We start from the raw sequence: 243,793 nt of genomic DNA on the forward strand, positions 1-243,793 counted from the left end.
GTCCTGTTCCACTTCGGTCTAAACACCTTGCTCGCTGCTCTCCTCGTCGTCTCGTACCAGCCGGATTCCCAAATGAACACCTTTTTTGCAGAATTGGTGTCCGACATTTTTGCAACATGTTCTGCCCAGAGTATCCTTTCAGCTTTGATCACTTTCTGGACACTGGGTACACCGGAGAGTTGCGTGTGCTCGTGGTTCCTCCTTCGCCTCCATACGCCGTCCTCTTGCACACCACCGAAGATGATTGTTAACACACGTCATTCAAAGACTCCGAGTGCTCGCAGGTCGTCTTCGAGTATTGTCCACGTTTCGTGCCCGCAGAGGACACCCAGTCTTATACTTATGACAGACATACAACTGTACTAGCGTTGTACTTTGAAAATTGTCTGTCACCATGTACAGCGCTAGAACCATGCAAGCAACTCGGTACAGTCGCTGTACCTGTACCGACCTGTTTCACCGCTGTACATGGCTACTTGTACTGTGCACAGCGCCATAAACGGTTAGTGATGGGTAGCATGAACAAACCGAATCAAAACACTTGGCATTTTTTTTGACGTAGGACTACGTCTAACCGGAAGATATAGGGGGTGAAATGGAAATCTAGACACTGAACAAGTAGGAAAAAATGCAAGATTTTGAACGCTTATAACTCGAGCATTTCTCAATAGATCGCAAAGGTTTTTGCATCAATTGATAGGAAATATATCTACGCATCTATCATAATGAATAACATTTCATTTTTCATGAGATAAATAATTGAATAATTGTGAAATATCAAGCATTGTCAAAATGCCCTATGTGCCCATTTTTGATTGGTCCATTTTGTGCTCCTCAAATCGTACCGACCAAAACGGGCAACCAGAGCAGCAGCGAAATAGAATGAAGCACGATTGGGAAGGAAAAAGAAAAAAATGAACGAAACATTGGTCGCAGTCTCACACATGCGTAATTCTCGAGCCAGCCAGTCAGCTTAAAAATCCCCGCTCCGCTGCCGTAACGATCTTTCTTTGTGTGGACACCGACTGGACAACATCGTTGCTGGACGGGCTGGACGGCGAGGGATCGAGTGCCTTTCTCAAGGCTAGAGACGAATGAACTGCAAAAGTTTAAAGTCTCTATAATACAATACCTTCCTTCCTTCCGTAACGATCATTCTCATTAAAACCGTACACCACATCGGTTCCCATCACAACACATCAACAAACCAACCCAAGCAGCCATGTCTGGACATGGTAAAGGAGGAAAAGTGAAGGGAAAGGCAAAATCCCGCTCGAACCGTGTTGATCTGGAGTTCTCCGCAAGGGTAGCTAGGCCGAGCGCGTTAGTACCAGTGCACCAGTCCACCTAGCCGGCGTTATATAGTTTCGGCCGCCGAAGTGATTGAGTTAGCTGGCAAAGCTGCTCGCGACGATAAGAAAACCCGCATTCGGAACAGAACACATTCGGTTCTGTGGACATCAAGACAACAGGCAATTGCAGCGAGTGGCGAGTGGCAAACGCAATCGCAAAACGGCATCAGGTAGCAGAAGAAAAAAGTTTGTTCTTTATACAAACTGCTTTGGTGTCAAATCCAAACAAGGCGGCATCGAGGGCGTTCGAAATGGTTTTTTTTCAAAACCACGAGTACTAAGTTTTCTAAATTGGAATCATTCCATAAAACAAGGCGCTTTTCAGGGCCATTAAACCTTCCAAAAAAGAGTTTAGGGAATACAGTTCAATGCTTTCTAAAACAATATCCAAAATAATAATAAAACACAAATTGATTTTTTCATAATTTGTTTACCAGGATATGATGAGTATGTGAATTTGGCAGTTGTTCTGAGCTTATTGATTTTCACCAATTCTTAAATTGCTTCTAGATTGAAAGTACAGTAATTTACACTTATCTCGACATTTAGCTAATTGGACGAACCTGTAATGCGACATATTTAGTTGGACATTTTTGTAAACATAGAGTTCGGGGTCCAAATTATGACCCCACATTGAAAGTTGACACTGTACCACTGTCATCGCAAATGTTCAATTACAGGTTAAAATTACCTCCAATCCGATACTGAGTGGTGGTAATGCGACGTGCCATTGAATGTAATTTACTGTAAAATATGTCACAAGCTGGATGGGAAGAAGTTTTCCAACTGTGAAAGCTGTGGCGAGTGGCAAATGCAATCGCTAAACAGAAAGGTTTAGCCGAACAAGATGGGGATATCGAGTGATAACAAAACAATAAACTCTTTAGATTGAAGATAATTTTGTGATCCTGAAAAGGACCCTTTTTAGCCTGCATGTGAATCCAACGAGCGAACAAATCGTAATGAATGTATTTTTTTGCCATCGCTCCCTTTTAACGCTCATTCGTTCGTCTCTTTGGACTCGCCCCTCTGGCTGAGTCTGCCGATTTGTCTCTATCCTGTGAGTGTGTACCGCTAGAGTATAAAACACGCGGACCCCAAAAAAATATCATATTTTCTTTCAACCCGTGTGGTTGTACGGCATCGGCATCGTGGACGTAACAAAGGAGGACAAGTTAAGGGAAAGGAAAAGTCTCACTCGAACCATGCAGGTCTCCAGATCCCTGTTGGTCGCATTCACTGATTGCTCCGCAAGGGTAACTAGGCCGAACGGATTGGTGCCGGAGCACCAATATACCTAACAGCGATTATAGAGTTTCGGCCGTCGGAGTGCTCGAGTTGGCTTGCAAAGCTGCTCACGACAATCAGAAAACCCGTATCAAGAACAGAGCAGCTTCGGTTCGGCGCTCATCAAGGCAACAATTAGTTTCAGTGAGTGGCAAAGTGTTTCTCCGGCACGTCGCATTAAATGTAATTTACTGAACAACATGTCACAAGCTGGATGGGAGGAAATTTTCCAACTGTGAAAGCTGTGGCGAGTGGCAAACGCAATAGCTAAACAGGAAGGTTTAACCGAACAAGATGGGAATATCGAGTGATAACAAAAACACAACACCAAAGGTTCTTTTCAGAACCATCAACATATTCATAAAGAGTAAATAGTAAACTAATCCATTTTTCAGGTAGATAGGTAGGTATTCACGTAGGAGAAGAAAATAAAACAATATATTTAAAATATATATTTAACAAAAGCTGTCCCCTTTGTATAGTCCTACGTCACTCCGGTTATGTCCCCGACATTACCCACCCGTCTTTTTTTTATTGACTTCCTCTTGAGTTAATGACTCAGATTGGAGCCTTATTTGTTGTGTTTGATAGTTTAAACGCTAAATAAAAACCTTTTTCATTGAAAAATATGTGGTGAAAATTGGTCGAATTTCTGATTGTCAGTTTGACATGCGGTACAATGAACAACCAAAGTATGTCTGTCATGCTACGATTCTCCGGCTCTCACGGCTGGTATCATTGCCAGACGTTACCATTGTGTCAAGGTAGACAAATTGGTTCTCTACCTCTAACTCATCGCCGTCGATCACAACACTATTACCTAATCGGGCCATGTAATGCTCGGATCCGGAAGCCAACATTTTTCTTCTTGGATGGCACTAACGTTCCCAGTGGAACTTTTGCCTTCTCAACATAGGTATTACTTCCGTCATTTTTATTAGTAATACAGTAAACATTCACTAACTGGGCGAAAAGGGAGGACCAGTTATCGACATTCGCGTTTTAACTGGTCCGGCATGTTAAACGTCAAATAAAATTGGAGGGGGAACTTCAATTAATTGTTTGATTCGCGTTGATCATGAAATTGGATAAACAAAAGGATTACAATGGAATTTGGCATTGAGTGCGACAACAGGTATGAAATATGATTTGAGGAAATTATTTTTCTGCAATTTTATCAATGTTTTTGTCATTCGAAAATAATGTCAATTTTCATAACATTTCGAATTACATTCGAATGCCTCTCACAGTATATCTTCCATTTGAATATGGCGGCGATTGTTTACGAAATTCTGCTTTTCAACTGGTCCAAGGATCAGTTAACGTTCGCCCAGTTGAAAAGCAGACCAGTTAAACCAGGACCAGTTAGCGAACGATTACTGGGAATGTAATTTGAAATCTTATGAAAATTGTCATTATTTTCGCATGACAAAAACATTGATCAAATTACAGAAAAATAATTTCCTCAAATTATATTGCATACCTGTTGTCGCACTCAAAGCGAAACTTCCATTTGAATCCTTTTGTTTATTCAGTTTCATGATCAACACGAATCAAACAATTCATTGAAGTTCCACTTGATTTTATTGGACGTTTAACATGCCGGACCAGTTAAAACGCGAATGTCGATAACTGGTCTTCCCTTTTCACCCAGTTAGTGAATGTTTACTGTATTTGGTTTTAGACGCATTAATTCACTCCGTAGCTCCTTTCGTGTTATGGAATTATAAGCAACTTTAAAGTCGATGAATAGATGATATGTTGGCACCTGATAATTTCACTTCAACTGGCACTCAATAATGTGTCTATCGTTTCTCAGAACAGAACCAGAACCATGCAGGCTACAAATATACCTATTCTCTCTTCACGCTCAGTAAGAAAAATATCTCGTTTCTTTCGTACATATTCCTTCCGTTTCACATTGATTTCTTTCATTCTGCAAACAAAAGCGACGTTAGAAATCGTCACTTGGAAATTAATTTGAAGCATCCATGTATTCGGACAGTTTTTATATAAATGAATGTTTCCTTGCTGCATTCCAAACTTATTCACTGAAACTAATGAAAACGGTGCAGTGAGGATTGTGCAGTATGCCTGCAGGAGTAATCATTCACCGGCGCTTGTAGTGAGCGTGAAATTAGTGATGAAACGGATAGTAGTTTGGTCGGATACTGAATACCGAATATCCAGTTTAGCTTCTAGTCCGGATAGCCGAGTAGCCAGCAACCCGATGTTTGTGTTTGTACTTGTTTGTGTGCGCGCATGTATAGGTGTATTTGTGCGTGCACGTGTATTTGTGTATGTTAGCGCGTTTTTTGGGTGTTTGTGCGCACGTGTGCGCGTTTTTTTCCGTGCGCGCATGTTTGCACGTGAGTCTGTGCGTGCGCACGTGTGCGTTTTTTTTGCGTTTGTGCATGTGTGCGTGTTTGTGAATGTGTGTGCAAGTATTTACAGGTGCGTGCGCGTTTGTGCGCCTATGTGCAAGCGTGTTGGCGTGTATGTGCGGGCGCTTGCATTTCTGCGTGAAATTTCCAGACCTAGTCGAAAATCGTGTAATTTCGAGCAAATCGTGTGAAAAAAATCGCGTAATTTCAAGCAAATCGCATAAAAAAATCGCGTTATTTTGAGCGAATAGCAAAAAAAATCATGCAAAAAAATCGCATAAAAAGAATTCAGTGTACTTGCAAATAACATGTTCCTCCGTAACATTGCATACATGTTTGATACAGAAAACATAATAAAACGAAGACAGCTCAAATCGGACTATTCCTTTCTCGAGTTTTGCGCTTACCAAAACGTTTGGCGATTCATTTTTATTCATATAGTTAGAAGACATAGGGTTTTTCCACCTGAAAATCCATTTCCACTTTCGAACACAGATCAATTTCATTAGCGCAAACATCAAATGGACTAAAAACCATTACCACGATGTAATTGTAGAACATTTTGGAGTTCAATTTTTCGAATTTTCTTATTTTCCTTCAGGGTTTTCCGAATATTTTAAATTGTCATGTTTAGCTGTTAATATAATTGGCCTCCTTATCCTTCTAGAGGAGGTAGGGGTGTTAAACCATCATAAAACATTTCTTCTACTATTAAATACTCACATTCCAATTTTAGCTCCATTTGCTTGATTAGTTCTCGAGTAATGCAGAAATTCGTGTTTCATTCGTATAGCAGCTACCTCCTTTGAGAGGTGGCCATCATAGAAATATTTCTTGCACCCTAAAACTCGAGAAAAGAAAATCCGATTTGAACTGTCTGTCTGAATGAAAATAAATGTAACCCGTTCAAGCAGTTTTATACTTGCTTTCAAGCTTCTGCTTTTATATTTGTAAGAGAACGAAAGAGGAAAGAAACGAAACAGAAGAATCAATGTTTCAGTATGCGTAGAGAATTTTTCGTTTCCACTTCACCCCGATACACTGAAATTAATCCACCGAAAATGACTGTAGTGAAAGTGAGGGGTGTATGTATGAAATTCAGTCACATTTATTATCTTCGAAAATAACTAGCCCTGGTTGGGACTATGTACCCGCGGCATTTCTGGAGGAGCTGTTGCAAGGTGAAGATTTGATCAGTAGTAGACCGACCTTCGATGAAACCGGTCCGATAACTTTCCACGAATCTATTTGTAAGTAGCGATAGACGACGGAAAAATATTTAGAAAACACGTTGTAGGCGGCATTCAGGACGTTGATTGCATGAAAGTTTCCACAATCTAGTTTGTCTCCTTTCTTCAATGCGCGAGTTGCTATACCCGGCATATACGCCATCGTGCATATGCTCACACAGAGTAACTGCACCCATCATCTTTATCGCTATCATGCGCATTCCACTCGGTGACCTATCGTATGCACGAGACCGTCATGTGGGCTTACGAGACATTGCTCCGCCCTGTGTTGGAAGAAGTTTCTGCGTGCGGCCACATACTTAGAGGTGGTGAAATCGATGAGTCTTAGGCCGTTTTCATTTGTTAATTGGTGTGCGCTGTACATGCCAATTGCAGGTTTGAATTTCTCCTAAAAACCGATCTGAGCATTGAAATCTCCGATGATTATCTCGATGTCATGTTTCGGGCAGCGTTCGTATTCGCGTTCCATCTGCGCGTAGAATTCATCTGTGCACATTAATGATGCTAATGTTGAAGAATCGGCCCTTAATCCTCAATTTGCACATTTTGGATTTGATTGGCCACCATCCAATCACACTCTTTAGCATATTACCCATCACAATGAAAGCGGTCCACTCCATGCGCGCATACCACACCATAGACAGTTTCCCTTAACATGTAGTGATATCCATAATATTTCGAACTAATTCTTCCAGGTACTGTATGACAAACAGTCCCAAGAGCTTCGACGTAAAACCAGCTATTTGACGGAAGCTAACCATCGAATGGAAAGTATTCAAGAAGATTTGCGCTGGTCGCAAGATCAGATGCTACAGGCCATAGAAGAAAACATTGTGGAAGAAAACATCTATCAAGACACTACCGAGCCAACAGAAAATATCAGGGCAGGTAAGTGAACAGAAGGTTATTATTCGACTAGTTTATGTTCTGAGAAATAATTTCCTTCTATTTATAAGTGATGGATGCGAATACTCCAAGAACGGACACAACATCATCTGACGAACAGTTGGATCTGCTGAAAAAGCAACTAGAGAAATGTCAAACGGAATTGGAGGAACACACAGAAAAAGAGAAGTCGTATCAAGATCGAATACAAGAGCTCGAACATGGATTAGTTGAACATCAAACGAGACTGAAGGAAGAGGAGAAAAAAGTAGAGCAGCAAATGTTCGCGATGGAGTTCTCTCGAACGCGCATTAACGAATTGCAGAATGAGATGGCGGCAAAACAGACAGACGTAGATACCCGTAGTGGTTCGGTTGACATCCAAATCGCTAGCCTACAAAAGCAACTCGAAGATGTACGGAGAGAATTGTCTGGTAAATCGGCCGAACTGAACACAATTCAAGCGGAAAACACTCTGCTACAGTCCAAGGTATCCAACTATCAAGACAACATTGAACGCCTTGAAGAGGCCCGGAAACTGGACCTGGAGGAGTTGGAAGCATCCAAGAATGAGCTAACGAAATCAAGGGAAACAATGGAAAGACAATTAGTCGAACATTCATCAATGCTCGATGGTTTGGAGATGGGTAGTCTCAAAGAACAGAACGACACTCTCCGAGGAGAAATATCTAAGTTAGAAGAAAAGTTGAGCAGTGCCCAAAAATTACTGCAAGATTTACAAAACAAAACAAGCGACCATGATGCTTTGCTAAAAACCATTGAAGATCTTAAGACGGAATTGCAAAGCGTCAACGACTCGTTGGAGGAAAAAGAGATGATTGTCAATAGATTGGGAACTGAAGCAGAAGCAATTAAAGTAGCAGCGCAAATGCAAGACACCTTAGGTCCGAGGGTAGATGATATACCCATAGACAAGCAGAATCTCACAGTAGAAATTGAACGCCTCCGAACAGAGCTAGGTGACTGTCAGAAGGATTTGAAACAGAAGGTGGATGCAATGAATACAGACAAACAAAGTCTAGTCGAAGAAATGGAACACCTCCGAGTTAAGTTGGGCTTTTATCAGGAAGAATTAGAACAAAAAGTGGATTCTATAGACATTGAAAAACAACACTTGATCGCCAGTGCAAAGCAACATTCGATAGACAATGAAAAACAACACTTGAGAGAAAATCAAGAGCAACACTCAATAGACGAAGAAAAGCAACAATTGATAGACGAAGAAAAACAACATTCGATAGGCAATGAAAAACAACAATTGAGAGAAATTGAAAAGCAACACTCAATAGACAAGGAAAAGCAACAATTGATAGACAAAGAAAAGCAACATTCGATAGACAATGAAAAGCAACACTTAATAGACAGTGAAAAACAGTACTTGATAGAGGAAATTGTTAGCCTCCGAACTCAGTTGGCCCAGTGTCAGAATGAAATAGAACGATATCAGAAGGAGAGGGACATTTCCGAAGAAGCAGAAGAACACGAAAAGAGTTCAATTCATGATGTCATCGAGAAAGAGCTGTGCATCGAAGACGAAGATGATATGGGTGCAGGAGAGTATCCCGAAGATTATGAATCCAGTATTGAAGGTGCACCAGACGATCTAGAAGAGGGTGATGGTGATGCAAAAACACAAAATATTTCTCTAGTTGACGAGGCCGAGAGATGGTCTATTCTGCAAGATAATATACTAACCGATGAGGATATATTATTCATCGGATCATCAGATCCGGATAGAACCAGAGCCATCGCACTCAAAATCGTTCGTCATGGAATTAATGTAAGTTTCATCTGGACATGATAAACAGCCAATAAATGTCCATTCATACAGGCCTTAGTAATAGGAGAACTCGACCATCTGCACAAAGAATTATGTCGCGCCGTCCTTGATCGCTATCTCATGTTGAGTCAAAATGTAGCTACCATAGATAACGGCATATGCACCTGTCGCCAAATCATAAAAACAGTGAAAACCATGAGAAACAGTGAAATGATGGGCATGTTTGCATTCAATACTCCAGTGCATGTTGGCAACCCGGTTCTGCTGAAAGATGAAGTGTCTGTGAAATTGCCTCCCGAAGCGAAGCCGAGATCCAAATCAGCCAGTTCAGGAATACCCGATAATGCTCCGCTTTCTTCGATGTTCTCCAAGCCAGCTCGAGCAGCCGTACAGAAAGCCAATTCGAGGGTACTACTGGGGCGGTTTGATCCTTGCAGGTTAACAATTGTCGTAACAGGTTGTGGTTGTGTAATAATCGATCTTATCTCTTCACAGAACACGTGAATGGAGAGCACCAAGAACACCTCAGGAAATGTTCTTTGCGGGTACTTTATCCGATGGTTCTAGACTTGTGACACGCCAGAAACGGAATATTTGAAAGCAAAATTCATATTTTTCTGTTTGAGGCATTTGCGTTTTTTTTTTAAATTCTATGAGTAGTATTTATTTTACTTGTTTTATTATTTGTTAAAACAAGAACAAACCAGAACAAATGTTAAAACTGAACAATTCCAAAAACAAAATAAAAACAACGAACTACGTAAATTTTACGCGATTCGACGTAATCTTTCCATCGAACCGTGAGAGCTGGCCACTTATTTCACAGTATTCACGATTCATCAGTCATCAAACTCAAACGGTTTAGTTTTTTTCTGTATTATAGTGACTTTCAACACGATTGACTGGTTCGTCACTTTTCTTCCACATTTCGGAAGAATGTCGAAGTGAGTACGGAAGTTACCACTTCGGATCGCGTCGGTCCCTAGGGGCCGACGTTGAGCTTTTTGATAGGAAAGTGCTGACTGAATGGGACTGACAGTTACAAAATAATGAAATAAAAATATATACGGTTTGTTTTCAGATGTTTTACAAAATGAGACTACTTTCTAGTCGAATTGCTGACTGTTTTCTATTTATACAATAAGAATATCCCTTGAAATGATCTGCCTTTCGCAAATGGAAAATTCCCTAAATCATAAGATAGGTAGCAGTATAGTAGTAGAATAGAGAGTAGGTAATAGAACAGACAAGCTCCGCCTGTGGAGTTCAATCGGTAGGACTTAGGATTAAGAATGCTTAAAAGAAAGTGGAGAAAATAAAGCACAATCTGAACTCACAGCTCGAAATAAAAAGTTGTTATTATTTATGAAGAAAATGCCTTAGACCGCTCGGGCCGTTGCACCAATCTGCATTTTTTGACGAAAATCTGTACTCTGTACCGTACAGAATCTGTAACAAAAATAACGAAAAAATCTGTATCAGATAAATCTATACGTGTGACAACGCTGGACAACTGGAAATAGTCTAACGGCGTCAAATCACACGACCTAGGCGGCCAATTGACTGGATCATTTCTTGAGATAATACGCTCACCAACCTTGGTTTTCAATAATTTGATTGTTAAATTCGCTGCGTGGCTTGTGGCACCGTTCTGTTGAAACCACATATTGTCTATATCATCCAATTTGGACCAAAAATAGTCGGTTATTATTGAGCGGTAGCGATTCCCATTCACAGTAACAGTAACGTTTTTTTTTCGGGATACAATGGTGACTCATGGAGTACGTATGGATTGCTGCCTGACCAATGACGCATATTTTACCTTTTGACGAAGCCATTCAGCCAGAAATGCCCAATTCACGAACATAGGATGTTTCTGGGCACTTGTCTCACTGACACGGGAGCATTTTGTAATGTGCCTGTGGATTCAAATTTTTCCACAAAACGGTCAATTGTTGATCTGGCAGGACGATTATGACGACCATAAATTGGACGTAGCGCTCTTAAAGTTGAGGCCATTGACTCCGAATTTCGGTAGTAAATTTCAATAATCTCGACTCGTTATTGGATCGTATATCTTTCCATTGTGTGAAATGGCAAACCTTAAGCGGACCTTACACGGTCAAATTTATTGACAATATGATGACAGTTGAGAGCATAATGGCAGCTGAACATGGCCGACAACGCAGAAATCCGGATTTTCTGATTTTCGGGCATCAATATCGTGACATTTCATATGGATGCATGATGATGACGTTTTACCTCACGGACTTCCAGACTGAGTTGCCAGATTTGCAAGCGGGCATTTAATGTTTGTTAGCCTTTTTTGCGATTGCAATTAAAATTTATAAACTTCTGAAATTGTAGGAATCATAAATGAAAGCTTTTGGTTTGGAAAACTAATACAGTAATTTACATTTAATGCGACATGCCGAGGAACCACTCAGTGTCGCATTGGAGACGATTTGACCTGTAATTGGACATTGAAGATGAGAGTGGTACAGCGTCGACGTCTGGCGGCGAATTTCAATGTGGGGCCATAATTTGGGCCCGAACTCGATGTTTACAAAAATGTCTAACTAAACGTGTCGCATACAGGTCTGTCCAATTAGAAAAATGTCGCATTAAATGTAATTACAGTACTTCTCGCGATACACATCAAAATCTCAAAGTAAACTGACAATGTGATGGTGAGAGAGTGAATGAAAATGAACAACGTCTTAGGAATTTTTTAACATTGAACTCGGTCATTCTTTGCGCTAGCGAGCGGGGCAGCTACTTTAGTCTAAGTTGTGTGTATCTTCACACTCCGCTATTAAATTTGAAGAATGAAAAGATCTGGGAAAATCACAGGTGAAAAAACATCACGTGTTAATTCAAGTTACAGTAGAATCCCGATTATCCAAGAATAGTCGGGATGATGTTTAAACATAGAAACTATGTTTTATCAATACAGAAATAGATACAGATACAGATAATCGGGGTTCTACTGTCATAGTCTTATTTATCGAATAAAAACATTTGCTTGCAGATAATATAATTTGCATATATTTTCGCAATCTAAAATAATCTGGCATCCCTGAAACTGAAAGGATCAGTCTGTATTTGTGAAGCGAGTATTATGATGTGTTTTTGAGAAGGAAAAACGAGTTTTAAAGTGTAAATTATGAATGAAAATTAACTTTTCCAAATCAAATTAGTATTCTATGTAAATGCAAATCACTTTTTTTCTGCAAGTGGTGAGAAAATCCCATACAAAAATTGTATCTGAAACTGACGTTATATAATAATAATAAATTTTAGTAGGAATATCTGAAAATTCATACAAAATAGGTTAAGTTAGAGTTAGGACTACGCGCTTCAACTAATTAAATAATACCAAGTAGATATTTTCATTCAAATTTTACCAATTGAAAATTGCCTTTTAGCCTTCTAATCTGATGGAGAATAGTTTGGATCCCAAATTCGAATGTCGCCACTAGCCATCGCGGATATTTTCGTTGTCTCGGGTTGAGGGCGATATTGACCGTGTAAGGTGGCAAAATATTGATTGAGGTTAGATCGGATGTCGAAAGCCTAGCTGTCACGATATTGAAGACACTTATTGTCAATCAGTTTGATCGTGTAAGGTACCCATTACTGAAGAGAAATGTTAAGAGAGAGAGCGGGAAAAATATGGCGTCGTTTGCTGTCCCTACCGGTCTACTTCTGTAACGCCCCATTGAAATATATGTTACATATAAACATTTGGAAAAAGGGTTTTGGTACACGTAAGATGTGGGGGAGTAGTCTAATACACACAGAATGGACACTACATATTAGGAATTCATATACGAAACAATAACATCTAGAATACTATTTTAGACGCTTTCATGTTAGAGTAGAGCCACTCGAAACAGCCACTAATGGGGTTTATAAGATCATTCAAATATTACGGAACGCACTCAAAAAGGAAGGAGGGATGGCTTGTGGAAACTTGTTTAGAAATAGGTCGAACTAAATCTAAGCATTTTTATGCAAATGACCATTTGTTACATATTATGTAGAGAAGAGGGTGTCTAAAATAGTAAAAATGTTTACAAAATAGTCGAATGTCACTGGTTTCAACTTAATCCAGGGTTGAAAAAAACCATGTTATGAGTACAATACAGAAAAAGATTTTTCAGTTTAGTTTTCAAAACAACTACACTTAATTATGCCTATTCGATTACCTGACGTGCAATTCTGGCGATATTTTTGAAAAAATCAGTCTTTTCGGACCGATTGAGTCAGCGCGCAAAAATGTTTGTTTTGATTTCACGGAACAAGGAAAAGTAAACAAAGGCGCGGATTGCGTTGAAGCATTCTAATATACTGGTAATGGCCCATTATCAGTGTTTTAAACGGTCGACATTTCTCTCAACCATCACATACTGCCCTTGCTCAAGAGTTATGGCTCAATATGTATTGCGAATGTAACCAAGAATGCATTGCTCGGTTCTAACAGTCACATCAGAAATAAACGCACAGCCGCAAACACGACTATCAATTGAACGTTTATATGTTTTCTCTTTCTGTCGACCGTACCCAGAAGAGCGATGAAAATATGCTATTTCCATTCTACCATTCGTGCTCATAACCATCCCTCAATTCTGGCTAATATGACTGTGTTTTAATGTCATTTGACATTAAAACTGCAGTGGTGTGCATTCTTTTTCTCCCTTTATTCTGCATTCAAGCGTAGCTGCACATATACATCCACCTGCTCACTCACACATCCATACACGATGGATGGTATTCAGACGGATTGCTGTATCAAAGCAACCGTCGAACTCTCCCCTATCAAGTTGAATGTGTTGAATGAACGTTTTCAGCGGTAGCGTTCCCCGTGAACACTGTTGTTTAATTACGGGGCGATCGATATCTAATGTATAGGACGAAAAAAAGCCGAAATGTCATATGACATTTTTAGTTCGACGGTTGTTTGACTGTTCATTTTATGATGTGCATTAATGACACAGCACATACGTCTCCATGAACAGTCATACGATGGTGACCATTAGCAACACTGGTAATGGGTGTCATAAATCAATCCACCATCATATGTAAAAGTTATGATTTCCGTTTTAACTTACCCCGAATTTCAACTTGCCCCTGTGTGCCCCTTATCGGTTTTCGCCAGTGTTCCAAATCTAGTTATCTATATCTACCAAAACGCGCGATTGGCCCAAGCGTTTGTAGGTTAGACATGTACATATCTTTTTTTTTAATCTAATTTACAACAACTATAATGCAAAAAAAATCACCATCATCAGTACGAACATGATAGCTCATGCAAACATAGAAACATTCAAACAATTTTACAAGTTCGCAGCACAGATTTCGCATGTGAGACACACACTTTTTTGAACTCAGCTATTGTTGCCGTTCGTTTCTGAGCAATTTTTAGGCATCGAATTGAAGAAATTTAATCCTTTATACAATAGTGAACCCTTTTAAATAATAAGTTTGGTGTTCTTGCATCAATTGCGTTTCTTGTATTATACATATGCAAATCACTTCCTCGTTCAAATCACACAATTATCGTGGCAGCATACCATTCAAAATTTTGAAGATAAACACCATTGTCAAGTAATAAGTCCATTGTTTCACAGATATCCACTGTATCGTATTCACCTATGACATCTTCAAATTAATAACACGATTTTATTCTGCAACCGCTGCAATCTCAATAGTTGTGTATTATTTGCAAGAAACAAGATGGATGAACAGAAGTCTATGTGTGGTGCGACAAATGATTTATACAATCTAACTTTACCAGTTGCGTTTAACTCATTTATCAAACGACACATGACGCCATACTTTTTAGTAACCTTTTTGATGACAGTATCAATATCTCGTCTGGTAGTTTCAGTATATTCTTTATTCATTCGTGTACATAATTCTAATCATAGTCATAAAAAATCAACATTTGGTTCAACAATCACGGCCATATCGAACAAACTATTATATGAGGGGCTCAATAGGGGTTTAAGTGACATCATCGGTTTCTCAACATCGACTCTCTCTCTCTTTAGGTCATAACTTAGCTGCCAACGCATTCCCAGCTGTATTTGATAATGTGGAAGATACGTCAGAACCTCATCTATTGGATATTATAGCGGACCCAAATTGGAACAAATTTGCAGTTGAGTCATTAACTAAAGAAAAAGTTGATGAAGAGGAATGGAATGGAGCAACGGATAGAGGAAGAAAAAAAGAAAGAAAGAGAGAAAGAGAGAAAGAGAGAGAGAGAGAAAGAGAGAAAGAGAAAGAAAGAGAGAGAGAGAGAGAGAGAAAACGAGAGTGTGAGAAAGAGAAAAAGAAAGAGAAAGAACGAGAGAGAATGAACGAGAGAGAAAGAGAAAGAGAAAACGAGAGAGAAAGAGAAAGAGAAAGAACGAGAGAGAAAGAGAAAGAACGAGAGAGAAAGAGAAAAAACGAAAGAGAGAGAGAGAAAGAGAACGAGGGACTTCGGACTTCAAACAGAAGCACTAGGTGGCGAAGGGAAAGGAATTTTCTTTTGTTCTTTATTTTTGAGACTTTTAGCTTCCTCGGATGGTTCGTCTCAGCGGAAACAGACCAAACAGTGCCGTGAGGTGTGTTTACAATGAACTTATAAGTAACATTAATTAATTTACCTACAGATACTGATTAACAATTTAAAATTTTTACATCACGAGAATTTGAATACATTTAACCCTTCCGCTACGAGCGTCGTCTGTGGGCGATAGCCTATACATTGAAGAACTTTTCGATATGGTATATAGCAAAATCTATTCTTTTGGAAACATTCTTTGTCACAACCAGAGTTGCAAAATCTCACACTCACTTTACTGACAGCGCAAGATATTGAGACAACCTCAAAATCAACCACCAATTCCCCTGCAGTTCATGACAAATGAACCAAACTTAATTCCATGCAACCGACACTCCGTCATGTGGAACATTCGGTTTTTGCATTATTCCCCACACTCATTCGTTCCACTGTCTCACTGAGAATTTACGCCCGAAATTTTCATACGCATCTTCGATCAGCTGACAGTGGAAGGGAACAAAATTCCATACAAGGAAATATCATCTCACTGACACCGCGTCAGACGTTTAAACGCGTGTTCGTGTGTATTTTCCTAGTATGTTTCTAGCCCCGGTCCCATTTTTGTGCCGCTTATTGCACACACATCGATGGGCAACGGCACATTTGAGTGCTGAGTTTATGGGTGTATGACCAACGAAAATTTCACCAGGACGCAATGAAAGGTGATATTTTCGGCTTGAGCATTCACTGACATCGAGAATGAACTAATATTTCTGTTGATGGAACGAAAACTATATCAAAACAAACGAGATGGTGAGCCAGCGGTCATAGGCACAGCGGCACCGCGATAGAAAGAAGTGAAGAATGTCGGTGGAGATATTTTGCACTGATAAAAATTGCTTTTCGATTTCAACATGTTCTTTCGAAATTTTGCATCCTTGGTAACAACATACCATGCCCCACTGTCGGTTCATGTGAGCTTTGGCAAAACTCAGACGTCTTCCGATGTGAGATGGTGTAAGATGAGGAGCTTTAACCTTTTAAACCCTCTTTATGTGAGGATTTTTTAACCAAAACTTGACGAATTCATAACTATACTAGAGCGTTTTTTTCTTCTTAATAGCTGAGGATTTTTTACCTTACATATCTAGATATCAGAAAGGCTTTTTTTCATTTTTGAGATATGATTTTCCAACGTTAACCGGTGGTCCGAAAATCATTTTTCCTTTTTTGACGTAGGACTACGTCTTTCATTTCTATAACGGGGTGTAAAATCAATGTTTCGAAAACGAAAGCGTTACGCCGGAGACCGAGATTTTGAGCGTTAATAGCTCCTAAACAACTGAACGAAATGGTATGATAAACACTTCATTCGAAAGATAAAATGTCTACGCGTTCTATACTTGTTACTTTTTGATCCAAAAACATGTTTCAATAGTCTTGAAATTGCTTTCAAAACAGGCTATTGAAATCACCAATCGGTATATAAGCGAGCGCCGCTCGGAAATCCACTCAGTTCTAATTGAACAGCGATTGGAGCATGTTGTCGCTGTTGTGGTGAAGCTCTTCGTTTATCATGAAAGCGCGGATGAACGGTGTCACCAAGAGCCTGTTTGTGCACCTTAGGCCAGTAGGGAATCCATCAGGAGGAGAGTGATGCTACAAACGGTTCCCCGGGAAGATCTCGAAGCAGCCGCTACACACACACACATACACGCGCGGAATTCTTTCCGTTTGGTTGCCATTCAGCATCGAGAAAGATCCGGAAAATAATCTGCCAGTTCCTCTAGGAATTTAAAAATACATTCATGTGAAAGAGTTTATTTGAATGTTTTCTATCCATGTAACACTGTGACCAAATATTTTTCAATCAAGTACTATTAACAGGTGGTTATCGAGTTAGTATTAACCACTGGTGGGCTTCCAGTATCGAGGAAAATGTGGAAATATCTAATCGTTACTGAAAATAATCTGCCAGTTCCTCTGGGAATTTAAAAATACATTCATGTGAAAGAGTTTATTTGAATGTTTTCCATCCATGTAACACTGTGACCAAATACATTTGGTTTTGTGATTTTTCAATCAATCGCAATTAACAGGATAGCTTCTGAAGATTATTCTTCCCCATCAGTAGGATATTTCCGTATCCAATATTGTATGCGCCCGCAATCGATTATTGCTCAGTCGCCGAAAGTTCCGAGCTCAGAGAGTTCATTCCCCTCTAGTTTGCCTTCCAAATTGCCATCGTAAACCACACCTTCTCTCGATTCAATCACACACAAAAAGCATACTTAAGCGATATTCTGGTGGTGAGACACATTCATTTTTCGTGAGGACATCGACAAGACAACATCGTTGCCTAACGTGGTGGAGGAGGTAGACGGCGAAGGATCGACACATACACGCGCAGAATATTCCGTTTGGATGCCATTCAGCATCGAGAAAGTTCCGGAAAGATCTAATCATTGCTGGAAAATGATCTGCCAGTTCCTCTGGGAATTTAAAAATACATTCATGTGAAAGAGTTTATTTGAATGTTTTCTATCCATGTAACACTGTGACCAAATATTTTTCAAAGATAAAATGTCTACGCGTTCTATACTTGTTACTTTTTGATCCAAAAACATGTTTCAATAGTCTTGAAATTGCTTTCAAAACAGGCTATTGAAATCACCAATCGGTATATAAGCGAGCGCCGCTCGGAAATCCACTCAGTTCTAATTGAACAGCGATTGGAGCATGTTGTCGCTGTTGTGGTGAAGCTCTTCGTTTATCATGAAAGCGCGGATGAACGGTGTCACCAAGAGCCTGTTTGTGCACCTTAGGCCAGTAGGGAATCCATCAGGAGGAGAGTGATGCTACAAACGGTTCCCCGGGAAGATCTCGAAGCAGCCGCTACACACACACACATACACGCGCGGAATTCTTTCCGTTTGGTTGCCATTCAGCATCGAGAAAGATCCGGAAAATAATCTGCCAGTTCCTCTAGGAATTTAAAAATACATTCATGTGAAAGAGTTTATTTGAATGTTTTCTATCCATGTAACACTGTGACCAAATATTTTTCAATCAAGTACTATTAACAGGTGGTTATCGAGTTAGTATTAACTACTGGTGGGCTTCCAGTATCGAGGAAAATGTGGAAATATCTAATCGTTACAGAAAATAATCTGCCAGTTCCTCTGGGAATTTAAAAACACATTCATGTGAAAGAGTTTATTTTAATGTTTTCTATCCATGTAACACTGTGACCAAATACATTTGGTTTTGTGATTTTTCAATCAATCGCAATTAACAGGATAGCTTCAGAAGATTATTCTTCCCCATCAGTAGGATATTTCCGTATCCAATATTGTATGCGCCCGCAATCGATTATTGCTCAGTCGCCGAAAGTTCCGAACTCAGAGAGTTCATTCCACTCTAGTTTGCCTTCCAAATGGCCATCGTAAACCACACCTTCTCTCGATTCAATCACACACAAAAAGCATACTTAAGCGATATTCTGGTGGTGAGACACATTCACATTCTTTGTGTGGACACCGACTGGACAACATCGTTGCTGGACGAGCTGGACGGCGAGGGATCGAGTGCCTTTCTCAAGGCAAGAGGGTGGAGGTGATAGCGCTGGAGTAGAGTAGAGTAGAGTTTTCAAAGGGCCTTTCTCAAGGCTAGAGACGAATAAACTGCAAAAGTTTAAAGTCTCTATAATACAAGACCTTCCTTTTTTTTGAGACACATTCATTTTTCGTGAGGACATCGACAAGACAACATCGTTGCCTAACGTGCTGGAGGAGGTGGACGGAGAAGGATCGACACATACACGCGCAGAATTCTTTCCGTTTGGATGCCATTCAGCATCGAGAAAGTTCCGGAAAGATCTAATCATTGGTGGAAAATAATCTGCCAGTTCATCTGGGAATTTAAAAATACATTCATGTGAAAGAGTTTATTTGAATGTTTTCTATCCATGTAACACTGTGACCAAATATGTTTCAATCAAGTGCTATTAACAGATGGTTATCGAATTAGCATTAACCACTGGTGGGCTTCTAGTATCGAGGAAAATGTGGAAATATCTAATCGTTACTGAAAATAATCTGCCAGTTCCTCTGGGAATTTAAAAATACATTCATGTGAAAGAGTTTATTTGAATGTTTTCTATCCATGTAACACTGTGACCAAATATGTTTCAATCAAGTGCTATTAACAGGTGGTTATCGAATTAGTATTAACCACTGGTGGGCTTCCAGTATCGAGGAAAATGTGGAAATATCTAATCGTTGCTGGAAAGTAATCTGCCAGTTCCCCTTGGAATTGAAAATTACATTCAAGCGAAAGAGTTTATTTTAATGTTTTCTATCCATAAAATATCCATATAATACAATTGGGTTTGTGATTTGTCAATCAAGTACAGTTAGCAGGTTAGCTTCTGAAGATTATTCTTCAGAACAAGGTTTTTCGTATCCTATATTGGATGCATAAAACCTTGTGCCTCCAACGTAACGCTCTCGTTTTCGAAGTCACCCAAATATTCAATGGATTTAGATTCAACTTCAAACAAATGATCTCTAAATCAACGATAGTCCTACGTCACCCTTGCGGTTATACCATAGATATAACCCACTTCCTGTTTTTTTTTATCCAAAAATGGCTTTTTGCAAAAATTCAACACTTGAACTACTGAACCGATTAAGATGATCAACATATTAAATAGGAGCCAATATGCTAACCTTCTTTGTAAAAAAAATGGGTGGGTTATATCTATGATGCCTAGGACAAAACATGTGAACGGAAGAATTATCAAACGATTATTTTATTTTATGTTTCCTTCTGAAGTTTGCATCTCTCAAGTGTACGTATTTCTCGAACCGCGAATTTGCTTAATTTGATGAACTTCAGGCACTCAGTTTCGAATTTGACATGTACGTCGAACGCATATTATTTAATCAATAGGCATCATCGCAGCAATTGGTTATCAACATCTTGCCTAATCATCAAATGGTATGCGTAGGAATTCAGTGAGCAGAAAATATTAAGGCATATCCTTCAATACAATCTTGAATAAACGAGCCAAAGCGTGGTGTTCGTACCCGCTTTTGTAATCCGTGTTAGGAAAACACTTTTCGGAGTGCAAAAAAACATACGAGTGCCGAAGAACCCCGGAAGACCGTTTTAAGGAAGCATATTCTGGTTTGCACAAAGGCAAGCGAGTACAAAAGTACTCGCAGTTTGCATTTATTTGCTGAGCCGATTTCCCCAGACATCTTGGTTTTGAAATCTGTGTTAGGCAAACACATTTTAGTCGGAACAAAAATGCCCCCGACTTACATGAATTTGCAATGCCGATTACCCCACGCTCCATGGATTTGAAGTCTGTGTTAGGGAAACACATTTCGATAAGAACAAAATGATGGTAGTTAGGGCGTTTAGATAACGCTTAACATTTTACAGTTATTCAATTGTTTATCTAATAAAAAATAACATTCTATTAATTGCGATAGAAGCGTAGAAATATTCCCTATCAATTAATGCAAACATCTTTCCGATCCAGTAAGAAATGTTCGAGTTATAAGCATTCGGAATCTTTCATTTTTCCCTGCATGTTCTGTGTTTAGGTTTTCATTTTACCCCCCATATACTCCGGTTAGACGTAGTCCCACGTCAAAATATCACACTTGCGGGAAGATTGGTGTCTAGTATTGTCACATAGGAATATTGAAGGAAGACTTAAAACATGTAAAATTTGCAAAATAATAACTCAAAAACGAAAAATAACACCTCTCTGATTTTCGTATATATCATGTTAAAAAAAGCTTTCCAGAAAAATATAAAAAATATAGCGCCTTCTAACTTTCACCGAGAAAACTATGAAAAACTAACTTAATCAATAATTACAAAAACGAGATTCCAGATTTTTTTTAAAAAGCTCATAACTAACTAACTCATAAGCTTCAATTTGATATGTCTATAATCTTAATCGGTTTTTGTAGTGGAAAAAAGGGGAAAATTTGTTTTTTCCGAATCATTGGTTAACTTTGAAAATCATACCTCAAAAAATGAAAAAAAGCCTCTCTGATATCAAGATATGTTATGTACAAAATCTTCAGCTTTCTAGAAAAACAAATATTAAAAAATAACGCCCTCTAGTCCAAAGCCAAAAAATACGATAAAAAACGACAAAAACGATAAAAAAACGACTACAATCAATAATTACGGAAATAAAATCCTTTTTTGCGGGTTCAATATTCAATAATATAATTTGATAAAAGACTAGCTCATTGGCTTCAATTTGATATGTCGAGGGTCTGAATCAGTTCAGTAATTCAAATGTTATAAACTTTTATAAAAAAGCCATTTTTGGGAAAAAGTGTAAGAAATTGATTTTTCGGTTCACCCTAAAATGGAAATGGCACCATAATAAAAAAAAACTGATCTAATGTTTCGCGATAAAGAACAAAATTACCACTTTTGCCGAAAGTCTGAGAACCACTATATCGGTTTGGTATGGAATGGCTGTAATAATAATATAATATAAGTATCATTAACTTCCTTGAATAGTGTATGTGATATAAGGAAGGAAGGAAGGTATTGAATTAGAGAGACTTTAAACTCTGAGAGTTCATTCGTCTCTATGTGATATAATTCACTTTATATACTTATATACTAGCTATAACTAGTATAACGTCAACTGAAAAAAGTAATATAAGTTTGTCGTAAAGTAGAAAAAATGAAATATAGAAAATCAATATTTATTGCTGTCTCCTTGTTAGAAAATACGTGCATGTGATTTTCAACATGGCTTAGTTTATAACAGCTTGGTCTCGATCATAAATTGGAAAACAGCATTACGCCAGCTAACTTCAATGAAGCTGATCAATCGGCCTGTTTTGAATCGCGTTATTTCATCTTTGTCATTCAATCGAGGAGTATTCACATAGGTAATCTAAGTTTGAAACACAGCCATATTGCTTCCTTTATTCATGGATGTTTTTATTACTCTTCACCAATTTGTAGAACTCAATATTCATATATGCATATGAGTGATCAGATTTTACAATTCGATCGAAATCGACTTTTACACTCTTAAATTCGTTCGCCTTGTCGCAAAACAATGGTCAAAATAAGTCATCCGTATTCGTGGTTCAATTTACTCTCTATCTGATCGGCATAATTCCGGAAATAATTCTAAATTGTTGAAATTTGAATGAAAATTATTATTCAATTTCGTTTGGATGCTAAATTTGTTTTGAATGTGTTTGAATGCTAAATTTTGCGTGTTTATTCCACCCGAAAAACCATTACTTTTTTTGCTTCATAGAAATGGAACATGGAGACCAATGTTGTTTACGTCGAATTGCGTGGCAAGGTTGTTACATTTGCTCAACTCGATTGGACTTGAGCTTGAACAGAATGTAAAATTGCGCTTTTTCTATCCAACAGAATAAAACCAACAATATGTGGGGACGAATACGATCGAACTTTATTTTGTGTTTGAACACACGCGCAATGTCATGACAATGCATTGCGCTTTGGCCTGGCTATAACTAAAGCTGTGTCGGCGTTGCACATGATAGTGTCTGGCGAGTGAATGTTTTATTCCTCGCACCACTTTTGTTGATTGTGTAGTAAGAATTGCAGTCGTACAATCTCTACCTTCGTGTATATGTCGACCATAAATTGTTGGCACAGCTTACGATATCTCGAATTGGCGTTTCTTGACCATGTCAAATCACCATATGATAAACATAAAAATCCTTCGAGCGCGCCCTCTGTTTCGTCGCATGTCGCATGAGAAGGCAAACCTTGGGAACGTTAGAACCATTGAAGAAGAACATAGCGAGGGTCGTATGAACGGTGTGTGTCAACGATGAATTCCAGATTATTGTTTTTTCTTCGTTTAAATTTCTCGTGTCACCGTGCTATCATGATTCCAGCAGCGCTTGGGCTTTGGATCTACACACGTGCTCTCCAGCTGATGTTTTATCTGGGTTGATGGCAATATCGTGATTGTCATTTTGTAATCCGAGCAAATCTGATTTGAAGAATTTCGATAACTCATTGTGCTCATTCAAAAAGGCTTCCAGCTCTTCGAAGATGCTCCCTGCTTTAGATGAATTGATGTTACTTGTGTATTTGTCGATGGCTGTTCAATGAAGCGGGCGTTACGCCATCAGTCATTGAACAACTTAAATGAATTCGTTCTGTTGAAAAAACGAACAACGGTTAAATTATTAGAATATTTTTGACACAAAAATAATAAAATCGCAATTAAAAATAGGGAATTGGGGTCAAAATTTAAGGTTATATGTATGGCTATTCTGCCTATTCGGTATTAAATGTATGATATCGGTATCCTACCGGTATCATATATAGTTTACAACCTATTCTTATACCTACCAAGTATTTTGAGTATAATTTCATCAAAATCGGTCGAACCGTTTCGGAGGAGTTCGATAACAAACACCGTGACACGAGATTTATATATATATATATATATATATATATATATATATATATATATATATATATATATATATATATATATATATATATATATATATATATATATAGATATTTTTAAATGAAAAAAATTGTCAAACAAACTGCAAAACTAAAACATTTTATATTGTGCTTTTATTTTTTGAGTTTAAATTCAAAGACCATTCAATAAAAATGGCATTAAAACAACAGAGTAAAACTGACATACAATTAGGGGCTGTCCACATACCACGTGGATAATTTTAGGGGAGGTAGGGGGTATATATATATATAGATATTTTTAAATGAAAAAAATTGTCAAACAAACTGCAAAACTAAAACATTTTATATTGTGCTTTTATTTTTTGAGTTTAAATTCAAAGACCATTCAATAAAAATGGCATTAAAACAACAGAGTAAAACTGACATACAATTAGGGGCTGTCCACATACCACGTGGATAATTTTAGGGGAGGTAGGGGGTATGAAAATGTCCACGCTTGTCCACGGAGAGGGGGCAGGGGGTATAGACTATGTCCACGTGGACACGAAAAATGAATATTTTTTCTAAATTCGATACCTTCTAAATTCAACAAAAACTGTTGCGTATTCAAGAATTTTAAAACTTTCCGCCCAACTTGGGTATTCCGTATTTACCAGTAAACGAATTGAGCTTCATAATAGTGCTTTATATATTTTTACTAATATCATTGAACTTCTTCACTGAAATCCATTTCCTAAAAATAACCCCGTAAACTGTGAGCGACCGAGCTATTTTGTATGATCCTATAACTTTTATAGTTGCGGGCTATGCATAGACGTTCATAGCACAAACCTATAAAAAATAAGCGATTCCATAATGGTTAAGTTTCCATGATATTACACATATGATTTTTTTTATCAAATACAATTTTCTATAGAGCTTGTTCTATCTCGAGAACAAGTAGCCTAAGGATAATAATGTCTGTATAGTTTTTCATGCAGAATTTTGTGTAGAATCATGTTTTCGCATTACTTTTCTCGAAAAGTTAGAATTTTTCAAAGTATTGGAATCCTGTCAATTTCTAGGAATTAATATTTACATTTGCGTGAAATGATCCATGCACCACTAGTCATCAAACTAGAATCAATTGACCCAGTATTTCCTTTTTCTCAGAAAATTTTGCATAGATTTCAGTTGTAAAACATTTGAATTGATGGATTAAAGTGCCTTTTAGAAGTGAAAAAATACTTAAATTTTTTCGTTTTTTAAGGGTTTTACATTTTTTCCCCAAAAATACATGATAAACTTTTTTTTTTTTTTTTATCTTCGCTTATTTTTCGTCGGCCTATTTCCGCCACTTTAGTGCCAATCACCGACATCAGGGAGGCGACTCCACCTGTTCCTACCTATCAGACTCAACAACTCATGAGCCGGGCCAACTTCTTTTACTTCCGCTCCGAAGGAAGACGTAACCAGAGATTTTTCGCCTCAGAAAATCCACATGATAAACTTGATTGTGTCTATCAACAAAATTAAAGCTCTTTAACCCTTCTAAAATTCTTTCCTCGACACCACAATGTTATTCCTATTGTAATCTTTCACTATTCCAAATGTTCTACAACAGAATATAATGGAAAATTTTCTCATCTTTCAAATGAATTCAATTAAATTGTTCAATGTAGCGTACTTTTGAATGGGGTTCAATTTAAGGCAAAAACTGGGTCTTAAGAAATGTTCAACTTTCATAGTTGAGATTTGAGCTCGATTTCATAGTTGGGGATCAATGAATCGTGAATTGTCTGATGTCATTATTCCCCGCGAGCACTTTGAAAGTCATCTAGACACTTAATGCGGAATGGTCTATAAGCATTTGAAACATAATAAAATATCTTAATACGCTTTTTTTTTTTTTATCTTCGCTTATTTTTCGTCGGCCTATTTCCGCCACTTTAGTGCCAATCACCGACATCAGGGAGGCGACTCCACCTGTTCCTACCTATCAGACTCAACAACTCATGAGCCGGGCCAACTTCTTTTACTTCCGCTCCGAAGGAAGACGTAACCAGAGATTTTTCGCCTCAGAAAATCCCAACGACGCCAGCTGGGATTGAACCCAGGCCGATCGGATTGTGAGGCTGTTACGCTAACCATACAACCACTGGCGCCGTCATAATACGCTTTTAATACCCTCTGAAAATTCTCCGAGCTATGGCGGAAAAGGTTTTGAATTGCGCTACCGACTAAAGGTGAATCTGAAATCCAGAGTGAAGATGAATCGGCATTAGCAGTGATCGATTATATTCCGGAGTGGGCAAATAATTTCTTCATCTAAAATTTTGAGTAACACTGTAACTCGGCCATAAAACAATGCATCTCTGAGTAAAATGTTCTACTGGAATTCCATATGAATCAAATGGAAGCGAATTAATCAAGTTGATTGGATTATTACTGGAGTCCATTGGATATCAACCCATTTTTTTTGCAAGTGTTTAGAAAATCGTGAACTAAAAATGTATTTGAAAATGTTTTTAAATCCATGTATTTTTATTCGATTGGCGATTGGCAATCACAATTAGTAAAGCTCAAGATCAATCTTTGAAGTTGTGTAGTTTATATTCAGATGCGAATTATTCCTCACCTTGGTCAACTGTACATTGCGTGTTTCCGTGTTAGCAAACCAGATAGCCTTTATATATTCGCTTATAATGGAAAAACAAAAACTATCATATACTCATAAGTATTTCAAAATTAAACTCATATGAAGCATGTGCTTTGTTATGCTACCCATTTCTCTACCATACAAGAACAATAGGCCGCAACTAGTACAGGGTACAGCTAGTGAAATTTGAAATAAAAACAATTTAAGGGGGGACCCCGGTCTGGAAAATCGAAAAAAACGTTTTTTTTTTTTTTTTGCGTTTTTGGGAACCTTATGCCCCTTTTCGATATTTGATTTCGTTGGAAAGTTCTTCTGTAGGAACATTGTACCACTGCGACCATTAGTTTGATCTATTGTAGTGACGTTGGAAAGTTACAACCACAAGTATGACCTCACCCCAAGGGATGTAGTATTAATGTACGAATTTTGAAACGCGTTTTTCTCGACACCGTGTTATTTCGACTGGGGGTATCAATATCTTAGGATCTACTCGACCAATTTGGCTGAAATTTGTTTATCAGCCTGTAAAAATAGATTATCTAAAGCGTTACAAAGCCGTTTTTTGATATCTCATTTTTTCGATTCTTCATGAGCTTCTAAACAGCGATTTTTTATAAAAAATAACTCATTTTTAACAAAAATGGCCGCAATTTCGGCAGTTTTTCGAATTTGTGAAAACCCCTATGTGACGCTAGATATTGTCCTAATGTTTCTAAATATTCATTGGAATTGACGACACCCCGTTGCTTCAGAACGGATACCACCAGCAATGTACCGATTTTTAGACAGCATCTACGCATCCAGCTGTCAATAGCGTAATAATCATTATTCGTGCACTTAAAAAATGAAAAATACATCTTCAAATATACCTTAAACAATAACTAAAATACCCGAGCTCTTCACTTTATTCGTAACATTCGAAAAAAAAATCCAAGAAAATTCATTATTTTCCGACCTTCCAGACAAGGTTCCCCCTTAAATGGGATTAAAAATCAAATAGAATTTAGGCGCAAATCAGTTATTTCCTTATTTATCTTAATTTAAAAAGAAAAAATGTCCACGTGGACAAAGGGGGGTAGGGGTATGAATATGTCCACGCTTGTTCACGGAGGGGGAGGGGGAATCTAAAACCGTGCTTTTCCTGTCCACGTGGTATGTGGACAGCCCCTTATGAAAAATGATTGCTTTTTGATTGGCGTGTGCTCTACTCAAACTAGCGAACCGCCAATTGAAAGTGTAATATTTTTTATATATAATTAAATTTTATCATATAATATTTTTCTATCATTACATATCCTACAATCGAAGACTTTTTTGTCGTATTAAGTTAAGGTTTTTTAAGTTTTATTATGCATGTTTGCGGCTTCATAGAAAGATAAGATTCCATTTGATATGTCGAGCTAAGAATTAAAAAAAACACATAAAACTCATGATTTCTTCCAAAAAATCATAACTTTTCAACCATTGAACCGATTTCAAAAATCGACATATCAGATGAAATCTTATTCTTCCATGAATCAACTTCAATCTATCATTCAACAAACTCAGAAACGTAGAACTACAGAAAAAAATTAATTATAAAGCTGAGAAAATTTGCCACTTCAGTTTCCACAATTCTTTTTGTTAAAACACAAATTTCTATCTTGCTGCAACTTTAAACCTCTCAAATTAAACTGTCAATATGATAGATCAAGGAAAGAAAAGCAGAAAAAAATGACAAATAATGGGGGGTAAATGATAAAGCAAAGGTAATCATGGATTTTTAATAACCATATCAGAAAATTTATTGAAAAAACACATTCCTTTTTTAATTTCTCTTTCAAATTTAGATAAAGTTGCACTGAATAGTTAATATAAAGGCAATATTAATTATTAAATAAACGTATGTAATTATAAACATGTTTATATAAACCTCCATTTTGTCAACAACAGAAATTTTCCATCCACTATCCGAAACAATTGCTCTCCATTTCATTCCATCGTATCACCCCGCAACGTGCGAGAGCGAGATGAATGAAGTAGCAACATTGCAAACGAACAGCACCCGAGCGAGCCGAGTGGAGCCGACAGGACAATCACCCCACCAACTTCCGACAAACATAAAAGCAGTGCACAACGTGATTCATGATCCTACAGGGACGAATGACTTTCGAGTTAAAGTCCCTTAAAAAATAAGAACAGAACAGAACATTCATGATCCCAGTTATTTTCTAACCACCAACGACAAAGTGATTACCAAATGTTGTGTAATGTGTGAAATATAAAGAGAAAATTTGGACTACAACATCTTGTGTTTTTTACTTTTTACGTGTGCTTAGCCAGAACCATTCCAATCGCAGTTAGCCCGGTTTATACGCTAACAATTGTACTTAGGAGAATGGTACCAAGGCTGATGCGCTTGCCAATACTACCGCACCTATCTTATATTGTTTTTACTTTCTAAAAGTAGCCATAAAACTCAATACAGACGGATTTCGTGCCAACTCGACCAGTTGTTGGCATAATCCTTGGGGTTGATAATACCAGCACTGCATTTGTAATCCTTGCAAATCCTGAAGATCACGGCTTGACTAATGTTGTTGAATAATGTCACACTTTTCTTTGTTGAATTCTGATGATTACGCAGAAACAAAATAATGTAATTTCTTTTTCGTCACTTTATATTTGCTGCCGGTCACGACTGGTAATTTTCAAACAACTGCAAAGCCATTTTATTCATCCTTTAGGTATCTATACAATCCATTTCTTATTATCATATCTACAGTGATTTACAGTGACTCCTAATAGATACCTAACTTTACAACAACTATTCGATACCTGACCGAGCGATCAAGAGATTATTGGCAGATGGCTATTGTTTGAGAGCTGCTGTTGCTCTCTGAATTGGAACATATTGTATTTGACTACAAGAACAAGCTGAAAACTGTACTTTAGTATGCAAAGGTCACCATAAATCCATTTCTACCTGTTATTGATTTTTTCTATAACGGTACGGTATACCCAAAGAAAAAAATAGAAAATTTTCGAGGAAAAAACTTGAAAAAGTTTTTGTTGATGATGATGATGATGTTGAATTAAAGAGGCTTTAAACTTTTCAGTTCATTCGCCTCTACATTTTTTTTTTTGTTGAAAAAACTTTTTTGCCTTAAATAAGCACAAGTTGCGATGTATGGAAATGTTGTAAAGCACATATTTATCTATCATTTATCTACCATTTCATCAAAATCTGAGATGACCATTTTGAGAAAATCGACTTTTAGTTTTTAAAATCGGTTTTTTTCAGTGTGGGATTTCAAAAAATATTTTTCCAGTATCTTTTTTTTTTAAATCCAATTATTTTCCTAAAGCTCTTCCATAGATCACTTTTTTGTAGGACTTACCAATTTCGATATTTCGATATTTCCACTTTCCATATGTTAGTCTAGATAAATTTTCGGAAAACTAAGTATGCCAAGTTGCCTAATTAGGTAAGGTCTTCATGTCCAGAAAGTTTCATTAAGTTCTGAGAGGGTCATGCCAATCCCATAGACGAGTTTGCGCGAAATCCGTCTCCGTCACCGGGTAGATGTCGGCGAGTTTCTTGCTGGAAATTAGAGAATTTTTGTGAGCGCTTACCCCGGAACTAATTCTTTGCATTCCTTTGGCGCCGACCGTGTATCGAATGTTGAGTGTTGGTCCCATACCAAAGCTGTCTAGCTTGGAATACCATTGGCACCGTCGACTGGTAAAGTGATATTTTCATCGCCACCGGGACCGTTAGTTATGATATTATATATATGTCAAGGAATGCCTGGAGATACGTATGTTGCCTTTTCTCACCAATCATGACAAACCTGTTCTGTTTTGAACGAATTTGACATCCTGCCCTTATAGGAAGAAGACGATGGAATGGTATGCCGAGAATAACGTGAGCTCTGCCCCATAAAAAGATATCGGTCCGTCGTCAAGGGGATCTTTAAGAAGATGAAGCGTATATAACCTTGCATACAAATCATTTCGTTTTCACCGTGAAGTGACGTTCGTGATCGGGCCCAATGAGACATGCACCGTCATAGCATTGCTATTATACGCAGGAAATTCAAGCGCAGCAATAAATAAAATCTTAATGCTCTAATTCTGGATTCTACAGAATACACGGAAACAGGATGTGATATCGAAAATAGAAATTTAAACTGTTCAGAAGATTACATAGTATATTTCAATTTCAGTGTCTTTCTTAAGGTAAACATATTTCTGTAAACTACATTACTAATTTTGTAATTATCATACTATATACATATAAAAATGTGTTCATAAAGTTTCTTTGATGTTCATTACTGACAACTGATTAATTAAATTTTTATAAAATATCATTTATCTGACTGTGAGTCAGTTCTAGAGTAAAATATACAGATCTAGAATTAGAAGAATCATTCTAAAAATCAGGTAGGGTTCATTTGAGGGTTAGAAAAGGGAGCGAAATAGTAATTGGATCAATTAAAGCACCAAAACTGTAAATCCTAATGTTGAAACATGAATAAAAACAGAAAATAACGGCGATATATCGCTGCAAAAAAATCCTAGAAACAATTACATGAACTCTTTCCGTCGATTAGTTCAAACAGTTATATCACATCTTTTGGATTCCACCAAAATGTACAAATTTAGACTCCGCTTTTTCGATTTTGTAATAGTTGCTTCGATCGAAATCATAATGTTTCAAACATTTGAGGCTTCGGTTTCCACAAAAATGGGCATATGTCGCAATGAAACACAAACAACAACGAAACATAAAAGCATTGCCGGAACTCAACAACCACATCTTTTTAACAACACGAACTTCGGGCGGATTCTGCTACCACTAGATTAAAATCCAAATTATTTGGTCTTAGGAAGCCCTTCTTAATGCCGTCCCAGCCATCTTCGACCTTATACTCACCCGACTGAATTCGATTGTATACCTCCTGGGTGACTAGACTGAACGCCTCCCGGACGTTAACGCCCGTGCGAGCGGAAGTTTCCACGAAAATTAAACCATTCTGTTCCGCGAACGAGCGTGCCTCCTCCACGCTGACCTCGCGCTTCTGGACACCATTGTTCACCAGATCCAGTTTGCATCCCACCAGTGCGAAAACCGGCCGGTGAGGTTCAATGTGTCGCTTGGCTTCCATCATCCACAGAGGAATGTGCTCGAAGCTGGCATGGCTGGTGATATCGTACACGAGCAGTACGCCAACCGAATTTCGGTAGTATGATTTGGTGATCGAACGAAACCGCTCCTGCCCGGCTGTGTCCCACAGCTGCAGCTTGATGCGGGTGCCATCCTTTACCTCGATGAGATGAGCAAAGAAGTCTACCCCTACCGTCGGATCGGATAGCTGCGGAATGAAGAATATTCAGTATTAGCTCGATAGCATGAAGCGATGTATGTATTAAAAAATGTAGTGCTGTGTGAAAAATCCGAATGAAAATATCGACAGTTCGAAAAAGTGCCAAAATAGTTTGTCTAAACAGCATCGAGCATTTAATTTTAATCGGAAAAGTCAATTTCAAAGTGAGAAAGAAATGTAAATCACTACGACTCTGTACCGGATTATTTAACACTTGCGTTTCCGTCGCGGCTCTTCAACAGCCATTCGTATTGCATAAGTGCAACGAACATGAAATCATATACGCTTTCCTTCTGGTGCTGTGAATTGTAAGCAGACAAATCGAGCAAGTGATTGACCGCTTAATCACCATTTCACGCGTGTTAGTTGATCTGCACATTGTGCTGTGAGATTCACGCACATTCTGCGCACTGAGGCTCGAGAAAACTTACGTGCTCGTGCTATTCTTCCTTCTTCTCCTTTTGGTGGATTATAGAGACTTTAAATTTTATCAGTTCATTCATCTCTAAAAAGATATGGCTTGGGCCTCTATGCAATTTAGTTGTTTTAGTTGTTTTGGATATTTTACGAAATCGATTGTGAGCATGAACAATCATAATTCCACGTAGGGGAGGACGGAGTAAGACGTCCACCCTAAGCACAGGGTCCAATCAAAGACAATGTATACAAAATTGAAGCATTGTCAGCATGGATTCAATGGATTCACACTACCCTTCCCTGGGCATCTAACTAGCTAAATATTCAAATAGTTTGCACTCTGACACTTATGTGTCAGGATTTTTTGTTGTAACTGTAGTCCATATAAGGGACTGTCCACATACCACGTGGACAGAAAAAGCACGATTTTGAAAACCTCTCTCCCCTCCGTGGACAAGCGTGGACATTTCAACATTTTCTGAAAAAAACCATCGGAAAATGATTGAATTGCGCTCATTTAAAGTTTGTTTATATTTTCTATTCTATGGTTTGACAACAGTGGCGTCTCGTGAGTGAATTAACTAGTTGTGCACCTACACGGTGACCCAAAATTTTTTCTCAAAATTTCAAAATGGAAGTTAGTTATTGTTCGAATATTGTTTTCTTTATGGAAGTATTTCAATGGGTTGGTTGAATTATATCGTGTTTCATCGTATTTCAAGCATTTCTGAGTCTAATTCTAATTTTGAGCTATTTTTCATAGTCGTGCGTAGTTGATATATGTTGTATATAAATTCAATATAACATTTTTAGATGCGCAATGGAGTACGAAAGGACATTTCTCAAATATAACATTACAGTCTTGTTTTCGGGGACAAATTATTTTTTTAATTAAATTTCTTCTAGCGATAGCAATGATATTCTTCGTTCTGCGCAATGGGCAAATCGATCAATTATGTTTTCCAAAAAATTACTCTAAAGTTGGAGCTCAAGGAGCATTTTATTTTCAATAGTATAAACTTTCCGAGTCGCTCCTCTCCCATCGTTGGTCTTAAGTAGGTCTTCAGTCTACGAATAACAGAAATACTTAGTTCGACCGATGCTGTGGTTGATGGAAGCGTTAATATTAGCTTTGCGAGTAAAATAATTTTCTAAAAAATATCGTCAAGATTGCTACCGGTCACTGTTTATATAATCTCCAATATTTTCTTCTCGGCAAATTCTGATTTCGTATAGAACACTCGCAGTGCATTTCCAAATTTTACTTTGTGAAAATTAAAGAATCGACAAAAAATATCATGCATCAGCTGTTTGGGAAACTCCGTGTTCAAATTTCAAATAAAATGCTTTACTTATTAGAATAAGTGAACCGCATTGAATTTTCGTTCGTCTTTCAACGCTTTTATACTCGCACATGTGTTCCTGATAATCTTATCACATTCAACGTAGTCCAGTTCTCGTTGTTTCAGTGTATGGTACAAAATGGTACAAAATGAGAAATTTGAAACGATTGAAGAAAATTGTATTAATTGTATTGTGATATCGTATCACCATCCCACTTGATGTCACCTAGGTACATTGCTCCCAGACGAGTAGAAAGCTGTAGGCCCGCTTGACTTTGCACATGTTCTGGATCTTCTACTGCATAAATTTCTTCAGCTCGCAATCACGCTTTGGGATTTGGATGAAGAATGATGCCAACGAAGGGAGGGAAGAAAAATATTTCCTTGTTTTTGAATTATTCGTTCAAGAGTGCAGCAAAACATGCGCCTTACAATTAATATAGTCAGTGTTTGAAAACGACTTCTTTGGGATCGCCTGGATTCCTCCTTTATCTCCTGACATCACTCGAGCCCCATCATATGTTTGCGCAACCAGCTTAGTAAGAGATACGCCAAATTGCTGCAGTAAACTAAGGGTGCTCATACACTGTTTGACCGAAGCCAAATATTTAACTCTTTTTCACAGATAAAATTTGACCAACGTATACCGATCAAATATATTCGACACAAAACACGACAAACAAATATTCAGTTATTGGATGTCTAAAATGTTTTTTCAGTCTATTCGTCAAAACTGTCGGTACGGGGTTAGGTTACCTTAAATATTTCACTCAAAGTTTTTCCATGTTCGATGTTTGACATTGTTTGCCACTGTTGAAATTGAGGAGTGGCAAAGAAAATAGTGTTCGTACAAATTTCAAACCAAACTTTATCTGTCAAAAAGTGGAAAATATTTGACCTCCGGACAAACAGTGTACGGCCACCTTAACGGCATGGTTAGCTAAAGCTGTGCCGGACTTCATCTCACAATGACACAAATCTTTCGACGGGAATACTTGTATAAAATTTAAAAAAAGGTTCAATTCATGACGAATGGGAATCAAAGGGTCATGCGTTTTTGAACTTATATTTCATTATTACTACTCCCGCCGTTCGAGCAGCTTCATTGGCATGATCTAACGCATCTTCAATACGAGTTTTCCCAAACGTGCGGCATGTCATTCTGTTGTGGATGTGGTCTTTGGTAGCTGCATGAGCTTTTATAGCGGAAAATAGATGTATTAGCATATCCATTAAAGTTCCGTGTAACTATTTTACCGTTTCTAACACAGGTCGTTTTTATCTTGTTCAAATTTGGTCGTGGAATATCCATTTTCGCAAAAACTTATTTCTCTTCCACAATCCTATTTGCAAACGGTCTTTCCAAAAGCACATCAACAATATACTGTCCAACAATATCCATATTTTATTCTAAATTATGACGATGTATCACGAAAAAACCCTCAATCGGTACACTGAAAAAGGCTGAAAGATATTGAATAACAACACTTATACCAAGCCATTCTTCATATGTTATGAATGAAGCAATGTAAAATAGCAATTTTCTAACCTTTCCAGACTTTTTTTCCTTTCTAATGTTCAAAACCGCGAAATTTGGAGAAAAATTCTGATTTTTCTGAAAAATTCAAACAAATTTTAAACCAAAAAAACAAACATCATATTTTTACTCGCTGCGCCATCTGGTTGTAAATCTAACGTAAATTCATAGATTGCGAAACTGAAGCAAGAATCTCCAACACGTGCAAGCAAAGATACTCACGAAATGAATCCATTGACAATTTACTAGTTCGTGTGCGCACCACTCTATCTAAACTTCAATACCAGCAGGGTGACGTCTTTAGAGAACCCCCATTGAACTGACAGGAGCCAACATATTGGGTATCCCACTGACATTTTCCCTTTGTTTTCATATGAATTGGGTATCCCACTGACAGTTCTGCTTGAGATTTTGCTAACGATCCTAGCATCAATCATAGCACCCGGCTGTTCAATACACAGTCTGCGCATAGGAAAAGTGCACAGACTGATGTCAATGACGTAACAAATCATCTGCGCCAAGCGAGCTTTCAGAGAGCCGCTATATAAAAGCACCTTACATAAAGCGCGCCGATTGCGGATCTGGAGCGTGTTTAGTCGTCTAAGTTCGGGTTGCGAGAGAATCGAGAGAGACTATTGATGAGGAGTTCTGATTGAACACTCAACCGTTATCTTATGTTGTGTACATCTTCCACTGCACGAAATTGTTACCAACACATTGGCAGTTTAGTTAACCAAAGCTTCACGACAATTTTATCAATATGTGTGTAGATATACGTAATTCTCGTGCACGAGCTGGGAGAACGTAGAATAAGTGATATAAACCAATATTTTGCATCCTCGTTTCATGCCGTTCGTTCTTCTTTACGATCAAGAACGCTTGTGTACACGGGGTAACCTAATTCCTCATGATTTCCATACTTTGCATACGTTTATTTAATTGAACAATAGTCTGTTCTTATAAGCATAGTAGGGGCGCTACATGTTTTTCTTTTTGAAATATTAGGTTGTGCAGTGCACGAGGTGCACATATGGACGAGACGCCACTGTTTGACAATGATAGAAATGTTAGCTCTCTAACTAGAAGCGGATTGTTCTCAATTCTTTGATTAGTTCCCCAACATTTCCCGTGAAGTTTTTGTATAGCTGTTCAGATATATAACATTTTTATTTTTTTTATTTTTTGAGACTCTCAGCTATCCCCTCCACTTCTGAGACTCCTTGGCTGGCGACCCAATAAATTCCCGCGAAGTGTATCTACAATGACAGATACGGATAGTGATCCCCGATGATCGTTCGATTAATCGAATACTTCATACAGAAATCGATTATTAATCGAACGAATACTGTGCCACCAATAATCGAAGCGAACGAATAATTTACGTCGATTAATCGATCCAAACCCAGAGAAAAAAAAACGTAAAAAAACTGAAAATCAATCATTATCTTTGACGCTCCCCTAAACTCGCAAACGAAGCTCAATGCCGTCAACGCGAACCCAGCTTCGTTTACGAGTTTAGGACAGTGTAAAATATAATAATTGATTTTCAGGCGAAATGAACACTTTTTTGATTCCAAATGGCTTTCTAGCAAATGAAAAATATTAGTCTAACTAATTATTTCTCTCAGTGTGACGATTAATCGATTAATCGATTATTTAAGGCGATTAATCGAATCGAATAATAAACTGCGGAAAAGTATTCGATTAGCTGATGAACGATTAATTTAAAAAATCGGGGATCACTAGATACGGATAAATAATTTGAAATCAGAGAAGAGAAGTGGAACTTGAGAGAAAAAAGTGGCAACGATATGTGGCAAGAAAACAGTGAAAAAATTCACAGATGGTTTACGCTCTAAAAATTGGATATAATGTTAAGATGTCTCTAAAACGGTGGGAGACAACATATATAAGGTGGGAGGTTCGTATATAATGTTATTAATGTTAGCATCATCATGATAAACACCGCGAATGGGATACAAATTACGAACTGAAAATTGAATAAAATTTAGATATAGACGCTGAAAGTGCTGTGGACAAATATTATAATGCATTTTTATCGGTTTTGTGTATAATGTCGTTAATGTTTGCATTATCAAAACAAACCCATATTTATTGTTATCATACCTTGCTGTGCTCTTCATAACAACATTTATGGTCGTATTTCACCAATGATGACAAATGTGTAATTCACGAATGAAACTTCGCCATAGAAACTGGACATTGAATAAAAAAATTAAAATGTGGTAAGAGCATCAATTGAAATATTTTAAAGCATTCTCATCGGAATAAATAGAATGGTATAATAATTATACGACTAAATAATGTATGTACGCTTAAAAAACAACATAAAAATATGATTTCTGGATAAATTTATTTTTTTTCAGTTTCGAACAACAACACACGAACAAAAAAAGCCATTTTTTTAAAAATACCCTTTGTTGGTATTGTATCTAGAATTTACAAGGTAATGAAACGTTAACATCAATTAGTTTCTAGTAATCAGCTTTTTAGTTACCGGGGAAATTAACACCAAATTATACTTTTTTAGTGTTATAATAATTTAGTGTTATAATATATTCCATGCCAAACCGATATAGTGGTTCTCAGATTTTCGTGTAAATTGGTAGTTTTGTTCCTTATCGCAAAATATTAGATCCCATTCTATTTTAGGGTGGTTCGAAAAATCTAGTTTTTCCTCTTTTTTCCAAAAATAACTTTTTTCAAAAATTCATATCTTTTGAACATATCCAATATCTTTTAGATAACATATCCAAAAATATAAAAAATATAGCGCCCTTGATCCCGAAACCATGTAAACTATAAAAAAACAAATACAAATATTAATCACGAAACAAAATTCATTTTTTTCACAAGTGCAATATTTTTCCGAAAAATTCCAGCTCATTGGCTTTAATTTGATATATCGATCATCTGATTCGGTCTAGCAGTTCAAATGTTATGAATTTTTGAGAATAGGAAAAAGGGGAAAAAATTAATATTTCGAACTATCGGTTAACTCTAAAAATTATAACTCCAAAGAGAAAAAAGGACACATCTGATTTTGAGTAAAAAATGTAAATGTGTAAAAAAATCCTCAGTTTTTAAGAAAAAATACAGAAAAATATAGCGCCGTTGATCCAGAAACCATGTAAACTATAAAAAACGGATACAATCAATAATTACGAAAATAAAACAATCAAATTTATTGCAAGTTTGGTATTTTGCCAAAAAAGACTAGCTAATTAACTTCAATTCGATGTGTCGATCATCTCAATCGGCTTAGTGGTTCAAAAGTTATGAGTTTTTGATAAAAGTCATTTTTGGGAAAAGTGAATAAAATCAAATCACCCAAAAAAATACAGGTTCAATGTTTTACTATAACGAAAACAAGCTACCAATTTTCACGAAAATATGAAAACCACTATATCAGTTCGGCATGAAATGGCTGAAGTAAACTGCAATAGTTCACAAATTTCAAAGTTCACAGTTTTTTTGTTGTTTCTCATGTTTTTTAGTGCGGCCATAATAATAATTCGGATTACTGTATTTGGATTGATGCTAGAAAATATCATTAACTTCCTTGAATAGTGGATGTGATATAATTGATTTTATATATGTACTAAAAACTGTTATACTGTGCCTTAATTTTTTGAGTTTAACATTCAAAGACCCTTCAATAAAGTGTACAAATGTGTACTGTAAAACTGTAAAAATTATATAAAAAATATACAATCGAAGACCCTTTTTGTCGTTTATGAGTTTGGTTTTTTTAAGTTACTACTAGGCATGTTTACGGATTAATAGAAAGATATGATATGTTGATCCTTGAAATAAGTTTGAAAGTTAAGAATTGGAAAACAAATTATAAAATTCATGTGAATGGAGACGACTTTTGTGTACATGCACATGCCACTGGGACCTTTTGCTGATTAAGTAAGATTTTAGTAAGATTTCTCCAAAACGTCATAACTTTTCAACCATTGAATCGATTTCAAAAATCGACATATCAAATGAATTTTATTCTTCTATGAATCAACTCCAATCTGTCATTCAAACAAACTCAGAAATTAAATACTACAGCAAAACTTTAATTATAAAGCTTAGTAAATTTTCCACAATTCGCTCTTTCGCGCCAAATTTCTATCTTGTCGCAATTTTAAACCTCTCAAAAATGAATGATGAAAAATTAACAAATAATGGGGGGTAAATAATAAAACAAAGGTAATCATGGATTTTTAATAACCATCTCAGAACAATATTGAAAAAAACATTCCTTTTTTAATTTCTCTTTCAAATTTTGATAAAATTGCACTGAGTAGTTAAAGAAGGGCAATATTAATATTTGAATAAACTTATGTAATTATAAACATGTTTATATAAACCTTCTCATCTTAACATTCTTCATTAAAGACCTTGGGTCAAGCAGCTAGAAATCCATACACTCTCAAATCAAGTGTGCCTGAAAAAATTATATTCTTGACGTAAACAAGCGATGAAAATGTGGACACTTTTTAGTATGTGAATTGTATGGAGTTCCACTGCTGTGTTGAAATGTTTATATCATGAGACTTTCGACACATTTAAACATTGAGATCTCTTGTCCGACTTTTCTTGTTCCCCTTATTGCGAAGGGAAAGAATCAAGGATCGTATTTCAGACAAACACAAACGATGTGTTCGACCGAATTGCGGACTTCGCACAGATCGCAAAGGAGATGAAAAAATCGTCTGTTAAAGTTGTGTGATATTTTGCATTAGCGGGTTCTTAGTCTGGACAGGATTCGCTGCTCCCTCATCGCTTTTACGTCTTCGAACCTGGTTATGGAGCCTTTGATTTTCCGAAGGAACAGTCTCACTTCAACGGACCATTTGTGGATCAGTTTGCTTCATCCACACTGAACTCACCCCAGCTCGGGAGTTGTTTCTGCGTCCTCCAATTGCCCCAAACCAAAGTAGTTTAGCTATCGGTAGTTGGAGTGAGCCATCTGTTGTAGGAATTTTTTTCTTTAAGACAGTCAGCTGCGTATTCTCATCTCCGCTGGTTTAGGCGAGGAAGCTCGCAGTTCTGGAGACCATCCGCGTTCACGAAGATGTCAAACGGAGGTTCCCCTACTTCAGCACATACCGAGACTGCTGGTGTTGATGGTATCAGGCCAAAGATAATCCGCGGTGCATTTTGATAAATCGGTGATAGAGCTTTTAGGAGTTTATCTCTGGCCGGGCACGTCAGTTAGTGACCAAATTTGGCCATCCGTAAACGGCTCACTCGATTATTACTCCGGTGAGGTTTGGTAATGGTTTTAAATAAGATTGAATCGGTGACACAGTTCTCCATCACCTCGTCGACATGAGTTCTAGAGATACGGTCTGTGCCCCCATGGTAAAATTTGTTGTTCGTATTCCATTTTCGCAAAACATGGGCTAAACGAAGCAATTTTTACTTTAGTGGCGTCTTCGTCTTTCATCTTCATCAGTGTTGTGCTCTCAGTTCATGTGCGCAATTCTCAGAATGCACATTTAGGAAAGAAGTTCAACGATATGAAAAAATATAGATGTTCGACTATCAGACAGCTCAACCCTTTTTTTGATAAATATGGCTTTTTTTGGAAATACAGAATAGAATTTACGTATTATCAAATGCAGATGTCTTTTTTTAAACTCATTTAACGTGTCCACGTGGACATTATCTAAACTCCCTACCCCCCTCATCGTGGACAAGCATGGACATTTATATGTCAAGCAGCATCATGATTCGTAAGCCGAATATCGACTGCATTTTCCCGGCGAGAATGCACGTGTTACAATTATTTCGAAACTGTAACCTCCGAAAACCTGCGTATTACCTTATGGCAACATTAGAAATGGGTAATGCGCGCTTTTCTCACCACAGTCTTCGAATATAACAAATTCAAGTTTACTTATGTTTTCGAGTAAAATAGACTAACCATTGAATCTGATATTCATTTTACATATATCCCAGCAAACATCAAATCGCATAACTTGGCATATTAGAAGTCGCATATAAAGTGATATCGAATCAAATTCATATACAATGTCGATCAAAGGATACATTGTGTACAATCGTATAAAATGCAAAAACCACTATTTTATTTATCACTACCGATTGAGTCTTAATTCGGTGTAACAAACATCAGTTTTATTATGTACACTATCGTAAAATCAATCTATACGACATCATATATGCATATCAGGCTAATGCAGTTTGTGAGTCGCATGAACATATTAATTGTATCAATGCAGTACTGCGAAAAATTGTATTACATGCTGTGGGAAATCGTTCTACAGTAAATCACATTAGATCGTAATAGAGGACATATTACATCGTACAGTAGAACCCCGACTAGCCGCGGAATAGTCTGGCAAAGTCACCGCGGATTAGGAAAATCACGGATAACGCAATAATTGACTAAAAATGAGATTCACATTATGGTCACACTGGTGTACACGACCTTACATATGGATAATTTAAAAATAAAACAAAGTTGTCATGCTGGAACATCTTTTTGTGTTTGAAAGGCATGACCAAAACAAAAGAGTAAAAGTCTACCACTCACTGATAAATTTCGGAAAAGTCTATAGAATTATTAATAGGGGCTATAGGGGTTTTTGGGGGTGCTGCCATACCAATGAAGCATAAATCTGTGCATAACTCAAGAACTAAAGGGTGTGTCACATCAAATTGCATCACGGAAAAAACGCTGTAGAAATTTAATTTTTAGGAATTATATCTTCAGCTTCCGCTTATAATCAGATAAGAGTGTATAGATCACGTTTTCCATGCTTCACTGTAAATTTTTCGTAAATTTGGAAAAATGTCGTCGAACGAAAAAGAGCGTCGTGAATTAATCCTGTGCACTCATCTCGAGAATCCGGAGTTGTCACATCGGGGCATCGGTAAGATGCTGGGAATCGTCCAATCCACGGTCAGCAGAGTACTAAAATGATACTTCGAGAACCTAACCATCGACCGGAAGGTGAAGAACGGCAAAAATGGATGCTCCGTCAGTGAAAGAGATCACAAGCGCGTAGTTAAGCAGTTTAGACGTGATCCGAGAAGTTCGGTCCGGGATGTCGCCAATAAGCTGAATTTGTCAAGTTCATTCGTCCAGCGGACCAAGCAGCGGGAGGGCCTGCGTACATAAAAGGTTCAGAAGGCTCCTAACCGCGACGAAAGGAAAAAATAGTGGTGGGGAAGACGCGAGCCCGGAAGCTGTACACCGAAATGCTGACGAAGCCGCATTGCCTGGTAATGGACGACGAAACCTACGTCAAAGCGGACTTTCGTCAGCTGCCGGGCCTGTTGTTCTTCTCCGCAGAGGACAAATTCAGCGTTCCGGAGGAGATTCGCAAGCAGAAACTATTCAAGTTTGCCAAAAAGTACATGGTGTGGCGAGCGATCTGCTCTTGCGGAAAGCGGAGCGCCCCCTTCGTGATGACCGGCACGGTAAACGGGCAGGTTTACCTTAAGGAGTGCCTCCTACAGAAGCTTTTACTACCACTATTGAAGCAGCACGAGGGCCCGACCATCTTCTGGCCGGATGTCGCTTCGTGCCACTATTCAAAGGACGTGTTGGAGTGGTACGAAGCCAACGGGGTCACCTTCGTGCCAAAGGAAATGAACCCGCCCAACGCACCGGAGCTTCGCCCAATAGAGAAATATTGGGCGATTATGAAGCAGGCCCTCCGGAAGAACCCAAAAGTTATCAAATCGGAGGCGGACTTCAAGAGAAAATGGATTTCTGTTAAAAAAAAACTACAACCTGACGTTGTACAGAACCTTATGGACGGGGTAAAGAGGAAGGTGCGAGCATACGGGCTTGGGCTCGAAGTATGAATAAAAAGAAAATGCCAAAAGTTGTTTAATATTTTTTATTTTACTGTCTAAAATTTTCAAAAGGATCGGTCTACTGGGCGAATTTCTACAGCGTTTTTTCCGTGATGCAATTTGATGTGACACACCCTTTAATCAAGCAAACAGAACCAAATTTTGTATGTGGAGGTTTTAGGAGGCAAGAAAGGTTTTTAAGGGAGTATTCTAGTCTAGAAATTGGAAGAATCCAATTTTTTTTCCTTCATATTTCTTTAGTTTAGGCGTTCATGAATATACTCTAGAAAGGACTTTATGCATTCAAGAATATACTCTAGAAAGAAATTATCGATATCTCAAGCTCTTCTTGTTCTTTTTGAATGGCGTTCACGTTCCCTGTGGAACTTTTGCCGTCTCAACGTATGCATTAACTAGCGTCATTTATTAATACTTAATTGAGACTTCTTAAGCCAAATAACACGCCTTGAATGTATTTCGAGGGGCAAGCTCTAGAATACGCGTGACCACAGTGCAATTGGTAGGAAATTTCTTTGAAGGAAAAATCTCCCGGCCAGAACAGGAATCGAACCCGAACACCCGGCATGATAATGTGAGACGCTAACCACTCGGCCACGGATGCACAATCTCAATCTCTACTGAACCGATTAATGTCGCAATTATATGTATACAATCTGCAGGCATCTCTCTATCGCATGAACCTCTAAAAAATATTTTTTTTTTAATTTTTGCTATCTTAAAAAAAATCGAGAAACGTAAGAAAAAACCTTTTATACCGCATTTTGTTTTTCAAACGGCCGTCATTTTGCCGGAAAACATGTTTTTATCTTTACTGATTCAGAATCTGTTCGATTTTTTTTTGTTTCAGATAACCAGAAGGGCTGGAATCGTGTACGCCATGGCACAACTTTTTTTGAACCCTCTTACTTCATCAGATCTTAACTATTAAAGTTATGAATATTTTTTCTCCGTTCAATTTATGTTTTATTGTTAAAAAAATACATGAACAGTTAATGATATAATGGATAGTAAAAATATTCTTTGTTTTATTTTACGGAGCTCGAAGAAGTGTCGGCAATTCGTGTCTCTAGACTAGAATACCCCCTTAAGGTGGTTTCACACTCCTCCTCTCTACAGGTGGTCAGTTTTGGTAGAAGTACCAGGAATTTTATAGTAAATGGTAATTTTAAAGGGTAGATTAGAAGATCAATCAATGAACAATTCTGCCATTGGACCCATGAACAGCGCTTAGTAAGATAAACAAAATATCGAAAATTAGATAACGAAAAATAAATTTTGGGCGGGACGAAGTTTGCCGGGTCAGCTAGTCCATAATATATATCTGTAGATTGATTAGACTTAGGTTAATATTCATGAAGATCTAAAATATTTGGACTTGTGTTCAAAAATGCATTAATAAATGATAGCTCCTTGTCCTCTTCGACATTATTAAGGCGAAGGTGGAAAGAAGCAATTGTAGTAGTGTGGGTAAAACCACGATTTATGGGATAATAATGATTGTGAGAGAAGGGCAAAGCACACGTAAATAGATCAATTTACTCATCAGACTGTGTGGCGCTTCACTGACACGAGTCTTAGAATACATTTGAAAAAAAAACAATTCAACACTAAAATAAAATGTATGAACGATGCGTTTCGATGATATATATATATATATATATATATATATATATATATATATATATATATATATATATAAATTTATATATATATATATATATATATATATATATATATATATATATATATATATATATATATATATATATATAACTGACCCGGCAAACTTCGTCTCGCCCAAAATTTATTTTTGTTATCAATACCTTCAAAAATTCACTTTTTCTTACTATGAGCAGAACTGTTTATTGATTGATCTTCAAATCGACCCTGTTTAATTTTGTATGGCAGCTCCCCCTTAGAGAGGGGGTAGAGTGTCTAACCACCGAAAAAACATTTATTGCACCCTAAATCCTCCGCATGCCAAATTTAGTTACGTTTGCTTGATTAGTTCTTGAATTATGCGGAAATGTATGCTTCATTTGTATGGCAGACCCCCTAAGAGAGGGGGAGGAGTGTCTAACCACCATAGAATCATTTTATTTTATTTATTTTATTTTATTTTTATTTATAATTAGTAACATGAGACTTCAGTCTCTTTTTAATGTTACATTATGTAAATACATAAGAAGGTGCGCCGTAGTTTCTAAACTATTCGTGAATACAAACATTTCATTGACTCATTCATTCATTACTTCTTCTAAAGAAATCGATAACTTCAACTATTAAAGTGCTCTTTGCATCCTCTCTTAAAAGCTGATGTGGAATTTACTAAGGTCAACTCATTCGGTAGAGAATTCCAATAGGAAATGCCTCTGACGAAAAACGAACTGCCGTATGAGGATGTATTGTGACGAGGAACAGAATACTTTTTCGCACGCGAACTTCTCAATGGCTTCAGATTAGTATGTAGATACCCGGGAGCTTTTGACTTCTCAAGCTTGAACAAAAAGAGGCAACATCTAAACTGAGAAAACTTGTTGAACGGACACCCGATTAAGCGATGTTGAAGGTGGGTAACTCTATCGTATCTACTCAAGTTAAATACGAATCGAACACAAGCATTCAATGCTATTCGCAGTCTTGATTCTGCATACACTGTCGTTACTGACAGAATAAAATCGCAAGCTATGAAATGCGGTAGAACTAAACTTTTAAAAAGTTTAAGCTTCATATCACTGCTTAGGAATGATGATGCCGCATAGAGGTTACGCAAACTTGCATATATTTTGCCACATTGTTTGAAAATGAATTTTTCAAATTTAAAATTTGATTGAATTGTGAACCCCAAGCTCACTCCTTCCTCCGCAAAAGCAATGTTAGCATTGTTCAACTTTAAGAAGGGTTTCAGAACATTATTGACGTGGGAGAGGCTCAAAAATAGAGCACTCGTTTTATTAGCATTTAGTTTGAGTCCATTCCTGACGGACCACACATGAATATTGGCTAGGTCTTCGTTAATTTTCCTCGAAACAATTGTGGAAGTATCATCCAAACAACCGTAGTACAATTGCACGTCGTCCGCGAAAATATGGAACTTACAATACTTCAACACATCTGGAAGATCATTTATAAAAATTGAAAAAAGTATTGGTCCTAAGATTGATCCTTGAGGCACACCTGAGGATATTGGAAGGTAAGTAGAGTAAATTCCTTTATTGAAAACTGTCTGTGTTCGTCCAGTGAGATATGATTTAATAAGATTTGTTGCATGACTGGAGAACCCAAATCTTACGCTGAGTTTTTGACAGAGTATGTTATGGGGAATTGTATCAAATGCCTTTGAGAAGTCTAGGAGCAGTAAAACAACTGGTCTTCCTTTATCTAGGATTAACCCTATGTCATCAAAGACTTTCAGCATTGCAGTTTTTGTGCTGTGATTCGCACGATATCCAGATTGCTGACTTATTAATAAATTTTCGCGGTTAATATACTGACAGATTTGGGTTTTGATTATGCGTTCAAATAACTTTGACAATGCCGGTAATATACTTATTGGACGTAAATTCTGCAGGTTATTCAAATTTGATTTTTTCTTCAATGGCAATATTTTAGATTTCTTCCATTCCTCTGGAAAGATACTAGTAGCAACTATGCAATTGAATAAATGTGTGATGGGTTTGATTATAAGCGGATTAATTAATTTTAGAAATTTAATGGGTAGTTCATCAAGCCCAATGGCATTAGATTTCATGCAATATAGTTCATTGATTACTTGAATTTCACTTATTTGATTGAAATAAAATGAATCTACCCTGTTTCGATGGTTGGACACTACGTCAATATTTAAATCACGAATACTCTCCGAAAAATTATTTGCAAAGCATTCGTTAATCTCATCAGACTCAAACTCTATTGTTGGCGATGTAGTACTCTTACCAACTCCAATGTTTTTCAATTTTTTCCACAATTCCTTCGGTGGCATATTAGCGTTGAGATTTCTTTCATAATATTCTTTTTTGATTTGACGAACTCTAAAAGTCACTTGATTACGAAGAGTTTTGAATAATTGAAAATCATCAGAGCACTTTGAGTACTTCCATCTTTTGTATGCAAGATCTCGATCTACAATTGCTTTACTTATTATGTCATTGAACCATGGATTTTGATTTTTTCGTGGCACAAATGATCGTATTGCCACAAACCTATCATGAAATGCAACGATATTGCAATTGAAAAATCGGAGTAAAAAATTTGGATCGGTTGAATGATAATAACTAGACCAGTCTAGTAAATTGAATGCTGCCACGAGACCATCAACATCCATAGATTGATAATCGCGATAACTAACCTTCTCAGGTAGGTGAACGAGGTCAAAATCGAGTGAAGCAAAAATAAGATCATGATTCGAAAAGTTTGGGACATCAACTTGATTGAATCTGAGAACTCGTGACCTTGAATTCATCAGCATAAGGTCGAGCTGTGATGATCCATATTGATAGAAAAATGTGGGCTCAGAACCTAAGCTAAACATGTTATGTATGCTAAGCATTGTCATCAGTCGTGAACACTTTGCTGAACTATGATTTAATAGGTTGACATTTAAATCACCTACAACAAAAATATTACTATAGTGCGTGCCGTATTTTAACAACAAGCAATCAACAGCGTCCACACAGTCTGCTTCAGGCGGATTATACATGCTAACAAGAAACAGCTTTTCACCATCTAGAATAATTTCCACCGCGACGTACTCAGAATACGGGACACCTGGCTGATGAATGGATTTCTCCAGGAGGTTATAGTGGATTCCGTCTTTCATAAACACCAAAATACCGCCCCCTAATCGCCCTTCCCTATCGTGTCTGATAATATTGTAGCCTTCAAGTGTCAGCGATGAATTGTCGATTCTTTCGTTTAACCAGGTCTCAGTCACGCATATGATATCAACACCACTCAATCGGGCTATTTGTTGTAGCTCGTCTAGTTTGGAAAACCTGCGAGCACAGATGCTCTGGATATTTACACTACATACTGAAAGCTTATTTTTAATTAGGGCACTTTTCATAATAATCCCTGGCAGACACCAATCCGATGAGACATTTCCACTAGAAACACTAGCCATTTCTCCAAAAGTGTTTACGATGATCCGAGCAAATGAAAGAGCATGAATCAAAAAGTACCTACTAGCTATCGACTACAATGTATAATAATATTGTTTACAAATTCAATCTAATTCACATTTCTTTACGACGCAAATGTTGTTTGTATTACAAACCGCGTTCACTATAAAACTAATAATTTTCAACATCCCCCAGCATTCCAAGCAGCAACAGCATCCAGGCAGCAACAGCGACGACAACAACAATATTTTGGCTTTCAGGAGGGAGGCAGGGAATAGATATGGATGGAATGGAAGGAGTAAACAAGAGCTGATAAGGAAAGGTTAAAATAGTTTCTGAAGATCGTCCTCTGACAATACGGGTTTCTCTTGATCATTTTGCATTTTTTTGACGTAAACGATGCCCATTCTCGTGAAGACTCCAGATAACTCTCCTTTCTTCTTCAATTGCAAAGCCTTCGCACGGAGCTCTCTCGCAGCAGGTCCTAAATTCTCGTTTACAAAAACTCGTCGATCTGTTGAGAATCCGATGTCAGCGAGCGAGAGTTTTCTTGAACGCAAATAACGTGCATAGAATTCATTCCGCTGCACAGTTATTGCGAACTGAATCAAAATCAAATAGACTATTCCATTTTTGGGATTGGTTTTGGAAAGTCTTTTGATATCCACTAACGGAATCGCTTCATCCACATACCCAAGAGATCGGCACCAAGTAACGAAATAGTTTGCCAGATTTTCTCCTGTGGTGTACGGTACTCCACTCACAATAAGATCGTTGGAGCGTGTGTTTCTATCGGCGACTGCAAGACACTCAGCTCTATTTTTATCGACAGTATTTATAATGTTGGTAGTGGTATTGTTGGTCTCCTTTCGAATGTTGTCTAAGTCCAATGTTATATCCGATCGCAATTTGTTGATTTGGGCTTCAAGCGAATGCTCCAGACGTCGAATCTCTTCGACTGTGTTTTGTTGGTTTGTTGCAAGCTGTGATTTCATTTGTTTCGCTAGCTCAGAAACACTCATATCATCAACGGCTGGTTTGCTCGCCGACTGACTGCGAAGAGGGCGACGAGAGCTGTGGTCGTCGGCCATGGTTGCTCAAAAATGCTAGTTGTTCTTCAGAATACAGCAGCGAATAAAATAATTTCCTGATTCACAGCTACAACTGGCGAAAACTTCTCAAACTTCACAGTAAAACGTTCAGGTATTCGTCAATGATAGCGATAACCGGTATATAGTGGTTTGTTTTTGGGAAATAATCGTGATTTTCACCATTTGCGTCGGAACAATATTTTTACGTGCGCGCCATTCTACGGTCTCAATGACAATTATTGCATATTTATTGCATCCTAAAACCTCCACGTGCCAAATTTGGTTTCATTTTCTTGATTAATTCTCGAGTTATACAGCAATTTGTGTCTCATTTGTATGACAGCCCCACCTAAGAGAGGGGGGGGGGGGGGGTAGAGAGTCTAACCACCATAGAAACATTAATTGAATCCTTTGGTTTCATTTGATTGATTAATTCTCGAGTAATGCAGAAATTAGTGTTTCATTTGTATGTCAGCCCCCCTTTAGAGAGAGGGGAGGAGCCTCAAACGAAAACCTTGCTCGACCCCAAAAAAAAAAAAAAAATATATATATATATATCAATATATATATATATATATATATATATATATATATATATATATATATATATATATATATATATATATATATATATATATATATATATATATATATATATATATATATATATATTGACCGTTGATCGTATTTTATTCACATATTCACGTTGGAGAGCTTTAACCCTTCTTTTCGTCCGTTCACTATTTTTGAAAGCATAGGCAGCCATGGCAGTGTTCCGAGTTCCTCACCCAATGTTAAAGTTGTTAAAAGTTAAATTATAGACCCATTAAGCCTAAAAATAATAAGTTCATTGATATCAACACAATTTTATTTTATTGATTTTCATGACATGAAACGCTATGACTCAGGAATAACATTTTATTGAGTGGTTTTTATAGGTGAAACTGAAGAATCAAAATTTTACTTGCAGAGCACTAGCTCGAGTTTTCCCTCGTTTTTCACTATACAGTGCGACGGCAGATGAAAATTCGATATCATGTGAGTAATCGATTAGAGTTTGGTTCATATTAATTGATGGGAAGTGTGCGAAAACGATCATTTTCTTCACACTGTTTCGCAAAATTATCGATTTTCGAGCGAGGGATGAGGAAGGTAGTAGAAGAAATGAGCGCCATTGCGGCAGACATTTGTGGCTTCCTTCCAACTTTACCTTAAATAAATAGAAGAAATGGTTTTATGGTTTTAATGTATTTTGTACAAATTTTTGAAAACCTATATGTAAAAAAATCAAATAGTGTCGAATTCCTCGTGTCCATGTTAGAATGACGTTCCAGATTCTACCCCATCCTGCCAGTTCAAAGGATATAAGTTGATATAAGAAACTGGTTTTCCAGGAGATTAATGTACGAAAATAGTAAACATTACAGATTTCAGAAAAATGACAAAACTCAATTGGAATGCAATTATTACAAACAATCACAGTCCTACGTCAAGCTCTCGTCCGTGCTCCTAGGCCCAGACCCATCCACTTTTGATTCTCGAAATTAGTATAGATACTTAGAAAAGAAAAATAGCAAAATATTTCATGAGTGTTCGAGTCAGGATAAAAAAAAATAGTTCTGCTTTGTAACTAAAGACCTTGATACACTTCAAGCTCACTGCCCCTTGCTCACGCAAACAAAACAAAAACGAAAAAGGTAAACATTTTCCTGGTAATTAAATGCGCGATTCATATTTCTCACATATCGTAAATATTCGTAACCGTAAACTGTAATAATCATCTTTACGTCTTGATTTCTCCATTGATTATTCAATGTGCAAGGAAAACAAATTCAAAAGTCATTATCCTCCACTATGCGAAAGAGTCGCGTAAAGGCAAATGAAAATGCAAATTATCGGAAATGTGAAACGCATTTCGTCTTCTTCGTGCACTCATGTGTGTGCTATGGGCGAACCGAACTGTATAACACACACTAAGACCACAATTCGTTATCAGTTAACTATTTTCCAAGTGGTAGAAAGTATCACATTTCCGACGAAAAATCTTCAAAGCTGCTCTTCTGCATTAAAAACACATTTCAATTCAATTCACGAGGCCAACCCAAACGAATCGCCTATCCTAGTATCAAATTGATTCTTAGCACTCACCTCAGCAAATTTACCATCCGTGAAATATTTGAGCAAAGACGACTTCCCGACTGTGCTGTCGCCAATTAGAATGTGCCGAAATTGATAGTCAAACATAGGTTCCACCATTTCTCCGCTTATGTTGCACACTGGGCCCAATTCGTATCTGTCTGCTTCCTTCAATTCTTTCCGGAATGCGTATCGGGGTAATGCGACTCAGCTGCTGTTGTTGATAGGGGCGACCGACCCTCTTTTCCTCTGCTCGTTCAACGATTGAAACCCTTCCAGCAGATTTTTCTCTCCTTTTTTGGAAAATCACTACACGAATTTAAATTATTGCCATTTTCATTTCGGAGAATAAGACGATTAGTCCTAGCAAATTGTTCCTAAACACAATTATATAAACACGATTACTTCTGCCTATGACGCAGCTAATGTATTTTATATTGTGATGATCTATCAGGACGACAGTTTGGGTTTTCACAGTGGCAGTGGACTCGAAAACATCAATTTGCACAGGCAAAGAAATTTTGTGTTTGGTATCGGCAGACTCGCTATAATTACAAACAACCATAAAAGTAAAGTTGTTGTCACGCGGAGATGGATTCTGCTTAATTCTGAAAAAATATAAATCAAGAAAATCCAGGAATAATCGATGGTCATTTGCCGTTCGCGTTGACGGTATTCAGATTCGTATTAGGGGTTGTTCACATACCACGTGAACAAAAAAAAGCACTATTTTATTAAAAGTAATTTGTTCTCATTTCTTGATTGATTGATTGATTAATTGATTTCATTTGATTGAACTTTGTCCGAGAAGCTCACTAGTTTTTCTTCCAAATTCCATTCACGTTGTCTTGAAATTCATATCTAAATGTCTCATGTGAACTTAATCTCGGGCATTCTTATTAAAAATAGGCGTAAGCTGGCTGAGCTGTTTGAGTTATAAAAAAAAATAAGACAATAAAATGAAGCAGTTCTGTAGAAAACGGTTATTGGAATTTACGAAAAAAAGCGAATTTCGAAACAAGGCAAAAATGGTATTAATAAAAAAATTCGGTATTAAAACAATATGGTCATATTTATGCTTTCAAATTATAAAAATGTTGCATTGTGTTTTTGTGATGTTGATGTAGAAAGGAACTTGATTGATAAACCTGAACCAGAAAAATCCTATCTTGTATCTCGACAAAGCTCGCGAACAGTTCATCATGCAGATTGGAGTCTCAATCAGCGCATCGTCAATTTGTAAAATATTACACGCATATGGAATGACTTGGAAAGTCTTGGAAAGGAGAGCTATCCAGATACGCCAAGTAGGAAGCCACGAATTTCGTGTCTCTGCTTTTTAGGGCAAGCTGGCATAGTAGAAAGTTTTGAAACAGAGGGTACATTCACGCGTCAAAAATTTTTCGATTGCTGTCGAAAAATGACCCTTTTTTCAATGGTAATGTACGATCATATACAGATAAATTTTCAGTGTGGTTGATGGACGGTGCTCGCATTCATTGTGATGTGAATATCATACAATATTTGCGCTCTTTGGGAATAATTCCTCTCTTTTCACCAGCTTACAGTCCATTTTACAATCCAATTGAAGTTGTTTTTGGATTAATTAAGAGATATTTGAAGAGAAACTTTAAAGAATGTATATGCCACTATCGAGTGCTGTTCAAGCCGCGCTTACCAAATTTACCTTATATAATTGCACAGAACTGTTTTCAAAATGCGGTTATGCTTCTGGTGGTGAATTCAATTCATCGGTTATGTGTCAATAAAGTACAAAAATGATAGATGTGTTCTTTATTTTTTTCATCAGTTGAATCCACCCAGCAAACATTAAATCGCATAACAAGCGTATATATAACATCATATGCCCTAAAATGTGGTTGGCATATAACCCAGCAAACATTAAATCGTATAATTTTGCACGTGCCAAGTCTTACAAGAAATCCGAATAAATCATAATCGCATATAATATCAATCAAAGTATCGTGTATATTTGAAATCGCATAAAATCGATTTTATATACCACCCAGCAAACATTAAGTCGTATGAATAGCTATAATTGGAGGCGATATACATACAACCAAGACACATTTGTATGATATATGATGCAGATAACTAGCATATACACACAAAAGTGGAGGCGATATACGTATATGCCATATTTTGTACGCATATAAAGCCGTATATAACGATATGCGATGCTTTTTGGACTGATATGCGATTTGATACGACAACGTTACCACTCAATCCATCGATGACATGGAAAATCGTGTTTTTGCATTTTATGCGATTTTAGATATATATGATCGATATTTTGATTGATATTTTATGCGATTGTGATTTGATACGAAATTATATGTGACTTATCATGTGCAAAGTTATACGATTTAATGTTTGCTGGGCATTATCAAATTAAGTCGCATATCGGTATAATAAACATCAATTTTATGATGTACATTGTCGTAAAATATATTTAATCCGCATCATATGCGTATATTACGCTGATGCAGTTTGTGTGTCGTATAAGCGTATAATTTAAATCGATTCAGTACTGTAGTAAATCGTGTTGCATGCTGAAGAAAATCATGGAACAGTAAATCATATTAGATCCTAATAAAGAACATATTACATCATATTGAAATATCAATGAAATGCTGATGCACTGGAAAGTATTTACCGCTGTTGAATTAAATTTCAGATAGCCGCGCGAGATAGCTGGTGGATGATAATCCAGACGACCGGAGTTCGAACCCACATCGGAGCAGTTTTCACCAAACATCAATCTGTGCCATTTCAAACATTCATATTCCACTCCCAACACAAGTCAATCAAACAATTAATATTTCTACAAACATAAATACTCATATAAAAATGGCGATTTGTGAGACTATAATAAACATTTCACGAAAATATTTTGCGCCATTTGTTTTTTCCCATGTCTGTAATAAATCGTATATGAGTACGTATATGCCATACTCTTATACGATTTATTACAGACATAGAAAAAAAAACAAATGGCGCAAAATATTTTCGTTAAATGTTTATTATAACCTCACGAATCGCCATTTTTATATATGAGTATTTATGTTCGTAGAAATAATAATTGATTGATTGACTTATGTTGGGAGTGGAATATGAATGTTTAAAATGACACAGATTGATGTTTGGTGAAAACTGCTCCGATGTGGATTCGAACTCCGGTCGTCTGGATTATCATCCACCAGCTAACTCGCGCGGCTATCTGAAATTTAATTCAACATCGGTTAAAACTTTCGCGTGCATCAGAATTTCATTGACATTTCAATATGATGTAATATGTTCTTTATTAGGATCTAATATGATTTAATGTTTCATGATTTTCTTCAGCATGCAACACGATTTACTACAGTACTGAATCGATTTAAATTATACGCTTATACGACACACAAACTGCATCAGCGTAATATACGCATATGATGCGGATTAAATATATTTTACGACAATGTACATCATAACATTGATGTTTATTATACCGAATTGCGACTTAATTTTATAATGATATATAAAATCGTGTTTTTATATTTTATGCGATTTCAAATATACACGATACATACTTTGGTTGATATTATATGCGATTATGATTTATTCTGATTTCTTGTAAGACTTAGTACGTGCAAAATTATACGATTTAATGTTTGCTGGGAAGAGAGGGATATCCGTCAACCCTTGTGAATTTCCTCGAGTATTTAAGGAATCACTACCGGTGTCCTATTATAGTTCGAAAAAAGCTTGGATGACTCGTCAGTTGTTCCACACGTTTTGTAAGTTTTCTATTGAGTGAGGCTTAGAACCAAAAACATTTCTTGTCCTCGATAACTGTACTGGGCTTTACGACGGATGTCATGATTTGAAGAGTGATGATGGATTGATTCAAGTATTTTACAAGATACAACTAAATAATAAAACTCGTTTTGAAGAACAAAGACTTGTCATCTATTAAAAAAACAATAAATTACAAGATTAAGTAGAGCATTTTTCTGTGAATGTAAAATCTGTTGTATCATCGATAGATGGCGTAGCTGGAACAAAAACAGCGGATGAGAAAATTCAACTTTGACTTGATGTCATGATATTGCAAACATTGTGACTTGATATGAATTTATATGCGACCTAGCATGTGCAAAAGTTATCAATTGATGCAAAAATCTGCGATCGATCAATAAAAGATTGAGTTATAAGCATTCGAAATGTCGCATTATTTCCTACATGTGCAGTGCCTAGATTTTCATCTTTTATTTTCGTTCAATGAGTTCGGTTGTGAAGATATTTATAGATAAATCGTCTGGCAACCATCACTTGCGTTCACTCGCGGCAAAACACTCCACAAACAGTTTCACCGCATTGAAATCAGTATCGCATCGCGTTTACTATGTCAGGTCCGGGCGGTTTGCATTTGATTCCTGCATTCGTGAACGAAGGAGCTTTCCCGCAAACAAACTCGCGCCCGCAACGCATCGCGTTCACTATGTCCTCGGCCTTATTCTCCCATACAATTCTTATGGACACATTCACATACACCAACAACGGCAAGTTAACCGTCGGCGAAATAAGTCCAAAAGCAATGAGGTACATATAACGTGGAGCAGTAGGCAGAGTATATTTGGATTGGTAATCAAAATATGGCGTCGTCATTGTTTACCAGTCTTCAGAATGCAACTCGGTTCAGATGCGCAACAAGGTTTCTGTACCCAGTTGAGCTCCCTCTCCTTGTGTACACTTGCGCTCTGGCGAATGAGCACGCTTCGAAACACAGATGAAATGTTTGGTTGTCAGCGCCGTTCTTGTGCCCATTTTGCGCTGTCGTGTTTATGAATTTTGTGCACTTCGCAACAGGAGAGAACACGTGTTTGCTTTGAACGCGCGTTGATGAAAATAAAACTCAAGCGCAGCGCTGAGTATGTTTTCTGAAGATTGTTATTTACATTCAATATTAAATGTATATGAAAGAAACGTAACAATATTTAAATAACTCACGATTTGATGATGTCATGAGCCAAAATGCTCATGGAATCTTGTAACTTATTGTTTTTTAATAGATGATAATTGTATTGTGACTTACTTCCATCATTTAAGAAGCAAAAACGTCCAGAGAACAGTCGTATTCTTAATCCTCGGAAATAGCTGAATTTTCAATGAAATGTTGCTTAATTGTAAAATAATTTTTTCAAATCACATACACCGGTACTGAGAGACTTCAAAATATCATCATATCATTGCGAAAATTTGTTTGTTTTTATGAAGGTGGGAGAGTGAAAATGACACACAAATATCACATTTATCCATTTTTTCCGACATCATTTCACAAATATCCACTGCACACTGTCACATTTTATGCATATTCAGCAGGAACTCCATGAAAAGATCTGTTTTTAATTGATAAGAAACTTGTCGAAAAAAGCGTTTTCACGTGGAAGTGGAAGGCAATAGAATGTAAACACAAATATTGACGTCACAGTGTGAAAAGTAGCTATGGCAGCGCAAGCTATCACGCACACTACGCTCTGCCATCTGCTCCACCTAATAATCCTGCATATGGGTCCAAGAGAATTCTTGACGGAACGGAGACGGGACGTTGTATGTGTAGCGCACATTAAGGTCTTGTTCTCACTGCAGCGGGGCGTCAGCGTGGCTTGGGCGGTGCGTGTGACGCTTACGATTAATCGTATGTGTTCTTACCGATGTGTTCACACCAGGCTGACGTGCCGTGAGCGTGTTGCTGGCGTGCAAACGAAAACACTTCACGGTGGCGATATTTGTACTTCTCCGCTTCTCTCTAGCATATGTTTGTTTGTAGTAGTGACATAATTTAATTTTTTTTGTTTTTTTTAATATTTTTTACGTTTTCACCCTCCGAGTTTTTAGCCGGATACGTCCAACGATGTTGGAATGTTGAAAAATAAACCAATTTTCATTCTTTCATTCAAAAACACAAAGTTCATTCTCTATTACATCGATGCGCTGCTGTTAATGCGGCGTGAGACACGATGCAATGTATTTTAAGCACAGCTTCAACACTCTCTGACCCAAGATGCTAAACTATAGGTGTTTCGTTCTTAACACTTTCATGACAATACGTGAGACGAGTAGCGAGACGTAGCTTTCTGAATTATTTACTTTTTGTTTGGTTGTGTGGTTATGGTTTCATATCAACTCGCTGAGGAAAACAACTGAAGGAAGAAATAAACAAATATATATTCGTGAAAAATAGTGTACTATAGCTGCAATAAGGTATTTATATTATATATTATTCAATATTTCTGGGGGACCGTGAGGATTTGATGAGCTTGTGGGTGTGATAAAAGTGCTATAAGTCTAAGAAATCTGTTATCCAACTCCTCCACAGATAATCGTTCATCTCGCGGTTCTCTATCATGCCAAAATTATATTGTGAATATTTTATTTACTTCAGATGCCGTATTATTGTGCAGTAAAAGGATGTGGAAACAAGGTTCTCATAACGGAAAATAACCCGGACATTGTTTACCACACTTTTCCCCGAGATGGAGATAAAAATCAAGGCATATGCTCACGTCATTTCCATAGCAGCAGCTACGATGACCGACATCAAATGCGCCATGAACTTAATGGTACGAGGAAATATAGGATGTTGAATTCCAAAGTTAAACCTTTTTTCTGCCTTATATGTATCAGCCATTCCATGTCGAACCGATATAGTGGTTCTCCGATTTTCGTGGAAAGTGGTAGATTTGTTCTTTATTGTAAAATATTAAACCCGTCTTTTCTTGTTTTTTTTTATTAGGGCTGTGTGGTATACGTTGCAAATCGTGAATATTGTCACCGGATCAAGGGCATTGTATTGATGTAGAACGTTGAATTTTTGACTAGTCTGAAATCGATCCACCGCCGCAACAATAAGAAATTCTTCACCGTGCAATTTTTCGAAATGACTGGTATACTCATCGGCAGTGCGGAAATACTCTCGGCATACAAAGCAGCAGCGCAAAGAGGGGTCCAAATTGTGTTTCAGCATACGTTCCACCGCAGTCACATAACGAATTTCCGATAGAAGTCGATTCGCCACTACCATCTCTTTAATTTCCTTCAAAACTTTGTCGTTTTGTAAAATTGCATCCAGCATACGCAGGAATTTGTTTTGATTTTTGGAAGTCAACTCTGAAAAATCAACAAATATAATCATTCTTTAGCGGAATAAATATATCAAACCGACCCACCAGCGTGATTGTTTTGTTCGTGCTGCTCCAGTAGGTTTCGCAACCGCTCCATGTTGAATTTAAAATGATTTGGTCGATTACCATTGGCATGCTGTTGGATTGGCTCATTACGTGTTATCAAATCGTGGTTCATCAGCACCCAGCCCAACTCGTCCATTTTGACACGAGTGTTGCGGCGCAGTTTTATCTCTTCGAAAAGTTTCTCGTGTAGTTTCCGTTTGATGATGCCTCCGTCCTTGATTAGATTGTGCCGATAAATTCGTACCACGTACGATTCTATTTCATGCTTTTGCCCTGATGATAAAACAACAAAAATAACACTTTTTTTTAAATGCTCAATAAAACCACGTACGATTAAAACGCTGCTTGCTTGGAAAGAAAAGCATTGATTGCGCGGCTAGAAGGTAAAATATACTCAAAACATCCTTCTGCACTGTTTTTAATTCGACCGCTGATTGTAGATATCTGAAAAAGTAGAAGCAATTATGAGAAATTGTTACACGAAAAAATCCAGAAAATTACCTGCCTACAGTAAAGCGCGAGCACCTATTTTGCCAACGAATACATTTGTCACCAAAAGATATGATTTGTTTTGTAAACAAATTTGTTTTTTCACGAGCAATGGCCGAACAGCAGTTTTGACATTGCGGTCCACCTATAGTATACGCCTTGCTCTGACCTAACGCCAACGATTTGAGAAAATGAAAAAAAGTTACTTTTGTTGGAATACCTTCAATTATTTGACTGTTTCGAATATGTGTGTAACAATTTTCGGCGAAGCGTCATTACACACAGCGTTGCCAACCGAACAGAGGTGAAACAGAACCTACATCAACTTCATCGCAAGTTGACTTCTGAAACGCGAGTACTTCCTCTTTCTTTTTTGACATCGAATCGTTCAGAAGGTAGGTTGTGTTTGTCTTCAATCTCTATTGATGGATTTTCGGTGATTTCCTGCGCATTTTGTGAATTATTACTTAGTTGTTATAGTTAAAGCAGTGACAAAAAATTATGTATTTCGGTAGTCGTGTATTTTGTGTATGATTTAAAAATCAACCGCATGTGTCGAACACGTTTTCCGTGGCCATATTGTTGAAAGATATAGTAAAACGATTTCTCTTATCTATTTTAGGATAGTCAGGTAAGTCCCCAAGTGTAAACTGTGGAACCGATGAAATTTGAGTATGCTAGAAAAACGAATCTGGATTGTTGCGTTAATTTTGGATGTTTACATGATGAGCTAAGCATGGCCATGCACCCCTCCGAAGTGCTCTGGAATGACCCGGAAAAATCATGCTTCTGAATCGAACATCTGAGAAATTTCTTTTCAATTTTCCCTTTTAACGAACAAACCCCAAGTATTTCGTTTTAGGTTAGCTAAATTCCGGTACCGTTACAGATCAAGAGTATGGGTCATCTCGGCACTCCGCTACTGCTCACACCTCGGGGTCGCCTCCAAAGCGAGTCCCCGAGAGGCAGTGAGATAGACCGATGATGTGACTTCTGATCAAAACCAAAACTGTTTGATTTCGTTGCTAGGGTCTATCCTCACTCATTCCAAGATGGGAGCCTACCGTTACGTGCAGGAGCTGTACCGAAAGAAGCAGAGCGATGTGATGCGCTATCTGCTGCGTGTTCGCGTTTGGCAGTATCGCCAGCTAACCAAGTTCCATCGTGCCCCAAGGCCCTCTCGCCCCGACAAGGCTCGTCGCCTCGGATACAAGGCAAAGCAAGGCTTCTCGATCTTCCGTGTTCGTGTGCGCCGTGGTGGTCGCAAACGTCCAGTTCACAAGGGTTGCACCTATGGCAAACCAAAGAGCCAGGGTGTGAACCAGCTGAAACCGTACCGCTGTCTGCAGTCCGTGGCTGAGGTAAGTTAGAGAATGAAAGTAATGTAATAGTAATTTTTAAATGATGATATTTATTCTATATATTCACTCTGAGTACAATCATGAAGGCCTTATCTTCCTTGGATGTCTGAAATGCATTTATTAACGATATAAAAGTTAAAGCTTAGAAGAGAGCTTTCTAACACTGTTTTATCTACCAACAGGAACGTGTCGGTCGTCGTGTTGGAGGTCTCCGTGTGTTGAACTCCTACTGGGTTGCTCAGGATGCCGCGTACAAGTACTACGAGGTGATTATGGTCGACACCGCCCACAAGGCTATCCGTCGTGACGCCAAGGCCAACTGGATCTGTAACGCGGTTCACAAGCACCGTGAACTGCGTGGTCTCACGTCGGCCGGCAAGAGCAGCCGTGGATTGGGCAAGGGTTACCGTTACGCTCAGACCATCGGAGGATCGCGCCGTGCCTGCTGGCGCCGACGCAATCGTCAACATATGCGCCGTTATCGTTAAGTGGTTGCAGCTACTGCGATTGCTTAATTGGTTTGCTGATCGTCTTATCCTCTCGCGTCTTGTATGTGGAATTTATTTTTGCATAGGAGTGCAATAAAATGTTTGAAAAGTCGATAGATGTTTTTACAATGATAATTATCCGAAAAAGAATGAAAAGTTGGTTATTGATGACGGTTGTCTTGTTCTCACCATTGAGCAAGTTTAAAATCTGGATCATTTCGTTAACTTCTTAACCAATTACTGCCCAGGTGTACAAGAACTTGATCCAAATGGAATGAAACTTTCTAGTCCATCTAGGTTTGTCCCGAAACGGGGGGGAAACGCAATGTTTCGGTTTGGAGTTCTTTGGAAGTTAAGATATTTGACGTATGAAATTTCATACGCTGAGCCGATACAGTATCAAAAATGGAAATCATTTGAATATCGAACAAAAAGGTTTTATTTCATAAAATTCAACTTCAACAACCATTTTCATGGTTTATTAGCACTTTCGTGTTGCCGTTCTACGCATAATTGTCCCACGGTACATAGGGTTTGCATATAACATAGTACAGTTATGCGTAGAACGGCAGTGTATCGGATTTAGTATCACTGAGTATGGTACCGGGAAAAGCACTAAGATCAGGTGAATGTCCTTCAACAGGGTGTCGACTACCTTGAAAATCAGGGAATTCAAAAAGTATCAGGGAAAATCAAGGAATTTCGCTCCCAACCTGGAAAAAATGCAATTCCGCAGCCATACACTGCGTTTCATAACTATAGAACCACTCATTTTTTTCTGAGTTTCCAGAGATATGTACACTGAGAGAAATAATTAGTAAATATAACGAATTTTTTGGTAAATACTACCAATCTATAGTCATTTTCGACCGTACTAATAAACACATATGTCAAGCAGAACCATAATTCGGAAGCCCAATATCGGCTACATTTTCTCGCCGAAAATGCACGTATCAGAATTATATCCTTATTATACCTCCGTATTGCCTTATGGGAACAATGAAAATGGTTGATACGCGCTTTTCTCACCAATTTTCAGATATGACAATATCCAAGCTTACTAATGTTACCGAGTAAAATATACTAAACTCTGGTAGGGATGCGGGTTTGTTGACAATATGTACAAAAAATTTGTACATTCTACTAATTTTGCATTACCAAATGTATTTAGTAGTTTTCGACCGAGGATTTTTCTAAGGGTAATAAGTCGGATGAATTGAAGTATATAGTGTAGAATACAATAACTATCTTCATTTATAAAACTGGCCATTTCAACTTTATTGTTGTGTTCAGGCGTGAAACTTTCAAAAAACAAAAATTCCAGTGTTTCATAACTATAGAACCAGGTGGGAAAACTTTCACTCCTTTACAAAATTAACGTCAATTTCACATAAATTACAATAAGTTCCGATTTCATAGGTAATCTTCAGTTCTCAATCAGTTTAAATAACCCATTCGAGGTGGTTTTGATCAAGCTGCGTCATGGTGTAGCGTGTATCTCGTTCTACGCAGGATATACTGCTCGTTCAAGCTCTTCAAATCATTCATACTGCTTGTAAGCTGCATCTACTATTCGTGCGATCACTCCTCATAAGTTCATGATTGAGTTTCGATCTGGTAAATAAACTGACCAGTTCAGAATCTGAAGCCCTTATTCAACAAACCATGCCTTGACTTTCCGGATGCTACGAATTGATGCCAAATTACCCTATTATCACATTGTTTTTGATGTAAACAAAACAGTTTTGACTACAGTCAAAACTACCCCGAATGGGTTATTTAAACCGATTGAGAACTAAATATGACCTACGAATTATGCGGGCGCTACACGATTCGTCCAACGTTTCACTCGAATGTTGGACTCAAACATTTGACTCGATGAATCGACAAATGTTGTGACGAATGTGCTGCTACACGATGAAGTGAATGTTCGATTCAATGCAATCGGTCCAAACAATCGGCGAGTATGTGGATCGAATGTTTATTGTTTTTATTTACCATCAAAAACGTTAGGAAACTGGATGACGATGCGAGTATTGAAATTGCTGCCGTAGCAATTATACTGATATCGGGCAGTAAATTAAAAATGCTTGAAATCAACATTATTAAACTGCAATATTTTGAATTTTATAAATCAATTTCATAGTTCCTTAATCTAAAACTTGTAAACAAACCAATCTGTCAAAGATAGATTCGGACGAATCGTGTAGTGGTGTATCGAATGTCATCGAGTGTCGAATCAACGAATGACAAAAATCCTTTGACTCGTGCCACTCGCGTTGGCAGGTAATCCGTTCGTTGTGGATTCGACACTCGACATTAGAGGTTCGTAGCTCGTCAGTCGACTACACGATGCGTCGAATCATCAAGCGTCCAACATTCGAGAGTGTTCGTAGCATCGTGTAGCGCTGGCTTTACGATTATTGTAATTTATGTGAAATTGACGTTAGTTTTGTAAAGGAGTGAGTATTTTCCCATCTGATTCTATAGTTATGAAACACTGGAATTTTTGTTTTTTGAATGGTTCACGCCTGAACACAACAAAAAAGTTCAAACGGCCAGTCTTTTGAATGAAGATAGTTGTTATGTCCTACACTATATGCTTCAATTCATCCGACTTCTTACATATATCTGGAAACTCAGAAAAAAATGAGCGGTTCTATAGTTGTGAAACAGGGGGTCTTCGTAGCCACTTGGTTACGCGTTCGCTTACCAAGCGATCGATCGTGAGTTCAAACTCAGGGCCCTCAATTGACCATCTTTGTGTTGTTATAGAATAACCACGTCCACGCAACCATCATCAGCGATGGAAATCGATCCACGGTGGAACAAAGATCGATTCATCCATACAACTGCTCTGCTCTGCAAGAAACATCGGGCTGCTGTTCTATAAATAACCCAACAATGATCAATATCAACTGTCTCCGCTGTCCGGTCTGCTGAACAATGGAAGAACAGATAGAATACCCTTACGCCTAAATGGCTACTACAGTGTAATTTACCATAATGTAATGGAACAGAAAACTTAACGCCTAAATGGTTACTACTAATTACTGTGTAATTCACAATTTATAGAAACATTAACATATGTACATGTACACGATTAAACCCGGCTCTGTTACAGCTAAATGCTAATGAGCCTAATAAATAAATAAATGGGATAAAAAAAATAGTTGTGAAACGTAGTGTACCAATGAAACACAAATTTCTGCATAACTCGAGAATCAATCAAGAAAATGAAACCAAATTTGGCATGCGGAGGTTTTAGGGTGCAATAAATGTTTTTACGGTTGTTAGACACTTCACCTCTCTCTATAAGGGGGAGCTGCCATAAAAATGAAAGACAAATTTCTGCATAATTCGAAAACTAATCAAGCAAATGGAGCCAAATTTATAATGCGAATGTTTTAGGGGACACGAAACGTTTCCATGGTGAACCGACACTCCTTCCCTCTCTCTGAGAGGGGGCTACCATACAAATCAAACTCAAATTTCTGCATTACTCGAGAATTAATCAAGCAAATGGAACCAAATTTTGCATGTGGAGGTTTTAGGGTGCAGTAAATGATTCTATGGTGGTTAGGTACTCCTCCCCTCTCTTAGGCGGGCCTGCCATACAAAATTCAACGGGGTCGATTAGAAAATCAATCAATGAACAGTTCTGCGATTGGGGACCCATGAACTTGCTCATAGTAAGGAAACGTGAATGTTTGAAGATATTGATAACAAAAAACAAATTTTGGGCGGGACGAAGCTTGCCGGGTCAGCTAGTGACAAATAAAAAGACAGACACAAAAAACACTCTTAAATTGTCATGCGGTAAAATTCTTACCACTTTAGTTTCATCAAAAACAGTTTTTCAAAAACGGGCATTTTTGCTTATTGAATTTCATACGCTTGGGACTAATGGGTTAATAAGAGTGTTTCTAACACAATTGTTGGAAAATAAGTGTTATTCGTTCAACAAGTCTAAACGAAGGGTGGCCCATTTCGCCCCTATTTAACGTCGGCCTTATTCTGCGTGGCGTGTGAGGTGAGATGACAATTGTCACTTATGTCACGCGATTCCACCAGGCGTATGCCGTGAGAAATCTCACTTGAATGAACTCTCACTTTATTCCCGCTCTCAAATATACGTGACGATTGTCACATGAACTGGGATTTCAAGATGACAATCGTCGACATGTCTTGAGGTGTCGACAGTGCATGAAAACAAATGAAAAAAGGAAGAGGAATAATAAGTGTTTTTTGGGTCGTATAGAATCGATAGTAATGGTATTATATGTATCAATAAATTCAATTTATCTTCAATTTTCACAGTACGAAAGACAAATTGCAAGTAGTTTGTTTTTTTTTGTGAAAGCGGTAGTGAGTCTGTTATTCCTCAATTGGACGAATAAGCACACCGAAATTATTTTCATTTCATGAAATCTATTTATTTTCTCTAAAATATATCTATCATATGGGTCTTGTGTTTCATCTATCTATCCGCGAGTCATCGTCACCGAACTGCATATCCATTTCAGAAGCCGTGGTATATGCCCGAGCCGGAGCCAGAGCAACAATTTAACACTGAGAGTGCAGAGAGCAGCAGCAACTACGACCAAAACAAACAAAAATGCTAAACTTTACAGGATGCAATCAACTGTTTCACCAAATCTAAATCAAATACCTGCAAATTCGGCAGAATGTCCTGATACACTAACAACAGGCCAGGTTAAATCAGATCTATAGATACGGTACTGACTGCAGCAAAACAAATATCTGACCTCTCTGAGCGAAACAAATAAAATTCTGGGATGCCAGATGTTTTTTCTCAAATATATGCGATAAAAATCTGAAATATTTGTAAATATGTGCTAATGTCTGACATACTGACCAGCTTCGTTTATCATATGGAATCAATAATGTTTTGTCACTATTTTAAATAGCCTGCAGCAGGAATAAAAGGTTGTGATAAAAGTTAAATGTCTGCAAATTCGTGAACACATGTGCGAATGTGGCATCTCTGATCAGATTTGGCAACCAGCAGAATGAACGCCTTGTCACTTGCTGTTCATCCTCTCACATACATCAAATGAACCTCTCACGGCATCCGAAACGACTGTAGGAATAGAGTGAGGAGAGTTGCGTGATGGTGATGTGACAATTGTCATCTCACCTCACACGCCGCGTAGAATCAGGCCGCGTATCTGGTAAATTTCTTTCAAGTTCCAGTAAACCCCCGAAAAACGAAACACTTCCTTATCCTCTTGTTTGTACCAGTAACTAGTCTCATATTTTTATTACGATGTTCTCTCACATTACTCAGTGTATCATTTAAGTAGATGGTAATTAAAAGCAGCAGATTTTACGAATTCGATCTGGTAGTGTTTTCTGCTTAATATATATCAGCAAGAGCGAAGAGATCCAGCAGGTTAGCAATCACAGCGTGTGTAACGGCCTCTGACGTGATCCTCCCAAATCAACGCAAGAGACCCAAACGATAACATGCTCACCCGGTTCGCCGCCCAAGCCAGATGATATTCTCGTGACTGCTTCTTCGTTTCTCGTTTCATTGTCCTATCCTGTTCGTTATCTCGCGCCAAAAGCACAGTGAAGCTTCAGTTCTACAGATTTATAAACATTGGTTCGCTCAATTGTTTTTTTTGTCCATTTGTTTGATGTTCTTGAATGGACTGATTTTTGTTGTTAAACTTCGGAGGTGTGGCTTACGTTAGGTATATCCATGAAATAATTATGGAATGCAGATTGCTACTGGATGATAAACCGCGCAAAAGGGAACCCGGGGACACATTGCATTGTTGTGATGGCAGCTTTTGGTAGTTTCTTCTCGCGCAAGTGTGTCCTCTCGCTAAGCCTAACAGTATAAACCAAAGCTCTAATTGTTCATCATAATTTTTTCATGGCTAGACGCTAATGTTTTTGTTTTTTTGAAACAATCTTTCTTCTTTTCGTATTAATGTGTGGCAGGCTTTTTGTTGAATTATCGTATTTGCTAAACGCAATAATTATTATTGCGCGTACCTTCCGATCGTGATTCGAAGATTTTTTTTTGTTTATTCTCAACACATTACGAATTATTGTTGTTTTTTGTTTTACGGATTATATTGATGTTACTTTAATAATTAATAAAACTGCTCGTTTAGAAAGCGAAGAGAAGCAAGAAGGCCATCATCAAACAAAACAGACCCATGGCTTCGGACAGGGCGAAACCCAAGATAGCGTAGGAGAACAGCTGCTGCTTCAGGGATGGGTTTCTCGCGTAGCCGATGATCAGAGAACCGAACACCGTTCCGATACCAGCACCTGCACACATTCGGGAATAGGAGAAACAGATTAGATATCAGTTCGATATTCATTTGGCGGGATCAAATAAAAAGCGTGCAATGCTCACCTCTAAATTAAGCGAAAACAAAAATCATGCTTGAGAACAAAAATAAAAACGCAAATGGTCGTGCATAAATTAGGTTGGTTCTGATGGAACTGTATGAGTGATGATGTTATTGGGTAGGAGACGACGGTGGCTTGAAAATCGAACAGCTTTGTATGCTTAGAAAGCAAACAGCATTAGGAAAGCGATCATTAGACAGAACAGTCCCATTGCCTCGGTCAAGGCGAAGCCAAGGATAGCGTACGAGAACATTTGTTGCTTGAGGGAAGGATTCCGTGCATAACCGGTGATCAGGGAGCCGAAAACCTGACCAATTCCGACACCTTGTTAATCGTTATTAGCCAAATCAATGGGAGTGCGGGGGGTTAACATGCAGGAGTATATAAAATGTGATTAGTGAGATACGAAAAAAAAGGGCTAATGGTTAAACAAAATGTTAATTAAACGAGACCGAAACTGATGAGTTGGAAGATTATTTTTTACCGGATCCAGCGACACCGACGGTGGCGGCACCAGCACCAATGAACTTCGCGGCCGAATCAATATCGCGAGTGACCGGCGACGTCTGGAATGACCGGACCTGGGGCAGCAGAGCAACTGGAGAGCTGTTTTGGGCGGCCAGCGTCTGGCTTTGGCTGATGACAGCGCTGCTCAATGGTCGGAGATAAGCTTTCGTTCCATTGAGGACCTACAAAACGATAGAGAAAAATGTACATCTGCATTGCATAATTGCCCATCCAAATTTCTATCAATCAAAATTTCTTGAAATAAGAAAAAAAAACCGTGAAAATTGTTGACTTGCGATCCTAACAGCCGAATTACATAAGATTGACTACCTATTATTGTAAATGATTATCTCCATCTCGAAGAGTAAATTTTACATGAATTATGTAATCAAGATTGCTCCTAGTAACGGGGTGTCGACTGACTCGATTCCGTACTTACCAGGTTGCGGGCGACTGGAGCAATACGAGCAGCTGACGAGACGAACATGTTGAAGCTGTTTGTTGTATTGATATTGATGGTCTGGTACCTCCGAAGGAACTGTAGATGAGATGAAGAAACAACATCGGATTAAAAAACAGGAATCTGGTAACTTTCCTTCGGTGCAGAGACGTAGCGATCAGAAACGTAATCCTTCGATGATAGAGCATATGTAATCGAAATTCTATTTGCGAAGGCAGCAGCTCGACTTTTGGGTGTTACATAACTAATCTATCTCGCGACTGACTACGTAATCCAACAGGAAAATCGATCTCACACAGCAAAATGTTCACATCGGATTGTTTCTTCAAATCATGCTTATCTCAACTGAATTTCTAGTAACGAATCTTTCGAAATAGTTGCATAACAGCAAAATGTCAATCCCGGCCGGAACTTTGCAAATTCTTGCATAAGATGGCTGCCCCTTTTGCTGGAAGTTTTGTCGATAAAGACCAGCTCAATTCACTTGCAAGTTCGTCGTTTTCCACTGCCTTCACCTGTTATTTCTTGTTTTGAAACAAAAACAGTCTCGCACCGAAAAAAAAGTATGCGTTCATAGAAGGAATTCTGTTTTTCACTGGTATCAAAAGATTTTCTTTTTCATGTTTCGACACCCGTACTCACTTTACAATGCGGTCGGACAACTTATCGAAGAACAGTGAACGTCGGTGGAAAATTGTACCACCTTCGAACCTAGGGCGATGAGCTGGGTTCGGTGGTGTTGGTGCTGGCAGCCGCTGCTGTACGGATTTGTGTTTCGGGCGTACTCACAAACACAGCTGAACTCAAGTGCCGGAAGTAGGAGTATTGACTTTTTCGAATAGCGCCAGAGGGCAGCTTTCCGTGCAGGGGCCACGATTAATTACAAAGATAAGAACAGACGAAATTAAAACAGTTTTGCTGTGCATCTCCGCCTTGACAGCATTGAGTCTCGTTTACTAGTTTAGGGGAAGGTAAAAAAATAATTGATTTTCAGGCGGAATGAACACTATTTTAAAATTAAAACTATTAATGAAAATTAACTTTTTCGTACAAAATTAGTGTTATGTTTAAACGAAAAACACTTTCTTTTGGATGTGGTGAAAAAATCTCGTACGAAAATTGTTTTTGAAGAAAACTTTATATTATGATGAAGAGTTTCGGTAACAATGTTAGAAATGTATAGTAAAATGGTTAAAAAAAATCAGAAATACGTGTTTCAAGTAATTAAAAAACATGATGTTGAAATTTTCATTAAAATTTTAGCATATTAAAACTGGTTTCGTGTCATCTAATCTGATAGAGATCAAGGAAAGTAAAATGGAACATAAAACGTAATGTCAAAATTGCCGTTCAGGCGCTACTCACGTATGTTTGAATTTGTTTACAAATATAGAACGCATCTAAGCAACACTAAAACACTTTGAAGCTTTTTCGTCAACGAAACGTATTTTGGAGCTTACTATGTGAGTTCTGAATGAGTTCAAGGCGTGTTATAAGGAAAAATAAATCTCAACTATGTACTATTGAAAAACACACTGCTAGCTTCAATACAGCTTTATGTTATCCCGAATAAAACTTATCATCCAAAACGTACGGTAAATAGGATCTTCGCTTCCCACGAGATTCTTGCTTTTGGTGTGTAATTTTTCAAATGGGTTAAGGCTGCAGTGGTGACTTGTACCGAATGACGAATCATTCTGTGTGTTTAACACTCCTATACTCGCGCATTGGTCTGTCAGACCGAGAAATCAATAATTCGTTCATTTCTCAGAAAATATCAACACTACGACTTTGCGATTCTCTCTAGCTTCGTTATTCGTCGTTCGTCATCATTTAGCGTATCGCATGTGTTGGTACAAAGGGGACATGTGCCACTTTTTTACATATTCGGTCTGACACACCGACGCGAGTATAGGAGTAACTTTTTTGGACAAGTGCCTTTTTTCATATTCTGGAATATTGTTGAATGAAATGTATAGATTAATGTTAGTGGCGTGGAATATTTATTGAATATAATGCATAAGTTTATTACCGGACTATTCTTATTTAATTTCAGTCCTTTTTGTAACTATTTGTCGATATATTCGTCGTTAGATTCATACGTTCAAAAGCAAAATATAAATGTTTTTTTTTCCAAAATATATTTTTTATGAGGGCACATGTGGCGTTAGCCTGACGGGGCCGGGAGTCCAATATTTTGACAATTTTTGTCTTACAACTATGTTAGTAATATGTAACCGATTACTCGCGGTTGGCTCGAGGTTAGTATTACAAGTGTTCTCATAATTGGTATGTTGCAGTCTTCGATGCTCTATACGTGTGCCCGACACGGGCTACTTCTTATTGGGATGCAGCTGACCATTAATCAGCAACGCTCCCTAGTCTGTACCCCATATCTAGCGTGGTGCGTCTTTCTCGACTCGAGGAATCCAGGATAGAATGAGAACATGATGGCATGGTCACTAGCCGGCGCAATCATCAGTTCGTGTAGAGTTGTCATGAGCGGTACAACCTTTGGCTCTTGTTGAATGATCAGTGGACTGCACAACCTTTGGCCCGTGCATCTGTAAAGAGTGTGTGTATGTATTGCCGCGACTAAGTAAAAGTTTATCGATCGGGTAGGAGGGTTATGAAACGGGGACACAACGAAGGAAACATCATTAAACGTTGACATCGGCGTTTCTGAGGAACAGGTATAGATGAAGCAGAAGATCAGGATCACGGCTACCTAAGATATCTCGGACGGGGATATCCGATTGTCTGCCTTGTGCTCTTAGTGCTCTAGAGAGCTGAGAGCGAGCAGCATGGAACCGGATACACGACCAGACAACATGCTCGATGTCGTGGTAGCCATCGCCACAATCACAAAGATTGTTTGCTGCGAGCCCAATGCGATAGAGATGCGCGTTTAGGTTGTAGTGATTGGACATAAGCCGAGATATCACGCGAATGAAATCACGACCTACATTCAATCCCTTGAACCATGCACTCGTCGAGACCTTAGGGATAATCGTGTGTAACCAACGACCGAACTCATCTTCACTCCACATGCGCTGCCAACTAACGAGTGTGTCCTGACGAGGAATGTGGAAAAATTCGTTATAAGCAATTTGCCTTTCAAAAAGTGTGCCTTCTGAAGCGCCCACCTTAGCTAGCGAGTCCGCTTTCTCATTCCCCGGAATCGAGCAATGAGAGGGAACCCATGCTAAGGTAATCTTGAATAATTTTTCGACCAAAACACTCAATAGATGTCTTATTCTTGTTAGGAAATAAGATGAGCGTTTATCAACTTTCATTGAGCGGATTGCCTCTATTGAGCTGAGACTGTCTGAAAAAATAAAATAATGGTCGATGGGCAGTGTTTCAATGATCCCTAGAGCATAGTATATCGCACCCATTTCTGCGACATACACGGAACAAGGATCTTTGAGTTTGAAAGAGGCACTGGAATTTTCATTGAAGATGCCGAAGCCAGTGGACCCGTTTATGTATGAACCGTCAGTAAAGAACATTTTATCAGATCCAACTTTCCCATATTTTTCAGAAAATATCGACGGAATAACATTGGAGCGCAGGTGATCTGGTATTCCATGGATTTTTTTGTCGCATGGACAGATCAAAAATGACAGAGGAATTGCAAAAGTATGGGAAGCAAACTTGGTTGGAGATGCCTGGTGAAGGGTGCACGTCGTGGGTAAGGTACTCATGGTATAAAGACATAAAACTTGACTGAGGAGTCAGCTGGAGTAGATTTTCGAAGTTATCAATCACCAATGGATTCATGATCTTGCAACGGATGAGAAATCTGTAGGATAATTCTGTGAACCGAAGAGTAAGCGGGGGTACTCCTGCCAAAACTTCGAGACTCATCGTATGTGTCGAATGCAAACACCCCATGGATATACGCAAGCAACGATATTGTATCCTCTCCAGCTTGAGAATATGAATCCTGGCAGCTTATCGGAAGCAAAAACTGCCATATTCTAACACTGACAATATCGTTGTTTTGTACAACTGAATGAGGTCTCCTGGATGGGCACCCCACCATGTTCCGGTTATTGTTTGGAGAAAATTGATTCTTTGCTGGCATTTCTGTTTCAAATACGCAATGTGTCTCCCCCAGGTACATTTAGAATCAAAATATACACCCAGGTATTTGAAAAACATAGAGTGTTGGATCGTTTTGCCGGATAGGTAAAGCTGGAATTGGGCGGGTTCGTGCTTCCTAGAAAAAACGACCATTTCAGTTTTCTCCGTAGAGAATTCGATACCCAGCTTGAGGGTCCACGTGAACAGATTGTTCATGGTATCTTGCAACGACTTTTGCAGAGCGACGGGATTAGTACCCGTGATGGAAATAACTCCATCGTCTGCAAGTTGTCTCAGCGTGCAGTCTCTAGTTAGACAATCATCCATATCATTGACGTAAAAACTGTACAAGAGGGGGCTTAGGCAGGAGCCTTGCGGTAGTCCCATAAAACTGTAACGAGAAGATTTTGAGTTGCCATGAGAGAAATTCATGTGCTTTTCTGACAGTAAATTGTACAGGAAATTATTCAGAATTGGTGAAAGTCCACGATTATGAAGCTTCTCTGAGAGAATTTCCATGGAAACTGAATCAAATGCCCCTTTGATATCGAGAAAAACGGAAGCCATTTGTTCTTTGCGAGCAAATGCGATTTGGATTTCAGAAGATAGCAGCGCGAGACAATCATTCGTCCCTTTACCTCGGCGGAAGCCAAACTGCGTATTTGACAGCAAATTGTTCGTTTCGACCCACTTGTCTAAACGAAGTAGAATCATTTTCTCTAACAATTTGCGAATACAGGATAACATTGCAATCGGCCTATACGAGTTGTGATCGCAAGCCGGCTTGTTGGGTTTTCGTATGGCTATCACTCTCACTTGTCTCCAGTCATGCGGGACAATATTCAGCTCCAGAAACTTGTTGAACAAGTTCAGCAAACGCTGTTTTGCCAAGTCGGGAAGATTCTTCAACAAGTTGAATTTAATCTTGTCCGACCCCGGAGCTGAATTGTTACATGAGAGGAGGGCAATTGAGAATTCTACCATCGAAAAATTCTCATAATCGCATTGGAGCGGAATATCGCGTACGACGCTTTGTGCAGGAACAGAATCGGGACAAACCTTCCTTGCAAATTTGAAAATCCAACGGTCAGAGTATTCCTCACTTTCATTGGTATGGTTCCAGCCACGCATTCTCCTAGCCGTATTCCAAAGAGTACTCATAGCGGTCTCCCTTGACAAACCATTGACGAACTTCCGCCAATATCCACGCTTTTTTGCTTTAATCAGACCTTTTAGTTTGGCTTCTAGAGCTTGGTACTTTCGAAACCATTCCACTAATCCAGTTTTCCTGAATTTTTTGAAAGCGGATGATTTTTCAAGGTAGACCTTTGAACATTCCTTGTCCCACCAAAGTGATGGAGGACGACGTCGGAAAGTGGTAGCAGGAACACGTTTCTTTTGAGCCTGAAGTGCGCTATCGTAAATCAAACTTGATATAAAATTATACTCTTCAAGGGGAGGAAGTTCATGCATCGAAATGATTGCTTCAGATATTAATTCTGCAAATTTTCTCCAGTCAATATTCTTCGTGAGGTCATACGCAATATCGACTGACTCACTAGATTTTGATTCATTGGCGATCGATAAAACTATTGGTAGGTGATCACTACCGTGGGTTTGACTTTCGTATAGTTTATTCGCTAAATATAATGGTCATACATTTACACACTTGTGAAAGAATTTCACTTGAGGAAGAATTGTAAACAGTAAACTATGAACTAATCGGTACCTTATTGTAATTTTTAACAGTTACAGTTTCGGGGATTTTTTTTCTTATAATGGACAATAATCCACAAGAAAACAAGAAAAAGAAAAGGAAATTCCTAGAAATTCTTTTATATCATCTTTTTATGCCCCATCTAAAAAAAAGCATTAATTCTTAGTTTACCAAAAAACAGAGACAAATAATATTAGGAATATGCAAACTTTATTTTCCAGAATCTTTATAATCTGGTAATTATCTAGGAGGTCGTTATATATTCTTCTCTTCGATAAAAGACCCGAAAAACACGCATCACCTGCATGAAATGTAAAAAATATGTTTGTTTCGAGCATGCAGTTATGCTATATTCTGATTCTTACTCCAATGAAACCACAATCGATTAATACGTTTTTATGTTAATTTATAGCTCTTCATACTTCCATGAATTATATTCAGTTGCTTACTTTTAATTAATAACAGTGAAAAATTCGAATTTCGTTTTTTTGTTGGAGTATCAAAAACAACTCTATTTTGAGGAGGCTGAATAAGATGACTATTAAAACATAATAAACGAAGAAAACATATTTTTTGGAGTTTTTTCATTCAATCATACCCTCTTCTTCAAATAAATGCCAATAAAATCTGAAAATTACACAATGGCAACATTACAGAGAAGTTCAATTTTCGGTCTGTGACACCGTGCGCGAGTATACGTGTTATGATTTTGCACGCGAGTACAGGAGGGTTAATAGCTAATTGTAATAATATAACAATCATAATCGTCGAATGCCAGTTCCTGTCCGCCGTATGGAACGTAGCAAGTGCCATGTGACGGCTGCACTCCACCGACCGTTTGAGTTCTCTCGTGCGATACACGACCGACGAACAGTGGCTCTCCGTCCTCACATTCTCCTACCGGAATAGCATTCGGAGGGACGTTGCTTCCGCTTGTCGAAACAAAGGTACCAGTTGCATCACATATTCGGCAATTGTATTCTCAGCCTCACCCCATGGAACGTGACACATTCCATGGGAGGCGATCTACTTTCCCGGAATGACTGCGCCTTAATGGCGAGAGCGACCAATTAAAAAAAGCTTGTTAAAATATGTGTTGATGGCTTTTCTTCGTTCTTCAGTATAATCCACGAGCCAGTGGCACCCCAACCGGTGCAAACACCGATTGATTGGAAATGGATCAGGGTTCTCGTAACATAGAAAAGCTGTCACAGCTCCTTCTATACAGACGGTGATGACCTAGAAAGATGAGAGGTAACAAATAAGTCATTTTGCTATTATATTTGTTGTTGAAAGGTAACTCACATCATCAAGCCACTTAATCCATAGTCCACGGAACTCGCCAGCGTTGAGAATGTCGGGAGCTTCCACCTCGCACACTTCCGGCTCGGCACGATTTTTTCGAATAACGAATTTGGTGTTCTTCCATCTACCGTTGAATTATAAGATTGCATGTAATCTTAAACTGATTTCGCCAAACAAAAATCATATACCAAGTTATCTACATGCTACAACTTTGAGATCATTGCTGTCCAGCTTGAGTTGCAATCAGTTGCGTTTTTGTTTTCCTTCTTCGAGGAATTGAAACATAACTATGACAACGTTAGGAACTATTAAATAACAAATCCAAACACTGCCGTTCCACCAACCTCAGACGTCTTCTCTAGATAGTGACAATTACGAATTTTCTCTTGGCGTTATTTACCTACAAGAAGTACGTTCTGACCCTAATTTCAACTTTTTTGTATGAATTTTCAGATATTCCCACCATAAGTTTCCACTATAATATGAAATTATCCTTAAAAACAATTTTTGTACGATATTTTTTCACTACTTGCAAGAAAAAGTGATTTTCATTTACATAGAGTACTAATTTAATTTGGGATAAATAATTTTCATTCATAATTTTTATTTTAAAAGTGTTTTCTTTTTTTCTGCAAACCCATATTGTCATTGTCATGCTTTTATCACACGGATAAAAAGTTAGGAGTTCAAGAGTTTAGAGGCGTATGAACTGAAAAGTTTAAAGCCTTTTTAAAACAAAAAATGTCAATAGGAGTTAAGTAAGTATTCCTGAATCATTCATTTGCTGCCGTTATTGCATCGAAACCACCGTGCTATTCCAACAGAATAAAGCATCATTTAAAAAAAGTCAGAAGTCCTTTACATGGTTTATAGGACTGGGTCATCGATTCTGGACTACCCTGCTTTTTTACCAGTTCCAACCCCAATCGATAACATATGTAGATTGATCACACGAAGGACAGTAGAGTAGAACTGCGGAAGAATAGGCGTGAAGCGGGATTCAAATTTCCACACGCCGTAGATTGGCCGAATGCGTTGTTTGGATAGATTGGAAACTAAGGATGGCCTACGAATTATAAACTTGTCGTAATTCGTGCGAAATTTGTTGTTGATTTTGTAAAGAAGTGACAATTTTTTAAGTTTTTTCAAATTGCTCAAATTTCAATTCCTCGCGACAGTGTACATTTTTGGAAAAAGTAATGCAAGTGAAAAATTAAATCTTCGCGTTCGTATGTCTGTTGTCAGCCAAAAAAAACATTTTTTTATCGTGCAGAACTGTAGTCAAAAATCAGGACCTCATTTTGAGGTACTGTTTCTGTTCGTGACAACACGAAGGAGCGCCAACTGGCTGTGGATTGAGGAACTACAAAAGCGAAAAACCCCTCGTTCGTCAGTCATGCGTTTATTTGACTATGCGTTTGTCTCGCGTTTGGCTGACGTTTCATCGTTTCCGCATACGGTACGAATGACGTCACGACGGGTATAAAAGAAGGACATCTTGTTTGCCTCGCTCTCTTTCCTGTTCAACGACGCCTGCTGTCAACTCTTTTCGGATCGACGACACCTGCTGTCAACCATCTTGTGAAAAGGCGAATATCAGCGAAGAAAAGTTATTTGTGCAACTGACATTTAATTAGAAGAGTAAAATAATATTGAACTAGTGATTAAATTAGATTAAATAAAAGGAAGTTTTTTTGAAGTAAAAGTAAATACTGACCTGGAAATAATTTGAACGTTTGGTTTCCTGATGACCTGGAATAAAAGGGAAAATAAGTGAAATATACCTACCTGCTGTAATCTGCTACCGACTGCAAGTGATTTTTCGGATACGTTTCGCTGTAACGGACAACGGCTCGTCTGCTGCTTTGATGATCTACCGACAGTTTCGAAAGATGGTACACGAACGAGAGTTTTAGAACATATTTTTTTTTATATAAAAACAGCATTTTAAAACTCATTATTCAGTAGATACACATCTAAAGTTCACAACGAATTGAAAAAATCTTGTTTATCTTTCATTGTCCTACAAATTATGCATCACTGCTCTTTCAAGGAAAAATAATTCCAACCAGTATGGCACGCATATCCGAATTGAATACGACCGCAAAGGGTTAACATGCAACTGTGTATCTATACAAAGATTTTCATTATTTTGACATTTTTATACAATTTTGGTACATAGTCATGATTTGCAACTAGAGTATGCATTTTGCATGTTTTATTTTGAAATGAAAAAAATCCTCTGACGGTCCACGACCAAAAGCTCCAGCCATACTGACTTTTGGAAGAAGATTGTTTGGACCGATTGGAGTAAGTTTGAGGTCAGCCTACTCAAGCAACAGCAAGCAAGTGGAGGATCACTGCTTGTGTGGGGCTGTTTATTTGGAATGGGTAGACAATTTCTTCAAGATCGATGTAAAGAAGACTGCTGAGTCCTACGTCAATGTCTTGGAGGAGAACTTAAAGCCGTCACTCAGGAAAATGAATGTTAAAGACTATATTTTCCAACAGAACAATGATCCCAAGCACTCATCGAAGGTTGCGAAACGTTATTTTCAGTCCAAAAAGATTAAAATGCTTGAGTGGACATCCCAGTCCCCAGACCCCAACTCCATTGAACATCTATGCACAATACTGGTTCTTAGTTCTCTGACACCAAATTGCTACATTATTTACTTCCGTAGAAATTTATTGTAAGCATCTTCAAAAAACACGAATACTACCATTGTGTTCACACTGACAATACATACATACATAATCAGTTGAGAGCCGTGGTGGTTCGTGCTGTCTCAACTATTCGTCTCCAATCTACTCGGTCCTGGGTCACTCGCCGCCAATTCCGTAAGCGTCCCGTCACTCGCTAGTCGGCTTCGATCTGGTCGAGTCACCTGGCACGTTGAGTCCCTTAATTTCTGGTGCCGGCGGGGTAATTGAAGAGAACGGATTTCACTGCACTGTCGTCCGGCATCCTCGCGACATGTCCGGCCCACCGTAACCCCCCGACTTTTGCCAGGTGTACAATGGGAATCTCTCCATGTAGTGCTTGTAGCTCGTGGTTCATACGTCTGCGCCACTCTCTGCTCTCCGTTTGTACTCCACCAATAGTAGTCCGCAGCACTTTCCGCTCAAAGACGGCCAGAGCGCGTATGTCCTCCGTGAGCAGCGTCACAATCTCAAGTCCATAAAGGACACACTGACACTGTTCACACTGACAATTATTTGAAAAAAAAATCAGGCAGCTCAACCTTTTTATTATTAAATGTGCAGAACAAGCATTAAGGAAAATTTGGAAGTTCTTGAAAATGAAAAACAGATTTCGTTGATTTTTAAATATAGATGTGATTGTTTTTTCTCAAATATTTATTTCACGTATCCACGTGGACATTGGCTATACACCTACCCCCCACACCGTGCACAATCGTGGACATTTTCGTAACCCCTACCCCCCCCCCCTAAAGTTGTTCACGTGGTATGTGGACATCCCCTAATACACGTTGCGATGACGAGGCTCCCCGAAGAACGTTAATTGAATTTTAAAAGAAAATTTATTTTCTGTGGTAATTCATTGGAGTTAGTTTAACATTCATGTCAGATTTAACGGTTGAAATCACGCATTCTGATTGGTCGATTCGTAATAGCAATCAAAACCATGATGTCTGGGGAAATCGGCATTGTAATCGTAATCGTATTGAATTATGAGGCTTCAAACTCTGACAGTTCAACGCAAATATAAGCAAGGGGCTGTCTAGATGCAACATGGACAACTTTAGGGAAGGTGGGGGTACGGGAATGTTTACGCTTATCCACGGTGACAGGTGAGGGGGTATGAAGTATTTCCACGTGGACACGTTGAATAAATATTGTTACAAAAACATGCATATTCAAAAATAAATGAAATCTGTTTATATTATCAAGAGTTTTTAAACTTTCCGCTCATCCTCAGTACTCCGAGGTTGTCAATAAAATAGTTGAGCTGCCTGTGAATACCAGAGTTGCCATGATGAAATCTGTGTGTTCAACAAAATCTTTTTATTCTTATTATTTTGTGAAGAAATATGTATTGATATCTGTATACAAATTATGAGTTGATGTTTTGAGCATACCCAGCAAACATTATAGCTAGCGTATATACAGCACCATATATCCCATAGTATGGGTGCCCAGCAAACATTAAGTCGTATGAATAGCTATAATTGGAGGCGATATACATACAACCAAGACACATTTGTATGATATATGATGCAGATAACTAGCATATACACACAAAAGTGGAGGCGATATACGTATATGCCATATTTTGTACGCATGAAAAGCCGTATATAACGATATGCGATGCTTTTTGGACTGATATGCGATTTGATACGACAACGTTACCACTCAATCCATCGATGACATGGAAAATCGTGTTTTTGCATTTTATGCGATTTTAGATATATATGATCGATATTTTGATTCATATTTTATGCGATTGTGATTTGATACGAAATTATATGTAACTTATCATGTGCAAAGTTATACGATTTAATGTTTGCTGGGTGGTATCTGATGCGCCTAACTGGCATATACACACAAAAATTGAGATGATATACATACATGACAATTGCTAGCGAATTAGTTTGGATGAATGTACGGCTTATACATGCATTTAGTACGACTATTGTCATACGTATATACGACATACTACAGGCAAGCAAAAAAACGAATGGTGGAGATTGTTCGTGAGGTTATAATTATTTTACAGTTAGAACTCGTACATATAATTCCAAAAAGATTTTATCGGATACGTCATTCCTGGGCCCTGTTGTATAACCAAAATTTACTAATAACATTAGTCTTGTAACTTGTAACTTGTAGATTACCGTTGCATAATGAATCCAGAAGTAAAACTAATATTACAAGTTGTTTACACTAATATCATTAGTGTTATATATTACATGTGAATATTGCATAAAATAATACAACAGCAAATTATTAATTTCGACTTTTACTTTTTTCTACAGCTTCGAGTGGACCAGTAATTTCATTTACAAGTTGTTTTTTTAAATGGTCGATTTTTTGTTTGAATTTTTCGAGTATGGAAAAGTACCGTTTCAACGTTTTAGATGAACCGAGTAACGGAAAAACAGAAAGGGGGTTATATCTGTGGTATAACCGCAAGGTTGACGTAGGACTATCGTTGGTTTAGTGATCATTTGTTTGAAGTTGAATCTGAATCAATTCTCAATTAACGGATGAATGAATATTTCGGGGAATCCCAAAACCAGAGATTTCGTCGGAGGCACAAGGTTTTAAGCCTCAATACCTCTTTGTCGATTAAACGAAGTGGTATGACTATCACCTCATTCGAAAGATAAAATGTCTACGAGTTATATGCCTAGCCAACTATTGATAGAGTCGAATGAACTGAAGAAGTTTCAAGTCTCTATAACTTAAGACAACAACAACAAATTATTGAAATCACACAAATCTATAAAGATGGGTACCTGCTTGATACCTCTGCTCAGTCATGAATTATACGCGGCTAGCAAAGCAAGATTCGTCGTCGTTTTTTTCCCGTTTCTTCTCCTCGACGCCCGCCAATAATCAATGCTGACTCGATCACATCCAAACGAAAAAAGCTGCGCGTGCAATTGTGTGTGTGGCAGCTGTCTTCAATGCCTCAAGCCTTTTTTGATGCTGGTGATTTTCATTTTCATTTTTATTTTAAAAGTGTGTTCGTTCCTTCTGCAAACCCATATTGTCATGCAAACTCCCCCAACTTGTAATACGAAGCTCAATGCCGTCAACGCGGATCCGCATGACCTAGCAGATACAGTAGAACCCTTATTTTCCGCGAAATAGTCGGGCTAGATCACCGTGTATAACGAAAATCGCGGATAATGCAATAAAATGAGATGCAATCTGGAAAAAAAGATATTTTAGCATGAAAACTATGTTTAATCAATACAGAAATTATTGAACTATCCATCTGTAAGGTCGTGTACATTAGTGATCAGATAATGTGAAAGCCATGACCAAAACAAAAGAGCAAGACTCTGCCACTCATTGACAAATTTCGGGAAGGTTTATAGAATTACTAGGGAACTTGCATTCGCGGATAATCGAGGTTCCAATGTACTTCTTTTATCGGCCAACAAGAATCTCCTGCATAATCAATGATATCAACAAGCTTAATATGATATCGATTGTATCGCCATTATACACAGCATGATCTTCTGATAAATGTCCCGAAGTTAGTACTCATAACCTAAATGCATTATCATACTTAAAACTTTCGAAGATTATCTATAGCTTTGGTCAAATCACGTGTTGAAACCATTGTTAATATACAAAAATCTAAATTTCTGTCGTCATTTAATGGTTAAAATGAATTTAAACAGGAATCTATCATAATAACCACGATCGAATCTAGTTTTTAAGCGCGTAGAATTACAAATTTCATCACTTTTGTTGTTCTGAGCTCTAATGTAGATGTCGCCCCAGCAAACATTAAATCGTATAACTTTGCACATGATAAATTACATATAATCTCGTATCAAATCACAATCGCATAAAATATCAATCAAAATATCGATCATATATATCTAAAATCGCATAAAATGCAAAAACACGATTTTCCATGTCATCGATGGATTGAGTGGTAACGTTGTCGTATCAAATCGCATATCAGTCCAAAAAGCATCGCATATCGTTATATACGGCTTTATATGCGTACAAAATATGGCATATACGTATATCGCCTCCACTTTTGTGTGTATATGCTTGTTATCTGCATCATATATCATACAAATGTGTCTTGGTTGTATGTATATCGCCTCCAATTATAGCTATTCATACGACTTAATGTTTGCTGGGGCATGAACTGATGCAGCTTTACGTAGGTTCGTCAATTACCCATTATGCATTCTGACTGATAGACTGGGAACTCCACCGGGACTCATGAAATATGTACATAACGCAAGTTGCAGCTTATTACATTCTTTGTAGATGGCGCATATAACCCTGTCCTTCCACTCTCTTTGAAGATTTATCCTTATTCCAAACACTCGTGATCCTAAACTCTGGTCTTACTCTATTAGTGAGGAGATTTGTTAGGAACTAACAGGTTGACTCAGGGTTCTGTTCCTACCACATAATTTCTTTTATTGATTTCCAAAAAACTTATTATGACCAGACAGCCTCCAATGTAGGAATAAAATGAAAAAAAAAAATCGGACACGGTCGTGGCTGCATTTGTTATCAGGCTTGGAAATGTTCTATAGTAAACTGTACGAAGCTTGTAAGCGATAATTGATGCGAATTTTAGCGAAAGAAAAATCAGGATAATAGAAGACATAATGATAAAACAGGAAGTGGGTTATATCTATGGTATAACCGCAAGGGTGACGTAGGACTATCGTTGATTTAGAGATCATTTGTATGAAGTTGAATCTGAATTCATTCTGAATGAATGAATATTTGGAGAACTTCGAAAACGAGAGCGTTACGTTGGAGGCACAAGGTTTTATGCATCCAATATTGGATACGGAAATATCCTACTGATGGGGAAGAATAATCTTCAGAAGCTATCCTGTTGATTGCGATTGATTGAAAAATCACAAAACCTAATGTATTTGGTCACAGTGTTACATGGATAGAAAACATTAAAATAAACTCTTTCATATGAATGTAATTTTAAATTCCCAGAGGAACTGGCAGATTATTTTCAGTAACGATTAGATATTTCCACATTTTCCTCGATACTGGAAGCCCACCAGTGGTTAATGCTAACTCGATAACCATCTGTTAATAGCACTTGATTGAAACATATTTGGTCACAGTGTTACATGGATAGAAAACATTCAAATAAACTCTTTCACATGAATGTATTTTTAAATTCCTAGAGGAACTGGCAGATTATTTTCCGGATCTTTCTCGATCCAAACGGAAAGAATTCCGTGCGTGTATGTGTGTGTGTGTAGCGGCTGCTTCGAGATCTTCCCGGGGAACCGTTTGTAGCATCACTCTCCTCCTGATGGATTCCCTTCTGGCCTAAGGTGCACAAACAGGCTCTTGGTGACACCGTTCATCCGCGCTTTCATGATAAATGAAGAGCTTCACCACAACAGCGATAACATGTTCAATTAGGACTGAGTGGATTTCCGAGCGGCGCTCGCTTATATACCGATTGGTGATTTCAATAGCCTATTTTGAAAGCAAATTTAAGACTATTGAAACAAGTTTTTGGATCAGAAAGTAACAAGTATAGAACGCGTAGACATTTTATCTTTCGAATGAAGTGTTTATCATACCATTTCGTTCAGTTGTTTAGGAGCTATTAACACTCAAAATCTCGGTCTCCGGCGTAACGCTTTCGTTTTCGAAACTTTGATTTTACACCCCGGTATAGAAATGAAAGACGTAGTCCTACGTCAATAAAACAAACTCAATTAGCGTTGCAGGTCGCGGAAGTAAAGTAATATTCCTACGTCTTATAAAAAAAAGCTCCAATGAGTCGAGAGTTGGCTAGTATTATTTTGCTTTGCGAGCTTCGGAAGTTAGCTAGACACTCAATGCAGATTAGTCGATAATCATTTGGGAGTAAAACACATTCTCAATACACTGATGAAGTCTTAGTCTACTGTAATATTGAGTGGTACGCTTCCTCTGAATGTCCTCCAAGCGGAAAAGGAGGAAGACAGTCAAGCTGAGAAATTGATGTTGGAAGAGACGCAGTTAAGAAAGGTGATTCGAGAATCGAGAGTGAAGTTGAACCGCCTGTCGATCATATTTCGCAGTGGGCAAGGTTATCATAGACAGACGAACTAGATCACTAGACCTCAGTACCTTTTGTCTACTTTGTGTGAATATTGTCTTATTAGCATAACGTTTATTTTATTGAAATAATTCAATGAAATTAATGGTTAATGAAAAACATAAAATATAGATGAAACAAATTTAAAATGGAATATAACGGCAATTTACATATTTACTTGAATTCATAAATAAAAACAGGAAGTGGATTATATTTGTTGTATAACCGCAAGGGCGACGTAGGACTATCGTTGATTTAGTGATCATTTGGTTTTAGTTGCATCTGAATCAATTCTGAATGAATGAATGAATATTTGGTGGATTCCGAAAACGAGAGCGTTACGTTGGAAACACAATCGTCAGCAAAAGAAGCAATCACTCAAAAATTGTATAATACATAATACATTGCTTGTATTGTGATATGATTTGTATTCCATTTCCAATAGACAAAATAACTGTTGCATCAAATCAGTCTACATAATTTTCGCGTTCGCTCATCCTTTCTCACAACGTACATTTCTCGTTTGAGAAATTGTTGAGTAAACATCGTTTGCCAGTGCGCGTAGAGCGGGAATTCCTTCTTTAGGTTCATTGCACCACTAATAAATTACCGAAAGACGTGGTCATACGTTGATCGCCCTTGATTGAAAAATCACAAAAACAAATGTATTTGGTCGCAGTATAATATGGATAGAAAACATTAAAATAAACTCTTTCGCTTGAAAGTATTATTCAGTTCCAAGGGAAACTGGTAAATTTATCTTCAGCAACGATGACATCTTTCCGGAATTTTCTCGATGCTGGATGCCGACCAAACGAAAAGAGTTCCGCGCGTGTATGTATGTGTGTGTGTGACGGCTGCTCCGATGTCTCAAGTGGAACCGTTTTTCAATACTGATACCCTCTTGGTCGCCTTCTCTGATGGATCGGCTTTTCTGCGCTCCCACACAGTTCGAAACTGAATGCGTTTCAGGTCAGGTAATGAATCACTCGATCCCTCGCCGTCCAGCTCGTCCAGCAACGATGTCCTCGCGAAAAAAGAAAGCGTTTCACCACCAGAACATCGCTTAAGTATGTTTTTTGTCCGTGATAGAATCGAGAAAAGATGTGGTTGACGATTGCAATTTGGAAGGCAAACAAGAGGCGAATGAACACTCTGAGCTTGAAACTTTCAGCGACTGAGCATTAATCAATTGAAAATTATATGATTTTCGCGATGGGAAACATTTTCCGTTACTCGCGCATCCAATATTGGATACGAAAATATCCTACTGATGGGGAAGAAAAATCTTCAGAAGCTTTCCTGCTAATTAATTACATTTGATTGAAAAAACACAAAACCAAATGTATTTGGTTGCAGTGTTTTATGGATAGAAAACTTCAAAATAAACTTTTTCGCTTGAATGTATTTTTTAATTCCAAGGGGAACTGGCAGATTATTTTTCAGCAACGATGACAGCTTTCCGGAATGTTCACGATGCTGGATAGCAACCAAATGAAAAGAATTCCGCGCGTGTATGTGGCAGCTGCTCCGATGTCTCAAGCGGAACCGTTTTTCGATGCTGATACTTTCTTGGTCGCCTTTTCAGTAGCATCACTCTCCTCCTGATGGATTCCCTTCTGGCCTAAGGTGCACAAACAGGCTCTTGGTGACACCGTTCATCAGCGCTTTCCTGATAAACGAAGTTAACTTCACCACAACAGCGACAACATGCTCCAATCGCTGTTCAATTATAACTGAGAGGATTTCCGAGCGGCTCTCGCTTGTATACCGATTAGTGATTTCAATAGCCTGTTTTGAAAGCAATTTTAAGGCTATTGAAACAAGTTTTTGGATAAAAAAGGAACAAGTATATAACGCGTAGAAAATATTTTTTTTCGAATGAAGTGTTTATCATACCATTTCGTTCAGTTGTTTAGGAGCTATTAACGCTCAAAATCTTGGTCTCCGGCGTAACGCTTTCGTTTTCGAAACTTTGATTTTACACCCCGGTATAGAAATGAAAGACGTAGTCCTACGTCAAAAAACATGTCGTAGAATATGGACAACAGGGGGAGGGGTATAGCCAATGTCCACGCTATTCCATGGAGGGTGAACAGGGAGTCGAAAATCCTGCTTTTTCTATGCACGTGGTATGTGGACAGCCCCTAACACATGGTCGAATGGAACTGTGGCGTATCTTGTTCAAAGATATTGAAAATCAACATGCAACAGATAGCGTAACGTAATTCTACATAAATTACGCCGTCATGTTTTGGGCACGATCATTCATCTTTTCCGCATCTATTGGCTGATAACTTGCATTTCATACTCAAAACTTTATATTGGGACTATTTGAACAACCCCGATGATATAGAACCGGTGTACAGCTTCCATTGCTGTAAAATTCCGAATTCAAATGGCAAGAAAAAGAGGATTCATCTACGTTCCATTGTTGTCTTTGTAATCATCGAGTCGAGTCGAGTTTCAAACGCATTGTTAATGCTTTACAACATTTCGACGAACCACTGCAAACTAGTCAACTGATAACTCGTGAGCGACAAAGTATGGGCATTACTGGACTCGCAACTTTTCTTTCGCGTCTTCCGGGCGGACGTTGTAAGGTGAACATTTTAGATGAAATTCGTAAATCAGGAAGGTAAGCTAAGGCTGCTGAATAATAGGATAGTTCTAATAATTGAGAAACTCATTTAGCAAAGAACCACTCGTTGTCATCGACCTCATAACAATAGTTTGTTCACTGAGCGGCCCTGTCGGTGAGCATATTTATGGCTGTCGGAATCAATTCGCGTTTGCTACGGCGGCTAAATTTTGCAACAACCTGATCGCGGCTGGTGCAAAGCTTACCTTCTTTTTGAATGGAAAGGTACAGGAGAGCAAATATGACTATTGGGTTCAGAAACAAGAGAAGGCGTATGCGGATTCTTTGAAAAAAATGGACGACATTCCGGTGAAACGCAATGGCCACATTCATGGGAACGTAACGAAACATGCGTTTATCACGGCACTGATCAATGTCGCTAGGAAAATCGGAAAACTAATTTTGACATATGACGAGGAGTGTGATCGACAGGCCGTTGCGTATGCGAGGAAACATAATGCCCTAGCGGTGATCACCGGTGATTCGGATTACTTGATTTATCAGGGAAGATGGCGAGTGTGGTCCAGCTCGGATCTAAATCTGAAAACGATGCGCACATATGAGTGGAATAAAGAAGTCCTCATAAAGGCGCTGGGTCTCAAATGGAGCCAAATGCCATTCTTTGCGGTTATCGCGGGGAACGACTACTTCAAACATCGACCGTCAGGAATGCGCACTTTTTACGAAGTTGCGCACATAGTCAGAGAATTGCGGTTGGAGCTCCGCTGCACCAAGATAACCATTAAATTGTTCGAGAAAATTTTCGGTAGAAAGAGTAAAAAGCTGAAACGTAATTTTGAGAAGGGAATCAGGATATATGATTTGGTACGTTTGCAGAATAATAACAAATTTGTATTATGACACTTTTTTTATTCACAGAAATATACCGTTCCGAAGGCAACTGTCCCTCCGGAAATGCGTCGTTTTCCAAACTACACGATATGTATTCTATGCAACATTCCTGGATCGGTACGATTACCGTGTCTGGATCTCCGAGATGCGGAGTACTCCCAGTTAGCACTGCAGATATATCGGCGTCAAGTTGGAATGCTCTTCTATCATCGGAGGATAGCGTCCGAGGACACGCTCACGTCACAGGTCCTAATCAAGCCTGACCATCACTCACCGTATCAACTCATTACGGTTACACCAATCTATCCTCCTAACGATGTGATAGTACCCCTCCCTAAGGAACTGTATTCGTCTAAATTGTCCAGAACGTGTAAAGTGAGACTCCTATGCTGGCTTGTATCCGATACACTGACCATTGGTGAAATATTACATATTCCTTGGGAGTTTTTGCTTGACGTTGTCACACTTTATTTCTTAGTGGAGGTAATATGAATTATCTAAAACGTAACATACAGAGATCCCATGTTTTTTTCTCTATTTCCAGAACAATGTTTTAGATGTAGAGACTGCTGATATTATTCTGATTACGATTCAAGACTATTGGAATAACACAATTCCTCAAGCCATGCCCTTGGAACAGCCAACAAAATGTAATGTACAAACAAGTTTTTTGTACGTTCATTTCTATTCAATGATTTACTTCTGTGCGGAAATCGTCGGACTATGTGAAGAATTTGATACATTTTTCCATTGCAAGTTCGATGGCGTATACTTCAACAGGATTGCAGACCACTTGCGATGCAATAACTCCTTGCTGGAAGTGGCTAGGAGCCATATTGGCAGTTATCGACGTTACAGTAAGTTTTCAAATCAGTCTGACTGTACCTAAAATTATAGGTAAACCTATGTGTTTTATTTTCTTGGTTCGAATTGATGTTATTTGACTGTTGTAATTTTTTTTCTAAGACGTGAAGACGTGAAAAAATAAATGTTATTTAATTGGTGTATTTCAGTGTTTTTTTTATTTCATTCCTGAGTGAATGTAGTTGTGTACTCCTACGAAAGAAAATATCGCTAATCAAAAGAGCATGAATAAATCAGAATCAGTCCCAATAAACCCTCCTATACTCGCGCACTGGTCTCACAGACCGAGAAATCATAAACTGCTGGTGGGAGGGACTGTGCATTTGATACAGTATTTGAGTCGCAAAAACTCCAGTGGCTGAGATCAGTCCTTAAATTGGTTTCACAGTATTATAATGAGCGCTCCATCGAGTTTGCGACAATCTTTTTAACTATACGCCTGTACTGCCCATGTTTGTATAGGAGACGTAAACGACAAAATGAACAAAATTGACCTTTTCGCTGTTTCGCATTCTACACAATGTAATACGTATGTTCAACATGTGAACAAACATTTTTTGTTCGAAAACATTTGAGAAACCGAGAAAAAACTTTTCGAAAAATCACTGTTTGTAAGCATAACAGACGTAGTTCCATACATCGTTCGAAAATCTACAATTGCCAGTATCATGTGCTATAGACTAAATCTACATTTGAATCACATTCTTTGAAGAGTCCAAACATGCCTTTCATAATAGTATCTTATCGCATAGCATTTCTAAATAGATGAATATAATGGCGGGTTTACATTAGGGAGATCTATAGCTATAGATGGATTTATTCACGTGAAAATAGGTGTAAACGGGTGAGAATAAATATGATACACTTATTCGAGGTATATATAATTTGAATAAACTGAGCATATGTAAACGCTTGTGAATTTCTCACTGGTGAGAAATCATTGAAGTTGGATGCAGTTCTACTTCAGGTGAATAAATTCACCGAAAATATGCATATATTCATTATAGAAGTTCACGCTAGTGTAAACGGTTGATGCGATTTCTATAAATCTCATCATATTTCTTCACATGAATATATCACTAGTCTAAACCCACCCTAAGAAATGATGACGATGTTGGATTAAAGAGGCTTTAAACGTTTCAGTTCATTCGCCTCTATGAATATAAGAAACCATTGAAACACTCCTTATATAATCTCTTTTCTCTGTTCACTGCACTGCGATGAACGTAGGGAAGCAATTTCGTTTTTTTATGTTGTAACTACAGTGGAACCTCGATTATCCGCGTGCGTATGTTCCGCGGTGCGGTTTATCCGCGAAAGCGAGTTCCATAGTAATGCTATGGACTTTCCCGGAATTTATCAGTGAGTGGTAGAATTTTACTTTTTTGTTGTGGTCATGGCTTTCACATTATTTGACTTCTGGTGTACACGAACTTATAGATGGATAGTTTAATGATTCCTGTATTGACAAAACATAGTTATCACGGTGAAATATCTTTTTTTTTTTGTGTTTTTGTGTTTTTTAGTCATTTATTGCGTTATCCGCGATTTTCGTGATCCGCGGTGACCTAGCCAGACTATTCCGCGGATAATCAGGGTTCTATTGTACTTAAATTTCTGCATTTGAATTTTCAAGTAGACAATGAAACAATCATATCATTATCACTCATCAAATTCGACATCGAATAATTCAACGTACTCAACATTTACTCATAACGTTGGTGTAAGTAAAAAAATCAGACTTTGAATAACCAGCCAGTTTAATTTACTTATTTTTATAATAATCAGTTACATAAATGAACAGTCCATTTTATCATGCGTTATCAATGTCAAACAATACTTCTTCAGTTTAAATGGTATCCAGCCTAGGAATTACGATTTAGATACAGCTGTTGTATAGAAATTTCACTGCAAATTCAGCCGTTGAATTTATTTTGCGAACATCTATTTTGAATACTTAACCCAAATTCAATAAAACACATTGTTATTTCTTTTTTGCTAATCTAATACAATTAATCTTAAAACTTTAACCTATTTGAGTCTCTGGTAAATTAATCCAATAGTCATGTTTATCTATCGGTATTACAGCCAAAACTTTTTTAATTAAAAATTGTCCGGTTAATTTTTGCACTGAAATTTAAATGAGCAATGAGCAAAGCAAAACTTAACCGGGTAAACGTATGACGTCCGACGCTCGCTAACGCTCGGTCGGACCTAAATGAAGGATCGTCTCATATGTTTCAAACTAACCGGGCAATAGATGGAACACAGGTTTGTTTGCGAAAGGCCGCCGCTTCCGACGGCAAATAATATTTGAATGCCAGTGCGAACAATAAAAATACTGTCTATTGTATTTCGGCTCCGGTGACGCTAATACGAAAATACCCTATTTTTTATTGTTTATTTTGTGATAAAGAGAAATTATTTATACTTTCTAATATCCGGTATCCAGCCGGATAGTTACCGGATATCCGTTTCATCTCTAGTTTAAATCGAGTTATGGAGAGGCATGACCACACCTTTAGGTGAATTAAATCATCCTCAAATCCTTGAATTATCATTTAAATGATCGTAGGTGAAGAAATAATTGATTTTATATACATTGTTGTGCATATGGCACTAGTAAGTTCTGAAAAAAAAAACAGATTGATCAATTTCACCCCAAAGTTACATATTGAAATTTTCCGCAAAAAAAATTCCAAATTAACGCTGGAGGATTTTTGAACAAAACATTCCATGTTTTGTGGCCTTAGCACCAGTACTGGCTTTAAAAATAATTGGGTATAAATCTAACAAAAACATTCGGATATATTCACATTTTTCTGAAAATAGTGATCAATTTGCCCCCGGTTTACGGTAATCAAAAATTTATTCTCTACAGCGATGAATTATTTAGATGATGGAAAGACTTGGCGAATGATTATGATTTTTGGAGATTTTATCATGGAAGTTGTTATATTCCAGATCAAAGTCCTGTTTGGCAACTGTCTTCCGACTGTTCCGTTGTCCACATATTGTTCTTCGTAGAAAAAATCCATTCAATCGGTTTGGTATTGCCAGGCAGACACAAAATATGATCAGTTAAAGTCATGAATTTCTTACACTCTAGAAAATTGTTCATAATATCCAAAAATATTTACACCGAACGATTTGCAACTGACACGGATTCGTGGTACCACCTTTTTATCTAATTAATTATAGATAATTTAATTATTGTCCACTCATGAAGCTAAATATTTTCACCTGTTTGGGCTGGAAGAATTATACTAATGCTATTTTGAATATCTGATCATTCAGGAATGGACTTTAATGCAATCCATTTATACTGTTTTGCTTCTTCTAGACTAGCCTTCCATTTTTTAATATTCCCCAACGCAGTATCGTAAAAATTTTCCACTGTTTTGATAAATTTTATGTTGAATAATTAAAATAAAACGATCAAAATAACCAGCAACTTCAATAGGAGATACGTCACCTCTTTTAAAAAGGTCAATAAGTATTTGAATGGTCTGGCTGATCTCTGGTAAAAAGCCATTATAGTACAACAGGACCTTTTCATGTTATGGAAAACACATACAACATCCACGTCACGTTCACGTTCCGTCACGTCACATTGCGTCAATTATTCTATCATGAAATTCCTATTGAAGCATTCACATACACCAGCAACGGCAAGTCGAAGTTCCCGTTGCCGGTGTATGTGAACGTTTGCATAAGAACTGCTTGGAAGAATAATTGACGCAACGTGACGGACCGGAACGTGAACGTGACGTGGATGTTGTATGTGAATCGCGCTTTATGGTCATTCAAAAACAATATATTAAAAATAATGAATCTTCTTCATACTGAAAATATGGTACAAATTGGTAAAAAGACAGGACAATCAAAAAAGGTCGAAGGAACAGTACTGTCCCGTTAAAAACGGTACGTTTGGTCAGCCTACGTAAAAGTGAAAATCAAATAGGGAAGCTACCTTTTTTTTCTCAATTTTTTTTTAGAATAAGACTACATGACAGTCGTATTCGAAATAATAACATCAAATAAGTATTCACAAGCTCCCTTGGCCGAGTGGTTAGCGTCATAACTAACATGCCGGGTGTTCGGGTTCGATTCCCGTTCTGGTCGGGGGAATTTTTCGTCAAAGAAATTTCCTCCGACTTGCACTGTGATTACGCGTATTCTGGAGCTTGCCACTCAGAATGCATTCAAGGCGTGTTATTTGGCATAGAAATCTCAACTAAGTACTAATAAAAATGACGCAAGTAATACTACGTTGAGACGGCGAAGTTCCTCTAGGAACGTTAGTGCCATTGAAAAAAAAAAGTATTCACAAATGTTCAATAGCTGTAATCAGTAGTGGTTTAATTTATGGAATGGCGAATTCCAGCCAAAGCGCTAAGCATCTTTCGTTTATCAAATACCACTAACTTTCCCAGAGGAACATCCCCTTCTCATCGAAGTAGCTTCTGAAGTAAATAAATACTCAGTTGAAATTCCCCTGTCGGAAAACAGATTTGGAATGAAGTTTGAATGTCAAGTTCAAAGATCCGCGTTTAGAAATCCAAATCCGACAGGATTTTTTTTTGAATTTTGTTCACCCGAACAGAACGTCTCCTACTTAATCTTTTTGAATGAGATGAGTTTATCTTTGCTTCGTATTATAATTTGTATAACATAAATTTACCTCATAATAGAACTATGAATGAATACTAGGAAAACGCAATGTTTATTTGTTAGCATGCCCTATTTCGTTACAAAACTTATATGCTAATGAGTTCATTTTACACACTTGTAGGAGTTCTGCAAAACGCACCGGTGCTTATGAAACTTTCTCCTAGAGACTTTAAATCATTCTATGTGCATTTTCAATTCGTTTGTCACAAACGACACAACCGTATTGAGGACAGAACGTTGTGCGGCGTTATTATTCATCAGTAACGGAAGTAACACTATCAGGTCGGTGGGATGAAATTCAGACAGTGCATCTATGATTAGCTCTTTGAGCATTTCACGTTGTCGTTCGCTCATATCGTATCGTATGATATCGCTAACTGGACGGAATTTGCCTCTGTTCATGTAAGCCGCACTCACAGCTCCGAGTGTGCCACCAATGGCTAATCCAACTGGTCCACCCAGAATTCCTCCGACAAAGCTACCAGCGCCACAAACTGCAGCCCCTTTTGCGCTGCATTTCATCGCAACGCGCATATTCTCTTGGTCCGTAAGAACTGTTACTGCATCCATGAGCTCCCGAGTTTTGATAGGCATTTTGTCTGGCGGAAATAGATATTTGAGCACATATTGCGTCGATACTGAATACTCATAAAACCAACTTTAAGGCACAGTAAAATTCCTTCTAGAAGATTATGGATGTTGCAACAAGGGAGGCCTGTGACTAACAAAATTTTCTAGGAGACGTGGCCAGATGGAATTACACTTGAGTGTACTAAAATATTTGAATATAATGCCTGATAACGATTATCAACGAAATAATTATACTACAACACAAACGTACATCCAAAATCTAATTTCCACTAAAGAAAATACGCTTCAGAGGTTTTCGACAAACGTCAAAACAGCCAATTAAAAAAAAACAAACATACATTCGCGCAAGGAGCTGGAATTGACAGGTGGTTCGTTTTCGACAGTATGAGGATAAGGCATGGAAGATGCGAGAGGGGATGAAAAATGACAGCGACTATTTTTGTTTATAAACAAACCAGGTCCAATTTTTATGCTATATAGCGTTTTCTGCACACCAACAATTACCTACGCTGGACCGGTTTAATTCGAATTAGCTGTTGTGTTTCACAACCCGCACGATCAGGTGAGTCTCCAGCTGAAGAAGCAATCGTCAGGAAACGACATGCCTGGATATCCAAACCGTACCGCTGCGCTCACTCAATCGTAATGGGTCGTCAACGACTAATGTGATCAAAGCAAATGGAACTAAGAGCAGTACGGTACAAGCCCGCCAGTAGTGGCTCCTTCATATACCCACTAGCACAGCTCCCACAATCGTTGAATTGCCAATCCCAGCAAAAACGGCAACAACCCTCACGTCCCGTAAAACAGCAATGAAGACAATAACTTGCAGCCAGTCTTCCGTGTTTCACAAAAAAACACTGCGTCCAGGATAAACATGTCCACGATGCTGTTCGCAGTTTTGTGTTTGAATACAAACATGATTTTTTCGTACCTATGTTTGAAAATGTTTGTATGTTTGAACATACGATGTTTAATCCCAATGTTTCACATGATGTTCGAACATGGTGTACAGTTTCTCTTGCATTTTCACCCCAAGCACCGGCAGTGCGTAGAGTAGAAAAGCGAATCGGACACCACACCACCACCACTCAACGCGTGGTGTGTTGGTATGTTGACATGGAGAAAATGCTTTCCTATCATGACAATGGATGCTTCGTCTAAAATATTGGACAAATTAATTAAACCTCTATATCTGTTCTGAACAAAATAAACGTCGATTGATATCAAAGTTTTTCACAATTGATATCATTATTTAGTGCACGCATCAATTTATATATTGAATTCATGTAACATTCGCTATTATTAGCTATTTGAACAAGTACTAAAATTGAATAGAGCGTGCCGGAGATGTTTAGTTAACCACAACAAATTTTGATTACAATATTTCTATAATTTTAATCGAATATAAGGTACCACAATTATTCAGCAGTAACATGTTAGGCGTGACGCTAATCACTCGACCACGGGAGCAACCATTTTGGCTGGATCTTTGAATACAAATGGCTTGTTCGCGACGAACGCGACCCGAGCTATAAAACGAGCGAAGAAAAGGAGAAGAAAGGATGATGCAAACGCATGCACACATAGCATATGCAGTGCAGTGTAAGTGTAGCTTTTAGTTTTTTCCTTCATTCAGTTTGTGATAACATCGAGAAATTAATGGTGTGTTTTAGCCGCTGAAATTTCTCTGCAGGTTCTGCTGTGTGCCGCTGAAGGTTGCATCTAAGACTAATTTTTGGGTATTTATTTTTTTTTGGTCTGCATTTGTACGACGTCGCCCGTTGTGCAGTCGGTTCCCCAGACTTTAATTGCCAACATGCACGCAAAAAAATTCTCATAGAAAGCTTCTTTCTATTCAGAGAATGTTTCTCTGCACGAAACCAAGGATTATTTAATCAGACTTGCAAAATATGTATGAACTCATGGCCTCTCAGCTCATGTAATTTTTGTAATGCGAATTAAATTTCAAGTTCGTTTCTGTGAAAACGAAACGAAACGAAAGCAATGAATACTGCGACATCGGGTGATATGTTTGTACATGATGTTCTTGAATTATAAACATCGTGTTTGTTTTCACATGTCTATGTTTGTGTATCATTGTTCGTGTTGGGGATAGACACTCAACACAAGCGAGAATCATGTTCGAATTCAAACAAAAGCATGGAATTTTCACATCGCGTGAACATGTGTAAGTGTTTTTCGGAAGACTGCTTGCAGCAGTCACCGAAACACAACAATGATGCCATCAGCGTAAACAAACAAACACATAGCGGTATGCACTCTTCATTGCATGCCATTTGTTATCTTCTTTCTCGGAAACGCTAGCCGTTCATTTGGCCGCTGTCAATTCGAACTCAAGTAATGGCTGAACAACAATTCTGACATAACGTTCCATCTTATTATACCCAAGACGGGTCTATGGTACTAGGTGAGGCCGTTTCGTCACTAAAGGTGGCCGTACACTGTTTGCCCGGAGGTCAAATATTTGATATTTTTGTTTGTTTACGCTGGTGGCATCATTGTTGTGTTTCGGTGACTGCTGCAAGTTATTGTCTTCATTGCTGTTTTACGGGACGTGAGGGTTGTTGCCGTTGTTGCTGGGATTGGCAATTCAGCGATTGTGGGAGCTGTGTTAGTGGGTATATGAAGGAGACACTACCGGCGGGTTTGTACCGTACTGCTCTTAGTTCCATTTGCATTAGTCGTTGACGACCCATTACGATTGAGTGAGCGCAGCGGTATGGTTTGGATATCCAGGCATGTCGTTTCCCGACGACTGCTGCTTCAGCTGGAGACTCACCTGATCGTGCGGGTTGTGAGACACAACAGCTAGTTCGATTGAAATCGGTCCAGCGTAGGTAATTGTTGGTGTGCAGAAAACGCTATATAGCATAAAAATTGGACCTGGTTTGTTTATAAACAAAAATAGTCGCTGTCATTTTTCATCCCTTCTCGCATCTTCCATGCCTTATCCTCATACTGTCGAAAACGAACCACCTGTCAATTCCAGCTCCTTGTGTAGTAGCAGTTTGTAGAGAGACGCCGGCAGCATTCCGATACTGTTTGCAAACAATACCGACAGCAATTCCAATATGGCTGAAAGTGCATTTCATCAAGACGGGTCTATGGTACTAGGTGAGGCCGTTTCGTCACTAAGTTGGTTAGGGGAGCGCTATATGAAAACAGTACGGAAGAAAGCAGAAGGGGTATTATTTTCTTGAAGCGTGAAAGAGACTGATCACGAGCGAGCTTGGGCACAAGCGTATTGTGTTTTGTTTACAAAGAAAACACAGTAGACTTCCAAGATGGCTGAAGAGTGGTTTTAGCAAGTTGGCCCACCCTAGGATATATTTCTACGCGCCTTGCATTTCATATGATTGTTTCACCTGGTATATATAGGGGCGCCCAAGGCGCTTGTATAAATGTATAACAGGTGAAGCAACATCATCTTTTCAAGAGAAGGGGATTACGGTTTGTGGAGCGGGGGTTGTTTGTTTTGTTATTGCTAGGATACGCCATTTTTGCATATTCACATGCGAGAGTAGTGGATGAACTGGATGAGAATGAAATTCTACAAAATCATCCCGTCTTTTTCACATAAATTCGCGAAAACCGACGAATCGTTCGAATAAGGCGGCAGTGACACTGGATGCAGAAAAGTGGTCGTACGAATTGTATGCAATAGTGAAAGTAAGGAGCGCTATATGAAAACAGTACGGAAGAAAGCAGAAGGGGTATTATTTTCTTGAAGCGTGAAAGAGACTGATCACGAGCGAGCTTGGGCACAAGCGTATTGTGTTTTGTTTACAAGGAAAACACAGTAGACTTCCAAGATGGCTGAAGAGTGGTTTTAGCAAGTTGGCCCACCCTAGGATATATTTCTACGCGCCTTGCATTTCATATCATTGTTTCACCCTAGGTAGTGCGGACTGAATCAAAACGGCTGTCAAAAAAGATCCAATTGAAATGTCAAAAGAGATCCAACGATCAGGAGTGTTATTTTTCTTATGATAATCAACACTATAAAAGAGGTATTGTTGTCAGGGGCAAAAAAAATTAAAATAACAAAATGAACGAACTACATTTTTCCGTCAATTGTTTGATTAACCATTGTATCTCTGAAAGAGCATCTCAGCCTTTCACTGAGCTACGCCTTTTTAATGTCCCCTCTCTTTGACATAACGTTTTTTCGAACGAAATAAAAACAAACGAAGTCAGAGTCACGTAAATGTTTACTCCTGCGATTTGAAAATATTCGATAAAAAGTGGAAGGAAGAGATGCCAGATTATTTTTAAAAAAAGTCTGTAAAAACATGTGAATGTCTGTTAAAAATGTGGAAAAGTCTGTAAAAGTGTGCAGATCTATAGAAATGTCTTTTAACGTTAATTTTCACATATTCATGAATACTTTGTACATCGTGATGCACGTAAGATTGTATTTTGTTCTCAGATCTTCGTCAAAAGTGGTAATATTGTTCTTTATCGCAAAACATTAGACTCGTATTTTTTTATTTTTTCATTGGGGTGCCCATTTCCATTTTAGGGTGATCCAAAAAATCATTTTTTTTCCACTTTTTCCCAAAATGACTTTTTTCTAAAATTTATAACTTTCGAACCACTTAACCGATTTAGATGATCGACATATCAAATTGAAGCCAATGAGCTTTAATTGAGAAATATTGAACTTGCAGATAATATGGATCCTATTTTCGTAATTATTGATTGTAGTCGTTTTTAATGTTTTCATGGCTTTGGACTAGGGGGCGCTATATTTTTTTATATTTTTTCTTGGAAGCTGAGAATTTTTTACATAAAATATCTCGATATCAGAGATGCTATTTTTTTCGTTTTTGAAATATGATTTTTCAAAACTAATCGATGGTTCGAAAAACAAATTTTCCCCATTTTTCCCACTACAAAAACATAACTCTTGAACTATTGGACCGACTTATATCATCGACATATCAAATTGAAGCTTACGAGCTATTTTTCTTTGGAAAAATGTTACTTTTGCGAAAAAATTGAATTCTTGTTTTTGTAATTATTGATTGATTTATTTTTTCATAGTTTTCTCGTTTAAAGATAGGAGCGCTATTTTTTTTATATTTTTTATGGAAAGCTGAGGATTATTAACCTAACATATCTCGATATCAGAGATGTTATAATTATCGTTTTTAAGTTATAAATTTGTAAATTTAACATGTTTTAAGTCTTCGATCAATATTCATATGTGACTAAACTAGAACTATGCTACTAGAATCCTTCCCGCAAGTGTGATATTTTTTCAAATTTTGCTTATTGGCTTCAATTTAATACATCGATCATCAAAACCGGTTCAGTAGTTCAAATGTTATGATTTTTTGCAGAAAGTTATTGGACAAAGGGGGAAAAATGATTTTTCGAACCACCATTACTTTGAAACATCATATCTAAAAAACATAAAAATAGCATCTCTGATATCGAGATATGTTATGCAAAAATCCTCAGCTTTCAAGAAAAAATATAAAAATATAGCGCCCTCTAGTCCAAAGTCATAAAAAAAATAAAAAACGACTACGATCAATAATTACTAAAATATAATAATTTTTTTTCGCATGTTAAATATTTTTTAATAAAAGGCTACGTCAATAGCTTCAATTTTATATGTCGATCATCTTAATCGATTCAGTGATTCAAAAGTTATTAATTTTCATTTGTGAATTTTGGGAAAAAGTGGAAAAAATTTATATTTCGGACCACTTAATAACTTATGTGTCGTAAGTGTGTTTAAATGTTTCAATGGTCTACACATACATACATACACATACATACGCGTTGTTAATTTTTACAAAAATCAGTATTTCTTCGTTGATATATCGGACATCCACCAAGGCTTGCAGTCTTGTCGTTGATGAAATTTATAAGAAAATACAGTGTATATTTTCCATCCGCCATGCAAGGCTATACAAGTTTTAGATCCCCACACGGCCATGAACCATGTCTGTGGTAACAATAACGAACAGTAACCCATATTTCGTCATGAGCAGACCCGAAAGCGAATGTAAATTGTTGAGAATAGAATGAAAATTTTTATTCGATTTTGTTTTAATACTTAGAAGACAAAGTCCTGACCCTAGCTTAACTATTTTTCAATAAATCTCCTTGCATTTCAGCAAAACAATCTTATCTAGAACAAAAAATAATTATCAGAGACAATTTTCGTTCAAGGTTTTTCGTTACCTGCAGAGAATGCAATTTTTCATTAATTGTGAATAACCGTATCCTCTCTTTCGTCTGCAATTATGTCAGGGCAAAAGTACTTATGTGTATGAGTTCCAAACTTCATACACACCAGATGGGCCAACCAGAAAGACTGCCGGGCCGCAGGTTGAGTATCGCTGGTCTAACGTCATGTGTATTGATATAAACTAAATATAATAACTTTTCTGTATTAAAACTATGGAAAAATGGCATATGGTGAGTCAAATATCTTTGATGTGATGAATAGAGCCCTTTTATTTTTCAAAAACCTGTGAAATATTGTTATATCCAAAGTCTACAACAAAAATAAAAAGTGTTTTACAGATATGTCTGTAAATTCACAAACATATTTGTAAATCTGGCATCTCTGGTGGTCTAAGAATTTATTGCAAGAAATCGCTTGAAAACATGCATGAATTTGCTTGAAAATGATGTGGATTGAGTCCGCACCACTTAGATGGGAACACTAGATGAGAGAACTATTTTGGTGTGTTCAAATTAACAAAAACTCACCTTCACATTCAGCTGGATGAAGTCACTCAAAATCTATCTTCGAACTCTTTCGGTAGCGATTTCAAATGAGGAAAGTTGCTGTGAGCTAAACAAAAACAGAAGTTAATTTAAGAGCTCGATTATATTGTCAGAAGACACTATACACCGTTGAACACAATCCATGGCAAAACACTCCATGACGACCTCGTGCGTCTGTGATCATTGCTTCGCTTTGAGCAGAAACTTTTATCCACTGCAGCTAAATAAAGAAGCGAAATAAAAATTTCAGTGTCCATACCAATTGCAAATTCTGCTTGATTTCAAAATCAACAAACAAACGTCAAACGGCACACACATACTAATATATGGGGCGAAAAATTGCCTGAATTGTACTAATACTAACAGACATGAAAAACAACTGTCAATTCGCGTGGAGCTTCGTGCTCCGCTTTTGGGAAATGATAGTGATAATTGATTTTCGGGTGCAGTTAACACATATTTAAAAATTAAAATTATGAATGAAAATTAACATTTTCTTATGAAATATGTTCTTAATGAGTTACACGTTACACGTTCTTTTGTAAGTGATGAAAACCCCCTGAACAAGAATTGTGTTTGTTAATAATTTTATATTACAATGATGAGTTTTAATGACAATATCAAGAAAATTATACAAAAATGGTTAAGTAAGAGTCAGTATTACGAGTTTTAACTGATCACATAATATAAAGTAAAAATTTTCATTAAAAATTTGAACAATTTAACTGTCTTAAGGTCTGATATTCTCATAGAGAATGATTTACTTTCCCAAACCGGTGTCTGTACCAGACGTCAACACAATACTTGGTGGATCACACCATTGAGGATAATGGCGGGTTCCTTCGGCTGAAGGAAGCCTGGATGATAGCTCAGGTTTATACACGAAATTACACGGAATATGGTACTTAAGGAAGACCATTGGATGTGGCTTGCACTGGAGAGTTAAAACACATTGGAACAATCTCTAAACACGGTATTTATTTTGGCGGTCTAACACGGTAAACGTTTGGATTTGGAATGAAAGGTATATTGGTAGGAATCTTCTTCATGCACGTATTTGTTTGTATGCGTTCGCGTCGGGCTACTGTGCTGGTTGCGGATGCGTCATACACCAAACACTGCATTTAGAATGAGAGGGATAGATTTGGATGGGAATAAGGATAGGGATCGGAAAGGGAAAAGACTTTGTTGGATAACTGCTCCTCTTTCGCGCTGTCGGTCGCGAACATACTCCCCCCGGGCTTAAATCGGAATTGGATCGCACAAATCACCACGAGTTGCCCAGTATCTATGACTGGAACATGGAGGGGAATGGAATTCCAGGTAACCTCTCGTGGTGGACAGGAATCATTCAATATGTTCCGCATTTCGTCATCTGTCTTGGGGAAGGATGCAGCGAAAACAAATTGACACGGTTGACAGCTCCGGGATGAATTACAATCGCTGTTATGATGTCCTTTACGCAGGTAGTTGTAACATATTTTCAGCTCATGGATTTTGGCTTGTCGTTTAGGAACGGATATCATACTAAGTACTCCAAATTTATAGTTGGGGTGCGCACCGACACACAGGGCACCGGATGGCTTGGCATTGATAGCACACATTTCGGTATGTGCACCTTTCATCGCGTTGTTGGGTTTCGTTATTGCATAGGTTGGTTGAATGGCATAATCACATGATGGACTTTCATAGCATTCAGGGATGACATAGCTTTCATCAACGATATCGGCATAGGTTAAAATCACAGCTTCTGGAATAGATGTTTTCCACATCTTTCTGGTATCGTTCTTCAGTACTGACACTTCGGTTAGATTCTTAGCATCTGCTTCAAAATCGGTGGGAAAATGTATATCGTCAAAGGCCACTGCATTAAAACGCGAAAAAGTCTCAGGCTCATCTTCATCTGTAGATGTGCGATCCGCTAATGGCTGCTGCTGAACAATAATGCGGGGATGATCGATTGGTGGAAATTCAACTTGCTGGGGGATGGAAACTGGGATCGGACACATCGTTTGCATCATACGTTCGACCAGGACACATGTTTCGTAATAGTGTGCCTCAAAATCAAGGTACCATTCATCATGTTCTTTGAAATGATCTTCGTGACACATAACGTATATTCGATGATGGAGGGCGACACACTCTTCAAAATGACGTTTTGAATTTCTCGCATAAACGCTCAAACTTGCGGCATCAATTTCGATTTCACTCACCGCCCCACAGACTGCGCCTCGAATACGCGTTATTTTTGCCTTCGCACTGTCACGTAAATAAATCAGTCTTTCTACATCCGCCATTTCTTCTTTTGGATTTACTTGCATTTGTGTGTGTTGCATCAATGAGATCATATGAATTGGAGAGAAAGAACACTTGAAAACACACACAATGGTATATACACGATTTCAGGATCGTGCACGTTCGGACACGTTACAGAACGGCGCTTAACACACGGCGTCGTTTGTTGGTTAGTTTCTTCTTTTCACGGGATACACGGATTTTTCGGGAAACACTACACTGGAAACGTCTTTTTTCCTCCACACAAGCCATGGAAAAACACACAACACTCGGTTGATTGCAAGTCACAAGTTGCTGGGAGCAACGGAAGTGGGCGCTCGGTTGAGCCAACACATTGTAATTACCACGGCTGTGGTTCACTAATCCGGTTCGAAGGACCAAAAAATGGTGGATCACACCATTGAGGATAATGGCGGGTTCCTTCGGCTGAAGGAAGCCTGGATGATAGCTCAGGTTTATACACGAAATTACACGGAATATGGTACTTAAGGAAGACCATTGGATGTGGCTTGCACTGGAGAGTTAAAACACATTGGAACAATCTCTAAACACGGTATTTATTTTGGCGGTCTAACACGGTAAACGTTTGGATTTGGAATGAAAGGTATATTGGTAGGAATCTTCTTCATGCACGTATTTGTTTGTATGCGTTCGCGTCGGGCTACTGTGCTGGTTGCGGATGCGTCATACACCAAACACTGCATTTAGAATGAGAGGGATAGATTTGGATGGGAATAAGGATAGGGATCGGAAAGGGAAAAGACTTTGTTGGATAACTGCTCCTCTTTCGCGCTGTCGGTCGCGAACAATACTACTGTCATCGCGTATAATGCTTATCCGGTCACCGGACATTGCAGTCGCAGTGGACGGCTGTATCACGGCGCCGTGAAGAGGTTGGTACGATCGAAAAATTTGCCATTTGGGATTCTAACCGGTCCGGCGGAAACCGGATAATGTGTAATCGCCCTTACACGATCAAACTGATTGACAATAAGTGTCTTCAATATCGTGACAGCTAGGCTTTCGACATCCGATCTAACCTCAATCAATATTTTGCCACCTTACACGGTCAATATCGCCCTCAACCCGAGACAACGAAAATATCCGCGATGGCTAGTGGCGACATTCGTGTTTGGGATCCAAACTATTCTCCATCAGATTAGAAGGCTAAAAGGCAATTTTCAATTGGTAAAATTTGAATGAAAATATCTACTTGGTATTATTTAATTAGTTGAAGCGCGTAGTCCTAACTCTAACTTAACCTATTTTCTATGAATTTTCAGATATTCCTACTAAAATTTATTATTATTATATAACGTCAGTTTCAGATACAATTTTTGTATGGGATTTTCTCACCACTTGCAGAAAAAAAGTGATTTGCATTCACATAGAATACTATTTTGATTTGGAAAAGTTAATTTTCATTAATAATTTACACTTTAAAACTCGTTTTTCCTTCTCAAAAACACATCATAATACTCGCTTCACAAATACAGACTGATCCTTTCAGTTTCAGGGATGCCAGATTATTTTAGATTGCGAAAATATAAAATATATTATCTGCAAGCAAATGTTTTTATTCGATAAATAAGACTATGACAGTAGAACCCTGATTATCTGTATCTGTATCTGTACCTCGATTATCTGTATCTGTATCTATTTCTGTATTGATAAAATATAGTTTCTATGTTTAAACATCATCCCGACTATTCGTGGATAATCGGGATTCTACTGTAACTTCAATTAACACGTGATTTTTTTCACCTGTGATTTTCCCAGATCTTCTCATTCTCCAAATTTTATAGCGGAGTGTGAAGAAACACACAACTTAGACCCCGCTCGCTAGCGCAAAGAATGACATTCACTTTCTCACCGTCACATTGTCAGTTTACTTTGAGGTTTCGATTTGTATCGCGAAAAGTACTGTATTTTGCTATTTTAGGTACAGTAATTTACATTTAATGCGACATTTTTTTAATTGGGCAGACCTGTATGCGACACGTTTAGTTAGACATTTTTGTAAACATCGAGTTCGGGCCCAAATTATGGCCCCACATTGAAATTCGCCGCCAGACGTCGACGCTGTACCACTCTCATCTTCAATGTCCAATTACAGGTCAAATCGCCTCCAATGCGACACTGAGTGGTTCCTCGGCATGTCGCATTAAATGTAAATTACTGTATCAGTTTTCCAAACCAAAAGCTTTCATTTATGATTCCTACAATTTCAGAAGTTTATAAATTTTAATTGCAATCGCAAAAAAGACTAACAAACATTAAATGTCCGCTTGCAAATCTGGCAACTCAGTCTGGAAGTCCGTGAGGTAAAATGTCATCATCATGCATCCATATGAAATGTCACGATATTGATGCCCGAAAATCAGAAAATCCGGATTTCTGCGTTGTCGGCCATGTTCAGCTGTCATTATGCTCTCAAATGTCATCATATTGTCAATAAATTTGACCGTGTAAGGTCCGCTTAAAGGCGCCTTGGGGGCGCCTTGGTCGGCATTGATCTTCGTGTTCCGTTGGCATCAATGAGTATATATGAGGTGGAGCAGTAGGCAGAGTATATTTGGATTGGTAAACAAAATATGGTGTCGTCATTATTTGCATTCTATATGGAATGTATATGGAAGAAACAAAACAATGTTTAAATAAATTACAATTTGATAATGTCATGAGCCAAAATACTCATGAAATCTTGTAACTGATTGTTTTTTAATAGATGATAATTATATTGTGACTTACCTTCATCATTTGAGGAGCAAAAACGTCCAGAGAACAGTCGTATTCTTAGTCCTCGGAAATAGCAGAATTTTCAATGAAATGTTGCCTAATTGTAAACTATTTCTCTCAAATTACATACACCGGTACTGGGAACGAAAATAACAAAAATTTGTTTGTTTCTATGAAGGTAAGAGTGCAGTCATCTTTTTTTACATTATTTCACAAATATCCACTGCACACTGTCACATTGGGCCTGATCACGAACGTCACTTCGCGGTGAAAACAAAGTGAATTGTATACAATCTTATTACGGCTGTCACCGTGTGTATAAAATCCAGAAGAGTTCATCCGTCGTGACAACTTTGATGAACTAGGTGTTATTATGAATACCACGATACTGTCATGTCACGGAGAAAAACAGGTATATTTGTCACTTGTGTTTTAGATGGTGAAAGCTAGTCACGCGGAATGGAGTAAGTTTAATTTCGTATTTATTTAGCTTTTTTGCTAACATTTTGGATCTTGTCTTGTCTTGTTCCGGAAACAAAAGATAAACAAACAGCAATTTACCCGCCTGGTGGCATTTTTAGAACGAAATTCTGACGTATCCAGAGGACGTAAATTTGTTCATTTGGATTCGATAAATGTGCTATGGGATGTAATTAAGGATTAAAAATGTAGTTCCCGTAGGCCCATTGAAACATGGCTGAGGTCTACTTTCGATTGTCTTGAATGAACAGAATTTTTTTGTTTCTATTTTTAGGATTAGACAAAGAGAGAGTTGCAATACCATAAAATGGCAATGGAGGCCACTGACCCAAATACGATCATGATTGATTATGTATAATGTTGTTGATATTTTTAATATAAAATAATAACTGTAAAGTTTTTCCAACATTGCATACTTTGAATGAAAGAATATAAAAAAGTGATAAGTTTTAAACAAGGAAAAAATGAGTCTATCATTGCAAAGCATTCACAAGATACTGTTTTTAAATTCTTCTCTAGTTCTTTTTCCATAATTTTAATATCCGTCTAAAGAAAATCTGAATCACGTCACAATGTTAAAAGTAGCTATGGTAGCGCATGCTATCACGCACACTACACTCGCAAATTCTGTCATCTGCTTTTCCTAATAATCCTACTTATGGCGTTGGCATGAAGCGAACATGGTAATGAATTTCAAGATGTGATAAATAAACTTTCAAAATAAAAATTATGAATGGAAATTCTCTTTTTATAATAAAAAAATGAATTTTATATGATAGAGTAAAGGTATCATTCACATACACAATCACCGGCAACTTTGACGTCGGCAAAATAAGTCCAAGAGAATAGTTGACGGGAGGGTGACGGTGACGCTGTATGTGTAGCGCACTTAGTGCGTTTTATGCATGTTATCAAAGATTCTGGATCGAAAATTATGTCTGATAAAGATTTACATAATAATTTTTTGTGTAAATGAAAAAAAGGAAAATTCTTTGAAAAATAGTAGAATAAGGGTCCGAATTAAGTATTATAGGCATTCAAATAACGCCAAGAAATAATTTTCATTCAAAGTAGCCGTCCGGATACAACGTGGACAGAAAAAGCACGATTTTAGTCACCCCTTCCCTACCTGTGGCCAAGCGTGGGCATGTCTCATACCACTCCCCCAGTGCCCATGTAGACATTTGTTCATGTCTTTGTGGAAAAAAAAACATGAATATGAAAGAATTTTGCTTAAATTCCATTGTATTCGGTTGGGGAAAAAGAAATGTTGTATATTGTCAATATATGGCAACACTTAAACATATCTTGTGTTGTACTTATCGCGTCGGATCATACTATACGGCTAATTAAAGACGACAACCTGTGCTACAAGTGTCTTTTTGACAGTGTTGTGATTGTCCTTTTCAGTCTCAAGTTATAGTGCGTCAAAGATGGAGTCCACCAAGCAAGAAATTCGCCATATTTAACGTTTTTACTACCTGCGAGGTAAAACTGCAACGAAGGCGACCGAAAAAATTCGTGTAGTTTATGGAACCGATACTGTAACGATTCGCACAGCATAGCGTTGGTTTGATCGATTTCGTTCTGGTGTAGTGGCTGTCGAAGATACACCCCGTATTGGTAGGCCAATCGTCGTGGAAACCGATAAAATCGTTGAAATCATCCAAGTAGACCGACATGTGAGCACTCGCTCGATTGGCCAGGAACTGGGTATAGACCATAAAACCGTTGAAGTTGCCTTCTAAATGGCAACAAGTTTGCGAACAAAACGGCACATATTTGACTTAAATTGGATAATTTTAAATATGTTAAATAAAGCGTCAAATTTTGATCAGAAATACGACATTTCTTTTTCCCCAACCCGATATATGGAAAAAAAAATAAAAATTATTAAATAAAAAAAAATAAAAAAAAATAACAGATCAACAACTACTACGCGATCTGGTCTTCCACTACGACGAGGCGATCTCACAGTTCCGCGACACAGACCCATTGTCGCGCCCCAGGATCCCGAAGTTGCAGCATTCCCGCAGGCTGACAAGTGCAGTAAAGCTCATGAACGAGCACGTTCTTCCGCTGCACTTGGTTGATGCTGAGAACATGGAGGAGCTGCAACTGAAAGTTTACTGTGCTGCTGTGGCGACCGCCAAAAGTTTAGGATACCGTATTAGGCCAAGAGGCGGACTGCTCCAACATCTCCGTGAAAGGCGTGAGCCTCCATGGCGAAGGAGATTGGAGCAACGGATCCTAAACAAGCGCGCCGCAATTGGAAGACTGATGGCGTACAAAAGAGGCAACAGATCGGCGAAATTATGTCGCCAAGTTGCTGTGATCGTGCGGCCTACTGAACTTCGCCAGCTGGGAGCTCACCAGCTGACGGAAAAACTCGACACACTGGTACAGCAATTGAGCGTCCTAACTAAACGGCTGAAACGTTACTCTGACTCTGCAAAGCGCCAGGAACAAAATCGGATGTTCAGAGATAACGAAAAAGCGTTCTACGACCACATTAGCGACGAGAAGCCCGACTACCGCGAAGGTTTGCCAGATATTAGCGATGTGACGAACTTCTGGGCTGGTATTTGGGAGACCCCAGTACAACATCGCGACGGGCAAATGTGGTTAAGACGGGAGGAGGAGAGTTGTGGTGAAATTGGAGAGATGCCAGCTATCATCGTCGAAGAGAACGATGTCCGCGAAGCCTCGCGGTACCTGAGGAACTGGGCAGCACCGGGCCCCGATGGTGTTCAGAACTTCTGGCACAAGAAGCTGACCGTCGCACATCAAAAGATAGCTGAGTGCTTCAACAAGGTGCTACGTGACCCACACAACCTCCCTGAATTCGCCACCCGTGGCGTCACATTCCTCCTCCCGAAAGACAGCAACACATTGAACCCATCAAAGTACAGGCCGATAACGTGCCTATCGAGTCTGTACAAGATATTAAGCAGCATCATAACCGCCAAAGTTTCTGCCCACTGCGAACAACACCATATCATCGCAGAAGAGCAGAAAGGATGCAGGAAAAATACGCATGGCTGCAAAGACCAGGCCATCATCGACGCAGCCATAGTCGGCCAGGCGGTATATAACCAGCGGAACCTAAGTATGGCCTACATCGATTACAGGAAGGCTTATGACTCCATACCTCACTCGTTTCTCGTCCGGGTATTGGAGCTATACAAGATTGATCCCGTCGTCGTTAGGTTCCTGCAGCATGCGATGAGGCAGTGGAGCACGTCTCTGCACCTCAGTGATGGGGAAAATGTGTTGCAGTCTAGAACGCTGCAGATAAAGAGGGGGATATTCCAAGGCGACTCTTTCAGCCCGCTTTGGTTTTGTCTGGCACTGAACCCCCTCAGTAGGACGCTCAATAGAAACGGTCATGGCTATAAAATAAGGTATGGCGACGGCGCCCACGAAGAAGTGACCCATACCTTCTACATGGATGATCTCAAGGTCTACGCTGATTCACGTCAGCGTCTAGGTGTAGCTATCCGGGTTGTCGAAGACATAAGCAGGGACATCTGCATGGAGTTCGGCCTCGACAAGTGCCGCTGTGTCCATCTGCTGAAAGGGCAGCTTACCGAATCCGGAGGTTACGAGGTCTATGACGGCGAGTTCATAAGAGACATGGTTCGTGGCGAATCCTATAAATATCTTGGATTCCGACAGCTCACCGGGATTCGCCACTCCGACATCAAGACGGAGCTGCGAGACAAGTTCTTGAGTCGAGTGAACTGTGTCCTGAGGACTTTCCTCAACGCGGGGAACAAGGTACGCGCGATCAACACATTCGCGGTTCCCCTACTGACCTTCAGTTTTGGTGTAGTCAAATGGAGCAAAACTAACCTAGAGGACCTTGAGAGGAGGATGAGGAAAGCATTCAAAGAGGCCGGAATGCACCATCCTCAATCGGCACTGGAGAGAGTTTCACTGCCACGCAAAGAAGGGGGACTTGGAATAGTCGACATATCTGCACTGTGTGTTGCCCAGGTACGACAACTGCGCGAGTACTTCGCAGAACGCACCAACCAAAACGCGCTATACCGGGCTGTCTGCGCCGCCGACAGAGGATACAGCGCTCTGCACTTGGCGCAAGCGGAGTACCAACTCAACTGCAATCTGCAGACAGTGGAGGAGAAGATTGCAGCTTGGAAGCAGAAGGCAGTGCATGGTGCCCACCCCCATCAACTGGACCGGCCACACGTCGACAAGGCCGCATCTAATCTGTGGCTAACGCGTGGTGAACTCTCTTCAGTAGTAGAAGCCGACATGATAGCCATCCAGGACAGGATAATGCCGACGAGAAACTGCAGGCGGTACGTCTGGCATCAAGACGTTGATGACATTTGCCGGATGTGCCATCAACCAGGTGAAAACATAGAGCACATTATGGGAGGCTGTCCCGTTTTGGCCAACGCAGCCTACACCGAGCGCCACAACAACGTGGCCCGTATTGTTCATCGACAACTGGCGCTCCAATGTGCTCTACTGGAAGACAACGTACCAAACTACCGGTACCTGCCTGCACCTGTCCTGGAAAATGACCGTTTCAAGCTGTACTGGGATCGCACTGTTCTGACCGACCTCTCGATCCACCACAACCGCCCAGATATAATGGTTTACGACAAGAGCGACCGCAAAGTCACCATCATCGATGTCGCTATTCCACTGAACCAGAATCTGGAGGAGACCCACGGTCGCAAAATCTGCAAGTACCGACCATTGGCCGTGGAGCTCAAGGAACTGTGGGGGCTAAGGGAGGTCCCAAGAATTGTTCCAGTCGTTCTCTCTGGAACTGGAATTGTCCCGAAGACACTTCTGGAAGCGCTAAAGGTGTTGAACATGGAGAAGGAATTGGCCGGCATCCAAAAGTCGGTCATCCTTAGCACCTGCGCGATTGTCCGACAATTTCTCGGTCAGGACTGAAACAGCACGAGCATGCAGATACGTGCATTCCGCAGAGCCTAGTCCCCCTTTGGCATTCAGAAGCCCGGGGGCAGGTGAAAATTCTGGCTAGGTTCGCCTAGTTAAGAAGTGAGATAAGTCTGATAAAAAAAATAATGTAATAATGTGCTACGACCACATTAGCGACGAGAAGCCCGACTACCGCGAAGGTTTGCCAGATATTAGCGATGTGACGAACTTCTGGGCTGGTATTTGGGAAACCCCAGTAGAACATCGCGACGGGCAAATGTGGTTAAGACGGGAGGAGGAGAGTTGTGGTGAAATTGGAGAGATGCCAGCTATCATCGTCGGAGAGAACGATGTCCGCGAAGCCTCGCGGTACCTGAGGAACTGGGCAGCACCGGGCCCCGATGGTGTCCAGAACTTTTGGCACAAGAAGCTGACCGTCGCACATCCAAAGACAGCTGAGTGCTTCAACAAGGTGCTACGTGACCCACACAACCTTCCTGAATTCGCCACCCGTGGCGTCACCTTCCTCCTCCCGAAAGACAGCAACACATTGAACCCATCAAAGTACAGACCGATAACGTGCCTATCGAGTCTGTACAAAATACTGAGCAGCATAATTACCGCCAAAGTTTCTGCTCACTGCGAACAGCATCACATCATCGCAGAAGAGCAGAAAGGTTGCAGGAAAAATACGCATGGCTGCAAAGACCAGGCCATCATCGACGCAGCCATAGTCGGCCAGGCGGTATATAACCAGCGGAACCTAAGTATGGCCTACATCGATTACAGGAAGGCTTATGACTCCATACCTCACTCGTTTCTCGTCCGGGTATTGGAGCTCTACAAAATTGATCCCGTCGTCGTTAGGTTCCTGCAGCATGCGATGAGGCAGTGGAGTACGTCTCTGCACCTCAGTGATGGGGAAAATGTGTTGCAGTCTAGAACGCTGCAGATAAAGAGGGGGATATTCCAAGGCGACTCTTTCAGCCCGCTTTGGTTTTGTCTGGCACTGAACCCCCTCAGTAGGACGCTCAATAGAAACGGTCATGGCTATAAAATAAGGTATGGCGACGGCGCCCACGAAGAAGTGACCCATACCTTTTACATGGACGATCTCAAGGTCTACGCTGATTCACGTCAGCGTCTAGGTGTAGCTATCCGGGTTGTCGAAGACATAAGCAGGGACATCTGTATGGAGTTCGGCCTCGACAAGTGTCGCTGTGTCCACCTGCTGAAAGGACAACTTACCGAATCCGGAGGCTACGAGGTCTATGACGGCGAGTTTATAAGAGACATGGTTCGTGGCGAATCCTATAAATATCTTGGATTCCGATAGCTCACCGGGATTCGCCACTCCGACATCAAGACGGAGCTGCGAGACAAGTTCTTGAGGCGAGTGAACTGTGTCCTGAGGACTTTCCTCAACGCGGGGAACAAGGTACGCGCGATCAACACATTCGCGGTTCCCCTGCTGACCTTCAGTTTTGGTGTAGTCAAATGGAGCAAAACTAACCTAGAGGACCTTGAGAGGAGGATGAGGAAAGCATTCAAAGAGGCCGGAATGCACCATCCTCAATCGGCACTGGAGAGAGTTTCACTACCACGCAAAGAAGGGGGACTTGGAATCGTCGACATTTCTGCACTGTGTTTTGCCCAGGTACGACAACTGCGCGAGTACTTCGCAGAACGCGCCAACCAAAACGCGCTATACCGGGCTGTCTGCGCCGCCGACAAAGGATACAGCGCTCTGCACTTGGCGCAAGCGGAGTACCAACTCAACTGCAATCTGCAGACAGTGGAGGAGAAGATTGCAGCTTGGAAGCAGAAGGCAGTGCATGGTGCCCACCCCCATCAACTGGACCGGCCACACGTCGACAAGGCCGCATCTAATCTGTGGCTAACGCGTGGTGAACTCTCTTCAGTAGTAGAAGCCGACATGATAGCCATCCAGGACAGGATAATGCCGACGAGAAACTGCAGGCGGTACGTCTGGCATCAAGACGTTGATGACATTTGCCGGATGTGCCATCAACCAGGTGAAAACATAGAGCACATTATGGGAGGCTGTCCCGTTTTGGCCAACGCAGCCTACACCGAGCGCCACAACAACGTGGCCCGTATTGTTCATCGACAACTGGCGCTCCAATGTGCTCTACTGGAAGACAACGTACCAAACTACCGGTACCTGCCTGCACCTGTCCTGGAAAATGACCGTTTCAAGCTGTACTGGGATCGCACTGTTCTGACCGACCTCTCGATCCACCACAACCGCCCAGATATAATGGTTTACGACAAGAGCGACCGCAAAGTCACCATCATCGATGTCGCTATTCCACTGAACCAGAATCTGGAGGAGACCCACGGTCGCAAAATCTGCAAGTACCGACCATTGGCCGTGGAGCTCAAGGAACTGTGGGGGCTAAGGGAGGTCCCAAGAATTGTTCCAGTCGTTCTCTCTGGAACTGGAATTATCCCGAAGACACTTCTGGAAGCGCTAAAGGTGTTGAACATCGAGAAGGAATTGGCCGGCATCCAAAAGTCGGTCATCCTTAGCACCTGCGCGATTGTCCGACAATTCCTCGGTCAGGACTAAAACAGCACGAGCATGCAGATACGTGCATTCCGCAGAGCCTAGTCCCCCTTTGGCATTCAGAAGCCCGGGGGCAGGTGAAAATTCTGGCTAGGTTCGCCTAGTTAAGAAGTGAGATAAATCTGCCAAAAAAAAAATTTATCAATCACAAATTCAATAAAAAAGAGGGGCAAGCTAAAACTTGACACGTTTTTAGTGATTTGAAGGCTTCAACTTCGTGATGAGTGAATTCATGTAGATGAAATCCATCTTTTCAAAACTTCAAGTATCTAGTTTCTGAAGATGCACTTTTTTGATGATTATATGAAAAATACACAAAAGTATCAGGGAAAGGTAAAAAAGTCTACTGTAATTTGGAAAATACTACAGCGAATACATATGTTAGTAGGTATGTTTTTAGTTTAATATGTTCACAGAATGTCTCCAAAATTTCGTTTTGATTCGTTCAGCCGTTTTTCTTTCCCGATCGACAAAGTTTGTAACGATTCTGAGAGAGAAGAACTCGTGATGCAATTATTCACCCTTATTTCAGAATGCGATCGGATTTGAAATTCTATTGAATTTCGGAACACCTTCAACATGGATTTTTGGCATTCCATTCGACTCAAATTCAATTGACATGTGCAGAGGAGCAACCTTGTGTTGAAGCAAAACGAATATTACCCCCTCCTGTACTCGCGTGCAAAATCATAACTCGTATACTCGCGCACGGTGTCACAGACCGAAAGTTGAACTACATTTATTTGAAGAAGAGGGTACAATTGAATGAAAGAACTCCAAACAATATGTTTTCTTCGTCTTTATTCTGATTTAATAGCCATCTAATTCAGCCTCCTTAACACTTTCGTCGCCCAGAGCAATCCGTCGAGTTTCTTGCGGGACCAAAATTCAACTGTCGGTGCGCTAGAGAAATAAGAGGGCGACGATAATAATGAATTCGGGTTCGATTCAGGCCGACTTTTCTGTTGAATCCGAATGAAATCAACCGACTGCTGATTAGAAAACTTAAAATAAATTTTCAGCCAATTGTACAGTGATGCCAATGATAATAAAAAATGAAATTCAACCGAACGTACTTGCTCTATATACTATATTCGATGACGATGAATAACTACAATTTTCACGAGTGTGTATATGTATGACCATTGTATTTAGCGGATAACTGTACAAAAGTCAAACATTTGTATTTTTCTTTTGTAACTATGAATATAATAACGAATAATATATGAATCCGTCGGATCCGGTGACAAAAGGGACTAAAACCAAATGAGAATAGTCCGGTAATGATCTTATGCATTCAATTCAATAAATATTCCACGAACGATGACGAACGACGAATAAGGAAGCTAGAGACAGTTGTTATTTATTCATTATATTGAATAATTGATTTCTCGGTTCCACAGACCTTTGCGCGAGTATAGGAGTATTATAAATTATCAACAGACACTGTAAAATGGTTCATGAATAGTTGAAAGGAGATTCTGTGTTGACTACCAGTGATAGCTTGAGAATTTTTTTAATAATATAAGTAACAACAGTTGAGTATAGGGGGCCTTCGTAGCCATATTGGTTGCGCGTTCGCTTAGTAAGCGATCGATCGTGAGTTCAAAACTCAGGACCTTCATTGACCATCTTTGTGTTGTTACAGAATAACTACGTCCACGCAACAATCATCAGCGATGGAGATCGATCCACGGTCGAAATAAGATCGATTCATCCATACAACTGCTCTGCTCTGCAAGAAACATCGGGCTGCTGTTCTATTAGTAACTCAACAATGATCATATCAACTGTCTCCGTTGTCCGGTGGTCCAACTGGACAATGAAGAACAGATGGAATACTCTTACGCCTAAATGGCTACTGTGTAAATGTACCAGATGCAATGGTATAGAAGGGAATACTCTTACGCCGAAAAGTTGGCAACTGTGTAATGTTCTATTTATAGATATGATAAATATTATATGTGACATGCACAAGATTCAAATTCGGCTCTGTTACAGCGAAATGCTAATGATCCTAAAATAAACAAATGAGATAAAAAAAACAGTTGAGCAAGTTCGGGGAGAGTCAACTGTTAGTTGTTACGATCTGTCAACTGTCGAATTATTAATCATATCCATACATTAACTTCAGGAATCAATAAATGTGCCTGTATTTCGGAGTATTACGAACATTCTAATCGTTTGAAAACTATTTCTCGATTCTTTACATGCTCTGTAGACGTCTATTTTTTTTTATCTGTGTTTGCACAATAATGACAAAATTGAATATCACTGCTCCATATTTGTTAGTTGTGGTATTGACTATTACAGTACATAATTTCTCCTCATTTTAACAATTATCATGACATTTCTATGCAAATATATCACTTTGTTGTATCCGACAGAGCGCGGGAACATTGCAGAATGTCGTGGGATTCTTCGCGGCATGCACCGAAGCCCAATCTTCTTTGAGCTGGTGTCGATATTTCTTCCAACGAAGCTCATCGAGAAACCAAATGAATAGTTTGTTCCTCGACGGTTGGCGCTGCTCGAGAAAAATCCGTATACGACTCCACACATTGTTGACGTTTTGCGGCTTTTGCAGCAGCCAATAGCGCGGTATCAGGAGGCATTGAACTCGATCCCGAGCGGTCACCATCCGGTCGTCCATGTGTTCGCCAACGCCGAAAACCGACCCACACGAATAGGTCGCCACATCGATGAAATGGAATTCGTAATTGATGGACGGATCCATTGGGGTGCAATCATTGTTGGGGGTGGTTCTTCCGGGAGATAAAGGCGTTGTTCTGTCGGTAAGAGATTATTAGATTAAGTTTTGTAGCTTTTAAAAAATGGATGGAATTGACGGAAGTTAGGCTTCACCCATTTGATTGTTTCGTTGATTGTACTAGTTCAACCATGCTAGAGCATTTCCTTCCGTGGAATTGTGCGATTTCGTCCCCTATTGGACGCGCATCAGCTAAGCTATACCGATATTTTCCCGATCGGCCCAGAACCTGTAGAGAAAATATGGATGACTTGTGAACGGTGATTTTCTTTTGTAAAGATTTGCAAAGAAAGAAACTAAAAATAATCATTACAAATAAAAATCAGTAATCAAAATGAAAGTAATACACACAAAAAAGTTTATTCACTAAAATATACCCAAATGTGCTTGCAACTATCTTGTCGTGTACTGTGCCGTTTCTGTTGCTTTGTCAATTGAAAACATTGTATAGAGTTGTTGTTTCCTCGTTTGGAAGGTTACGTGGTGTTATTTTCTTTTGTCCCACACATTTCTTAAGGTGTCCGAAAACTGATAATAGGACGTCATGCCACCGATAAAAATTTCCGCCAATCCGAATATCATACGACTAAGCAAATTATATATCAGCAACGCGATCAGAACGACAACTTCTCGAATTGACAGGTCTATCGCATCAAAATTAATCATAATCGGGCCTCTAAAATTTCAAAACAAATAGAGAGTGAGTTTTCCTTCCATGTGACTCCTCAAACAGTGCAATATAGACTTCATAAGCAAGGTTTTGAGGGTCCAGTGATACTTAAGAAGCCATGACTATCCAAAAAGGAAACGGTTGAAGTAGGCACAAGATCACAATATTTGAACAACTGATGACTAGGAGGTAGTTTTGTCAGATGAGCCTAGAAGAATGTTATTTATTTATTCATTATACTACGTCAGCTATAATGCTGCACAGACTGAAAACTCCTTATTTATAATATATTGAGTCGAACGCAAACATTCTTCGCAGGGATTCTCTTCGCTGACGTAGCGTCTCTAGATTTATTAGTTCACACCGATGTTCGTATGGAGGTTATCTAACTGGATCATTTCACGGTAATTTCCTCAGAGGGAATCGATCGTAGCTCCGTTGAACTCTCTCGATCCGAGCGATATGAACTTCTGGATAAGGGGCTCAGACTTTTTTTTATCTCATTTGTTTATTTATTTAGGCTCATTTGCATTTTAGCAGAGCCGGATTTGTTACATGTTTTGGTCGTATCTATAAATAGCACATTACACAGTTGTCATTTTTCAGACGTAAGAGTATTCCTTCTATACCATTGCATATGATACATTACACAGTAACCATTTAGGCGTAAGAGTGTTTCTCCTGTTCTTTCATTGTTCAGTTAGACCACCGGACAACGGAGACAGTTGATATGATCATTGTTGTGTTATTAATAGAACAACAGCCCGATGTTTCTTGCAGAGCAGAGCAGTTGTAAGTATGGATTGTTCTTATTTCAACCGTGGATCGATCTCCATCGCTGATGATTCTTGCGTGGACGTAGTTATTCTGTAACAATACAAAGATGGTCATTGAGGGCCCTGAGTTTTGAACTTACGATCAATCGCTTACTAAGCGAACGCGCAATCAATATGGCTACGAAGATCTCCTTGGCCCAGACTTGAACGCCATATCCAAGTACACTGCGGACGAGACAACAATATAGTGCGTATACATCACAAAATTCAGATGCGTTGTGGCGTATGAAACCGAGAATTGCGAAAGCCTTTGCAGTGGTTGCAGTGATGTGTTCATTGAAAGTTCGTTTGCAGTACATTGTTACCCTTGAATCTTTGATCGATGAGACACGGGCCAGTTTGCTGCTGTACACTTTGTAGTTAAAGTTCAGCTGTGTCCGAGATTTTTTGAAAGTGATTATTTTGCGCTTCGCTGCGTTAATTTCCATGCCGTTTGATATCCACCAACTTGCCACGGTGTCAACCTCATGCTGTAAATCGGCACAATTGACCGATGACCTGATTATTCGGTAGATTTTTAGGTTATCAGCGTACATGAGATGGTGAGGATTATGACGGTGACTTAGGTCGTTTACAAACAGAATCAAAATCAGTGGTCCGAGGTGGCTACATTGTGGTACGTCGGATGGTGTAGCGAAGCAGCTCGATTTTGAAGACTTCAGTTTCACGAAAGCGAGTCTTGTTTGCGGGTATGAGTGCAGCCACGTGATGAGCCAATTTGGGAAACATAGTTTATCAAGCAAGTCTATCTGGTCCGGCACTTTTGGCTGGGACAACAGACTTCAATGCACTGACAACGTTTACTATCGTGAAAGTTTGAAAAAAAAGAATGTACTCACGAAAAGATGAAGATACTCAGCTGTCGTAATCAGCTTCCAATCCCCTCAGTTCGGTCCGGTTGTGCGCGTTACGATGACGCAAGAAACGTCGTCGAGCTTTACGGAGAACATTACGTCGATGTTGAAGCTGAACATTCCACCGTGAATTTCAGCCTAGTTTAGCGAATGTAAATCCACAATGATAGCATCGTAATTGCGTCGGTTGAAATCGAAATTTCTGCCTGCTTCTATCGTATGGCGGTCGTCCAATGTACTTTGCGTGCCAAGAAAGAGAGGGTAAAATCACAGATGGCGCTTCGATCAGTTCATCTTCACTACTGTTACTGACAAAGGCCAAGTCAAGTAGTCTATTGTTGGCATCAGTGCCACAAATTATCAAAACCTATTCACGAATGAAGGCATTAGCTTTTTCCAAGTGTCGGATGAATTCTCTTCTGTTGACGCTCAACACCATTTCTGTTATGATGAGTATATCACAAAAGTCGAGACGCGTGAACTTTGTCTGGTATATTGAACGAAAACATCATGAACGAATTTCGCAAAGCCTGCATTCAGGCACTTTCATTACTGTCAATAATTCCAAGTGATTATCACGAACATTAAGTTGATCTTCATCGCTTGCAGTGAATTTTTATTGAAATCGTGTTTTATTTTCATATTCAGAAAAAAAGAAAGAACCAGGAATCCGGAAAAGGCAACATTAGTTTTCGTTGAGCGTTGACCGTTGTGCGGTGTCGAGCGGCTGAGAGAGATTTAGCGTTGAGCGTTTCGTTCATTTTTTATACTGTATTATAGTGACTTTCAACACTTTTTGGCTGCTTCGTCACTTTACTTACATTTTTGGAAGAATGTCCAGAGTGAGAATTTAATTCGTTACCTTTAGCGTGAGAGGTACGGTCTGTTTCTGTTTCCGCTTTCTATACTCTTTTACTATCGCCATTTCGCTCAATGTTTTCAATGAACCGGAAGCCATCATCTTCTTTTCCAAAATGGCATCGGAATACGATATTCGACTTCTGCTGTTGAAGCCCTTTCATCTAATACCCATATCGTAGGGGTTTTATATCATTGTAGGTCATTTAGAGCTAGTGTCATTAAACTAGAAATCAAAACAAGATTATGTTCGTTTTCCGCTCGTCTGTTATTGTCACCCATTGCTCATCTAATTGGGGGTGTACAACATTTCCGGCCAATCGGGAGTAGATTCATAAAACATAGCAAGGGTTATACTATACATTCCATTGTCGAAGTCGCCAAAACCAAGAGTTTTGTGCTACCGATTTTACTCTCAATTGGTTGACGTTGAATTTTATGCTTTGATTTTCATTAACACGCAATGATCTTCAATTTCGATGTTACGAATATCATAAACAAAATGAGGATGCAAATGAAAAATGAACTTCAGGGCAAGCTGATGTTTGCTGTTCATTCCACTGGTGTTCATTGATATTGTTGTTCCATGTTTATCGACTCTCTCTTGAGCAGTAGGTTATCAATACAAGGCAGGCTGAAAATCGCCGTATTTGAATGTTGTGAACGTGAATATTTTCGGCACTGGTTGGCATTACAGATCTGCTGCAGTCCACCAGCAAACATATTTTCCGTGAATGCAAACTCAGTGGACGCGTTCGACGGTAGGTAGGAGACCAAGCTTTCCTCGTATGACCAGAGTAAGTAAGGCAGATTGTAATCACCGATAATCATCACACAATCACCGTAGGCTACTCTATTGACGATTTGATGTAGGGGTAGTGGGGGCAAATTGGTCATGGGGGGCAAAGTGGTCACCTGCTTGTTTGGTAGTATAACTATTAACTATTGTTGCTTGTTGAATTTATTCAATCGGTTTCTGGAGCATAATATTGTTCCACATGATTGGAGACAAGTACGAGTTATAGCTATAAAAAAATCCGGAAAACCCGCGTTCGACTTCAATTCGTACCGCCCAATAGCAATGCTGTCTTGCATACGGAAAATTTTGTAGAAAATGATCTTGTTTCGTCTTGATCGATGGTTGAAACGAATGGTCTACTCTCAGATACACAATATGGGTTCCGCAGGGGTAAGGGGACGAATGATTGTCTTGCATTGCTTTCTTCAGAAATTCATTTGGCTTACGCCGAAAAAAAAACAACTGGCTCCAGTATTCTTGGACATAAAGGGGGACTTTGATTATGTTTCAATAGAGGTTTTGTCAGACAAATTACACTCTCGGGGTCTGCCGCCTCTATTGAATAATATGTTATATAACTTGCTTTGTGAGAAACATTTGAACTTTGCTCTCGGAGATTCGGCAGTAAGTCGGTTCTCTTACATGGGCCTCCCCCAGTTTTATGTTGAGGCCCCTTTTGTACAACTTCTATGTAAGCGACATTGACAATCGCCTTACACAAAATTGCAGCCTGAGACAACTTGCAGATGATGGAGTGGTGTCTGTCGTAGGATCAAACGAATCCGACCTGCAAGGACCCTTACAAGATACTTTGAACAAATTTTCAACCTGGGCCATTGGGCTAGGGATTGAATTCTCCACGGAGAAAACAGAGATGGTGATTTTTTCTAGGAAGCATAGACCAGCAAAACCAAAGCTTCAACTTTTGGGTAAACCGATCACTCATGCTATTTTTTTTATCCCATTTATTATTAGGCTCATTAGTATTTATCTGTAACAGAGCCGGGTTTAATCGTTTACATGTACATATGTTTATGTTTCTATAAATTGTGAATTACACAGTAGTTAGTAGTAGCCATTTAGGCGTTATGTTTTCTGTTCCATTACATTATGGTAAATTACACAGTAGTAGCCATTTAGGCGTAAGGGTATTCTTTCTGTTCTTCCATTGTTCAGCAGACCGGACAGCGGAGACAGTTGATGTTGATCATTGTTGAGTTATTTATAGAACAGCAGCCCGATGTTTTTTGCAGAGCAGAGCAGTTGTATGGATGAATCAATCTTTGTTCCACCGTGGATCGATTTCCATCGCTGATGATGGTTGCGTGGACGTAGTTATTCTATAACAACACAAAGATGGTCAATTGAGGGCCCTGAGTTTGAACTCACGATCGATCGCTTGGTAAGCGAACGCGTAACTTATAACGTTGTATCGAACAACTATTCTCTCAGTGATGGAGTATGGCAGTTTCTGTTTTCAATCAGCTGCCAAAACACACCTCATTAAACTCGAGCGAATTCAGTATCTTTGTCTCCGTATTGCGTTGGGATGTATGCCCTCAACGCATACCACGAGTCTCGAGGTTTTGGCAGGCGTACTCCCATTAAATGATCGCTTCAATTTATTATCTCTTCGGTTCCTCATCCGGTGTAAGGTTATGAATCCAGTGGTAATCGGAAATTTTGAGCAGTTGATCGAGTTAAATTTTCACTCTGGATTCATGAGTTCATATCATGAATTCATCTCCATGCAGGTTGATCCTTCTTCGTATATTCCCAACAGTGTTCGTTTTCGTGACTACAGCAATTCCTCTGTGCATTTTGATCTGTCCATTAAGCAAGATATCCATGGATATTCAGATTATCAACGATCGAGGATCGCTCCAACGATCTTCGATGCAAAGTATGGGGGTATCAATCGTGATAATATGTACTTTACTGATGGGTCTTCTATGAATGAGTCCACAGAATTTGGAGTGTTCAACAAATTTTTCAGAACCTCCCATAGTCTTCAGTTTCCTTGCTCAGTGTATATTGCTGAATTGGCAGCAATTCATTCAGCGCTGGACAGCGTCGCCTCACGACCTGTTGAACACTATTACATTGTAACGGATAGTCTTAGCTCTGTCGAAGCTATCCGTTCAGTGAGGCCGGAAAAGCACTCGCCGTTCTTCCTTGAGAATACGAGAAATTTTGAATGCTTTATCCAGACGCTGTTATGTCATTACCATTGTTTGGGTCCCTTCACATTGCTCAATTCCGGGTAATGAAGTTGCGGGAAGAGTAGTTGTAGGAGTCATTCTGTGACTAGATGTCGTGCCTTCTTCCGGAGCTAACGATGGAGAGTGGATGGTGCTTCCGGTGTGTCGGCTAAAACGGTTGGAACGAGTGTTGTTGCCTCCGATCTCCAAAAAACCTGCTTCTTGATTCCATGATTCCTTGATGACTCTCGGAAGCGAATTCCACGAGGCTAGGTTCCAGTGTCAAGTGCAAGAGGCCTCAGCGCGAGTTCCATCCCCATTTTTGTACGACACGAAAGTAAGGGATCTTGTATCTCTTTCACGAGGAACAAATTCAACCACTCTCAGATTGGTACTTTTCAACTTCGACTCCACCAATTGTGCAACCTTTGCGCCAGGAACATCTGATAAGACGCCCGAAATGTATAGCCAGAATATCTCGATATCTTGCTCCGGTGCAACCGGATTCGTATCCTGTACCGACTACCATACCGACTGTGCAAATGGCTTTGGCAGAACGACGGGAAGCGTTATAGTTGTCATTATATAGCGTCTAATAATATCATAAGCAAATGGAGATGAACCGGCGAAACTCGAAAATGCGAGTATTCGAAGCCAATAAACATGAAGTATGAGAGTTATTGAAACATCATAATTTGTCGAGCGACTCACTTCAATTACATGAATTCATTGACAGAATAATGACAAAATAGGTTTATCTAGTAATATCAAAGCGAAGGCCTCCAGCAAGTTTGCAAAAACTGAAGTCGGTACACCGTCCAGCAAGATGGAGATCCAAAGCATACCTGGAAGCTGATATTGAATTAGTTTAGTCCAGAATAGGTCCAGAATAAAGTGGATGCAATTTTTAGTCTTATTTTTTACCGTTATTTCCATGATCTATTCACAAAAATTGACCAAGTTTGCTTTCATATCACATGACTCTACATATTATTTTGATAAAATGTATTTCATTATTCTGGTGGATTATTTGAAGGATTGAAATTTGACTAGAGGTGGATAAACTTTCTACTGTATGCAATTCCAACCACAAGATTATCGAAACCACAAGTTGAATTCTAACGATTTTTTGACGTGGGACTACGTCTAACCGGAGTATATGGGGGGAAAATGAAAACCTAAACACAGAACATGCAGGAAAAAATGAAAGATTCCGAATGCTTATAACTCGATATATTCTTACTGGATCGGAAAGATGTTTGCATCAATTGATAGGGAATATTTCTACGCTTCTATCGCAATTAATAAAATGTTATTTTTCATTAGATAAACAATTGAACACCTGTAATATGTTAAGCGTTATCTAAACGCCCTAACTACCTAATTTTGATTGGCCCGATCTACGGTTTCCTTAACACAGCCATCAAAACCAAGCAGCCTTGGGGAAATCGGCATTGTAAATACATGAAAGTATGGGGACTTTTGTTCTCACTGAAATGTGTTCCCTAACACAGACTTCAAAACCAAGCAGCGTTGGAGAGATCGGCATTGTCAATACATGAAAGTCGGGGCTATTTTTGTTTCGACTGAAATGTGTTTCCCTAACACAGACTTCAAATGCATGGAACTTAGGGAAATTGGCATTGCAAATACATGCATGTCGGGGTAATTTTTGTTCCGACTGAAATGTGTTTCCCCAACACAGACTTTAGAACCAAGGTGTCTGAGGAAATTGACATTGCAAATTCGTGCAAGTCGGGGGCATTTTTGTTCCGGCTGAAATGTGTTTGCCTCTAACACGGACTTCAAAACCAAGATGTCTGGGAAAATCGGCTCAGCAAATAAATGCAAACTGCGAGTAGTTTTGTACTCGCTTGCCTTTGTGCAAGTGCCTGAAGTTCATCAAATCAAGCAAATTCGCGGTTCGAGAAAAACGTACACTTGAGAGATGCAAACTTCAGAAGGAAACGTAAAATAAAATAATCGTTTGATGGTTCTTCCGTTCACATATTTTGTCCTACGCATCATACCAAACGTAAAAGGACTGTCATTAAATTTACTTGTAACGAAGAACATAATCTATCACAATGCATGAATTGACCTTATAAGGAATTATACAATATTTTTACTCACAAAGCAAATATATTGAATTCAATTGAATTCGAGAATTGTTTCATTCTATCAAAAATTTAATCAATACAAACGAATGATTGCTACGCTAAGGTAGTCCCACGTCAACCTTGCGGTTATATCATAGATATAACCCACCCATTTTTTTTTTGAAAACAACTTTGCTTTACTTTAGTACGCCATTATTTTGAGAACGTAGAGTGCATTAACACTCCTATACTCGCGCATTGGTCTGTCAGACCGAGAAATCAATAATTCGTTCATTTCTCAGAAAATATCAACACTACGACTTTGTAATTCTCTCTAGCTTTGTTATTCTCCGTCATACATATACGAACACTTGTGAAAGAATTTCACTTGTGGAAGAATTGTAAACAGTAAACTATAAACTAATCGGTAGCTTATGGTAATTTTTAACAGTTACAGTTCCGGGGATATTTTTTTATAATGGACAATAACGACAAGAAAACAAGAAAAAGAAAAGGAAGTTCCTAGAAATCCTTTTATATCGTCTTTTTGTGCCCCATCTAAAAAAAGGCATTAATTCTTAGTTTACCAAGAAAACAGAGACAAAAAATATTAGAAATATGCAAACTTTATATTCCAGAACCTTTATCACCTGCTAATTATCTAGAAGGTCGTTATACATTCTTCTCTTCAATAAAAGACCCGAAAAACACGCAACAACTGCATGAAATGTAAAAAATATGTTTATTTCGAGCATGCAGTTATGATATGTTCTGATTCTTCCTCCAATGAAACCACAATCGATTAATGCGTTTTTATGTTATTTTATAGCTTTTTATACTTCCATAATTTTAATAAATAACAGTGAAAAATTCGAACTTCGTTATTTGTGTTGGAGTATCAAAAAATACTCAACTTTAAAGGAGGCTGAATTAGATGACTATTAAAACATAATAAAGATGAAGAAAACATATTTTTTGTAGTTTTTTCATTCAATCATATCCTCTTTTTCAAATAAATGCCAATAAAGCCTGAAAAATACACAATGACATCATTACAGAGAAGTTCAATTTTCGGTCTGTGACACCGCGCGCTACTATACGTGTTATGATTTTGCACGCGAGTACAGGAGGGTTAAAGGATAGCATCAGTCATGAAAAAGGACTACTTCACGAGAAACACTTCAGCGGTTATTAAAAATTTGAAATTATAGGGTGTCGTACTCATGAAGCGCGGCATTTGGACGATTTGTTTTCAAAAAGGTCTTTAAGTGTAATAATCTAACGTCAAATCGAATTTTGTAAAATATAAAAAACAAGCTGCAATAGGACATCTCAAAATAAATTTTTATGTCAAGTGGTTTATTTTTTATACAAATTGCCTCTTTAACGGCATACATTCATTCAATAAGTTGAAACACAATAAGACTGTATGAATATCAACCGTTACTGTTCAATGTCCATCACAAGATGTTAGCGTGGATTCCTAGCAATTGGCAAATGATGTGGAACTTGTGAAACTAACTTAAATTTTCTCTAAACACACATACTAACTTTGATTAGTTTCAGGCACTGTAACACCGCACACTGTCCGCTGAGCACAAGGTGCACATAGTTGACCGTAGATCGTCCCTCGACAAATATGGTTTGATCCGGCCTAAATTCGATCACCTTGGCCCTCGCGAAACATTCCCGTCTCTGTTCTTCGGTCCAGTGGTCGAAATATTGGAAGCGAGCGAATATGCCCATTAATTGATCCCATTCCGGTTTCAGTTTGGTGACGAGCTGTGGGAAACACTCACTCTCCAATACACCAGGGCTCACGAGCCTTACCGAGTGAAGGTATTCCAAACAATGAGGAAAATCTCAATCGAAACTCGCAAATTCGGCATATTGTGTGATGGCGTGCGCCAAGTGTTTTTTTTCTGCATAAGTACACGCGGGAAGTATGAGGAGTTTTGCCATCAATTCGATTATGGATATTCGATTTGCGTTTTATTGCATAGGCGTTTCCGGGTGAAGGGATGGGATTCCGGGGAAGCATACATTGCGTGAGAAAGGATACAGATATCTACTAAACAGACTTATTTTTAGCATGTGTTCCTTTTCACAATCAACACCACTCACATTTTGGTTCTGGCTTCAAGTGTGGGACATCTGTACATTATCTTTGGTAATTCATACAACCGAAAGTAATGAAGTCAATAAGTCTTTCGCTCTATTACTTTGGTGGAGTATATTCAATCGATTGTGAATATTCAAAAACGTTCATCGTTGCTGGTTGAACCACGTTCTGAAATAAGAAATATTTCCTAATTGGATCACATAAATATGTTCATTCGTAATTTCCTACTGGGAGTTTGAAAAACCGTTTGGAATGGTAATGTTATGTGAAAGTGGAAGTCGGAAGTTATCTTGAATCAATCGTCATATGCTTAACTTACTCTTAATGCTGTATTAATTGGAAATCTTTAAATGCAGAATGTTTTTCTCTCCGAAAATGAATTATTCATGATTTTTATTCATATACAGGGTGGGCCATTTAAAGTGGAAGCATCTTGCAACCCCATAACTTTTGACAGAGATGTCAGATTAACAAATGTCATACCGCGTTGGAAGCGTCATTTTAGTACAATTTTAACCATGGAACAATACACACCTAAACAAGGCGCTGAAATTGTTCAGCTGTACATTCAAAATAACTTCTCAATTGTGGCTTTTGGCAAAAAATCATAAAAAATCATAAAAATCATAAAAAATCATAATCGGTTTTATGCTACTGAAAACCCTCAATTCATCGAAACGCAACCTCTTTACGACCAAAAAGTTACTGTGTGGTGTGGCATTTATGCCGATAAAGTCATCGGCCCGTACTTCTTTGAAAACGAAAATGGAGCAACGGTAACCGTGAATGGGGAGCGTTATCGGACAATGATAACCGATTTTTTATTGCCATTTGTTCGTGAAAATGAATTGGACAATTACTGGTTCCAACAGGACGGCGCTACATGCCATACAGCGGCTGCCACGACCAAATTATTGCGCGAAGATTAATATCGAAAAACGGCGATTATGACTGGCCACCGAGATCACCTGATTTGACGCCTCCTGACTTTTTTTTATGGGGATATTTAAAATCCAAGGTATACACTGGTAAACCAAGGACCCTGGCTGCGCTGAAAGACAATATCCGACAAGAAATTGCTGCCATATCGGCCGAAACATTGGGCAAAGTGATGAAAAATGCCGAAAAAAGGGCACATTTTGCGGTCAAGGCCAGAGGCGGTCATTTACGAGATATCATATTCAAAAAGTAGTTAGAACAAATCTCCTTGGACCAAAATAAATGAATTTCAAAAAAAAATTTAAAATTCCACTTTTTTACTTTGCTATTGCAAAAACAAATCCTTCCACTTTAAATGGCCCACCCTGTAGATGGACCCCCACTGTATTTGTACAGTTACATTTTGAATTTAAAATTTTTGGTAACACAATATTAGTGTTGGTTGGTATATATGGGGGGTAAATTGAAAACCTAAACACGGAACATGCACGAAAAAATGAAAGATTTCGAATGTTTATAGCTCGAACATTCCTCAATAGATCGGAAAGATGTTTGCATCAATTGATAGAAAATATTTCTACGCATCTATCACAATGAATAAAATGTTTTTTTTTGCCCCAACAGACTTCCAAATCAATGTACCTAGTGGAATTCATTTTGCAAATACATGCAAGTGAGGGAAGGGAATTGTTGTTCCCATTTTAGTATGTTCCGTAACACAGCCATCAAAATTAATGTGCCTGGGGGAATCCGCTTTGTAGATACATGCAAGTTGGGGGAATTTTTGTTCCCTTCGAAGTATGTTCCCTAACACAGTCATCAAAACCAATGTGTCTTACATTACATGACGTATGTTCAAATTCTTTTCGTACACACAGAGCTGCTATCTGTCATGAGTATCAAGTGATGGTACTCACAAAAAGATAATCAACAAATTTTGTACTTCGACTATCTTTGGTGACCATTCCGAAGCCAGTTCGATAGCGTGAGAAGAGTACCATCACAAAACTAACACACGGTGAGTTTCAGCTTGACAGTTATAAACTGAGCTCATTAGTGAGTGCGCTGATGCTGAAATGTGCAAATATGACGAGACTCGGAAGCCTGGTTGAATGTTTTAGTGTGCCGATATTCACAACATTCGCTTCTTTGTGTTCGTTCTTTGCGAACAGGGTGCCAGATGTGGATATACAGCTTCATTTTGAAAACAATTTGAAGAAAAAATGTATTTTCTATTCTTCTTTTCAGATGGTCTTAACATTTAAGAGGAACTTCCCAACGTAGTATTACATGCGTCATTTGAATTAGGCATGGAACGCCTTGACTATATTTTGAGTTCAAGAACACGCATGTACCAGTGCAAATCGGAAGGAATTTCCTTAAAGAAGAATCCTTGGTTAGAACTGGATTGAACCCGAAACCCGTATTGATCTACCAAATATCTACCGAGAATCATGATAAATCGTACCATTTGTTTGTTTTTCATTCTCACTTATTTATTTTTTATTCATTGAACCATACCGTTGAAATCACGACTATTCCTATATACATATACAGCCATTCCATGCCAAACCGATGGAGTGGTTGTCAGATTTCTATGAAAGTGGTAGTTTTCTTCTTTATTACAAAATATTAGACCCGTATTTTTTATTTGTTCGTTAGAGTGACCATTTACATTTTAGGGTGGTCCGAAAAATCAACTTTTTCCCAAAAATGACATTCTTTAAAAATTCAAAACTTTTGAATCGTTGAACCGATTTAGATGATCGACATATCAAACTGATGACAATGAGTTCACTTTTGGGAAACATATCTCGACATCAGAGATGTTGTTTTTTTGGTTTTTGAGATATGATATGGTTTGTTTTTATTTTAGTAAAAAACATCATAAAACACTTTTTGTGAAACATTTCATCGATTAATTTGAAAATAGTACATTGAATTGAAAGAAACTGCATTTAAGTTTTGGGAAACATGAGTTTCCAGAGATGCAATTGAAGTTCTTCTTAACATGTTCGTATTACCACACCACCCCTCCCTCCTAAGTTTTGGGAAACATGAGTTTCCAAATATGCAATTGAAGCTCATTCAAGATATGGACACCCCGTCTCAGCAACCCTTGAATCGCAAACGTCCATGTGTAGTATCGTAATGCATCGAAATCCGGACACTTAAGCACTTACGATGATAACTTCAACTAGTATTGACATATCATACCACGAAAAATTACCGTTTCTATAGAATAAGAAGGCTTTCATGTAAGTTATCAATAACAAAATTCCACTTTGACCCGCCGTTGGATTTAAAATCATCTTAAGAATGTGCTTTTTATTTCGGACATGGATTTGTGAAACAAAATGCGTGTTTTGATTTTTTTCAATTTTTGGCAACAGTACAATGCTTGACAGTACAATAAATTGATAAAGTAGTAGCTATCAGTCACATTAATTCAACATGCAAAAGATGCAATGGTTTTGGTATGATATTGAATATAATGAAAAAGTGTCCGGATTCAAAAGCATTACTGTAATTGGAATGATTGAGCCTCGGAATGCTTCCCATATATAACGTTGCCTTCTGAAAAGACTACCCTCACATGGTGATGATCTATTCAGTGCCATTGGTGCTAGATACTAGACTGATTGGTCTTCGGGAGTAAGATACTGATACAGTATTTGTAAAATTTGTAAGCCATAACAATATAAGAGCAATATGAGAGCAACATTTTAAATTTTATCGTACACCTCAAACGCAGGCTGACGAGAATTTGCTCCGCCTTGCGTTCCACGTTTTGGAAGGTTGTCGGACAGCAGCCCTGCGAAGAAGGTGTTAGCATCGACAAGAAAAGAGCGAGCGAAGTGGTTGGACCAGGTGAAACAAGACACTGGAAGGATTGGTGCGGTTAGGAGTTGGAGAACTTCAGCCTTAGACTGGAGTGATTGACTAAATATTGTGGATAAGATCTTATCTCTATGATGGTTGTAGGATCATTGTGAAATAAAAATGGCTTACACAAATCGTTTATTTCAGATAAGTTAGTACATATGATTACAGATTAAACGTCATCCATTTTGTCTGGATAATGCCTTCTTATCCTACTCGTAACACAACTGTTATGTTCTCAAAAGTTACTGAAATTCCACATTAAACACAATTTGTATTCGGTTGAGGCAAACTAAACGTACATTAATCCCTACTCTATCAAATAATTTACTGATTGGCCTAGAAATATTACACGTGAAAATGAATTCCCGACAAAAAGGAAAAAATTAGCAGTTGTCACTACAGTTTGCAGAGGAGAAATGTTCGCTGGGTGGGTGCGTGTTTATGTGTATGTGTGTGTGCTTCGTATACGCGATCACGCACACTCAATAAATATGACAGACTAGGTCACTGACGGCTTTCACTCGCTAACTAACTAAATCGATCATGCTCGTTCGATCATCCAAAACCTTCATTCGCCCATTCATACAGTGTCTTGCGCAATTGTGTCGGAGTGAATCGGGAAGCAGGTGACAGCGCACCTGGGTGGAGGGGGGGATAAGTGTTCTCATTTCTTCCGGAACAAGAGCTGCTGCTGCTGTTCGGGGCTAAGATTGGAGAACATTTTCTGCGAGGATGACTGGGGGATGCCGTGGTTTAGGGCGAGAACCTTCGTGATTATGTTGAAATCCTCCGCCGAGCGAGCGGTAAACCCAGACTGAGATAGCAAGCTCTGCAGTTGGTTATCGGATCCGAATGGATGGAAGCCGCCTCCATTCTGGAAGTGGGGAATAGGGATCGGTTGCGATGGCCGGAAGGGAGTGTTGGTTCTCTGCTGCTGGTTGAATCCGAAATTTCCCGTGTCGGATTCATGTCGGAAAACTCGATTGCGCTGCAAGCTTGGTAGCTGTTGATCCAGGGAGAGCTGCGATTGGCTCGTCAGCAGACTGTGGGTTGGGTTTGCGTTGAACTGTTGGAAGGATTTTAGCGGGAGGAGTTGTTGCTTGGAGAGTTGGGGAGGTGAGAATTGCTGGACCGGAGGACTTATCGATTTGACCTGCTCGATCAAGGTACCTTGAGCGGTATTCGATTGGAAGTTGACGGGTTCCTTGAACGGAAGCTGTTGTTCCACCGAGATCGGGAATGATTTGTTAGGAGGAGGTATATTCGAAATGAACGGAATCGATGGTGTGTTACGGGGGAGCTCTTGGATAAACTGCTGTTGTGATGGTTCAGGAATGATTCGGTTTTGTTGATGCTGTTGATTGGCCGTTTGTTGCTGGAATGAGAAGGGGTTGAATTGTTGTTGCTGCTGCTGGTGGTTCTTCAATTGTTGCTGTTGTTGTTGCAGGTGTTGCTGTTGCTGACGGAATAGACGCTGTTCTTCTTCGAATTTCTGTAGTCGCAAACGAGCTTCTTCCTCCAATCTGAACCGTTGCTGTTGCAGTTGTCGTTGTTGTTGAAGAATTATTTGTTGTTCTTGAATAATTTTAGAACGAAGTAGTTGCTCCTGAATGCGTTGTTGCGTTTGGAGACTAATCAGCTGCTGTTCCAGTAGACGTGTTTTCTCTTCAAGAGTTTGGGAACCGAACGAGATTGTGGGAGGAACTACGGACGGAGTTATCAAATGGCTCGAAACTGGCTGAAGTGGGATATTTGGAACCGTAGGTGAAACGATGGGTGCAGGTGGATTGAACTCAGCAGGCTTTTTCTTTGGCGCAGTTTGGAACAGCGGGATGACATTCCTCGGAACCCCCTGTTGATCCTGCTGAACGGTAAACGCCGCCACTAATGGAGCTTTGTAGATCTTAACGTCTTCACTTTTAACCTTTTCAATGTTTTCACCGTCTTCATTGTGAGTCGGTGCTTCTGTGGTGGTCGTAGTTGATGTGGTCGTCGTTGTTGTAGATGGTTCCTGAGCTGTAGTGGCAGTGCTAGATACTGTGTTAACGAATGTGGCCTCGAAAAAGTCTTTATCGTACTTAGTATCTTCCAGTTTGTTAGCTGACCCGGAGGAAACGCTGCGGGCTACTTGATTAGAATCTACACCATTGTCTTGATCTTTCACAGGATCTGGAAGAGAAACAGCAGCGGAAAGTTCTTCGTCGTTGACTGGCGGCAACGTGGGTTCTGGCTTAGAGATGACAATCGTCCTAATAATTTCGTTGTCCTCTTTCACATTTTCGGTGTCAACAGTGTAGGTGTTAAATTTGACATTCTCCTGTCGTTCGCTGTTGGTGCTTTCTTCAAGAATTTCGTCCAGTATTGTGGTGGCAAAGTTCTCCTCTGTTGTGTTGGAGCCATCCTGCGTACTGTTGTTGGATACGTCTTGTCGATCCTTAAGGTTACGTAATGCACGCAACAATGCTTTTCGCAGAGTCGGATCCACTCGTATTCGGTTGAGGTCGGCATCGTCATTTGTAGTACCGTTTGAATCGTTGGCATCATTCGAGCTTGCCGCTGCCAGGGCAAGTAAAAGCGCAAAAAGGCATAAAAGTTTCATCTGAAACGAGAAAGAAAATAAAACATTATTAATCACACTATTTAGATAATTTCAACGAGCGGTCATGCCAAGCTACTGCCGCCAAGATCTGTCATAATTATCCACCCTCATTTATTTTAGTTTTCGCAGACTCCACTTTTTTTATCTGCGTTTCTCGTCAAATGTGAGAAGGAAAACAGATCAGGGGGCTATGATAAGTGGCGTTATGCGTACCGGCCTCGGATGTGTTGCGATGGAATGGAATATTATGCTGTTTCCCGGGTGGAAGTAAACAATTTCGTGCGAAAATGAATGATAATGGGGTCAAATTCCACGGCTGAGCGCGGTAACAAAGCGTCAGATTTGTATCGTTTGATCTGTGATATGCTCCATCCCCACGTGATAGTAGATGGAAGAGGCAGTTGTTACTTGAAATGTACCCTTGCATGGTTGTAGTACTGTTTATGGTTATTGGGGATAGCTCATTTAGTGCTAATTAAATCTCACAAGAAGAATTGTTAATCTAATTATGTAATGAACTATGATAATTCGCGGTGAGGAAATTTCTGGTCAACAGCTGAGAATGTACCTTGAATTAAACGCATAACTTAGTGGGTAAAGTCGAATTCCGAATAAACATCAAGGAACTGATACAATTTTTATTAGATATATCAATGAAAGGTGTATCAAATTGGCTGGATGACCTAGCGGATAACCTTGTGTAAATAACACATTATCTCAAGTGTGATATAGAAAGTGGGGTGTATTCATTAACATACCTTATTATTCCGATGTAATGCACCATCCTAACTGAACACAATTTAATGGGCGAAGTCCGTTTTTTGCCCATAATTTGGGCCCCAAACAAAACTGTCCAATTAGAGGCAAAAAATTCCAATTATTCGTGGTGCATTACAGGTCTGTCCAATTAGCTAGTGTCGAATTAGAGGTAATTTATTATATATGAATTGAAGTTAATTTTCCCGTATTAAATAGATTTTCTACGTGATAGGATTCTTTGCAATTGGCGAAAAAACCATGAATATCACAAAATTTATAGAAAAATGGTTGTCATATTATTTCTAGTGCAGATTTTTTAGCTGTTATGATGAATTCGCATGTGAAATGGAATTTTTGTTGTAACTTTTTGGTTCAGTAGTTTGGAAAGTCCTGGTTTTTATAATTAAAGTATCATTCCGTCTTATTCTATTTATCAGATATCCATGAAAACAAACTGGAAGCGTGCTAGTATGAAGAAATCGCCGAAATACTGTAATCAGTGGATGATATAGTAACACCACGCTAAATAGCCGATTGTTCAACACAATTCTGCAATATGCATTCTATTATTTATTACTAGCTGACCCGGCAAACTTCGTCCCGCCCAAAATTTATTTTTTGTTATCAATACCTTCAAACATTCACGTTTTCTTACTAAGCGCAAGTTCATGAGTCCAATATATAATATATTTGTTACATCCGGAGTTCCTCAAGGCTCTCATTTGGGGCCGCTTTTGTTCATTTTATTTGTTAATGACGTTTGCGTTTTTCTTAACAGTGTTAAGGCACTTATCTCCACAGTCAGCTCGCGCAGTCCGAAGCCGCCGGACGCAAAGTTGTTCGTGTCCGTTATTGTGTTGGAACAATACCGTTATCGGTTTCGCTGAAGTGATTGTGTCGCTCTAACGGTGTTTTCTTTATTGCGAGAGTGAAGTGATAAGTAATCACAACCAGCGGGAAGGAGAAGTCCTCCACTGCGGGCGCTGTGAGCGTGTGCCGTTCCTCGTCATCGTATTGTGGTGCGATACACCATTGCTGTTGTGCCAAGCGATCATCACGTGGTTCGATTGGAGCACCGTTACAAATCATCCGCACCGTGCGCTTCAAGTATTTTAGTTTATATATATATTAGGTTAAGGATTTAAAAAAGAAAAAAAGAAAAAGTATAATTGTATATCTGCCATAATGGCAGAGTGCGATCCTCTTGATATGGACATTGAATCTGATGTTTCCTCCTCACTAACTACTGGGAAGTCGCTTAAACGCGTTCCCCCCTCAGACGATGTCTTTTCAGAGGAAGAGTTAATCAACCTCAACAAGCCCCCTTCAAGAAAATTGGCAAACTTTTCCACTTCGCCCCCTCAATCTCCCGCTCCCGCTTCCGATTATCTCCCGAACTTGCCTCCCAGCCCAACTGTTCCCGCTCCCGCTCAACAATCGACCTCGTCCTCCCCCTCAGTTGTCCCCTCTCCGCGTGTCAAGGTCTATCCAGAAGATGCATCTGGATCTGGCCCATGGGTTGTTTTCTTCCGGCCAAAACCCAACGGGAAATCGCTCAACGTCATTCAGATCATGAAAGATCTGACAAAAAATTATTCCTCCGTGGTCGAAATTAGAAAGGTTCGACCGAACAAACTGCGTGTTGTCGTGGCTGATCGGAAGCAAGCTAACGAGATTGTTGTCGACAATAGGTTCGTACTAGAATATCGCGTCTATGTGCCCTGCCATAACGTAGAAATTTCGGGGGTGATTACAGAAACGGGTCTGACGAGCGCATTAATAAAAGAGGGAGATGGCAGATTTAAAAAGCTCCCTTTGACGAAAGTTAAAATTTTGGACTGCCATCAATTAGGAAAAGTGTCCCAGGAAGAGGGAAAAACAAAATTCACGCCGTCCGACTCGTTTCGAGTAACTTTTGCTGGTTCCGCCCTCCCTGACTACGTTATGGTGGACAAATTGAGGCTTCCGCTGCGTCTCTTCGTGCCAAAGCCCATGACTTGCAACAAATGCAAGTCAGTTGGTCACACAGCAGACTACTGCGCCAACAGGGAGCGCTGTGCCACTTGCGGAGAGCAACATGTGGGCAAATCCTGCAGTGCGACTGAGCATAAGTGTCCATATTGCGGGGGGACCCCACATGAGCTCTCAGCTTGTGAAAATTACAAGAGTCGCTGGGAGAAACAAAAGCGCTCTTTAAAGGAACGCTCGAAACGCACTTTTGCGGAAATTTTAAAGGGCGCTTCTCCACAGGCCCAACAACAACAACATCCAATCTCCTCACACAATATCTTTTCCACATTGCCAGTTGACGAAATGGAAGCGGACACAGCTCACGGGGGTACACCGTTTATTTCCCAAGGGAATCCCCGGCGCAAAAATGTGACCACTCCCAAAATTCAATCACAAGTCCCTCCGGTGATATCCCCTGTTAGCTTGCCTAAAAAAACGAGTGCAGCGGACAAGCAAAATCAGGTTCCTCCTGGCTTCCGTGGGAATAGTTCACCTTCGAACGACCCAGCACTCGAGGGGACATCAAAAACCCCAACTGTCCCTATTTTTCCGTCCAGCTCAACTTCCCAATCGGGATTTATAAAGTTGTCTGACCTTTTGGATCAAATCTTCAAGTGTTTTAACGTTTCCGACTCCATCAGAACCCTTGTCATCTCAATGCTTCCAGTATTAAAGACAATTTTGCAACAATTGATGCAAACATGGCCCCTCCTTGCAATGATTATCTCTCTTGATGTCTAATTCAAATAGAGAGGTCGGAGATATCACTGTTTTACAGTGGAATTGTCGTAGTCTTATCCCTAAATTGGATACATTCAAATTTTTAATTCATAAGTTCAATTGTGATGTTTTTGCTCTGTCCGAAACTTGGCTTTCTTCGCGAGATGATCTCTCTTTCCATGATTTCAATATTGTACGCTTGGACCGTGATGACAGATACGGAGGGGTGTTATTGGGGATCAATAAGTGCCACTCATTTTTTCGAATTGACCTTCCACCTATTGGAGGGATTGAAGCTGTTGCTTGTCATGCAAACATCAGAGGCAAAGACCTCTGTATTGTCAGCTTGTATTGGCCTCCGAGAGCTGCGGTTAGCCGCAAGCAACTTGTTGACATGTGCTCACTCCTTCCTGAGCCACGATTGATCTTGGGAGACTTCAACTCTCACGGAACTGCCTGGGGGGAACAGTACGACGACAATCGTTCATTGTTGATATATGACCTTTGTAACAGCTTCAATATGACCGTTTTGAACACTGGGGAAACAACACGTGTACCTAAACCTCCTGCTAACCCAAGTGCTCTTGACCTCTCGCTTTGCTCGAATTCACTATCGTTAGATTGCAAGTGAGATGTAATCCAGGACCCCAACGGTAGTGATCACTTGCCAATCAAAATTTCCATCACCATTGGGTCGAATTCTTCTGAATCTATAAACATGGCATATGACCTCACAAGACACATTGACTGGAAAAAATATGCGGACGCGATTACTCTAGCCATCAATTCCAGAGATGGTATACCTCCATTGGAGGAGTATAACTTCCTTTCTCGTTTGATCTATGACAGCGCAGTTCGCGCTCAAACGAAACCCAATCCAGGTTCCACCATTTTCCGAAGGCCTCCCAATCTATGGTGGGATAGCCAATGTTCCAAGCTTTATGTAGAAAAATCGAATGCATTTAAAGCTTTTCGGAAACGTGGTACTCCTGAAAATTTTCAAACGTATTTAGCCCTTGAGAATCAGTTCAAAAATTTGATCAAAGGGAAAAAACGTGCTTATTGGCGAAATTTCGTGGGAGGTTTGTCACGAGAAACGTCAATGAAAAAATTATGGAAAGTGGCTCGAAACATGAGAAATCGCTCTTCATCCAATGAAAGCGAGGAATATTCACATCGATGGATCTTTAATTTTGCACGAAAGGTTTGTCCTGATTCCGCTCCTGTGCAAAAAATTGTTCGAGATATACCACAAGGTAGGTGCGATCTTGATTCCGAGTTTTCGATGGTAGAATTCTCTCTTGCTCTGCTCTCATGTAACAATTCTGCTCCGGGATCGGATAGAATTAAGTTCAACTTGCTGAAAAACCTCCCTGATGTGGCGAAACATCGCTTGTTGAATTTATTCAATCGGTTTCTGGAGAATAATATTGTTCCAGATGATTGGAGACAAGTACGAGTTATAGCTATTCAAAAACCCGGAAAACCCGCGTCCGACTTCAATTCGTACCGCCCAATAGCAATGCTGTCTTGTATACGGAAATTGTTGGAGAAAATGATCTTGTTTCGCCTTGATCGATGGGTTGAAACGAATGGCCTACTCTCAGATACACAATATGGGTTCCGCAGGGGCAAGGGGACGAATGATTGTCTTACGTTGCTTTCTTCAGAAATTCAATTGGCTTACGCCGAAAAAAAACAAATGGCTTCAGTATTCTTGGACATAAAGGGGGCCTTTGATTCTGTTTCAATAGAGGTCCTGTCAGACAAATTACACTCTCGGGGTCTGCCGCCTCTATTGAATAATATGTTATATAACTTGCTTTGTGAGAAACATTTGAATTTTTCTCACGGCGATTCGACAGTAAGTCGGGTCTCCTACATGGGACTCCCCCAGGGCTCATGTTTAAGCCCCCTTTTGTACAACTTCTATGTAAGCGACATCGACAATTGCCTTACACAAAATTGCAACCTAAGACAACTTGCAGATGATGGAGTGGTGTCTGTCGTAGGATCAAACGAATCCGACCTGCAAGGACCCTTACAAGATACTTTGAACAATTTTTCAACCTGGGCCATTGGGCTAGGGATCGAATTCTCCACGGAGAAAACAGAGATGGTGGTTTTTTCTAGGAAGCATAGACCAGCAAAACCAAAGCTTCAACTTTTGGGTAAACCGATCACTCATGCTATGTCATTCAAGTATCTTGGGGTCTGGTTCGACTCCAAATGTACTTGGGGGGCCCATATTAGGTATCTGAGTAAAAAATGTCAACAAAGAATAAACTTTCTCCGTACAATTACCGGCACCTGGTGGGGAGCCCATCCTGAAGATCTTATAATGTTGTATCGAACAACTATTCTCTCAGTGATGGAGTATGGCAGTTTCTGTTTTCAATCAGCTGCCAAAACACACCTCATTAAACTCGAGCGAATTCAGTATCTTTGTCTCCGTATTGCGTTGGGATGTATGCCCTCAACGCATACCATGAGTCTCGAGGTTTTGGCAGGCGTACTCCCACTAAAAGATCGCTTCAATTTATTATCTCTTCGGTTCTTCATTCGGTGTAAGGTTATGAACCCATTGGTGATCGGAAATTTTGAGCAGCTGATCGAGCTAAATTTTCATTCTGGATTCATGAGCTCATATCATGAATTCGTCTCCATGCAGGTTGATCCTTCTTCGTATATTCCCAACCGTGTTTGTTTTCCTGACTACATCAATTCCTCTGTGCATTTTGATCTGTCCATGAAGCAGGATATCCATGGAATTCCAGATTATCATCGATCGGGGATCGTTCCTACGATTTTCGAAGCAAAGTATGGGCGTGTCAATTGTTATAATATGTACTTTACTGATGGGTCCTCTATGAATGAGTCCACAGGATTTGGAGTGTTCAACAAATTTTTTAGCACCTCACACAGTCTTCAGTATCCTTGCTCAGTGTATATTGCTGAATTGGCAGCAATACACTGGGCGCTGGACAGCGTCGCCTCACGACCTGTTGAACACTATTACATTGTAACGGATAGTCTTAGTTCTGTCGAAGCTATCCGTTCAGTGAGGCCGGAAAAGCACTCGCCGTACTTCCTTGAGAGAATACGAGAAATTTTGAGTGCTTTATCCAGACGCTGTTATGTCATTACCTTTGTCTGGGTCCCTTCACATTGCTCAATTCCGGGTAATGAGAGGGCTGACTCATTAGCAAAGGTAGGTGCAATTGAAGGCGAAATTTATCAGCGTCAAATCGCCTTCAATGAATTTTATTCTTTAGTTCGTAAAAATACCATCGTTAACTGGCAACGCAAATGGAACGAAGATGAATTGGGCCGGTGGCTCCACTCAATTATCCCTAAGGTTAGCCTCAATCCGTGGTTCAAAAGTCTGGAATTGAGTCGGGACTTTATTCGCACCTTCTCCCGACTCATGTCCAATCACTGTTCGTTAGACGCGCTGCTTTTTCGTTTTAATCTTGCCGACAGCAATCTCTGCGGTTGTGGCCATGGTTACCACGATATCGAACACGTTGTTTGGTCGTGCGAGTTGTATCTTGTCGCCAGATCGAATTTAGAAAACTCCCTTCGGGCTGGAGGAAAGCAGTCCAATGTGCCGGTGAGAGATGTGTTGGCTCGGTTAGACCTTGATTACATGTCCCAAATATATGTTTTCCTTAAAGCTATCGATCTTCGAGTGTGATTGTTCATACATCCTTTTCCCCTCCTTTTCGTCCTTCGCGAGCTATCGGTTCCCTTCCTACTAACATTAGAATAAGTTAAATTGTAAATACATATTATTTTTTTTTTTTTTTCCCAAAATATATAAATACATATTAGATGTAAGGATAGTTTTAAGAATTGAGTGTGAGGTGTCAGTGTGAATGAGAATGTGAATGTGAATGTGAGTGCGAGTGTAAACACACATCTCCTTACATCCCATCCTTTTCCTAATGAAAATGTGTCACCCTTCTAAACTCGAGTCGACCGCGAGTAATCGGTTTCCTATTTCATTAACCATAGAATTAAGGAAACAACATGTTGATATATGCTAGTTGAAATATAGTTAAGAGTTTGGCTCCATTAAACTTATGTAACTGAGCCTGTAAAAATAAACGGATTAATAAAAAAAAAAAAGGCACTTATCTACGCAGATGATATGAAACTGTATATGGAAATAAAGAATGAAGAAGATTCTCAAACATTCAAAAATGAAGTTGACATAGTTTATAATTGGTGCACTAAGAGTTTATTACAGCTCAATGTTAGGAAATGCACTTTGATTACTTTTACAAGAAGAAGAACACCATTGAACAATGGTGTTATACTGGGTAATCAACCCATCAGTAGATGTCAACGAGTAAGAGATTTAGGTGTGATCTTAGATTCGAAACTAACCTTCGTGGATCATTATAATACAATCATCCATAGAGCAAATAATATGTTGAGCTTCATTAAACGCTTTAGTTACCATTTCCACGATCTGTACACAATAAAAACATTGTATATTACATACGTCAGATCAATTCTCGAATACTGTAGTATTGTATGGTCCCCCTACATAACTTCACACGAAGACAGAATTGAATCTGTACAAAAACAATTTTTGTTATTTGCACTTCGTAAACTAGGCTGGTCTTCATATCATCTACCTCCATATGAAGCACGCTGTATGCTAATCAACATTAAAAGCCTAAAAGAACGTCGGAACTCTGCCATGATTCTATTTATTATTGATATCATATCACAACGAGTGGACTCAGAAGAAATATTAGGAAACCTGAATTTTTACGCACCGATTAGGAACCTGAGAAACCCTTACATTTTTTACATAGATTATCGAAGAACGAATTATGCCAAATATAGTCCTATTAATCGTATGATGAGCCTCTGTAACGAACACAGTGAAACAATTGATGTAACCATGTCAAGATCAATGCTCAAAGACTATCTGAATAGCATAAGATATCGTTAAATTTCACTGTAATATTTGGGCAGCATATTTAGTCTACGCTGGTTTGACGAAATAAATAAATAAAAAAAATTGAATCTGTAACTTGTTAAGATCGTCTTTTAAATTAAACGAATAAATTATCCAGCCAGCTCTCGTTAGATTGTTAGTTTTAAGTAAGTAGTTTTAAGTAGTATTTAGAATGTATCGGTCTACAATTTAGATTGACGACAATAAAATTAAAAAATAATAATCGCAGAACAGTTCGTTGATTGATCTTCTAATCGACCCCGTTGAATTTACCATTTACTGAAAAAATCCTAGTACTTCTACCAAAACTCATCATTATAATATCAGATTATTTTCAGACACAATTCTCGTTCAAGATTTTTCAACCACTTGCAAATAATATGTCTCTCCGTAACATGGAATAAATGTTTGATACAGAAAATATGATAGAATGAAGACAGACTTATAGAGAGGGAAGGAGTGTCTATTCCCCATAGAAACGTTTCGTGCCCCCTAAATTCTTCACATGCTAAATTTGGCTCCATTTGCTTGTTAGTTTTCGAGCTATGCAGAAATTTGTTTTTCATTTGTGTGACAGCCACCCTAAGAAAGGGGGGGGGGGGGGTTTGGGAGGTGGAAGGGGTGTCGAACCTACGAACCTCGAACCTACGAACTACGTCTTTCTGGAAGAGTACCGAATCAGAAAACAGGACAACGTTTATAACTATTTTCACTAAGGACGAATTCTGATGATTTACATACCAATTGAATCGGAAATTTTGTAAGACTTGTTCAATATGTTATACATTACAATTCCCTAATCCATAAACGATTTAAATTAATGAAAGCTGGGAGCATTTCCATTTTTCCATACATTTTTTTCTGTCGATTTGTTAGACTTTCCGCTCCGTCAATAACGAGCAACTAGTACATTCGTTTCTGTCCATATTTAAATTGTTTGGTATAAATAAGCCATCCGCGATTGGAATTCACTGCCGCATGCGAGCACAGCACAGCAAGCGGACAAATGTTTTTCCTTATGCGGATATCATACACATAGAGGTCTATTCCGAGAGTCGATTCACGACGTGACAGTCAATTTGCGCACGTGTTTGTATTCTGAGAATCAGTGTAATTAAAAAATTGCCAGGTGTAATGAAATCTTTCCATTTCTCATTGTACTTCCGAGTCGCCCGACTCTTAAAATTTGGTGAGAATTGAGTAGTGCGGGGCAATGGTGCGCACCTAACTGTTGTCTTTTTTTTATTAAATCGTTTATTTTTACAGGCTCAGTTCCATAACTTTAAATGTTAATGCTGCAAATCAGGGATCCAATCGTCAATCAAACACACCGTTCTTTTAGCAGTTCTATATTCAAATTATAAACGACGCTTTTAAGCTGAAATTACAATAGTTTGTTTGTTTTAATTCACTGCTAACAAATCTATGATTCTTCAATACCTACTCACAAATTCAGTGTTGAGCTTTACTTCAGAACCCTGATTATTCAATAGCAATTAACCTAGAATCTAACAAATTTGAGAATATTAATTTCTGGATAATATCTCTTGATATTTTTTTACTCACATGTTATTGATATTAAATGCTCTAAAAATAAATAACTGTATAAATTTCAACTAACAACGGTCCATTGAATTCAATTTTCGGGATTTTCATTTGTACGCCGACTGGTTTCTGCCACACATTTTTCCTAACTAAAATGTTCCTACGCAACGACTATAACCATAGGCTCCTGTTGCAATTTGAAAACGCTTGCGTTAACATTAAAGGAGCCAAACTCTTAACTATATTTCTACTAGCATATATTAACATGTTTCCTTAATTCTCTGGTTAATAAAATAGGAAACCGATTACTCGCGGTCGACTCGAGTTTAGAAGGGTTACACATTTTCATTAGGAAAAGGATGGGATGTAAGGAGATTGTATCAATGTTCACACTCATACACATGTTCACATTCACATTCACACTTCACACTCAATTCTTAAAAACTATATGTATTACAATTCAACTTATTCTAATGGAAGGGAACCGATAGCTCGCAAAGGACGAAAAGGAGGGGAAAATAATTGTTGTCGTCCAACAACTTTCGGAAGAGAAGCAAATAGGGAAGCAAATAGCTTACAAATAGTAACTATATATATTACCTTCGAAACGCACACCAAAAATATTTCGAGTTTTGTTTGTAGTTGGACAATTATCTATTACAGTAATTTACATTTAATACGACATTTTGATAACTCAACAGACCTGTAATGTGACACTAATTGGACATTTTTGTAAACATCGAGTTCGGAGAGTTCGGGGCCCAAATTATGGCCCCACATTGAAAGTCGACACTAGACTTCGACACTGTACCATTCTAATCGGAAATAGGCTTAAGCCTTTGAGTGCGTTGATTGAATTATTGATTAAACCAGTGCATTACAATTCAAAACCATCATCTTTTTCTTTTTTTCTTCTTCTTCTTCTTCATAACTTTCATCAGATTCATCGTCATCTTTTCCTGATTCAACAATTGTTTTCTTCAATAGAAATATTGTTTCATCTGGAAGTATTTGGTAACTATTTTTCTCCTTTTTAAAATAAGTATTTACTATTGGATCAGTGGAGTTAAGAAGATGAATCACTGTATTATTTTCTCGACTATTTTACGAGTGAAATGTTCTCGGGCATATTTGATTATTTTATGGCCTTTCTCTTGAGCAATCATTTCCTCAGTTCGGCGCCGTTTTGATCGCTCACTACACTCGTCGAATATCTTCACAGTTTTGGTAGGTTGTGGTGATTCCTGAAATGGTGGTATAGCATAATCCTTAAGCCAGTCTGCATTGTCATTCGCAAATTGATCACGTTACCGTTGTGATTGCCAAAATTTCCTGTTGGATTGTTTCCAGAAAGTTTGGAATTCATGATGCTTTTCAGTAGGAAAAATCTCTTTCGCTGCTATTTTCATTTCGTCTAGTGAATTTCGAAGCTTCATTGTTTAATATATTTGTTGTCTTTCTGATTCGGGTCCTTTGGTTGAAAGGGGACATTAAAATACATATATCAAACCATGAATAAACAACTTACTACACTTTGAATTGTGTGGTACCGCTGAAGTTCAAGACTCAAAGAAATTATTAATTTGATTTTCTAATATATCGCTGATATCTATTTTGAACGAACCGTGGAAACAATGACAATGGAATCACACAACGTTGCAAATGAAACTGAAATGAAACTTGCTATCGCTTTTCTCACCAAAACGACAATTCGCGTAGTTTTGCGCAGCGTCGAACAGTGTTGAATTGTCGCGGCAAACTGCGGCAACACATTTCTTAAGCTGGTTTTCAACAAAAAATCACAGTTTTTCATGATTTTTTTTATTCATGGGTGCTATGATTACAATATCTAACGAATTTATTTCGTATAGTTTTTTGAACAACTTTTCCTATGACGCCAAAAAATTCCAACCTATCATTGAAGCTGGAGAGCGTTTCAAAGTAATGTACTTTCATTCAAAAAATTGGCCAAAAACGTCAATACACCAAGCTTTGAAAAGTCAGAAAAATCAGATTTGATTTTTCGCGCTTAAATGTGGGATTTAAGCACTTGAATGTAGCAAGAAAGGTATAAGACCAACTTCGATTATATTTCATCAGATATTCAGATTTTATTGATTATTGCTTCGAATGTATGGTAAGGTAAATGATGTTTTTTTGTCCGATTTTGGGTGTTTTCACGCAACTAGTAAATGTAAATCGATTTTTCTTCATGAAAATCGCATGTAATCAAGACGAAAAGCTCCAAGTCTCTAGTTGTTAATAATATCTATAAGCATTTAAATTGTCAAATCTTCAACGTTTTTTAACGAGAATTTATGACCATGGTTTGTCTGGTTTTAGAAATCACTATTTTTAAATGAATAAATTCGAATTTTTAAATAGATTTTGCATTTCTCATTACTTTGGTTTATTGTCATCATATTGATTCATTCATAATTTAGACTTTCGAATTCGAATTTTCAAGTAGATATTGCATTTCTCATTGCTTGAGTTTATTGTCATCATATTGATCCTTTCATAATTTAGACTACTAGTCTATATACCAGGGGTGGCCAAACTTTTAGGCATCACGAGCGACTAATTGTTCAAATGTTAGGTCTCGGTCTACCAATGTTAACTGTATCAAAAAGTCATTAGTCACGCGCGAAATCATAACTCGCATACTCACAGACTGTGCGTGTCTCTGTAATTTCGCTATTGTGTGTGTTTTAGGCGTTATTTGTATTTATTTACCCGTTTTACGGGCAGTGGGAACTATATTACCACCAACGAAAAATATTAATTTCGCTGCATTTGAATTATTATTTCTACAGGTCAAAAAACTTCTACAGGTATCTATAAATATTTTATGGGCTGCTTAAAATGTACGATATTAATTTAGGAGTAATTTTTATGTAACAAAATCACGATGCCGACTATATAGGCAGAAAATTCGATTTGAACTCGTTGAAAATGCAACAAGTTGATAAGTTTGTTACTGTAAACATTCTATTTATAATCTACTGCGTAAAATCCTGCAATTTTTTCAATATAATAGATGGTGTATTACATGAAAAATTCAAATTTTGATTTTTTTCTTTGAAACTATATATAAAAAAAGTTTTTTTTTCACTGCACTAGAAATATTGCAAATCGCTGAAATAATCGGTATCGCTGCACTAGAAATATTGTTTTGAATTTTGCTTAACCGAAGGCGCAATAAAGTGAATTTACAATGCAGTGTTTTTCGCAACTACCATTTTTTCAACTGTTTCAATAGTTTTCAAATTTTTTTCAAAGGGAAATATGTGTTATTCCTCGTGTAAGGATTATGTTCTCTGAAGTTGTAGTCGATTCGTTGCCTAGTTTCCACGGCCCGTTAAAGGGTTAAAGTGAAAACATAGTTCATATTAATGAATATTCAATGATAAAATATTCTATAAAATAAAAATATGTATCGGTTGCTAAATAATTGATAAGTAATACTTTATTTTCTGTAAAGTTTCATCAATCAATATCGCTGAATTTTTCAAGAAAATTTTCATTTATGAACATACAAAGCATTCATTTTCGATAAACATACACTCAAGATGATTATTTTATTCCTCAATTAACTAGAAGGATAAGAGCTATCTATCAGAAATATAGGCCCCTATTATGTAAATCGATAGAATCTTATCAAATCGAGTTCTTTATCGAACGTTGGCGAATTGCATATTTTGAAAAGTTGCCGAAATGTTTCTTAAGTCAAAACTTCAGGAATGCAACAAGAAAATCAAAACAGCTCGAAAAATTATACCGACAACTATCATCCGACTGTATCTATACAGCAAAATAGTGATAACGAGCAAAATTCTGTTCAATTAAAATTACATAATAAGGCCCAATATTTAATTTTAGAAATTTATAATTTCTCATTCATCACTGTTTTTCTATTCATGCCTATATTACTTGAAAAAAATCTGCACAATTAATTCACGTTACTTATCATAATGATAAAATTAAAATAACAATACTTGATTGAAACTCGCATTCGCAGTCTTCAAAGTCTTTAAAAAAAATATTTTTTTTTTATTTTCGAAACCTTATGTCGGAAGCACTTTCCATTGGTTATTTTACAAATGGTGTGCCTGGAGAAAACATTGTTCAAATTGTTCCTCGTGACAATTTTTTGCTTTATTACAAGTTATGGTCGAATAACTGCATGTGTTAATATTAAATGATTAACAATCTGAAAGCAAATATTCAAACGGAAACTTTGATAAAGAAACATGTTCTCTCACGACTAATATGTTTTATTGAGGTTAGCACAAACACTTCATAAAATAATCACGGTAAAATGTGGTAGATAACACTATCCTAGACCAACTGGCGGGCGCCTAGGAATACCTACGCGGGCGACTGGTAGACCGCGGACTACCGTTTGGCCATCCCTGCTATAGACTATTTAGAATATTGCTTTTTTTTGCATTTTAGAGATGAACATCACTCAACACAGAGAAACTTTATTATTGCTACGCACCATAAAAACACTGCCAAGCGGCTGTCATAGTAATCATTTGGACAAACCAACATCAGTGCTTCGGAAAAACCATGATCAGAATTGAGGTCATTGAGATGCATTAATTACATGAAATCATGATGTTTACAATATTTGTAAGTGTTACAATCCAGAAAAGGTCTGAATACGTATGAAATAATCATCTGGTGGTTGATGAAAAGTTAGCACAAATGAGGGGCGCATTGGCACCAATAGAAGGTAGACTTCATAAATCTTTGAACATGTGGATCCGTAAAATCATCCTGTAAAACTACTGTAAATCAGTAAAAAGGCAATTTTATTTATATTTTTGGAAACATTTGTATATCTGATTTGTAACAAAAATGTGTCCAAACCAAGATCAGATTCTGGACTGAACCCGAATCTTTTCCAGTCATCGAACGAGGAAATCTCGCGGTACTCCCTGATGGTTCAATAACCAAAATCACGCTTCACTCTCAGGTTTTTCAAACATGTAAAAATTGCGTCTTCGCGCACTTTTTTATCTCGTTGTACGAATCTTTTTCATCGTTGATAAACAATGGACACGGAATGAAAATAAGCGAACAGATCCGTCATTGAATTGTGTAAACATAATGCTTCACCACTACAGCGGGGTAAAAAAGTGCATGGAAATATATTGGACACGGTGTACATGGAATATAGAAATGCTTCCGCTTTTCAAGAATTTGAAATGCTTTGGGGACTGAGAAATCGTTCTGATAAGTATACCATACTTATCTTAGAGCAATCGTAGAGAAATTCAGATTCGATTGGTATGGAAATCGTGAAAATCCTGTCACAGCAAAAATAGATCAATAATGTCCAAACCGTTTTATGAAAACGTGACATGTTTTCTGGTCTGGCTCCCTAATGAAATTCGTAGTCATACGCCAAAAATCCACATTATATTTTTTTTTATTTTCAAGTGACTTTGAACTTTGCAGTTCATTCGCTCCATGAAAAAATCACAATAAATCAGAAATATTATGAAAATGTGTTGCTAAGCGTGAAACCCGAGAAAGAAAGAAAGGTAGATCAATGATACGGAGAGACAAATTGGAAAAGTTTCGGAAAACTCGGAAAGTCGGAAATTCGGAAAATTGAATGCTCATATGTTCTACAATGACATCGCGTTTGTGGAATTAAGCTTCGTTTTCCGTTAGTGTGAAGCTAAAATGGCAATGGATTCTCAGGTGGAATAACGCACTTTGAAAATAAAAATTATGAACGAAAATTGAGTTTTCTGTATTAAATATGTATTCTATGTAATGGAGAAAGATATTATTTATATTTCTATAAAAGATTAATTAATGAAAAGTTCTGCGATTGAACCCCCAAACGTTCGCTTAGAAAATATTCATATCAAAAAATCAATTTTGGGGTAGCTGATGTTCGCCGGCTCAGCTAGTTATTAATAGAAGTGAAGCGTAGTGATAAACATTTTGAAAATGAAAATGATTGCTGGTTCTTTACAAATGTTTACAATCTTTACAAATTGAACAAAGTATAAAAAAGGACACATAGGAGAAGTGTGCAATACGCACCCCCTAAGCGAGAATGGATTTATCTTGACCGTGCTCTCAAAATTTAAGATAACAACTACGTCAGTACGTAGATTAGTTAACTCTCAGTCATCTGTAATCGTTCTGTATTTTAAATACTGAAAGTGCTACGAATTTTATTTTGTAAGGCGCCCAAATTCTAAATTTCCAATCATACGGTGTTAAATGGCCCAGCAGAAGTATAATATGCTCATGAGTTGTTTCTCTCAGAGACCAATGAGGTATATATAGAGGTGGAGCAGTAGGCGAAATATATATGTATTGGCATGCAAAATATCGTGTCGTAATCATTTGCAGTCAATATGAAATTTATATGGAAGATACAAAGCAATGTTGAAAGTACTCACGGTTGCATGATAATTTGAGCCAAAATTCTCATGAAATTATTCAACTGTTGGTTTTTTAACAGATGACAATTGTATCGTGGCTTATCTCGATTATTTATGTGGTAAAAAGGTCCAGAGAGCTGTCGTATGCTTAGTTCTCGAAAGCAGTAACATTTTCGATGAAATTTTGAATAATTGGCGATTATTCTCTTATATCATACACACCGACACTGAGAGCCTTCGAAACGTCCACTTCATAACGTTAAAATAATGAAAATACGTTTGTTTCTATGAACGTGGGGGAGTGAAAATGGCACATGGAAATATCACTTTTATCCATCTTTTCCGACGTGATTTCACAAATGTTCACTGCACGCTATCACATTAGCCTTATATTCAGCGGAAACACTAAAAAAAGTAACGTTTTTAATTGATAAATTACTTCCTGAAAATAGCTTTTTTACATGGATGCGGTGGGCAATCAAAGCTAAACACAACGACTGACGTCACTATTTGAGAAATAGTTATGGCAGCGCATGCTATGTCGCTCGAAACTCTACCCTCTTCATTACCTTTTTTCCAGTACATTGCTCAGAGACTATAAAGCTCAGAGAAACAGCTTGTATGAATGAGCGATTCCATCAATCTATTCGCTTCATGCCCACCAGCGAAGAGAAGAGACCGTTTCTCCGGTGAGCGTGTTCTCCCAGTATTCTTGTATTAATTCTTCAGTCCGTGCTCTTGTTTTCCTGCATTCTCTGAGCACATCATATAGATGCCAAATGTGAAGACATGTTTTCGTTTTGAAGACATTTTATTTTGTGAAAACATACTGAGGTCATTTCAAAGTATGTGAAAACAATTGTTTGGGTGATTTATCGAACATTATTTAGAAATATCGTGATGGTTCGCTCATTTTTGTTCATTATGATTACATTCGAAGACATTTATTCGTGCCATGCAAAGATATTTGAAAAAATCGTCTGGCATCCCTCACATCCAAGCTATTTCTCTCGTGAGAATGTTATCCGTCCGAAAGTGAGCATATTGCCCCGATCGACGGTATGCCATACTGCCCGATGGTAAGCTGATGCGGACAATATCAAATAGAGAAGGAAATGAATCCTTTTTTACCATTTTCTTCATCTGAGATATTCACTGGGAACTCGACTCAATGTATATATGACTCACAGTTATCGCCTCAAAAACCTTATAGAAATGATGTAGAAAATTATATCGAAAATCGCTTACAAAGAAAATTATCTTTTATATTTTTTTAAAGCATGTTACAAATGTAAAACTTGGATGGTGGGATTCTATCATTGACTAGCATGATAACCTGTATCCATTGCTTTTCTATTCTTGCTGGTTTACGAGAAAATCAGGCGGGTCAAATCGCCCGGTAGGTGCGTTTTAGACACATCTCCTCTACATTTATTGTACATTCAGTATGCTCTGGGTTCGATGCCTTTCATTCTGTGAATTAGTTTTTACCACACATGCCTCAAACGTCTTTCTTTTAGTAATAATAACATGGTACATTCTAATAAACTAGTCAATCGTCTGGCGAAAATACACCCTCCGGGGGAGCCTTATAAAGAAACGTAAATCAGAGGAGAGTTGAGTAACGTTCGCTTGGGACGGACGATATTGAATTAAAGAGACGTTAAACTCTGAGAGTTCATTCGTCTCTATTTGCTTGGGGGAGGTGCTGCGAAGATTTGTAGCATGTGGGACAAGCTAGTTCATCGAATTACATCTCCAGTGCTTTTGAAAGTTTGAAGTGAGAGGTCAAACATCGAACTTTTTATGCTTTACGCTCTTGGTTAGGGACCATCTGGTTTTACTCCGATGGCCTTCAGTGTTTGGTAAAAAGTTATTGCTGGGATAGTGAAACGCGGTTTGGGTTCATTGTTTCGATTTGCCCAACCAATCTCTGTCTCATGTTTCGTTAGTTTTTGGAGATCGACTTTGAGTTCGTTGAGTTTGTCGACCATATTGGCTAAACCACAAATCTTATGGTTTATCGAAACAGTACATGGACTTTTGATAAAAGCATACCCAAATCAAATAGTGACCTTGCATTGTCAAATTTGTATAATGGGTCAAACAACTTGGATTACGATGTTGATCGGCGTTGATGAAGATCGCACTTTGAAGCACTATGTTTCAGAAGTGCTATTCTACTCAATACTTACATGAGTGGAGTCAAATTTGCTATCGATAAATAGAACAGAAGCAAGCTTATTATTTGAGTGCCCCATCATAGTATAAATGATCAAGTATCAAGTTATCTCGAAACCCATTCAAATCAAACCCAAACATCACTCGAACTTATTTAAGGATAAAACTGAATATTCGTTCGGATTAGTTAGTCTCCTCAAAAAATTATCAGATAAAAATCACCCATTTGAGTGTGATTTTTACTACGCGGAAATGTTGTTTTTTCCACGAGTACTTATGTGAATTGTGATTTTTCGTCTATCATAAAACAATGAAATTATAAAATGTATAAACATGTGTGTACTATGTATGCACAAAAACATCAGACATCAGAAAAATATCCCTTAGAAAACAATATCAACAAGCTATTCGACTGTCACCAGCTGTTGCTTTTACTACCATGTCACGAGATGATTCATGAGATATATTTATGACAATTTCTTGATATAGATATGACATTATCGCACAAAGAAAGGTATTGATTATCAGTTATCGAACCTCGTCAGTGGGGCCCGTATCTTCGAGTGATAGCGTATATAGAGGAGTGATTGGAAAACATCACTGCTTATCACGATAGACGAATTTGCTGATAATAACATGTTTAGTTCGATTTACTCCTGCGTGGGGTTAATTCAAGAGTTTTGTTTCGTGTTCGACGACGCATCATGGATCCAGAAGACATCCTGGAGTCTTATGCTAAGGATTTGCTGATACTCCCGGGTAACAGAAAACTAGATGTTGTGGACGCCAAACCCGATGAAAAACGCGTACAGAATGAAGACTGTGAGCCGATTGTGGATGAAGACACATTGCCGGGAGAAGTGCCAAGACGCAAAGGGTCACTATATCTCGACACCCCGGCGAGTCCAACATTGAAGGTATATCCAATGAACGGATCAAGGCGAGGTAAGGTGCTTATTTTCAACCACGTGCTGTTCGACGACGGATATTACTCAGAGCGAATTGGAACTGAGAATGATGTTAAACGACTTTATGCAACCATGCCGCGACTCGGTTTCCAAGAGAGGGATATTATTGTGTATGATGATTACTCATTTAGTGATATTCAGAGAACAGCTATCAAATGTGAGTAACATAATTAATCCTTCATGACCTGCAGTGAATGTAAATCTGCAATTTTTTCCTCACAGTAGAGTTCGATGAGGATCTGCAGGATTCGGACTGTTTAATCGTAGTAATTTTGACACACGGTGAAGATGGTGACTACCTAATGGCCAGAGATAACAAATATCATCTCTACAGATTCATTGAAAACTTCACTCCTACGGCACTGAAATCAATGGCTGGGAAACCAAAGTTGTTCATAGTTCAAGCATGTCGCGGAAATAAAATAGACAGAGGTGTGACACTCAGAGCCAAATCTATACAGGTTTCAAATTCGATGGACCACGTTGACTCGCAAACGGAAATTTTTGTCTACCCCGAATTTGCAGACTTGCTGATAATGATGAGCTCACATCACGGTATGTTGAAGATCGTTCAAATTGGCTTGAATTACAACTAAATATTTTCTCAGGCCATTATTCGTTTCGGAACGAAACTGGAAGCTGGATGATCCAAGAGCTGTGCAACGTGATCGAGAACTGTGATATAGATTCCTCTTCTATTTACGATATTCTAACTGAAACTAGCGACGCCGTGTCGAAGCGAATTTCGAATGCCGACGGTGCGTTGAACAAGAAGAAACAAATCCCTAGCTTCTATTCTACTCTCACCAAACGATTGTACTTCAAGGCATCCCGATAGATGATTCATTCGTTGTTTTTAAAACTTGATCAAATTCGTCAGAATCAATTTCTGATAATACTTTGTTCATAATGATAGGGAATAATTATTTAGCTGGAGGTTCCGATTATTGGAGACATAATTGGCAGATTGATTGATGGTCTCGGTAAAATCAAAATGAATCAGAGCTATTAAATGACAACGAACTTAATTTAGGAGATATATGAGCACATGTATGAAAATAGTTTTGATACACTCAAATATTCTGATGGTATAAACTTAGAATCACCGCTGTGTGGCGCTCTCAGTTGTTTATTTTGAGTTCAGTTTTGATGACCCATTACGCAAAGCGTTTGCATGCCCATGCAGCAAAATGCAGACCGATTTTAGGCTAAGATAAGATCAGACAATAGGGGGTCTCTTACGGACCAAATTTCTGTCAGATACGGACCAAATTTCTGTCAGTCGTTCTGATTTCTGATTGGCTGATTTAGATAAATTTTTTAAACAAAGCCAATTTTCTCAGTGTTGCCAATAAAAATAAATAGCGTTGGATTTGTATTAAATTTAGAAATGGTGAATTCAATGAATACTACGATATTTAGTTTGAAGGAAATGTGACGGAATTACATGCAAGTTTATGTATGTGTTTTTTCACAATGTAGTAAAGTGAACGGCAAAACACTCATTTGTCAATTTAGCTTCGTTTGGTCCCTAATGCGATTTCATATTTCGGAATATAATTTCCATTGCTAAGAAGAAATGGAAAGTCTCATCATTCACTATGCAGATGGCAGAGTTGTTAGCTGTAGCTCGAAAAAATGAAAAAAGAGATGATTAATACCATCCAGGTTGTGTTTTGCTGTCCACCAATTGTTACACTGCTGACATGTTCATTCCCGCTGACTTATTTTGATGATGTAAAAAGCTACGAATTTTGTTCTATTCTGTCGAGGAAAGTTTTCGCTTTCCTCGGTGTTCGACGGTATTCTTATAGTCGAATTCAATATTCATATCATCCACATTATCACTAAAACTAGATGAAGCTGAAATTCGATATGATGTCGATGCTGCTTCACTGTCCATCAATTTCTGGGCTGAACATTCTTCTCGCCGCTTTGATAGCAAGTTCATCAATCCAACAAGATGTTCTTGTGTATCCGCTGTATGCGAATCATTCGGTAGCATGGTCATGTATTGCGAAAGAGTCAGGATTTTCAAGTTGTTTCTGAATGAAGTGAGCGCCGTTGTTTTGCACGAATCAGCGAGAAAAACGGACAATCTTGGACTAGTTGTTGTGGATATCATTATTATATTATAGACATGGGTATTTAAAAGACTTATTTTATTTTTTATCTTTTTTGATAATGCCTTACTGAAAATAAGCGAATTCATTAAATTCGCACCAACCAAATGTTACGATTCATAAAAAACAGAAATTGAACAAATCCGAAATTTTATAATATTTGGCAACTCTGGCATCTTCATGTCATGGCTTCGTTTTTGTACGACGAAGAAGAGTAAGAAGCTAGTTGTCTCATCTTGTCTTAGATTTTAGGTATTAAAAGCCAGCCTGTCTGGCAACCCTGATTTTTTGGCATGGTTTAGGCATGCCTAAAACGTTGAGCTCCGACCGAACTAGGGGTCCGACGATAAATTTTCCGTCTGGCTCACAAAAGGTCAACGATAGAGGATTTTTCTAAAAATTATCTTCTAGCATATGAGACCGACGCGAACCAGGAGTAAAATTCAGTGTCAGTTTCCATGGACCAACGCGCGGCTCAACGTGGTAAATGGATTGGCTTTGTAGTCAATTGAAACATAATGTTCTAATGTCTATTAATATTGATTTGGAATCAAAAAACTAAACAAAGACTTTACAATCAAGGGGTGACACCACACCGAACAACCGCCCCGGGTATCACTCGGTCACGCTACGCCGCTGACTGGAACAAAATTAATAATCAACTTATTAAATCAATATTATAGTAATTCCAAAATGAAAGGTTGGCTATCCCTTGCAGCAACGTAATACACACACTAGTAAAACTAAATTTAAGAAAATTCCTTCAGGGAAATACATTACTTCAATAAATTGAAATTTCGACCAGATTTCAGCCCTATGATCGCGTAGTTGATTATTAGTATATTGAACGTATGATTTACAACAAATCAAACTGAATTAGGGCTCAATAAATTGACATAATAGAGATTGCCATTACAGTGGTTCGCTAAATTTGCGACTATTTTCTCCGACTGCGTTGATTATGCTAATGTTTGATTATTCGTGGCGAAAAGGGAAATTCGCTGCCGGGTGATGGTCACGATAGACTAGTCAGCCTAAACATGCCGCGGATGGATGGTACGAGAAATGTCAGCCAAGCGGGGCTGAAGTCAAAATGCCCTGGAGGCGGCAAGGCACGTTCGTTCGGAAAGAAGTCTTTTTCAGCTTTATAGTTTATTCGTGGCTAAAACGCCCCCTACTGGAGTTACTTCATGAGTGGATCTCAAATTGCTCAAGTTTATGCTAACTGATAAACTTTTACGAATGGAAGAGAATGAAGGGTTTCGTTTTCGGTTTGAGCAAAGGTCGAAAACCTGTCACAACATAAACGGCATTATGACGGGGTAAAGTTTGATCGATCAGCGAATGTAAGCCAGCGCTCACTCACGAATTGAGCCGACCTTGGAACATAGGATGGATTTATGAGGGCAGGAATTATGTGACGAGGGGGTTTGTTCGGTACATGAATATAGAAGTGTGCTCTCAAGCAGAATGCACATAACACTTCGAACAGAAATATGCTTCGTTTGGAAGTGAAAAATTATTTCCTGCACTGTTAGATCTGATTCTTCAATTAGCATACCTTTCTAAACAATGCATTCGATTAACTTTTAAGTAACATGTGGTAGAAAACATCCTAATATAAATTCGATACTATGTGCCATGCTGGAACAGATACTTGCCTTTCTAGAACTTCCACTTGTTTCCCATACACGTATTAATGTCAAAGTGAACCGGAACGCTATATAGTTGGCGCTATTTAGGTCTTGATATAGTTGTTGAATAACATTTCACTATTCAAGGAAAACATCTTCGCTATACCGCCAAAGCTCTGTAAAAATTAAAGGTCAAATATTTGAATTTTAATTTATGGCACCTGATATCGATAACAAATAATACGATTTGAGGATATAAATCGCCACATAGGGCCAGAATGTGAAAACCTCGGAAGGAAAACTAGTTCACTTTTAAGGTGTTCTGAATATGTCAAACACCAAATCAACAGAATGTTGGAACGGGTTCTAATTACGGTGCCCATCGAATTTTCACTTGATTTAAATAAAACATTCATCTTACCAACATCGTTCGCATCCAACATTTAGAAAAATGAACTATGCATCAGTTTTTATGAATGGAGATACATTCATGCAGATACTTCTTCTGATAGCACTCTTTCTGACAATGTTTCTGACTTCTGGATCAACAAGGTAGAAAATATCACTTTTCAGTCCGCAGCTACCTATTGTTTTGAGCTTCTCAATTCAGCCCTCCCTTTGCCATCCGATTGAGAGATTCCTGCAATTTTCGCCGTATCTCTCGCTGGCAACTCCGAATAGCTTACGAGTCACTAGTTTCGAATGAGTTTTTAGGATCAGCTGTTGTTTTTCTGCCACTTCCGAGATTCCTCCCGATGGTCAAACATTACCGAAATCGTTTCAGGGTACAGTTTATATAAGTCTATGCTCTACAAAGCTAACAAAATTTGAAGTCATATTCTGTGCATAGTTTTCTCGTTGACAAGGATAAGAAGTAGACATAAATTATAGATAAAAAGTATATGTTATCTTAATTGCTCTGCTCTGTTCTGATTTCATAACTTTTTGATTTGAATGCATAACTAGAGAGATATTTTTCTGATTCGCTCCTTTTGATCACAAATAAAACAATAGAAGGGTGGTGACACGACCGCGTTGTTAATGTAGGACTTGATGCATTCAATTCACCTTCAATTCAATTGTCATTTTCTATATTAACTATCACAACCATCCTTAATGATATAAAGGAACGAAATTTTATAACATACTCTGTAAGAGATTTTTTTTGGTGGCACTGATGCGTGATTTTGTTATAACTTTATCGCAGCCTTGAAACAGATATTTCAATAATTATACTAAGTCTCAGCAGCAGGCGCTGGTTGATCGCTGTCTAGTCTTAAACATAAAAAATGAAGTCATAAAGTCTTAATTTATACCTGATGCAATGATACATTGCTTTTAGCTTTGTTTATTTTCTGGAGGCTTTTAACCTTCTGTTCCTGTAATGCGGCCCTCACATCCGTTAGCCATTTTTGCTGGATGGTCAGCATACGGAAGATACTCGAGCTTCACACAACATAGGTCAAATCCAAAGAGAGATTCTGACTTCGTTGCTGAAAAAAACCCACTTGTTTGATAAAATTTTATTCAACTGTGGAAGACGAATGAATCGAAATATTTGAAATTTTCATAGACATACAAGAAAGAAGATGAAACGCATACGTCAGACCCGATTTATCAGTCATCCAGTTTTTCAAATTTGCGAACCGATCAAACGCATACTTCATAGCAAACGCTTATTCTATTCAACAAACGCATAATTCATTGCACAGAATTATTGCAATGAGGGACGCGAACGATCGGCGAACCAGCTATATTTTCAAACTAACTCTCAGCCTTAACCCTCTACCGCCCGAGTTTTTTATTTATCTAAAAAAATCTACTCCACTCTTATCTCGAATTTCCGACTTCCAGCATAAAATACTCCTAGTAGAAAGCTGCCAGCATAAAAACAATGTGTATGTGTGATAGATGGAAATATTCTAAAGACGTTCTAGTGGGGGTGAACATTGAAAATAAAGGCTGAATAATTTGAAAAGGAATCCGCGAAGCCCGTCTAAAGGCGGGCTTGGGCTGTAGAGGGTTAATACATGAAGTTGGCTGATCGCAGTCTAGAGTGTCTCTAACAGAACATGTCGAAGTCACGGAATTCATATCCCCCTTCAATGCAACACACCATTGCCGCTCCATTAGTTGTCTTTTAACAGCACAACTGAGAGCACAAATTGCTTATGCCATTCGAACAATCAGAACAATAATTATTTTTTTCGGTTGTATTTGGGGTTGCCTCTAAAAAGCCGGCTACCTCGATCGAGATGACCTGGCAGATGCCCGCAAGTTTTGTATTCTGATTCTTGGAATCCTATTAGTGTTACCCACTGCCATCTGAAGAATGTCGTCAGCAAGACGACCACAAAGACTTCCCTAGGCAGGACCTGGAATAGACAAATCATGATGACGAGAAAGAGGTTGACGGTAAGAACAGAACCTTGGGGTACTATTTTCTCCTCGTGAATATTAAGCAGCTGATAGTACCAATTTTACCCTCAAAGGTTCAGCGTGTGGTGAAGTTCTTGATAATTTGAATAGTCCCCACCAATACCGCAGTTTTCAGTAGTAACGGGATCTGGTGTACGTCTTCGGTGGTCGCGAAGTAGGTGTTGGTGCCGGAAGGCGAACTGCCGATAGTCCAATTTTCTGTAAAAGATCCCGAGAAAGACGAACTGTCCAAGCAGGGACAGCAGTTTCAGCGTTTTATAGCCGATACCATCAGAGCCAATTGGTTCACTGTTGGTTCTGGCTGAGAGTATCATTGGGATGGCTCACGTGGACCATAGAGATGCTGACAGAAGCGGCGTCCGCCTCCTGTCAACGGATGCACTCGGGGTCATATTCGGAGATGAAGGAGAATCCCGCGAAATATTCCCCGAGCGAGTTCAAAGTATCTGCCGACCGTTGAAGATTATACTGAACATAAGCACAAGTCTGGCTCATCGGGCGGAGCTCACTACTGGGGGAATGTCTTATATTTTGCTATCAGGAACAATTGTATTTGCATTTTCTCTGTCTAACTCTACACGCGTCACTCATAGGCTATGTTCTTCCCACTTTAACATTATCTTCCTTTACTCAAATTCCGTTTTCTCACTATAAAACTTCATTTTCTTTTTGTATTCTTCTTCGCGTACCCATGGATACACGCCAACTCTATTTTTTTTCCAATCGTATTGTGAGATTTCATACTATTTCGAGACATTCGAGCCGCTTCTAACGAACCGGGAGTCACCAATGTCGGTGTCGGAATACGATTTTCGACTTCCGCTGGTTAGCAACCCATATCGTATGGGTTCTACATAGTTTTTTGTCATTTAGAACTATTATCAGCAAACCGGAAGTCGAAACTAGATTATATTCTATATTCTCGAATCTATATTCATTAGGGTGACCATGTACATTTTGATTATTGGCCCAAAAAAATTATCTGTGCAAAGTTTCAGCTCGATCGGGCATGATTTAGGGGTGCCTCAAAGTTTTGATTTTTTGATCCTCGAAAATCTTCCAAGGGGGGAGTGAAGGAAATTTGGGAAATCGATTTTTTTCGATGCTCAATCATGTCCGATTGAGCTGAAACCTTGCACGGGTCATTTTTTGGGCCAATAAACAAATTGTACAAGGTCGGTTTTTGAAATTCGATGATGAAATTTTTCCCATGCATCCATTGCCACCATCATGTTTATCTATTGTCAACAAATCATAGAACAATGTTCATGTTTTGAAACGGAACTGCAATTTATTAAATTAATCATTAATGTTCAACAGTTCGAAACAGCGAAAAGTCAGGTATTGTCAAGTCACAAACATATTATACTGGCAACAAACCAATCCAACTATAAAATAATCTACAAAATTCTCCCAATTTAACTATAACATTAACTATAACTCTGCGTGCTTTATACATTGAAAACATTGAAAACGCCAAAAAGGGGTTTGTAATGAGACAATGGGCCTGATTCTCGAATACACTACGAATACACTTCACGGTGGAAACGGAATGAAACGTGTTCGCGATGACAACGGTACAGTGTCGACATCTGGATACGAGATTAGTTTCCCACTAAATTTATCATTATTGTTAGGACGTAACCCCTCGTTACAGCAGCACCGTAACCGAATAGATCGTTGTAATCGAATACGGTGTAACTTGACAGGAGGAATGAAATGATAAACAAAGAGAAAAACAATAGGGATAGTGTATGAAGAGTTGTACGAAAATTAGATCAATACTATTTGAAATTTACGTGGCAACGGAAAGGAATATTAGATAGGAATTAGAAAGGAAAAAAGGTAATAGAATTTATTATAAGAAATTATAAAGTCTGTCTCTCACCAAAATTTATAAATTTAGAACTTCAGAGTTCATCGAAGTAGCTGAACAGCAGGAAAGATCCTCCATTAAGGATTCACTAAATTTGTAAGACACGATGAATTATGTACTGAATCAATATTAATTAAATAAATTTCAGCTTAAAGCAGACTGAACATAAGAATCGAGTCTCGCTCTCAAGGTTTAGCAAACCCTACGCCCACAAAACTTTAAGAAATTTATACGTGGGTTGGAAATGGAAGGACTCCTCGACACTAAAGAAGTCTCCCACTGCAGACGATGCAATCGTCCTGACTCAGCCGAAGCACATATGGTTGCCTGCGATCAATGCAGTATGTGGGAGCATTTTGGTTGTGCAGGTGTGAACGAGGCAGTTAAGAATCGTTCCTTTGTCTGTAAAGAGTGCATAGTGGAAAACAAATCCAGCCAAAAACTCCGAATTCCGAAGTCTACGAAGGGAGTTGATAAAGCATCCAAGGCTTCCGCAGGGAGAAGTATGACATCCAAACGAAATAAAGTATCAATGTCACCCCCCGCAAGTATCACATCTAGCACGCGTATTGCATTATTAGAGGCAGAAATGAAAATTGTTGAAGAAGAGCTGTCACTGAAAGAGCAAGCGAACATAGAAGAAAAGGAAATCAAACAACGACAGTTGGCAGAGCAACAACGTCAAATTGAAGAAAGGAAGAGGATAATGGAGGAAGAAAAACGTCTACGAGAGCTTACGTTGGAGGAGGAGAAAACGTTTCAGAAAAAACAACAAGTTATTCGACAGCAATCACTGGAACAAAAGCGGCTACTACTACGAGAAATCGCAGCGAGTAGTAAGGGCAGTAAGACTGAATCTGTTGACTCTAGAAAGAAAGTATCGGATTGGTTAGTGGGTCAGCGCTCCAATGAAGGTTCTGAAGGACGGGGTTCATATGGCGAAAACCATCCCGAAAATAACATAAACGAAGCAGCAGCATTACCTGTACCCAATCGAGTCGAGAGTCCTCCATGCCCGACCACATCGATCACCAGTGGCGGTCATCAATCGAATCGTCCTCTGGTTGGGAACAAATTAAACAGTACATCAATTCCAGGTCATGCATCACGACTTTTGGAGACACGATGTGGTGAAGCGCTAGGCCCACACCATATTGCAGCACGCCAAGTAATGGGAAAGGAGTTACCGATCTTCAACGGCAATCCAGAGGACTGGCCGATTTTCATCAGCAACTTTGAGCAGTCTACCGCATTGTGCGGGTACTCAGACGCGGAAAATATGATCCGTCTACAAAGATGCCTGAAAGGGCATGCACTAGAGGCAGTGCGCAGCCGATTGCTGCTCCCGTCAAGTGTTCCATCCATTTTAGAAACGTTACGAATTTTATACGGGAGACCTGAACTATTAATTCGTTCGCTGATGAAAAAGATTCAGAGTGTACCAGCCCCTAGACACGATCGGCTAGAAACGGTGATAGATTTTGGACTAGCGGTCCAAAACTTAGTGGATCACCTTCAAGCCGCGCACCAAGAATCACACCTTTCAAACCCAATGCTGATGCAGGAACTGGTAGAGAAACTACCAGGTTCTCTAAAGTTGGATTGGGCGCTACATAAGAGCCAGGAGCCTATCCCTACACTGCGAACTTTCAGCAGTTTCATGACGAAGTTAGTCACGGCAGCCAGCGAAGTGACATTTGAATCACCGAACGTCAACGTGAACAGGAGTGAGCGCAATAGACCGAGGGATAAAGCATATATTCAATCTCACTCCGCAGTCCCGAGACCTTTACAATTCCAAGCATTGAATTCAATGCCAAACCGAGGAAAATATGCGCAGTTTGTAATCGCGATGGTCACCGTGTGGCCGAGTGTTCCGAATTTAAATCCTGGAATGTAGATTTTTTTTTTTTTATCCAAAATATATATTTTTATTAAGGCTCATATGGCGTCAACCTGACGGGGCCGGGAGTTCAATATTTCGACAATGTTTGCCTTATAACTATGTTAGTAATATGTAACCGATTACTCGCGGTTGGCTCGAGGTTAGTATTACAAGTGTTTTCGTAATTGTGATGTTGCTGTCTTCAATGATCTGTACCTGTGCCCGACACGGGATACTTCCTATTGGGATGCAGCTGACCATTAATCAGCAACGCCCCCCTAGTCTGTACCCCATATCTAGCGTGGTGCGTCTTCTCGAGGAATCCAGGATAGAATGGTCACTAGCCGGCGCAATCATCAGCTCGTGTAGAGTTGTCATGAGCGATACAACCTTTGGCTTTTGTTGAATCATCAGTGGACTGCACAACCTTTGGCCCGTGTATCTGTAAAGAGTGTGTGTATGTATTGCCGCGACTAAGTAAAAGTTTATAGATCGGATAGGAGGGATACGAAACAGGGACACAACAGGGAAAAATCATTAAACGTTGACATCGGCGTTCCTGAGGAACAGGTATAGATGAAGCAGAAGATCAGGATCACGGCTACCTAAGATATCCCGGACGGGGATATCCGATTGTCTGCCTTTTGCTCTCAGTGCTCTAGAGAGCTGAGAGCGAGCAGCATGGAACCGGATACACGACCAGACAATATGCTCGATGTCGTGGTAGCCATCGCCACAATCACAAAGATTGTTTGCTGCGAGCCCAATTCGATAGAGATGCGCGTTTAGGTTGTAGTGATTGGACATAAGCCGAGATATCACGCGAATGAAACATTTCGCATTCAATCCCTTAAACCAAGCTTTCGTCGAAACCTTAGGGATAATCGTGTGTAACCAACGACCGAACTCATCTTCACTCCACATGCGCTGCCAACTAACGAGTGTGTCCTGACGAGGAATGTGAAAAAATTCGTTATAAGTAATTTGCCTTTCAAAAAGTGTGCCTTCTGAAGCGCCCACCTTAGCTAGCGAGTCCGCTTTCTCATTCCCCGGAATCGAACAATGAGAGGGAACCCATGCTAAGGTAATCTTGAATAATTTTTCGACTAAAACACTCAATAGATGTCTTATTCTTGTTAGGAAATAAGATGAGCGTTTTTCAACTTTCATTGAGCGCATTGCCTCTATTGAGCTGAGACTGTCTGAAAAAATAAAATAATGGTCGATGGGCAATGTTTCAATGATCCCTAATGCGTAATATATCGCACCCAGTTCAGCGACATACACGGAACAAGGATCTTTGAGTTTGAATATGGAATGGAATGTAGATGATAGATGGAAGATTGTTCAACAGAAAGGCCTGTGTGAAAGGCCTTGTTTGAACAATCATGGCAGATGGCCGTACAAATCTTGGAAAGGATGTGATGTTCAAGATTGTCGCAATAAACATCATTCGTTGCTCCATTATCCCTCGTCTACAACTCGTCCTTTAAATGTTTCGATAAATTCCACTTTTGCAAGTTGTCTTCCAATCTTTCGCATAATTCCCGTCGTGTTGTACAACAACGATCGAGCCGTAACGATATTCGCCTTTATCGACGAGGGGTCGTCATTAACCCTGCTAGAGGACACCATCGCTCAATGTCTAGGTTTGGAGGGAGTGGCAGAATGCTTAACTCTCAGATGGACGGGGAATGTTACTCGAAAAGAGATGAGATCTCAGAGAGTTCAACTTGAAATTGCGGGAAAAAATAGCTCATTGAAACATAAACTCGTTAATGCACGTACCGTTAGCAATCTAGTCCTACCATCGCAATCTCTAAAATATCACCAACTTGCGGAAAGATTTCCCCATCTACGAGGCTTACCACTTGAAGACTATGACTCAATCCAACCGAAACTTTTAATCGGATTAGACAATCTTCGGCTAGGCGTTCCGCTGAAAGTTCGACAAAGGCATTCGGGTGAACCGATTGCAGCGAAATGTCGTTTGGGCTGGGGAATCTACGGGAGCGTTCCTGCCAATCAAATTCTAGAAGTTCCAATCAATTTCCACGTCGCGGATATCACTGATCCCGATCTTTTGCTGAACGAACAATTGCGAGATTATTTCGCGCTGGAAAGCCTGGGGACAACAGTTCACGGTACACAAATTGAAACTGAGGAAGATAAGCTGGCAAGACACATCCTGATGGAAACCACTCGCCGCACGGAGGTGGGGTTCGAAACGGGGCTTTTGTGGAAACAGGATTGCCCAAACTTCCCGAATAATTACCCAATGGCACTACGTCGCTTGCAATCTCTAGAGAAAAGGCTTAAGAAGGAACCACATTTGATGGAGCGAATTAGAGAACAAATAGCGGAATACGAAAGCAAGGAATACGCTCATAAAATAACCAACGAAGAAATAAAAACAACCGATTCCAAACGAGTATGGTATTTACCATTAGGTGTTGTCGTTAATCCCAAGAAGCCAGAGAAGGTTAGACTTATCTGGGATGCTGCAGCCAAGGCCAATGGAACATCACTCAACTCCCAACTCCTGAAAGGACCAGATCTATTGACGCCACTCCCAATGGTTCTGTGTAAATTTCGTCTATTTCCTATTGCAGTTTGTGGCGATATTAGGGAAATGTTCCATCAAATAAAAATTCGACCGCAAGACCGACAATCACAACGTTTTCTATGGCGAGATAATCCATCCAGATCCCCTCAAATATATGTGATGGATGTTGCCACCTTCGGCGCCACGTGCTCACCTGCATCAGCACAGTATGTGAAAAATGTTAACGCAGCAGATTTCACTGATCTTCTTCCACGTGCTGTCTCCGCGATTCAAAATAACCACTATGTGGATGACTATTTAGATAGTTTCGTGACTATTCAAGAGGCGGTTCAAGTGCTGAACGATGTCAGAACGATTCATGCCGCAGGGGGTTTTGAAATTAGAAATTTTCTTTCAAACTCAGCAGAAGTATTAAGCTGTATGGGTGAGAAAACATCCGAAGGGTCTAAGAACCTTTTTCTCGAACGTGGCTCTGATACAGAATCAGTACTTGGTATGCGCTGGATCCCAAGAGAAGATGCTTTCACATTTACGATCGGTTTGCGAAATGATTTGCTACCAGTGCTGGAAGGCCACTATGTCCCCACTAAACGTGAAGTACTGAAAGTAGTGATGAGTTTATTCGATCCTTTGGGACTTGTTGCATTTTTCCTCATACATGGCAGAATATTGATGCAAGACATTTGGGCCACGGGATGTGATTGGGATGACCAGATAAACGCTGAACTATTTTCTCGCTGGCAACAATGGGCACAACTCTTTCCACAGCTGAGTAGTCTGTGCATTCCCAGATGTCATTTCAACACACCGTTTCCACATGATGTCAGTCGTATACAGGTCCACATTTTCGTAGACGCTAGCGAGTCGGCGTATTCATGCGTCGTCTATTTTCGACTTGCAACAGAAGATAACGTCCAAGTGTCATTAGTGGGAGCAAAATCAAAAGTGGCTCCTCTTAGGTCTCTATCGATCCCAAGGCTGGAACTGAATGCAGCTCTATTAGGTGTTCGATACCTGCAATCGGTGGAAAATTATTATGCTATCAAAAATAATCAGCGGTACTTTTGGAGTGACTCGACTACTGTTATTGCATGGATCAACTCTGAGCATCGCCGATACAATAAATTTGTAGCCGTTAGAATTGGAGAAATATTAACAGTAACGGACCAGCAAAATTGGCGATGGATTCCATCGAAACTAAATCCAGCCGATCAGGCCACTAAATGGAACGATGGGCCGAAACTTTATTCTCACAGTGTCTGGTTTAAAGGGCTTGATTTTCTATATGAATCTGCAGACAAATGGCCTGCACAAAGGAAACTTGCAACGTCCGAGGAAGAGTTACGTCACTGTCAACATCACAACATCGATCAAAATATGTTCATCGATGTTACCCGGTTCAGTAAGCGGGAAAGATTGCAAAGGTCAATGGCATTCGTCTTTCGATTTTCAGACAACTTGAGAAGAAAAATAGCGAAAGTTCCGTTGCAGTCGGGCATCCTCCAGCAAGACGAGTTGAAACGAGCAGAAGAATCCTTATGGAAATTCGCACAAGCAGAGGTGTTTTCTGCTGAAATTAATATACTTTCTAGAACGCGCGGTAGCCCTGAAGAACGCCATGCAGTAGTATCCAAAAGCAGTTCAATATATAAAATGTGGCCTTACGTCGATCATCACGGAGTAATTAGGATGCGCAGTAGAAGCAGTGCAGCTACGTTTATACCGTTCGAGGCAAAGTATCCAGTCATTCTGCCTCGCCATCACCTGATCACCAACCTAATAGCAGACTGGTATCATCGTCGATTCAACCACGCCAACAGAGAAACAGTCGTGAACGAAATGAGGCAACGTTTTGAAATACCCAGATTACGGTCTATTATATATAAAGTTACCAAAAGTTGTGTCTGGTGCCGAGTCACGAAAGCAGTGCCTGCCACGCCTGCTATGGCACCTCTTCCAGACTGTCGAACAACGCCATTTATCAGACCCTTCACATATGTAGGACTCGATTACTTCGGACCAGTTCCAATTCGCGTCGGTCGTAGTCAAGTAAAACGTTGGGTGGCATTATTCACCTGCCTTACGATAAGGGCCGTGCACCTCGAATTAGTGCACAGTCTCTCGACAGAATCCTGTATCATGGCGATAAGGCGATTTGTAACACGACGTGGCCCTCCAGCGGAGTTCTATACAGACAATGCAACGTGTTTCCAGGGTGCTAGTAAAGAGCTTCAGATCGAAATCGCTACAAAACTGGCCTCAACGTTCACCAGTAACCAGACTAGTTGGAGATTTATTCCCCCTGCCGCCCCTCATATGGGAGGAGCTTGGGAACGACTTGTTCGGTCCGTGAAAATAGCTATATCTTCAGTTATAGAAGCGCCACGAAAACCAGACGAGGAAACGTTGGAGACTATTCTGTGCGAAGCTGAAGCGATGATTAACTGTCGGCCGCTAACGTACATACCTCTTCAATCGGCGGATCAAGAGGCGTTAACGCCTAACCACTTCATTTTGGGCAACTCCACTGGCGTAAAAATTCTACCTATGGAACCTATCGACTACTCCGGAATACTTCGCAGCAGTTGGAAGTTGGTACAAAGCATAACCGATGAGTTTTGGAGGAGATGGATACGGGAGTATTTGCCGGTCATATCTAGAAGGTGTAAATGGTTCGAGACTGTTAAGGACCTACAAGTCGGGGATTTGGTGTTAGTAGTGAGTGGAGCGACAAGAAATCAATGGATCCGTGGCAGAATTGTGGAGGTGATCCCCGGAAAGGATAAAAGAATTCGCCAAGCTATGGTGAAAACATCAGCTGGCGTTTTCAGACGAGCAGCTACAAAACTGGCGGTGTTAGACGTCCTTGAGTAAGGTAAACCCCAAACATACGAAACATAAAGAGCACTAGGGTTTACGGGAGGGGGTATGTTAGGACGTAACCCCTCGTTACAGCAGCACCGTAACCGAATAGATCGTTGTAATCGAATACGGTGTAACTTGACAGGAGGAATGAAATGATAAACAAAGAGAAAAACAATAGGGATAGTGTATGAAGAGTTGTACGAAAATTAGATCAATACTATTTGAAATTTACGTGGCAACGGAAAGGAATATTAGATAGGAATTAGAAAGGAAAAAAGGTAATAGAATTTATTATAAGAAATTATAAAGTCTGTCTCTCACCAAAATTTATAAATTTAGAACTTCAGAGTTCATCGAAGTAGCTGAACAGCAGGAAAGATCCTCCATTAAGGATTCACTAAATTTGTAAGACACGATGAATTATGTACTGAATCAATATTAATTAAATAAATTTCAGCTTAAAGCAGACTGAACATAAAAATCGAGTCTCGCTCTCAAGGTTTAGCAAACCCTACGCCCACAATTATAATATCAAATTATCTTCAGATGAAATTTTTGTATGAGATTATTATATCACATGAAGAAAACAAAAGTTTTCCACTCACATTGAATACCAGTTTGATACGAATAAGTTAATTTTCATTAATGATTTTTTATTTGAAAAGTGCTCATTCTGCCTGAAAACTCATCATTATCTTCGCTTCACTAACTCGTAAAACGTAGTTCAATGGCGTGTCGTTTATTTCGTTTCCACCGTGAAGTGTATTCGAGAATTAGGCCCAATATGTTGTCACATCACACTGGAATGGATCGTATCGTGACGTGGCAACAACTTCTAGAGGTACTTCATACTTCTCTTTTTGTGGACCAATCTTAGTAAAATTTTGCGATTTGTTGACCCTCGTTGTTGGCTGAGAGAAACCCGAGCATAAAAATGTTTGAACTTAAGTTCGTCTGATACACCGAAAAGTGCTCTATTTTTGTGACGAGGCAACGCTTCAAAATACCTATTTTTCAAATGCTTGTTTCTCATGCATTATAAAAAAATACGTTGGTTTAACCACTGCTCTTTAGACTAGTATTTCATTATTCATTCAATGGTATATAGACATTGAAGTTTGGTTGGGGGGGAATTCTAGCGCAGAGACACGAGTTTCGGACGTTTTTTCGAGTAAAGTTTTTTTTCCGTAAAAATAAAACAAAGAGTATCTTTACTATCTATTATATCGATTCCAGCCCTTCTGGTTATCTGAAATAAAACAGATTCTGAATCAGTAAAGATGCCGCTATCACATGAACCTCGGACAAGTCAAAAACATCTTTTTTGACAAGATGGCGGCCGTTTGAAAAACAAAATGCTGTTTAAAATTTTTTTTCTTACGTTTCCCGATTTTTAAAAAATAGTAAAATTTGAAAAATGTTATTTTTTAGAAATTCATGCGATAGAGAGATGCCTGCAGATTGTATAAATTTGACAGGAATCGGTTCAGTAGAACTTGAGATATCGTGTACGCCAGTTTGAAAAAAACTAGTTTCGAGAAAAACGCGTTTGAAGTTCATTGTTATGGCCGTACCAGGTTGAATACCGCATCACTAAAATGGCTCTAACTCGGTAAATAATAGGATTTTCAATAAGTCCTTTCTAGGGTATATTCTTATATGCCTAAACTACAGAAATATGAACGAAAAATTTTCTGATTTTTTTCAAATTTCTAGATTAGAATACTTCCTTAAGCAAAGTTGTTAATGTAAATGATGTCTAAAGAAACATTAAAATAGCGAAAATCTCAAATATTTTGTAATATTAGGCTGTCAAAAAAGTCCTGCGGTATTTTTTTTTGAATTTTCATTTGTTCATAAAATTAGTTACAATCATCTGTTTTAAGTCAAATATGCGCCGTTTTGTTCGATGTTCCCAACGAGATGCCAACTTCATAATACCCCTGTTATAGAAGCTCGCTTCCTTATTGGCAAAAAACTCGGATAGCCAATTTTCACAGGCCTCTTTTGTGGCTAACTTCTGACTACCTAGCTCGTTCGCCATGGACAAAAACAGGTGGTAGTCACTTGGTGCAAGGTCCGGAGTATACGGCGGATGCAAAAGAACCTCCCATCCGAGCTCCCGGAGCTTCTGGCGCGTCACCAAAGAAGTGTGTGGCCTGGCGTTGTCCTGATGGAAGACAATGCGGCCTCTGTTTATCAAAGATGCCCTTTTCTTCATGAGTGTTCCTTCAAGCGGTCCAGTTGTTGGCAGTACAGGTCCGAATTGAGCGTTTGGCCATAGGGAAGCAGCTCATAATAGATTATTCCTTGATAATCCCACCAAACACACAGCAGAACCTTCCTGGCCGTTAATGAGGGCTTGGCCACCGTCTGAGCCGCTTCAGCGGGCTTCGACCATGACCGTTTGCGCTTCACGTTGTCGTAAGTGACCCACTTTTCATCGCCAGTCACCATCCGCTTCAGAAACGGGTCGATTTTGTTGCGATTCAGCAGCGATTCACATGCGTCGATACGGTCAAAGATGTTTTTTGCGTCAACGTGTGTGGCACCCATACATCGAGCTTCTTTGTGAATCCAAGCTTTTTCAAATGGTTAATAACGGTTTGATGACTTATCCCCAGCTCTTGGCCGATGCTACGGCTGCTACTATGCCGGTCTTTCTCGGCTAATTCAGCGATTTTGTCGCAATTTTCGACGACAGGCCTTCCGGAGCGTGGCGCATCTTCGACGACCTCTACACCAGAACGAAAACGTTGAAACCATAGTTGTGTGGTAGAAATGGAAACTGTATCGGGTCCATAAACTGCACAAATTTCATTGGCAGCTTGAGATGCATTTTTGCCTTTGTCATAGTAGTACTGTAAAATATGTCGGATTGTCTCTTTATTTTGCTCCATATTTGCGACACTATAACTCACGAACGACTTAACCAAACAAAACACTGTCATAGACTATATTACAGCGCGCAAAAATACCTTTCCAACAAGCTATAGTATGACTCGATACAATGAATACAACTAGAACTACGCGCTTACAACGACACCTCGCGGAAATACAGCAGGACTTTTATATTTGACTAATATAATTATTTGGTTTTTAAATATGCTCTTCTCAAAGGTTGGTGTATGAAAATTTAATTCATTTCAAATAACTCTTATTACAACTAGTGCTTATAACGATTTTTTCCTAAACTTGATCTACAATTTAGTTATTTAGTGCATAACCCCATGGGATGGGTCTACTGGGTAATTGCCAAGCACATATTTGAGAAGGAAGCTATAGTTTCTTACAATATATCCGATTTCGAGAAAAATGGCCAGCAGTGAAACTAGGATTGGGCGATCTTAAGTAAAAAATCGATCTTGGCGATTCGATTTTCTAAACGGCATAGGGATCGATTCACTGATTTCACTTACCAGAGAATCGATCTTTAAAGAATCGAATGCCTTTTTTTTCTACTATTTGTGCTATATAAGTGTCGTCTTTTCTTTAAATATGGAATAAACATTTCACATTTTTATTCAAACATCAAAGAATTTTTATTTTGATACTCAGCATGAAGGTCAAAAAACAAATTTGAAAACAAAGAAAAGTATTATCCAGGGCATTCATCTTGTACCGTCATGGAACCATTTCATCAAATAAATTCATTGAAAATTATTATTAGAAATTCAACAAACTGATATTTGTTCAGAATTCCGCCGGCAATAATTCCATTAAATCCAACCGTGCCATATGTGTGGCATTCAGTCGAAATATTGGTCCCAGCCCAGCTCAAAAAAGATCGTTTCAGCTGGACCTGATGTCACCATCCAATTTCGTCACAATTTTCACTGTCAGTCTGGTGAATGTGATGGTGTGAGTATAATTTTCGACTGCTTGTTTTTTATAATGATCAACCTTAAAAAACTGCTTTACGAACACTAATTCGACAGCCTTGAAAAGGGTTCCAATATTTATGAAATTTTTCAGGTGATGTTCGATGAGATTAAAATCAATGTTCCTTAAAAAACACATTAACTAGATCGGAAAGATCGAAGAGAAAAGATCAATTTTCGCGATTTCCTCAAAATCCAAATCCGAAAAATCGGAAATCGGAGAGGAAAAGAACGAACTTTTAAATATCGATCCAAGATCGACCAATCCTAGTTTAAACTACAAGGTTTATTCGTCTTTAGCTTTGAAAGAGGCCATTTAGATGATAGTCAAAGGAGAATCCTTGGATAGAATCCACGATCGTATGTTTGGTAAGCGGACAGGCAACACGTTTGGCTACGAAAACCCTCAGAGCGAACCGATTATTTATAGTGTTAGTTCATTTCCTCCTTCTCCTTGGATGGAATGGTACACGATGGTTAGCTGCGATTGTTTTCGCAGTAGTCTGAATGTATTCAAATAGTACTTTTCCGCTACTTGAACCACTCATTTTACTCGGTAAAATTTGGAGAGCACAAATTGGATCAATTGAAAACTGGGATTTGGCACGTTTAGATGATGCTTTACATTTTGAAATTATTCAATTATTTGTTCCAAAAAAATCATTAATCAAAATCATGAGACGATGAATGATCCAATTGAGGGTGAGAAGTTCATCGTACATCTGCAGCGGAAGTCAGATAACAAGGTAACACGCTTCACTTTGGAAGATACTTTCTTTTTAGCTGTTATTTTAATCACGAGGAGGTTTTCGTAGCCACATTGATTGCGCGTTCGCTTAACATCGATCGTGAGTTCAAAACTCAGGACTCTTAATTGACCATCTTTGTGTTGTTATAGAATAAATACGTCCACGCAATAATCAGCAACGATGGAGATCGATTCACGGTCGTATGCAGATCGATTCATCCATACAACTGCTCTGCTCTGTAAGAAACATCGGGCTGTTGTTCTATTAATAACACAACAAAGATCATATCAACTGTCTCCATTGTCCGGTGGTCTATCTGAACAATGGAAGAACAGAAGAAATACTCTTACGCTTAAATGGCTACTGTGTAATGTAATTGTATAGAAGGAATATTTTACGCCAAAAAATGGTAACTGTGTTATGTGCTATTTATAGATACGACAAAACATGTGACTTGTATACGATTAAAATCCGGCCCTGTTACAGCTGAAATGCTAATGAGCCTAAACAAATAAACAAATGAGATGAAAAAAAATAATCAGAAGCCGATGACAGAAGAGGACACATCGAATCTCAAAATCTTATCTTATGAGGACTATAAACATCCCATTCGGATTCGGAAATACTGTGTGTGTGTGTGTGTATAATTTTTTTTCTATTTATGGCTTTAGCATTTGTTTACCAAGAAGTTTCTAGCTTCTATGTCATTCGCCTAATCGGGGATACCTTCACTCGGGCCATCTCACGTCACTCACGGTGCAGAATAGGAAAGATAATAATATCATCAATCTCGATGGCTGAGTGCGCAAACAAAGAGAATTTTAGGACAAAGCCATTCATTAGATACAATTTGAGCTTACCCCTTCAAGCTTCAACGCCCTTCATGACAGCATTGGGACATGCAGCCACTAGGCTTCACCGTCTTCCTTGTGTGCACAACCAAGACATATATCACCCATCATTGGAAGCCCATAAACATGCACATAAATCTTGTTCGTTTCTCACATAAATCTTCCTCCAGATGACCAATACGTGATCGGCGTGATCGTAAAATGAAGAAGAAACAACCAGTTATCATATGAATAGTGTTTACTAACACGTTGGCTTCAAATCATCCCAGTTCAACTGATTTTTTTTTGCGAGATGAGCAACTCGATTATGTAAGTTGCCTCTTGAGCTCTAAGAGCCTTTCTTCATTACTGCAGTCGGTCAACCGGTTGGCTCGGCAGATTCGGTGCGTTCCCCCGCAGTGGGGCAACAATGTATGAACATTTTAGTGTGACACGTTGTTTGGCTGGGTGCGCTGTAAGTTAACAGCAAATATTTGTTCGTGAATTGGAGAAATTGCGAGTTACGTGTTACGGGTAGCATTGCATGGTAGCGACACTTTGCACATGGGACGAAAAGAGTGATCTCATCAGGGGATTGCGATTGTGGAACTTTCGCTGAATTTTTATTGGTCGGGAGGCGATGTAGTATTTTTTTTCTCGTTGGGTGACAATATTCGCAAATGAATTCCGTTTCTGTGATAAATGGCAGATAAATAAAGGGGAAACTAATTAATTTACGATATAGAGAAAAAACGATATATTGAATATGTTATTAGGCCCTTTGTGTGTAAATAATGCGAATTTACTTGGTTAAAATGGAAGGATTGCATGTTCATAATTGAATAATCTAATTTGAAAGCATTGCCTGGTGAATATGCAGGGCGAGGAAGTAGGGTAGGGCGGGGCTAGTTGGTCATAGGGTAAGTTGGTCAGTGACGATATCTTGGAATCTGAGCGTCCAAATAATTAGCGATCTGTGGATGAAAAATAGCGAATTTCTGATACAAAAAATAAGCAAAATGGAAAAACTTTTTATTAAGTATTTTAAAAAATACGGACATGGTTCCGATTTTGACAAAAACCATTCACGGTTTGATCATTATAAAATGTGTTCTAAACCTGGTTAATAACCATGAAAAAAATCTGCTCAAACGTTAAACAAAGGTTTGTTGTACGTATTAGCTTTAAGTGTTAATGGAAATCGCTATTAAAATTATTTTTATTGAATTTTCATGAATATTCTTTTTCATATATAGAGGGGCTAGTTGGTTATACAAATTGCTCGTTTGAGAGCAACGCATATAAAACTTTCAGGTATGCCGTGTTTCATGACGCAAGCTATAAACAAATATAGAAAGCACATGTTTTACTGCTAAACCCAGTGTATTTGAAACGAGACAACCACCACACAAGCCACTTGCAATGTAATTGTCATATTTATATTTTTTGCTGTAAAATTTTCATTAAATATAATATCAGAACTCACAATAATGCATTCAGTAATGTAGCATACCTGGAGGCTATTTCTATATACTTTGGGGCGAACGGTACAAATGTCATCAAAACAAATGCGAGCATGAATGCAAGCGGTTGTGCGTCGCAGGGATGCCAGGTGATTTTTTTTTCAAAAGACTTGAAATGGTACGTCTTCACCATAACATGAATGTCTTCACCATAACATCGGAGGAAATCTCTTCGCATAAAAACGAAACTGTGATAACTCTATTTGTTTATGTCAGCTTTGAAATTTTGGTTGTAACTCAAACCATATCCATGAAACTAATTTTAGACCGGAAAACCTTCGATTTGTGAAGTGGTCGTTTGAAAGATCTAGATCAGTGATTTTCAACCGGTGGGGAATTCCCCCCTAGTGGGGAATTCGGTCAATAAAAGGGGGAATTGTGCTAGGGAATATTGCACAACTACTTCGCTTTGGAAATGACAATGACTAGCAAAAATTGCCACAAAAACTTTATTGGATAAGCTAAAATTTGCGATTCTCGGAAAACATTTCCAAATCTGAAATGTAATGTTCAATTTAACAACTTCGCAATGTTTCAAAGACTTTCGTCAGTGAATGATGATGGAACAGACGACGAAACAGTACAGAAGACCATAAAAAGGAGATTGTACAGCATTTGTCAAGGTTTTTTTACAACAAGTTAAACTTGAAACAAATTTTCCTTATACAGGTCGGACTTCATTATATACAGACTCGATTATATACAGACTCGGTTATATATGATTCGATTATATACAATTTTGGACTCGATTATATACAGAAGCGAAAAATATTTTTTTTTTCCAAATATGCCTTATTTAAGCTAAATTTTCATAATAGATTAAAAAATGTATAGGGGAAGGTGGTCCTATCCCGACCGGAAGTCCTGAAGCGTCTTCCCTTGAAACTCGGGAATGGTGCTACCTACCAAATTGTTAGTAGTGTCAAATGAAAGGTGGCACAACTGCCTTTTCGTTTCAGTTTCCGTTTTCGTTTCCGTTTCCATTTCCGTTTCCGTTTCCGTTTCCGTTTCCGTTTCCGTTTCCGTTTCCGTTTCCGTTTCCGTTTCCGTTTCCGTTTCCGTTTCCGTTTCCGTTTCCGTTTCCGTTTCCGTTTCGTTACCGTTTACGTTTGTACATGAGCTCTTTTGCTACCACCATATCGGTCTAACACTTTCTTTGTCAAACTCTATTGCATCTTTTCCGGTCTATTAGGGTTTTATTTTAGGGTTTTGATTGAACCGGAAGTCACCATCTTCGTTTCCAAAATGGCATTGGAATACGATATTCGACGTTCGTTGGTAAAATCCTTACGTCCAATACCCATATCGTAGGGGATTTCCATCATTTTGAACACTTAGAACCATTATCAGCAAACCGAAAGCAGAAACAAGATACCGCTCGTCAGTTATTTTTACATTTTACGGATATAATTTGGGGGGTCACGTTACATCAAAGAAGGGGCTGCAAAGGATTAATAGTTTGTTGCGGAAAAGGATAGTTTTAAATACTGTTTCTGAATTATTTTCAATAATTGTAATGTGTCAACCTTAAATGCATTTTGTTGATTGGAATAAGCGTTATGAAAAATCTTTTTAATTTCTGTTTCATTTCGGTTATTGGATACTTATAAAAACAAATCAAATCATTTCAGCTTAATTCAAGCATTGGTATTCCGTAACGATTTTCTCCAGGATGTTTCCAAGAAGCTCTCGCAGCAAAAATTGTCTCTCCAATGTCAAACGGTTTTCCTCCGCCCAAGAGATAACTGTATCGATGCTGCGCAACGCCGATTCATTTGAAATGCGTTGTCCTGAATCCTCTTCTATGTCAATCGAATGGGATTCCATTGCCGATGAAGCATTTGTATCTTGCGTAGTCGAACATGTATTGTCACCATCATAAAACGACGTGTTTGGATGTAAAACGACGTGTTTGGATGTAAAACTATTTCGATGCCGTATAATAAACAGGTAAATCATTGACATTTTTCAATGCTCTTGGTTGCTTGAATTTACCAATAACCATGAGCGGAAGCTTGTATGAGCCATCAGCATTGCTGCATGGCATAAACGTTACTCGCTCCTTGTTCCCTTTCGTCCGGGTGCCGATGACTCGTCCATTGAGACAAATGTGGACGAAGGAGTGCATTTAAAAAAGAGACCACTTTCATCGGCGTTGAACATTTGGCTGGGAGACAGATGACGCTGACGCACTATGATCGAGAATTGTTCAATATATGCATCAATGCATGCAGCATTGTTGGACAATTTTTCGCCGGTTATTTTTAAAAACCTTATGTTGTGTCTCCTAATGAAGTTAATGACGTATCCACGACTACCTTTGAACTTTCCGTCGTGGTAGAGTTGATCGTACAATTTCTTTGCTTGGATTGTCAATATGTCCTGGCTAATAGGAACATGGCGTTCACGTTTCTGAAAAAACCATATGTACAATGCATCATCAAGCAGTGGATACTTCGCCTTCTTGAAAGTTTTTCGCTTGTCTATATAAATTATTATTTTAATAAAAAAATCTATTACTTAGAGCCGGGTAATTTAACAAAACTTTTTACAACTTACCCATTCGGATTTGCCGCTGTGCAATTCGTTCTTCGATCTTTATCTTATTTTTCTTCAGATGGTACACCGTTGCTTCAGCAATGTTATATTTCCGTCTTACGTCACTGATCGACAGCCCATGGTCGAGATCAAAGGCTATTTTTATTTTTTCAGTAAAAGTTAAAACATTTCCTCTCTTTTGATATTTGAAACAGTCTCCATTATAGGTTTTTAGTTGCTTGTAAACAACAAGACGAATTCAAATAACGGGTTGCATTTTTGGGAAAAAATGTAAATGATATTTATTTCAATTAATTGAGATGTTTTATAACTTCATTCAATACCAAATTTTTTCATCTCTCAAATTAAAGTAACCGAATCGTTCTAAGCAGACCACTTTTTAAATTATAGCCAGCTTAAAGCAAACATCGTCTAAAAAAGAAAAGTTCAATAACTCTGTTATTGTTGAGATTCGATCATGTGCGCAGAAGGATTTTTTTCATCAAATATGATCCTTTATCACCTCCTGAAAGAATGCGGATTTTTTATGTGAGAAAGGTATTTTCTGACTTTAAGGGGATGAATCAAAAATTAAATTCAACTTTTATATTCAAAAAACACAAAATATAATATTATATGCATATATTTAAAAAAATTATAAAATAAAAAAAAAATTTTTTTTGACTCGATTATGTACAGGATTCGATTATATACAGTGAAAAAAATCTGGAGACTGTATATAATCGAGTGCGGGCTGTATCAAAAAACAAGATTTGGACATGGTTTGAACTGCTTCCCGACTGGCAGTGATGAAATTTTCGGATGAATTTCAAATTCATGAAATGAAAAATTTCATGAAATTTTTTGTTGTCTTTTGTGTTAATCTGGAAATCTGGAAATCTGTGAATCTACATTTCCTACAACGCAGCTGACGGAATTAAAACACCGTAACAGAGTGGATATCGAAGATGACATGGGGGGTGCTTTTCGACAACGTTCACAAGAATTACGATTTTGGCGGAAATAGTTCAGGTGCAGATGCCATACTGTCTTGTCAAACTTTATATACCTTTTTTGTAATCAGATACAAACATAACATCAAATTTGTTGCGAATATAACTCGAAAACCGTTTGTATTCTTTCATTATTTTACTGATATTCTACAGACTTTCTTACAAAATACTGATAGGCAGTAAGCACTGGGATTAATTTTCGTAAAGGGGGGAACGGAGTAAAAAAGGTTGAAAACCACTGATCTAGATTAATCTATTGTATAGTAGGGCCAAAATGATAGGAATTCAATGTCACAATCATTCGAAATTTCGAGCGCAAATGAACTAATGTCTTCTAGAGACAATAAGTATTCAGACCGCTTCGTTCGCTGAGACTAAAGCCCTACTTTTTTGACGATATTTTTGGCCAATAGTTAGAATTTCATGGAAATAATATCTTTTAAAAATCCACGTACGCTATCATACTGAAATGTCTTCACATATTTCATAATGTCTTCACAAAATCAAATGTCTTCAATGTCTTCTGGCATCTCTGGTTCGCCACAAAGTGGAAGAGAGACGAAATCGCTAGAAAAGATTGTCTGACTAATTTTCAACGATGGTAATTTGAAATTTTCATTAATTTGTTTTACTACATTAATTTTTTATTTAATTAAATTATAATGAAGGAAACTTCTAATTGAAAAACGCTCATAAAATAACATGCCTATTACCCCGTGTGTGGGGTTAGTTGTTCAATTTATTCTGAAAAATAAAGACGTTAAATAGAAGAGAAACGACAAATAATAGATTCTCTGGTTATTTTTCATTGAAAGGGTAAAAGGTAAGCTTCATTGTGGTACACAACATTCTAACGCAAAACTTCGTACTACAAAGTTATAACCAAATTTATTCAAAAATGACCAACTAGCCCCACCCAACCCTACTTTCCAATATTGTCCATTTGAATTTCTTTCTAAGGCCTTTGCAGAGTGCAGTCCGCTCGTCTCATACTGAGAAATTATGACTATCCACCATTATGATCATTTTTTTCAATACAACGTTTTTTTTAAATAGTAAAATAACGAAGTTTCTAGTACCTATCTTTATTCAAAGCTTTAACAATTTAAAACTGCATTCGGGCTTGTTAATCTGATAGAGAATTTTCGCCTCCCAAAATGGATAGGGCCACCAGACGTCGATGGTGAACATTCGACATCGCGATTTGTGATCTTGCCCAATATTTACAGAGCGTATCATTGATAAAATGAACAGTTTACTTCGAATGTAATAAGCATGTTATAAACATGCAAGTTTTTTGGTGTCTCAGACACTTATAATCTTTCCATCTTTTTCCCCATCAGTTGTATCGTTCGATTCGATACACCTTTACGGTTTTATTGATACAATAAGTCTGCTTCTATTTCGATTGATTTGGTTACGGTCAATGCATTTCTGCATATGGTGAAACTTATAAACATGTTTACTGCGTTCAGCGCTGATCATTTCGTAACATTATTAAACTGGGTCGAAAACATCAGGCTTTGCTTTTAGAATTTTAACCAAAGAAGAGTAATTTCCATTTCTGTGATTGTCAGTTCTAGTAAGGCAATCGACAAAGCTATACCTTTTCAGCTGAACATTACAGTTAATTGACATCTCATGTAAAATTATATGACTTTTCTCTTCTTTTTCTTTCTCCACAATTCCCAAAAAACGACCCAAAATGGTTGAAATGTTTCTGTGTTTCCAAATATGCAAGAAAAGTTAAGTAGGATTTAATTACAAATTAAAAGTAGGACTGGGGCAAAAATTAGCATAAACGCCGCTCCCACCGTCGTTGCCACTCAATTGTTGTGTGTTGTGAGCCATTTCGTGCAGTCTGCCACCGGGCTGCTTATCCTAGGGCTATTACGCACATTTGATTGTCAGTTTCTCACGCAGCCACCCACCCCAGAACAATGTAGCAACAAGGTGATACGGCTGTCGAAGAAATCTGAATTGAATTATCAACGTCAAAATGCGGCTAACTTGGCTTTTTCTTTTTTGGTTAATCGTTGTTTACTTTCCGGGCGTGGAGAATAAAGAAACAAAATCCGTGCGAGTGTTTCACTATTTCACACTTGTGTGAGCGTGAAATGAATTATTGCTAACCGCTCGTCAGACGGCTGAATAATTTAGTTTTTTTTTGCGCAGGTGTCAAAACGGTAACGAGTTGGCGCTCAAAACTGTTGTACAATTTTCTTGTTAATTCTATTGAGAAACGTCTTATAGCGGCACTGTTGCAATTTGCAGATGATGGATTCGGTTGACGATGCCCATCTTCAGAGCATCGAACATTCGGTTTGCCTTATTAAGCCAACCTTAAAGTCGTTCTTGTTCTCGGTAGCGCTTCGGCCCATGATAGAGTCATATTTTATAAGTTTTTGTCTCCCAACTCCATCAACCAATCCATCCAATAGAATAGCGTGTGAAACAAATGCTGAAGGTTCATTAGAAAAATATCATGACTAACGAGGGTCTTAGACGAAGTGTAAGTGTTATGATAATGTGAAACACATCAATATTTAATACACGATGTTCTGGATTGCAAACTAATCTGAGCTATATTTCTGAGTTGAGTCCTATGCTTCGATTCAACGTGAGATTTTGAAATTGAAATGTACGTTACATCGATGTTCCCCTGTACACGTTTTCCAATGAATTGTTTTTTGACGTAGGACTACGTCTAACCGGAAGATATAGGGGGTGAAATGGAAATCCAGGCACTGAACAAGTAGGAAAAAATGCAAGATTTGGAACGCTTATAACTCGAGCATTTCTCAATAGATCGCAAAGGTTTTTGCCTCAATTGATAGGAAATATATCTACGCATCTATCATAACGAATAACATTTCATTTTTCTTGAGATAAATAATTGAATAATTGTGAAATATCAAGCATTGTCAAAATGCACTATGTGCCCATTTTTGATTGGTCCATTTTGTGCTCCTCAAATCGTACCGACCAAAACGGGCAACCAGAGCAGCAGCGAAATAGAATGAAGCACGATTGGAAAGGAAAAAGAAAAAAATGAACGAAACATTGGTCGCAGTCTCACACATGCGTAAGTCTCGAGCCAGCCAGTCAGCTTAAAAATCCCCGCTCCGCTGCCGTAACGATCATTCTCGTTCAAACCGTACACCACATCGGTTCGCATCACAACACATCAACAAACCAACCCAAGCAGCCATGTCTGGACATGGCAAAGGAGGAAAAGTGAAGGGAAAGGCAAAATCCCGCTCGAACCGTGTTGATCTGGAGTTCCCCGCAAGGGTAGCTAGGCCGAGCGCGTTAGTACCAGTGCACCAGTCCACCTAGCCGGCGTTATATAGTTTCGGCCGCCGAAGTGATCGAGTTAGCTGGCAAAGCTGCTCGCGACGATAAGAAAACCCGCATTCGGAACAGAACACATTCGGTTAGGTGGACATCAAGACAACAGGCAGTTGCGATGGCAAACGCAATCGCAAAACGGCATCAGGTAGCAAGAGAAAAAAGTTTGTTCTTTATACAAACTGCTTTGGTGGCAAATCCAGAACAAGGCGGCATCGAGGGCGTTCGAAATGTTTTTTTTCAAAACCACGAGTACTAAGTTTTCTAAATTGGAACCATTCCATAAAACAAGGCGCTTTTCAGGGCCATTAAACCTTCCAAAAAAGAGTTTAGGAGATACAGTTCAATGCTTTCTAAAACATTATCCAAAATAATAATAAAACACAAATTGATTTTTTCATAATTTGTTTGCCAGGATCTGATGAGTATGTGAATTTGGCAGTTGTTCTGAGCTTATTGATAGTTGGGGACTTTCCTGATTATTCAATTTTCACCAATTCTTAAGTTGTTTCCAGATTGAAAGTACAGTAATTTACAATTAGTTCGACATTTAGCTAATTGGACGGACATGTAATGCGACTTATTTAGTTGGACATTTTTGTAAACATAGAGATCCAAATTATGACCCCACATTGAAAGTCGACACTGTACCACTGTCATCGTAAATATTCAATTACAGGTTGAAATCGCCTCCAATGCGACACTGAGTGGCGCTTCGGCACGTCGCATTCAATGTAATTTACTGTAAAATATGTCACAAGCTGGATGGGAAGAAATTTTCCAACTGTGAAAGCTGTGGCGAGTGGCAAATGCAATCGCTAAACAGAGAGGTTTAGCCGAACAAGATGGGGATATCGAGTGATAACAAAACAATAAACTCTTTGGATTGAAGATAATTATGTGATCCTGAAAAGGACCCTTTTTAGCCTGCATGTGAATCCAACGAGCGAACAAATCGTAATGAATGTATTTTTTTTGCCATCGCTCCCTTTTAACGCTCATTCGTTCGTCTCGTTGGACTCGCACCTCTGGCTGAGTCTGCCGATTTGTCTCTATCCTGTGAGTGTGTACCGCTTGAGTACAAAACACGCGGACCCCAAAAAAATATCTTATTTTCTTTCAAACCGTAAACCCGTGAGGTTGTACGGCATCGGCATCGTGGACGTAACAAAGGAGGACAAGTTAAGGGAAAGGCAAAGTCTCACTCGAACCGTGCAGGTCTCCAGTTCCCTGTTGGTCGCATTCACTGATTGCTCCGCAAGGGTAACTAGGCCGAACGGATTGGTGCCGGAGCACCAGTATACCTAACAGCGATTATAGAGTTTCGGCCGTCGAAGTGCTCGAGTTGGCTTGCAAAGCTGCTCACGACAATCAGAAAACCCGCATCAAGAACAGAGCAGCTTCGGTTCGGCGCTCATTAAGGCAACAATTAGTTTCAGTGAGTGGCAAAGTGTTTCTCCGGCACGTCGCATTAAATGTAATTTACTGAACAACATGTCACAAGCTGGATGGGAAGAAATTTTCCAACTGTGAAAGCTGTGGCGAGTGGCAAACGCAATAGCTAAACAGGAAGGTTTAACCGAACAAGATGGGAATATCGAGTGATAACAAAAACACAACACCAAAGGTTCTTTTCAGAACCATCAACATATTCATAAAGAGTAAACAGTAAACTAATCCATTTTTCAGGTAGATAGGTAGGTATTCACGTATTCAAAATAAAACAATATATTTAAAATATATATTTAACAAAAGCTGTCCCCTTTGTATTGTCCTACGTCACTCCGGTTATGTCCCCGACATTACCCACCCGTCTTTTTTATTTATTTATTTATTATGTTTTATGTCTTAAATGCTGTCAAAACGGGTCCCACGAAGCGGTAATTTGAGTTTCGGAAATAGGGAAAGGTCACGCGGGGCCATATCTGGAGAGTACGGTGCTTGTTCAATCACTTTCGTGCCATTTTTGGTCAAAAATTCGCTCACATCGATCGATCGACATTGACATTGACACATTGAGCTGGTGCATCATCGTGGTGCAAAATTCTAGAGTTATCCTTCCACAAATCGGGACGAATTTCTTTTTTCAAATGCCTCATAACCCCAATGTAATACTCGTTATTTTCCGTTTGGCCGTCCGGAAGAAATTCTGAATAAAACACATCGTATCAATAACCGCAGAGTAAAAAAAAGTCTCAGGAGGGTAGTGTCCGAGACACGACTGGAATGTTTTCCTAACACAGACGTCAGAACCATGGAGTGTGGGGAAATTGGCATTGCAAATATGATGCAAGCTGCGGGTACTTTTATTGGTAATTATCTTATATTATATTGGTGAGTTTTTTTTATTTATTTCATCCATACATAACACAGGAGGCATCTAATCTAGGATCACAGAGGGTGGATTTCATCATATCTCATTCCACTTCGGCATCTTTTATCTGATACGCACCATCCAACGACTGTTTACCATCTTTCTGTTAGAATCATTCGATAAACACTGGTGGAGTGAAGAAAAAGCCCAACAACAACCTTTTCAGGGCCACCAAATCATTATCAATGAGTTTAACGATGTAATACATCAAACATATCCAAAATCAATAGATAGCCTAACGGAATCCTACGTCAACTATTTCATGGTGGCCCTGAAAAGGTTGTTGTTGGGCTTTTTCTTCACTCCACCAGTGTTTACCGAATGATTCTAACAGAAAGATGGTAAACAGTCGTTGGATGGTGCGTATCAGATAAAAGATGCCGAAGTGGAATGAGATATGATGAAATCCACCCTCTGTGATCCTAGATGAGATGCCTCCTGTGTTATGTATGGATGAAATAAATAAAAAAAACAGGAAGTGGGTTATATCTATGGTATAACCTCAAGGGTGACGTAGGACTATCGTTGATTTAGAGATCATTTGTTTGAAGTTGAATCTAAATCCATTCTGAATGAATGAATAAATGAATATTTGGGAGACTTCGAAAACGAGAGCGTTACGTTGGAGGCACAAGGTTTTATGCATCCAATATAGGATACGAAAAACCTTGTTCTGAAGAATAATCTTCAGAAGCTAACCTGCTAACTGTACTTGATTGACAAATCACAAACTCAAATGTATTATATGGATATTTTATGGATAGAAAACATTCAATTAAACTCTTTCACATGAATATATTTTGAAAATTCCCAGAGGAACTGGCAGATTATTTTCAGTAACGATTAGTTATTTCCACATTTTCCTCGATACTGGAAGCCCACCAGTGGTTAATACCAACTCGATAACCACCTGTTAATAGCACTTGATTGAAAAATATTTGGTCGCAGTGTTACATGGATAGAAAACATTCAAATAATCTCTTTCACATGAATATATTTTAAAATTCCCAGAGGAACAGGCAGATTACTTTCCAGCAATGATTAGATTTTTCCGGAACTTTCTCGATGCTGAATGGCATCCTAACGGAAAGAGTTCGGCGCGTGTATGTGTCGATCCTTCGCCGTCCACCTCCTCCAGCACGTTAGGCAACGATGTTGTCTTGTCGATGTCCTCACGAAAAATGAATGTGTCTCACCACCAGAATATCGCTTAAGTATGCTTTTTGTGTGTGATTGAATCGAGAGAAGGTGTGGTTTACGATGGCAATTTGGAAGGAAAACTAGAGGGGAATGAACTCTCTGAGCTCGGAACTTTCGGCGACTGAGCAATAATCGATTGCGGGCGCATACAATATTGGATACGGAAATATCCTACTGATGGGGAAGAATAATCTTCTGAAGCTATCCTGTTAATTGCGATTGATTGAAAAACCACAAAACCAAATGTATTTGATCACAGTGTTACATGGAAAGAAAACATTCAAATAAACTCTTTCACATGAATATATTTTGAAAATTCCCAGAGGAACTGGCAGATTATTTTCAGTAACGATTAGATATTTCCACATTTTCCTCGATACTGGAAGCCCACCAGTGGTTAATGCCAACTCGATAACCACCTGTTAATAGCACTTGATTGAAACATATTTGGTCACAGTGTAACATGGATAGAAAACATTCAATTAAACTCTTTCACATGAACATATTTTGAAAATTCCCAAAGGAACTGGCAGATTATTTTCCAGCAATGATTAGATCTTTCCGGAACTTTCTCGATGCTGAATGGCATCCTAACGGAAAGAGTTCTGCGCGTGTATGTGTCGATCCTTCGCCGTCCACCTCCTCCAGCACGTTAGGCAACGATGTTGTCTTGTCGATGTCCTCACGAAAAATGAATGTGTCTCACCACCAGAATATCGCTTAAGTATGCTTTTTGTGTGTGATTGAATCGAGAGAAGGTGTGGTTTACGATGGCAATTTGGAAGGCAAACTAGAGGGGAATGAACTCTCTGAGCTCGGAACTTTCGGCGACTGAGCAATAATCGATTGCGGGCGCATACAATATTGGATACGGAAATATCCTACTGATGGGGAAGAATAATCTTCTGAAGCTATCCTGTTAATTGCGATTGATTGAAAAACCACAAAACCAAATGTATTTGGTCACAGTGTTACATGGATAGAAAACATTCAATTAAACTCTTTCACATGAATATATTTTGAAAATTCCCAAAGGAACTGGCAGATTATTTTCAGTAACGCTTAGATATTTCCACATTTTCCTCGATACTGGAAGCCCACCAGTGGTTAATGCCAACTCGATAACCACCTGTTAATAGCCGCGCGTGTATGTGTGTGTAGCGATGTCTTCCCAGGGAACCGTTTGTGGCATCACTCTCCTCCTGATAGATTCCCTTCTGGCCTAAGGTGCACAAACAGGCTCTTGGTGACACCGTTCATCCGCGCTTTCATGATAAATAAAGAGCTTCACCGCAACAGCGACAACATGCTCCAATCGCTGTTCAATTAGAACTGAGTGGATTTCCGAGCGCCGCTCGCTTATATACCGATTGGTGATTTCAATAGCCTGTTTTGAAAGCAATTTTAAGACTATTGAAACAAGTTTTTGGATCAAAAAGTAACAAGTATATAACGCGTAGACATTTTATCTTTCGAATGAAGTGTTTATCATACCATTTCGTTCAGTTGTTTAGGAGCTATTAACGCTCAAAATCTCGGTCTCCGGCGTAACGCTTTCGTTTTCGAAACTTTGATTTTACACCCCGGTATAGAAATGAAAGACGTAGTCCTACGTCAAAACTCACCAATATAATATAAGATAATTACCAATGAAAGTACCCACAGCTTGCATCATATTTGCAATGCCAATTTCCCCACACTCCATGGTTCTGACGTCTGTGTTAGGAAAACATTCCGATTTGCAAAAACGCAAGCGAGTACAAAAGTACAAGCAGCTTGTATCTATTTTGCAATGCCGATTTCCACAGGCTCCATGGTTTTGAAATTTGTGTTAGGGAAACATCCATTCATTCCAGAGATCGTACCTCAATCGTTGCGCAATCATAACTGAGTGGAGTTTCAGGCGGCATTTGTTTTTATACCGATTGGTGTGATTTCATTAGCCTGTTTTGAAAGCATTATTAAGGCTATTGAAACAAGGTGTGTTTTTTTGTGTTCGGCATTTATTTGAATCGAGAAGGTGGAGTGGGTTTTGACGTAGAACTACGTCTTTCATTAAGGGTGTCAAATCAGAAAACAGGTCACGTTTTTATGAAATAAAGTTAGCGTTAATAACTATTTTTGCCGCGAACGGATTTTGGCGATATACATACTAAACGAATCGGAAATTCCGTAAGATTTGTTTAATATGCCATACAATAGAATCCCCTGGTTAGTAAATGGTTAAAATTCATGAAAACTTTAAGTGTTTCTATTTTCCCATACATTTGTTCTGTCCATTTGAGTGCTTTCCCGAACAGAGATATCAATAACGAGCAACTTATCGACGACCAACGGAGGGGAAATCGTAGGATTTAAAGTCTCCGTGAAAAAAGGAAAAGAAGAAGAATGAAGGGGAATACGTGCCTAGAGTATAAACAGTGGATCTCACTGAGGCAAACTTTCATTCGGCATCGGACTGTTGAGTAATCCAGTTCACTTTGCTTTCGCTGCGCTCCGATCTAAGATTGGACCCCATCAGTGGTAATCCAACTAGGAAATCGTCGTTTGATTTTTCGGTTCGTTTTTCGCGTTATTTGTATCGTGTGTTCTTCTTTCCGCATCATAAATTTGACGCTTCGCGTAGTGTGCGATGAGCAAGAAGAAGAGGAAGGCAGGCTCGAGCCCTGCAGAAAACGAACGCATTGCCAGGGGCAATAAAATTTCGAGGTAAGCGTCATCTAATGATGTACGCGGTGTTGGTGCAGTGAAAAGCGCTCGCACTGAACCGAGCCTTCGCAAATGTGGCACCGCACCGAACAACAGCGAAGTAGGCGATTTTGGCGCGTCGGTCGAAAATGTAAACGCCCAGGCAGCAACCAAAATCAAGCTCCCCCCGCTGGTGGTGAAGGCGGTCGCTCTTGACAAACTCATCAGCGAATTCGCATCGATGGGTGTTACAGCAGAGTACAAGCTGTGTGGCATAATTCAGTCTTTTTCCAAGCAGTTAACATTGTTTATTTTCCGTCTTCATAAGGACTTCGTTGGTGCCTTTGAGAATGCATCAATGCATTAAACTGACGTTATGGCGAAGCAGATGTTAAGGTTGTGCACCAAAAAATTATTTGGGAATACCAAGCATCTTGAATGTCTTACTTGGAATGTTACAAGTTATTTGGGTTCGCATGCCAGTCGCAAAACTGCCTTCAACTAGGACTGCATTTGCGCTAATATTGATCATAATGAAGCATTGCTACTGTTTTCGAGGTTGTTATTAACAAAAAGAGTTTATTTCTCTTGTTTAGTCATCAAGAAAGTAAATGTTCTGGAATTTTGTATGTGATAAGGTTTCGCTTAACAGTAGCAAAACTTCCTCCACTAAGGGTGACAGCTGCGCTTCTCTCGAGCATGAGAAAGTAATGCAACTCTTTTCGAGGCCAGTAATATTAACAGAAGCGTTTCTTTTGAGAATAGCGCAAAATGATGAGAAATGTTTATATTGCTAGTAGTTTCAAGCCACCAATGTATGGCTCTGTATGCATGCTATGGTGAACGCTTGTTTGGCGCTTGGTTTATGCTTAGTTTGTACGAACGATATCTAGAGGTGCGATTCCTTTGAGACAATACTAAATAACATGTAGCATGATATTTGATACTTGCAAGTGTTGTCATTGTTGTTGTTTACATGCGGTGCCAAAGATATATTGATGTAGTTATGAGATATGGAATAATGGTTCTGATGCAACATGTATATAATCGACTGTAGCCGAGTCTATGTCAATTTCGAAAAAGGCCACCGGAATAGCCTTCGAGGTTTTCAATGCATTGACATGAAATAAATTGCGACATATGATTGTTTTGCGAGGGCAAGAAAGAATCATCAATCAATTATCGTCAACTGATTCTACAATGAAAAAATCATTTCAGAGATTATTCTACTAAGCAGTTGTTTGTAAAATTTCACAGCATTATAGAATAATATCCGAAGGTATAAACAAGCGACTTATATAAAATAACAGCGTAGTTCTACGTCAACAATGCGGTCGTATCTTGGACACAACCTCCTATAATTTTTTGTATTTTTGTTTTCAATTTGAAGAAATATCTGATGGAAAAAATATGTCATTCAAACGATGAGGTGATTGTAGGAATAAATGAATATTTTTCAGACTTGAACATATCCAATTCGGAAGAAACCAATAAAATACAGCAGCGTTGAACGAAGTATATAAACCTAAAAGGAGACTGAGAAATAAAAGATGTTTACCCTAAAAAATAAGGAAGTTTTTATTTTTGCACGGACTTTTCAAACGACCCTCGTAGTACAACATAATCACGCATCTTTATCGCATTGGACTTGCATGGAACAATTTATGTGAACATACTTCATGCTGTCCGCTCTCAACTACCCAGATCACTTAGGTCAAAGGGTAGACAAACTAGAGTCCCTGTCCAGGATATTTTAGGTAACCGTGATCCTAATCTTCTGCTTCATCTATCTCAATTCTCCAGAAACGTCGAAGTCAAAATTTAATGGTGTCACTTTTCTGTCTGATTGTTATATGTGTAAGAATAAAATTTGCATATTCCAAATTCTATGCATTAAATCAAAAAACCGTCAAAGCAGCGGGTCCTGCAAATATAAAGATTGAGTCATTAAATATCTAGATGCACTGAATATTTTGACAGCAGTTTGTTTAAAATTGTGTGGCACGGACTTTAGTCCTCGAGGCATTGTGACATGTGCTGACTTTAGACGGCAACCCTACGCATTGGCCGTCAACATCGATGCCCACTTCTCGATGCTTATCGTAGCGACCCACGTTATTTCTTCCTCTTTGACTCTTCGACCGCCAAGCAGGTAAGACATGTGGAACAACCAGGTTTTACGATCCCTTTTCCCAACAATAAATCGGAACTGCACAATGGCGATCCTGCCAGGAGTTGCAGGTTATTTTCTCTTCTTTCCTTTTACTGCAACGTAATTGTCGAGCCAAAATCAAATATCTATACTAGGTTGGGAAAAGGGATCATATTCAACTGCATGTAGAAGAATCTTTTAGTTTGCGAAAAAATATATGGTGCTTAAAGTGAGTTTAGGTTTACAGCAAGAACTAACGCAAAGTGGAATAGAGCGATTAAGGTGGCCGTACACTGTTTGCCCGGAGGTCAAATATTTGATATTTTTTGACAGAGAAAGGTTGATTTGATATTTGTACAAACACTATTTTGTTTGCCACTCTTCAATTTTCAACAGTAGTAAACAATATCAAACACCGAACATGGAAAAAAATCAACTGAAGTATTCAAGGTAACCTAACAATGTACCGACAGGTTCGAAGAACAGACTGAAAAAATATTTTAGGCATCCAATAATTGAATATTTGCTTGTCGTGTTTTGTGTACAATATATTTGATCAGTACACGTTGACCAAATTTTATCTGTCAAAAAGAGTCAAATATTTGGCTTCGGTCAAACAGTGTATGAGCACCCTTAGTATGGCTTTTGTAAATAGATATTTCCGTGAGCGAATCAAAGAATCGCGCTAAGCGGGTTGAGCTAACCGCGTTGATTAGAACGAAACAAGGCAATCGAGTATAACTATCGCATATAGCGGGTCGAATAGACCGCGCGAAGCATAGTTTGTGAAAATCATGGTGAGCGGATCAAAGAATCGCGCTGTGCGGTTTGATACAACGCGCCGAGACGAAAGGAAAACAAGTCAGGCGGGTCGAAAGACAGCGCAGAGCAGATAAAAAGTGCCGTGTTAAGCGTGTCGAAAAACATCGTCGAGCAGGTTGACAAAATCGTGCTGAGCAGAACAGACAAATATGAAAAATTACTACATATCCGAAAGTTTATTTTTTTGTTTTTGCTTCAACTATGTGCTACCAGAGAAGCGGATTTACAAATCACGCTCTAGAATAAGATGAAATGAGTTAATTCGCATCGTTTTGATGTATCATTGCAGATTCTCAGTGAATTAAATAGCGAAATAAATCACTGCTGAAATGTCTGGTGAAGGAAAATACGTTCGTCGTAGTGGGGGCAAAAGTGCGCACTTATTGAATTGTACTTCTGAGGTAACTTGTAACAAAAATAAATACTTCATCATCAGAAGCGGGAGAAGCATCATTACTAGAGTGTGTAGGCACCATCTAGTGGGTAAGAGGGGGGTGTTGTATGATGTTTTATGGGTGGATATGAGTGGGTGTTATGGTCCAACATACCACGTGGGAATTTTTGGGAGGGAGGAGACTGACATTATAAGATATTTGAAAATGTCCAACATTTGAAACAGAATTCGTTTTTGTTAACAAACTAGCTGACCCGTTGAACTTCGCCCCACCCACAATTGATATATTGATATGAATCATTTCGAACACTCAAGTTTTCACAGAAATTATTTTTATGTACGTTATCTATACTCGCGGTATATATTTTTTTACATAAACCTGATGTAGACTGAGACGCATCAATCCTGATACTGAATGTTCAAATCCATTGCTCCTTTATTGAGTTAAATCGTGAGGAACGGACACCAAATCATTTGTATTTTTATAGATCAAGTTAATAAATACATAGTTACCTGATTTATTTGAAACTCATTGTTGAAAAAATAACAATATCTATTTGAAGTTCATTGTGAAAACATAAACATAAACGAAACTTAACCGTTATTGAATTGAATGCATGGTGAAAATAAAAACAGTTTTCATTTGAAATTCATTTTGAATTATTTTGAAGCAATTGTTTATTTTTCTTCCTCATCTTGGATTTTGGTTTTGAGGATTCCGACGCTTTGCCTTGGAGCGCTGTTGCTTCGTTGCGCTGTTTTGGGGTTCGAAGAGACAGACGATGGCTCCTTATGAAGCTAGGAAGCCCAATCCTTTCCTGCCAGTTTTGCAACTTTGTTGAATTCGTTCTGGAGGTTGTGGCTTCCGCAAAACCAAACGACAGGTGCCTCAAATCTTTGAGAGTCATACCCTAGAAAGCTTTGTCCAGTGCTCTGCAATGGTTCGCCAGATCCTCAGATTGTTGACTGGTCTGAACCGCTCTAGGTGCTCGCTGGCACATCCCAGCAGAAGTAGAAATGTCAATAAAAGAAGATTCAAAACATAGATCACTTACTGATATGAGCCTCTTCCTCAGAGCTGATTCAGAAATACCGAGGTCCACCGCAATCCGACGCTTCGAGACTCCCTCCCGAAATCTTTGTCGGCCCGATAGCATTTTCTGGAGGGCATTTCTTCAAATCAGTTTTCTTGTTATGGATCCCGTTCAAAATATGGTTGAAAACATTTTATGATTTTTGTCTTTCGGGAACATATTGAGGTACAAATTAAAAATCAAAAATCAAGCACATCGTGAAAATCGTCCAATTTCAAACGATTATTGCTCAGTCATTTCATGATAGATTGATGAAATTTTTGCGTCAATCCATTTCGGCACTCCATAACATTGTTTTATATTGAAGAAAATAATATATGTCATGAAACTAACTATCAAACAATTGAAAAATCTCAACCCCTATCCTAACGGAAATACCCACTTCTGATTGGTCGAAATTGACGACACATGCGGCAGGTCCCTAACAGAGACTTCAAAACCAAGCTGACTGGGGAAAATCGGCATTGTAAATACATGAAAGTAGGGGGAACTGTTGTTCCCATCGAAATGTGTTCCCTAACAGAGACACCAAACCCGGGGGAAATCGGCATTGCGAGTATAAGCAAGTCGGGGGCATTTTTATTTTGCAAGTAAGGTGAGCGATACGATTAATCCTAACAAGTCGGTTGAAAAGTTTATAAGGTAACAATTTTGTTTGCAAAATTCAGTTTTATTATTCAACATAATTGCCTTCGAGAGCGATAAAGCGATTATAGCGATCTTGCAACTTTTCACAACTAGCGATCTGGCAACCTTTACAGTACTCTTTCGACTCTTTCTCAAAATATGCCTTAGTTTCGGTAATTCGGAATTTTCAGTAATTCCGGTGATATTCCACAGTTCACTACAATAGATCAAACTAATGGTCGCAGTGGTACAATGCTCCTACAGAAGATATTCCACAGTTGCAATGGAGCAGAGTCCAGATAACGTTTGTCAAGCCAATCTTTGGTTTGCACTGTATTTTTTCCATCAAAAAGTAATGCTTTATCAATACACGAAATTCGAATTTTTCCATTTTTTTCACAATAACAAAACAGGAAGTGGGTTATATCTATGGTATAACCGCAAGGGTGACGTAGGATTATCGTTGATTTAGGGATCATTTGTATGAAGTTGAATCTGAATTCATTCTGAATGAATGAATATTTGGAGAACTTCGAAAACGAGAGCGTTACGTTGGAGGCACAAGGTTTTATGCATCCAATATTGGATACGGAAATATCCTACTGATGGGGAAGAATAATCTTCAGAAGCTATCCTGTTGATTGCGATTGATTGAAAAATCACAAAACCTAATGTATTTGGTCACAGTGCCACATGGATAGAAAACATTAAAATAAACTCTTTCATATGAATGTAATTTTAAATTCCCAGAGGAACTGGCAGATTATTTTCAGTAACGATTAGATATTTCCACATTTTCCTCGATACTGGAAGCCCACCAGTGGTTAATGCTAACTCGATAACCATCTGTTAATAGCACTTGATTGAAACATATTTGGTCACAGTGTTACATGGATAGAAAACATTCAAATAAACTCTTTCACATGAATGTATTTTTAAATTCCTAGAGGAACTGGCAGATTATTTTCCGGATCTTTCTCGATCCAAACGGAAAGAATTCCGTGCGTGTATGTGTGTGTGTGTGTGTGTAGCGGCTGCTTCGAGATCTTCCCGGGGAACCGTTTGTAGCATCACTCTCCTCCTGATGGATTCCCTTCTGGCCTAAGGTGCACAAACAGGCTCTTGGTGACACCGTTCATCCGCGCTTTCATGATAAATGAAGAGCTTCACCACAACAGCGACAACATGCTCCAATCGCTGTTCAATTAGAACTGAGTGGATTTCCGAGCGGCGCTCACTTATATACCGATTGGTGATTTCAATAGCCTATTTTGAAAGCAAATTTAAGACTATTGAAACAAGTTTTTGGATCAGAAAGTAACAAGTGTAGAACGCGTAGACATTTTATCTTTCGAATGAAATGTTTATCATACCATTTCGTTCAGTTGCTTAGGAGCTATTAACACTCAAAATCTCGGTCTCCGGCGTAACGCTTTCGTTTTCGAAACTTTGATTTTACACCCCGGTATAGAAATGAAAGACGTAGTCCTACGTCAAAAGTTGCTTCACTCTCAAATCTGTCAAATTTTGACAAGTATCCATTGAAAGATGGTGCTTTGTGATAGTCAAGTAGATTTTTGCAAGAGACGTCATCTAGACGTCAACCTTATGAACTTTTCAGCCGAATTTAAATTTGGAAATTTATTGTTGGTTGCTTGGTGAAATTTTATATCAATGACCGATCGTGTATTGTTAAAAAAATTGGGTAGGTTATATCTATGATATAACCGCAAGGTTGAAGTGGGTCTTTTTAGCTTAGCAATCATTTGTTTGTATTGATTAAATTCTTGATTGAATGGAACAATTTCTGATTTTGGTTGAATTCAATGTATTTGCTTTGTAAGTAGAAATATTTAATAAATACCATGTTATGTCAATTCATGCATTGTGATTCGCTACAAGTAAATCCTTTTACGTTTGTATGATGCCTACGACAAAATATGTGAACGGAAGAATTATAAAACGATTATTTTGACGTAGGACTACGTCTAACCGGAAGATATAGGGGGTGAAATGGAAATCTAGGCACTGAACAAGTAGGAAAAAATGCAAGATTTGGAACGCTTATAAACCGAGCATTTCTCATTAGATCGCAAAGGTTTTTGCATCAATTGATAGGAAATATATCTACGCATCTATCATAACGAATAACATTTCATTTTTCTTGAGATAAATAATTGAATAATTGTGAAATATCAAGCATTGTCAAAATGCACAATGTGTCCATTTTTGATTGGTCCATTTCGTGCTCCTCAAATCGTACCGACCAAAACGGGAAACCAGAGCAGCAGCGAAATAGAATGAAGCACGATTGGAAAGGAAAAAGAAAAAAAATGAACGGATCATTGGTCGCCGTCTCACACATGCGTAATTCTCGAGCCAGTCAGCTTAAAAATCCCCGCTCCGCTGCCGTAACGATCATTCTCATTCAAACCGTACACTACATCGGTTCGCATCACAACACATCAACAAACCAACCCAAGCAGCCATGTCTGGACATGGTAAAGGAGGAAAAGTGAAGGGAAAGGCAAAATCCCGCTCGAACCGTGTTGATCTGGAGTTCCCCGCAAGGGTAGCCAGGCCGAGCGCGTTAGTACCAGTGCACCAGTCCACCTAGCCGGCGTTATATAGTTTCGGCCGCCGAAGTGATCGAGTTAGCTGGTAAAGCTGCTCGCGACGATTAGAAAACCCGCATTCGGAACAGAACACATTCGGTTCTGTGGACATCAAGACAACAGGCAGTTGCAGCGAGTGGCGAGTGGCAACGCAATCGCAAAACGGCATCAGGTAGCAGAAGAAAAAAGTTTGTTCTTTATACACACTGCTTTGGTGGCAAATCCAGAACAAGGCGGCATCGAGGGCGTTCGAAATGGTTTTTTTTTCAAAACCACGAGTACTAAGTTTTCTAAATTGGAACCATTCCATAAAACAAGGCGCTTTTCAGGGCCATTAAACCTTCCAAAAAAGAGTTTAGGAAATACAGTTCAATACTTTCTAAAACAATATCCAAAATAATAATAAAACACAAATTGATTTTTTCATAATTTGTTTGCCAGGATATGATGAGTATGTGAATTTGGCAGTTGTTCTGAGCTTATTGATTTTCACCAATTCTTAAATTGCTTCTAGATTGAAAGTACAGTAATTTACACTTATCTCGACATTTAGCTAATTGGACGGACCTGTAATGCGACATATTTAGTCGGACATTTTTGTAAACATAGAGTTCGGGGTCCAAATTATGACCCCACATTGAAGGTCGACACTGTACCACTGTCATCGCAAATGTTCAATTACAGGTTAAAATTACCTCCAATCCGATACTGAGTGGTGGTAATGCGACGTGCCATTGAATGTAATTTACTGTAAAATATGTCACAAGCTGGATGGGAAGAAATTTTCCAACTGTGAAAGCTGTGGCGAGTGGCAAATGCAATCGCTAAACAGCAAGGTTTAGCCGAACAAGATGGGGATATCGAGTGATAACAAAACAATAAACTCTTTAGATTGAAGATAATTTTGTGATCCTGAAAAGGACCCTTTTTAGCCTGCATGTGAATCCAACGAGCGAACAAATCGTAATGAATGTATTTTTTTGCCATCGCTCCCTTTTAACGCTCATTCGTTCGTCTCGTTGGACTCGCCCCTCTGGCTGAGTCTGCCGATTTGTCTCTATCCTGTGAGTGTGTACCGCTAGAGTATAAAACACACGGACCCCAAAAAAATATCTTATTTTCTTTCAAACCGTAAACCCGTGTGGTTGTACGGCATCGGCATCGTGGACGTAACAAAGGAGGACAAGTTAAGGGAAAGGCAAAGTCTCACTCGAACCGTGCAGGTTTCCAGTTCCTTGTTGGTCGCATTCACTGATTGCTCCGCAAGGGTAAATAGGCCGAACGGATTGGCGCCGGAGCACCAGTATACCTAACAGCGATTATAGAGTTTCGGCCGTCGGAGTGCTCGAGTTGGCTTGCATAACTGCTCACGACAATCAGAAAACCCGCATCAAGAACAGAGCAGCTTCGGTTCGGCGCTCATCAAGGCAACAATTAGTTTCAGTGAGTGGCAAAGTGTTTCTCCGGCACGTCGCATTAAATGTAATTTACTGAACAACATGTCACAAGATGGGAAGAAATTTTCCAACTGGGAAAGCTGTGGCGAGTGGCAAACGCAATAGCTAAACAGGAAGGTTTAACCGAACAAGATGGGAATATCGAGTGATAACAAAAACACCACACCAAAGGTTCTTTTCAGAATCATCAACATATAGAGAAAACAGTAAACTAATCCATTTTTCAGGTAGATAGGTAGGTTTTCACGTAGGAGAAGAAAATAAAACAATATATTTAAAATACATATTTAACAAAAGCTGTCTCCTTTGTATAGTCCTACGTCACTCCGGTTATGTCCCCGACATTACCCACCCGTCTTTTATTTTACATTTCCCTCATTACACTCAAGTTTGCATCTCTCAAGTGTGCGTACTTCTCGAACCCCGAATTTGCTTGATTTGATGAACTTCGAACACATATTGTTTAATCAAAGGCGTTATCGCAGCAAATGGTTATCAACATTTTGTCTGATCATCAAATTATACGCGTATTAATTTCAATGAGCAGAGGATATTAGGGCATATCCTTCAATGCAATCTTGAATAACCGAGCCAAAGCGTTGTGTTCGTACCCACTTTTGTAATCCGCGTTAGAAAAACACTTTTCGGTGTGCAAAAAAAACATGCGGGTGCAGTAGTACCCCCAGCTTGCATGAATCAACAACTTCAACTTCTACTTTTTATACTATAGAGGCTTTAAACTTGAAAGTTCATTCTCCTCTAGTGTCTGCACGATTTTCCCAGGTTCCTAAGTTTAGAAGACCGTGTTAAGGAAACATATTCTAGTCTGCACAAAGGCAAGCGAGTACAAAAGTACTCGCAGTTTGAATTTATTTGCAAAGCCGATTTCCCCAGATACCTTGGTTTTGAAGTCTGTGTTAGGGAAACACATTTCAGTCGGAACGAAAATACCCTGACTTTCATGTATTTGCAATGCCGATTTCTTCAACGCTGCTTGGTTCTGAAGTCTGTGTTAGGGAACACATTTCGGTGAAAACAAAATCCCCATACTTCGTATGAATTTGCAATGCCGTTTTCCCCAAGGCTGCTTGGCTTTGATGGCTGTGTTGGGGAAACCGTCAATCGGGCCAATCAAAACGAGGCAGTAAGGGCGTTTAGATAACGCTCAACATTTTACAGTTATTCAATTGTTTATCTAATGTAAAATAATATTTTATTAATCGCGATTGATGCGTAGAAATATTTCCTATCAATTGATGCAAACATCTTTTCGATCCAGTAAGACATGTTCGAGTTATAAGCATTCGGAATCTTTCATTTTTTCCTGCATGTTCTGTGTTTAGGTTTTCATTTTACCCCCCATATATTCCGGTTAGAGGTAGTCCCACGTCAAAATTTAGAACAAGTGTAAGTGTGAAATTGTATATGGTAGCAGTTGTGTTCAAAATTACTTGATATATGAAACGATTTATTTCAATTGTCATTAATAAAAACCAAGGATAAACAGAACGTTTAATGAATCCATATATTTAATTCTAAACATACATTTTATTTACTTCTATAATATCGGGTTTCGAACCCTCGACCCATGGGTGCAACCTTAAACTACGGCACGTTTGCAATCTGATCTATTTGTTCATACTGCTTATGGGTGGCTCTATACCGATGGGCATGTGCTCTCCAACGACATAGTGCTGTGTTGTGTTGCTTTTGTTATGTGGCTTTTGTTAATTGTGTGTCAATCTTGTTCATTTATCCTACATGCGCATGTTTGTTATTGGACAAAGAAGTTTCGTACTCACGACCATGGATTTACGTGATCGATGCGGCGGCTGCTTCTGTTCCAGTATAGGCGGGTGATGAACAGCCTTTTCCGGTGCGCCTTGCCGCGATTGTAAACGTTTTGGTGCGCAGCGCGTTTCTCTAAGGGTGCGAGAACGATGAGCCTTGATTGGATGATCGGCCAGTTTCAACGTTGCTCCGTGGGATCAGAAGCGGCACTTCCTAAGACGTTCACAGAAAAGCACACACAGAAACTTCAACTTTTCTCGCGGTTTAAAAAAACTATCACCACTCCTGCCTCGGTCCACGGTCCAAGTTGAAATGGACGAACATATAATGGTCTCATATTCAAACATTCTCGGGCGATCACCTTTAACCTCCACACAGATGAGATTGTGTTGGATCTGAATTTCAAAATAATGAAACGAGGGGCTTCCAGAAGTCGAAATCAGTACCATGTTACATTACATTGGTGAGTTTTTTTTCTTTATTTCATCCATACATAACACAGAAAGCATCTCGTCTAGGGGAGGTTTTCATCATATCTAATTCCACTTCGGCATCTTCTATCTGATACGCACCATTAAACGACTGTTTACCATCCTTCTGTCATCATCACTCGGTAAAACTGGTGAAGCGACCAAACAATACCCAACAACCAAACAAAACAGCCCTTTTCAGAGCCACCAACTCATTATCAAAGAGTTTAACGATGTAATTCTTCAAACATATCCAAAATCAACAGATAGCCTAACGGAATCCTACGTCAACTATGCGGTCGTGTCTCGAACATAACCCTCCTGTGACTTTTTGAGAGCAAAATGCTGGTGCGAACTTTTGCCCACATCCACACAGCCCCACAAGCAATTTTCGAACTAATCGATTTTTTAAAAAAAGCTCTTGAACTTTTTCACAAAAACGAATACGCACTTGACGGTGACCTTGACACCTTGACGGTGTAGTTTCGAACTTCCCAGTTATTTTAGGTAGAGGAGATGGGGGTAAGACGGACATGTTAAGGAAAACTTCAATTGTATCTTTGGAAACTCATGTTTTCAAAAATTTAAAAGCAGTTTCTTACAGTTCAATATAGTGGTTTTCGAAATAACTGGCCAAATGATTTATAAAAATGTGTTTCTCCATGTTTTTTTACTGAAAATAAAGCAAGCCGAAAAGTAGAACATTTTTATCGGTGCGGGTATAATGGACATGTAGGGGGGGGGGTATATGGATATCATGCATTGGATGTGATTATGGATGTGACTGTCCATTTCACCCCCCCCCCCCTTTGCAATTATTTCAATAATTTAAATTAACCACTTACGAATGAATTTACTTTTCCGTACATACCCAATATCGCTTCTCTGTCAACTCACAAACTGGAATATAACCATCAGTGAATTCAATTTTGCAATTAACCCACACAAAATGCTTAATATCGAAGCCGCAAAAGTTACATCCACACGCGGAATCATGTTCGATTTTCGGTTTTTGTTGCTCTATTCCACTTTTGATCAGTATTCATTGTCATAGGATGGTTTAAATATTATAAAATAGCATGTAGAAGGGGTTCCCATCAACAGAAATTTGAAATTCATAATGCTACTATACAAATCAACCACCTGTCCATTATACCCCCACTGTCCGTCTTACCCGCGGCTCCCCTAAGTAAATCGTCATCCCCAAGATTGAAAAAAAGATCAAAACATCGCAAAAGTCTTTTTATCTCATAACTTTTTACCACTTTCATGAAATGTATCATGTGTATATGTGTGAGCTATTGACACAAAATTGTGTCTATACGATTGTGTCAAATTGACGCATATCCGTAGAGATAGGTATACCACATAGAGAATTTCGATATTTTAACACTTCTGAAGAAAAGCTGTCATACAAGTGAAACACAAAATTCTACATTACTCGAGAATTAATCAAGCCAGTGAAACCAAATTAGGTATATGGAGGTTTTAGGATGCAATTAATGTAAAAAACATTGTTAATTGATGAACCATCAACAAGAGCGTTTATCTTCTCAGAAGGAATCCTTATTATTTAATCTATAAACTTTTACTCTCTTGTTGAGGCACCCTATATAACCCCTCTTTCTTATGTGATGTTCATTGCTCCATGCGTTATCTTTTGTGTCATCTTTTACTAATGTTTTCTGTTCGGAAATCGTCCAGTTTCGCAGCGTTGTTCAAACCATGTTCTTTACTGGTTTGTAACATTTTCTGTCGTAAACAGCCAGCTGACAGCTTCACGAGCAAAAAAATTAAATATATGCATTTACGCTATGTAATGAACCATGCCACATCGAGCGCTTTAGTTTTTATCGCACAAACGTTTTTCTTTTCCTCTCAGCAACACAAAATCTTTACATAATGAATCCTTTTTGTGGGCTTGAATGAGTTTGAGAACGGCATTCAAGAAAGAATACGTAAATCTCTGCGTATAATAGATAATTAATTTCTGTATCTCCATGAAATCAATACTAATTTCATAATTGACTAGCAGGCAAAATCGAGTGATTTTTAAGAAACGTTGATTTGGATTCCATTGTCACACAATTATTTCATTGTGCTTTGAGTTTCCTCCAATACGTGGTCAGCTACCTTACTGGTAAAGTCCTATTCTTTATGTTGGGCTGTTCAGTGTCTATTGTTATTCCGACAATTAACACTTTTATGGTCGACATGTTCGGCTGCAGCTTTGCTTAGCTCGTTTCATGAAGAAACCCACAGATGGCTTTCCCACTGCCATGTACCACAATAACACAGTTTTTCTAAGACTAGTTTCAACAAACGCAAAAAGGTTAAATTTACTTGTCATACTCACGAAATATACAACAAAAGTAAAGAAACATCACCTTTTTGTGGACAATCTGTAATGAGAAAAGATGTTTGTAATTAGAAAATAGAAGAACAAATACATTGATATAAATTATTGGTTCAATCACAGAAGAAAATGCGGTAACTTATTCCGGTAAAACTCTGCTGAGAAATAACAGCTGGTCCAGCAGGTCAGCGAAAGCAGCGGAGAGGGCAATTTAAGATTGTCTGAACGCTTCCCATCTCGATCAATCCATAATTCGTTTCGATTAGTTAGTCTTCAAATGACGCAATTTCTCTGGAGTCAGTCCACGTTTAAATGATTATCCAATCAAGTCGCTCTTCGTCGCTCACAGACCCCTTCACAGGTTTTCTTCGTTGAAAGTGAAACGCGTGAGGTTGATGACCCTTGCCGGAGCCACGAATGATAGGTGAAAACAAAATTGTTCCAAACATTCGTGACCTTGGATGTGCTCAAAGCGTATGGAGAGAAGATCGACGGGCTTCGGAATGAAGGTAAAAGTTAGAATGAAGCTGTGCATCGGCTCATTTCGAACGATTCATGTAGATCCCGTTTTTTTTCTAGCATTCAAGATAAATGGACCATTTCTTTTTGTCCAGTGAGTCCCGATTATGCCTCGGTAATTGGAGATTACCTTTTCATTTTCTAATTCTTACTAGAATGAATCACGAATGTCTACCCCAGAGAATAGGTTTACATCGAATATTAGAAAGTGGTTCGACTTACTAATAGGCGACGCGTCGGTTTATTGACCTCTGACTACCTGATAACCTTCAGCTTAGTTTCCAATAAATTCACTCCTAAGAGATTTGCGATATGGTTTTGATAGCTATTTCACACCACATAAGCCCAGCTCCAAACGAGTTCATGGAGATGCTTTCCCATCCCGCTGCTACACGTTGTGTCGGCGATTTACCCTTATTTTTTGCGATGCTTGCGGCGTCTTGTTCATAACCGTCTTCTTCGCGATTAATTATCCAATTAAATAATCTATTGTTGTGTTACTTTATGCTTTTCAATCGCCAGCGGTCGAACTTTGCGCTTTTCCACACCTAACCGCGGTGTGGTCTTAGCGTGCGCCTCATAACTCATCGGTTAGTTTCTCCACCACGTGCGTGTCATTTTTTTCCCGTGGAAAAAAAAGTATGCCGTCTTTCGTTTAAGCATTGCCAGCTTCTTCGTCTGCTTCTCTTCTTCATTTTCATACAAATGATTACACGGTTCGAAATCTGCAGAAAATATGTACACAATCGGGTATTACATAATGCGCCTCGCAGTTAGAGACGATGATGTCGGGTAGGTCACCGAAAGGCAGGGGGGATGAGAGAAGTCCTCACAAGATAGGTATGGTGGTCAATAGAAAATTATTTTATAACTGATAATTAAAACTGTCATGTCAAAAAAGGTTGATAGCATATGGTCTCGGACTGAGTGATAATAATCACCCCTATTCAGTATTTCGATCGATTCGAAATATTTGGAACGACTTCATAAAACTTCATTTTGTATTCCGTTCGAGTTGTTTTTGCATTTCGTTCGATCTGTTTCTCTTGGAACATTGGATGGGCAAAACGTTTGAAATAGAGAATGCGAAATTAAAACTCGAACGAAATAACGGTTTCGAACGAAATGTAAATCCGTCGAAATACAGAATAGGGCTGAATACTAGTTGTCATGAGACAGTTGATCTTGTCATACACCATTGTTGACAAGACGGTTGTTTAATCCATGATCAAAATCTTCTAGGAGATTTTTGTTCCATTTGACAACTTCAACACAGAAGGTCAGTAGAAATTTCGCGAATGCGTTTATTTGTTCTGGCATCAACAAACTACAGTGGTCCAAATGATACAATTATCTAACTCCAATTAATTCTAAGAATGTAGGGGAGTCGATGGTAAGCCGACGCCATAAAAGAAAGCGTTGTTTAATAATATCTGAGGGCACATATTGTTATGTTTCCCTCATTGAATCATTGTCTGTATTATTTCCAATGGAATATAAGCGAAATCAGTGCTTTTAAACTGTATTTTGGCAAGTCAATTTCCAAAACTAACATAAAAACGGAGTTCACCAACAAGTGCGGATGAAACCGGCACCCCATAGTGGTAACCGTCATCTCAATTTGTTTCGCATAACTAGAACGGCTGGAATCGTGTACGCCATAGCGCAACATTTTTTTGAACCCTTTCACTTCATCAGCTCTTAACTATTCTAGTTATGAATATTTTTTCTCCGTTCAATTTTTGTTGAATTGTTTAAAGATAGATGAACAAATAATGATATAATGGGTACAAAAAATATTCTTTGTTTTATTTTGACGGAGCTCGAAAAACCGTCCGAAATGTGTGTCTCTACACTAGAATACCCCCTTAAATCAATATCCGTCATACAATGGCTTTAACACGTTAAGTCCCGATTTTTTCTTGCTTCCTTTTCCATTTAGCGCGCAGCAAGATCGTTTGCACAATTTCAGTGACGGTCCCAGTTCCCAAAGATAATTATGGTATGGATAGAAAATAGTTAGCAATTCGACTAGAAAGTCGCAATTCACATTTTGTAAAACATCCGAAAACAAACCGCATATACTCTTATTTTGTTATTTTGTAACTGTCAGTCCCAGTCAGTCAGCACTTTCCTACCAAAAACCTCAACGTCGGCCCCTAGGGACCGACGCTGGGCTTAACGTGTTAATCACACTAGGATTCGACCTCAAATCACAGAAAATATTGAGTTCATGACCGTAGGTAAATTTATTCAGGTTTTTGTGATTATGATAACAATAAAATTAATCAAATTCTTTTTATTTAGTTTAACACGTTAAGACCCACGTCGGTCCCTGGGGACTGACACTGAAATTTCCGTCTGTTTTGCACCGACCTCACAGGACCGACAGTAGACTTTTCGTTCGGAGAGTGTCGGCATTGGGAACGGCAACAACGAAGTAACAAAATGATATTTAGAAAAATCCACTATAGGTTCGCTGGGACCGACACGGGCCAGACGAAAAGTTCATTGTCGGTCCCCTATTTCGGTCGGGGCTAAACGTGTTATTACTCTGGTTGAGACCATCAAATGGCCATTATTTTTTGTTCAATGATGAAGATTTCATACCTCTAATTAATCTTATCAAACAACCTTAATCCAACATTAAATTCATATTAGATCAATAGTTCAATTCATTAAAAAAACAACTTGAGATTAATAAATGTATATCAGTTAATCAGTCAGTCGTTGGAAAGTTACAGCCAAAAGAATGAAATCATCTCAAGGGTTATAGTATAGCTGTACGAATTTTAAAACGCGTTTTTCTCGAAACCATGTTATTTAAACTGGTGGTATCGATATCTCAGGATCTGTTCGTCCGATTTGACTGAAATTTTTAATCAGCATATAAAAATGAATTATCTAAGGCGTTACATAGCCGTTTTTTGATATCAATTTTTTTTCGATTTTTAAAAAATCGACATTCAGAGATGTTTCATAAAAAATATCTAATTTTTTCAAAAACCCCTATGTAACACTTTAGGTGTTGTCATAAGGTTTCAAAATATTCATTGGAAGGAATTAGTTCTACGACACACCGTTGCTTCAGAACTGATATCACCAGCAAGGAACCGATTTTCAGACAGCATGTATACATCCAGCTGTCAACAGCATCATGGAAAATACATCTTCAAACATCTTCTTCTTCTTCTTCAATGGCACTAAGGTTCCTAGAGGAACTTCGCCGTCTCAACGTAGTATTACTTGCGTCATTTTTATTAGTACTTAGTTGAGATTTCTATGCCAAATAACACGCCTTGAATGCATTCTGAGTGGCAAGCTCTAGAATACGCGTGATCACAGTGCAAGTCGGAGGAAATTTCTTTGACGAAAAATTCCCCCGACCAGAACGGGAATCGAACCCGAACACCCGGCATGTTAGTTATGACGCTAACCACTCGGCCACGGGAGCACAAACATACTTCAAACATACCTTAAACAATAACCAAAATACACGAACACTCCCCTTGTTCGTAACATCCGGAAAAAATCCACGAAAATTCATTATTTTCCGACCTTCCAGACGAGGGTCCCCCCCTTAAGAACAATAAATGCACGTCATATCGAAATCCGTGCAGGGTATCTCATGAACAGGGTTGCCAACTATAATTTTAAAAATTCAGGAAGAATGAAAATAAAAGTCAGGATAAATCAGGACAACTCATATTGGGTTGTCCGGAAAGTACATGCCGATTTAGGAGAAACCACATACATTCTTACCATTTTATTCTACAATCTCTCGCTATCTTTCACACAGCATAAAAATTCTATCCTCCCAGAACATATTTGTTTTCTAGCATCTTTATGCTGGCCATAGTTTTTTTTACCATCGAGAGAATATTGCAGGGACTTTTTGATAAGTAATTTATATTTTTTCCCAAAAACCCACAGCATCACTACGTTGCACTGCAGAGAATTAAATATTCAGAATTCCTTTGAATTCGTCGTCCATACTTTGAAATGAATCTTTACTCACCAAATGAGAGAAGTATATTAACAGAGGATGAATTGTTGTTTTGACGTAGAAGTACGTCTTTCATTAAGGGCGCCAAATCAGAAAACAGGTCACGTTTTTATGAAATGAAATAAAGTGAACGTTAATAACTAATTTTGCCGCCAACGGATTTTGACAATTTATATACCAAACGAATCGACAATTCCCTAATATTTGTTTCTATGCTATATATTACAATCCCCTGGTGTGTAAACGGTTCAAATTGATGAAAACTAGAAGCATTTCCATTTGCTAGAAGCATTTGTCATTTTTGAGCATCCCCACCCATGCCGTCAATAACGAGCAACTTATTGGTGATCAACAAAAGGGAATGATTTAAAGTCTCCGTGAACAAACTAGAGAAGAAGAAGAAAAACAAAGGAGAATATTTGCCTAGAGCATAAATATTGGATCCCGCTGAATTCATTCCTTCGTGAGGGCACGGACTGGACAACACCGTTGCTGGGCAAGCTGGACGGCGTACCGTTGCTCAAGCCAATGGAGGTGAACGAGTAGGAAAGTTTCCCAATGGGTCTTTTTGAAGACTAGAGATGAGTGAACTGAAAAGTTTAAAGTCTCTTTAATTCAATAAAGAAGAAGAAGAAGAAGAAGAAGAAGAAGGCAAACTTTCAGTATCGTTCTATATACGAAGCAATGAACATCGTTTGTTCTTCCTTGTTTTACGTCATCACATATCTTCGTTTCGGATTGAGCTGTGGGCGCGACCAAATTATTTACTCGCTGATGTTTTTGGCATTGCAATCATTATATCAAACTGACGCCATACCATTAGGGTTTTTTTTTTAAGTGACTTTCAACACATTTCGGCTGGTTCGTTACTTCTATTTCCATTTTTAGAAGAATGTCGGGAGTGAGAATTGAACTCGTGATCTCTGCGTGAAAGGTATGGAAGTTACCACTACGTCAGATCACCTCCACATACCATTAGGGTTATGAACTACACAATTGTATTGGGAATTATCAAATCAGCCTATTATCGACTCACCAAGAAAATAATAAGTCGGGAAAATTGACAATGACAAAACTATCTCCACCAAGGATAACAGCTAATCTATTCGAGACCGGAATTATTAATAGAAAGGGCTTCTGTTGATAAGAGCGCAAAGCGGAGGCCTTAAACATAATAACAGAGTAGTTCTACGTCAATAATGTGGTCTTGTCTTGGATACAGCCTCCTATATATTTCTTTTAAATTTGGTGTTATTTGATTCGATTATAGATATAATTACTACAGTTTCACAATTAAAGTTGGTTTAACATTAATTCTGACGAGCAAATGTATTATAAAATCTTATTACATTGACTATGAATACAAAAAGTTTCTCTTGAGTATTATTACACTTTGAAACGTATTCCCCCATTAATAACATTGTGGCTACACGTACATACACCACAAAAAAGGTGATGTTAATCCCCAAACTTATTTCTTGAATTATTGAAGAATAACTTGTTTCATGGGAATATCTAGCACTGTTTTGAAAAGCCTGCGTTTAAGGACGCAGGGCATTCCTCAGGAACAGAATAAACATATTTTTCACAGTCCATCTCACTCCCACTGGCATCTGTCCGTTTCACCCCACCAGTACTGTTATTTCAATAATTTAAGTTTTCCACTCACGAATGTATTTACACTCACGAATGTATATACCTAATATCGCTTCTCTATTAACTTACAAACCGAAATATAACCATTAGCGAACTGAAATATGAAATTGAACCACTCAAAATATCGAAGCCGCAAAAATTACATCCACACGCGGAATCATGTTCGTTTTTTTCTCTTTTCTACTTTTGATCAGTATTCATTGTCATAGAGTGATTTCAATATTACAGAATAGCATGTAGAAAGGGGTCTCATTCACAGAAATTAGAAATTCATAATGAAAATATACACATCAACCAACTGCCCATCTTACTCCCACTGTCCGTCTTACCCGCACCTACCCTACGGGGTTTTCACTCTGGGAGCTATTCAGTCGATTTGCAACGATCACACATATTGAGAAAGAAGTTAGGTACAACTTTCTACCGGGAGAATTTAATTTTATGTTAGCATTATATATAAGTGGACCGGAGAGATATTATGACAGTTCTCATTTCCAATCAGGAATATTTTGATAGGGATCCCAGTATATTTTTTGCGGACAATTTTCATCCAGATAAAGTAAGAGTACAAACAAATCTGATCAACTAGTTTATATAAATATAAATGATTTGGTGTCCGTTCCTCATGATTTAACTCAAGAACGGATCAACGGATTTGAACAGTCATTATCAAAATTGAAGTGTCTCAGTCTGCCACACAAATTAAACACAAATTTCTGCATTACTCGAGAATTAATCAAGCAAACGAAACCAGATTTGGCATGTGGAGGTTTTAGGGTGCAATAAATGATTCTATGGTGGTTAGACACTCCTCCCCCTCTCTTAGGGGGTCTGCCATACAAATGAAGCATACATTTCCGCATAATTCAAGAACTAATCAAGCAAACGTAACTAAATTTGGCATGTGGAGGTTTTATGGGGAAGAAACATTTCTAAGGTGGTTCGACACTTCACCCTCTTTTCTAAGAAAGTCTCCCATACAAATGGAAAACAAATTTCTGCATAACTCGAGAACTAATCAAGCAAACGAAACCAAATTTGGCATGTGGAGGTTTTAGGATGCAATAAAGATTTCTATGTTGGTTCGACACTCTTCCCTCCTCTCTTAGTGTGGGCTGTCATACAAATGAAACACAAATTTCTGCATAACTCGAAAACTAATCAAGCAAAATTTGGCATGTGAAGATTTTAGGGGACACAAAACGGGGGAAGAGGGGAGGGGTCTGTCTTTATTCTATCATATTTTCGGTATCAAACATTTATTCCATGTAACGGAGAAACATGTTATTTGCAAGTGGTTGAAAAATCTTGAACGAGAATTGTGTCTGAAAATAATCTGATATTATAATGATGAGTTTTGGTAGAAGTACTAGGAATTTTTAGTGAGAGGTAAATTCAACGGGGTCGATTAGAAGATCAATCAATGAACAGTTCTGCGATTGGACTCATGAACTCAAAAACGGAGCAACGGATTTGAACAGTCAGTACTAGGATTGATCTGTCTCAGTCTGCGTCAGGTGTAAATGTCAAAAAAGAAATTATGTACTGCTCGTAACTGGATAAATTAATGGCAGCAGAATTCTCTCCAGCACAAGCAATTCGACTCAATGGAAAGCATAAACATACCTTGAACAGTCGAGAAAGCAAACATGTTCTGGGAGGATAGAATTTTTAAGCTGCGTGATAGATTGCGGAACAAAATTGTGTATATTTAAATAAAATGTATGTTTGCCTATAAATATGATACTTTTGTTTTCCCAGAAAATCGGAGCCGAACCTTCCTTACAACCCAATATGGACTATCCTGATTTCTTCCTGATTTCTATTTTTATTCTTCCTGATTTTTGAAAATTATAGTTGGCAACCCTGCTTATGGTATTTCTAGATGAACGACGTAACTTCCGGCAGGCACTTCGTACTATAAATTTTCCCGTTCACGGTCAAGCCGGAGCTAAAGAAGAGCGGCTTTGACATCCCCTTCTCGCTGATTGTCAGCTACAGCAGCACCTTCTTGGGGATCTTGGTGTGTGAAATAAACTTCACTTCGGAGCTCACTTTCTTCGTGGGGGAAGAAAAATACGAAGTGCCCTGCCAGTTGTTGCCATCCAAGGTGAGACGAGTCTAGTCGTCCATCACCACCGCCACTTCGCGATTTGCCGAGAAAATCGACTTGAGTATCTTCTTAAGCCGCTCCCGCTGCATCATTACCTGCAGCTCCAAGACCAGTAGACGGGACTTCCGCTTCCATGTATGACCATGTATGAGCCTCTTGTCGCTCAGAGTCGTCGGCCGTCTGGAATCGGGCTTTCTGTCGTTGCTCTGATTTTTGTTCAATAGTGCCAAGATGTTGTCGATGCCGGAAGGGGGTATCCGGCGTCCATAAAGTTCAGCACGATGTCCGTTTTCGACGCGGACGCGTTTTGGAATGCGGACACTTCTGAACGGAGTAGCTTCACTGTTTTCACCATCTCGTTTAGAGTTCGACTGATAGAGCTGTCAATTGTTTTCTGCTGACTCATGGTTTATTGTGATTGATGCTGCATGGGTAGTTTTGTCAGTGCGTGCGAAGATAAAACCATGAAAATCGGTAATCTGTTAATACGCCGATACAAGTTCCTTGACATTTAGTCGTTACATTGAAAATCTCCTCAGCGCAGCTCTTTTCCGTAATTTAAGACGGCGAAGCTCCAAAGTTTGCCCGGGTTGCGTGAGCGTTTAATCTGAAAGACCTTGTATCACGTAAAGCATATAGAATCGTAAAGAAAAGTATATCAAACAAATTAAGCTTGTCCAATTTTTTTTCCCAATCCTAAAATATGTTACTTAGCATAATCCTAATACTTCCATTCCAATCTGAGCTCCCATACAAATGAAACACAAATTTCTGCATATCTCGAGAACTAATCAAGCAAACTTAACCAAATTTGGCATGAGGAGGTTTTAGGATGCAATAAATGTTTCTATGGAGATTAGATACTCCTCTCCCCTCTCTTAGGGTGGGCTGTCATACAAATGAAAAACAAATTTCTGCATAAATCGAAAACTAATCAAGCAAATGGAGCCAAATTTGGCATGTGATTTTAGGAGGCATGAAACGTTTCTATGGTGAATAGACACTCCACCCCCCTCTCTAAGGGGAGAAGAGGGGAAGGGTCTGTCTTTATTGTATCATACTTTCTGTATCAAATAAATATTTATTCCATTTAACGGAGAAACATGTTATTTGCAAGTGGTTGAAATATCTTGAACGAGAATTGTGTCTGAAAATAATCTGATATTATAATGATGAGTTTGGGTAGAAGTACTAGGAACTTTATAGTAAAAGGTAAATTCAACGGGGTCGATTAGAAGATCAATCAATGAACAGTTCTGCGATTGGACTCATGAACTTGCGCTTAGTAAGAAAACGTGAATGTTTGAAGGTATTGATAACATAAAACAAATTTTGGGCGGGACGAAGTTTGCCGGGTCAGCTAGTATTTGAATAAAATATCAAAGAGGGGATTTTAGGATATAATTTTTAATGTGAAATTAAATTGTAGAGTGAGTTTTTTTAACAGTGTAGGTATTTTTTGAAATATTTTTAGAATATTCATTGAATTTCCAAAAACTTGTCAAATATCTTGCTTTAATCAGGCAGCTGACATTCGAGCTATGATTTTCTGACAAAAGATTAATGATTGTGCTCCATCGTGGAATTGCTTTATATTGAACACGATGTAAACACAGCATGCAAAACTCACCTCAATGAAATGACTAAGGAGCCAATTGAACACCCACACATCCCCCTCACCTATTGTCAACTCAAACCTACAAAGGGTAGGTTGTGTAGCTTCGAACCAACCTCTCGCGTACCTTCGGGTCACGCGATAGTTCAAAACAGGTAACTCGTAGTCAACTCAATCCGAATGCCGCCATCCTCGGCGGTAATCATTGTCCATTCCAAAATTTTGAAAACAAAGGACACGGCACGGCGGTACACATGGCTTCACGCCCGGCGAAGCACGTAACCTCTGCTCGGCAGGCGTGAAGATTTGCCCACCTTTGTGGCGCTAAGCAGATAACGAATCGATGGTGGATATGTTGGTACATTGGTAGAAAAATTTACCACGCGGTTTTCTCACCTTTGAGTGTTTCGTCAATGGAACGAATGGATTTGGGCGAAATGAGGCACCCAAATTGATTTTCGTCACGTATTGTATAAATCATTTTAGCTTATCATCTATATTTCTATATTAATGCGAAGAGAAAATTCAATTTATGAGATTACAATCTAACTTTTTTTTTTATTGTTCATATTTTGTTTTTAATTTGTTAAGAATTTTATACATTTAGCATGTCAAAAAAGTTGTAAGCGACAAAAACTTCAAATATGAAATAATGTGCCTTAATACCTCCTATTAAACCGGTACATTGCATGAGATAAAACTAACGATTATTAAAACAATGTTTCTTTAGCTTGATGACCTATGAATTACTTAATTACTATCACTGAGTGTGTGGTACAACTATCCCACAGTTACGAAGAGCAAAGAAATTCGATTGAGGGGATAATAGCTGAATATGTAAGATGACTCAATTATTCTACAGTCAAACAAAACAAAAATTAGACGCTCAGTACAATTAGGTTGTGTGATATTTGTAGCCAAATTTGAATGATGTACTTTGATCTAACCATCAAATCATAGTTCCATGAGGTGCATATTTATGTTGCTCTTCCGAATACCCTTTGGAAAAAAAATGGAATTTTACCCAAACCCTAGAGCACCAGCACGGGAGTAGCTAGCATCGTTTCCATTAAAATAATTGAACATTGTCCGGTGTCATCATCGCTGCCGCCTTTGCCATTTCCAGAGGCAGCAATTGGCCAGGGCGGAGCCGAAGATGTAGAAGATACGATGGGGTGCACATTTTCATTTGGCGTGGCGCAGTCGCATCTCCAGTGATGCTCGATGATATAGCCAGCGCGTCTCTTTGTCGGTTTGCAGGTTGGATTGGTATATATGTCGGGGGTCGGATTTCGGGTGGGGGGAGAGGAGCAAAAGCGGAGACATAACCGCTTCATAGCTGTTGCAAAATCGTTTTTGGCACGAAAACAGCAACGCAGCCGGACGATTGCATCGCCTGCAGAAATGCAACTTCAGGCTTCGGCGGAAAGTTCAAAAGTTGAAAGAAAGTTGGTTACGTAATGCGAGTGTGTGGCCATGCAGCAGGTCTTCTTCAGTGTTAAGGATGCGACTTTTAAGCACGTTATTCCGGATGTGTAAGCAATATTGTCGTCGTAGAGTTTAATTCATTAGAGGTGTTGCATATGTTTCTGTAAGTATATTTTTTTCCGATTGTAATAATGGCACTATACTTTGTAAACATATTGTCATCGCTTTGTTTGGAAGTCATAAAACGAGCAAATTAATAACACCCCATCAAATAAAAAGGAAAAATTATAGGAGGTTGTGTTCAAGACACTACCGTATTGTTGACGTAGAACTACGCTGTAGTTAAATTCAAGTCACTTGTTTATAACTGCGGATATTATTTTATAATGCTACGAAAATTTTTGAACAACCATTCTACCAGTTTGGTTGCCCTGAAATGTTTTTTTATTATATAATCATTTGACGATAATTGTTTGATGATTCATTCTTGTGCTCGCAGAATAATACATGCTCGAGATAAGCGCAGCTGTCATCGTTAGTGGAGAAAGTTTTGTTACTGGCAAGCGAAACCAAATCACATACAAAATTTCTGGGTGACTAAATAAACGAAATAAACTCTATCTGTTAATCTTAACAACCTCGAAAAGAGTAGCACTGCTTCATTATGATCAAGATTAGCGCAAATGCAATCCTAGTTGAAAGCAGTTTTGCGACTGGCACGCGAGCCCAAATAAATTAATAACTTAATATAACTTATTGAATAAGCTGGTATTCCTCAAATAATTTTTTGGTGCACAACCTTAACACGTGTTTCATCATAGCGTCAGTTCAATACATTAATGACAGAAAATAAACAATATTAACTGCTTAAAAAAAGGCTGAATATTTGATTCATTACCAATACCCTAGCTTAAATATTTCCCTAACGCTATCTCCCCTCCTTTACAAATGGGGTCATTACAAATGGGGTTTCAGCGTAGCGAAGATGCACTATTTTTACGTACGGGTTATGAAGCACGCACGTACGCACACAAATATCCATATATCGATGGTTTGAAGCAACTACATATACACTCACTTATCTCTGTTTTGCGCTCTTTTCAACAGAAGCCTTTTCTCTTAATATTGCCAGTCTAGATTAGCACAGTTGTCATCCTTTGTGGAGAGAGTTTTCCTACCGTCATGCGAAACCAAATCACTGACAAAATTCCAGAACATTTATTTTCTTGGTGAGCTGACGATAGCCTAGCTTGATGATTCCTCACACAATTGTGTAGCTCAGAACCTTAATGCAATGGCGTCAGTTTGATGCAATGATTGCAATGCCTGAGACATCAGCGTGTGAGTAATTTGGTCGCATCCACAGCTCAATCCGAAACGAAGACATGTGATGACGCAAAACAAAGAAGAACAAGCGATATTCATTGCTTTGAATACAGAACGAGATTGAAAGTTTGCCTTCTTTCCTTGCTTGTTGAATTAGAGAGACTTTAAACTTCTTCAGTTCATTCGTCTCTAACCTTCAAAAAGGCCCTCGGAAAATTTTACTTTATCCATCATACTTCTCCACCCCCATTGCCTTGAAAAAGGCATTCGATCCCTCGCCGTACAGCAACGATGTTGTTCAGTCGATTTCCTCACGAAGAGTGAAAGTTTGCCTCAGCGAGATCCACTGTTTATACTCTAGGCAAATATTCCCCTTCGTTCTTCTTCTTTTCCTTTGTTCACGGAGACATAACATCTTACGGTTAACCCTTCGTTGCTCGTCGATGACTCGTTAGTGACAGCTGTGTTCGGGGAAACACACAAATGGACAGAACAAACGTATGAGAAAATGGGAATGCTTCCAATTTTCATCAATTTAAACCATATACAGACTATGGAATTGTAATGTATAGCATATCAAACAAATCTTAGGGAATTTCCAATTCGTTTGGTATGTAAATCGTCAAAATCTGTTCATAGCAAAAATAATTATTAACATTAACTTTATTTCATAAAAACGTGACCTGTTTTCTGATTTGGCACCTTTAATGAAAGACGTAATTCTACGTCAAAAGTTGAACTTCGACTAAGCCCAATAGTAGCCAGGGAATAGGTATCATCGTTTCAATCAGAATAATTGAAATAATTGGCCATAAATCAACTAAAGATGATTCACATGAAAGCCGGACAAAATTCAAACGTTCGAAATGATGTTTTTTGTTGTTGATGATGAAGATATATGGGAAAAACAAGTTGGAGTGGTTTTGTCCTTCCAACGATGGAAGAATTTTGGAACCGGAATGGTGAAACGTTGACAGGAGTCACCGTTATGTGATTTCAATTTGCTGGCATTGTCAGCCGGAGCTACGATTTTTACTTATCAGCAATTCCAAATGAAATCGTCCTAAAAATGCAGATTCTAAAAACTTGTATTTTTGATTCCAATGAAAGTGTGTATTCCGTTTGGGTTGGAGGAAATATGAGTTCTTCACAGCAATTGGGAATTTTTTGACTCAAGCGTAACTTTTGAAAAGGGCGTATCGATTTTAGTAAGAGAAATCTTTGATAATTTATATCTCAAAAATTATGAGTCGTACCGAAATAGTGTCTTAGAGAGAGTTATCGAGTATTGATGGTTGAATATGAAAAAAATGTACACTGAGAAAAAAAAAATAGTACTCTTTTTTTATTTACAAAATAAAAATTCAATTTGCAATGTCCAAAATACATATTTTTTATTTTTTTAAAATTTTTTCATACAAAATAGAAATCATGTAGAAAATACAAAAAATGGGCCCAGATGGTAAAACTATTTTTGACGAACTTTGTGGAACGTCGAATTTTTAGGAATTTTCGAAACTTCGAGTTTTTGTATGTTAGCAGTCATTTTTATTCAAAAATTAAGAATCCTGATGTTATTTAAAACAAAAAAGGTTATTATCAAGATTATTATGTAATGCAACCATTCTCGAGATATTTAAAAAAATATTTCTAATTTATTGTTTTTTATAGTAAATAATCTCTTTTAATATGTTTGTCGTGTTATACCGTCATGTTCATGAAATTTTATGAATTTGCTTATAATTTCCAACAACTTTTCCGAATCCATCATTATGGTTCATTTTTTGACTCAAGTGTAACTTTTGAAAAATTAGTATCGATTTTAGTAAGAGAAATCTTTCATAATTTATATCTCAAAAAATATGAGTCGTACCGAAATAGTGTGTTAGAAAGAGTTATAAAGTATTGTTGGCTTAATTTGATAAAAAATATACAGTTACGGCACACCTGGACGCCTAATCAGCACCCAAGCTGCATGGTCAGCATTCCTCGCCACATCATGCGACAAGCAATGCACCAATCAGCAGGAGACACACCACCAATTCGGAAATCACTTACATCAGCAATTAGTAGGGCATAAAAGACCTCCAACTTATACCAGTCAATTAGTTATTATTCATACCCCGTGCGTTAAACAGTGTAATAGTTCCGTAATTCAATAAAAGTTCTTTTTTAAAAAGGCGGTCACGGCCTAATAAACGTGATTATACACTGAGAAGAAAAATTAGTACTCTTTTTTTTATTTACAAAATAAAATTTTAATTTGCGATATCAAAAAATATGTATTTTTTTATATTTTTTTCAATTTTTTCACATAAAATAGAAGTCATGTAGAAAATTTAAAAAATGGGCCCAAGATGGTAAAACTATGTTTGACGAAATTTGTGGAACATCGAATTTTTAGGAATTTTCGAAACTTGGAATTTTTGTATGTTAGTAATAATTTTTAGCCACAAATTATGAATCCTGATGTGATTTAAAACAAAAAAGGTTTTTATCAATCTCCTTCTAAATGTAGCCATTCTCGAGATTTTTATAAAATTATTTGTAATTCATTGTCTTTTTAATGGTAAATAGGTCCTTGAAATATGTTTGTCGTGTTATACCATCATGTTCATGAGATTTTATTAATTCGCTTATAATTTAAACTTCCTGGAAGTTGCTGGCGCTACGTCGAACAAACCCTAGGGCTGCGAACGCTTTGGCGGTGGTTACGTTGGTGTGTTCGTTGAAGCGCAGTTTGTTGTCGATGATCACACCGAGATCGCGGATGGAAACAACACACTCCAGAGGTACGGGCCCGATTTGGTATACGAATTCGATTCGATACTGTCGGCGAGAGAATGCGATCGACTTACATTTTTTTATATTCAGTTCCATACCGTTCTCAAGGCACCATTTTTCAAGTTCGTTAATATCCGCCTGAAGTGCACAGCAGTCGAGGTGGGAAGCGACAGATCGGTAAATCTTCAGGTCGTCGGCGTAAAGCAGTTTTCGTGCCTTCAATCGAAATCACAAATGAGTGGCTCCAGCACGCTGCCCTGTGGCACACCAGATGTGATGGGGAATGTACAAGAATGCGACCCGCTGATGTTGACGTACGCCCGTCGCTCAGCCAGATAAGAACGCAGCCACTCGGTGATCCAGAGAGGGAATCCCAGGTGACGAAGTTTCGTAACGGCGAGATCGTGAGGAACTTTGTCGAACGCTTTGGAAAAATCGAAATAAATGGCGTCTATCTGGTGCTTTTTCTCGATTTCAGTTGAAATGAAACTGGTAAACGCCATGAGGTTTGTTGTGGTTGACCGTTTCTTCACAAATCCGTGTTGAAATGCGGAGATAGTTGTTTGAGGCGCTGAATAGATGACGTTGTGAACTAATTCCTCGAACACTTTGGCCAAGCAGCACAAAATGGAGATACCATGGTAATTTTCCACGAGATGCCTCGAATCTGATTTGTATATTGGGCAAATTGAAGCTGTCTTCCATAGCTTCGGAAAAACATTGTGACGGAGAGATTTGTGGAAAATCGATGAAAGCGGACTCTGCACATTCTTTCAGGAACAACGGTGGAAGGTTGTCGGTTCCGGGTCCCTTGGAAGCGTCGAGTTTTTTCAGAGTAGTCCAAATTTCAAATTGAGTTATGTTGAAAAGTGGTAGATTCACATCAAAAGCAGGATAGTCCCTAATGCTGACAGACGAAAATCTGCGAATAAATTGGCTATACCGATCGGAGAATCAGCAGACTTATCTCTTAATGTCATCTCAGCGGGGGATTGTTTACATCGTTTACGATTGTGTACATGCGTCCGAACTGGCTGTCGTTGAACAGAGTTTCAATTGAACGAAGATGATTGCGATTTTCTTCTGTCCTTGCTCGGAAAAAGCACTTTCTAGATTTTCGTACAACATTGCGGAGATGCTGCAGCTCGGGTGTCCACCAAGGATGCTTGTAAGAGTGCTGTCTGCATCTTTTGCGCGGAACAAACTGATACAGGATTTCATACACTTTGTCATAAAATAAAAATACCGTTTCGTCCGTATCAAGGCCGTGGAAAATCATGTCCCAGTTTATAGCGGAGATGGCAGTGTTCAGCTCCGTGTAATTGCATCGTCGAAAATCATAGTTGTCAGTATTATACAGGCTCACAGCAAACTGCATAGAAAAGTCATCAACGTCCATACGAAGAACGAACGGCATGTGGTGGTTGTCTAGTTTCAGGAGACCTGAGGGTGGTTCAATCAATTCAACTTCACTTGGTTCGTCTACGACAGCAAGATCGAGTATCCGACCATTCGAATTTAAAAGGTTGTTGATTCGGTGTAAACCAGAAGCAACCATAGTTTCGATCAGCACAATCTCTTGTTCGGAAGATGCGTTAGATGGCAGCAATCCTTTGACATCGTCGTCTTTTTCCCATATCAGACGAGGAAGATTATAATCACCGACTACAACGATCATGTCAGAGTTTGCAATACGTTCGCGGAGCTGTTGAATTGCTGCGGAGTGTGCAGAATACAACGACGGTTGCGAGTTGGGTCGAAGGTAAATTCCGCAATTTCAATTCATTTTTTGATTTCAAAAGTTTTATGCAAACAACGGCTTGCTCGAGATTGCTGCAGTCTTCCAGAGCAACCGAGCTACAACTCAAGGAGGCTTTAACTGCAATCAAAACGCCACCGCCACGTTGAAGGTCGCTGGTAGCAGTACTCTGATCGCAACGAAAAATGCTGTATGATGAAGCTAGCTCAGCGTTATCGATATCCGGGCGTAGCCACGATTCCGTGAGTACAACAACATCATAGTCACAGGACGATAGCTTGAGAAATAGATCCTGCGTTTCAGTACGAATACCTCTAACATTTTGGTAGTAAATCGTCAAGTATTTAGAGTAAGTGTCAGACGAACAAGAATGATGGTTTCGCAAATCGGATGAATGTATACCTATGTTGAAACTTGTTGGCTGGACTGGAGTTGCAACAGGTTCGAGAAGGTTGCTCCTGGATCGAGACGCTGCGTGGGTTTCCAAAAATGCCTCTCTAAATTCGATTCCTTGCGGCCAAGTGGCGGGATCCATTGCTCTAGATTTGTGACTCTTAGGAATGCTCACTTTGAAGGACACGAATGATAGTGAGTTGGCACCAATACAAAAATTTTTCGGTGCGATGAGGAAATCAGCACTGTAATGGAAAATCTGAGATCGACGGTGAAATCGAATGAAAATAGTCGATGGCGAAAATATATCCGAAGTAAATTTAAGCGCGAAAAAATCAGATAGTTCAAACCATGTTCATCATTATTCAAGTCGCAGTCTCGCTCCAGCTAGCTGATGTCAAACACAGTTGTTTTACTCGATACAAAGGAAGAATGGAAGATAGATAGCGCACACAGTGGTGCAATTTGGTTCGGTGGAGACACCGCGTCGATTTTCATGTCATATGGTGGAGAGTACTTCTGTATTTTTGCATCACATTATTTTTGCATTTGTACTGGGGTGTAAGTTTAATATTTCGAAAACGAAAGCGTCACTGTTGAGGTGCAAGGATTTAAGTGCATATACTTCTTAGCCGGCTGAACGAAGTGGAATGATAATCACTTCAGAATGATAAATAATATGTGAGTGATGTTTGTTACTTATTGACCGATAAACATACTTTTTTCATAGGTCAAAAACTGCAATTTATTGGTATCAATAAAACCTATAAAAATGTTTGAAAGACCATCGAAGACAAAATTGACCAACACTTGGTGCATGCTGTCGGTTTCCATATCTACGGAATAATCTGTATTTCTACAGATTTTTCAGACTTTTTAAAACCAAGAATCAGATCACAGATTTTTCAAAATAACATTTCAATATTAGTTACGGCTTGATGACAATACTTTTAACATCTTATTCTATTCAAATTGTATGGGATTTCTTCCTTCTTGACATCCATATCCTTTCTTTTGATCGATCTAAAGCGAAAAAATTAAGAAGTCTGCGTCAAAAGTTTATCTAAGTTTATCTTTATTTTTGTATCACAGTGAATGTGAATTCTGAAAGTTCTGTCGTGAAAATCCATTTTGCGTTGAAGGTTTTTGTTCTAAGGATTGAATACATCTAAATATCTAAATAATGTATACATATATTAATTCATTTACGGCTATCAACATGTTAAATTAGAACCCTAATGATACAAAATTATCTTAATCTATCTTGTGGTAGGTTACAGTTACAGTAGAACCCCCATTATCCGCGAACGGATGATCCGCGTTGCGGTTTTATGGACGAAAAAAATCGCACAAAAAACCGCACAAAAACAGGTTTTACTGTATACTACAAGTAAGCTAGATTTTTTTGTATCATACACGAAAATCACTCACACATACAAAATAGCGTGCAGTTTTGTGTTCAGAAACACTGACAAACTTGTGAATTTTGTTGATATAAACCCATTTTTCTCTATGTTTAATCCACAAAATTGAACTCGGAGAAAGAGTGAACTAAAATTTCGTTTAGAATTCCTCCCAAACTGCATGCTATTTTGCATACTACAGGTCAGACTCGATTATCCGGAGTATTGTTTTTTTTTCACTCCGGTTAATCGAATTTTTTTTTCTTTAATTGTTTTTTTTGCATGTATTTTTCGTTTTTTGAAAATAAAAGAGGAATTTGATATTTGATTCATCCCCTTAAAGTCAGAAAACACCTTTCTCACATGAAAAAAATTCATTTATCCAGATTCTCTCAGGAGTTGATAGTCGATCATATTTGATGAAAAAACGCATATGTTCGAATTTCAACAATGACAGAGTTACAGAACTTTTTTTTTTGCTTCGGACTCTGTTGCCTCAAACTGGCTCTACATTGAAAAGTACGCTACGGAAGACGATTCTGATGCTTTCACTTGAAAGATGAGAAAATTTAGTACAGGATATAGTAGTGGAACAACTAAATTAGTGAATTTTAATAACATTTTTGAAGTGAAACTTAAAAGTTAATATTTTTTAATGTGTTATTATTCATTTTATCCTAAAAATTTATTTTAAACTAGATTGTTTCTATCAATTAAAATGAAGTTCTTTAACCGCTCCACAATTTGTTCTTTGACGCACAACTTCTATTTTTCTTAATTTGGCTGCAATATCGATATAAACAATTCCTGGTGAAAATTCAAGCAAAATCTTCAAAAATCACGATTTTTATCCCACTGTACATGTAATAGCCACTTAAACTTCACCTTAACGTTGAAAGGTTACATTTCTTCATGAAATAAGCCATATTTGAAATATAAAAAAAAAATCCAAACTGAATATAATCGAGTCCAAAATTGTATATAATCGAAGCACATATAATCGAGTCCGACCTGTACTGTATCCTATTAGTCAAATCATTTCATTTGATACCGACCATTCTGTGGCGGTGACGTTTTTGAATTTATGTTGTTCATAGTGTAGTGTATTCTCCAAATCAGGGTTATATTCTGTATTTTACATATTTTTCAACAAATTTCAAATACAGAATCTGTATATACAGAATTACAGGTTTTCAGCAAAACTACAGAATTTACAGTTTTTTTTTGAAATTTAATTTTAAGTATTACATTTATTACAGCAACGAGATTTGGTTGGAGGCAGTTTTAAAGCGAAATCTTATTGATTTAAAGAGCTTAAACTATTTTTTCCGTTCCAAGTTATGTATGACCATATTCAATCCGCCAATCGTATATTGACTCATTTAGACGATTCTATGGATAAACCGATTAAACTGTTCCTAAGCTTTGTTCTACCGCTATTCAATAACTCTAATCGCTCCTTTCAATCAGAAAGTTCTCAATTTTGCGAATTTTGTAATGAGAAAAGACTGTTAGTTTTGATCATGTTGGGTAACTTATGTTTGGAGAGCTACGTGATGCTAACTTTGATGTGAAAAATTTTGAAGACTTTCTGAAGAAGCTTTAGGATGTTTGCGTTGGTATCGATACAGAAGAAGCTGAAAAAGGATTGGATGCAGCTAGGAAGTTGATCTTCAAATCGATCTGTCGTGACATCTATATTGAACTGGTGAAACATAGCTGCAGCCTTAATAAACCGTCCAAATTTTGTCAAGCTACCAAACCTTAATGATTTGATGCGAAAATTTCCTCAATTCGTTAAAACAGGTAATAGACAAGGCTTGGATTACGAATTCAGGCTACTCAAGTCGAATATTATGGGGCAAAAAATGGGTGACTCGAATATAACTTGGTCCCAGCTGTTGGATGTCAAAAGGCGTGATGGGAAATTTTTGTATCCATTGCTAAGGTCGTTTGTAAGACATTTTTTGGGGCTCCGCAAAGCTTATGCGATTGAACCTTACACTTACAAAAAGTCATTTTTGATGACATTCATTAGCATGTGTTGAGCAAATATTTTTGCGTTACAGGGCCATCAAAACAAAATCCGGAAATCGGTTGGCTTCCACAATTATGGACTCTGTTTTGAGAGCGGAGAACTATGTATCGGCTTAAGGAGGAGCGTCAAAGATAAAGTTGAAGGAAAATTCGAAGGCAAAGTTCAACAAAATCACGTAAAAACATCATGCAATTCAGAGGCGAAAGACTTTTATATGACTTTTTTTATTGTATTGACACGACTTTCATAACCCATAAATAAAAAAAATAAGTTCAAAGTGAAAATAAACCTTTACTTTCATTTGTTTCCCTTTACTTTCCGTTTTTTATAGATTTTTTATACAGATTATTTGGCTAAAAATACAAATGTACAGATTTTTTCAGAAAATTTTACAGACCTTAATGTGGTAACCCTGCACTAAATCAAGCCATTCAGCCATTTTTTTGCGGCGGCCAAATTGAATTTTTCAAGATTATGGAATACGCAGTTTTATAATGACAGTAGAATTAAATGTATGTTCCAAATTTCAGATCAATCATTCAACAGGAACGGGGTCAATTTTCTATTAATGTGGGACAACCCAACAAACATTCAAACATACATAGAAACAGGTCAAGCTAAATTAAACCATTTAAAAAGTAATTAGTTGTTTGGGGACTGCGGCCATCTTGAAATTGGATTTTTCATTATCTGCTATGTTCTAAATACTAGTCGAGAACTTTCTTTTGATACATTTTTGGGCATTTTTCATAAATAACTGTGTTCTACTAGGCAAGCCTTTTCATTTGATACCCATATTGATGGGGTTCTGAGAAGGTTCTGAGCCGCCATCTTATATTTGCATTTTTCATATATAACTGTATTCTACTAGTCAAGCCCTTTCATTTTATACCCATACTGATGGGGTTGTGAAAAAAATATATACGGCGCCATCTTGCGGTGGCGGCCATTTTGGATTTGCATTTTTCATAAATAACTGTGTTCTACTAGTCAAGCCCTTTCATTTGACACCCATGCTATGGGGTTCTGAGCAAATATGAAATCCGCCATTTTGTAGTGGCCGCCATCTTGGATTTGCATTTTTCATGAATAACTGTGTTCTACTAGTCAAGCCCTTTCATTTGATACCCATATTGATGGGGTTCTGAGAAAATATGTAATCCGCCATTTTGTAGTGGCCGCCATCTTGGATTTGCATTTTTCATAAATAACTGCATTCTACTAATCAAGCCCTTTCTTTTGATACCCGTATTAGCTATTCAATATAGAATTATTATACAAATTATTCAAAATTTCCGAAAACCAAAAATAAAATACTCCGGATAATCGAGTCTAAAATTCCGGATAATCGAGTCTCCGGATAATTGAGTCCGACCTGTATTTACTAATACTAACGCGAGGACCTTTATAACATACCTGATAACTGTCTAAGTTCGTTGGTTTGAGTTCATAGTGGGTGAACATTAAATCCTTCCATAAAACTACTTCTTTGCATCAGAAATAAAGTTTTCGTTTCGCTTTTAATGGACGTTAAAATAAGATTGTGTACGCGGGCAACGAGATTCATGTCAGAAGGAATAGTCAGGTTGAATGAAGAGGCAGATTTATATTCATTCGTCACTCCAATTAGAATAACCATTTGCTGCAACAGTTCATCAGTCATCCTCGCTCGTAACGCCCGTCAATTCTTTTCTAGTCAATTCAAGTCATTTTGACGGTGAATGCCAAAGTAGACCTAGTCGAAGCAATGCGACTGAGAGAAGATTCTATTTTTATTTTTCGTTTTCGAAGATTTCGGTCTCTGGTAGCAAGAACAGACAAAGGAGATTTCGATTGAAATCTGAATAAACCACAATATATCTACGTTAATAATTGAAGATGTAGTAACAAAGGCTACCGAACTAAAATAACTTGAAAAAAGGCTGAACCGTCAAACGATTGAATGGCGAAAATTGAAATAAAAATATTTAAATGGAAACCTACTCGATCAATTTAGAATGAGAAGTTCTATCAGAAGCTATTCGTATCCTTAGCATATATTGGGTTTCGCTACAACTTTATTTCTCCTTTTCAGGTGTTGACAGTTCTCTAGTTTTGGGTGTACTGGAAATTTATCATAATAAAGCTACGTAGCGCAATGTAAAAAATGTCCTTGTAACTGTGTGGAAGTCCATCACATCACATTGTATTTTCTAAATAAAGTATTGTATTTTTACTACAGTGTATATGCTTGCAAACTCTACGTGGATATCATCAACATCGTTGAATCAATAACAACTAAGCCAATAAAATACAAAATCTAGGATTTTGCTTCAAAATTGGATTTATAAATTTTATACAGGTATCAATACATATTTTCTGGGAAAAAACTAAGATTAAAAGATCTCTTGAGACCAAAAACACTGATTTTATAACGGCAACCATGGTCGACGAATGGCTGTGAAATCACTATAAATATTGTGTTCTGCCTTAGCAACCTCAGTTTTTATTTTGCAACCATGTTGAACGGAGGTCCAAATTTTTTGCCTCAGAAAGAATTCTCAGAATATGCGCGAAGCAAGCATGATGCAGAGCTTGCAATAGAACGAACCGCGTTGGAGAACCATCATCCCATACGAGTTTCGTATCGTTATCCGTTATAATTGTTGGTTGTTATAGGAGAGCTTAAATGGCCTTCAGCTGAAAAAGGCCATTTAGAAAACCTCGCTGCCGCTGCCACGTGGTCGCTAGCAGGATGACTGATAAAACGTGAATGATTGATTGATGACCTATCCCGATTGTTCAAATCAATTTTAGTGAATTCGACCATTGTTTCCGGGTTCAAAGTGGCGTCAAAATGCAGCGCATTTCAAGCCGAGTTTGATGAAGGTATATTTCGGCGGTGGGAGTGTCGTTACTGAAGGAGAAAATTTGAACCGCAGCGGTTGCGGATGTCGCATCCCGCCACACTCCCGATTCGGTTCGGATTTTCGGTTGAGTGATTTTTTGGAGTGCTGGGAGCGTTGGCAATTTTGCAAGAGATACCGAAAAACTACTTGAATATTCAGTTCAGGGTTTCAGTGTCCCTCCAGACAGTCATCGGAAGTACATGCTGATTCTGAAAGTTGGCTCAAATTGGCGTTTTAATGCTTCGCCAAACGTTCATGCCTCCGACTTGATGAGTGCATTTTTTCGTCGGTTTCTATGATATTTGTTTCTCGTCAATTATAATTCGATAGCCCTACTCGCTGCTACAGCTCGCCTTTCGTGCAGATCTGACGGGCTAATGAATCACAAGGGGTGAGGCTTGTGATGCAGTTTTCGATCAACTGATCACCCCAATTTATGCGAAATTCTCTCGAATGAGTAGAAGAGCCACCGTAGCTTGATTGTATCGTCACAAAAACAACAACTAAAATTGAATTCTTGGTTTTCAGAAAAACGTGACGCGTGCGACACACATCAACAGTAAATGCAACATCAACTTCATATTCCATTACACTTCCTTATTCTAATTACTACAGAGTGCAGATGTACTGGATGTGAGAGCATAGATTGCTTTCACGAATAAGCCAATCAGATCGCGAGATTTTTTATTAGACAATGCTTGTGATTTTGCAATTGTTTGACGGTTGGTTTCATAAAATATATTATTTTATTCATTGTAATGAATTGTCATGGAATGCCCAAATCGATTTATACAAAAATCTCGAAATGACTTATTGTGGATACAAGAGAAAGCTTGTATATTAGATTTCGACCGTTCAGAATGCGGGATTTCCGTTTGGATTATGGTTGTGATTTTTTAATTATTCGATAGATAGTTTCATGATATATTTCGTTATCCAATATACAGGTGGGACTCGATTATATATGATTCGATTATATACAGTTTTGGACTCGATTATATAAAGTTTGAACATTTTTTTTGTTTTCATATTTCAAATGAGGGGCTCAGATTGAAAGAGGTGTAGATGATTCGATCGATTTCTCTTCTTCAACTTTTTCTTTAGCCAATAACTCAACTGCAAAAACGTTCCAATTTGAGTTTACTATAGAATCCGATAGATGAGGCTCTGACCTATCTTTTTGACGTAGGATTACGTCTTTCGGGAACATATTGGGGTACAAATTGAAAAACGAAAATCGAGCACATCGTGAAAATCGTCCAATTTCAAACGCTTATTACTCAGTCATTTCTTGATGGATTGATGAAATTTTTGCGTCAATCGATTTCGAAACTCCATAACTATTTTTTATATTGAACAAAATAATGTATGTCATGTAACTAACTATCGAACTATTGAAAAATCTCAACCCCTATCCTAACGGAAATACCCACTCCTGATTGGTCGAAATTGACGACACATGCGGCGGGTCCCCAACAAAGGCATCATAGGCAAGCTGCCTGGGGGAAATCAGCATTGTAAATATATGCAAGTCTGGGATATTTTTATATTGCAAGTAAGGTGAGTGATACGCTTAATTTTAACAAATAAAATTTAAATTTAGAACATTAATGTTGGTTGCTTCGTGAAATTTCATGTCTTTGACCGATCGTGTATTGTGAAAAATTTAGCACAAGTGTAAGTGTAAAATTGAAACGATTTATTTCAATTTTAAAAGATAAAAACCATGGTGTGTTGCCGCTCGAAAACGGGTCGTTTGGTTTAAGCTGTCTGTTTTGCTGCATTCATTTTCACTCAAGGAAAGTTTTTACGGCGAGAAAAATTGGAAAAGTGAAGAAATATCAGAAAAAGTGATTTCCCATATGCTCTACATATAGTATTAGGTGCTGTTAGACCAAATCAATTTCGCATTGGGTTGAAAAAACACTCAGAAAGTCAAAGTTATAGAAGAAAATTACCTTTTCCATTTCTAATAGTTTTCTCTGCATTAATGTAACATGTTTTTACTGATGAGAAAATTGATAATTGTGTTCGGTATTGGTAATTATCATATATTAAATTGGTGAGTTTTTTTTCTTTATTTCATCCATACATAACATAGGAGACATCTCGTCTAAGATCACAGAGGGCGGTTTTCATCATATCTCGTTCCACTTCGGTATCTTTTATTTAATACGCACCATCCAACGACTATTTACCATCCTTCTGTCATCATCACTCGGTAAACACTGGTGGAGTGAACAAACAATATCCAACCACCAAACAAAACGGCCCTTTTCAGGGCCACCAAATCATTATCAAAGAGTTTACCGATGTGATTCTTCAGACATATCCAAAATCAACAGATAGCCTAACGGAATCCTACGTCAACTATGCGGTTGTATCTCGGACACAACCTCCTGTGACTTCTCTATTATAGTGACTTTCATTTCAGCACATTTGGCTGGTTCGTCACTTTTACTTCCGTTTTTGGAAGAATGTTGAGAGTGAGAATTGCACTTGTGACCTTTGCGTGAGAGGTATGGATGTTACCACTACGCCAGATCGTCTCCAACTCTGATCTTCCACATTGCCAAATACAGCTGGGAATGTGTTTACAGCTAAGTTATGACCAAAAGAGAGAGTCGATGTAGAGAAATCGATGATGCCCCTTTCATTTTGAGCCCCTCAAATATGACTTATTTCTGGGAAAAATGTAATATTTCAATGTTAATTGTTAAAAAAGTGAAATTTTATTGGCTACAGGTACAGAGGAGTAAAAATCGTGTTTTTTTATGATTTTGATTGAATTCTTATCAAGGATTTATTTATAACGATATGGCAGTTAAATGAGGAAAGATAGGGGTTGGGAGTCAAGGAACAATTTGTAGAACTGTTAGAGAGCTTTAATTTGGTTGAAAGAAATAATCATGTTTATTATGATTTTTTGAGATAAAATTAATAACAACGCCTTCAAAACCACTATCTTTTAAGTTTTTCACTTCCAAAATGTGAATAAAATTCACTAATTTATATGTTTCACAGCTATATCCTGCAGTAAATTTTCTCATTTTTTTAAACAGATGCAACAGAATCGTCTTACGTAGCGTTATTTTTAATGTAGAGCCAGTTTGAGGCAAACAGAGCCCGAAACAAAAAAAAAGTTCTATAATTCTGACATTGTTGAAATTTTCGACCATATGCGTAGAATGATTTTTTGAATCAAATAGGATCGGCTATCAGATTCTGGATACATTTTTTTCATGTGAGGATGGTATATTCTGACTTCAAGGGGTTAATTGATCCCTTTTATATTCAAAAACGAAAAATATATGTATGAAAAACAAATAAATTTTTTTTAACTTAATTACGTATAGGATTCGATTATATACAGTGAAAATAAATCGGAGACTGTATATAATCGAGTTCGCCCTGTAGAAATTATTATGGATCCCTCAAATCGATTGACGCAAAAGTCTCATTAATCCGTCATGAAATGACTGAGCAATAAGCGTTTAAAATTGAATAATTTTCACGATGCGATCGATTTCGTTTTTCAATTTGTACCTCCAATATGCTCCCGAAAGATGTAGCCCTACCACAAAAAAAAATGAATTTTTTGCATCGATTTTAAAAATACTCCTACGTCGTCGTGAATTACTCTCAATTACTTTTATTTAATTTTTAACTTTGAATTTGAATATATGAATATACGATTTATCGTTTAGAATGGACTTCCCTGTCATGATGTCATCTATCATTATAAGTCATTAATAAAAACTGGATAAATTTCTGCAGAAAAATGATTTATCAAATAGGTAATATCAAAACATAGGGTCGTCAATAGCTACCACAGCTAGGCTCTCATTATATGACACAACTGGTTCCGGACTATTTTGTGAACCCACTAAAAATGATTCAGGGTATTACCTCGTTCTCGTTTTCTTCGAAAAGTAGAAGGCATGAATTGATGGTGCTCTCAAGCTCTAGCCGGTAGTTCCTCAGGGCTTCGGCAGTTGTCAATCTTGTCGGATTCTCGTTGTGCGGACACTTCACGGATTGTACCAATCTCTCCCAGCTTCAACCCATTCAAGAATATATGGGTCGACAAACATTCTTTCTGTCTATACTTTCCTCACGGAATTGCTACATATGAAAACGAAAAATGGCATTTCAAAGTTACCTAGCCAAACCGGATAGTATCGATGCAGCATTGAGTGTAAGTTGATTCTGGTTCGAAATTCTATATAAAAAAGTATATCATGTGAGTCACACAAACGAATGGTTCCATTTCAACGATGCGTCGTTTTAAATGCAAAATTAGGACAACACTTTTGGCCTTGAAAAATATTCGTTTCGATTAAAAAAAATATAACTGGTTCTTTTTTCGAAGCATAGGCTTCAACTTCCGCGATTCGACATTTCAACACTGAGGGCTAGTGGCGATTCACGGATTGAATTGCCACGGTCCCGGGCATAAAATTGTTATTGTTTGTAACTTGTATATTTTTTTACACTCCAGTAGTGCCCTTACAGCGGCCAATTTTAGGGCGTGTTTTATTTTTCTTTATCACCAGCAAGAGTGCGCTTCAAGAAGTGACGGAGCGGCGCCACTGTCTTCATGCGAACTTCATTATTACTATTTTCGTTCGCTTTAATTGCAACGGTCGGCTTTTAATTTTAGTCATCAAGGCCGCGCTCAAGATCTAGAGTGAGTGATATCCTGTGCTAAGGTCTTCTCGTTTTTATGCGTTTGTGAGAACCAGTTCGCCGTGGTTATGATTGTGCTGTTGCCCGCGCTTCTTGTTGGCGAGTTAGGAAACCGATTCCGTAATTGAACACATAATCTGGTGAGATGACCACGTGTATTGTTATTGTTTTGGGGACAATGATTTGGAATACTATGCCGGATGCCGGAATCTTCTTGAGTTTTTTTACAAGAAGATTCAACAACAGGCTCCAATTGGAGAAAGTTTTAACATCGCGCTCTGCTCATTGCTTTCCATGAACTTCCTCTACGATCGTTCCACAAATTTCGATTTCGTTTGGTTTGAGTATTAGGAAGAACGGGGAAGCACAGCATACAATAATGTGATATAAGGGCGAAGATGATGCCATAGGGAATAATGGATGGTATAATCTTTGAAATGGATACATAATAACATGTCTCAGACCCAAAAACGGAAATGAACGACGACGAAGAAGCTTCTATTTGCACTTGGGGGAAAGGCAGAAAACCTCTGTAATGTTGATCACCTTATATGGATGGGCAGATTGACTTTCACGAAATTCGCCGCAATTTGATCAGACAAATAGAGCGCAGGAATTGCAATTCAGCGGATGGATGAGACTGCAATGAACGTCTACAATAAGCCAGACGTGTATGCCTTCAATAATTAAAGACACAATTGTTTAGCATAATGTAGCTGGTATTGATTTAAATTTCGAGGTTTGATTTCATCGTCTCACATAAAACTGTTTGTATGCTCAACTTTTGTTTTGATTGGGTTGTTAATAGTTATTTATTAATTTTTACAGTAGGTCATGCTAAGTGGTCTTGCTTGATGTTTAGATTTCTGTATGAAAATTCTTTAGCTTAAAAGTCGCAGTTAAATGTACAGGATTGGGCTGGTAGAAGTTGGTGATGTGATTCAGAAATTCAGTCTTTCGGTAGCTAAAAAAATAACGAAACTTTGGAATATACGATATATTCTCCATCTCGCATTGAAAATAAGCATGAATAAAAACTACACATTGTATTTTCCCATTTGAAACCATTTAATGAAGAATATCTTAATGAGCGTATGTGTCACTCATTAGGAGTATCCTTTTCAATAAGTGAAAAGTTGAATCCTATTCTCTTGATCATGTGTCGTTGTTTTATAAGACAATTTGCTGACCCAGCGAACTTCGTCCCGCCCAACATTGTAATATTTTTATGGAACCCCCTCTCCATTCCTGAGGAGAAAGGGGTGTCATACCATCATAGAAACATTTCTCATACCCAAAAACCCTCACATCCCAAATTGTGCTTGATTAGTTCTCGAGTTATGCAGAAGTTTGTGTTTGTGTGCCCCTGTAATTTGTGTTCAATTTGTATGGCAGCCCCCCTTAGAGAGGAGGGTGGAGTGTTTAACCACCATAGAAACATTTATTGTACCCTAAAACCTCCATATTATCAATTTGGTTCCATTTACTTGATTAGTTCTCGAGTTATCTAGAAATTTGTGTTTCATTTTTATGGCATATCTTTTTTGTACTTCTCAACTGCCAAACCAATCTGCGATTAACCAAACGCAGATGTTATTTGGCTTTTAAAACATTTGGTGATAAACGTACATGCCATATTGTGTGTGGTAAATGATTGCACTTGGATTGAATTTCTTGATCCTTATCGCGTGGGTCAGCAATTTCCTCATCTTGTTCTAGAGAAAGGATTTGATGTGATGAACTTCACCTTACTGTTGGGCAATTGAATGAACATTGAAACAAATCGAACGCTTTTTTCGCTTCCGTGGGAATTATCTCCCCAAGTCATGGTTTTTAGACAGAGCCCAGATTCATGTTACCCATAAAAACAACAACAGCCACTCAAAATCATCGAACCATTCGTGGAAAAGGTGCATTGCGCAAGTGCAGCTTACTGGAATATCGTCCCGAAAGCACAACGGCGACATCGACATGCGCGAAGATTCGCAGCTGAAGATAACACCGTAAATGGCACTCGCCTTCTCGTCTACTTGGGAAGCTGGTCACGATTATCCCTGTTAGGTACCGTCGTGCGATTGTCACCGTAGTTACCCTGTGCTGCACAACTTTGACGAGGGATTGCCCGTTATAGTTGATTACAAATAGTCAATACATTGATGATTCCTGAAACTCTGAACGGCGATTACATAAATTAGTATTTTGTTATTATGTATTTATAACTTTACTTGAGGCTTTTCTGGTAAACTATTTCCCATACTGGTTCTACCCTACACATTGCTATGCGGCGTACATAATCGTCAAAGAGACAATCGTCATTGAACTTGCTGACAACGAAGCTGTAGGAGATGCAAGCAGCATTGTATGGCATCGGTCCATGGAGGATTAGAGTGAAAATTTTGGTGACACGCTGATCGAAACCAAGGTGCATGACAATTTCGCTTCTACTGATGAAGCCCACGATGAGGCAAGAATGCAGTGAACAATACCATCACATCAAATCCTTTCTCTAGAACAAGATGAGGAAATCGCTGACCCACGCGATAAGGATCAAGAAATTCAATCCAAGTGCAATCATTTCCCACACACAATATGGCATGTACGTTTATCACCAAATATTTAACGGGTACATTAACGAATGCGTTCAAAATCTGTTTATATCTATGATCCACTCAAAAAAAAAGGATCGTATAGAAGAAGAAAAAGTAGAAGGGTCTGAGCCTAGGGGCACGTGCGGAAGTTTGACGTAGGACTGTGATCGTTCAGAACACTTGGTTATTTTAAATGTAATTCTTTTCATTGTTCAGAAATCTGTTAGTTTAACTTTTTTGAAACTCTAAATAGTAGCCCTGAAAAGGGCCGTTTGTTATATGTACTCATAACCTTTAAACGGTTTGAAACGAACAAAGAAAGCTTCTGGCAGGAAGTTCGACTGTCTAACTGAAAATGATTAATGAATATCAGTGGGACACAACACAACAGGGTGGAATGGTCGTCATTGATTACATTGAATATGAAATTTATGGTAAAGAAACGAAAAGAAAATTATAGGAGGTTGTGTCCAAGATACGACCGCATTGTTGACGTAGAACTAGGCTGTTATTTTATATAAGTCGCTTATTTATACCTTCGGATATTATTCTATAATGCTGAGAAATTTCAGAAGCAACTGCTTAGTAGAACAATCTCTGAAATGGTTTTTTCATTGTAGAATCAGTTGACGATAATTGATTGATGATTCATTCTTGCCCTCGCAAAACAATACACTAGCTGATCGTATGTCGCAATTTATTTCATGTCAATGCATTGAAAATTTACCTCGAACGCTATTCCGGTGGCCTTTTTCGCAATTGACATAGACTCGGCTACAGTCAATTATATACATGTTGCACCAGCACCATTATTCCACATCTCATAACTACATCAATATATCTTTGGCACCGACTGGAAACAACAACAATGACAACACTTGCAAGTATCAAATATCATGCTACATGTTATTTAGTATTGCCTCAAAGGAATCGCACCTCTAGGCATCGTTCGTACAACGTAAACCAAGCGCCAAACAAGCGTTCGCCATAGCATGCATACAGAGCCATACATTGGTGGCTTGAAACTACTAGGAATATAAACACTTCTCATCATTTTGCGATATTCTCAAAAGAAACGCTTCTGTTAATATTACTGGTTTCGAAAAAAGTTGCATTACTTTCTCATGAATGCATGTATTCCCCTCCATTCTTCTACTTTTCCTTTGTTCACGGAGACTTTAAATCCTACGATTTTCCCTTCGTCGGTCGTCGATAAGTTGCCCGTTATTAACAGCTCTGTTCGGGAAAGCACACAAATGGACAGAACAAATGTATGGGAAAATGGAAACGCTTAAAGTTTTCATGAATTTTAACCATTTACAAACCAGGGGATTCTAATGTACAGCATATTAAACAAATCTTATGAGATTTCCGATTCGTTTAGTATGTAAATCGTCAAAATCCGTTCGCGGCAAAAATAGTTATTAACGTTAACTTTATTTCATAAAAACGTGACTTGTTTTCTGATTGGCACCCTTAATGAAAGACGTAGTTCTACGTCAACAAGTTGAAAATACTCACGATTTCGTATTATATTGGGGTAAAATACACATGAAATCATGAAGTTGCTTTATTTTTTAAGAATAGCTATGATATTGTGATTTCTTTCCATTGTCTTATTCTTACTATTAGGCATCGAGAGCAGTAGCTTTTTCGGTGGAATAATGTTCGTTTGCAGACTATCACAATCAAGTCGTATTGTTTCTACTGCTTAATTTATCATAGAAAGAAATTGAGTCATTGAGAATTATAAATATGAGTCATGAAGATTATTAATATTTCATTTCGTTTCATTTTTGTGATGCGATGTAATGCCGCATAGTTGATGTATGTTGTGATCTCACATATAATACTAGCAAAATACTTCTTGTCAGTAATTAGCATTCTGATCAATTTATCCAATTGAAAGAATTTTTTTTTTCAGTCAGCAGAGCTCTGACAGACGATTTAATTTTCTTAGTTTTGAGAAGAGGGATTGATGATTAAACTTTTGGTTTTGTTACTCAAATCATTTGTTATTATTAAAAATAATATTTGTTTCACGCATTTACATGAATGTGTATCCCTTCAGAAAAAATATAATAATTTCTCTAGACGGATATCACTAGTAAAATAACCGTTATTGCACTTCACGTTGTGTCGTTCATTTACTTTATGCGATAATGGCTGCATAGATTTATACAAATTACATTCTAACGGTAACTAGAAACACGCACACAAGTATATCAAAGCAATAGACTCGATATTACTTACAGATACAGGTCGGACTCGATTATATGTGATTCGATTATAAATAGTTTGAAAAAAACCATTAAAATTAAAAGTAAAATTAATAGTAACATATTAAATATTGTTAACTTTTAGGTTTTTCAGATGTCACAATCCTCATTCGGAATGTGTTCGCGCACTTAATTTTGTTTTTCACAAAAAAATTAAATACAGACTTTTCGATCCATTTTTGCAACAGGCAAAAATCGAAGATGAACCAAAACACTTGTAAGAAAATCAGTTGTCAAAAATTAACTGAACATTCAAAAAAGCCGTACTAGTCAGCATAAGTGAGAGACATGAGTACCACCATAATGCCACAAATCTAAAATCGAATATACGTAACCCGCGTAAATTTGAAAGTCGCGATACTTTTTGAACAGACCTCGTACAGGATTCGATCATATACAGTGAAAATAAATTCGAGACTGCATCTAATCGAGTCCGCCCTGTACTGCTCTCATAAAAAGCATCTAACCCAACAATTTCTGGCGAGTCCAGCTCGGCATTGTCAGTTTGATCAAAATATATGACAAGCTGGATCGTCATTTCCGTTCAATTGGATTTTAATCTCCCTATCCTGTTAGCTCCAATAGAGCGCAGTTACCCAAACTAGAAACTAGAGAAGGATTCGTAAGTCAATAAATAATTGTCCATTAACTCAAAAGCTACTTCGTCTTCGCTGATACAAACTTTAAAGCCTTCCCACACAACTCATACGATGGCTTTGAGAACTAAGGACCTATAATGATTCCATGTCTGGCCACGAAACATGTAGAGTTTTCCAGAATAAGTGTCAAAGTGGTGTAAAATGTGATTAACTAAAAGAAGAATTAACACAGGGCCTGGCCGGGTAAGGGAGTAAAAAGTGCTCCCAAACCAAATCACTAGCTGAATGGCAAATATTGTATAGGATATTACTACGGTGTATCAAGAAAAAATATTAAAAAAAAATTATCAAAAATTGAAGTACTAAAAAAATATTGAAATTTTGAAATTTTTTTTTTTTGGGATATAGAAATTCAGTATAGTATTTTGGCAGTAGTACCATATATTTGAGTCCATATATGGTAAACCATAGGATCTATGGTGAAAAATGCACCTTTTGGTTTTTTTCACGCCATTCTCAATAGTTTTGAGACAAAAATATGAAAAAATACTGAAAGTACGTCTTGCTAAGGTGTATCGATAAAAATCTTCAAACTATGTTTTCATCAAAAAATCTAATAATAGAAAAAATTAAATACGCAGTACAAAATAATTTTATATATTCTCTGGCATTTAGAAATTTTGAAAAAAAATATAACTTTGAGACCCACTTCTGCTCTAATTTTTATTTAAATGCGTTCGTATGTGTCTTTTTTTCTACATGTGGCGAATTTTTTTCTGAATTTTGAACAGCATTGCGAGACACAAAAATAATTTTCTTCATCGTCTGCATTATTATTTTTATTTTTTGAAATTGATATTCGATTGAAATCGATTGTAAGATTAAATTTATTTATAATGATACTACATCCCATTGAGAGATTTGATCTTCTTCACAATTTTTCGCCAATAGTCTCGATCCATGGCTGCAGTTCTCCAACTCCCGGCTGCACCGATTCTTGCCAAGTCCTGCTCCACCTGGTCCAACCACCTCGCTCGCTGGGCTCCTCTCCTTCTTGTTCCTACCGGATTCGATGCGAACACCATCTTTGCAGGGCTGCTGTCCGGCAATCTTGCAACATGCCCTGCTCATCGCACTCGTCCAGCCTTGGCGACTTTCTGAATGCTGGGTTCGCCGTAGAGTTGCGCCAGTTCGTGGTTCATTCTCCTTCTCCATACTCCGCTTTCCTGTACACCACCGTATATTGTTCTGAGCACTCGGCGTTTGAAAACTCCAAGCGCTTGTGAGTCCTCTTCAAGCATCGTCCATGCTTCGTGCCCATAGAGAACAATCGGTCGAATTAGGGATTTGTACATGGTACACTTCGTACGGGGTCGGAGTTTGTTGGACCTCAAGGATTTGCGGAGCCCATAGTAGGCACGACTTCCATTGACAATGCGTCTTCGAATTTCACGGCTGTTGTTGTTGTCAGTTGTTATCAACGAGCCAAGGTAGACAAATTCCTCTACCACCTCGAGCTCGTCGCCGTCGATCACAACACTACTACCAAGAAGAACTCTGTTGCGATCAGTTCCTCCAGCTAGCATGTATTTAGACTTAGACGCATTGATCCCAAGCCCAATCAGCCCTGCTTCGTGTTTCAGTCGGGTATACAAGTCGGCTACCGTCGCATGTGTTCTTCCGATTATGTCCACGTCGTCGGCGAAGCAGATAAACTGACTAGACTTGTTGAAAATCGTGCCCCGCATGTTGAAGCCCGCTCTCGGCATAACACCTTCCAGCGCCACGTTGAAGAGCAGACAGGAGATTCCATCGCCTTGTCGAAGTCCCCTGTGAGTCTCAAATGATTCCGACAGCTCACCTGAGATCCGCACACTGCACCGCACACCGTTCATCGTTGCCTGAATCAGTCTTGTCAGCTTTCGGGGAAAGCCGTGTTCGTCCATGATCCTCCATAGCTGTCGTCGGTCGATTGTATCATATGCGGCCTTGAAGTCGACGAAGATGTGGTGTGTAGGGACCTGATACTCGCGGCACTTTTGGAGGATCTGCCGCAGTGTAAAAATCTGGTCCGTCGTCGAGCAACCGGGCATGAATCCGGCCTGATAACTTCCCACAAATCTACTTACTATTGGCGATAGGCGGCGGAAGAGGATCTGAGACAAAATTTTGTAGGCACCATTCAGGATTGTGATGGCACGATAGTTCCCACAATCCAACTTGTCGCCTTTTTTATAGATGGGGCAGATTACCCCGTCCTTCCACTCCTCCGGTAGCTGTTCTGTGTCCCAGATCCTGACTATCAACCGGTGCATACACTCTACAAGTTTTCTCGGCCCTCCCTTGAAGAGCTCCGCTACGAGGCCATCCTTACCAGCTGCTTTGTGGTTCTTGAGCTGATTAATGGCCTCCTTAACTTCACCCATCGTCGGGGGTGGTACGTCGTCGTTGTTCATTGCACCGGTGTAGTCCTCCTCAACGCCGTCTAGGTCTCCTGTCTGCGCGCTGTTCAGGTGTTCATCGTAGTGCTGCCTCCACCTTTCGATCACCTCGCGTTCGTTCGTCAAGATGCCTCCTTCCTTGTTTCTGCACATTTCGGCCCGCGGCACAAAGCCTTTGTGCGAGGCGTTTAGTTTCTTGAAGAACTTCGTAAGATTAAAATAAACAAATAAAAACAATTCGGATTTTTTAAAGTGTTCTTCCCATTAATCCGAATGATCTTTCCACAAGGACTTTATTTTTTGCTCACAGAGCTCTATCGTACTGCTGACTCCTATGAATTTGATTAACCATCTAAATTCAATGTAAAGATAATCTCATATATTTTGAGATGCGAGAAAAACAATTAAGCAGCGCAATGCTCTAAATAAACCGACAAAATTTAGACATATGAAAAACTAAATTTAAAAAATATTAGAGTGATGGGTCTCTAAATTCAAAATAAATTTGAAATGCCCAAAGGCCAAAAAAACAACTTTTTCTGCGCAATCCTCTTAAAAATTCAAGAATAAAATACGCTACATGTGAAAAAAAACAACACACATACGAATGCATTTAAATAAAAATTAGAGTAAAATTGGGTCTCAGAGTATTATTTTTCAAAATTTGGAAATACCGGAAAATATATGTAATTTTTTTCTGTACCGCGAAAAACACTTTAAAAATTCTAAAAAAATCACATATAATCTGATGAAAAAATTGTTTGAAAATATTGATCGATACACCTAAGTAAGATGTACTTTCAGTATTTTTTTTCATATTTTTGTCTCAAAGCTATTGAGAATGGCGTGAAAAAAGGAATAACTGCATTTTTCACCATAGATCCTATGGTTTACCATATAAGGACTCAAATATATGGTGCTACTGCCAAAATGTTTTGTTTAGTACCCTCTACAATATTTCTCATACAGCTGGTGATTTGGTTTGGGGGCACATTTTACTCCCTTACCCAGCCAGACCTTTTGGAAATATGAAAAAAATATTTTTTTCTGTACCGCGCAACACTGAAAAAAATTTGAAAAAAATCACACATGTCTAAAAAAGCCGTAGAAACACATTTAAATATGAATTAGAGTAGTACTGAATCCCTAAATCCCAAATATTTTTTTTCAACATTTCAATATTTTTTTAGTACTACAATTTTTGATGAATTTTTTTTGATAATTTTTCTTGATACACCGTAGTAAGATGCACATTCAGTATTTTTTTCAAATTTTCTGATCTCGAAGCTTTCGAGGATGGCGTGAAATAAACGAAAAAGTACGTTTTTCACTATAGATCCTATGTTAAACCACATAGGGGTTCAAATAAACCGTCAAAATTTCTTATTTAATATCCTATACAATATTTGCCGTACAGCTAGTGATTTGGTTTGGGGGCACTTTTTACTCCCTTACCCGGCCAGGCCCTTTGGCCATTTATTTTCCAGCTCAAAGATAGTTCTCCAAGGTATCATACGTATCATATTCACCTCATTGCAACGTTTGAACCATCAAAGAAGAGTGGCATTCCGCACATAAGATGCATTTATTTGATCGTAATTGACATGCGTAAATAGCTTTGTCACGCGAGAAGTGAAATCCAATGCACAATGGTCCAGGAGATGCATTTAAGTGGAAATTAGCATTTAGAGCTCGACAGTTATTCTCTAGACAAAAACTGTCTTCGAAAAAGTTGTTACATATGATAGAGCGCTCATTTTTATGTGAAAAATAGGGTGACCCAAATTGTCGATAAAATAAAAAATATATAACTTTCTTATCTTTATAGATAGATGTAAACATAGTTCGACTATGTTGTAGTTCTAGTTATTTGAGATATCTTTGTAGAACAAAGTTTTTTACTATCTCTTGCAATAACCGATATAGCGCCTTTTTCTATGATGCGTTAGGGTAACCATGAAAAAAACTGTTTTTTTTGCTCTAACTTTTATATTCCAAATTCTACTTGCAAACTGTCTTCGAAAGACTTTTAGAACTTGCTAATACAGGTCGGACTCGATTATATATAATCGCAATTTCACTTTCAACGTTAATTTTCGAATCCAATACAAATCGAATCACAAAAAAGCTATTTTTTTTATTAATGTTTGAAATTCATACATTAATGAAAAAATTGTTTTCTTGAGATTCTATTATGTATAGGATTTGAAAATAATTGTTGAAAAAAAAAATGGTCGACTATATATAATCGAGTCCGACCTGTACAAACATTTTGCGATTCAGAACTTTTCAATATCTCAACTTCACACAAAGCTATTGATATTGCTTCCCAAAAAATACGCTTTGTCATTTGATTGTCATTCTTTCGGGGACAACATAAAATATGTTTGTTTTTTTATGTATGTGAGATGCTAACCACTCGGTCACGGGTGCACAAAAAATCACATATTACATAGAGTGAATTTTTTTCTTCCAAATTCCGTCAACAAACATATTTTCTTGTTGCCTCTCTAACCTCGAGTAAACCGCGAGTAATCGGTCGAAATCTACTAAACATAGATTTAAGTTGGAATTCTGTATAAACAAATCATGAATTAGTGGCTCCGCAAAGCTCATGCGATTTAGCCTTGCAAATAAATGAATTAAAAAAAACAAACATATTTTATTTTGCCCCCGAAAGAATGACAATCAAATGACAAAGCGTATTTTTTGGGAAGCAATATCAATAGCTTTGTGTGTAGTTGAGATAATGATAAATTCTGCATCGCAAAATGTGTGTATTAGCAAGTTCTAAAAGTCTCATGCCGGGTGTTCGGGTTCGATTCTAGTTCTGGCCGGGGGATTTTTCGTTAAAGAAATTTCCTTCGACTTGCACTGTGGTCACGCGTATTCAAGAGCTTGCCCCTCGGAATACATTCAAGGCGTGTTATTTGGCTTACGAAATCTCAACTAAGTATTAATAAATGACGTTGATCAATGCATACGTTGAGACGGCAAAAGTTCCACAGGGAACGTTAACGCCAATATGTGATTTTCAAAACTATGTTTTTTTGTGTTTGAATAAATTATAATTCAAATCATGAATTTTTGGGTCAAAACACATCAATTTGAGCAGTGTCAAGATATTGACGAATTCTGCATTGCAAAATGTTGGTATTAATAAGCTCTAAAAGTCGTATGAAGACAGTTTTGATGTAGAATTTGAAATATAAAGTTAAAGCAAAAAAAAACCGTTTTTTATGGTTATCCTAACTCAACATAGAAAAAAGGCACTATATCGGTTATTTCAAGAGATAGTAAAAAACTTTGTTCTACAAAGATGTCTCAAATATTTGGGACTACTACATTATCCAACTATATTTATCTCTGTCTATAAAGATAAGAAAGATAGATGTTTTATTCCATCGACAATTTTGGCAACCCTATTTTTAATCACATAAAAATGAGTGCTTTATCATATACAATAACTTTGTCAAAGACAGTTTTTGTCTAGAAAATAACTGTCGAGCTCTATATACTAATTTCCACTTAAATGCACCTCCTGGACCATTGTGCAATGAATCGAAAACATAAATTTTGGAGAGAATCAGAACGTCTACTACACAGCACACACTCATTAGTCCATCCACATTAGCGTGACGACGTTCTGTAGGCAAAACATAGGGTTGATTGCAAATGAGGTACTCAAGTGCCACCCATAATGAACCACCACTTGAGAGGACGCGGTGATCATTAATCAAAACATTCTCTACCATTCCGTCGTCCACTGAAGCGTCCCGCTCCGAATTGATTCGAATTTTAGGTCTTGTAATGCTATTTGTCAGAGCGGCCAAATTACAACAAACCTCTGGCATTTGTATTGTACTCGTAGTTTAGTGTTTTTTTTTCTCTCTCCCTTCAATGGAGCTTCACGTTCGTTATGTGAGGTATCATCATCGAGCTACAAATAGTCTTAGTTTTGCATTTTCAATTTATTTTAATTGTATACTTGAATGCACCACATAGTCTTCCTCGTGTCTTCTTTCCGTACGAATCCGATTGCACACGGTACACAGAGGCGCATATATGGATCTGAAAACACTATTGCGCTATTTAAATCAGCTCGAACGTTGAATCGATGTTCCTGCTTTCACTTCAGCGACTGTACAAAACCAAAGTTCGTCGCTTGAAATCTTTCAAGTCACTTAATGTTTTTTAAATCTTTTTTATCAATGGAACGCATTTCAAACACTCACCCACTGCATCGCTCACTTGTTTCACGGATGTTGAATCAGATCACCGATAGCTCAAAGAACTCGAGTAATCACTATTGCCTCTAAACAGATTTCAATCCAATATCGCTATTCTAAAACATAACACTTGTTCTGTATGCAAATAAATGCCAGCTTCCAGAAGGATATTCCAATCAGCACAATTCACTATTCATCCTTCACTCTGGTTCCCGGATATTTTCACTAAACACACTCGGAAAGTTCGTCCACTCGCGTCAAATGTCGTTACAAGACTGATCCTCCAAACTCGGTAAGTCGCGAGAAATTCGTGATGTTTTGAGATTACACCTCTTCTTCTTCAGCTACTCGTGTGATCACTCCATTGTGTCTTCTCCATCATTTTTGGGCCGCCGCGGAGTATGAATTCCCCCTCACGTGCTCGATCAGAGATTCATTGGTCGCGTTCGGCAGGTTTAATGCCGTATGCTAGTACTGGCCCCCAAACCGAGCGCAAGAGCATTATAATATCGTTGCTATGTTTTTCGTTTCGATGTTTTCCCTCTCGCGCTCGGGCTCGGGCTTACATTTCTCACCTGGGCACCAACTGCTGAAGAATTTCATCTCTTTTGCATCCTCAGCGGTGGCTTGGAGCTCATCACGCGCCTCTGCTTTCGACCTTCTCCGTTATAGGGCATCCCTTGGAAAAAAAAAAAAATAAAAACGCGACACGATGCGGTGATGTA

General features: G+C 38.5%; 10 protein-coding genes and 1 pseudogene across 11 annotated transcripts in view; 4 read left to right on the plus strand and 7 right to left on the minus strand.

Moving 5' to 3' along the window:
- The window catches only part of LOC129761822 (restin homolog), an 11,144-nt gene extending 1,137 nt beyond the window's left edge, over positions 1-10,007 (plus strand). Inside the window, exons 3-6 of the mRNA XM_055759608.1 lie at positions 6,969-7,161; positions 7,230-8,959; positions 9,011-9,396; positions 9,455-10,007. Of these exons, the coding sequence (XP_055615583.1) occupies positions 6,969-7,161; positions 7,230-8,959; positions 9,011-9,396; positions 9,455-9,557 (2,412 nt within the window). The 3' untranslated portion in view covers positions 9,558-10,007. The remainder of the gene's footprint in view (positions 1-6,968; positions 7,162-7,229; positions 8,960-9,010; positions 9,397-9,454) is intronic.
- A 20,840-nt stretch (positions 10,008-30,847) lies between these two features.
- Positions 30,848-52,042, minus strand: LOC129762832 (ras-related protein Rab-39B). Its single transcript, XM_055761390.1, has 2 exons — positions 51,529-52,042; positions 30,848-31,991 (listed from the first exon to the last, which is right to left on the minus strand). Exons 1-2 carry the CDS (start codon positions 51,634-51,636, stop codon positions 31,440-31,442), a joined length of 660 nt encoding a protein of 219 aa, XP_055617365.1. The 5' UTR covers positions 51,637-52,042; the 3' UTR covers positions 30,848-31,439.
- A 6,154-nt stretch (positions 52,043-58,196) lies between these two features.
- Positions 58,197-59,288, minus strand: LOC129763356 (uncharacterized). The gene is made up of 4 exons (XM_055762323.1): positions 59,271-59,288; positions 59,101-59,213; positions 58,749-59,042; positions 58,197-58,689 (listed from the first exon to the last, which is right to left on the minus strand). The coding sequence occupies exons 2-4, from the start codon at positions 59,132-59,134 to the stop codon at positions 58,283-58,285; spliced, it is 735 nt and encodes a 244-aa protein (XP_055618298.1). The 5' UTR covers positions 59,135-59,213; positions 59,271-59,288; the 3' UTR covers positions 58,197-58,282.
- Positions 59,289-59,730: 442 nt separating this feature from the next.
- On the plus strand, positions 59,731-61,219 carry LOC129772907 (60S ribosomal protein L15). The gene is made up of 3 exons (XM_055776438.1): positions 59,731-59,889; positions 60,288-60,619; positions 60,802-61,219. Exons 2-3 carry the CDS (start codon positions 60,311-60,313, stop codon positions 61,105-61,107), a joined length of 615 nt encoding a protein of 204 aa, XP_055632413.1. The 5' UTR covers positions 59,731-59,889; positions 60,288-60,310; the 3' UTR covers positions 61,108-61,219.
- Positions 61,220-66,351: 5,132 nt separating this feature from the next.
- Positions 66,352-69,168, minus strand: LOC129765266 (ATP synthase lipid-binding protein, mitochondrial). The gene is made up of 4 exons (XM_055765393.1): positions 69,110-69,168; positions 68,447-68,545; positions 67,985-68,189; positions 66,352-67,416 (listed from the first exon to the last, which is right to left on the minus strand). The coding sequence occupies exons 2-4, from the start codon at positions 68,492-68,494 to the stop codon at positions 67,253-67,255; spliced, it is 417 nt and encodes a 138-aa protein (XP_055621368.1). The 5' UTR covers positions 68,495-68,545; positions 69,110-69,168; the 3' UTR covers positions 66,352-67,252.
- Positions 69,169-74,072: 4,904 nt separating this feature from the next.
- LOC129761421 (uncharacterized) lies at positions 74,073-75,713 on the minus strand (annotated as a pseudogene).
- Positions 75,714-86,788: 11,075 nt separating this feature from the next.
- Positions 86,789-88,872, plus strand: LOC129765250 (uncharacterized). The gene is made up of 4 exons (XM_055765358.1): positions 86,789-87,010; positions 87,067-87,838; positions 87,893-88,348; positions 88,410-88,872. The coding sequence occupies exons 1-4, from the start codon at positions 86,919-86,921 to the stop codon at positions 88,752-88,754; spliced, it is 1,665 nt and encodes a 554-aa protein (XP_055621333.1). The 5' UTR covers positions 86,789-86,918; the 3' UTR covers positions 88,755-88,872.
- A 4,564-nt stretch (positions 88,873-93,436) lies between these two features.
- On the minus strand, positions 93,437-94,311 carry LOC129765256 (protein C19orf12 homolog). 2 transcript variants are annotated; one of them, XM_055765379.1, is made up of 3 exons: positions 94,245-94,309; positions 94,063-94,175; positions 93,437-94,002 (listed from the first exon to the last, which is right to left on the minus strand). In XM_055765379.1, the coding sequence occupies exon 3, from the start codon at positions 93,995-93,997 to the stop codon at positions 93,578-93,580; it is 420 nt and encodes a 139-aa protein (XP_055621354.1). In that variant the 5' UTR covers positions 93,998-94,002; positions 94,063-94,175; positions 94,245-94,309; the 3' UTR covers positions 93,437-93,577. The 2 variants fall into 2 exon arrangements, with proteins under 2 accessions (XP_055621354.1, XP_055621346.1); XM_055765371.1 differs by having other exon boundaries at positions 94,063-94,311.
- A 21,704-nt stretch (positions 94,312-116,015) lies between these two features.
- Positions 116,016-126,716, minus strand: LOC129763272 (uncharacterized). Its single transcript, XM_055762169.1, has 3 exons — positions 126,434-126,716; positions 116,661-116,794; positions 116,016-116,584 (listed from the first exon to the last, which is right to left on the minus strand). The coding sequence occupies exons 1-3, from the start codon at positions 126,626-126,628 to the stop codon at positions 116,149-116,151; spliced, it is 765 nt and encodes a 254-aa protein (XP_055618144.1). The 5' UTR covers positions 126,629-126,716; the 3' UTR covers positions 116,016-116,148.
- Positions 126,717-130,953: 4,237 nt separating this feature from the next.
- Positions 130,954-243,526, minus strand: LOC129762685 (transcription factor SPT20 homolog). The gene is made up of 3 exons (XM_055761169.1): positions 243,075-243,526; positions 202,347-202,361; positions 130,954-133,428 (listed from the first exon to the last, which is right to left on the minus strand). The coding sequence occupies exons 1-3, from the start codon at positions 243,081-243,083 to the stop codon at positions 131,494-131,496; spliced, it is 1,959 nt and encodes a 652-aa protein (XP_055617144.1). The 5' UTR covers positions 243,084-243,526; the 3' UTR covers positions 130,954-131,493.
- On the plus strand, positions 152,651-154,471 carry LOC129762686 (caspase-1-like). Its single transcript, XM_055761170.1, has 3 exons — positions 152,651-153,159; positions 153,225-153,557; positions 153,611-154,471. Exons 1-3 carry the CDS (start codon positions 152,739-152,741, stop codon positions 153,838-153,840), a joined length of 984 nt encoding a protein of 327 aa, XP_055617145.1. The 5' UTR covers positions 152,651-152,738; the 3' UTR covers positions 153,841-154,471.
- Positions 243,527-243,793: the final 267 nt, after the last annotated feature.

Source organism: Toxorhynchites rutilus, chromosome 1 (genome assembly GCF_029784135.1).
Source record: "Toxorhynchites rutilus septentrionalis strain SRP chromosome 1, ASM2978413v1, whole genome shotgun sequence".
Lineage (NCBI taxonomy): Eukaryota > Metazoa > Arthropoda > Insecta > Diptera > Culicidae > Toxorhynchites > Toxorhynchites rutilus.

Bases quoted from the DNA above. Each gene is read 5' to 3' on its own strand.
- LOC129762832 (XM_055761390.1), bottom strand. From the start codon at position 51,636: ATGGTGGAACCTATGTTTGACTATCAATTTCGGCACATTCTAATTGGC. The intron at 31,992-51,528 runs GTGAGTGCTAAG...TTCATTCCGCAG, and splicing joins CGGATGGTAAATTTGCTGAG to CTATCCGATCCGACGGTAGG.
- LOC129763356 (XM_055762323.1), bottom strand. From the start codon at position 59,134: ATGCTTTTCTTTCCAAGCAAGCAGCGTTTTAATC. The intron at 59,043-59,100 runs GTACGTGGTTTT...TTTTATCATCAG, and splicing joins AAGCAAGCAGCGTTTTAATC to GGCAAAAGCATGAAATAGAA. The intron at 58,690-58,748 runs GTGGGTCGGTTT...TTGATTTTTCAG, and splicing joins CGAACAAAACAATCACGCTG to AGTTGACTTCCAAAAATCAA.
- LOC129772907 (XM_055776438.1), top strand. From the start codon at position 60,311: ATGGGAGCCTACCGTTACGTGCAGGAGCTGTACCGAAAGAAGCAGAGC. The intron at 60,620-60,801 runs GTAAGTTAGAGA...ATCTACCAACAG, and splicing joins GTCTGCAGTCCGTGGCTGAG to GAACGTGTCGGTCGTCGTGT.
- LOC129765266 (XM_055765393.1), bottom strand. From the start codon at position 68,494: ATGTTCGTCTCGTCAGCTGCTCGTATTGCTCCAGTCGCCCGCAACCTG. The intron at 68,190-68,446 runs GTAAGTACGGAA...ATCGTTTTGTAG, and splicing joins CTCCAGTCGCCCGCAACCTG to GTCCTCAATGGAACGAAAGC. The intron at 67,417-67,984 runs GTAAAAAATAAT...GAATGTGTGCAG, and splicing joins CGTCGGTGTCGCTGGATCCG to GTGCTGGTATCGGAACGGTG.
- LOC129765250 (XM_055765358.1), top strand. From the start codon at position 86,919: ATGGGCATTACTGGACTCGCAACTTTTCTTTCGCGTCTTCCGGGCGGA. The intron at 87,011-87,066 runs GTAAGCTAAGGC...AAACTCATTTAG, and splicing joins GAAATTCGTAAATCAGGAAG to CAAAGAACCACTCGTTGTCA. The intron at 87,839-87,892 runs GTACGTTTGCAG...TTTTATTCACAG, and splicing joins GAATCAGGATATATGATTTG to AAATATACCGTTCCGAAGGC.
- LOC129765256 (XM_055765371.1), bottom strand. From the start codon at position 93,997: ATGCCTATCAAAACTCGGGAGCTCATGGATGCAGTAACAGTTCTTACG.
- LOC129763272 (XM_055762169.1), bottom strand. From the start codon at position 126,628: ATGGGCATATTCGCTCGCTTCCAATATTTCGACCACTGGACCGAAGAA. The intron at 116,795-126,433 runs GTTAGTATGTGT...TTTTCTCTACAG, and splicing joins AGTGCCTGAAACTAATCAAA to GTTCTGGGCCGATCGGGAAA. The intron at 116,585-116,660 runs GTGAAGCCTAAC...TCTTACCGACAG, and splicing joins TCAACGAAACAATCAAATGG to AACAACGCCTTTATCTCCCG.
- LOC129762686 (XM_055761170.1), top strand. From the start codon at position 152,739: ATGGATCCAGAAGACATCCTGGAGTCTTATGCTAAGGATTTGCTGATA. The intron at 153,160-153,224 runs GTGAGTAACATA...TTTTCCTCACAG, and splicing joins TCAGAGAACAGCTATCAAAT to TAGAGTTCGATGAGGATCTG. The intron at 153,558-153,610 runs GTATGTTGAAGA...ATATTTTCTCAG, and splicing joins AATGATGAGCTCACATCACG to GCCATTATTCGTTTCGGAAC.